This window comes from Nothoprocta perdicaria, unplaced genomic scaffold (genome assembly GCF_003342845.1).
Source record: "Nothoprocta perdicaria isolate Ctin4 unplaced genomic scaffold, notPer1 scaffold_10, whole genome shotgun sequence".
Taxonomy (NCBI): domain Eukaryota; kingdom Metazoa; phylum Chordata; class Aves; order Tinamiformes; family Tinamidae; genus Nothoprocta; species Nothoprocta perdicaria.
The window spans coordinates 7,357,425-7,583,228 of NW_020454094.1; the positions used below are offsets into that span (position 1 = coordinate 7,357,425).

Genomic DNA, 225,804 nt, shown 5'->3' on the forward strand with positions numbered 1-225,804 from the left:
GCTCTGCGAGAGGTGGGTTGGTTTTAGGCTCTGCGAGAGGTGGGTTGGTTTTAGGCTCTGCGAGAGGTGGGTTGGTTTTAGGCCTATTGCAATATTATTGATCTTGTTATAGACACATGAAGTCTAGCTTTTGAGAAGAGCTTTAATTTCCGTTGTGTAGGCAGTGTCTTGTCACAAGGGAAGATGGTTGGTAAGGCTGCCAGCTTAAAGATCTGCCCCAAATATGTGATTATTGCCTAAATTTTATATTAAAAGAGGAAAGCAACTACAACAGCAAAATCCAAGTGTATTCAATGTGTTTCTGATCAAGTAACTTCCTCTTTACTTAGACTCCTGGTACAGCTAGGTTTGCACAGATAAAATAGCTCCCAGACACAGAAACGCARGTCTCGGTTGAAGGCATTAAGCAAATTTCTGATGTAACTTCTGCTTTTGATCTCAGGTCCTTTCAGTTATCTTGATGATGTCCCATTTAAGATAGGAGACAAATTCAAAACCCCTGCTAAAGTTGGATTACCCATTGGTTTCTGCCTTCCTGATTCTCCTCAGCTTATCAGAGATACTCAGGTAAGTGTTTTTGTTGTTTTATGTGCTATAGTACCAGGTGTTATGCCAGAGAAAAGTTCGAGTACCAATGCAATGGCACACTTGCAGAATCTCATTTGAGAGATTATGTCTTACTATATTATGTTTATTATAAAGACATAATATCATGTCTTTATGACGGTATTTTATAGAATCCCTTTCTGAAGGGGTGAAAAGTTTCCAGTTCTTGAGCTCTGTGCAATGGGACTTTTTGTCCAGCCATATAACAAACCTGATACAGCATATTAGGTTGCTTCCAAGAATATGGATCTGTTTCCCTAARCTTCTGGTAAAGTAAAATCAATTGCTTAGGCATAATTATTGAAATATAATATCTGACCTGTGTTTTTCATTCGGGTCTACGATGGTCCTTGGTCAGTCCTCACTGACAGTATTTTTTACATCAGCTGTGACTGTTTGTAACCTGTTCTGCTTGTTCTGCCCTGCAGCTTGTCCACTGAAGAGCTGAGTCCCAGAAATTCCCTAAACTGTCATTATTTTTTCACTATAGACATTTATTCATTGCATGATTTTCATATCTCCATGTAGTTAAGCTGGTACAGAAGTGGTAAAGGGATCCTTACCACTTCTTCTATGTCCTTTAGGTACTTCCAGCAATCATGGTTTGTCTCTCTTTCCTTGCCAAGCTAACAGGGCTCAAATACAGCATGCCCAGTGGGACCACAGTGCCTTGCATGATGGTGTGACTATGTAGGCTGTGCCTCCCACTATGTGGTGGACTTTATTTACAGCGGTAGTAACAGAAAAGAAAACCAGTGCAGGGAAGCAAAACTGACCCAAGCTCTATTTATACACACACATGCTCCTCTGGTAGCTGTTGAGGTATCCAGGGATGTGTCATGAGTAGTGTCCCACTGTCGTGTTTCCAAATGGTCTCACTGAGGAAGTGCGTGGTGTTTCTTGGTCTCGGAGCCAGCCAAGAGGAACTGTGTCATATACAGCTGGGCTAGCAGATCTGAGGGGTCTACCTGGAACCTGTTACAGCCTGTGACTTGTCAGGACACGCGATGAGTCCCCCAAAAGCCTCTCCTGAGCTCAGCAAATTTGCTGGCCAGTTGTTCTTTAGAGCTGGGAATTTTGATTCCCTATCAGCCTTGTGGCAAGAACACTCCTGCTTTGAATACGTGGCGTTATCCTGGTAAGGAAGTTGCACTTGAACTTCTTGTGAGTCACAGGTAGGTTACGCCCTGAATGTAGCTTGCAGGCTGTGTTCTCCAAACTGTTCTCCAAGCTGTGGTTTTTAAAGGGCACTAAGACTGTATGTTCTTCATAAGTTGTTAAAACTTTAAATAGATAGAGTTTATTCGGGATTTTGTCCTCTTTCAAACAGACCACTGTCAACTGGCCAGCAAACTGATAGCAGGCAACTAATATAAATGTCTTTCTGTGCTAATCTGACCCTTAAGAAGCTGATGTTAAAATGAGGAAAGCTTGTGAGATGCCATCCTGCTAATAATAGTGGCAAAATCAGTTATGAGAGGTAGTTATCATATTAATGATTACYCTTGGTGCAGGAATGCTGATAGCCCTTCAGCCATTGGGTGTAAAACACGCATGGGAAGTCCCTTACAGCTCTTGGCAGGGGAATTTAGTAATTCCTGGGTTTTCTGGAAGCAATTTTTTTTCTGGTATAGTCCTGAATGACATGTGGAATCTGTGACAGGGGATAGTTTGGTGCCAGAGWTCTGGGTAAGACTGTCCCTCTAGTAATGCACTTGATTTCCACTTACTGCATCTGTTGTCTGTGGGAGTGGATGTTATGAAGCTGTTTTTGTGACAATCAGTAGCTCTAGAGCAAAACTAGATACAGGAAGGAAGGTAGTAAAACTTGGCACGCTGCTCTGAGCCATAGCTAGGCTTGCTTGCTGGAGACAAAATGAAGTAGTTCAGTGTGTGCTGGATCTGGCAGTCTGCAGGTTAAAAGACATACTGTGGCGGGGAGGAAAAATGCCTTCTCAGATTAATAACTGGTAATTCATATAGCTGTTATTACTTATGTATGTTGCTTTTTAAAAGAGTAGCTGTGATCCTTACAGTTTATTTCTTTTCCTCTTGTCAGTATGACTTCTCACTGGAAAAGAAAACATTTGATTGGGCTGAAAATATCAGAAAAATTCAAGCTGTCGAGAGAGAAGTTGAAGCAAAGGTAAAAGAAGCGAGAGCGAAGCCGAAGGCTGCTTCGGAGGACAGCAATAACCGGGGGTTCTCAGAAGGGCCCTGTCCCAAGGCCATGCCACCCCCTATTAACCCCATCCTCGCTGGGCTGCTGCACAATAATATTCTTACTCCCACGCCAGCCGACAGCAGCGCCGTGAAGCAGAAGATTCTTAGTCCGCCTCGTCCAAAAGCAGATTTCAACCCAGCCGATTTTGAATGTGAAGAAGACCCGTTTGACAAACTGGAATTAAAAACTATTGATGAGAAGGAGGAACTAAAAAACATTCTTGAAATTCACGTTGGTACTACGGGACCRATTGTTGCTCAGCTGTTAGATAGTAGTTTACCCAAAGGAGGGCCTGAATCTGTGCTAGAAGATCAAGAAGTTCTGGCGTCCATAGAAAGGGCCACGTTGGACTTCAAGCCCCTTCACAAACCCAATGGCTTTATCACTTTACCACAGTTGGGAAACTGTGAAAAGATGTCCTTGTCTTCCAAAGTGTCCCTGTCCCCTATCACTTCAGTGAGCAATATCAAATCCCTATCCTTTCCTAAACTTGACTCTGATGAGAGTGATCAAAAATCATCAAAGCTCACGAGCACTTTCCACAGCACTACCTGTCTCCGCAATGGCACTTTCCTGAGCTCTTTGCAGACCTGTGCTCAGAGTAAAGCTAGCGAACTGAACGGACACCACGTGGTTGGTCTTTCTGCTCCCAGTGGCATGGAGACATCAGCGTTATCCTCCTCATCCAGGCTGCCTTCTCTGGCTGTGTCAACAGTTTGTACAGAAGAAGAATCATCATCTCAAAGCACAGCGACATCGGTAAAACATTCATTTCCTTACGTTTGCCTTGGCTGGAGGGATGTATGGAGGCAAATTTGCTTCTAAAATGTGGCTTCATTTTTAGTTTTATTAATGAGTGATGTGAAGACAAAACAGTGAAGGTGCAGCAGTGTCTCCACTTGACTGTAAACTGATCAGTCCAATAAGTCTTTGTGCTGAAAACTGTGAGCCTCGGACTATTCCTTTGCAGTATTTTTTCAGCCCCCCCCCCCCCCCCCCCAAATCCAGGTATTTTTTAGTTCCCTCACCTGCCACTTTGGGCAAGCTCATGGCTGTGCACCTGTGTGCTGAGAGTGGTCAGACTCCTTTGCACAGTGTTATATTCTGTCTCGGGCAACTGAGATAAAAATATTCTAAACTATTTCTAGGTTTTAGGTTTAAGTGMGGAAATTATTGTGCAAAATAGCTGCTCTTGAGCATGTTTCTGGGTTTGCTTAGTTGCTGGAAATGAGAATTGCAGCCTTTGCACGGACTAGAAGCAATAACAGATAAAGAGCTGTCACACTTGTGCTGCTTTCAGCTAAGAAAATAGTGCTAGCAGTTGATCCRCAGTAAAAGAATTGTCCTTTTTCTTACTGTAGATCCTTTAAAGAAAATACCCTTTAAACGTGGAAGAATAATGCTGGTCTGAAGCTGCTAGTAGCCCTCTGCCTGGTGAGGGAGTGTGAAAGGGTTGTGGATGCCAAAAACGCTCCTGATAATCACCTAAAATCACTGAATAATTGGTTTCCCTCTTGCCCTGACCCAGGAGTGTAGCACTGCGTGTCCTTGAGCTTGTAGCACCTTTGGMCATTGCTTTGGGGACACTTTAGCTTCACAGTGGCTGGTGCTGCTTTGTGGGTGAGAGTCTGCGTAGGGGGAAACGTGCAGCTTGGTCATTAAACCAAGCGTTTGATGTAGTGAACTTGTAGCAGAAGTAACGGCAGATTGAGCAACTGCTCACTGCTAAAAACAAGTTTGAGGAATTACTCTATCACCACATATAGCTCAGAGACAAAACCTCCAAGTWTCCCACGTCTCTGGGGATGAATATACGATGTTGTCTAAGATTGTATAAAACCAAATCGTTGGACTTCAAGATGGTCAAACTCTCAAATCAGCCATTTAAACCTCTGCTAGATTAAACCTTGCTAAAGAGTAAACTTGTATTTTCTAGGATGCTCTAAGGGAAGATGCAAAACACTGAAACTAAAATARCTTGGAGTAAATACTAAGAAAACCACCTGATTGAGAGGACTTACTAGGTGAAGTCAATACTTACTGGAACTGTTTTTGCTTGGAGTAGCCCAACCAGATGAGTATGAGGATGGAGCTAGTTCTGCTTCTCTCTGTTTAATTTCCAGTGCTGTAGGATGTACTTACTCCATTATTTCCACCAGATACGCATTATTTCCTGTCCTGGCGGCTGGAAAATGACAGCCAAGTTGCTGTATTTACATTTATGGAAATTTCACGAAACAAAAATCCTCAGAGTTTCAAAAATGACGGAGAAGGGTTTCGGAGGGGTCCTTGTGGCCTCCTTGAGCAGAAGGGTCATGTGTCATTTTTGTGCAAAGTTACTCAGAATAAGCCTGGCCGTTTCCAGAAAGCCTCACGACAGTCACAGCCCTGAGTGTTCCAGAGTGATAGGCTTTTCTCCCCAGGGTCACCAGGAGTAGCTACTTGAGTTTGGAGTTGCTTCCTAATCTTATGTTTTTATCAGGGAATGGGGTGTAGGATTTCTTGGATACAAATAACAAACCTGGGAATTTTGGTGAGCCAGCTGTGTTCTGGGTTGTCCTCTCCGAGCTCTGGGTTCTGGAGCCCTGCTGAGGTCAACGTGATTTTTTTTTTCTCTCCTTTGAAGCTCGCAGCTCTGCTGCTGCCAAAGCTGGCAGAGAAGTGAGCGGTGGAAATAACCAGGTTAAAAACAAATTGTCCATGGATGTTGTGGAGCCTCCTTCTCTGGCGGTCTTCAAAACCTRCCTGGATGCCACCCTGTGCTCTGGGTGTCCCTGCTGGAACAGGGGTTTGGACTTGATGATCTCTAGAGGTCCCTTCCGATCTAAATCATTCTGCGATGCTGTGAATTTGCTGAATTTTTCTTCCTTTTTGGGTGTGTTTAATCTGTGGGTCTTGGGTCAGCTCATGGGGCCCCTGGCCRGTGTACAGGGTCCTTGAAGTCCCCAGCAAAGCCCAGGCTGAGAGGGCCGGTGTCCCCTGCCCCGAGGATGCTGTAGGGCGGGTTTGAGGCCGAGGGACTGGGGYTCCTGAGCGACCCACTGCCAACCAAACTCAGCTTCCAAAGCAGGTTGTGGGGAGGAATCTGGTTGTCCCTTCCTCCTCTGACACTGAATTGCAGCCCCAAGAGCCGAAAGCTGCTTCTGGCCCTGGAAGCAGAGAACAGAGCACCCTCTGTTCAGGCAGCCTGAGAAGCAGCTGGGTGCAGGGCCCTGCACGTTGACCGCAGTGCTGCTGGCTCCGGCGGAAGCCTGGGCGGGATGTGCACGACTGCCGGGAGCTCCCCGTCACCCCCAGGAGGGCTGGGGTGACCGGCCCCGGGGCGGCCAGGAGCTTCTCCCACCTCGCCTCCTGGAAGACACGTTCCTGCAGATGCAAATGGGCAGAAATGCAGGACAGGAGCTCTTCCCTCTTCCAGAGGAAAGAAACTTGCTCAACTCTTAGTAGAGCAACAACTCATTAAGATATATATACATTTATATATATAAAAACATTTTTGTGGTTTCTCTCTACCCCAAACCAACCAGACGAGTCCTTCTGCTTGAAAGCTTGTCTGCTTCTTTCAATCCACAGTGACTTAAACTATAAATATTTTATGTGTGTGCATGTGTGTRTTTGTGTATAGAGGGAGAGAGAGTGAGTGTGTAAACAGGCTGCTGTGTCAAATATTTTCTTGTAGATTTTCCTTCTGTTAAAATGCAGGGAGACTGGAAGTGGTCGGTCTGAGCCGTGCAGGCCGGGTTATGGCAAAGAGCTTTGATTCCAGTTTAGCTCTGCATGTTGCAAGCCCTGTGGGAATCCCTGCTGCTGTTCATGGGGAAGCTGGAGCAGGTGGCAAGCTTGGATGTGGGGAAGTGAGAATTTCTGGGAGATGTTCCTCKGGATGTGCTAACGTGCTTAGGAGCAGGCAGAGATGGGCACGAAGCCTCATGGGACTTAGCAGCAAATGCTAGTAGGAACTGAATGATGATTTGTGAATACCAAAGCCAGGAATTGCCTTCGCACAGGTTAGGCTGCCAATCCTGAGGGAGAATCTGGGCTTGGAAAGGAGCTTAGGGTTGAAAGAAGGTCACTCCCAACCCGGTGAAAGGTTTACTGTAGAGCTTCACGGTCAAAGAGGGGCCTTGTCCCCTGGGGATGTGCTGGGCATGGGCTGAAGTGCTCAGAGCATGTTGGTGTAGAAATCCCACGTTGTTCTTAGCCTGCTGCCTCGCCTGCCTATGGCCTGTGCAGGGCCCAACCCTGAGAGCAGAAAAGGGGAAATGGGGCTATTGGTTTCCCCTAYCTGTTCTCATCATCAAAGTCAAAAGAAGCTTCCAGTTAATGACTTGAGAATTGATCACTGTCACTTAGGCAGCACGCCACAAAGGAGCTGAGCAGGAGCTGGTGTGTTAGAGCTGAATCTGCAGCTTTCATAGGGACAGAATAAACATTCCCAGTTCCTGTGGGGAGGGGAGAACATTCTCCTGGGAGAATGTTCTCCGTTTGCAGAGTGCTGAGAGATGAAGTAATGACGGGCGTTCCTCAGGGATGGTATCCCTAGCTGTGCACGGCTGCTGCRTCCCCAAGGGGTGGGAGGTCGAGCAGGACACGAGTGTCCCTCCTGTGGCAGGCTTGGCTGCAGCTCTCCCTCCCTAGAGCCCTTCTCCCAGCTCTAACAAACGCTGCTCACGGGTGCGCTTTGCTCATCTTGTTACTCATGTCTTGCCCAACAGGTACACTCAGACTACAAGGAAACAGAAATCCCTGTGGTAAGTTCTCAAATACCAGTGTGCTTGCAATGTGTTGTGTCTCTAAAATGTCCCAAAGTGCTTTCCAAAGCAACGCTCTGTTCRGGCACCAGGAGTCACAGGGGTGACATGTAAGCTGGCTTTGGGGAAGGAAGCATCTCCATGCTGCCCTCTGAGCTGAGTTTCCTGTGTGAAACCTGTCAAACCCAAAGCTGTAACAGCTCCTGTTGTTGCAAACCCTGGGGATGGTGCTGAAGGATTCAGCCCCAGCGGTAGGAGGAGGAATTCTCGGAGGAACCTGGGCTGCCTGGGGTGATTTTGAGGGTGGAAAGAGAGTGGTGGGAATACCTTCCCAATAGACGAGTCTTCAGTTAACTCTTTACTAAAATGAGGCATGTTGCAGATGTGGAGYGCCCTCGTTCTGTGCCAGCTGGAAGCACATAGGGACGCTGGGATGTAGGTGACCGTCACCTGATCCTGTTTGTTCTTTCCTTTGCCCTCTAGGTAACGCACCAAAACTTTGCAGCGTCTCAAGTGCCCAATAACTCCAGCTGCACGAAGCGGCCCGGCGGCGCCAGCCCCGAGCTGCTGCAGGCCCTGTCTGCCAGCGAGAGGCAGTGCATAGAGACAGTCGTCAACATGGGCTACTCGCCGGAGAGCGTCCTCAAAGCCATGAAGAAGAAGGGGCAGAACATAGACCAGGTGAGAACGGGACAGGTGCTGGTTCTGACGGGACTGGAGCGAGGGTTTGGGCAGGGGGGAGCTCTCAGGCTCTGACGCTGGGCTGCAGCTCTTGGCTGTTGTGGTGGTCACCACGGGAGTTGTGTCCCCGAGAGCTCCATCCCCTCCCCAAAATCCTCTCTTGAGGTGCAGCTAACAGCAGGCATTCTTCAGGTGCTCGGGATGCCCTCATGTGAGGACATCCCCCAGCTCCACTTGAGCTTTAATTCCTGATGTGTTTCYGGGTTATGTTCTCTTACATATGTAGCTTTGCCTTTCTCTTGCCCATCTAACCCTTACCTATACCTCTGAAAGCTGAGAACGGATAAGAAATTTGTCAACCAYTTCTGTGAGAGGTGGGATTTGCAGCTAACTCAACAGTCTGAGTTGATCTTAAAAGGCTGCCGAATTCCCAACTGCATTAGCCCTTGGAGATAGCCAAGAGGGAACAGTTCAAAAGCTGTTTTACCTTCATTGTGGCACCTCCGGTGCCGTTTCAGAAGAAGTGGTGTCAAAGCACTATTTATCTGAAACTTCTGCCTTCTGCTCGGTGATAAGGAGCAGAAAGCTCAAGTTGGGCTTGGACTTGAGCGGAAAGAGAAGTTGGAGCTGGTAGGAGAGCTGAAAGAGCCCCCAAGGCCTGTTCAATCACTCTGAACAAGCTGTCATGTGAAGAATTTCTCAGCTCTGCTAGAAAACTTTGTTTTAGTGAAGCCTGGGSTAGTCTCATGCTTAGCTCTTCTGCATGCCCAGAGATGGTATGGACTGATGATATGAAAATGTCACTCTGCAAACGTAGACTCTTTTCCTTGTTCTCCGCAGGTTTTGGATTACCTGTTTGCACATGGACAGCTTTGTGAGAAGGGTTTTGATCCACTTCTTGTTGAAGCAGCTTTGGAAATGCATCAGTCTTCAGGAGAGAAGGTGAGGACTTTAGATGCTCAGCAACAGTGAAACTGCACCACGAAGGGGATTTCCAGCAGCACTTCCTCTAAGGCAGCTGAGGTGGCTTTGGCTTCACAGTAATGCTGCCTTTTCAGACAACATCCTTGTGCTGAAAAGGGGATATGTGTTRAAGTACTAGACACATTCTGCATAACTTTTTTTTCCTGTTACTCTCACTGGATTGCATTGGTATGCAATTGGTAGGGGGGTTGGACTCGATGACCTCTGAGGTCCCTTCCAACCTTGGGCATTCTGTGATTCTGTGTATAGGAACAGGGCCCCATAAAGAGCCTGTCTATCCTGACTGTCACATTTTGAGCCTCTACTCTTCGGTATAGTATAGAAATACTTAATTTCAGAAGCAGTAAATTGCTTTCAAAACCCTGTCTGCCCCAGCTGTGATTTCCCAGGACAGATGCACTGAAATGCTGCACAGCAAATCACGGAAGAAGGATGGAAGAAGTTGGAAGAAAAATGACTTTGGGGGYACTGGTTCACTCTGTGGCTGTTTGGCAGCACCAGAGGTGCAGAGGCAGGAACGGGACAGAGCAGTAAGGCTGCTTGTTCGAGTGTGTGTCAGCTTGTCATGTGCTGAGCTATAGTATTAAACCTTCAGAGTTGCAACCCAGCTCCCCCACACTCCCCCAAACCCACGTACCATTCTTGAGCTTACCCGGGCCTTGCTCCGTTTCCCTCTAGCAAATAACTGTCTGTCTCTCTCTTCCAGACCACGCAACTTCTCAAGCTAATGAGTCAGTTTAAAGAAATGGGCTTTGAACTAAATGACATTAAGGAGGTCTTATTATTACACGACAATGACCAACACGACGCTCTGGAAGATCTAGTGGCCCGTGCAGGAACCAGCTGAAACCGCGTCCGTGGGTCGTCGGCGCGCAGCGGAGCAGGAGCAGCCCCGTCACCTTCACGTCCAGCGTGACTTGCTCTCGCCAGGAAGGAGTCCAGCTTATCGCATCCACGGGAGAGGACTTGGCAAGCCTGCCTGTGTGCATTACTACAGCATTTCTCAACGGAGAGCCAACTTTCTTTCTGAAATTAAAATTTTAAAGTGCCCTTTCCTAAGTTTCCTTTTTCCAGCTTGGCCACGGAGAGTTTAGACTGCCCAACTACTGGAATTGTATATAGGCAGAGACAGGAGTGGTTCTTTTTCCCCTACTGTTGCACTGGAGTTGGACAGAAGAATATGAAGTTGGTTTTGAAACTAGGAGGCTTTGGTTCTTTAAAGCTGCTTTCATGGTGTCTGCTTGTACTGAATTATTACTTGACTGTCACAGTCCAGATTAACTGGCCACATTTGACCTTTAGTGCAATGGAGTTTTATTTTTTGGTTGGAAGCTAGTCTGTAACTTAGTAAAACACTGGTTCAGAAACTGTCGCTATGCATAAAGAGAGAAGCTGTTCCTCTTCCTGTGTTTTTTATTACTTTTGACCCACGCATCCAACACTTCTGCCAGACATAAGCATCCAATGCTGAGTGGTGTGTAAGTTCTCTTGGAACAGGTAAGCTGTGAACTCAATCTGCACCTGCAACTTGCGTTGGTTCTTGAACCCGAAGGCAAAGAGCTGGGGCTCCGTGTTCTTCGCCCCCAGGTTTGTAGGTTATTTAAGGAAATGCCCTGCCAGGAAGTCAGTTATCTTTTGTTTTAAATAATATTCAGTGTGAAGCAGGAAGTTTCTTTTAAGCACTTTCTTTTGAGGAAAAAAATATACTCACTGCATTAGTTCAATTCTCCCCACTGCTATAGAAATACGTAACATCTAGCACTAGAAATGAGGTTTGGGGTTGTTTTTGGTAGTACGAACTGTATTACATTGTACATTGTTCAAGTTCTGAATACATAAAATATCAGCAGTCTTGAGGAATCTTTAATTTGCTAAATATTTTGATTCTGCAGAAAAACAACTAATAAAACCCTCAACTGTCCTTCCCAGTGTCATGGGTCGCATCTCTGCTGCTCTGTGGCTCCGACCCCAGTGGGCCCAGGTGCTGCCTGCTCCCGTGGGCCCGTGAGCACCGCCAGCCCTGCAGACGTGTTTGTCCCTGGGGCCAGTTTTGGCCTTGAGCTGGAGCAAAGGCAAGTCTAAAGCCTCAGCCTCGCTTTAGAGCACGGAGCTGGCGCTGGGCTCTGCTCTCGCTGCCTCCACTTAGGTTTTTCAGGAAGGGGCAGCGCCTGGGGCTTTGGGTAAAGCCCAGTTTTCCTCCCTAGATGAGGAGTGTGTCAGCTCGAAAGCAAGGAGCTGGGCATCCTGCTAGCCAGAAAAGCTGGGAGGTGATCCCAGTGCTGTGGACTTGCTCCTGGGTCCAGTTTGTGTTACCTGATCCTCTGAGCTGATAGCTAAAYAAAAGCCCCTGCCAGCAGAATAAGCAAGAAATCTTTCCAGTGGAAAAGTAACTATTTAGGTCGATCAAACGTCTCGATAAAAGCATCTAGGTGGTTTTGTTCATTTAAAGTTTGTCAGAGTTGCCCTCGCAGAGGATTGCAGTGAAATACAGAGGAAAAGGGCGCTGTTGCAGGAGCTTGTTGTGGAGAGGAGGGCAGAGGTGTCGCTCTGAGCTGCGTGAAGCGCCAGCCTGGGCCGGGGCTCCTCGCGCTCCGGCAGCGGCGCCGGGCGGCCGCGGCCTCGCGTGCGCAGCGGGCACAGAGCTCGTGCACCCGTCCAGCGAGGGCTTTACCCACGTGGTTAGGGGCAGGTAGGAAACGTGGAACAAACCGAGCGGCCACAGTGTGGACGTCGGCTTTGGGCGGCCCGTGTCCCTTCAGGGCGCAGAGGCTGTTGTGAAGCTGCACTGGGGCCACAGGCTCTGCTGCCTGCGGGGCCCAGCGCACGAGAGCAGAGAGCCGCGGTCCTGGCGGTACGAGAGCTGCTGCTCCTGGAGGCACCCAGAGCATCAGCTCCCTTCAGGTACCTGCAAACGGGCGCGCGGCAGCGTTTTGATGTCGTCGGAGGCCCTTTTGCCTTCAGTGCAGCTGGGTGAAGGCTGGCGTGGGGACCCCGGCCCTCTCGAGGAGGCTCAGGAGGAGAGGGGCAGTGCCGGGAGCTGAGCGGGCTCTGCTCCGGAGGGCTCCCCGGGCAGCCCTGCGTGGAAGCTGCTGTTGAGGGCCGCCAGYGCTGCCCCTGCAGCCCCAAAAGCCGGGCCTGGCGCTGCGAGGTGCCCTGTGCCCCCAGCTGCCATTGAGGGTGGCACTTGTGCGTGATCGGGGGCAGCCGGAGCCACCGCTGAACCCRAGTGCAGCCTGGGCTCCGGGTTCCGCCTCGGCCAACGGGTTAAGCGGCTCCTTAAGCGGGTCCATCCAGCCCATGCAGAGCTGGTGGGCAGCATTTGAGACATGAGCTGAAGGAACCAGCCCGGTGCCAAGCGGGGGCTTGTGTGTATTTCCAACCCAAGTTACTCTTTTGCAATCAGATGCTTTTAGTTTTGATTGTGTTTAATTTAAAACAAACTTTACCAGAGTTCTGTAGCAAACTGAATTTTATTTTAAATAATGTGAAGTATTCAAATAAAATATCAAGCACCTGCCATGAGCATTACTAGTCTTTGTTGCAGTTGCATACAAAAGTTAGATATGTTACAGTTCTTAATTTACCTGATTGTACGTGGCCAGGCTCTGTCGAGCTGGTAAAAGACTCGTGTAACAGCAGCCRGTTTGTGGATGCTCCTCGGTGCTGGGAACAAGAACAACTCGTATCAGATGTCAGGGCCGCACTGCAGAGCTGCAAGGGGCTGCTCTTTAGAAACGGCCACCTTGGAAAAGAGACTGAAAACCCTTTGGGAAGCACATGGCCGAGCTGCTTTTTAAAGACGGTCCCCTCCTGTGGTGAAGGACAACTCCATCCCGTCTGCCAAGCTGCTCCCAGGTGCTTTAAGGATTTGAGTTGCTGCTTGGCTGTGTTGGCTGCTGGGGCCCTCGAGCTGCTGCAGATGTTGCTGAGGAGACCAGAGCTGGTAGCCCAGCTTTGCACTGGGATAACTCACAGAGCGTGTCTTGGGTTTGCATCTTTTAAGCTGACTGCTGGGTTTGCTTTGAGGCCTGGTTGCGAGGCACAGAGGCAGGAACCGTGTGGGCTGCAGCTGACAGGTCTCTATCAGGGTCACGTAACAGCAAGTGCAGCACCAGTGAGACCGGTTCAGGTATGAGGCTTGCTGAACAGCAACGTTGGCAGCTGCTGAAATGCAACTGCCCAAGTGGACTCTCTCTTTTGAGGTGAAAAAAAAAAAAAAGGCTTCTGCAGCGTCACAAAGTCACCGTGGACGAAGCCCCCTGTGGCAGCGCTCTGCTGAGGAGGTCACACGTCCTTTGCAGCAGGGTAAACGTGCGGCTCGCTGCCCTTGGCCTGGGTGCAAGACCCATGGGCTTATTAACAGCTGAACCTTTGGTGCAAAGTCCCTTGTCTGCAGCCTTCTGCTAAGCCACCTACTACACGTGACTTAAGCCATCTTTTTCAGCTGGTTTGGAGATAGGTCCAAACAAAGAAGGGCAACAACATCCTTCTGCCTCTTGAAAGCACCAGCACCTTCTCCTACCTTGCTTTTCGTTTTTGGTCTAGTTATTTAGATACTTAAACMGCAGCTCCCCTCTGAGTCCTCACTTCTGTTTTTCTGTTCACCAAGGTGCTTTTTGGACAGCTTTTGAGCGCTTCTGTTAGAGCTGTGCTTGGCTTCAAAGGGGTTCCCTCCTCCTGTTTGCTTGGCAGCACCTTCAGTAGGTGAGAAGCTGCTCTGGAAACTGCGGACTAGGCTGCCTGGTGAGATATTTAAAGGTGCTGAACTGTTAATGTTAAGAGGGTGCCTGACATATTAAGCTTGTTAAAGCTTGTGCTGATAGGCATTGCTCTCTCTTWCTCAGAAGTTCTCTCCATCCTTTTCTAAAGCATAAACTAATTGCAAATATCAACCCCAAAGCCCTCCCCTAACTCCCCACGCACCCTTTGCAGCACCGAGCGTGGTGGCACCGAGCCGCCTGTGTCCGTGGAGGGCTCCGTGCACAGGCCCTGCGAGCGAAGAGGAGCTAAACGGSGGGTGGTGGCGGTGGCGGCGCGGCGGCCTGGGCGCCCGCAGCCGAGCAGAGCTTCAGCTGYGCCCGCATCGTCTGGATGCACTCGGACTTCAGCACCAGGATTTCCTCCAGCTTGGCCACGAAGCTCTGGAAGTCCTGGGGAGAAAAGCAGAAGGGAAGTGTGGAGACGGGCAGCACAGTCCGTGTACTGCAGCAGCACCCAAGTGAACGTTTTCTAACATACAGTGCAACAGGCTTGCTCAGTGTTTCCTTATTGAAGTCCCRATTCAAACACTGCAAAGTTCAGTGCCCCTCATTGCTGACCTTAATTTGTTCCTGTAGTTGCTGGTTGCTTTGGGGTTTTTGTTTTTCCTTTAGCTGTCTAATACACTGGCTTAGAAAAAAAAAAAAAAGGAATTAAAAGGAATGAGTCCTGCCCTCGCCCTTCCACACAGGTTATCTTTCAGAGGGTTCGATACTGATACTAGTCAGCTGAGGTGAGGTTCCATGCACCTCAGAAAGCTGGTAGAAGTTGGTCCTCAGAAGGACCAATGCACTGAATCTGCTTTCGCCCATGTGCCTGGCACCTCCCTGGCACTGCAKCTGCAATCGTGAAGATGAGCAATGACCAGACGGGCAAATGCCCCCRACCCTGGGCAAGGGTGGCTTTACAGCAGGTCGGCGAGCAAGCCCAGCTCCTGCGTGAGAAAGAGCAGTGATGGGTGGCCCAGAGCGCAGTACAACCTGCTGCAGAGCGAGACAAAGGATCTGTAACGGCACCTGGTGCTGCCACAGAGGCGGCTGTTTTTGGGCAAGGCTCRTGTCAGTGGGGAGCGTCCGAAACGGGAGGTGTCAGCCAGGAACAGGGACGTCAGCGGCTGCTGCGTGACACGGTCCCGCAGCCACGAGCGCTGCAACAAGGCCAACCCGKCCGCCCTGGCTTATTTTTCTTAAGCACTTTAAATACTGCGTGTTTCAGTACGTGCTCACGTGCCGGGTCTCGGCAGGAGTCTCGCTGTGGCCCACACTTCCTGGCCCTGAAAGTCCAAGCTAATGCCCTTGGCCAAGGAGGGACCCTGCTGTGCGGATGAGCCCAGGCAAAGGCTGTTCCCACACCTCAGGGACGCTGGCAAGAACAGGCCCTCCTGCAAGCCCCCAGACGACTGCTGCTTTGGGCAAGTAAAGGGATTTGGGGGGTGCTGAGGCAAAAGGGCTGTCTCTGTCGAACAACGTAATTACGAACAACCTGGAGTAATTTAAAGGAAAAAAAGAAAAAGATAGCTTTGTATCATCTTGATCCCTGCTGCGAATCTAAGGCAGCCGATGCCGAGGTGCCCCTTCCCGGCTGCTCCGCGGCGCTGCCAGCTGCACTCGCAGCACCTTTGCCCCACGGCGGCCGCCACTCRGGGTGCCGGCAGCAGGAGGCCCCCCGGCCCGCGCCGCCCGCTTGAGGCTGCGCTAGGAACACACAGGGCTTGCGGTAACGCAGCTGGGACTGGGCTGCAGCGAGGGGCGCGGGAGGACGGGGCCGGGGCTGTCGCGGGGCCGTGGCGGTGCCCTGGGCCAAGGTGTGAGGCTTCTTGTCACACGCGGGGCCAAGCGCCCACCAGGGAGCAGGAGAAATCACAGAGCAGCAGCTGAAGAGAGGCCAGAGGCCCTGACCTGCCTGGGAGCAGCGGCCTGGCGGGTGCCTGTCTTTACAGTCAAGCCTTTACTGTGGCAATCCAGGATAGGGCATAAGCTGAGAGCCCCTTGAGTGGCAGAAGAAATTAAGAGCCCCGAAGGAGGCAGTAATCGGGGTGCTCAGAGCCAAGGAGTGAGCAGCCGTGCTGAGCAGGGGCCGGCCCTGCTGCAGGGTGCGGAGCAAGGGACTCCCAGAAGTGACGACGTGGCACTGCATCACCAGCTGTGATGTGCCCGTGTGGTGTTTGGTGGGAGTGCAGCTTGGTCCCGCCTGCAAGGGGAAAAGGCTCTGTGCGGAGAGGAGCCCTCTCTGCTACGGGCTCGTACCACGTGGCAAGACAGGGAGAGCTGCCCTTGCAGGGACAAGGTGCTCAGGGTTGTCCCACCAGCCTCCCCCACGACCTGGCCGAGTGGAGACAGGACGGGTGTGAAAACGAGCAGCCTCCTGGGACGCCAGGAGGCACCACGGGAGGAGCACGAGGCTGTCCCTAATTCCCAAGAAGTAATTTCTGCAGGTTCAATGGGCACTGAAATCACCCTGGGAAGCACTTACCATTGCTGCCACCTGATTTATCAGGCACTCCTCCTTCGAGCACAAGGCTGCCATTTCATCCAGCTGCTGCCGATGGGCTCGAATCACAGCCTGTCTGATGAACACACAGTTCAGCTTTGGTTACCCAGCTGCTGCTCTGCCTCTAATGACCACCAAGTCCCTGCAGCCGGGCCCTGGTGCACATGTATGGACACACCACACACACACACACAGAGGCACAGACAGACACAGTAGCTCTTGATGAGCAGTTTGGACAGATTTCGGGCACTTTCCATCTTAAAGGAAGCCAGTTCTGAGAACTGCAGCTTGTGTTGTGTTATTCATTCCTCCAACGCTACCCAAGGAAGCGCTAATGGAGTAATTGGCTTCCTGGGAGATTTTAAGATGCACTAAATAACAGTCAATCACATATTTACATAAGATAATGACTATTAATTATCTGTAATGTTATTAAATAATTATTTCATAGATTATTTGACTTCCTACCGGTTTTAAAGTACATAAAAGTGTGAGATACAAATAAAGACAGTTGCACCACACTCGTGTCTGGATTTTCTAAGCTCCATGTCAAACTACAGTGAGCAGCAAGACTTACTGGGCCTTTTCCAGGGCTTCCCTCTGCTGCTTCCCCATCTCTGGTGCAGCGCTGGGGGAGATGATGCTGGGCAGACCTGAGGGGCTGTTTGCATTTGCTGGTGGCTTAATCTCTTTGGCAGCTGATTCTGAATCTGTTAAAGTCTCTTTTGTAAAAATACTCTGCATCCACTTGTCCTTAAGCAGCCCCATTTCCTCGCTCCTGAGAGAAGACCTGGCTGTGTCTTCAGAAGGACCCACATCCAGGTTCCCCTGCCCTGGCCTGGGCTGCAGCAGCCGGATGCCTTCTTCCGAGCGTGGCTGGGCTGCGCAATCCGTATCTCTCCCGCTGGGAAAGCCCGGCGTACCTGGAAAATATCCCCCTTCAGGAATATCYGCATGGATTTCCTGAGCCACGGGTTCACCGCCGTGCCCTTCATCTGGATTGGATTCTCCCAGATTATCAGCAATGTCTCTAACCTCAGCATGGCACTGTCTCCTATCTGCGTGTCCTTTGCAGGCCGCGCTGCGGAGCAGGAAGCCGCCCTCCCGCTCTGCTGGGGGGTCCCTGCATTCAGCTGCCGGTGCTGCCGCTACGGCTTCACTCCCAACAAACAAACTGTGCAGAGCTCCTTCATTTGAYGACCCCGAGGCCAGAAGGCAGCAGCAGGGCCTCACACGGCAGCCCGCGGGTGAAACCCACTTGTCCCCTGCTGGTGGACAACGCTGCGAGCCGCAGCTCCTGGCAGCACGGCGCGTTAGCTCCCCGAGCTCCAACATGCTGTCTGTGAGAGCCCTGCTTCTGGTGCACTGCCAGGCCTGCTCCTCGGCTCTCCGCCGGGCACCACGGATGCTCCTCTCCACCGCCTGCTTCTCGTGGGGAGACTTCTCTCGGCTGGAAGAGCCGCTCTCGGTCTCGGTTGCTTCCTCATGGTCAAGAGGGGACATTGTGAGAGGAGCTGCTGCCTCAGAAGTCGACTCTGAGCAAGTGCTGGCAGCTCCACATTGGCCAGCCCCGTTTTTGCGAGTTCTCCATTTCATGTCTCCTGCAAGAGCAGCCTGTCTCTCCAAGGTGGGTTCTTCCTTCTGCTTATGTAGGAGGTTGATCTCTCGGTGCTCTGGAGTCCCTGATTTCGATAGGGGAGAAACACATGGGTTTGGAGCCTCCTTTTCTGGAGTCAAGGGAGTTTCATGGGAATAAAGGAGATATTTGGGGTTGGGTTTGTGCTGTTTCAGATCACCTGGGAAATCTTTGGTGTTTCTGCAGCTACAAGCAAGATCATCTTGCAAGCAGAGAGGTTTTTCTGCAGTATTGCTCGGAGAGGACTCAAGAGTTAGGTCAAAGCTCCAATCTGATGGAGTTTTGCATACACCTGTATTTTTAATAGATTCTTCTGCCTTTGTGAAGCCTCTGCTACAATCCCAGCTGTCATCTAGCTCATGCTCTTGCATGGGAAATGAATATTTAAATAACAAATCCTGCTTCTTTTGGTCTTTCTGCGCTTCCTCAGTTCCTTGTTCTCTTTGATGAAGGAAAAATGAATGTTGGCTGCACTCACTGGGGCTTCTTCTTTTTGTGCCCTTTTGACTGCAGACAGGTGAGAAAGAGTCTTCACTGAAGTCGCTGTCATCCAGCTCTTCCAGCTGCATCCCCTCTTTGCTCTGGGCTTCCGTGGGGGTAAAGTTCAGCTCCTGCAGCACTTGAATCTCCTGGGGCTTGTACTGAGTTAAAAACCTCTCAAGAGGCTGGTAGGTCAGTTTTTGCTGTAGAATAGGTGGCTGCTGAAACTGCTGGTGATAAAGGCGTAAATGCTCCTCCCTTTCCTTCTGGAAGGGAGAAAGGCTTGTCCAGCTTTCCACACACCTTTTGGCAAAGGCATTTCCCCACTCCTGACTGCCATCAGAAGGCTGATTTCCATCCCCATAGGAAAAATCTTCTCTAGAAGCGAGCTGCTTCTGCACAGGTTGCACTGTCTGGACTTTCAGGGATTGCCCAGGGGATTTCTCTTGCAGGTTCTTGTCCCTTTGGCCACTCTCTTTTGCCTCGGTCAGGGCAGTATTTTTGATGATCAAATCCTTTGCAACGTGGTTCTTCTCAGAGTGGGGAGACAGATCATCCAACTTCTTCCTCAGGGGCTGCCCCACACGCAGGACTCCCTTCACTGGGCTGGCGTGGTGGAACCACGGGGAGCTGGGGCTTGCTCTGCAGCCATGTCCCTTGTTGACAGCCCTGGGGGTGGAGGTGAAAGGGACAGCGGGTGGCTGGAGTGCTGAAGGACACGGCTTCGTTCTCATGGCACCTGGAGGATGCTGGAGGCCCAGCTTCACTTTCTTTGGAGAGCTCTTTTCCCCAGGGGGCAAAGAGGGAGCGTTTTGGATGCGTTTTGGYGATGCACTTCCAGCCACCCGACGTCTGCTGGTGACAGGGGTGGAACACTTGATCCCTTTCTTCAGCTCTTTAACCCTGAAAATGAGGCTGGTTTAGATGTCATTCTCCCAGAGAAGCAGCGGTGCCTTCAGAACAAAGTAATACTTGGACATATTATGGCTAAAAACTTCATCGAACAGCATAATTTATGTTTAAACTATTGGTAACCCTAGCAGGCATCCACAACACCTGTACCAAAATGCCTGAGTTTCTAGAGAGGTCTACACAGCATTTTCAAGTGCTTCCTTGAGCAATGCACAGAAGGAGGGCGAGGGGCTTTAGCAGAGCTACAGTAGGAAGCTCAAACAAAACTCTGAGCACCGAGGGTAGCAATGCAGAGCTACAGAGAGCCCAGTGATCCCTTCATCACTGAAAGCTGCCACCTGAGAGCGGAGTTTCAAGACCTGCAGCATTTTATGACATAATGTAAGAGCGGGACAGGTAGGGATGTTCATTGCAGGAACAGGAAAGGATGTTTGTTGCATTTCTTGCTTAACTCATCATTTCCCATACAATCAAGGGAAAATATAGGATCAAACACATTGCACATTATGTTTTTCTTGCTGTTTTCCACCTTAGCAAGTTTGAAGCACATCACCCACCTGTCAGCATACCGCAGAGTGTTCAGGGTGTGCTCTGTAGCTATGTGGCTAGGTGATACATTGGCTATCATACATGTTTTGGAATTGCCAATGAAAGAATCCTTTAAGACCTTGGAGTGGGAGGAAAAAAAAAGTTTAAGATTCTTAGTAATTCATATATTTATTTTCAAACAAGAAAGGATAAAAATTCAGAGCTCACAGGATTAAGATTTGCAGTTTAAAGAATTTTTGAGGGGGCTCCTGTGTAGTAGACTCCCTTGTCCACACCATTTTGCACAAAATAGGTGGTAAAGTGATTTTATTCTGCTTAGACCTTAAAGTTAACCACTTTACCTTGTGCTTCCCATGAATTAACGGTGTGCACAGGGGCAGTTTACCATGATTCAAGTGCTGCACAGTTACTGTCTCTTTTTATGGAGTCCACGTGTCTCAGTTTGCCTTGTAATTCTTTGTTTACAATTTAAAACAAACACAAGTGTTAATCAGTGCTCCGAACAAGCCCTTGCACCAGGTGCCACAAGGCTGCCCATATGTTCTGAGGAATAAAGCATATGCCACAACTAGAGCGGAGAAATGTTGATCAAAACTCCCCTGCCTGTTACTGCACAGAGGATGCAAAATTGACGGCAGAGTGGGTGGGGATGGAGGGTAACCCTTTTGAGTCTGGTTTTGCAGATGTTCACAGCAGGAATATCTGCTGACAGCTGGACCACAGGGCTGTTTATGCAAAAAAATCAGAGGACTAAGAGGATTCAAGCATGAAGCTTGGGAGTTAGTGCACTTCTGCAAAGCTGGTACCTTTTTTCCCCGTGATGGTCCTCTGGATTGATTATGTTTCTTGCTGGGAGTTGGCCTTAACGCTGTGATTACCTTTAATATTTGGGAAAGTCATTAATTTCTGTGTTTTTCAAAGGCTTAATCACAGTTATCGAACCTTATCTTTTGCCCGATGCCCTCCTCAGGGCAATACCTACACTGCTGCCTCCTTGCTGGCTTTACCTGAGTTAGTTTGCTCTGCCGGAACGGCGTGTGGGCATGTTCCTGATCCAGCGCCCGGATGCATTCCTTGAGCTACCAACACAAGAGGGGGAGAAACACATCAATTATGAGCTGCAACCCAATTTCCCCACAACTAAGCTACAAAATCCGCTGCTTTYCTTATGTGCCTTTGGCTCCCAGCACGGGACGTCGCTCCCAGGGGGAACCTCCCTCACAGCCACAGCAGGGAAAGGGAAGCTGTGGGTAGCTCAGGAATCAAGAGCAGGGTGGCTGCACTCACAAGGAGCAAGGGGCAGCACAGAGCACAGGCAGCCCAGCGCGTTGTCTTTATGGGATATGCAAAATGTGTTCAGCAAACACACGGCTTCACACTGCTGTGGACTCGCAGCTGCCACAGGTAACTAGCCTGAAGCCAAATCAGGTGGGGCTGGGCTATGCAGGCCTGTGCATCCTTAGGATGCTGCAGGCTGTGAATGCACAACTGAGCTTTTGGAGCTCCTCTAAAAGGCTTCTTCTAGAAGTTGTTTTTCCTCTTCTGAAAAGGGAAAAGAACCCACCCTGGGCAGCAGCAGTGCAAGTTCCTTATGCCACTCGGGCAGTTATCTTCAGCCCAAAGTGGCCCAAGCAGCTAAGGGCACGTTCCTCCCCACACAGCTCCCGTGTGCACAGTGCACTTGCTGCCTTAGGAGGAGGCTGATCCCAAGCCTGTCCCTCTGGGCAGGAGCAGCGTCTCRGGCCTAACCAGAGGTGAAAGCTTTGACTAGCAGCCAAACGATGAGATGCAAGGGGAGCTGGATTCAAGCCCACAATCAAACCCGTGCTCAGAAGGTAGTRTAGAGGTAGCCTGTCTCTCTAACCAAGTATTTCCCCATGCCTTTTGGGTGGCTAATAAGAGCTACAMACAAAAAACTGGAAGTGAAGCAACAGACTACCCAGGGAGTGGAGATACAGCCACAGCACCCCCAGTACAACCAACAGGGCATGAGGAGCTGGCTGCAACCAAGCCCTTCACAAAACACATCTGGTCTCTCCTCCTTAATAACCATCACTAGAAGTAGTTCATAGAGAAACACCTCTTGATTTATGACTAGCCTAGAGAAAATGACATTTTCAGATTAAAATATATGTCCTCTTGGTTATGGAACAAGCACAAGAGCATCACACTCCATATCAAGCTTGGATGCTCTCTAAAATTGGTAGAAGTGTGTACAGCCATGAGGCAAATCATTATAAAAGCAAATACTGAGGGAAAATAAGCAGATCACAGTATTGTCAGGGTGACATTAGCATGAAGCAACCTTTCTACATCTAAAAGAATAACACCCACTTAAAATTATATATATTTCTCACGTTTAGTGCATATTCTTACAAAGCACAGCTCTGGCAACAAGTGCAAGATCATCAAACTATTTTAATATTTGATACTGCTTTTTATAGCTGCAGTATCTGAATACCTTCTACTTGAAGGTATTCATACATTCATTCATACACGAACTTCATACATTTTAAGGCCAGAAAGGAACATTACGATCATCAGTCAATAGAGCTGAGTTTTTACCGACTGCAGATCACGTAGACTTACTCAAAGATGGATTTTTCTAGTTAATTGCTATTAATTTCTAATTAATTGCTATTGGTAGATTGCCAGGTCTTTACTCAGCTTCACACAACAGCAGTTAACACACACATTTAAAACCAGTTCTTTCTAAAACAGTTTTACAAACCTATGCCAAGCCTCAGTCCCCAGGAATCATCTCTGCATACAGAGATAAACTGGGTCGCACTGTAGCTGTGAGGGTCACACAGAAAAGCAACAGACTCCAAGTCAATCGTGACTCCGCTGCCACTCACTCACCAACCAGTACTCAAGAAAGTGAGAAGCACATAAATATATTTCCTTTACATCTCTCTCCCAGTATGGATGCTATTATTCCCCACTTGGAAAGGCTCTGTGCAAAATAACATTTTCGATTCTCAGAGCAGAACAAGCCACATCCAATTTACAGCACACTCCCAGCATAAACAGCTGAGGGCTGCATAAAGTCACTTCTGTGCTGTTCATTCACACTCTCTGATTGCTTAACACCTTCCTTGTCTGGGGAAGCCCTCACTTCATCAGTGAGCTGCATTCATTTGAATTAAAGGGCTTGTAAAGCCTGCTGCACAATTTCTATTAGTGGCACTTCTGCTTCATCTTAAATGGCATTTCTCTGCTGCTTGTCCCCCTCTGTGCACACTTACAGAAGACAGTTACATCAAGAATGCCTTCCTTTCTACTCACACGTGAACTCCTATATCCTATGCTCTTGAGTATTGCTTTCTTCCTGATTTATTAAAGAAGTCCGGGTTCAAGGAATAAAAATAAGCAGCAGAAACAGATGCTTTTTTAGGAAACAAATATGGCAATTTTAAGCTAATAATCTCTATAGGAAGGACATCAAATTTCTATATAAAATAAAAGACACCTATAATAGTACACTTAAAATTTTCTATGTTACGTTTACCTGTCTGGCTTTAAGAATCCCATAAAATCTTTTTCTTCTAAAATGTCTTTTAGTCTTGAAAGTTAAGCTGGGAACACTTAAATTTAAAAATTAAGTGCCAAGTGCCAATTTCTACTTGTTCCCCTCTGTGGGAATCACACATGTGCTATTCTGTGGTTTCTTTTCAAATTAAAACCCACACTAAAAATTAATTACAAAACCTTCCCCAGGCAAGCTAGTAGCTTACTGCTAAAAGGCTTTGGTTTATTTCTGCTCCTTCCATTTTTGTTTGTCGATCTGAGTCTCTAGCATCAGCTGCCCTTTCACTGCCAGCCAAATCAATGAAGGATATCCTAGAAAAAAAGCAAATTYGCATTTATCTTAGGGATTTGTTTTCTCATTTAAACAGAACAAAACATGACATCATAAAATTGATTAGCAATAACTACCACCGAACAAGGAAAAATATGCACTGTGAATATCTGAGACATCAAAATAAGCATGGAAGCAGCTACAGGAACAGGGTCAGAGTGTTCTGGCATTGACACAGTCACAACAGGCTAATTGCACTCAGCAAGAGTGCTTCATAGTTGTAGGGTACAGCTATTTAAAGTGTAAAGCACACATCTCTCTAGAAAAGTACTGTACCTTGTAGCTTCCTAAGAACACAATTAAAGAAATCGTAAACTTTTTGAGTCTCCTTCCAGGTAAAACAGACACCTGCCTAGGTTCAATGGGAATTCAGGGCAATATGTACAGAATTTTTCTGTATTATAAATAATACACTGAGCTTTCACTGCTCCTGTTCCTTTCCGTCCTCAAATCTCTTCTAGACCTTCCCATGCCCCCTAGAGCTCTGGATGCCAGGTACTCTGCTGAACGTTGCACTCCATCTTCTCCTTTGCCCTTCTTCATATACTAGAGGAGACTTGACTTCTATGACAGGTATATTTTGGAATCCTTTCCACTCTCCAGTTCCTCTTCTCTTTCAATAACAAAAAATAGCACATATGCCACACCTACACAACCACATACACTTCTATCTCCCAGCCTGCCTGCTCTGTCTTTGCCTTGCTCCAACATTTGCYTCTCTCCACTATCTGATGCTCTAACATTTTGCCTTGTATTTATAAGATGATCCTGGGGAGCAAGACTGCATCTTATTTGTTGGGAGGGCAAGTCAGCACAGTTTTGGACACTCAGTAATATAAACGTCTAGGCACCTTTAATCAACTTATTTCTTGGGGTTGTTTAGTCTGGAGAAAAGATGACTGAGAAAAGACAGAATTACAGTCTTTAATTATGTAGAATGACTGCCAAAAGTAGTAGTAAAGTGCTTTTTTTTTTTTTTTTTTTTTTTTTGTACAAGACTGCAGCAGATAGCACCAGAGCTATCAGAGCTATCAGAGATGTTTAGGTGAGTCACAAGGAATCATCTGACTAAAGGGAGACTTCTACACCTCCCTCTGGGCTAGGTGCTCCATGCTTACTTTATAGATCAAAGAAAAGTGCTTTCCAGAGGCAATTCCATCTGATCTRCTTTAAATGACCCTGCAGAATGGGATGAAGCAGATGCCAGAAATGGCTCTTCCTTTTCAGTAACTTCAGAAGTGATGAACTCGCATGCAGAGGGGACCTCTGCAGACATCTACCTTTGGCCAGATTAATGCCAGAAAGGAAAAGCTTTCCAGCACTGAGGATGAAGGCATGGAATTGATTGTCTCAAGAGGGCAGTAAAACTCCCTCAGTGCAAATCTTTAAGTTTAACAAATATTTGCCAGAAATGGCTTAAGGTCTCTTCCTGGGAGCAGAATCAGGGTTATGAAACTTCTCAAAGCCCCTTTGAACCCTGTCTTCTGGTTTAACTAGCAGTTGCCCACAAACTCAGTATSTCTTCTCAGTTTGTCCCCTGGATGTCCCCAAGATGGATTTCCTCATCAGATGGTGGTGGAACAGATCAGCAGGTGTGGCCAACCTTGATAGATGGTGCAGTTCTGTTTCTAATCTTACCTTCCAAAGGTCCTGTTGGCTGGGTCTTTAATTTGGATCTGGATGATAGCATGAGATCGAGAGGAATCAGAGTTTACTCCAGTGGCTCCTGTGCTACGTTCCTTCCCTCCCTTCAAAATCACCTGGAAACAAGGGGAAACAAAAAAAAAAAAAAAAAAAAAAAAAAAAAACACACACCACAGTAAATTGTACATAAAAACACAATCTCTGAAGAAAAGATCCCATTCTCTTCAGTTTAGGTTACATTCAAAGGAACACTTCATTACAGCCCTGAAATTTTGGTGCAGGACAGCTGGTAAGATAGATTGAATCCCTTCCAATGTTTCTTTCAGAACTTTGTATGTGGATTTGCTTGTGGTGCCACTACAGAGTTCCGAGACTATTGCAGGCATTTGATCTGATTTGCARAATATCTAGATTATAAAAAGAAAGGAAGTAGATTGCAGAGATAACCTCAGACTGAGTATTTGTTGTGGTGGGATTTTTTTGTAGTTTAATTTCACATTCTTATGTTGCAGACTGGTACCGCTAGCCAGAAAATCAAGAGGTTTACACTATAACAAGACACGAAGTGCCAAAACATTTCTCTGCAACCAAAAGCAGTAATGCCAGAGCATGCAGCAGAGCTAAAGCATCAACTATATTCAGGGTCAGCAACAAAGCAAGAAAACAAAGGGCAGAGGCACGTCAGAAGGGCAACAACATCTTCAAGATAAAATTTCAGCCAATTCTCCTTTGCAAAATTTTAAAGACTATTACAGGCTTTGTTGCAATAACTACAGCACGACACTCATACAATAGAGCCATTAACTTGGCTTCTGGTAGCAAGAACAAATTAAAATATGAATTTAGCTAAATCAATACGGTTTCCGTTGACAGATGCACATCACTCTTGCCTTTCAGTGGCTGTTGAGCCCTTATCCAGCAACAAAACAAATTGTTGCAGCAACTGAGCATTATATCAGTGCTAAATGCACAGAAAATTTCTGAACCAAAGGCAACAATGAATTCAATTCAATGACTATTGAATAACAGAAAACATATTCAAGGCTCTTCCCATTTATCTATTGCAGGCTGTTCAAAAGCTCTGAGTCAAGCTAGTGACACTTCTGTTTTCAAAAGACCCTGTGGACAAAATGAGTTTTGCTAAGATACCTGTGAGAATAAAGTCATTTAATAGCTCTTCTATGTGTGGAATGTGATAATACAGAGGAACCTTTTAATCACCCATATAGCAGATTTACAATCTAATTTGCAGAAGCATCACCAGCGTGTCCTGAAGCTTGGAGTTAATGAGAGGATAAAGAATAAAATTAAATGGACTATAAGTGGGCAACACTAATTTTAATGAGTCAATTACACTATTAGGCACTTTTAATTTACAATTCCTTACTGAGAAAGGAATTAAAATATGCAAAGTCAAGAAAAATGGAAGGCAGATTTAACTAGCTTTCTTAGAAAAGGACAGAGCAGAAAATCAGCTAATGCTCTTGGAGAGCTCAGCCAAGCAGAGCAGGCAGATTGAAGCCCTGCTTGTGCTGAACATCAGCTACTGTTTAAAGACTGTAATTTTACAAGGCTATTATCGTGTACCATTGTTTAAGTAAAGTCTCAATTCTAAATCAACTCAATATCTCAATCCTAAGTATTTTATAATTTCTAGCTTTATTAATTTTCACATACCCTGTCACATACCCTTTATAGAGAAAACATAAACTGACAGAAGCCAAGGAAATCTCATCGGAGAAAAATATGGATCTATCTAACAAAAAAATAAACTCAGTTCTCTGCTGAGGTTGCCTCAGAGTCTTCAACAGGAACATACACATACAGCAGTCAACAAATATCAGGCTTCTCTGCAAATGGCTCATCTCACAAATTGGTAAATTGAGATGKGGAAGACAAAATAAGCCCCAACATAGAGGTTACCTCTAACAGCAGGTCTACAGAGTCCACCTGGACCTCTCGCAGCCCGACTATCTGGACRACATGCTTGCTGTCTTCTCTTGCAAAAAGTCTGAAAGGGAAACAAGGTTTGCAAAAAGAAAACTCTGAAATCTCAACGAGCAGCAAAGGAAACACACGTCAGTGCTATAGCACTACGTGCAATATATGTTGAGGCTACCGATTAGCGGAGACATAACGAGGTCTTTCACTTATGTTCAGAGCCTAAGAGCTATTTCATGTTTAACATGTAGTATTCATATCTCACTCTTTTTAAAGAGTTATTAGCAATGCATTTCTGCTAAAATAGTGAGCAGTAATATAATGAAGCAGACAAGTAAATGATAATGTTTATACTTTAGAGACTCTGTCCCTCTTTGAACTGCATTTCAGGCCTTTTCTAGGAAGTTCAGCCTGTGTAACTTATGCTCTGTTGAAGTTTTCAAGATTTTTGCATGGCATTAAGCTTATAGAGTACAGAGCAATTCTGCTATGAATCACACAGAAATTGAATGTTATAAATGCTGGGCATGRAGAACATAGCCAGGACATCTGTGGTGGAGAAAGTTTAATCTCTGACTAAGAGGATCCTCAGAGAGGGYAGTGACAAGCGCCCAAGCCCCATTTGTGCAGAGGAGGGACACCCAGAGGCTGTGTTCAAGCACAGGGAAGGCAGGGACCACACAGCAGCGGTCAACAGAAGGACTTCTGGCAACAGGAAGGCTCCTTCTCTGCATGCAGATGTTTTGCTGTTCCCTCATGCACAGTGGACTGTAAGCAAAGCAGTGTGAATTCCTATCTCAGACAGGGCCCTCATTTTTACGTGTCTTTTAGCCCCATAAAAATAACACAAACCACAAGTCCCTAACAGTATTTGGTGCCAGATTTTGCTGTCCTCTCACTGACTCACTCCCAGAAACAACCCTAAATAAATATGTAAAATTGATTACAAATGGTAATACATTAAAYGCAATTGCCCAAATTAATAACAAAGTGATTTATAAGCAGCTACCCATCAACTCATAACCCTAGTTTTACAGCAATATGTCTCTTTACTTAAATACCTCTTCCTTCCATTTAGCAGGTCATATAGCTGTCCACAGTAGATCTCATAAAAACTGATTAAGACAAGGAGGTCCTTCCTTGACTGTGGAGCTTCCAGCTGCCTGAAGATGTCCTTGGCAGCCAAGGCGTAGAGGCCTGGGTTCCGGTGAGTACCTATCATAGTGTAGGTCTTGCCAGCACCAGTCTGTCCGTATGCAAAGCAGGTTGCATTGCCTCTGGAATGACAAATGGTATTTTTAGTGCCGCGTTGTATTCATGTCGATTAAAAGGGATTCTGCAATGCAAATACATAAACCCTCAGCTATGAGGCTCAGTTTGCATCTCCATCTGGGAAACTGCAAAACTCTTCACAGCGATTCCCGAGCACATCCCGTGGAGAGCTGGCATGTCACAGAGTGCTGGATCTCCTCCTTCTTTCCTGATGCCAAAAATGCCTTTACAGAAGCTCACACATTAATATTTTTCCAACTGTTCAGATGTTACAGAGATATTGCAGGATTGTGAATGAGAATCCTTTTGATTCTGAATCACAGCAAAAAATGCCCGTGACAGAAGTGTGAAACAGCTATAAGTCAGGTTCTGTATTAACACAGTATTCTCCAAAATTATAGCCCAAGCACAGTAAATGACTGAGCAAAGTTAGTTTATCACAAGCTGCAGCCCTGCATGCAGCTAAGTCGATCTGGCAACTTGTTGCTGCCCAGGGGAAGGTTTTGCCCTTCCATTCCTCTGCTGTTAGTTGTGTGACCTACAGCATCCTCTGTGCTCGTTCTGACGTTGGATTTTATGTTACTGAAATGACATAAAGCTTCCCATTTTTTTCTCAGATTATTTTTCTGCTATTTCAGTGGAGTAAAGAAACTCTTGTGGGATCACAAAACATGTCAAAACTGGCTTCATTTTACCCATGGGAGTGGTTAGGTAGAGGGAAAGGAAGGTGATCATTCCCTTCCAGTGTCAGAGAGCTGTCAGGTACCCTCACTTCAGCTCTGAGGGGACCTAAAACACTGCTTCAGTTTATTCCAGGTTATGGCATCTTTTTTGTCATGTCACTTTAATGTTATAAGAATGATGCAAATAAAATATCAAGCAGGTCTCGGGTTATGGCTCTGCAGCCTTGCAAATCCCTCAAGGGGAAGCTGAGAAAAAACAGCAGCCTTGCTGTAATGTGAATCGCTGTCTTTAGTGATTCTTATAGAGCAGGCAAAAAGCCTTATTCTCCCTCTTCCATTTGTCTTTCCTCAAGAGCATGATGCTGTGTTTCTCTGCTGATGATACGTAGAGAATTATAGTAACACAAAACTCATTTTTTCAGTGCTCAGCACGGACATGTCATTCTTGCCTTTAAAGATTCAAAATATAATTATATTCAAGCTGGTTACATTGCATGAAAATAAGATTATCTATGTACAGTCACCATCAATTTGCCGTTAATCAGGAAGCATGTAATTACAATTAACCCTCTAAAAATAGAAATCAATAAAATCAAAATAAACCACAAGCTTCTTGCAGTTTCTATTTCCATGTGAACTGTACAAGTGCAGGCAAAACTACCTCACAATCACCTTGTGAAAGAGCTAATATTATTTCTCTACAGAGGAGTAAATCAAGGCATTAGACAGTTTGTTCTATGCCACACAAAAGTCTTAGTTAGCGCAGAACTTAGACTCCAGGAATCCTGACACCTCTTTTGTTTTGTTTTGTTTTCTTCTAGATAGGCCATCCTGTCTCCTTGGTATAGCTCCCAATTTCCATTTCTTCCCACTGAATGTGAAGAATTTTTTTCCCTGATTTATTTTGTCAAAATTGCAATCTAAATGGGAAGGAAGAGTCTCCTTCTTTGGAGATCTTTAAAACCCGCTTGGATGCAGCCCTGTGCCACGTGCTCTAGGTGACCCTGCGTGAGCAGGGGGGTTGGACTCGATGACCTCTGAGGTCCCTTCCAACCTTCGACATTCTATGATTCTATGATTCTATGACATGGGAGAAAGGAGAAATGAATGTACTTGCAAAAGATGAAAAGAGTAAAAGGAAAATTAAAACACGACATGAAATTGGAAAACAAAAAGGTAGAAAATAAAAATGTATGCAGTGATGCCCTACCCGTTGAAAATATGCTGAATGAGAGGATGAGCTGTCTTCATATACACATCCTGATTGGTACAGGACTCCCCAAAGACTTCATCAAAATAAAAAACATGCTGAAAAATAAACATGATCTTTACATGAAAAGGCACACGTCTCACTTCCCCTTCACCCACACTGCAAGACAAATTATAAGAGGAGAAGTTATTACACAGATACACAGTATGGATGTGGCCTTCCTGCCATGCCTGCCTGATTGGCCAATGTTGATTTAGAGTAAGATTTCTATTACCAGAACAAAATAAATTAGCAGTTATTTCAGTGCTGGGACACCCTGGTGACAGGCACCACACAAATGCCAAATATAGAGGAGGGAGTGGAGAGGAATGGCTGCATGTATCGCTCTGTAAAAGGTGGTATATGAACCAGGCTGGGGGGAGCTGCAAACTGATTTTTTACTGGATACTCTGAACAGTTGTTCCCGGGACGCATGTTGTAAAAATAACACACTGAGCAGAGAGAGTGGGGCTTGCTGCTCTCTAGAAACTAGTTCTGTCTCTGGTGCTGTCGGTCAAAACTGAGAATTTGAACTATGACAGCACAAGATCCTTGGGATTTAGAAACAAAGGCAAAAGGAGAACTTAATTTTCAGAAGCATTTGAGAATTAGAAAGGGAAGGGGGTGAAGGAACAAGTGATTGATTGGAACAAACTACAGTGTTGAAGTAGCACGAAAAGGGAACTCCTCACTGAAGCACCCTGGGAAGCTTTTAGGGAACTCAGCAGCAGGCAGTTCTACTGCAACAATGGCATTAGGAGAGGGTTTTATTTTGTCATAGGCAAAGCAAGCTGCGAAAGACATGCTTTTGGGGATGTAAAATTCTCAAGTTTTCTGCCACAAGCTGGTACAAATCAGGAGCAATTCAAATATAGTCAAGGTGAGCTGATAGAAGAGCTCACCAACTATCTTATGCAAGAAATACAACTGCCCTTTTCTGTTTCCCCTCAGTGAAATCCCACGGTGACGCCTGTCCGTGTCCATCCTTAGCACAACTTGCTTTATCCCACAATGCAAGGGACTGGCCCATAAACATAAAATGTAAATGCAGCATATTACCTGTAAAATATATTGTGTGAGATCAACTGCCTCCTTCTTCTCATGAAGGAGTAGAGTTTCTTTATTTTTCACTGTGATGATGTTGACCTCCCCACGTCGCTCCTCTCTCAGGCCCAGGGGACGTTTTCGGACACACACTCGGATTTTTTCACTCTCTGTCCACGGAGTTTCCTTCTCAGAGGTGCTCGATCTACAACAACATTGAAGTTTCGTATTTTAAAATGAGGTTACTACACGTTGCAGAATATACATAACTATAACTTGGATTTCTAGCTTTACCAGATAAATGTTTCTGTCATACTTACCCAAAAAAGTCTCATTGTGACATGGTGCAGATTCTGCTGTTTACTTGGTTTTGTTTGTTTTTCTATAAAGACTAATGACTTCTGTGCACTTCATTAAAATAACAGTAATGTTTATACAGTTATGTTCCTGAGCTGGTTGCTGGACTGGCATATCTTCACTTGTCCAGAAACATATGCTCCAAACCGGCAAAACATACAACTTTAAACTTTCTTGCTGAAATTATTCTCAGCAATTATAAGCTCCTTAATTCTGTTAACAGATAAAAGTATGAACAGATCTTGAGAAGAATATTTAGTTGCTTTTCCCCTTATATCGACTTTCATTCATTCAATTATAAGCTGCCAGGCATGTTGCAAGCAGGTGTCTCAGATCAGGAACTCAGACAGACAGTGCTACCCCGTTCTTATTCACTTCAAAGAAAACTTGAAATATCCATCTCTTCATTATCTCCTCTTTGGTCTTCTATCCAGCTTATTCTTTTTAACATAAGATTATGCTCTTTTGGAGAGCAGGCAAAGTTGTGCTCTTGTGTTTTGGCAAGTCTATTTTAGTTCCCTTCCAAACACCTCGGATGCATGAAGTCAATTCTCATTTTATATTAATTGAACTGCTGGGTAAATCATTTTGTGAGGCTGCATAAGGAATATACTTGAATTTACCTGAAATGTACTCATTTCACCTTTCCCTTTTGCAAGCTGTCTTCAACCAAGTAAATAATGGTTTTCTGCCTGGATTTGAATGTCAAATTGTCAGAAACAATTTAATCAAGCCTTGACTTAGCTGAGAGCACCATCTCTGCCATGCTATCCAAATGCCCTTCCCCAATCCCTTAATGATTAAAACCAGACTATTTTACTAACTAGTTTACTGTCTTTAAATATAGACTAGTTGTCTAGTAAATTAAAACAAAAGGATAGTAAATGCACAAGATATTCAATATCCCATTACAACTACAAGCTTGTAATGTCATTGCTGCTGTGCTGCATGAGTCCCCAGGGCACACAATATGCAGGCCCAGATCTCCAGATGTAGTCTTCAAAGAGCTCACAAAATGGATTTTTTTCTTGAATCTGTATTCCCAATAATTTTAGCCTGGTTTTCCTATGCCGATCATGATCAGATCCTGTATTTAGATGGGAACTTCTTTCCCCTGAAAGATCAAGATACTTGAAATAAGATACTTTGGCTCATAAGCCACTATAAGCTGATGGATATCAGTGGCACCAGATGTTGCCAACAAATGATGAGACACTGAAGTTGACTTCTCATTTCACCAGTGGCTGAATTTGGTGACCTACATGGAAAGCTTTGGAGCTTCAGGGAGAAAGGACAGATTTCAAAATTTGGAGAATGGAAAAACTGAAATTGTGGTCATTCTGTTTATGCCAGAAACGGCATAAATTAATTGCAAGCATCTTTTACAGGGGCAGAGTATGTTTGAATTCTTCATGCTGAACTTCAAGTTTCATTTTCTATTAAAAAATAGAAATTACATTTTATGACAAGATGTATTTGTATATTATTAGGGAAAAAACACTCAAGATTGTTAGAAACCTGCTTGGACGGAGGCAGAACATGGGGTTCAGCAGAACCCCAGGTCCTATCTGCTGACATGAAAATCAAGTGATTTGTTGTAGGCAAATGGAAAATACATTTAAACATATTTTAAAAGTTATTTAACCTTTTTTCAGTCTTAAATTGACCCACTACCCAGAGTTACTTGTAGGTGAGACTAGATTTGTCTTAACTAGATTTATCGAATCCCAAGGTGACCTGGGAAGGGATTCCGGGTGGACGGACACTCGCGGGGCAGGAGCCACCAGCCCAAGTGTGGGCAGGCTGGCGCCAAGCCTGGAATGCCGAGCATGTGCTCTGCACTCCAAGTGGGAAAGAGACACTCAGGCATGTCAGGAGGATGCGGGAAGCCCACGGGCTGAACCCCAGTGCTAAGCACAGAGGAATGTGCTCAGAACAAGGGGAGAAAGTGAGAACAATGGAGAGCTTGGCTCTGCTGCAGGAGTCAGCATCCCAAACCCCTCCAGCTGGTCTGTTAGGCTATATTTTATTTTTCACTTTCCAGCCCTGTGCATTCTGCTCTATCTGTTGCACCATGGCTTGGTCTTCAGAGGGGACACCAAATGCACCAAGACGCCAAGCCTATACCTAGGTTAGTGCACTGCTCTGAAAGGCAGGAGTGGCAGGGGTGAAACCTGTCCCGGTTCTAAGCCCTGATCTCTCATTTCACAGCACGTGCTCTAACTGTGAGGCACCCAGCGCTTTCCCACCACGGCAGCAGCATCTGCTCCATCCAGGCTTTGTGCATCCAAGCTCTGATCAACCCTGACTCCACGGATCCTCCCACACTCCATCTTTCCCAGCACCTCACCCAGCTCCTTTGCCTGCAGAAGGTCTTAACCACCCTAAGCCAATCAAAGTTATATTGTGCATTAAAAATGTTCCCAGGTTGATTTTCCAGGGGGTCAGGATAACTGTAGCCCCCCTGTTAGCAATACTGGGAACGGGGTGAATGTTGCAGAGCACGTGCTCAGGGAGCAGCTGCAAAGCTTCCCTCTCACCACTGGCTCTATCCAGTCCCGTTCTATACGTTCTGTTTCTTTTTAAAGCTCTAGTCCAGAAATGTATATACAAATATAACTATCAGGGTATGCATCGTTTTTACTGAGCTTTGCAGATTTACCATCAGCAGGCAACGTTATACTTTGGAAATTAATATTTGGCAAGAAAATCATATGGGGAAAAAAAAAAAGAGAAAAAAAGACTGGCCAAAACATTCTTAGACAAACTTGGAAAGTAGCAGCTGGTGAATTCAACTGATTCTTTCTACTGGAGGTGGAGAGTATGGAGTGTTAAAACATCTCCTCCCTATAAGACCTTATGCATTCTATGCAACCTTAGTAGGGTTACAGTTTGTGTATTTGAAATTGATAAAGACAGAATCTCCTCACCACTGCCAAAATTACTATTTTTGAAGCATTGAAACATTGAAATATGGTAAAATAAAGGGGATGAATTATTACCTGATACAAGAATGAGGTAGTCCATAATTATACCCTGAAATATGAGTTATTCTTTGTATTATGGGGGTTTCAGAATCCCCCAAGAGAGGAGCAATATCATCAGATACTGTAGACTGGTCTAGTTCACTTTTTGTGCATATTCCAGGAGTATTTAGGTCTCTTCTAGTTATTCTAAGGAGCTCTGAATCGTGTGGTGGAATGTGTCCCAGCATTTCCACTAGACTGTCCCTTTCGTCACTGGTACAGAAATCAGATGGCCCATAGGATTCAGGCTCAGAGTCTTTAGCAGCTCCAGCATTTTTCTCAAAGAAGGACTCAAAATGCAGCTGTCTGCGGGGACCAGATCTGGTCGCCTGAGGCTCAACAACAAGGCCACTTGTTTGGAAATCTTGCTTGTTTAAGTCTGCGATATCTTCCTCCTCTTGCATAATTTTGATTATTCTAATGAGCTGAAACAGACGTTTGCGGTCGTTCATGTTGTGGACTCCCAGTTTGGTGTAATCCTTCATGGAAACCTTGGCAAGCTCGTCGATCTTCTGAAGGCCAAAAGCAGCAAAATGGGGATAGTATTTCTCAAGTTCTGCCTCACAAAGGCACTCATAAAGGCACGAGGCCATCTTCAAGCTAAAGTCTACAAGAAATCAAATAAAGGAAATATTAGATTTGTATGAAATATCACGGCTAATAAAGTTATCATTGAAATAACTACACATTTCCCCAAAGGAAACTGCATTTTAAAATGATAGAGAAGTGCACAATACACATTTACTTACTGCAGCTGAGCTCCTACACGTCTGATGTCTACTCGATAAATGCCACAGCTACTGAAACCCTGTCCTTAAGCTACAGAATGTAAAATGCCTAATTTTAGCTAGTCAACTTAATATCAGGGCATGTGGTCTGGTGTGGTTCTGCAGCTATCCCTGCTTAACTAACCAAAGGAAAGGAATTGCACTTGTCCTCAACTCTGATTGAGTTATTAAGACTGTTCCAAGATCTTACAGATGAATTACAGCTAAGTTGTAGTTTTGTGTTTCCCTTAAGTGTGAAATTCTACGGAATTTCATGCATCTTGCGAGCAATTCTAAATGTATGTGACAGAATATCCAAAACATTATGCAAAACCTGAAACACAGGATTTATCTAAATCTATATATACAATTGGGAGTCTGTGTTGTGTTCTTGGGAAGCCCAGAAAACTGACATGCATGACTGAAAAGTTAGTGAAAAAAAATCAACACATCTATTCCCAACAATACATTTTGATGCAGTTTGTAACCAGCTGGATTAATACTGGCAGATATTTTACTTATTCTGTAAAATGGAAAATAAGAAAATAAGGTCATTACATATTACTCCAAGGTTGGTTTTATGTATTAAAGTTATTAAACACACAAGTGGAATTATAACAACAAAGCAATAAAGATTATATCAAAATGCTGTTTGCATAAGATATGAGAGAGGCCAAAAGATGTAGAAGCCAACTAAAACAATTTCATAAGACAGCCTAAGTTGTAAATGGTGGTTAACCATAATAAAATTATGTGAGTCAGCAGCAACAAATTTCAAGACAAAACAGGCGTTATTACAGGCAGACGTTTTGATGCACATTTGATGCCACAGCCTTGAGGTAAAGCCAGAGCTGCTGCTGCTGCTGTGATTATTTTTGAGCAAGGGGAAAACAAAATCCACAATGAGGATGATGAAGCCAAAGATCACAGAGTTTAACCATTACACACATACAAAACCTCTTACAAACATTCACCATTTCCCAAAGTCTTTATCATCTACAATTGCACAAGAGTTTCAGTTTTTATTTAGAGAACAGTTATATTTTTTAAAAAAATGCACCTTAAATAAGGTATCCTGAAAGATAAAACAGGTCCTCTGAAAATATGATTTTTGTGCTGCCGCAGGAAAACTCTTTTGTTTGATAAAAGGGGCAGATTCCTCTCACTCATTCTTGCTCCGTATTCTAGGCTATATTTACGTCCTTGCATAAGCTTCAGTTAAGTACAAACCAATAAAATGTGCAAAATCTAATTCCATGTTAACTTCTACTTGAATGATTATGTTGGGCACAACCTTCTGGAGAGGAAAAAAAAAAAGAAAGAAGAAAAGGGAGAGATTTTTTTCAATGTGTAAGCAACAGACAAGGGTGGAAACAATTAATTACCCACAATTAAATAACCATAAATTACTATGCATTTATTTTTTTAAGGGAAGCTAGGCCTGAAAGTAATAAAAGTACTTTCTCTGCCCCTAGATATAATAAATATTACTGGATCTAAGTGGTTCCAGGAGCTAACTACAGTGTCTCTCCATTTATGGAACACTATTTCACAATCCAGGATAATTTAACATTGGCTGATAAAGGTCTAACAAGTTAATTAACCTTAGGAAAAAACAGACTAAGTCATGATATGTTCCATCGTTTCTGATCATTTTAAAACTCAAGCATAGAGTCTTCTAAAATATTTTGTCTGATTCAAATAAAAGGTAATTCAAGGGAATTCACCTAATATTTTAGACATAAAAAACCCTACCTATACTGCTTCTTGAACAGAAATACAATTCTTCAAAGCAATTAGCTTTGTAAAGAAGCAAGGAATGCATTCAAGAATTCTAAACTGTTAATGCTCATGCCATCTTCTGGCAAAAAGGGGGAAAACTTTTGCTTTTCTGCAATGAGTAACAGCCAGCAGTCTCTCTGCAATGAGTAACAGCCAGAATCTAACCTTGTTTGTTCACGTGAGACTACACTGCTGTCTGGTGCATGAAACCACAGCATTCCTCAAAGTGATTGTTTCATAGCAAAGCCCAAGTCTTGCTTCCAGTAAGACTGGTGACTTCCCTGAAAAATGGACTTTAATTTCTTTAACTTCTTAAAATAGCTGGATCTAACATATGCTTAGGGGAAGAAGGAAGTCAATTTGGAAGCAGAATTTTCTACAACCACCCAATTACAAGGCCAAATTGCCTCCGCCTTAGGAATTTTTCATTGAATCTGTATTGTAACGCAAAGTATAATTTGTTACAGCTCAGTGGTTGATGTTCTCATTTTAACTGGGAGAAGGATTCAGTTTCTCTATGAAATATTCACGTTCCTCTCAAATACAGGACCTGCTTTTGCTCTGATAAGAAGGTGCTGCAGCAGGTTAGTCGTGCAAACAGTGAAACTTGTTAAGACCAAAGCATTTTCCTTAAAAATAAGCAAGATAGCTGGAAGGAGTAACAGGTAGTGATGGTACCCCTAAAGATGAAACACATAAATCTAAATATTGGGATATCTGGATTAGGGATCCATCAGTTGTTGTCTTTATGTGGCAAATTTGAGTTCTCCACAACTTATTTCTTATGCAAAAGAGTCTAGAAAATATCTTAGAAGTCTGCTAGGCTCTGGTAATGAGTAAACATCCATTGGAAACTGCACTGGAATTCAATATAAAGGGACCACTCAAAACACAGATTAATTTCATAGTATGTCATCAGGGAAGAATGGCAAAAGGGTATGTATAGTAGAAACTAGTGGCTATATTTTATATATACTGAAGGGAATAAACTTACCACAAAATTCTGCTCTAGGAGCTAATCTTCCACTTCAAAATGCTTTTAATTATTAATTGGCCCTTACACAGATCTTTTCACTCACAAAGTGCTTTTCAAAGTGCAGAAAAAGCTTTCGAAAAGATGATCCGTGGCTGTAAGTCACTGTGATTATGACTAAATTAGTGACTATACTAGTCACTAATTTCTGCTATAGCAAAAACATCAGTGCACTATTTAATAGCCACCTGCACATCCATGTTACCCCCTACAGCTCACTAACATTTACCGGATGAGACATGATGCAAGATTCACCGTAACGATATTTTAAAGCAGGGAAATGAATTCATGGCAAAATAAAGTGACCTTATGTAGCACTCAAAACCTTAAAATGTCAATTAGTGCAACTAGATCTTCAATACTGCAAATAATCTAGGATTACTATTCTGAATCATAAACTCTGGTCTAATCATCAAGTCATTTTATTAGGAACAATTTTCAAAGGCATTAGACAGAAATAATAATTTTTGAACCTTAGCAGCACTTGATTTTCCCACCTATGACTTTGTTTGGTGTCAAACACTGAAGCACCCTTTGCTTTACAATCACCTCATTAAAATAAAGCTTAAGAACTTCAATTTTTAAACACGTGTAGTGGGTGCTTATGCCTCCTCTCCTGATCACATCTCTATCACAGTGCATTGTACTCCATTACTTGTAGCCACATTACCTCAAACACGTCTGCAGCACAAGCTTTGTGTCAAGGTGTTTGATGTTTTGTGAAGTATAGAAGAATGAAATCAATCCTCCCTGAGAATCCTGCAAAGGGAAGAGAGAGACTTATTAACCCATGTCAATATTTACTCACCTATGTTTTTTATCCCTCTGAATATTAAGCTCATTTTTAACTGCAGTCCATATCCAAGTTTGATTTAGCCTTTCAGAGAGAATGGCTCAATTGCTTTTCTAGGACACCACACAAAATGTTTTACCTCTAATCATTTGGACCCCTCTTCCCTCAAATATAAGGGTATTCCTGGGAATAACTGTAGCTTTATAAGTGTAAAACACTTATAATAAGACATGATCTCTGCTACAAAAGAAAACCACAATTTTAGTTGAAGACCAAATGCAATACATAGTGAGCTATAAAACCAAGTTTGAAACACTGATCAGATCACAGGATTACACTATGCAGCATATGCAAAATATGGATTAAATACCCATGGCTGCTGCAACAAGTGCAGGCCACTTTGAACAAAATTAGCTAGTGACAGACAACCATGTGTAGTATCTGTATAAAAAAAAACAATTGGAAAGGGAAGAATATGCATAATGTTAGCTGATAAATGTTTTATAGCTGGACTGTGTAAAAGAATGCCTCTCCCTTCAGCAGCATTCCTCCTGCCTTTGCTGCTGGTGTGTCCAATGTAGAGCTGAGTACTGGAGTGATGGTTAATCTTGATGCTTTTTGGAACAGACTTAGAAGTCACAAATAAATATTGTGGGGAGGGGTTTTCGATTTTTAAAATAAAGCTGTTGTGGGTGGAGGTTTTGGGGGTTTTTTGAGTGTTTTCATTTTTTTTTAATTTGCAAAGGGCTAGTAATTGCTACAGCCCTTATCCCGCGCTAATGATAGCCCAGTGACCTCAGCAGAGGAGACTCCACGGCCAATACGTGACAGCTGCTCGGAGCAGCTGCATGGAAATGGAAGTGTCCAATATTCAACCACAGCTAGGAAAAATAACCCGAGGGTTATATTAGGATGCCGATTATTTGAAAATTGTGCCCGAGCGCCCCTCGGGAGCAACATTTACCAGACGGCTTTGGGTTTTTATTTAGTTTTGCTCCTGCGCGGGGGCCAACCGCTGCACACCCGGGCAGGCCGCGCTCCCTGCGGCTGCCCCCGTGGCGAGAAACTCACCGGCCCCACAGCGAGAAACTTGGCATTTCCCTGGAAATACTCAGAGAACTAGAAAGGCTCCAGATTCCCGGAGCGATGAGCTTGGTGTCCGTGGTTTTCCCCGCTGGAGGAAGGCTCTGCGTATCACCCGCCGCGGGGATGCTCCGGTCACGCTGCGGGTGGGTAAACCCCGCCACGCGCCGGGCTGTGGCGCCGCGCCCACGCGCGACGCGTCTCTGCCGCTAATAGTGAGCTGCAGGATGAACAAACAGCCGAATGCAGCGCGCAGGCGGCAGCGGGAGCCTCCCCCGCCCGCCTCCCGGGCCGCGCCAAGGCGGCGGCAGCTGCGGGGCGCTGCCGGGGCCCGCACCGCGGCCTCGCCGCCCTTGATCCACCCCCAGCCGCCGCGTCCCGGGTTCACTTCTTTCCTCCCCGCGGCCGCCCCTATCGCGACCCGCCGGCGCCAGGCGGCGGCCCGGGGCACGGCAGCCCCCGCGGAGCGGCAGCCGCGGCCTGCGGGGCTCCCGGCCCCAGCCCGGCCCGGCCCGCGCGGCGCCACTCACCGCCCGCCGCAGCCCCCGCGCAGGCGTCTAGGCCGCGTCCCCATAGCAACGGCGCCTTTCCCGCTTCAAACGCTGGCGCCCGCAGCCAGCCAATGGGACGAGGGGGAGGCAGGCAAAGAGGCGGGGCCTGACACGGCAGAACCAATCCAAAGGCTCCGAGCAGAGAGAGGAGGCGGGGGCTAGGAGAGAGTATGGAAGGGGGTGGCTCCGCTCGCTGTGATTGGCAGAGGCATCTGCCACTCGGGCGCCGAGCCCGCCCACTGCAGCGGCGGAGGTGAAGGTGAGGGCCGCGGCCGCCATGGCGGCGGTGCGGGTGTCGCGGTCCCGTTATGCGCCCGTTATGGAGCGTTGTGTACCCGTTATGCGCCCGTTGTGTACCGGCCGGGCAGGGAGGGCCGCGCTGCCTCCTGCGGCGCCTCGGGGCCGGCGGGACGCGGCGGTGCCCGAGGCGGGGCGGCCCCGGCGGGGGGACGGCAGCAGCGTTGTGGAGATGTTCTATGTGATCAAGATGTTTTATCTGTTAAAGATGTTTTATTTGATAAAGATGTTTTATCTGTTAAAGCCTCTGTCCAAGCGCAGAGCTGTGGCCAGCGCTGGCAGTGCTCTAAGTGGGTTCCTGCCGTCCATACCCTCACGCGTGTGGTCCTGGTCTGTACGCGCCTAGAAGCGCTCGCCCGGCCCGGGTAGGCCGCTAATTGCGGTGCAGGGATGTGCCGCTAATTGCTGCTAATTAGGCCCTGCTCCGCCCGTGTGCCAGGCGCCCCTTGGAGCTGCTGCCCCAGCCCGTGTCGCGCTGCCGCCTTCACGGGGTGGCTCCAGGGGTACCGAGCGGGGCACTAAGTGCCGGGAGGGGATTTTTAGTCTTTAACTGGTGCTTTTTGGTTAAATCCGCCTTGCCTGTGTGAGCAACCCGGCTGTTCCCGCCAGATCCTCGGCGCTCCCGCGACCGCCACGGCGGGGACATGGCCGTGAGGGCCTGCGGCCTCATCGTCTACCGGAGGCTGCCGCCGAAGGCCGCCGACAACATCGAGTACCTGCTGCTGCAGACGTCCTACGGGAGCCACCACTGGACCCCTCCCAAAGGTGACGTGTGCCCTGGGAATGCCCTGGGAATGCGCTGGCTTGCGTTGGGGACCTTGCAGGCTGACCGTTGGCCTAACGCTGCTGCGCTCAGCTTTGTGGGCAGTTCAGTCGGGCAGCTGCAGCAGGGATGGGCTTCTGCAGCAGCGGAGCGGAGGGTTTTGTGGCATAAATTCCTTAAATAGAGTTGTATGAATGCCTGGGTGTGACAGTTTACGAGGGGAAGGTCACCCAGCCCTGATCATTCAGATGTCTGAAGCTTTTGTCACGTGTTCAGCAGCTGATTAAGTGGGTAGGGAGACAAGTTACCACCTTCCAGCTCCCACCCAACCGCCTGACAGGCACCACTATTGTTGTTGCAGGGGTATTTGATCATGGTCAGAGTGGTCATGACTTGCAGCACAACATTAGGTGACAAACTGATGATGACTCACCTTAAAATAACTTAAAATTTAGGAGGTGATTGATGAGATAGGAAGAACTCGTGCAGCAGAGAGAAACAGCCAGGAGATGTAGCCTTATTAGCCTTTGTTACCCACCAGTGAGGCCTGAAGGAGAGATAAGAAGCCTCGCAGTGCCCCAGGGCCCACAGCAACATCTTGTGTTATAAAGATGCATGAGAGAGTCAAAATTTGGTTGTACAGCCTTGTAGGCCTTGTACTGGTGAGAAAAACAACACAGAAATAATTTCAATTCCTCCTTGTCCCCTGGTACACAGGCAAGCAAGTGAATGGAGCCTTTTGGAACAGAGCAGGGAATTCCCATCTAGTCCAGTCCTAGTGCCAAACGATGACTTTGGATACCTAGGACCTGAGGAAAGATTCATCTCTGTGCTGAAATCTCGGTCATTTGCAGGCACCTACATAGAAAATTGTGTTAAACCAGGAAAGTTTTCTCTTTCTCTCTCTCTTTTTTTTTTCCCAAAACTCCCCAACTCCTTATATGTTGGTCTTTTGGGATCTTTCCTGGCTAGTTCTATTTCTGTTCATCCCAAACTTTCATGAGAAACCCAAATCTGACTTTTCTCAACAAGAGTATGAACCGTTGGGGATATGTTATATTTATCCATTGTTTGTTATGGCACCTCTCATTTTAAGTAATAGAGGAGGGGAGCCTTAGAGGATTATGCAGCTGGTGAAAGGTCTGGCTTTGGGTTTGCCCTCTTTCAGAGGGGTTTATGGAAGAAGAATGAAAGTACCAGCCTGTTAAGCGGCCAAATATAGGAGAATGAGACCATTTTGGTGTCTTTAGTCTTTCAATTTTGTACTGAGAAGTCTCTAAGACATAAAACATCTTGGAATACGTAGTCATTTGATCTACCATTGAAGTACAGCCATGTCAAGGATGAAGATCTGAGACAACTCCCTCTTTCCCTTATGTAAATGAATTAATTCACCTCTCCAGTGGAAGGGGCTCCCTCTCCGTGATTAGCTTTGTGCTAGTTTAGGATGTGTTGGAATAAGGCAGGTGTGTGGAGAGCCTAGTTTTTTTCTTTGTTATAAAGCAGTGTTGAGAGTGTTGTTCTTGGGTCTGTGTCCTCTGGTGAGAGTCCAGTGGCTGAAGACTTTTTCTTGGAAATTTACTTTTAAAATAGCAATGTTACCTCATTGTCAACTGAAAGGCAAAAAAATGCTTCCTACCCAAGACTTATTTTTCATCTTCTTGCAGGCCACGTGGATCCAGGAGAGGATGACCTCCAAACAGCCTTGCGGGAGACCCGCGAAGAGGCCGGTCTGCAGGCCGCTCAGCTCGCCCTCGTCGACGGCTACAGGAAGGAGCTGCACTACCCAGTCAACGGCAAACCCAAGACGGTCGTTTACTGGCTGGCAGAAATGAAGGACTCTAACACGGAGATCAAGCTCTCCGAGGAGCACCAGGCTTTCCAGTGGCTCAAGCTGGAGGATGCCTGCAAATTTGCTGAATATGAGGATATGCAAGCGATGCTGAAAGATGCTCATCAGTTTCTTTGCTCCAGAAAATAAATGCCTTATGGAGGATAAGGGAAGCTTCTAACGAAACACGACTTGATTATTTTTGGGGGAATGAATAGAGTTGGATGGCTGCAGAAATGTAGGTTGCTTTTTTTAATCTATACAAATTCAATGAAGATACCTGGAGCTTTCAGAGTCTTCTGCTTTTGTGTCCCCTAGCTTTTCTAGCTCGTGTGGAATAGCATGGTCTGGTTTGACCGTAAGCCAGAGATGTCTCGATTGAAAGCACAGCTAACAAAGACTTTCTGTGTTCTCTCTTTTTAAGTGCTGAGCAAGGATGGATCTTTCTTGAAACTGAAATGCTTGGCATCTCCTGAGCTGCTGATGTTAGAACTACAGGGGTCTGCAAATGAGCGTATGGAGATAATTAATAACAAATACTTGTTGCAAAAGTTGCACTTAAAAAATTGCATTTCAAATAGGGCAGCAACAGTTCTGTTTGTGGCACCTTCTTTGATTTGCTGTAATAACTTGTCCTGTCATTTCAGGTCTTTGTTTTATGAATGTTTGTACATCATTAATCTACTGTTATAAAAGCAGTTTCCATCCATGGAAACTCAGTAAACAGTTGACATAAAGTATTTAAAAGGTAAATTCAAAGTTGTTGTCTTTCTTTGCCTTTTATTTTTGCCACCTTGCTCTCTAACAGTAATGTTGGCCATACAGAGGGGAAAATGAACTCTCTTGCTGCCTGGAGCCCCGATTTCTGCCCCAAATTCCCAAGCTAACGTGCAGTCTTGCATCAGTTTGATGGTAGCAGGGTTTCAGTGGCTGCAGGCTGCACCCACGTGTCGTCATGCTGATGATCACAGGAGCCTCTGTTGGTGCCGGTGAGCTCACCTGCATCTGCTCCCCTGGGGATATATCTGAACTTCCTTTATATCAATGGGAATTGATCCAGTTGGTGCTTTGTATGATCATGTATGGCTTGATAGCAATGTGTAGTATCTTCTGTATATTTGGGTACCTAAATATCAAAAAAGTATGCTGCTGATGCTAACACTTTTGTGTGAGCAAATGGAGTGGTTTGTTGGTGGTGGTGGTTCTGTTTTTTTTTTTTGTTTTTTTTTTTTTTTTNTTTTTTTTTTTTTTTTGTTTTGTTTTGTTTTGTTTTCTGTTTTTCCTTGAGTTTTGGGGAATTTTAGAGGGGAAACAAGTGTTTCCCCTCTCCCTCTGGTCTCCATGGGCCATAGCTGCCTAGGCATTTGGTCATTTCCAGGGAAAATGGGCGCTCTGTCTGCCTTCTCGCTGCTGGAGTGAAGAGATAGTGTCATCAGCATCACACTGGCTCTGGAGAAGAACCCAGGATGCCAGAGATGCAGCTGAACTGGGCCGAAAAATATAGGTTGCTCTTTAGCACTGTGTAACCCTCCAGATGTGCAGCATTCAGCACTTAGCACAGCATGCGTTAATCATGTTGATGCCACCAGGACTGTGATGTCTTGCTCAGCACTGATGTCCTCCCTCCTGTAGAGTAACTTATAAAAACCCACTTGTCCATCCTGTTTTGTATTTAAAAAAATAAATAATCCAGTGCTCCTCTGCTTTGAAGGCAGGTTTTATTTTGATTTATGAACACTGCTTAAAAAACGTTACATTCAAGTGACGGCAGACGGCAGTGAAGAGCACACAGGCGGTGCAACTGCGGTGAAGGTTTCTCAGCTGGTTCTTGGAGGATGAAAAGCACCTTCCAACTGTCACCTGGTCCATCCACCTCTTCAGGGGAGAATGGGCTGTTTCTGTGTCTCTCCTGATTGACATTTGGCTAATGTGCTTTTTGAGACCTCTAGTGATAAAGAATCACACCCTCACCTCCCTCCATCCTCTGGTGAGTTTTGTCTCTAGTATAGAATCTAAATAAGCTAGTGAGAAATTAAAAAACGGAGGGGGAGCAAATAGCAAAAAGCCCATGTTTCTTCACAGTCTTATTTTTTACTGTTATTTACTGTATTTAATGAATATTTTCTAAACAATGATGTTACTGGATTGGTGGTTGAGCAAGATTTGCCATTTAAGTGTGAATTAGTGTTATTATCAAATAATCTGTTCTGCCTGCTCAGCAGTAATGAACATAAGTGCTTTCTATTTTCACAGCTTTAGCTGAACTCCAGCTGAGTCTCTGTGTTTTCATGGCGCTGTGTATATAGTTCCCAAAATGCAGCAAGACTTGGGAGGGTAACAACTGCTGTAAATTGTTGGGTAGTGGGGTTCATGGACAAAACTTCAGAGAGGGGAATCTGAATCATGATGGAAGAAGGTAAGAGGGGTGTAACTGTTGGCAAGTGAGGCACTGTGTATACATCCTGAGAGGGTTGTGCAGAGAATGCATTTCAACCAGTTTTGTGCACAAATATTTGGAGACTTGACCTAACAGTTTGGATGAGCATCTTTTAATTTTTTTAAAGGTGGAAGCATTAGAAAGTCAGAATTGAATTCTGAATGGTATTTGTGTGTCAGTTGCTGTTGAAGAAGAAATTCTTCACTTGTCTTATGTCCTAAAATATGTACCCAAGGAAGGTCTGTGGGGAAACTCTGCAGTGAATAATTATGGAATAATCTGCATGGGGAAGACATTTATAACCTCTATGAGTCTGTGTCCCGAACCATAAGGTTTGTATTTTCTTTTCTGAGACCTACTAAATTCTCATAGTGGCAGTTCATTTTTCACTAGGTCATGGATTTATGTTAAAAAAAAAAACAGTTTAAATTCCCAATGCACCTTACTTTTGTCTTAGGCTAAGTAAAATCAAACTGTAGAGAAGTCCAAGCTTCACTGAAACTGTATATAAAGTCATTTAGGTTAGGTGTAAAATGTCATCAGGTTTGAGCTTAGAGACAAGTCGGGATACAGTTTCTCTTGCAGTTTTGAACGTATATAGCTGTAGCTCATACCAGTATTTTCCCAATGTTAGTGTTGCATTCTCCAAGTAACTTACAGCCCGTTTTGTGGTTTTTAGTGTCACAAGATCAGAGGGAAGGAAAGCATAAATTTGTGAATATTAAGGAACTAAGATGTTGCTAACTTCACTGAGAAGAGATCAGGATTGAGTGTGATGGGTGGTAGGTAATTATGCTCCTACAAAAAATGTAAAGGCTGAGAAAAGTGCAATGCTCCTTTGCAGAAATAATGGTCCCATCTCTAGATGCAGACAGAGTATCCATGCATTGGATATTGCATGTGGCCATAGGAAACTGGTATAAAACGGCCAGGTAATGTCACTGCCAAATATCACTGTTGCTCTGCATAAGGGTGCGGGGGAGAAGACATGGCAAGGTTTAGTGCACTCTAAATATAAAAATATTTTGTGAAACAGGCTTTCTCTCAGCAACAGTCTTGCTGTATTGCAGAGGAGAAAGATGTACCTTTTCAATATAGCAAAATGATCTTCCTATTCCTTACTTGGTAACTTGGGGCAATGGGAGGCAAATACCTAGAGGAGACCCTTTCACCTTTGAGTCCTGAAGTCGGTGCTTACCCAGTGCATTCTCTCACCTAGAAATCTCTGCCAAATTTCTAGGTCTGGCTGCTTGTTTTAAGCTAGAAAGGATTTCAGATCCATTGGGAATTGTGCTTTCACCTTATTCCTCATCTCAGGGGAATTACTTTCTTGCATACTCAGTAACACTAGCGTTCAGGACTGCGCAGTTGCAGCTGAGGTGATACCGAGCTTCATTTAGCTAAATCTGCATCTTGTCATGGGTTAAACTAGCTCCAAAAGAGCCAAGCAGTGAATGCCTATGCAAATAAAACAAGCCATTCTGCTTTTGTGCCACACAAGGAGATTTTTCTCAAGTGTTAAAAAAAAACAAACAGCCTTTGCAACTCCCAATCACAAATGGTAATGCCATGGAGAAAATCCTCTAAGGAAGCACTCCTGTTTGGAAAGATGGTAACATCATCCAAGGCGCAGAGCTAGTCCATTTGATGATTGGTGTTATCAAAAAGAGGAGTGACGGTCCCGTCTTTCCACTCGATGAGGATCTCCCCGTGCCTCAAGGAAGGGGAGCGAGACGGTGGAGTTTGTGGTTGGGCACCTCTGCATAAGGGAGACTGTGCCTGCAAGTCAGCTCTGCTGCTGCTCTCTGGGGAGCTCTTCAAAGCAGCCAGGATTTTCTTCTTCCTAGGAGAGTGGAGAGGAGACTGTAGCTGCCTATGTGCTCAAGCTGGGTCAGCAGCTGTAGCGCCCAAATTCCCTTAACCCAGTTACCAGTGATGTAGAGCAGGAGGAGGCACCATTAGTGGTTGCATTTGATGGGGTAGTAAGTGGGAGGAAGCAGCAGGATGATAGCAGAAATTAAAGGCAGAGATGACCAGAACCATCTGGTCAGAGTCAAACCTTTCGGGTGTAGGAGTGGGGAGGATGCCAAGATAAGGATTTTACTCTGAAATGGGAAGTGATAAATCAGAAGAACATTCCTCTTCACTTACTTGTTGTAATGAACATTCAAGGTGAGTATTATTAATCCCAGTATGAATGCCAGGGGGCTGAGGACTAGCATGGCTGTCTTCCAGTTAGTGCCTGAAAGGATATTATATAAAACAAATATGTATTTGCCATAGCTCTTCTAATTCAGCACCTACTACTGTTGTAAAAAGCACCTCTAATATTGCTGCAAATCAGTGGTAACAGGAGAGCAGGAAAATTACTTAAATTCAGCACGTTATGGTTGCTCTGTTCCACTCAGCATCCATCTATTGAAAATGGCCACATGAGGTGTTTCTTGCTTGCTTGGAATACAACTCTTGATACTTCTTCACTCTGCAACTCTTTGATATGTAATAGGAAGGCAGGGGGAAAACAACAGTGCTAGGCAATACCACTGCTTCTTCTCATGAACTGGGACAAAGCATTTGCATGTTCTTGCTCACCTTTGTTCCTCAGGCCCAAAGAGATCTGTTTGATCATTAAATTTCTCATACAGGTAGGTGTGGTGTTTCCTACTGAGCTGGACCCACGGGAATGTAGCCCAGCTACTGGTGAGTGGGATGGGGGTTCTGATGAACTTTCATCCACTTGTTTTATTTTTCTCTTTCTTTGGTTGATCTTTAGACCTACCTGCAAGCCTGGCCCCAGAGCTTTTCCCTCGATTTCCATGGTGCCTTTTAGAAAGACTGTGGGATGGATCTGGAGGAAAGATGGGGACGTTTAGATTAGTGGGTTCCACAGAGAGAGCTGTGGCTTCCTCCTAGATGCACAATAACCACAAAGCTCCTTGATATCAAGGTGGAAGGAGAAGGGGAACCTTCTCATTCCTCAGTGTTGTGCAGCCACAGAAATCTTTTATTCCTATAACTTCTGGTGATTGTGCCTCCAGGCTAGGAGTATCATCACCAAATTGCTTCCCAGGGCAAATGTCTCAACTTGCTAAGTGAGAACAACTTCCAAACACTCAGAAGTGGGTGTGAAAGCACTTGAGAAGTACTCAGGTACTTAACTCCACTGGAAAAAGAAGAGTAACCCTTGGGTCTTTCCCACTTTTCCCCTCCGCTCCTGTTACGAATGTGTTTGTAAAAGTGCTCACCCTTGTTTGCTGGGAGGTGTGCCTGGTTGGGCTTCACTGGAGATGCTGTGCTGTTCAAGTGGCCGGTCACAGGTGGGCCAGTCAAGTCCACGGAAAACTCTCTCTCCACAGCATGTGTCTTTGATGAATCGCTGGTGTTAGCTTAGAAAGGAACGAAGTGGAGATGTGTGTGTTAATATTACTTATTTTTTGTACAATCCCCTGGATACACAAGGGATGGGAACCAAGGCAAACAGGACTAAGCATAGGACCAGGCACCTCTTGTATGTCAAGGGCCTTGCCTTCTCACTGATTTCAAAGATGATAGAGTGAACCTCTTGGGACTGAACCCACAGGTAGACAAGAGCTTGGTTTTTAATGGTAAGGTCAATTATGGTCTAAAAAACATCAATGTGATGTTAGTTGTTAAAGGATGAGACAGGAAGAAGAGGCAAGTAGAGCTATAGCTAAGCATCACAGATGTTACCAACACAGTAGATGAAGAAATGTGGTTGGTAAATAGTTCCTGTCTCTTGCAAGAGAGTGAGGTAAACATGGTATCAGGTATCAACTGTTGTTGACAGAGTATTTGAGAAATCCCAATTTCAGTCATTTCTGCTGACTGAGAAGGTCATGGCTGGCTTAGTGGCATAGTAGTCTTGAGAAGACCTTCATTCTGGTGGACTCTGTGCCATGGGGAAAGCTACTGTTGTGCACAACCCACAGTAACAGGCAGAACATGGTTCAAGGCCTGCTCTGTGTTTTTACACTGGTAACCCTATTTGTGGAGCCTGGCTCCAAGGGAGCACTGGCGTGCCAGGAACATTGCCTTGGAGAATATATAAAGCCTTTTCACATGCCTTTTCCCCATATTTGAAATGTTCCAAGTATTTCCTAGTCTATATTTAACTAGCCTATTATGATATCTATTTTTTATTGGCTTTATTTACCTTTATGTTGGACACTAACATTTGTGACTACTGGTCTGTGATAACTATGTGTTAACCTTCCAGTTAACTAATTGAAAACTTGAGTAAAAAGGCCATCTTGTCTGCACATTGCAGCCAAGAAAGTTATGTCATGTCACAAGTTAGTCATGTTTTCTCTTTACTCATTTCTGCAAAGCCTAAAAAGCTTGTAGTGATGACAACACTGTTTGGGTATGGTAGGAGATAACTTATATTGTTCGAATAGGAGCAAGAATTTCTCATTTCAAATATAGCAGCTCCTTAATAATTCATATTAGTTTGAAAAAGACTCTCAGCTGCCCCTAGTTTTCTTGTAATTTTGAATGACATCGAGAGGCACAAAGTGTGAAAAGGCCTCTTCAAAGTCTAGCTGCCTAACCATAAGACTTCCACCTCAGCTGTTTTGGAGTTAGGACTCTCAAGCAATTCAAACAATTTTTAGCTTTTGGCACTAATTCAGACCAGCTTTCCAAAATATTTGAGTTTTGATGTATGCTTTGTGCAAAACACTCAACAGCAACTACTAGAAACTGGTGGGACAGAGCTGTAGGTGGGTTGGTTTTGAGTCTTTCGGTATCTCTTCAGAATAGGCCAAAGTGGCCATGAGTTAGGATGATGAAAGTAAGCGTTAGGTGACTTCTAGGTGATGATGATGCCTAAGGTTAGATGTTATCAGTTGCTAGATCTACCTCATCTTACTTTCGTATATCTGGACCAGTCTGTCCACAGTTACTTGCGTTGGTTCAGCAGGACTCGGAGTTGCTGTCCAGGCAGCAGCACAGATGGTTTCATCTGCTGAAGTCTTCCACTTACTGAACTTGTTTTTCTCCCTTGAAACAAAGACCTTGTGGCCTCCTTCCTTGGTACTGAGATGGAAGCCCAGGCTTTGCAAAGTCAGATGTCCCTTCTTGCTGCAGGCCCACGCTTGGCGTTCCCAGTCCCCACAGGGCTCCAGCTTCACCAGTGAGTACTCCCGTGTCTTGTAGGCCGACAAGCAAAGCTTCGTTTCGAGGCTGATGATGCTCTTGGTGTCGGGGTCCCAGCTCCACCGCTGCTGCTGGGAATGCAGCTTGCAGTGGGTCAGGCCAATGCCATCAGGCTCGTGGTGGGAGACGTGGATGCATTTTTCCAAACGAATGTTCTTTATGAGGAAGCCTTGCCCCGCCGATACTGCAGTACAATCAGAGCACCATTTAGTACTGTACGTGTCCAAGGAAAACACATCTTCTGAGCGCAAGATGTTTTAGAGGCCCATGAGAGAGGGAGACTTAACTCACCAATCCTTTGGTGATCATGCCGAGATGGCATTTCTCATATCCTACTAATTTCCCAGAATTACATCCCTCTATCTGGAGTACAAATAACCAGGAATGATACTAGAGAGAAATACCTATGACTAACTTACTCATATGACACATCACTATCTGTGAAAGACTGTACTTTTGATACATGTCTTTAATACTTAATACCATATTTCAACTAGCTAAGATTTTTCAAATAAATACTCGTCCATCTCTACCGTCAAAAATAATTGGTTTGTTCCCCCACCCCAGTTTGCATCAAATCTTTCTTATGAAAAATAATTGAAATTCCCCAAATTCCCAAATGCTTATCTAGGTCACCAAGGAGGCCCCTTTGGGCTGTTGTTTACATTAGGTGGCTTCTTGTGATAGTACAGCAACATCAGGGATAATACCATACTGCTTCAGATATCTGGAAGTACTTGACTAATTTGACTCGCATAATTATGGAAGTAAACTTGCATTTATTATCTCTGACACTGGTCTGTATGCTCTTGACACGAAATATCTTTGTAAGAGACACCCTAAATTCATCCTACAATGGACAAGCAATTTCTTAGTTACTTGCTGCTTTAGGTCACAATGAAACTCATCCTCGGCCTGTGATGGCTTGGGATGGATAGCTGTTAACTGGGAAGCTACATCCATTTTCACTGTAAAATCAACAGATATAGCCTGAGAACATCCTAAACAAAATATCAAATGTTAAATCATGTGTCATTGACACAGATATACTATCCCTTGTGTATTTTGTGTCTAATTTACACAAAGAGGAATAGAAATAAATAGTTCAAGTTTTTGCCATATCCCCTTTGATTTTAACTTCAGTTAAAACATGACAACTTTCAGCTGCTGTGGTGAAATCTTTTTCCTCTTTTCCCCAAGGGTCACATTTTGAAGAGCATCATCAGCATACCATGTCGATGGCAGTAAGGGAAGAAAAATGACATTGGACGAGAACAGTGATGCTTATCTAAACAGCTATTTCTGCAGAATTTCCCCTCCCAAAGCAAAGAACAATACTTTCCCCTGGCAGCGCATATTTGGCTCAGTATCTACAAAAGCTAGTGTGAGTGTAAACAGGAGCCAACACGCAATGACAAGAAGAGGAACAATAGCTTAAAAGAGCTCCCATGTTTTCTCTCAGGAAATCCTAGAGGCCTGCTGGACTAACAGCTCAGAGCTTCTGTGTTGGACCTGACTGAGCCAGTGGAGGCAGACGGAATTCACAGTACAACTCCTACAGTGGATGGGAATGAGGTGAGGATGGATGTGGTGCTGCTGGGGTACTGCTCTTCATGGTCCTGTGGAGCCAGTGACCCAAACAATTGGACTAGATGACCTCTGGAGGTCCCTTCCAACCTTAAGCGTTCTATGATTCTATGACAATTCTCACCAATCCTATGTGCCAGGAAGAAAATTTCTGCTGCATCTGTGAGCACATCTCCTACATCTCCACATAATCTCTAGATAAACCAAGGGCACAAATACATTTTCGTAGGCCTCCTGCCATTTTTTTTTTCTTTTCTTTTTTTAGAAGCCAGAATCTAGGATTCACAGCAATACTTTTCTTCATCTTAACTGGGAGTTTGTTTCATCTTAATTTTTAATAATGAACTGAACACTGCATAGAAACATAAGAAAGGTAAGGAGCAGGAGAGCTATACTGAGTCAGACAAAATACCTGGCAATCCCTGATGTCCTCTCTCCAGTGCTGGGCATTAGCAAATGTATAAGGGAAGAAGACAAAAAAATTAGGCTAGAAAAGAGCTCGCTCAATAAAGTTATCCAGGTATTTCTGGCTAGAACTGCTTTTCCTATGTGTATTACATTGAATTTTCCCCAAAGAAATCCATTAATCATTTTGCTGTTCAGTCAGTGTCATGAGCTCCTTTTGCAGCTCTGCACAGTCAACTTTTGTTCGATTATCCTGAATAATTTTATGCCATAAGCAAGCTCCATTACTTCATTATTCACACTTTTTAAAAAAATTTCTGTCAAACAGCACTGATTTATATAGGCACCTGCTGACATCTTCCTGCTGTTGTCTATTTATTTGATATTCTTGTGTGTTTTTTGTAGTTGTTATTTTAATCTGTATTTTTAATCTGTAACCACTTATCCCTCAGAGAAATCTTCTGCTATGAGAACTGATATTAAGGGCCCTAGTGGATGAATTTTATCAAAAGTCGTCCACATATCTAAGATCTAAGATTTGCCGAATCCAGATCAGCTCACAACATCCAACATGAGCTGATCTATGCCATTGTTGATGAGTCTGGCATTCCCTTCACAAAAACAGTACAGACTTCTCTCACATTCATCTGTGCATCTGCTAATTTTATTCTCTGTCACAGCAGGGAACTGTTCCTGTTTCTATTGGATCCCTTTTGAAGATCTCCATCGTTGCAATAGTTAATCATAATCCTTTTCCTTTTCTTTTCTGGAAGCCATTTCATGCAATAGTTTACATTCATCTTAGAAGTTTGAAAAATATTTATTTTTAGAGATTCATCCCACTGAAAAGACAAGGCAGCCTGTCTGTGCGTGAAATCCATGTGAGCTGAGGAACCTCAACACTGCAACACAAGGGTTGCAACACAAGGACTTTTTCCTGAGTTTTGTACCACTCAAATGGTACAAATGCTGCTTGCCAAGATGTGCGCCCGTGTCTGCGATACAAATTCCCCATCCCTTAGAAGTTGCTGTCTAATTAGGTAGGTGTGCCTAGATAGAGATAACTGGCAGCAAGCAATTGTCCTGTCTCACACAACTGTAGGTGGGTACAGGTACAAAGAAAGCTGAGGCAGATTTACTTTGAGACACACGTCAGGTGTGACCTTTCTTTCCAACACTGCCAAGCATGTCTAGTGCCAAAGCTTAGTACCCCTGCAAACACAGCCATAGAACCTAGAATTTGGGAAATGTTAACCTGGAGCAAGCAGAGGATGGCATCCAACCGAGGTGGAAAGAAACTCTCCTGTAGGTTTGGGGATCTGGGTTCAAAGCTTCTTAAAAACGCCTTTTAGCTGCTCATTCTGAATGTTTTGGTCTCCTCATATTTTTAGGAACAAAATAAACAATTTCTAGCAAGGCCCTTAATGCCAGCTGGCCTCTCCTATAATGCTACCACTCTGTCCAGTTATGAGAAAGGAAAACAAGCAAATATTGCCCCTTGCCTCTCTGTGGCATGAGCACCCCTGGGACATGCTGTTCCTTGCAGGATTAGGAGCAGAACTCATGCAACCTTCCTAATTAAGGTAATGCTACCAGGAAAGCCTTGGTTACCAGTAAGCCCAGTGCAACTGGGAAAGTTTCTGTGCCTGCGATGACTTCATCAAGACCATTTGATGAATTGTTTGGGGTCAGGTCCCTCCCTTTAAAGGCTCTGTGGAGGGAACGGGCAAGACAGAGCCAGGAAAGTATGAAAACTAGGAACTATAGGAACTAGTGAGTGACTGGCTTGTCAGAGCAAGTACCTGAATGCAAATACTTCTTGCTCTGCACTCAGATTGCTTTTCAGCAACATGACTCCGTGAGGAATCATTCCCAGATGCCGCTTCCAGCAGCCACACTGGCCTGTATTTTTTCTGGTCCTTGCTGTTTCCTTGAGGATTATCTGGCTTTCAGTTGACCAGCAATGGGGATGTTTGGGATAGGGATGAGTGGCAGAAGTGCCGTGTGAGCCTGAGCAATGGGACAATAAATGAGCAGAGGAGGTCAGTGCAGACCACAAACTCAAATCACATGGGGAAAACCAGCCCCAGACTCTCATGGGAAACTCATGGCTCTGAGCTGCCCATTGCAAATCAGGAGGGGGACCCCGATTCTCTGGGGTCTGCCATAGATGATTATTCCAGGAAAACAGGGACTCAGGGCTCTGCAGTCACTCAGCTGCTAGAAGAAGAGCAAAGCTGAGAGCATCCTGCTCTGCTCCCAAGAATGTGCTGGGAAAAGGATAGCTCAGGGGTGCAGGTCTACGGAAGCCAGAGAGGATGGGCAGGGATTCAGTGCTCAGAGGCTTCCCAGAGAGGACCTGAAGTGCCAGGAAGAGGCTCACAAGCAGGAGGAGGTGCCTCCACACCCAAACGGTGGTCCTGGGAGTTGCTGCAGATGCTGCCACCAGCATGCATGTGGAGGAGCCTACACAGGCAGATCCACTGCGATGCTGAAAAGCTAACCATGCCAACACCAGGAAATCCCCCGAGGCAAAAATCACTGAGGACTGAGAGGGCGTCCAGGGTAACGGGAGGTATCAGCTTGGTCTTTCTGCCTCTTCCGTGCACGACGCTTTGGGCGACCTCTGATTTCATCAGTCTCCTGTCTGGCCTGTCCAGACGCTGATCCTGCTTGTGCCTGAGCATTATACCTCACTGCTTCTTTAAAAGGGACCTCAGCCCCCTTCCCGCTCATGGGGGATTTCCGAAGAAACTAGTGTCAGAATTAGGCAATTCCAGGATTTTATGATGAAACAGAACCCTTCAAGGTCTGGGAAGAGCAAACTCTTCTGTCCTGCCTGCCTAGGGCAGTCCCTAGCAGGATGAGACGGGGAGGGGAGGCTGGGGAGGGGGTGTCAGCCACGGGGCAAAGCCTGTGTTTGCTTTCTGCCCTTCCAGCTTGCCTGGAGCACTGCCAGATACAGGGGAGATCATTTCCTTTCTTGCAAAACAGTCGGGGTTTTATCACTGTCCTAGCTGAAACACAATGTCCGACTGCGCTATCGCTCCAAGGCTGTTCTGTTGTGAAGGAAAAGAAGTTTGCCGGGGAACAATCCTTGGCGCTGCTTCATTTCCTAGTGTGGCAACAGTGAAGAGCCACTTTTACTTCTAATAGCACACAAAGATCTTTCTTAGAGCAAAGAGAAGGAGCATGATCTCTGGCAGTGCCGCTCTCCTGGCATCCCACCACTGTGGCATCTCCTGGCCAGCTGACATCTCTACAAGAAAGACCTCTCCTCACCGCCCACCCACATAGGGAAACATGTACATGGAATCCAGAGCTTTTAGGAAGAGATCTAATCACTGGAATTGTTTTAATCAGCAGGATTTTGAGGTGCAGAAAAAGAACCCTAGATCAGCAGAAGTGAGGTCTGTGTGAGTGCAAACCTCTCCTTTGACCTGCTGCAGAGCAAACTGCAGGGTAGTTGAATAACCAAGAGGCTACAGGGAAAGGAGAATAAACGGGCTTATGGTCACAGCCGCCACGCTGTGCTTTATCTTTAGGGAATAAACACCCCAACTGTGTAGCCAAAATAGTTGTAGTCCTTTGGTCCAGGGAGCTCCCTGAAAACCTCCGAGCTGCTGTCCTGCATATCTGGGACTGGGTGAGCCTCGAAGCACTGGAGGGATTTATTTCAGTGAGTCCCTTTCATGAACCCTGAATCTCAAATGTAGCAAAATGAAAAAAGGAAATTATTTGTTGTCTTGGGGGATTTGCTCCTTTAAAAAGCAGAGATTCTCTCTGCTCTCTCTGATGGGGGTTGACTGTTCCCGAGTAACTCACCTGGCTCTGCACCATGATGCTAGGCAGGATTTCTGCTTTCCACCTGTGGCTGTTAAACACTGGGCACAAAATTCTCCTGTGTATCAGAGTATATAGGATGTGACCTACGTCAGCACACAGCTCTGCAATGCACTCAGAGACTAAAACGGACCTCTCAGAAGTTTGCCCCACGGCGACAAACAGGGCAGGCTACATCTCCCGCGCGCATCCTGCTGCTGATAGTGTTTGCCGGTAAGAGAGTCCAAAGCACATGGAGAAACCGTTCCCTGCTTCCCACCACCCTCCCTCGCTGAATACCCTCTCGTAGCACCCTGGGGAGTTGCATCAATGTCCGCATGTTGGGTGCCCACACACATCCGTATGTGACCGCAGGAGAACGGGATAAAACTCCGAGAGGAAGAGATCTGCCTGCTCTGGGGCTCCCACAAAGGAAGCAAAACTTACCCTGGAGCCAAGGAAGGAGGCAAAAGCAGCCCAGACTCAACTTGAAAAGCTCCATCGCACCCCAGCACACGGCGGGGGAGAGGGGCATCCAAAGCGTCTCACCCGCAAGGAGCGCCAGGCCGGTGCCTTCCCCCCTTCCTCTGGCATTCAAAGCGGCAAATCCTGCTGGGAAGGGAAAACTCTTCTTTGGTCTTCCCGCCGGAGAGCCGGCACCGGGCTTATCAGCATGGATTGGCTTGGAGAAGTGGTTCCTGTGAGTGCTTATCCCTCAGGAGAAACCGTACGACGGTGCGGGATGAGGGGGATGCCAGCCCGGCATCGTCGCGGCCGCGGAGCGCGGCTCCTCGGCAGCCACAATCGCTCCCGGGCAACGGGCGCCGCATGCTAAGAAGGCTGGCGGGCTGCCCTGGCGGCGCCGGGAGGAGGAGGAGGATGCCGGGCTTGCCCATGGGAACAAGAAAAGCGCGGCGGGAGCGCTGGGAGGGGCGTGGGATGTGGGGCAAACCCCTTCCCACGTGGGATGTGGGGTAAACCCCTTCCCGGCGCTGCGGCTGGAGCTGCCGTGGCTACGTTTCCTCCTTAGGGAGAGCTGCCCCTTTGGAGCTGAGTTTAAGCCATGCTGCGTGCGGAGGTGAAGCCCTGAGGAGCGGCTGCTCGGGGCGTTTCGCCAAATGGAGTGTGTCCCACGGCTGGAGTTGGAGAAGGGGCCGGAGCTGGAGCGTGGCCTGGGTGTGGGGACCTGCCTGCTGCCTCCTTCGATGCTTGAGTCGCTTGGGGCAAGCTTTTCCACGTGAAAGTTTGTGCTCTGCATGACGGGAAAACCGTGTTCCATGCCCAGCCCTGGCCTGACAGCTCACAGCATTCCCACTCCCAGCTGGCATATCCAGCTTTGACCCCAAACCATCTCTTCCCAGAGGGATGCTAGGGATATGCTGTACTCAAAAGGGAAGCTTGGGGAACATTCTGGCCCTGGCCAGGTCACTCCTGCCTACTGCAGCACTGCCTTAACTACTGGTTTCTTTTCCCATGGGATTATGTCAAGTTGCACTAAGCAGCAGGCAATTTTAATTAAAAAGCGCACATATCTTAAGGTATGCTCTCCCCCACAGCATTGCTTTGCTTCTAGGGCTGAAAATGCAAATTCCTCCACATTTGCTGAGCAAGCGAGTCCCCCCCATAGGAGAGGAGGACAGCAAAGAAGCCCTTGGTTTCCCTCCTGGGGATAGAGATGTGTCCCAGGCAAATGAAGGATGTTACAGCAAATATCCCACTGGAAAGGTCACTGTGCTCTTTAGCAGCTCTGAGCTGCTACCGTCCCATTCCTTTGCTGCCATTTTCAGGTCAGGATGTTCTCGTTCTGGTGTTTCTTATCCACTGTCTCAGCAGATCTCTTCCCCTTCAGTGAGCCCAGGGCTTGAGATGTTGCCCTGTGACCATCTCCACTGAGAGAATGGACCGTTTTCCTATCATTTAACCAGGTATTTAACCTTTCCAGGGCTTGCCCTCTTATTCTGAGTCTGCTCTGCTGCCTTCGGGGCCTCTTTGGCTCTGTCAGAAGCCTTTAGGATGTCAAAGTGGACTCTTTCAGACAGACCATCCTTATCCTCATGCTTGCTGGTTCTTTCTAAGAAGTCCAAGAGGTTTTTAAGGCAAAAACAGCTGACTTCCTAAGGAGCTCATATTCATCCAAACACTCACTAATTCTTTTTTTTGTTGTTGTTGTTGCAAAATCTACTAATATGCAAGTGCGCAGGCCTGCATTCCCCAGCTCTCCTCTGCAACCCATCCACCTGGGATTTCAGCTCCTTAAAGGGTATTTTCTTGCTTCTGATGATCTCTCCCACTTGCTGTTTGGTCACTGTGACTTCCCTTACTCTTTCTCTAACTTTTCTTGTAGATGCTGCATGTTGGCCCAGCAGTCCCGAGGAAGGCCCTATTTCCCTGGTCTTCCCCTTTTACCTTTCTCTGCTCAATGCCTTTTTCTGCAGTTCAGTAGCAATGTAGTCATTTTTTGCTGTTTGCTTCTGCTGCAGGGAATTAGGCTGTGATGTTATAGGGTGGCTCTCCAGCTGTAGGAGAACTTGAGTCCTTTGCCTTCACTGACATCGCTGTCTTGACATTAGTGCCTGTCCTCATCCAAAAGTGCAGCCCCAGCCTTTGCAATGGGGCTGTACAGAGAAACTTTAGTGTCATAGGGGAAAAAAAAAGGACTAAGTCTTATAAATTTTGCTCCCCCTGGTCCTGCAGGGCTTAGTGATGGCCAGAGCAGTTTTGCAGCTCAGCTTGGCTATTCCTTGGGCAAGATAAGCCATCTCCTCTACCGGCATCAAGGACTGCGGAGCACCAAGACCCACTTCCCTGATCACTGCCTGCTGGGATCCCGACAGCTCTGGACCACTCGTTGGGAAACATAATGTAATGCAACATCCAGAGCCCCAAAGACAGGTCGTTCTAGTGGTATTTGAGCAATTGCAAACTGGAGATAATGCTTATAGGTGGTGTTTCAGAAAAAGAGACCCAGCTTTGCAGGGTTGGAGCTGGTCTCAGCTCTGGACCCATTCATCCCAGCTGATTTTAGGGCACTGTAGGAAAAGCCTTTGGTCTTTGAGTGCAAATCTCTCTCTTTTTTTTTTTTTTTTTTTTTTTTTCTGGCTTCAGCAATTGCTTAATGAGCTGTAAGACACTTGGACTGACACTGAGCTCACCCTCACTAGCACAGGATTGAGGACAGCCTGAACCAGCACCTGGTGACATTTTTAAGCCCTGCAGACAAGCCAAAAAAGTGCAAGTGTCAGCAAAAACAAAAAGAAACCAGCTTAACATCAGCTACTGATATTTTTAGTCTCCAAGTAAGTGCACTATTATTCTCCAGTCCAACAGAGTCATGTGGGGGACAGCATCACTCTGCTCCGCTGCATTTTAAAAGCCAGTGTGTTTTTGCAAGTGAACAAGGCCAGAAACAGCTGCCATCTCATTTCTTACACATGCAGGACGGTATTTGCATAAAAAATTGCTCCATGAGACCATTTTTCCAGAGCACATTCACTTCTTTGTGGCCTGGCTTCGTACCGTGGTACATGGGGGTACTTGTGCCAAATCCTTCCCACAACTTCTCCTGGGCTATCAGTAGAAGAGCAAGGTGCCCTCCGGCCAGGGTATCTCCCATGCTGAGCAGGATGATCCCATAACCACAGCCTTGCAGTCAGGTACTCTGTACCCCCAGGCAGTCCTTGTCCACCCCAGCTCCCTGGAATAGCCCTGGTTTTGCTGTATCACCAATTTGATGGTGACTTGGCTTTTTCTCAGATTCAGCCATGTGGGGAAAAATCTGGTAAACTCAGGAAAGTCTCCCTTTACTTGTGAGTGGGCTGAATTAGATAGCAATGCCCCTAGCACGTCCCTCCTTGGCTGGTGCTGAACGTGAGTCATTCCTCCATCTGTGTCCTCTTCAAAGACAGGTTGTCATTGCCCTGCTCCAAGCTGGATAAAGAGATATCAAGTCAAGCCAACATGCCTGGCCACCTCTGCAGTCAGACCTTTGATCACTGACAAGTCCTTGGCATTAAATGTGTCGAAAAACCAGCAGGGCAGAGATCCTGTACATCCAGAAAGGGATGTAGGCAACGAAGTAATTTTGCATTTCAAAACTGCCCTCTTCCTGGGAAACTGAGATAGATTGGGATGAAGGTACATCTCCACTGGGCATGGAGCTGTGGTCACTCCATCCCTGCGGTCACCTGGGAGCATAAGGCTGAGCCATGGGGAGCCTGGAGCCAACCCTGCTCAGCCTCCCTGGGATCCTCATCCCCATGCCGGCTGTTTTGGTGCCCATAGGGAGTCTCACAGGAGGCGAGTGTGAGATAACCTGCCCCGGGAGCCTTCACCCTGGCACTAGCAGTTGGCTTAAACAAGGAATGAAGCATCCTCTGAGGATCTCACTCGCAGTGCTTGATGCTCACATTACTTTTCTGGCTTATCCTCACAAGATAGTAGCAACTGAGAAGAGTTTTCCCATCTTTTGAGGAGCTTTTGGAGCTATTGAGCATTGTTTCCCCTGCTTTTGCAGCAGGAAGCTCTCAAGGGCTCCTCCCGACCAGTGGATCTTCTGACTGTGCCTGTGGCAGGGGCTGAAAGCCCCTTCAGACCACGCCACCCCAGCGCTTACTTCTTCACCCAGTGCAGGACAAGGTCACAGGTTGAATTCAGAGTAGCCTGAAAGCAGAATACCTTTCTCTCCTCACTTTTTCTTTTCATATTTTGACCATCTCTGTGCCTCTCCTGGCCACACTTTGTCCATTGCTCTCCCTTCCCTGGGGTTCTAGGGCACCTTCAAAGCCCGAGTTCCCTCCTGGGGCCCTTTGCAATGGCAGATGCGGACACGGCGGGGCCTGAAGGGCTCTGCGTCCACCCGAGCAGCAGCAGTGGACATGGAGGCAGCTGTTCCCAGCCTGTGCCGTCGGCTCAGCAGATGGAGCTGCTTCCCCAGGCCGTGGCTGCGGAGCCGCCGGAGAGCGCAATTTCCCTTCCATCCACTTGGGAAGAAGGAGATCACTCCCATATGAGCAGGACTTTCCCCTCCCAGCTCCTGCAGGACCAAAGACCTATGAAGGAAAGTGCTCTATGTGCAGTAGTGATGGTCATGGATTCGGAGGATAAGGAAGACTCCAGGGAAGTGCTCTAGTAAGATCCCCCGTGGCTGAGATTGAAGCCAGCAATAACCTGCTCCAGGCCTTTCTCCTTGCTGGAGACACCAGGAATTTTCTCAGGCTCAATGCTGGGGTGATGGGTGCACACTCTGCGACAGCTGAAACCATCCCATTTTAGGAGGCCATATTCAATATTTTCACACTTTGCTCTGAGAGGATGTGGACTGAGACCTGACACACTCGTGCCCAGAGCTGCTGGGACAGACTGGACCCTGGAAGGGCCCTTGGGGGAGGCTTGCTGAAGGGTGCAGGGGCACAGCGTCCCACCACGCCGGCCACCTCCTGCCTCAGCCCCTGCGGAGTCATTGAGGGCAGTCTAAAGTCCTGGCCCGTTTTCTGCACGTGAAGGCGCCTATAGGTCAATGTTTAATCCGTGGGTGCTGAAGGCTGCTCGGATCCCCGGGGTGAGCAGTCCCAGATCCGCTTGGAACCAGGCCTGCCACGCACCTGGGGACCAGTGGGGCAGGAATATGTGTGGGGCCTGCACTGGACATGAATTTACACGGATAAAACATGTAAGCACAGGGGCAAATGAAGCACGGGAGCCCCTGCGTCGCTGCGGGACCTGCGGTGCTGCTGGGCGAGCCCAGCCCTGCTCGCCTTGCAGCGGGTTAATAAACATTCCCATAGAGTTAACATGTTAATAAACATTCACCTTTGCAAGGACCTATTAAATATTCATGGCCAAGAGACACCAGGGTGATGCCACCTTGGAGGCTCCGGAGTGAGGGAAAGGGCCGGAGCCAGCGGGAGGGTCTCCAATGTTTCCCACATGCATTTGGGCAGCGACATCTCTGCCTTCCTCCCTACCCCAGGAGGAGGAGGAGGAGGAGGAGGAGAAGGAGGAGGAGAAGAAGGAGGAGAAGAAGAGGAGGAGGAGGAGGAAGGGCTGGCGTCATCAAGTGCAGGATGGCAAAATTGCATAAAAAGCAGGAAACTTTCCACAGATCCCATATTCTGCTGGTGTTTTGGAGTTCTGATTTCCCAGGGTTGTTTGTTTGTTTGTTTGCTTAGTTTAATAATAACGATAACAAAAAGCGGGTAACACTTTGTACTGAAAAGCCTCTTTCCTACGGCCTTTCCCCTTTCTTTCTCCACCTCCTGCGGCCATGGATGTTTCCAGCTGGGGAGGCGGCTAGAGGAGAAGAGCAGCCACGGACAAGCCCTGTGCATGGAAACCTCTCCCGGCCGCAGAGGTTGTTTATGGAAAACGCCGGCGTTTCGCTGGGAACAGCGCGAGCGGTTGGAGCAGCGGCAGCAGCGGGAGCCGGGCCAGCTCCGGAGCCGCTGCCAGCTCCCGGTGCGGCCCCGAGCCCGCGCGTGTGTGTGTGTGTGTGTGTGTGTGTGTGTGTGACCCCTGCTGCTCCCCACATCTCCCCATTTCTGACACATGTAAGAGCACCGACACTGCAAAACAGCCACCACCAGCTTGTCCCGCCAGTGCCGTTACCCACTTGCTCCGTCTTTATTCCTTATTTTTGCAGCAAAGCCTTGCTCACCCGCAGAGCGCCTTAAAAATAAATAAATAATAAATAAAGAATAAATAAATAAATAAATAAATGAGCGGCTTATTTTGGTCCTGGGGAGGCCATAGCGATCGATACCGATCGCCGTGACCTCTGGTATTTTTAGTGGCTCCCCGGGCAGCTTATCATTTCTGTATACTTAGCGGGTGATGTCACGGCTGGGCACGCGCCGCCTGGCACGGCTCGGCTCGGCGGGACGCGCCGCCTCCTTCACCACCTCGCTCCCCCCGGCCCCTTCCTGCAAGTTTTTCTCCCTGCAGACGCCGCCCTCAATGTCATTCTTTGTTTTTTTCAACCCAGCTGGAGGGGAAGCCTTGGTTGAAGAGCTTGCAGGCCAGTGAGGGCCAGGAGGGGATTTATCTGCTCCTCAGTTTCCCAGACCAGCCTTTTCCTGCCCTGTCTATGGGCGCTCAGGGCTCGCAGGCAGCACAGAACTGGTTGACTTTGTGGCTGCTAGGATGAGCATTATGTTGTCCCACTTTTGTCAGGAATATCAGGTTTTTAGTGTTAATATGGTACCTGCCGTGCAGTAATTGTGATTTACCTCCTCCCTCCAACCTGTCGTCCAACCCCTTGGCGTCGTGGCTCTGCAGCCTCCTGCCTCTGACATTAGCCAGATGTGGGCCCTGCATTGCATGGGAACTGAATTAGTGCCTCAGAAGCAGAAGGGCAGCCAGACTGGATGCAGGGCATCCTCCTCCTCCTCTGCAGCTGGAGCAATATGGGCTGTCCCACGCCGACCAGCTCCGGACACGCAGGCGATGGGCAGCCCAAGGGCTCGGCCGCGCTCTCCGAAGCAGAGGGGCTGCAAACGGCCACCACGTGCGTGTCCCAGGCTCAAAGGAGCAAAGAGCAGGGAGATAACGCCTTGCTCCCCTTGCTGCAGCACCGAGGGAGGCTGGTGGGAACCAGCTGAGTAGCCCCATGCAGCATTTCCCTGTCCGGATAGAAGTGCAGGGAAGCAGAGGACGGGAGGGAAAAAACTGTCAAGGCAAATAGCCTAAAAATATTTAAATTCAGCTAATCTTGCAGCTTCCAGAGTAAATCCGGATTGAATTGGTGCCAGCCCCTCTCCCTGCTCAGAGACCCCCTTCTCCTCCGAGTTCCAGCCGGATTTCCATCCCGCCGCTCTGCCTCGGTTGGATGCAGCGAGGCTGCAGCCAGGAGGAGCTCACAGGAATCCTGGCAGAGTCCAGCTCCAAAAAAGCCCAGCCTGGCTCAACTGGCAGCGAGAAGGGTGTAATAGCACATAGCAAATAGCAAAGCGAGCCAGAGCTGCAGAGCCAGGGAGGGTGCAGGGCTCCGAGCAAGAGGCAAGCAGGGACGACTGCTAAGAAGATTATTTTTCTGCATATAATCCTCTGTTTTATGAACCAACACCACATGTGTGAGGGACTGGGTGTTGGAGAAGAGGCTGTGCCCATCTTCCTATAGGATTTGGGGTTTTATCTCCACCATTTCGAGAAAAAAAATAAGCAGTGAAGTTTCTAATCACAAGGTGACACTTCTGGAGTGCCATGGAAAATCAGACCACGCACCGTGTAGGAAAACAGGGAGCTGCTCACAGAGGGAACATGAAGGAAATCCACATGACTGAAAGCTTCACCCCTGTGAAGCAGAAGCCCGCCAAAGAGCTGAGGCCCATGCTCGGGGCCATCTTGCTCGGCCTCATCCTCTTCATTGCCGCCGTGGTGGCCTGGTGCTACTACACGGCGTCCCTGCGGAAGGCGGAGAGGCTGAAGACAGAGCTGATGGACCTGCGTCCAGAGGGCTTTGTGATCAAGAACCAGAACGGGGAGGTGGTCTTCCGCCTGGCCTTCCGCTCGGGAAGCCTCGACCTGGAGTCGTGCTCCAAGGAGGGAGAGATTTTGAGCTGCACGCGCTCGRACAGGGGCCCGCTGAACTTCTTCATCCAGACGGTGAAGCCCAAGGACACGGTGATGTGCTACCGCGTGCGCTGGGAGGAGTTTGCGGCGGGCCCGGCGGTGGAGCACACCATGTTCTGGGAGGACGCGCACTGGTACGGGGGCTCGGAGATGAGCACCCAGCACTGGCCCATTCGCCTCGCGGGCTACCAGGAGCCCGTGCCCTACGTGACGAGCGACGTCTACTCCTTCCGCGACAGCTTCGGGGGCATCCTGGAGCGCTACTGGCTCTCGTCCAAGGCGGCGGCCATCAAGATCAACGACTCGGTGCCCTTCCACCTGGGCTTCAACGCCACGGAGCGCACCCTCTTCTTCCAGGCGCGCTACAAGGATTCTCCGTACAAGCCCCCGCCGGGACAACAGCCCTTCCCCGAGCTCAGCTACCGCGTGTGCGTGGGCTCCGACGTCACCTCCATCCACAAGTACATGGTGCGCCGCTACTTCAACAAGCCCTCCAAGATCCCCTCCGAAAACGCCTTCCGCTACCCGATCTGGTCCACTTGGGCACTCTACAAAAAAGATATCGACCAAGATAAAGTTCTGGATTTTGCGGAAAAGATTAAGAAGTATCGTTTTAACTGTAGTCACATTGAAATCGATGACATGTACATGCAAGCCTATGGGGACTTTGACTTCGACCCCATCAAGTTCCCCAACGCAACTGAGATGTTTACAAAACTGAGGAACGATGGATTTAAGGTGACTTTGTGGATTCATCCTTTCACACACACAGATTCCTCCAACTTTGGGGTAGGGATCGAGCGGCAGCTGTTCATCAAGGAGCCATCGGGGCGGCTGCCGGCCATGGTGGAGTGGTGGAACGGCATTGGGGCCATCCTGGACTTCACCAACCCGGCGGCCCGCGACTGGTTCCAGAGCCACCTGCGCCAGCTGCGCCACAAGTACGGCATCTCGTCCTTCAAGTTTGATGCTGGGGAGACCAGCTACCTGCCCAAGCAGTTCAGCACCTTCCGGCCACTGTCAGACCCCAGCATCTGGTCGAGGCGCTACACGGAGATGGCCATCCCCTTCTACGAGCTGGCCGAGGTGCGCGTGGGCTACCAGTCCCAGAACAYCTCCTGCTTCTTCCGCATCATTGACCGTGACTCCGTGTGGGGCTACGAGCTCGGCCTCAAGTCCCTCATCCCCACAGTCCTCACCATCAGCATGCTGGGTTACCCTTTTGTATTACCAGATATGATTGGAGGGAACTTTCTCCCTAACAAGACGGAAGGTGCAGTGGAGATCCCAGACCGGGAGCTCTACATCCGGTGGCTGGAGCTGTCGGCCTTCATGCCCTCCATGCAGTTCTCCATCCCGCCCTGGCTCTACGACAAGGAGGTGGTGGAGATTGCTCAGAAGTTCACGGAGCTGCACGAGTCCCTGGTGGCCCCGCTGCTGCTGGAGCTGGCCGGGGAGGTCRCGGACACGGGCGACCCCATCATCCGKCCCATCTGGTGGATCTCGCCACGCGAYGAGGCCACCCACAAGATCGACTCGCAGTTCCTCATTGGGGACACGCTCATGGTGGCCCCTGTGCTGGAGATGGGCAAGCAGGAGCGCGACGTCTACCTGCCAATGGGCAAGTGGCGCAGCTACAAGGGGGAGCTGTTTGAGAAGACCCCGGTGCTGCTCACGGACTATCCCGTTGACCTGGATGAAGTTGCCTATTTCCTCTGGGTTTCGTAACAGACTCCTTCATCAGCTTTACAACACACTGAAGCAGTTTTTAATGATGATTTTGATGATTTTTTGAACACCTTACTCTCTATATAGAAGTAGTCATGGTGACCTCTATTTTGCTTGACAATGCCTGCAGAGTAACTTAGTCACTAAGATATATTGGATGGTTGTTCTGGCCATGGCAGTATGACAAATACAACATATAGAAACACAGTCTCTGCTCGCAATTGTTTCCTGGCAAGAAATGGCTTGCACATTTTTGTATTGTATAGGAATTTGAATGGGCTCTATTGTTAACCTGCTGCACAACTGATCCCCTGAGATATTTATAATTTTCCCTTTATTTAGCAAAGGATATACTTGGAACAAGGTACTTGAAAACAACAAAAAAAGCTGAACCCAGCCCGTGACTCACCTAACGAGAGAAGGGCTGTGTTTTCAGACCACGCTCCCGTTGCATCCTGATGCAAAAAAAATCTGCATTTTCCATGAACTGAGCAAGGAAAAATAAAGCTTTAACGCTCAGTAGCACTGTGGTAATGATTTATCTTTCTTTGCTGGGAGAAATTATGGAGAAACAGGTCTCTAGTGTAGATTCACCAAAGCCTGTAGTCATTCGCTGAAATGATACGGGCCCCTGAGATTAATGTAGAGTGAGCCCACCCTGCTGAGCTGTGACTCATGAAACCCTCCTCTCCCGGTAGCATCATGGCCATTGCTGCAGGGAAAAGAACAAAATGCCTTGGCCAAGAAATGTCCTTGACATGATTGAGTGTGCTAGGAGAGCCATGGAGTCCATGACGGTCCTTCTTGAAATGAAAGACCCCTTTGTCCCAGCCCCAGCTGCTCTCTCCTTTACTCACTGGTCTTCTGTGGCCGTGCAGAGCCTCACTGCCAGCTTGGGGAACAGCTCTCGATGTCTGGCAGATAAATCAGCTCGTATAGAGAACACCCCAGGCTGTGGGAGAGTGGGCAATGAGGGACACATCCTGACCCCTCCTGCTGCTGGGTGCTGGGGTGCTGGGGAGCTTGTGCATGGTCCCAGCACAGGAGAGAGACCCTTTCCTTAAGGACACCCCATGTAACCTCCCCTACACCCCTCAGAACTCGGAGGCATAGGCTGCTCCTGGCCAGACAGGGCTGAAGACCCATTGCTATCCCCGACTAATGCCAGGCTCAGATGTCCCTGTCACTGCAGCTCCATCAGAGCATACATCACTTCAGTGCTTGGGCTAAGCAGTCCCAAAACCAGCTCGGATCTGGGTGCTGATCAGTGGCTCTGTTACACCGCAAGGCCCCTGCACAGTCATCTCTGCAAAAGGGCACTGCCAAGAGACGGGCTGGGGATGAGCAAAAACATTTTCTACGTGTCCCTAAGGGCAAAGAGAAAAATTAACCCATGCCATGGTGCCGCTCTTGCAGGCATGGCTCCAGGGAGGGAAAAAATCCTGAAGCCTAATGCAGGAGTGTGAAAGGCAGAGTAGTGCTGTGGCTGCCAGAAGATTTGGGGCTAATTGGGCTTTCCATGAGTTGTTACCATGAGCTTCCTCCCACCACAGCAAAGTGGTCTCCATCGATGTCTCCTCACCCTGAGGACGAGATCCCCTCCTTTCCTGAGCACTTCCACTCTCAGCTGCTGGTTTGAGCATCCATAGCTGGGCTCCAGGAGCCGAGTGGTCCTGGCAGGCATCAGCCCTCACCCCAAACCCCATCCCTTCCTGCTTAACCCTCCTTTGCTCTGGGAGACGGGTTTCAGATCACTAGCCCCCAGCTGCCTGTTTCTTTATTGCCCTTAATCCTTGGCCATCACTTATCTAAAAATCACCCACCCTCCCTGGATTCTCTAGTTGGCCCCTTGGTCTTTGCATCAGCCAAGGCGGTCTTCAAGTCTCCTGGGAGTGAGGGACCCGCAGGCTGGCAGCTCTTGCATGGTTCAAGCCTGGCTGAGGAGGTTTATTTTTCCCCTAAGGTTGCTGGCCTGGCTGGGTGCCCGGAGGGAATCTGTTGTTGTCAGCTTGTTCTTTTGCCATTTTTTTTTCTCCAGGCTTGTTCTGTGTTTATCCGACTCCTTTGTCTTTCCTTATTTTGTAATAAAAGCTGTGATTGCCAGTGGGAATGGACTCAGCCCTGGTAGATCTTTGGCAGTCACCCCTGGGAGCCTCTCTGAAATCAGGTTTTGAACTAATGGGTTTTATGCTGTTGATTTTATGGACACCCCCCTGGCGACCATGCCCCTTGGGGCTGTGATGCCCCTGGGCAGGATCAGGTACCTCCAAGGCTCTTGCCTCCATTTCTGGCAGAAATAGGAGCAGAGCTACCTGATCCCTCCTGGGGGCTGATACAGCCTTAGACTTTAGCTTGGCCTGGTCTTCTCCAGACCAGCCCAAAGACAGAGCTACTCCCTTTGCTTTAGAGATCCATGGAGGGTGACAGATGATGCAAACCAGCCCATGCTGGAGGATGGGGCATTTTTAAACCAGTCCTCTGCTATTTCTGCAAACAAGGCGGGGGAAGCAGTCACTTCTCCTCTTTAAAACATCTATAAAAGCTTCAAAATGCAGCTTTAAATGAGCCAACGACCTCAACTCTAATTGCAGTGAAGTCTGGGGTGACAACAGCCCCAAATGTGTTACTGCTTGAGGAACTGGCCCTGGTCACTTGGCACAGATGGACATAGTTAAACTTTCTTTTGTTTATCCAAGTTTTATATCAATCAAGGCAATTAATGTTACAGTTTGTTTTCATAACAATTACGAATTAGAAAAGTGGTTAAAAAATGCAGCAACATTACAATCAGACTTCAGAAGACATGTGCAAACACAAGTATCCCATTCAACTCAAAACAACAGTGCAAGCTTCAAAAGTCAATCGCATCAACATGATCTGCTGCTCCACCATGATCAGATACTGGCAGAGGTATGAACTATATGGACTGGAGAAGATTGAGCCAATCCACCAAACCTGCCCCTAGGCATTTCCTTGACTCAATCAAACTGAGCCTGTTTTGGATGGTGACCTGTGGTGCAAACCAGGGAAACGATCTGAGGCTAGTAGTGCTCAAAGCTTTTGTGCATAGACCGCTGTGGTGAGCCAGGCTCTATGCATATTATAGCTGGCCTGCAGAACTAAAGTAGTGTTTTAAATAGTGTTTGGAATAAAAGTTTAACGGAAAATGGCCTGCAAAGTATCTTGAGGCAGCATTTCTGAGCTACAACCCTCAGCAAAACCCCGCTGAAGACAAGCTACTGAAGAACGTGTCCCCAAAATGTGGGAAAGCCTTGGTCCTGTGGGCCCTTGGACAGTCACCCACATAGACGCTTGGTCAGCCATCCACTCTTCAGCTACATCCCTCTGTCCTTATAACAGCAACTTTACTTTTTCTTCTATCTAGAGATTTGAGCAGCCATAGGCACTTATGCCCTAACTAAAGCATCTAGCAAAGGACTGTCTACAGCTGTATTGGTTTATGAAGATAAATTAAAAAAATAAACTTTTGAAAATAAATTCTTTCTTTTGAGAGGAAGAGAAAAAGGACAGTGTCCATGGGGAATTTCCTCCAAGTGTTTCCTGACAATATCCAGATAAACTTAAGTGCTTCCATGGCACAGCTTCTAGGATCCAGCCGCCTTGGACAGACTTTATAATCACAGAACACACAGGAAGATCCTAGCTTGCCACCACAACCGAAGGGAAACTGGAAGCACAGCTGGAATTCCAGTTTCTTGTTCATCCTGGTGGTATATATTTTACAGTAGCCCACGGCAAATCAGAGATCAAGAGACATGAGGAGCATGTGTCTGCTCCAAATGGTCAGTATGTTGGTTCAGTTAGGCTGTGTGAATAGAGAGCCAAGTTGATCTTTGCTTTTTGACCTCCCTATGATATGTTCACAATTTTCAGATTCCTTTGAAGTCCTGAAAGTCTTTGCTGAAGAGACAGACCAGTATCTCTAAGCACACACTGGAAGATCTATTTCTGTGATGCCTTTTCTTCACCTCGTTTGTGATGGTCTCACCCTTCTTTTGTGCACTACAGCAGGGCTATAATGACATGGCTCTTTCAGACAGAGACAGGGCCAGGCAAGTGTTTGTGAGCCACGTCAAGCAGTGTGAGGAGTTATATCTCCTGCAAGGACGGACAGCAGCAGCATGTGCAAGCTCCTCATATGCTCCAGCACAAAGCACAACAGGTTTTCTTAACCCTTGAAACTTCGGTGAGAAGATCTAAGGCACTCATCCCATCACTTCCAATATTTTGAGATTTAAAGGATGCTGAAGGGAATGTCAGTTTGCCCTTCAACAGCTGACACAGCCTGACTCATTACTAGTGAGGTGTGAAGTGAGTGACACGGTGGAGGAAGCAAGAACCTGTACAACATTGAGGGATCATGGTGGTCTCCTTTACATGCAGTCCAATGTTTGGGGCCGTAGAGCGTCACTAGCAGCTTGACCGTGCAGCAAAGCACAGAGCCACTCCCAAGTCAAGGCAGAACAGGACATTTTGCAGGGCAAGGCTGAAAGTGAAGAACTGGATCTACAGCCTTCTTGTTTTTCTGGGGCAGGAGATGTATTTGTGAGGGCTATTTCTCTATATTACAAGGAAATTGTGCAATGGACAGAGTTCAAGCCCTCTGTCTGCCCTATTGCAGAACCCAAGATGTGAAACAGCAGATGGTCTTCTCTGCACCTCAGCTCCTTCAGAAGGCAGCAGTTCATTATCTTGTCCACAAGTTCATTATCTCCACCTTTATCTCCTCCCTGCTAGGGGTCCAGAAATAACTCCCTGTCAGAGGATGTCTGTAAGTGGTACAAGGAACTCTATTTGGACTGATGCTAGGGGTCAAACCTGAGACTTTTGTATCTAAAATCAAAAGAAGCAGCTTTTGGAGCTGAGCCTCAGACACGCTTGTGCTCTTGGGATCCAGGGATTCATAGGGCTCTTCTAAATCTCTTTCTGAACCCCAAACGCCAGATTCTGCAGGGCAGATCCTTTCATACTTCAGAAGCATCTCCAAACAGTCCTTCAAATTATATGTCTACAAAATGTTCCTCAGTTCCCCTCTAATTATATAAACACTTTCGATATTCCCCAAGCGTCTTAGATTTTGAAACCTACATTTCTGCCCCAGACACCTCCATGATCCATAGATTTGGTCTTTTTTTACCTCCTGCAAAGTCCAGTGCAGGAGATGGACAGACCATCACTGGTATTGACGGGTGCGTAGTGCACTCAAGCTGAACCCAGGCTCAGCTCACACGCAATATCACCTGCAAAGCCCCGCATATGCTAAGCTCTCCTTGCTTGGCTGCTGTCTGGGCAGGATTCTCTGAATCCCAGTGAGAGCAGTTCAATTCTGCACAGTTCAATTCATGGGCCGAGACCCATTCCCATCAAGGGCCCAGCAGGGAAAGTCCTCCCTTGGGGAGAAGGGCTGCCAGACTTAGGTACTATTAGCTATTACTGCTACTATTAGCTCAGAGCAGAGATTGCCAAGGTCTTTCTGCAAATATATCTTCCTGTATCAAAACAAATGGCTTTAATGGGAAAGTCTGCGATGGAGAGGCTATAGACAGACAGACAGACGTCTGCAGCCTCACACTGCAGCAAACAGAGAGGGACGACAAGGAAGTCCAAGGATAAACCCTCCTAGGCCAGGAGAGGGACTTGAATCAGGGTCTTGCCAGTCGCAGCTGCAGGAGATTTGGGGGCCAGTACAGGTCCCCCCATGTCCTCCCCAGATGGCTCTTACACCAGTCCCTACTCTGTGGCTGCAAACGTTGCCTGGAGAAGACCCCTAAGTTACTGAGAGCATGAAGCTGCTTCAGAAAAAAAAATTAATACAATCATCATCTCTCTCCAACATGAGATGGAGATGGATATTAGCTTAATTCTTATGGCACATGAGAAGACTTCCGTGAATGCAGTATGAACACCCAGTGGCACAAAACCATCAGTGCCAAAGCCAGTATTTTCCACCCTCCGGCAAGCCGGCTAGCAGCAAACATTACCACCAGGGCTCATCTATCCAAGACACACACGACTTGTGAGAACCTGCTGTTCCCGGGGAAAAGTCACATGTACCTTCTGAGAACTGCTTTGCTTCAGGCAATCTTTTTTTTTTTTTTTTTTTTTTTTTTCTGCCAGGAACAAACCTGAAAGCCTCTCTTCCCTTAAAAACAAAATGATGATGTCTGCGGGATAATCATGTCATTAAGCGGGATGCTGAATGCTTTAGAAAAGACTAATTGGACACACAGATATGAACAGCACTGCTCTGGGAGAGGCAGTGTAGACTCTGAAGGCAAGCCACAAAAGCAAGAACCCTACAGCTCGCATTAGGTGGCCAAAGAGGTGGGACACAGGTGCCCCAGGAGGCAATACGCAGTGGGTCCGGTCAAAATATCCGCATGTTCATTGAGTATCCTGGCCTGCCTGGTACCCAAGAAAGTAGGAGTATAGGACAAATGTCAGTCCAGTTCCAGGCTAGACTAAAGGGAGGGGGGGAAATATATATATTTAGAGAGAAAGATAGTTTTCTCCACTTAAAAAAGTCCTTTTTAATGTGTTTGCCATATTATAAAACTTAAGGCAGGCTGTGCTATAGCAACCCTCCCAAGGCAAATATCTGTTCCCAGTGCTGGATGTTCCCACATGAGAAAAAACCTTCCCAATGGGTGGTAACCAACTGGCACCTCTAAAACTCCTTGGGAACTGAGAAGGTATTAGGTAAAAGGTGTTACCAACCCTGTGTTTGTAGATAGCTTCACAGTTCCTTCCTCACAAACACACAGAAAATTATAGCTAGGGTAACAGACCTCGCCTCTCTTACCTGTCTCAAATTAAAATAAAATCACTCCATTCTGAATAAGAACCCAAAGACAAGCCTATTTAATTCCCCTCCTCAATCTCAGTCCGAAACGAAATGTGCACTTAGAATTATTATTTGTAATAAAGTCCTAGTATAAGGCATGATTATCCCAAAGCTTAATTCTGCTGGTGGAGCTGGTTACGAAACCCAGAGGAAATAGGCAATTTCATCCAGGTCAACGGGATAGTCCGTGAGCAGCACCGGGGTCTTCTCAAACAGCTCCCCCTTGTAGCTGCGCCACTTGCCCATTGGCAGGTAGACGTCGCGCTCCTGCTTGCCCATCTCCAGCACAGGGGCCACCATGAGCGTGTCCCCAATGAGGAACTGCGAGTCGATCTTGTGGGTGGCCTCGTCGCGTGGCGAGATCCACCAGATGGGMCGGATGATGGGGTCGCCCGTGTCCGCGACCTCCCCGGCCAGCTCCAGCAGCAGCGGGGCCACCAGGGACTCGTGCAGCTCCGTGAACTTCTGAGCAATCTCCACCACCTCCTTGTCGTAGAGCCAGGGCGGGATGGAGAACTGCATGGAGGGCATGAAGGCCGACAGCTCCAGCCACCGGATGTAGAGCTCCCGGTCTGGGATCTCCACTGCACCTTCCGTCTTGTTAGGGARAAARTTYCCYCCAATCATRTCWGSWRAWAYRAAWGGGTAACCCAGCATGCTGATGGTGAGGACTGTGGGGATGAGGGACTTGAGGCCGAGCTCGTAGCCCCACACGGAGTCACGGTCAATGATGCGGAAGAAGCAGGAGRTGTTCTGGGACTGGTAGCCCACGCGCACCTCGGCCAGCTCGTAGAAGGGGATGGCCATCTCCGTGTAGCGCCTCGACCAGATGCTGGGGTCTGACAGTGGCCGGAAGGTGCTGAACTGCTTGGGCAGGTAGCTGGTCTCCCCAGCATCAAACTTGAAGGACGAGATGCCGTACTTGTGGCGCAGCTGGCGCAGGTGGCTCTGGAACCAGTCGCGGGCCGCCGGGTTGGTGAAGTCCAGGATGGCCCCAATGCCGTTCCACCACTCCACCATGGCCGGCAGCCGCCCCGATGGCTCCTTGATGAACAGCTGCCGCTCGATCCCTACCCCAAAGTTGGAGGAATYKKWRTKTRTGAARGGATGARTCCACARRGTCACCTTAAAYCCATCSTYCCTCAGTTTTGTRAACATYTCWGTYRCRTTKGGGAAYTTGATGGGGTCGAAGTCAAAGTCCCCATAGGCCTGTGTGTATGTGTCATCAATTTCAATGTGACTACAGTTAAAACGATACTTCTTAATCTTTTCTGCAAATCTCAGGAGTTTATCTTGGTCGATATCATTTTTGTAGAGTGCCCAAGTGGACCAGATCGGGTAGCGGAAGGCGTTTTCGGAGGGGATCTTGGAGGGCTTGTTGAAGTAGCGGCGCACCATGTACTTGTGGATGGAGGTGACGTCGGAGCCCACGCACACGCGGTAGCTGAGCTCGGGGAAGGGCTGTTGTCCCGGCGGGGGCTTGTACGGAGAATCCTTGTAGCGCGCCTGGAAGAAGAGGGTGCGCTCCGTGGCGTTGAAGCCCAGGTGGAAGGGCACCGAGTCGTTGATCTTGATGGCCGCCGCCTTGGACGAGAGCCAGTAGCGCTCCAGGATGCCCCCGAAGCTGTCGCGGAAGGAGTAGACGTCGCTCGTCACGTAGGGCACGGGCTCCTGGTAGCCCGCGAGGCGAATGGGCCAGTGCTGGGTGCTCATCTCCGAGCCCCCGTACCAGTGCGCGTCCTCCCAGAACATGGTGTGCTCCACCGCCGGGCCCGCCGCAAACTCCTCCCAGCGCACGCGGTAGCACATCACCGTGTCCTTGGGCTTCACCGTCTGGATGAAGAAGTTCAGCGGGCCCCTGTYCGAGCGCGTGCAGCTCAAAATCTCTCCCTCCTTGGAGCACGACTCCAGGTCGAGGCTYCCCGAGCGGAAGGCCAGGCGGAAGACCACCTCCCCGTTCTGGTTCTTGATCACAAAGCCCTCTGGACGCAGGTCCATCAGCTCTGTCTTCAGCCTCTCCGCCTTCCGCAGGGACGCCGTGTAGTAGCACCAGGCCACCACGGCGGCAATGAAGAGGATGAGGCCGAGCAAGATGGCCCCGAGCATGGGCCTCAGCTCTTTGGCGGGCTTCTGCTTCACAGGGGTGAAGCTCTCGGGCAGGAAGGTGTACATGGTGCTTTTTTCCTTTATTTTCCTTGTGTAAAGGTTCACGAAGAGAGATGTCTTTGCAGGAAGTCCTGTAGCTAAGAGACTGGCAGTTTCTTCTCTCTGTTTATGGCGTTGACCTTACCATGCTTGTGAAGGAAGAAAATGGGCCATTAGGAGTGTTCCCATCTCTGCTGTGTCCCAGAGCACTGGTCTCTGAAAAAGAAGAAGGATATATATAGTCTCCGAAGAGTCTGGGAATCAAAGGATCACTTGTCATGTCCCTCCCCTCTCCATTTCAGTAGCTCCACGTGGCCCCACCGTCATGTGCCAGGTGCTGTACATGTCTCAGTAGTCATTGCCTCAACATACCCATGTACGTTGAGGAGACATACATGGAAGGAGACAACTTCGGCAGACAACAGCCTGACCCCTCGTGCACTGAAAAACCCCAAGGCCCAAAATGCCAAGTCACTGCCTTAATTATCTGTGGGGAAGAGCAACAAGATCCAACAAGAAGGGAATCACTACTGGGTGAACAGGGAGGGATATAGGGAATGGCAGGAGGCAGGAAAGAGGCTGGGGAGGAGCGAGGCTGGTGCAGAGGTAAGTGTCTTTAACAGACACGGCTAATTTACAGCCATGAGAGGCACCGTGTAATGAAATCCAGTGGCTGATCCTATTTTTAATCAATTTGTCTCCTTGGCAGATTAAATTCAGATCATCTCTCAGGCTGTTCCCTCCCTGTCCCCACCCGCACCAGCTCGGGCTTTTACCCAAGGACATTTTACAGTGAAAGAGGATGAATCCCAGTTTTTCTATACCCCCAGGTGGCCAAAAGCAGTGGGGATTCACAGGCAACTTGTAGCCACCTCCAGGGCACTTTAATTTCGTTGGGGACGGGGCATCTGAAGAGCTTTTTCTTCTAGCTGGCTGACTCCATCCCGCGGCGTCCTGCATGGTCCCCGGGAGCAAGGCTGCCTGTTAGGCCAGCGCGAAGAGGCCAAGATCCTAATGGATTCTCTTGGCCAAGGGCTTGCTCGGCTCAGCCAAGCACAGCGCGGGGATGGAGAGAGGCAAGAAGTGAAGTCGGGACATGGGAGAGTGGGAAACAAAACCCCAGGGGAGCCAGGAAGCTGCAGAGGGGCAGGAGACCCAGCCCGGGGTCACGGGAGGAGCCTGGTCCCCGTACCCTGTTCTGTGTCCTGGCATGCAAACCAGGGAGGAATAAAGCCGCCTTTTCAGGCAAGAGCAAAGCTGGATGCAGCGATTTCCTCTACGGGGTCAGCTTGTTTCCGAAAGAAGAGAAAAGCGCTCCGGACTGAAAATACAATTTCTCCCTGTGTCTCATCCCTGCTGCATTCATTATGGGAGCACATTTCCCTCGGCACCTTGAACAGACCTTTCTCCCAGGAGAGAAAAAAAAAAAGCAGAAATCTTTTTTTTTTCCCCCCACCAATTTCTGTGAAATCTATTTATTTCCTCCATTGGCTCAGCAGAGCATGTTTGGGAACACAATAAGTGGCAAATACAATGCACTGGGGATAAGGAAAATGATGGGCATGGGGCAGGAAAATAACATCCTATTTTGCAGGTGTCCTGAAGCAGATTTGGGGCCCGATGCGGCCACTGGAGGAGGGACAGGGATGCAGCCAAGACGATCACAGCAGCTCAGCTGGGGCTGGTGGTTTTAACCGTCTGCTGGGGTAGCCTGTAACCTCCAGGGTTGCCAGTTGCTTTAAATGGGATTAGGGTGGAATTAGGCTGTGATTAGCCTGAACAAGCGATAGCTTTAGCAAAATGACCTGCACCGCCGCCAAGTGCTGCAGAGCTCTGGGAGCCTTCGCTTGCCAGCTTGGAGAGCCTGGAGGGAGGACACGGAGCCTGGAGCATCCCGCGGGTGCATCCCGCGCCTGTCCGAGATCCCTGTGCCTACGCTGCTCCGGGCTGCACACAGGAGATGGTGGGAGATGCGGCTTTGGTTGGCGCATCCCTCCATCCCCACCACGCTGCCCTCCTGGGGGTCTGGCACCTGCTTCTGGGAATACCCACACATCCCTTTAACCTAAACGCAGTCCCTCCCTTGCCGTGCTGGGAATTCCTGGGATGCCAGTGGGAATGGGAGGCCGAAGCGTCTGCTAGTGGGGATGGGCATCAGCGCCAGCTCTCTCGGTCCCGGGGAGCTTGGGGAGGGGTGAAGCTGTCACTGGAGGAGAATAACCTGCAACGTGTCCCTCCTGCCAGGCCTGCCGACTAGCCCAGGAGAAGATGTTTTACCAGATCCTGCATCTTCCCAAGAACAGGAAATAAATGGGGGGTTCTCCCCTAGCTCCCCATTGGGTTTTAAGCCCCGGGAAGGGCCGATCCTGCAGCAACGCTGCTCCCCGGGGCGCCGGGGACATTCTGGGCCCGACGCTCCCTTCCAGGAGGCCGGTTTATTATTTATGAGCAACGCTGAGGCTGCTCTATTTTTAGGCGGCTCCTTCTCTCCCCTCCAGCGCGGGCCGGCACCGGTGACGTGCAAGAAAGCGCTGCTGCCGGAGCTGCCGTTGGGCATGGAAATAAAGGGTTTCGGGAGAGAGAGCGGAGGGAGCTGGGAGGCGGCTCCGGAGGCAGCGTCCTTCGCCCCGGGCACCGAGCAGGAGGCAGGTGGCAGGCGCCCATCGCATCCTTCGCCCTCGTGGGGCCCCTTGGCACAGCGGCGAGGAGCTCCAGCCGCGCGCGGGGAGCGCGGCCTCTTCTGACACTGATTTTTTGGCACAAAAGCCTGTTATTTTGCCCCGGGATGACTTTGCCGTGACCTGCAGCTCCGCTCAAAGCAGATGGGAAGCAGTGGGGGTCACTGTGCGCTGCGACCCGCTGCGGTGCCACTCCCGCTGCCCCAAAGCAAAGCTTCCCCCCCACCTTGGGTTTTTCTTTTTCTTATCCTTTTTTTCATCTTAAGGCAAAACCTCAGAGCGGGACACAGTTTACGGAGTAAAAATAAAACACCGTTCTGGAGCCCGCTCTATTTTTGTCAGTGCTGCTGCGTGCCCCACAGCACCACCACCGCCGGCACCTTCACAACTAGGGCATCATCTGAAGAGGGTCACGTGTGCGGGTCGGCTCCGGTTCCGAGCCCTCGCCCGGCCCTTGGGGAAGCCCATGAGCTTCCATGTGGGAATGATGCGGTGCCGGGGGCAGTCGCCCCCCCTCAAAGTGTGGTCAGGAGTTGAGCTAACGAAGCCGCGCGGCCTTTGCCAATGGGTCACCTGGACCTCAGATACTGCCAGGGCGGAGAATCCTGTAGAGCCCTGCCCAAAAAACACTCATCTTGTGTCCGATGAGGGGAAGCAAAAGGCCGAGCAAACAGGCATCAGTGAGCGTTGCTCAGCGCCTCGCTCATCTCTCCCACCCATGAACCCAGGACCCGGCCAGGGCCTTGTCCTCACTCAGTTGGTATCACATGGATCTGCATTAAACACCACTCAAAACTTATTGTGTCTGCTGTGCCTGTGCAGTATAATGTATACAGTTGGACAGTAAAGATTATGGTGTCGTGTGGTGCTGTCCTTTGGTCCCAGGGCCCAACTCCTGCTGTCACAAGGTTTGTTTCTTGTCTTCGCTTTCCCTTCTTTTTATTTTTTTACCTGCTAACTGCGCTGCTCTACAAACAAGCTGAGAAGAGCAGCCTTGGCGAGCAGACCTTGCCCTCCGGACTCTTCCCTATAGGAGAACAAGGACAAAAACCCGTCCCCACCACCTCCCGCCGGGCTTTTACCCTTTCTCCTGCTCCTCATCTTCTTCCTCCTCTTGTCCTCTTCCAAGACAAACTGCACCATGGCCGGGGCCGGCAGGACGCCTGGTCCAACCCATATCCCACAGTCTTGACCATGGGGCTCCCAGCCCAAATTCCCAGCCCAAATTCCCAGCCCAGCCTCCATCGTTTCACTTACTGGGAGGCGTTTGTTCCTGCCACCCTCCTGCATCTCCGCAGTGTCCAAAGGGCTCAGGCCACCCAGCAGAGCTCAGCTCACCAGCACCAACAAGTCCCCATCCCAGTGTGTAAGTAAAAAGCCCTGATTCAGGTTTTCAGAGAGCTCAGCACTGTGGGTACTGAGGATTTCAGAAACCTGAGCCCATCCGGACACCAGAGCATGAGAACGTGATACCGGCAAGAGAAAGAAACCTAAGCACAGCCCTTCGGTGCTGCAGTTTGCAATTTTCCAGCCATTAAGTCGCCCCAAATTTCCAGGTCCTTCTTTTAGCTCCAGAGAACGGCTGAGGGCCCCAGGAGCGAGGCTGGCGGCTGCTATCCCGTGTTTCCACCTGTACCCTGGGACACCTTTGGGCTCACTACAACCTCCAGCCCGTTAACCCCCACCAGCAGCACTTCCTCGCGCAGCCCCAGCGATGGGGACCCGCACCCCGACTCCCTCCCGCTGTGGGACCGCGGTGCCCGCGGCGCCAGGCGCTCACCCTGCCAACCACGGGCATCTCAAGCCCCCTCTGAGCAGTGCAGCGGGCCGAGGGCTCCTCTCTTGCCGCTCTCCACTGCTGGGAACACTTGCTAGGAAAGGGGCTGTTCTGGAAACCCGGCCAGTGCAGAGCAGCTCATTGCACAACCTGCTGCGCAGCCCCGTCTCTCCATGAAGTTTTCCCCGCCAAACATCTGCTGGCGGCTCTAGCAAGGCCAGGACTACAGGCTGGGCGCAGTCATTCCCCTCGGGCACTAAATCCCTGCAGGGGACCACCCGGAGGGCGCCCACCTCCCTGGCAAGCAGGGACTACACCCCAAGGTCACAGCTTCGTGGATACAGCCCGCTCGCCACAGGCTGCTGGGACCCTGCGGCACCCTGGCCACAGCACCCTGGTCCCTCAGACACCCAAGGCTCTGCGGACACAGGGGCTTGAGCTCTCGGCGCTGAGCACCATCCCCTTGGCATCCCCTGGGCTCTGCCTCGCTGGGAACCAGCCGGGCCGCCGGCGTCCCCCGAAAGCGGCTGCAGGGAGCGCAGCGGGGACCGGCACAGCCCCCGGACAAGGGGGACCCCATCCCGAGCGGGGGAAACGGCCACTTACCGGCGGCACCGGGCGGCGGGGCGCGGGCATGGGCGGCACCGGTACCGCCACCGGGCGGGGCGCTCCGGGCTGCGGCACCGGGCTGGGCTCCCCCGCGGCACCAGTACCGGGCTGGGCTTCCCCGCGCCGCGGCACCAGTACCGGGCTGGGCTTCCCCGGGCCGCGGCACCAGTACCGGGCTGGGCTCCCCCGCGCCGCGGCACCGGTACCGGGCTGGGCTCCTCTGGGTCGGGGCACCGGTACCGGGCTGGGCTTCCCCGGGCCGCGGCACCGGCACCGGGCTGGGCTCCTCCGGACCGCGGCACCGGTACCGGGCTGGGCTCCCCCGGGCCGGACCGCGGCACCGGTACCGGGCTGGGCTCCCCCGGGCCGGACCGCGGCACCGGCACCGGGCTGGGCTCCTCTGGGTCGCGGCACCGGTACCGGGCTGGGCTCCCCCGGGCTGGCGGCTCCGCTCCCGCGCTGCCCGCAGCGGCCCCGGGGCTGCGCCAAGGGCTCGGCCCGCCCCGGCCCGGCCCCCCTGGCCCCGGCCCGCCCCGTCGCGCCGCTCCCCGCCGGGAGATGTAGTCCGAGATCTCCCCGGGTCCGGCCGGGCCGGATTCCCCGTCTCCCTTCCTAAGGGCCCTCCGTGCCCTTCGCGGAGAGGCTGGCAGGGCACCGAGGGCTCTTGGCGCCGAGCAGGGCAGCGGTGGCTGCATTTGCCCCCCCAGGGCCTTGGCGGGCCGAGGGGAAGGCACGTTTGGGGTTTCCTTGCCGTGGGGTTTGCTCGGAAAGGCAGCCCCTGCGTCCCCCCAGCCCGGGAAGCGTCGCGCCGAGCGCGTGTCTGGCTTGGGGGTGCTGCAGCTGGGGGTCTCCAGCTGGCCAGGAGCACCAGGAGGGTGCTGGGAGCATCGGGAAGGTGCTGTGGTGGGTGCCGGGATGGCTGGTGGCTCCCGATCCCTCCCTACTCACGCCAGGCTGGGGAGGAGGGGGGCTTCGTGGCCGTGGAGGGGCTCTGGGAGAGGGGCCCGGGGAGAGTTGCCCTAAGCAGATTTAATGACAGCCGGTCCGTGCTCCTCAGTAGCCCCAGGGAGCAGAGCAGGACTCGGACACAAATTCAGGGTGGATGGTGAAGGTGCCTCTCTGGACTCCTCCGGCCTTCTTGAAGTGACTCGAGTCCCACCTAGGAGAGGAGATAAACACAGGAGATAAACATGGGGATCTGAGCCGCGCAGAGGAAGAAGTGAGGAAGAAGAGCAGGAAATCTGTTCCAGGGCATTCGTGGGCGTCCAGGGGCATGTTGCTTTGGCATGTGCCTTTTACGGGAGCAGAGGCCACAGCGAAGCCCGTACAGATGATCTTGGGCTTGATCTACTCAGCACCGCAGCCCCGCTCAGTTCACCTGTGAACGGCCACCCTTCCCTACCCCTCTGTTTTCCTAAAAACGTGGTTCTTGGAGCTGGGGATCTGCCTTTCTTGGATTGGAGAAGATGGTGGGAAACACCTCACCACAGCTTGCCAGTGGGGTGGGCAACCGCCGCATTTCCTGTCTGTCATTGTTGTCATTTGGGATTAACGCCCGCTCTCACGAATTTAAAGCCAATTGCGTGATTTCTGCAAGCTTGTAACGTGAATTTAAAGTCAATTGCGTAATTTCTGCAAGCTCCTAATGTGCATTTAAAGCCAATTGTGTGTTTTCTGCAAGCTCCTGACGCAGGTCCACAGGGGCTGGTGCTGCAGCAGAGCTGTGGGGGTGATGGAGCTGGGAGCCTCCCCCTGCCCGCACTGCCCCAGGCCAGGGAGGAGCTGCCTCCGCAGCACCTGCATCCCCGGTGTAAACACTCCGGGATCAACAGGCACGGGGTGAAGGACAGGCTGCTGTGTGAGCAGCCCGGGGACTGGCCCCCAAAGCAGGGAGCTGCTGGCTGGAACAGGAATTTAGTGGCTTTTTTCCCCCGAAATGAGCTGCTCTTGCCCATCCCGGCTCCCCGCTCCGCGTACTTAGGGCTCGTATACAGGCAGGATGGCTGCGGGCTGCATGAAAGTGCACAGCACGTTACTCCGGGGCTGGACTTGCAGTACGGGATATTCCTGCGAGAGACACGGGCGTCAGCGCAGCTCCCGTGCGCCCGGCCAGAGCCCGGCCGCACTCATGGCCCGCCGCGAGGAAGAGGAGGGTGGCGCCTGTCCCACCCCCCTCCCAACCTTACAGCCCTCTCGGCCAGCGGGTGCAGGTGCCGGCCGGTGTCGGGGCGCCCCACGTCGCCGTAGTAGTCCATGCCGCGCAGGCAGTAGTGGCGCCCGGAGCAGGGGCTGAAGTAGCCCTGGTAGGGCCTGCGCGCGGCCGCCGCGTACACGTGCGGCGCGGCGGGCGGCGGGGCCCGCCGGAGGCTGCCCAGCATGTCGGCCACCTCCCTCTCTGCAAGCGGAGGGCGGCGGGTGAGCGGCGGCGCCCGGGCGGCCGCGGGCAGCGGCGCGGGCGGCCCTTACCGCAGCGGTGGAGGTGCTCGGGCCGGGCCGCGCTCTCCAGCAGCGCCTCCATCTTCGCCTCCTGCAAGGGCGCAGGTGGCAGCCGCTCTGCCCCACGGCGCTGCCCCACGGGCGGCCCCGCGCCGCGGGCTCCTACCTTGGGCAGCCGCGGGAGGTAGGTGGTGTATTTATTCCAGGCCGCGCTGTTGTAAGGGGACGTTCGCCACGTCACGTACCTGTCCTCGTTGACAAAGACCGGGTTGTACCTCTCTGCAAGGCAAACGGCACGGGCAGGACGCGCTGCGGGGCCGCGGGCGCAACTGCCTCGCTACAGCATCCGATTCCCCAGTGCCTGCATTGGGGGACTCTCCTAAGGGTCTCCAAGCCACAGTAGAGGTGATGCCACCACCTTCCCCTCATTGCTGTCCCAGGGGCTGCAAGGAAGGTCTTCGCCAGCACCATCCACCACCCGGGCTCTGCATGATGTTCTCTAGGGGCCACCAGTGCAGAGGGAGCCCACGGGACCCGTTGTGCCCTGGTCGTGGGGAAGGGGATGGGGATGACCTGGCGTGGGGATGGGGATGCGCGCGGGGCCCCTCAGCCCGACCTTCCTGCCGGGTCACCCAGTACTTCTCGGGCTGGTAGGCGCTGGGCTCCACGGCGTTCCTGTAGGCCAGCTCCTGCGCCGCGGCCGTCAGCAGCCTCTCCTGCTGCCCGGGGCTCCCGGCACTCGGCACCGGCGGCATCGCTAATCCCTGCAGGCAGCGCAGAGCGGGAGGGAGCCGGGCGCACGGCAGCGCCCGCCCTTGCTGCCTTCCCAGCCAAGCCGATTAGGGCCGGGCTCTGACCCAGGGCTGCCCTTCTCTGCGCCCGGGTCGCTGCAGCGGCACCATCTACACCCCAAAGCTTCTCGTTCGCCCCAGAGTGCGGCAGGGCATCACCAGCCGCTCTCCCGCAGCGGCTGCCGGGCCTGCGGGCCCTGCACAGTGGGGCTGCCCCCAGGGCGGGTTGGATGGAGGGGACACATCCCGGGCGCAGGAATGGGTGACCAGGCTCAGGGCTGCGGTAGGACTTGTTGGGGTGACGTTAAGCACCTTGTCCCACGTTGCATTTGGGAAAGGCCCATTTCTCATGCTCCATTTCCTCTCCCCTTGAGGCTGTGCCCTCTCATACTCTGAAACCTACTGACGGACAGTGCCGACACACAAGAGCTCCTGGTGGCAACTGCCTGCCCCACGAGCCCCAAGCGACACCTCTCTGCTGCTGCAGGTGCAGGCGGAGGAGACCTCAAACCAAGGGGGAAGAGAGATACAGGAGCATCAAAGTGCTGTGAAAGCTGAAATCGGACATGACCAGGAGGGACCGCAGGAGCCATCAGCATCACATGGCACCGTGTGGAAACCCTTGGGGCTGTGGCCTTGGGCTGAGGTGCTGCCTCCTTGCAGGCACCTACCTACCTTGGTCACAAACTTGTTCTCCTTCCAGAGCAGCGACGGGGGCTCCTGGAAAGTCTTCTTCACGGAGTTGGGCGGCCGGTAGGAGTCCGTGTAGGTGCTCACGGGGGTCTTGGTCTCTTGGGCAAAGAGGAACATGGTGCCGCGGCCGCCGGGGTGGGTGCAGGGTGGGAGTCCTCGCGGGTGCCACGGGTTCTGTGAGAGCTACATGGGGCTGGGAACCGTGGGGAGGGGGTGACGTCACCGGTGACGTCACAGTGTGGGGAACTGGGGGATTTGGTGCCTTCTTGTCCTGCTGCTTCCATGGGGCTGCCTCCGTGGTGGTGTTCGGGGCACACACGGGCTGAGGGCCGGTGGGAGCAGCCTCGCTCCCACATGCCATGCTGGGAACCAGAGCTGTGCCGCGCTGCTAAAGGGGCATCCGAGGCCCTAGGGATTCCCAGGTTAGTTGCACCCAACTGGAGACACCAGCGCTTGTCAGTTGTGGGAATTTATTAAAGCTAAGAGGTGGTAACAAAGCTAGCAGTACAGACCAGCTAGAAATATAGCAGAACTGAGGACGTCCTGGGCGATGGAGCTGCTTGGGCAGGACTTGTCCATCGTGGGGCTGGTGGGGAGTGTGGCCCTGGGCCGCTGTGTGCCGGCACTGGGGGGTTGGTTAAGTCTTGGGGAGCGCCCCAGAGCAAAGCCCTTTTCCATGGGCTGCACCGTGCCCAGCGCTGTGCTTGCAAGAGCCAGGGGCCAGCAGCGGGCAGGGCTCCCAGCCGAGGTCTGGCTGCACCCAGGTTTGTGCCTGATGGGGTCCCCTTTACGCTGCATTATCTCAGAGACCCCAGGAAGCTGCGGCCGGGCTCCCCGGGGCCGGGCTGGGCAGCCGGGACACGCGGAGCAGCCACATGTGACTCATGCTCCATTGAAGAAGTAACGAAGGGAACGAACTGCTTTTGATTTTCACACCCTGCGGCCTCTGGCAGCCCCAGCTGGGCTCAGTGTCAGCCCGACCTCGTCCCGGGAGCCCGTCCCAGCCGCGGTGTCCTCGCTGCGCTGGCGGCTCCGCGGTGCAGGAAAGGGGGGTCCGGTGCCTCCACCCTCCCGCAGCAGCACCTGCCCTCCGAGGGGCCTCTGCTCTCCCAGCGTTTCCTCAGAGGGCCCCCAAACTGGGGCGGCTGCCGGAGCCCCAAGCTGGGGCTTTCTGCCTCTGCTCCCTTGCTAAAATCCATCCTCTGCTGCGGGCATTGGCTTAATGCGGTGCAGGTAGGTAAACAGCGAGGCGCGGGACGGCAGAACCGGCGCTCAGTTCTCGTACCAGTGGCTGTAAGGATGAGGAAGGGCTCAAAGCAGGACAGCGGGTTATTTTACCTGTTGGCAGCGCGTAGATCACGCAGCCTCTTGCTGCCTCGTTACCCTTTGGAGGAAAGATGCTGCCCGGGCCGAGTCCAACGGCGCCGCGTTCCCGCTGCCTCGGGGAGCTGTTCCAGGTGCCGGGGCAGCCACGGCAGCTTTAGCTGGGCCCCGTGGGCCCGCTCCCAACCCCAGCTGCTTTTGCTGGGCTCAATAGGCTGGTTTTGAGCTTTGCACAAAGAGCGGCCCGTCCAAGCCCCGCGTCTCCATCACGAGAGCCTCCTCCCACCTTTGGCGAGTGTAACCTGCCACTTCAAAGCCCAAACCTGGTGCTCAAGCGTCCCCCTGGATTCTGCTCCAGCTCTTTCTCTGCCGGGGTCCCCTGGTGTGGGAAGAGCCAAAGCAGCGCCGGATCCGCGGCTCTCCTCCCTCCCCTGCTCTCACATCAGGGATGAGCTGCAGTTTGTCCCTCTCACCCCTCCTTGCAGCCCGCTCCAGGGACACACGCCGGCTTTCATATGTATGCTTTTTAATATCATTAGTTCTGTTACACTACACACAACCAGTAACAATGATAAATACTGCAATGGAAATGTTAAAAAAAATATTATACATGTTTCATGTTTTTTTTTTTCAAAAACCCACATTTTTAAATAAATTAATGCATAAAACCGATGGTAGAAAAGAAAAAAAAAATCAAAAAACAAATAACCCCAAACAAACCACAACACAACTGATCTGTTTAAGGCAATACTCTACGCGGACAGGAACTGAAGTACAACAGTGTGCTACATGTTCTGGATGGGAAAGGAAAAATAAAACCTTTACCAGATGCAAATTGATGCTTCAGGAGTGAAAGAAAACCCACCCCAAAACCAGATAATAAAACCAATGGCCAAGTTAAGTGCGGCATTAATACACTCTGCATGTCAAATGATTAGCAGGTTCCTAACATGGACTAAGGTCAAGCTACAACAAATTTATCTTCCTAATTAAAAGATTATTCAGGTCAAATCCTATGTTTAAACTCTACTTTGCGTTTGGCTGTTTCAGCTATGTTTCACTATATGCAAGGACAGCTGAAAATGCTTCTCCAGCTCTGAGATATATGCGAAGGTTGGGAGGTCTCTCTGCCGGAAAGACATTTTCATTAAATATATCCCAAAAGGATCTCGCTCCCAGCGACCCACAAATGCCTCCTGCCATCCCCTCCCGTGGGGCACCACACACCACATGGTGAAAGGAGACCTTGGAAACATTTCCTTGGGTTTTGTTCTCGCCGAGCTGAGGACCCAGAGTGGAAGTTCAAGTTTGATCCGGACCTACGTGTCAGTATTTGTGAACTGCTGCCAGTGGAAAGCAAGGCCAGCTCTGTGCAGAAAGGGAGAAACCCAGTGGGCATCCGGAGCCTGGAGCATTTGCTGTGAAATTCGGTGTGAAGCTCCGCGCCTGCCCGGACAGCAAGTCAACCCCAAACACTAGAGCAGCCCTGAACTTGGCCACTGGGAAGGGGACAGTAACTGCAATGCTAAAAACCCTCCTCTCCCTGCACACAGTGGCCGCTGGCTGCCAGTCTCCCTGGTGGGCTCCCATCAGCTGCCCTGTGGGCAGGACGGGCAGTGCCAGCTCTCCCAACAAGGTGCCTGCCTGCAAGGTGCTGCCAGGGGGCAAAGAGGCTTCTTGGGACACGACACGAGCCTCCCGTACTGCCCTGCTGGAGTGGAGGAGGTTATGGAAAGAAACCAAGGGAGGCTACTGCCAATGATGACGTGCGATGGCCAACAGTTGTCCAGACTGGCTTGGGTTGGGATGGGAGAGGGGGATGTGGAACTGGGCTGAGCGCCGTTGTGGTACAGCTGCCTCTGCTGCTCATCATCAGTTCTCGGGGCAAGAAAGGAGGAAAGACAATGACTGCTTTGAGGAAAAAAAGGAGTGAAAGGAGGACGTGTGCAATATAACAAGGCTTGCGATTCTAGAACTAACCACTGGACACGGATACTGAAGTTTACCTGTGACAACTAGTTATACTTTGATTGCTGCTGCTGCTGCTGCTTCCCCCCGTTCTTTGCCTGACTCCTCTTCTGGTTCTGCTTGGAAGCTGTAGCTGTTGGGCATGATGGCCAGTGCTGATTCTCCCACCCCATGGCACACAAGGTGTGACTCATCTGCAGGATGCAAAGTGAGGCCTGGAGGCAGCGTGTTAGACACAGACACCTCTGCATGCAAGTGGCACCTGCCTTCAGAACCCTTTAGAAAGCTATTCAATGGTGATTCCCTTCCTTCTTTATCAAGTTGAAGGTTCAGTAACACCAGTGGAAGGAGTAAAAATAGCTAAAAATGTGCAAAAAGAGGGGAGAATAAAAAGCCTTGCTTAATTTTCTCCCCTGCAAAGATTTTATCTCAGGTCAGAGTGTCTGTCTTTCTGCAGAACTGCAGCCCTACCAGTGCTGCTGCTTGCTCTACAGCGTGCTGCCCTGTTCAGCAAGGGGGTGGCTGACAGACCTCCGAGCCCACCTCTGCCACAGGTCATGAAGGCAGCGCCAGGAGCAGAGAGGCGGGTCTTGCATCTCCTGCAGCGGTGACCCTGGAAGGTGAAGCTGGTCTTGCCTTGCTGGGCCAGAGCTAGAGGTTTCATACTAGTCTGGCTAACCTCTCACCACCCAGCCTTGCCCAGCACCCTTGGGCTACTGAGATGTTTGAAGAGAAGGACTGCAGCTCTGCTCTGCAGCTTCGTCCTGCTTGTTGGAGCTCTTACTGCTCTCACGTTTGCCTTTGAGTCGTCTCTGGACAGAGGGAGCTACACGCTGGACATACCTGCTATCCCTGGCAGCTCTTCCATGCGGGAAACTGAGCCAAGAAATCTATGAGCTGTGGAAGGAGAGCACGGTGATAGAAACAAGAAGGGCTGTTGGGAAAAGAGTTTGTCCAATTTTTCCAGCTTTCTCTGTGGGTCTGTATTACATCTCTCAACAAACTTTGCGTCTCCCAAATCATGGGGGTTTGAGGAGGATGGGTAACAAATGGAGTCCCAGCTTCTTTGGAAGCCGCCCAACCAGGATGAGAGGGCAGCACGTGGGGAGAGCCGGGTTTCTGGGTGAATTCACTCATGACAACTCAATGGGCAACCGGGGATGAAATGCTGCCCCAGGGCGCAAACATCTCCGCAGGGATCGGGGCTTATCTCAGCATGACTTATTTTGTGGCCTTTTCTTTTCCTGGTCCCTGCTGCGCTGGCATCCAGTTAGGTGTTTGAAGCGGTCACATTTTAATGAGGCCTTCTCTGGAGCTTCCCTCCCTCTGCCTGTATCACAACCTGTGCCCGGACCAGGCACAGTCAGCAAGACACGCTCCTACCTATGGCAAAGGCAGCTTTTGCTGAAGCTGCTCATTTTTGAGGAAAAGAAGGGCTCAGACCCCTCACTAGTTTCTGCTGGCAGTTGGCGGTGGGAAGCAGTGGGAAGAGCTGCTCTCTGTGGCTGCAGGGCAAAGCTGCAAGCTCTGCAAAATGAGGGTGCCAGCTCCTGTGAGAACCCTGCACGCTACCAGCCTGGCACTCATCTCCAACAGCTTCATCCCAGGTCACAACCTTTCCTTCATCCTGAGCTGCTGGGGCCTTCTGCTTCAGGGTGTGCATGTGGCTCTGTGACACAGGCAGGTTTCTCTGGTGAGGTGCGGTTCAAAGTTGGGAGCAAACCCTTGCACAGGAAAGCCTTGAATTCCCGTGGCAGGGATGCCACAATCTCCTAGAAGCTGAAAAGCACCTTAAAAAGATCCTCGTCCCGTGCCTTCCCATGGGAAGGACTTCTGCTCTCCCAACTATTCAGATGCTCCTGTTGAGAAATGGGCAGCCGAAAAGGAGGGTGCTCTGAAGCATCGGCTCTATGGGGCAATCAAGTCAAAGCCAGGGCAAACTCACAAGCAGCGTTTAGATGACAAAGCTGATCTCCTAGGGAATAGTGGCCATACCCCAGGTGCATTAGAAGGAAGAACAGAAAGTAAAAGAAGAGCCTGGAGAAAATTGCTTGTGTATATTGTCAATTCACTACATGGATGTTAAAAAATAAGAGCATGAAACTGCCCTGGAAATATCACAAATGAGTCCTTTAATGCTCCCTTCCTTCTCATTAGCACTGCCTCTCTCAGTTGTAAAACGACTTGCACTCTTAAATTCCTTAACTCTGCTAGCAGGGGATGGTGCTATTGGGCCATCAAATCCTCTTTCCATGTTCCTTCTGGCAGCGTGCAGATCATGCAGATCGTTCCTTCTGGCAGCTGCCAAATAACAAGGAAACAAATCCTTGCCAAACACCTGCCCCCAAAGCTGCCCAATCTCTCTATCAGCCTGCACCCTGCAGCCTTCTGGCACATGCAGGAATCGTCACAAGTGAGGAAACGCAGGGAAGAGCGAGCTATGTTGCTCTTCCTTTGTAGTACGGCACTCTTACAGGATCCTCTTTGCTCTTCCTTTGTGTGTGACACTCTTACAGGATCCTTCCTACATCTTGCTTGCAGAGCTATCCCACCACTGGTGCTCACCACAAACTTGGCAACATCCATGGAGGGTGCCTGACCTCCTGATACAGCAGGTTGGAGATGGAGCAGGGATGTAACTTGACTGAGGTTACAGCAAATGGACCAGGTACCAAGGGCAGAAAAGAACCCCAATCACGTTTCTGTGCTCTAAGAGTCCAACAGACCCTGCTGGCATATAGTGGCTTTGGTGACAGCTCTGGGGTGTGCATCCCAAAGCAAGCTTTGCTCTCTGCTGGTATCAGCACACTACTGAGATAGATTAACTTGGACAACTGGGATCTGCCCTAGGCCAAGGCAGCACTTGGCAACCTTTCCAGTTAGTGCCTGTTTTTCCCTTTCTGTCATCCCATCTGGTGCCCAGCTGGGGCCTTCCTTTCTTCAAAAGCATCTTTCTGTTCAGGCTCAGGCAGGGTGCTTTCCAAGCTTCCTGCACTCCTCTGTACAGCCTGCAGGCCACTCTGAGGACATCCCGTGCAGAGAGGAAAGGATTCTGCTCAGGATTTCACAGAAACATGTCAGTCAACACACAGCTGAGCGGAGCAGGTGCCTCCTTCTGGGGAAGGAGCTGGAGAGCCAAAGCAGAAGCAGCTCAGTCCATCCTGTCCGTGGGGAGCACGGCTTCCTGGAGGCCCTTCTGAAGTCCAGCAATGGGCTGGGCCACCTGCTTTTGCAGGCAAATAAAAGCATCTGCAGGCAAGACAACCAAACAGGCGTGGCTGAGCCAGCGGCCAAACATACACATTGGGTGCAGGCACACGGAAATGTCAGAAATAATCCCGCGCTCTTCAAAAGGCTGGCATCAAGATATGTGTGATAAGGCATCTTAAGAGGTGAGCCTTTAGGATAGCTGTCTGTTCATCAGCCTTTTCCCACACAAATCCTATAATAAAGCCAGCAGAACAGCAGACTAGACCATGGCACCAAGAGATCTCACTCAGCACCAAGATATTCCCCCTCAGGCCTCCTTAGGCACAGGTGTCTGGAAATCGGGAACTGACAGACCAACAGGAGAGATGAGTTGTGTGCTGAGACCCCACAGTCCAAAGTCAGCTCATGTTCATGGGCAAAATAAAAAGAAAAGATTTGCTTATACTCAGGTCATTTGGTTATCAAAATTTTGCTGAAGCAAAATTTTGCTGAAGCAAAAGTCTGAGTGTGAGACCAGAAGGGGAGAGTCAACCCAGTCTGTGGTTAATATGTCCTGCTGGGTTGACCATCGTTTTCCACAGCGAGCCAGCAAACATATCCCATGTTAACAACCTGCTTAAGGGGCTGCAGGTCAGAAGGGTCAGTGGTCAATTTTCTGTGATGGCCACATGTGCACTGCCTTAACTCATTCAGCCTTCCTGATAACAACCCTACACAGGTAACTACTTTTCCCCACCCTTTCTACTTCATTCCCCTAGTAAAATATATGAACACAAAGCATAGAGCGGAGAAGCCAAAAAATTGCCATTTTATGGTCCTGTACTATAATGCCAAACCTGCGATTTGTGCAACCAGCTCCTTCTGTGAGCAGGATAAAACCACTTGGCTTCTGCTGTACTTGGGGGAAGCACTGAGTGCAGCTAATATTTAAACTCACCTCTTTCTGTCCTATACACACAAGAGTAGTTTCCTCCCAGGGACCCTAAAGGGTTACGCTGGAAGCAGGTGCACATCACACAGGGCAAAGGGTTGGGGGCAACTGCAGGGTGCTGGGGTTGCTTCAGGGCACGTGGCAGGCACAAAGCAGAACCAGCAACAAGGGCAATAAAAGGACTTCATCGTGCTGCGCCGGGCAAAGGTTATTAGGGGAGGTCTGTCCTTCAGAGGGGACCTGGAGCCTTGGAAGACTCAGTCTCAGCATGTCTTGCCCCATCTTTGCTTAACACAGAGATTATATCAGAGAGATCTGGGGGACCTGCAATCTGCCAAGGTTTACCCAGGTAAGCAGGACACCTCACTGCTCTAGCAGGTATCCCAAAATGTTTGAAGCTTCGTGCAAAGGCTCTATGGAGGGCTGAGTTTGTGCAGCCTGGCTGGAAGGGGCAGACCCTGACCCAAGAGGATAAATACGAGGAGGTTGTGTGGTACCCACTCTGAACTGCACAACCCTGCTTAAGCATGAGGAACATTGACAAAGACTTCACTGTGTCCTGTAGGATTTGATTTGACCATGGGATTTCTGTTAAGTTTTGACCAGATTCTATACTTAAGAAAAAGACTCCTTAAGGAAGGTTTTTTTTTTTTTCTCCTTTTATCTTTTCTCCCTAGCCTTTGAGGTGAGAGCTCTTCTCCCTCCAGTCAACTTGCTAATCTCACTCCTGAGCCAGCACTGGGGAGAAAAGCAGACACATGAATGAAGAAGCCAAGACTGGAGACTTGGTGGTTTGTGCTTCTTAAGAAACATTTTGGAAATATTCCCTCTCAGCACTAGCATGGGATTATGAAGGGGGAAAAATGCAGCTAAGGCGCATTCTCAGAGGGGTTGGCAAGATAACTAGCACTTTTGGAGGAGGAGGCAGTTAACATTTAGTAACCAACACTGGCCAGTCCCCTCTGTTCCCTGGGAGGCAGCAACGCCTCTGTTGTACGGAGAGGAGCAATCACTGCTTTCGTGGTGGCCACAGCCAACTAGTGAACATGCCTGATCTTTTAATCATGCCATGGACAATACCATGCCTTGCATTGCACAGCTAAAAATCCATGAAAAAAAGTAAGTGTTTTAAAAGTAAGTGTTTGCTTACATTTAAAAGTAAGTGTTTGCTTAATCACTAAGAGGACTTCTTAAAGACTCAACTTACTCTGTATACATTTTGAATAGATGATCTGCAGTTCAGGCTCTTTCTTGTGATGCAAAGGAATTTTGAGAGGAAATTTGCGTGGGAAGCTTAGAACTGCCCTCACTTCTTGCCTTTGCCAGGATCTAAAGCAAGCACAGAAGCAAGATGGGCAGTCCTTCCTGAAAGAGCAGGAAAAACACACCCTCGTGTCTGTGTCAAAGGATTTCACCTCAGGGAAAAATGCCAGCTCAGCCAGAACCTGAGTCCTAGGTATTCTGAAGCCAAAGGTTAAAGACTGACCAGAGAGAGAACACATTTCCTAATTCCAGAAATTAATCTGCATTAAAAGCGAATGGTTGGTGACCTAGCAATTCAGCCCAGCAACCTAATTTACCATGAGGTTTTCTAATTACCCTGGCACCAAACAAACACAATCGTTCCTTACGGAGGAGAGTTCTCACACAAGCACAACTTGGTCCAGAAGAGGGCAGAGATGGGATAAACAGCAGTCTCCTCCCATGGCTTTTTCTTTGGAGCTGAATCTGTTGATAATCCCTTGTCATGGAAAACTGCTCATGTCTGACACCACCACACAGACACTTTCAGGGTTAACAAATCTCTTCTGTAGGCACGGAAAGACAAGAGAGTGTCCATGGCTAAGTCCCATAAAATGTGCTTTCTTCAGCTACCTCTTTCTGTACTGATCTTCAGGCTGTACAACTCTAGCTCTGTTTTGGTGCAGGCTTCCTTTTTTTCTTATTTGAACAAAGCTCAACATTTTTGGAAGAATATGGGTCTCCTGGGAATTAAGTACAGGCTGAAGTCAGTAAACGTGACTGGGTTGAACTCATGAGTATGGTACTCTTAGGCAAGGACTGAATTCCAGAAGAGCATGGATGGATTACAGATTGAATCTAATCTGATTGATGATAATTTAATGTGGAACTAAGGGTAGATTGCACTGCTATGTGACATGACAGCTCTAGCTAGTACTGACTCAGAGTGAAATGCCACCTACTTGTTCTCTTTACAAGTGAAAGAATTGTGTTATGTTACTCCTGGCTAGACCTGCCATAATATTGGATGCCCTACTGCATTCCCCTTCCTGTGCCCTGATTATGGAATAATTCTGATTGACACAAACTGATCAGGTTTAGTGAATGAATTAAGAACTGACCTCCTCCTTTGGTTAAAAATACCTGGCATCTCAGACTCAGTCCTGATCTTGCAAATAGATTGGTTTTGTGGGGTAGGATTACCCGGAGCCCCATCGGATCCTTCCCAGTCCGGAAGCGACAGCTTACAAACCATCTCCAGTGTCCACCAAGGAGGTATCTTTAGGCCCTTCTGCATTCATTCTCCAGACCAGTCAGTTCTGCTAGGCACTGCCTGGCACTTTGAACAACTGCTTCGTTTAACCATAGCTTAAAATAACTTATCAACCAATCATAAAATGGATTTTTTTGGTTTCTCCTGGCTCCATGAACACAAAGAGGTGCACGTCCTACCATAGGAGGAAGCAATGGCTGTTAAGTTTTACAGTTATAGTGGAAAGCACTGATCACAGCCTGCCGGCCTCACTACTGGATGTGACAGGCGGTGGAGGAGGTGGCTTGGCAACACATGCAGGTAGGGTTGACCGATTTAGGGGGGATTAGGTCGAGGTCCTCGTCGTCTGGGATCTCATCTAACCGGTACCCATCCTTTAGCAGCTGGATGTTCAAGTCTTGGTTGATCTGCTACAGACAAAGAGACGAACAGTCAAATACTTGAGACTTCTTCCTTCTCACAGGTCAGAAGTGTAAGGAGGTCACTCATTCTGGAATACTTATCATTAGGAACTGTCCTGCCAACAAAAGAGTCCCAAGTTTTGAACCCAGCTAAGGATTCCTTCTCATGATCTCGTTTCTTCCAGAATAGGAATATCTACAACGTATCTACATTCATCTACATACATAAAAAATATCTACATTCCAGAGCAGCTGCAATTTGTTAATATGCTATTTTATTCTGGAATATGGTTTCCATGAAGACAATTTCTCATTTAGATTAATGTAATAGCACTGATAATAAATGAACTCGCAGCAGGACAACCCTTCCCACCAGTCTAGGGCACTGCAATAGTTGAAAGGGGGTAAAGTCACTGCTGATAGAACTTGGTTCTTTGTAGATTCAGATTCAAGGGCTGTTTAGCCAGACCTGAATGAAAAAATGCTTTACGTGATGGCCCAGAGATGGCCAGATCATTTGACCTGCTCCCTGCTCTTGGCTGTTTCTCAAAGTTTCAATGGTATTTTGCCCAAAGAAGGGATGGGAGGGGAAGAGCTCCCAGGGGATGGTGTGCTCAGCACCCTGGAGATACAATCAGATCTTGCAGAAATAGTAGCCAGAGGTTGAGCAACTGACTTGCTAGAGGGCTTGGGAATATATTCAGGGACTACAGAGAGGGACTGACAAGCCTTAACTTCCTGCCTTTTTTTCCTGGAATAGGCAAGAGTTCATGACTGCAAGGCCTCTCTGAGATTTTTATCTGCTCTAAGTAAACGTACATTGGGTGACCCTGTGCCCACAGGAACTGGAAACAAGAGCGTGCCCACGGAGCCCCTGTTTGTGTTCCTGGCACGTAGATGGTTGCTGAGCTGCCACGACAGGCAAGCTAATGCTTCTGTCCATCATGGGCCAACACTGCAGGCTGAGCAGAACAGGGGAAAGCCAGAGGTAGCTGTGAAAACAGCAGGCAAATCTGTGCCTGTGCCACAGCAGTGAGGGAAGGGAGCCAGCTAGATCACTCAGGAAGAAAGCAGCATGACACAGTTTCTGCCACAGCCCCTTCCAGATTCACAAAGCTTATACCATTGCCAAACTGCATTTCTGGCTGGAGAAGGCTACTCTAAGCCACTACAGTCTGCTCTAACATTAGCACCTGTGGCAAGCATGGCAAGAGAGAGTATAACTCACCTCAGCTGATGAGTATCCCGAAGAGGAATATCTGGACATGTCAAAGTCATCATCACTGCAGGAAGGACAGCGTACAGCAAAGAAGGAAACAATTAAAGATTTGTATTCCTCCACTAGTCCTATCTTGTACCACGAGGTCCTTTAGGCACAGAGAAGTTATATCAAGGTGGTTTGAATATCAACTTTCATCTGTGAACCTCAGGCCTTTTCATAAAAATGCTCTTGACTCATGTCTCTTCCTACTTGCTACATGAGAGCCTAGTTACATGCCCAAGGGCACAGCGAGTGCTCTGTAAGAATGGGTTCAGCAGAGGTCCAAGGAGGAGTTGGCCTCAAAGTTACACTCTAGCGTGAAAACCTGCTGTCCCTGTAACATATATAACTTATTAACACTCGGCATACCTGTCCGTATCCAGGGCTACCAGTGGTTTCTCATCTGGACTCTGGTCTAACGATGAATAGCCTTTATTGGGAACGACGAGCCTGAAATAATTAAATGTTGTCCATTAACCACACAATAAAGCTCAATACCATACGTAGTCTAGGGCAAAGTCACATGATAGCGAGGCCTTCCCTGTTCCAATTTTTCCCAAGTCCACCCTCACTGGTGAAGATTTGACATTGGGGAAATAAGCTGTGACTCCAGCTAACGCAGGACAACTCCATGAGACCAGATGCTGAACATGCCTTGGGAACACGGTCCTCTCTGAAAGTCAAAACAATTGGGACACTCCATGCTTCATTCTTGGGAACCTGCTTGGCTAGCATTGCTTGTCGTTTCGGATTGCTCCTTTTTGTTTTGCTTTTCTTTGGCAATGAGTAGGTGGCACTAGACAGGAAGCAAAGGGGAGAAGGAGGCTTTGGGAAAGCAGTGGCCTGGCACTCCTGCTATTCAAAAGCAGGATTTGGCCATTTGGTCTGGGACCCTACACGGCCTCCACAACAGAATACTTCTGAGCTCCCACTCCTAAATTTAGTAATATCAGAGGGATGAGCTGCTGGTGCAGTGTAAGAGCCCAGTCAGATTAACACTTCTAAAATCTGATTATTTTATAATGGCTTTCAGTTCATCAGAAGTGTTATAAAGGCTGCCTACGAGTGTGCACCTTTAATTGCCTGAGAGCGTAATGTAATGTAATATAAATTTGAGAACTTTTAGGAAAAGTACATTATTTCAGTGGTATCCAGCTCAAAACACAGAACTCTTCTTTCATCTATACAACTGCACAAGGACTTCGGTTCACACAAAATAAGATCAAGCAAAATGGGAAAATGGAGCAAGAGTCTGTGTTCAGGGGGTGGGAACAGAACAGTAGGATGAACATCTCATTCAATGTTTAACTAAGAGTTTCTTATAATGAATGATTGGTCTTTAATGACATACGATAGTGCAGAAGGGCTTCACTAAGAGTTGGGGAAATATATTCCTGAAGACAGTGTATCCCATCCACGCTCCAACTGCTCTCTACTCAGGTGCAATGCTCTTCAGCTTCAACTCCCAAAATATTAGGAATTTCTTTGTTATAACTTATATAAAGGCCTGTCTCCTTGACATTGGAAAATGTCAAGGAGAGAAAAATATACCAGAAGTTACATCAAGGCAGGTGTATAGACCCATGATTAGTTGCATGTGCTTACTGTGCTCATTGAAACTCAAGATTAATAATTTAATTTTAGAATTTATACGAAATTTGCAACCTCCAGTATCAGAGAACTGTAGAAAATGTGACAAGATTCAATACCATTCCCACAGCATTCAGAGAGTCCTTCTAATCCTAAAGCAGTTAGGAAGGAAGTCAAGAAGCCGAGATGTCTGGAATGAGCGGCTCGAGCCGTGATCTGGCAGGGGCCGCCTGCCTGCAGGGATGTCCAGGCACTGACTTCCATCCCCACTCTCTGGTTTTCAAGTTAACCTCCAAATATGTTCACTGGCAGTTGTCACTGGGTCTTGAATAAACAGATCAGGAAATCTAGGAGAAGAGCCCTTTGTGGTGCAATTCACTTGATTAAAAAAATCACTCTATCTTTTTGTTGAAAAATTACTTTTTTTCTTACTACTTGACTTTTTTCTGCCAAAGACTGTGACGCTATCTAGACTAGACTAGACTAGAATCTGTGACACTATCTTTGTCCTTGATCTAAGGCCTTCCCTCACATCCTAACTGTTCTTATTCTTGGTTCCCACTGTCCTTACAACAAAGCTGCGTCTCATTCATACCTGCTTTCATCAGCAGGTGATCTAGTATAAACTTCTTATCTAGAGGTTTTTGGTTACCTAACATGAAATCTGAGTTCAACTCACGCTCAGAGTGGATTACAGAGAGAAGAGAGTCAATCCATGGCAATAGAAAAACATAGGCCAGAGTCTGGAATGGGATCGGATAGAGGCAAAGGGATGAACGCTGCCAGTCACCTACAGGAGAGAGGCTGTTGAAGCCTTAACAAGGTCACGTTGCTGGTCTATCTGAAAAGAGCTGTTCTCCCGGATCAGTTCCTAGGAATTTCGTTTGGTCTTGGGAGGGCTGGACATGTTATGTGTCCAGATCCCTTCACCCTTGTGGTCGCTATGCCCTCAGCCCAGGAGGAGGCAGGTGAAGGAACCTGGTACTAGATGCCAGATGTCAGGGGTTCAGACAGATAATACAGAGGAACCAAAACCCAGGGGAGGAGGAAGTGGAGAGGGCCCAAGAAGAGGGAATGTGGACTGAGATAAAGAAAACACACTTGAGGAGAAAGGCAGACTGTTAAAAAGGGGGATATGACTTTGACTTTTTCTCCTCCTGAGAGACTAGAAGAAGCCAATGGATCAGACTTAAAAAACAGCTACAAGCCTTGTGCTCCCGCTGGAGTATTTCCCTTTGGACTGCAACCTTTATATTGTGAAAGGAAGCTACTTAAAAAGTTTGTAGGTCTCCTGAGGTTCCACGGCAAGACAGACTGACCCACTCGGAGGTACTGCTTGGGGCTCTGCCCATGCTGCTGCTTGGCTCACAGGAAGCCAAGGGATGAAGAGATGGAGCAGCGAGGCAACGTGCCAGACACCTCCCAGCTGCATGGGAGCAAGGGAGCTTGGCTGGATCTGCTACTGAAGCAGCGCCTGCAACCCTCTGCTTTGGGATCCCAAAGGAAGCTTCTGAAAGCTCTGCGAAGAGTAACTAAGAGAAGCAAGGCTGGTGCCTGCAGGCTGAGCTCTGCTGTGGAGGGTCCCTTGAAGAGGGTTCGGCTACAGATGCAGCAAGATTGAACTGGCTGTTCTGAAGCTTTTGTCGTTGGTGTCAGTGCCTCTCCCCTCCCAAATTACTCTTCTTCCCATCTGCAGCTCTCAAACAGCAGCGTCTCCTGCAGCAGTCATGAATTTTACAGGTAGGCCTGTATTTATCTCACCTTCTCTCCCTTGCCATCTCTGTCTGCTGATTTCAGGATTTCTAAATCTTTAAAGCAGCAAATCTGCCACCATTCCTCTTGGGAAGCTCGTGTGCAGCCTCTTGCCAAAAGAATCCAAGTCTTTGTCCTGCATCCAGCTTGTATTTGGAAGACAACGAGGAGCAGTGGGCATGGAAAACTCAGCTGTGAGCTTCTTGCCTTTGCTGAATTTCTTATTTCCAGCAGGAGCCTGGCTGCTTTACATGGCTTCAACTTCCAAACGCAGAGCGGGGAGCAATGCGACATATTCCACCAACATTGCAGGGACTTACAAATAAAACTTGACACAGTCTTGGCATGATTTATGGCTCCTAGTGGGGTTTGGGGAATTACTTTGAACAGGAACCTCATCTGTTGCACGTGTTGCATACAGAGAGGCTCTGACCTGCAGCTCCAGTCCTACTTAATGTATGGTAATCCATGTAACTTTCTTATTCATCAGTAAACATCCAACTTTCACGCAGATTCTGCTGTCATTTTAAGTGAGGACCTCTATTAAAAACTGCCACTTTTATTAAGCATGCCAAGTGTGCCCTCCTGTGGACACAGGGAAGTTCCTGCCTCTTGCATGTCCATAAGGGATACGCTATTGCATTGAAGCTTGCTTGGAAAACAAATGCAAACTGGCTAATTTCAGCCAAGGTTTTGAATTTTGTATCCAGTGCTTTGTAGCACAGCCTGATACTGTCATAGAAAGATGTGCCAAAGCAGCTCCAGCACAGTCTCACCACGCTGCTCAAAGTGCAAGGGGGATGTAGAACAAAGCACATGGAGATGTATTATTCACTAGTCTTTGTTAAGTCAATCGGTGTGGGAAAAGGGTTATTTTCACAAGGGAAGAGAAGATCTACTGGGATAAAAGCAGCCAAGTCGGCACTAAGCTCTAAACACGAGCAGCTCCATGAAGCAGCCCTGCATGCTCTCCCGGTGCTCAGATTGTCTGCAAGACAACCAGACTGCCACCCTGCCTAAGTGCTGGCTAGGCTGCCCCTGCCCCTCTGCAGGCTGTCTTGTCACTGATCCTTTATTTATCCTCTTCCTGGCTCTCCCTGGGGTGACATGGAACACAGCAGGGAGCATTTGGGCCCGCGAGCTCTGGGATGGGCTGTCGCTGCACGTGTGGTGTGTCTGGTGACTGGCACGTGGCCACGAGCATCGTCCCTGCCCCACCGCGAGCCCCCCAGGGACGGCAGCACCGAGCAGAGCCGCGTCCCGCCCGGTGCCCTACCTTGTTCGTGCCATCACGTTGTTCTTCTTGGGCTGCTGGTTCACTGGGCTCCCCATGTTGCCGTTCTTCAGGGAGCCCTTCCGAGCCAGCTCCCGCTGCTTCTCTGCAGGGGGGACACAAACGGGAGAGGCAGGATTAGGGCAACAGGTGGGATGGCCACCACACGGAAACCTGGATCTGATGATCCGAGAGGCAGAGCAGAATTAGTAAACTCTGGGATCACAGCTTCCCATCTCCCAGACAGGAAAATCACAGAGGCACGTAACAGGAACATCACACCCTCGAGGAGATGAGGACACATGAAGGTGGCTGGAGGTGAAGAGTCCCAAGCCCTGATGGGTCCAGAAGTCCTGCAGCAACGCTAGCCTGGTGCCAGGCTAGGGCGAGGACACTGACCCCATACCCTAGAGCAGAAAATGGTGCCACCTTCCCTCTTTCTCCTTCTGGCAGTCTGTGACGTCCTTGGAGGGCCCTCCTTTTTAACTCACATTGAATTCTGGAGGCTTTCTTTTTTCTAAAGGAGTGAAGCATTTGGAGCTCTATTTTTAAACAGCATAAAATTTGTTTAATTTTCAGAGCATGTTTCAGTTGCCAGTGAGATGTAACCTTAAAACTGACAGTATGCAGAAGGATTTTTAGGTGGTCACTGCAAGAGGGGATTTAAATAGGCTTTTCACTGGGGAGAGACTATTCCTGCTTAATACCTTCTCAGCGCGGGAGCACAACCAGAACTCAGGTGTGATGGCCCCAACGCCTAAGGCTGCTGTGGATCTGCAGTCTTTGCATCCAGCAGGGGTGAGAGCCCATGTATGACGGGTTACCACGTGAGTATCAAAAACCCCAGTGCCTGGAAGACCTTACACAGCAGACACAGAATGAGGCACTGGGTGTTTTACACCCTCTGCTTTGCAGAGCTCCTCCTGAGTGCAAGACAGCTGAATGGGAGATGGGTAGAATACAAGGGATGATCCCCCTATATTTCCCCCTCGCCTTTATTTTTTTCCTGTTTTGATATCCAATTTTCTCATGCAATTTCCTCCCTGATTTCTTTGGGGAAATTAGTCGGGCTGAGTTGGCACAAGAGCTGAGCTGGCTCTGCAATGCCAGGTGAGGCTGGGGAAGGGCCCAGTTGAACACAACTCTCTAGAGAGTGAGAACACGCTGGAAACTATTCTTGTGCCATGCCCTAATAACACGGAATTACCAGACTGCTGCCTGGGGAACCTGAGTAGCAATTTTTTTTTGATTCTGCAGCCCCCGTAGGGTGTGAATATAGAGGATGTGTGAATATATATGGTGTGTTTATATATATATACTGATATGTTATTTTCTCCTGCAGAATTTTTTACTTCCCTTTGAGGGAAAAGAATCTGTTACTTGTCGTAAGAGAGCTGCAAGCTTGCAAGAGCAAGATGGGCAAACTCTGTCCTTCCCACAAAGATAAGTGTAGGGGGATGCATGTCCAAAGTCTCCTTTTGTTGAGGGACAAATAATCGACGGAGATTCCTACACATGGTGGTGCTGAACACGGCTGAGGAACAGCACACACTGAGAAGAGTACATATTCATCGCAGCCATGTCCAGTCCTGCTTCTACTGACAGCAGGTGTGAGCAAATGCTCATTGAAGCTGGCAGGAAAGAATCAGGCTGGTAACTCTCCCCAGTGTGAGCTGCAAAGAGACTGATACAGGATCGAAGACAAAACACGATCGAAGATAAAACCTTAAATCAAGGTAATTTCTCTTGACTGTAACTTGCAAATGCAGTGATCACGGTTGTCTCCGGAATAAAAGCCTGGGAATTTGCAGGCCACATGAGTTCTGCTATTCAGATGTAGCGGGATGGAGCATGGTTACAACCCTAAATACAGAAAAGGCTTCCACCCATCTGCACCAGCAGCTCTAGCACCAACCACAAATACCCATCCCTGAGACCAGACTGCACCTGCTCAAAGACAAGGTTCCTGGTGGCATTTCTGCCCCGACACAGAGGCTTTCCTGAACCTCTTCAACGGCCTGGCGCTCTCTGCCTCCTAGCCATTACTCACTACAAGCACTAATGCCACTTGCCAATTCAGATTAGTCGCTGGGCTGATGAATCTGGACAGTAGCTAAGTGTCTGTTCTCTCCAATAGGTCTTCCCGTGGCTACTTTCATGTTCTTACCAAGTGCTATTACAGTGTATGGATTTGGATGATACCATGTTACCTATTTAACCCCTTCTTTTGCTTATTGAGTGGCCTGCAGTGGACATCTCCAAAGCAAGGTAAATGCTGCAGGAATGTAATGTGATGGTCACATCTATGCCCATGTCCCCAGCCAGATTTCTTGAACCTGAGACAACAGTTCAGCTCTCTCTTGGATGCTGTGAATGCTGAACCTAAGAGTGAACAGTTGCAGGCAGGAATGGGAGGTGCACCCACCTCTGAGGTGGTGGGACAAGCTCTGGGAAGGTGATGGAGATAGGTAAAGGTCATTTCTGAGTCTTCTGAGCATTGGGGTTGGACTAGATGACCTCTGAGGTCCCTTCCAACCTTAAGCATTCTATGATTCTATGATTATTATAAACTACTACTGCTGTCAACATTTGTCTGCATCCAAGGAACTGCGTTAAGTGTCTGTCTCCTGAAGTCACTGTGGGCTGTAAATTCCAGGCTCATACACAGGAAAAATGAGATGCATCAGAACGGAGCCCATTTTCTGCTTGGTGCTTCCTCCTGCTTCACAGGTGGAGTTTGTGAAGCCCATTTCTAGACACTTCCCTGGGTTTCCAGGAGCGCAGACGCTAAGAACCTGAGTCATTTTTAGAAATGTGATTGCTTTAGACACTACTGAAAAATGCTGCTTTCAGATTTAACAAAACAATTTTTTTTTTCCAAATTATTTTTATACAAGCTGCAAGCTTATAAAGCTTAAGCTTATAGTAAAAGCTCAAGTATATAGTCAAACACAGTCAGGAGAAGGTGAGAGAAGGTATCACAGTCTGATCATGATAAGGAAACAGTATTTTTAAGTCTGCCTCATGCTGGCTGATGGTAGCCTCAAATGAGCATGAATCCCAACATCACAACTCTTCTGTGAGCCAGCACCACTAAATCTTGTGTGAAACAGGGGAACTAAATGTCTCTGCAGTTCCTTCTGGATCATCCGAGACTGTCCAATAGAGTAGGAAACTATTTCCCATTGGCCTTGGAAAAGATCGTTGTTCCTACAGGTTTCCTGCAGCCTGGTGCTTAGCTCTAGGCACCAGGGAACTGGGCTAGGCTTAGCTTATCCCCAGCACCTGGGGATTTCTGGCAGGGATTATGACAAAGTTCCCACGTCCAGGACCATCTGTGCTGCTCACTGTGTTCCAGGGCAGGCAACGAGCTTCCAAAAAGGCAATGCAGCTTATTGGAAAACCAATTCCAGTCCTACAAAACTGTCCAAATCTGGGCAACTCTCAGGCACCAGAAGAACAAGGAAAGGTTGTTAACAAGCTTTCCTGCCAAATCCAGAGAAAATGTGACATACAGGAACAAATGAGGTAAGTCAGGGATTTTCAGAGGCTGGTTATGTCATGTCTTGTGGGCCTGCTCTCTAATGATGTAAGAAGCTGATTCAGCAGATATGCCAGGTGAATGACAGGGACCTGGAGAAATGGAAACAGAAGGAAGCAAGGCTGTTCTCCAGCTATTCCAGAGAAATCACTAAGTGCTGGCATCAAAAGTGCAGTATAAGAGCGGCGCTCCACTAATGCTCTTTACACTCCGTTTGCAAGTATCTGAAATCAGTTGCTCAGCTTCCATCCCACTTAGCTGAAACAGGTTTTATTATGGCAGCATTTAGCTAAAAACTGCGCCCTGCCCATGGGAGACGCTGAGTGCAGCGGTGAGGGCTGGCAGAGCCGTGGGCAGGCACCAGCAATACTGGCACGGCTGGTGCAGCCGCAGGGGAGGCAGCTTCACCCATATCCATCTTTCTGCCAGTTTTTTACTGATTTTACAGCCGGGCTCTTCCTCCATGACGTCCCACAGAGCAGAGGGAGTTGGGAGGGCATGAAGCAGCCTTCAGGCACCTTCAGTGTTAAGAAGATGCTCACATGGGAGTCCAAGTTCCTGCTTGCTCATTAGCAGGGTAGTTGTCTTCAAGCAGTCTTCCTGGCTCCACTCTTGAGTGGCACCACTAGCTTCTGTTTCAGGGGAAGCATCAGGGAATGGAGACAGGGAGGCTGCTTTCAGCCCAGTGCACTGGGGAATGTGCTCTGGGAATGGTGACAGGTAATGGTGTGTCCTGGTGACAGGAAAGCAACCAGTAAAGGCTGAGAAGTTTTCAATACGATGAGAGTGACTCCTAAATATTAAGGAGCAAAGGAAATAGATGTTTCAGACACAGTCAGCCACATAATCTGTCCAGCCCTGCATCCTCTTTGGTCATGGTGTCATGCTAGAGCAGCAAGCAGAAGTCTCAAATAAGAGGGTGCCACAAACACACAAAGCACTTGGCAAGTGGTTCCTGCCCTTGGGGGCTTCCACCTGGCTGATTTAGGGTGTTTCAGAGGATGGGGAATGACTACCTGGTGACAAATGGAGAGCACCCTCCTGCAGGAAAACAACAGGGAAGATCAGCAGGAGGAACAACAGAGGGAAGATCAGCTTGTTGCTGGGTGCTAGATACTCACCTCATCAAGCTCCAGAGAACAAGTTCAAGCAATGCCCTATACTCAGTGCAATCTGAAATCATTACCTGTTGAGTTGGCTGCATGTCTCTAGTTACTCTGTGATGAGGGGCAGTAAGTAATTGAGAATTCTATGCAGAGAGCACTTATGTGAATGTGTCTATGTAAAAAAAAAGGCCTTGAATAAATCCTTGCAATTAATTCCCTTGGTTTCAGTCGTTAAAGAAATCATATCCAGTTTTAATATCATTTTCCTGTCTTTTAGACAGGAAATCTTCTTTAGCATTTTAGAAATCAAATGCTGAACAGTCTTTCTCCTGCCTGTTGCTCCATGTGCTGTTGGCTTTGTCTACGCTCTGCCCAAAGGCAGAAATGGCAAGGGTGGCTGCGAGCTTCAGCCTCCTGCAGAGCTGCTCGTTTGGCAAACATGAAGCAGGCAACACAGGAGCACGGTAACCATCAGCCCGGGCTACACTGAAGAGCTACGCTGAGGCCGTGTCCCCGTCCCCAGAATTTATGCTGGCCGTTGCCCCTAGGTTCTGGCCCCGGGAGGCTGTGCTGTGGTGGAGGCAGCTGCGGTGTCTGGCTGTGAGTGTCCTCCCCACGGCTGCGTGGTGACAACTGAGGTCATCGGGTGTCAGAGGAGGCTGAGCTGCTTCCCCCGGGCCGGGGCTGCTGCTGCCCGCTGCAAGCCGCGAGCTGAGCCCGCTAACTCGACTGCTCGCGAGCCCGGCTGACTAGGAGGGGACGGAGCTTCCTGCTGCGGGGACAGCACAGTGCTGCTCTGAGGCATTTCGTGCACTGGGAAGACAAGAAATGATCCCTGGGTGACAGAACTGTGTTTTTCCAACTTGGAGATCTATGAAATGAGATCTTTTGGAGGCATTTGCCCCTGCATCCCTCATTGCCAGCTGAGACCCTTTTCAGAGACAGCGACTGCAGCATTTCCCTGATGAATTCTACTCTCTCGAGCACACCGAGAATTTAAATTACACAGTAAATAAAATTAGTCTGTCTGTTCACATCCTGCTGAATGATCAACAGAGCCAAGAGAAAAAGGTGGGAGAGAGAATGAAATGCTGACTACAGCTCCCCCTCCAAGCCCAAGCCTGATTCCGCTGAGCGCATCGCAAGCTCCAGGGCATTAACATGCAGCCAGGCAACACCGAGACCCGCACCAACTTTCACCTCCGACAGAGAGTTTTTGTCAGCCAGGGCTGTGCCACTTGGAGAGGTTTCAGGGCACATTTCCCCCTGAATGTGCCCGTCGGCAGCAGTTTTGCATGCACGCTGAGGAGGGCTGCATAGAAAGGAAAGGAAAAGATTCCTGTGTGGTGCAGCCACGCTGAGCCTGACGAGGCTGCGCTGCCCGCAGGGATTTGGAGAGGGTGTCCGGGACCCCATGGGTAGCATTAGCACAGCCTGCAGCTCTGACCCAGTATTACGAGGCAAAAGAAAGAGATTTTTACTGAACAGGGGTAGCAGGAATGAAAAGGGTCTGTCTGTGGCCACCTCTCTGCTCAGTATACAGGGAATCCTGTTTGAGGATAAAGCGCACGGAGCCCCAGCGTGGATTATTCAGATCAGTCTTTTGGAAACATGGTTGTTTTGCTCAGCTTCGGAAAAGAGTCTGCATATGTAGGCAAGGGTTAGATTACTACATCATCCAGCTACCACAGCTAGCCACAGTATTTTTAGCTGCAGTGTCTCATTTTCGCTGACCCAGCCACACATGAGGAAATTAGTGAGCTATGTCTAATTGTGAGAATTGATTAGCAAGGGCAGGCAGATAAATCTGTGCTCAAAGGTCCCCCTTGGACCAGTGTTTTAAGCACCTATGTAGCTGCATCTCTTTATGTTTTGCTGATGTGGCTGCTGTTCTGTCCCCTTGGCACAGCTGAGAGCTGGCACACAGATGGGCTCTGAGTGGTTTTAAGCTACCCTGAAGGTCTGACCAGACGTAGAACTGGTATAAAATCCATGGAATAAAAGGGCCGTGTTTGCAACCTTCTGGCAGTACATGAGGTTGCAGCTCTTAATTCCTAATATAGAACATAGAATATATATTTTCCCTCTGTATATGTACAGAAGGTACTGCAACAACAAGTCAGTGTATTACGTGCACAGCAATGCGGACCTAATTCTGGGGAAGACAAGGGGCTGGAAATGCTCCCACCTAAAATACTGTCTGCACAAGTTCCAGAGAGGTTTCTTTATGGCCAGGCTGATTTTACTACTGTTAAATAGTAAACATAGAGCAACATTACTATGTTGCTCTTCAGAAAGCAGAAATTGAACTTCAGTGTCAGAATATTCCTTAGCATAGAGGAGCACAGGAAAATGATTGCTCCAGACTGGATCAAAACTGTAATCTACTTCTGCCGCAAGTGCCTCCAGAAGTGGCTTTATGCTCCAGCAATGTGTGTATAGAGTCACAGAATCCTTAAGGTTGGAAGGGACCTCTGGAGATCATCTAGTCCAACCCTCCTGCACACGCAGGGTCACCCGGAGCACGTGGCACAGGGCTGCATCCAAGAGGAATTTGAAGATCTCCAGAGCAGGAGACTCCACAACCTCCCTGGGCAGCCTGTTCCAGGGCTCCATCACCCTCACTGTCAGGAAACTTTTCCTTAAGTTCCTGGGGAACTTTTGGTGCTTCAGTTTGTGGCCATTTCCTCTAGTTCTGTCAGTGGCCACCACTGAAAAGAGGCCGCCCCATCCTCCTCGCTGCCTCCCTTGAGGTATTTATAGAGCAGCCCCCTGGGCCCTTGGCACACAGCTCCATCCCCAAAGCTCTGACCTCTTAAAATCATTGGAAGAAACGATTTATTTACAAAGAGCATTTTACTTAGGGACGTGGTATAAACATGAATCACCTCTGTGAAACAAGAAGATATGTTTTAGTGAGGAAAGAAAAAACTGTTTTACCTTAAAGTTACCCAAATAGTATCTAGTAGTATCTATAGCAGCAGGAAGGAATAAAACTGAGATTCTTGGTTTCCAATTCCCTGCCTGATCTCATCCACTACTGTCAAAACTGAAATGCACAAACTGCATCAGTTTTATCTAAATTTAATTTTCTTCTTTAACATTTACCTTCTCGGAAGGATTTATTTGGTATTTTGAAGTATTTTGAAAGGATATGCTTCCTAGCAGCCAGAATAGCAAAGCTGGATATATCTGAATGAGTGCTTGCAACCTGTCAAGACTAGCTGAAAAGCTTCAATTTATAAACTGAAATCTGCAAAACAAAATACATAAATTAGAGTTATTCTCTCCCTTGACATATTTTAAAGGGATAGAAAAAAAAAAGAAGTTATTTCATCTGAAAAGAACTTCTGCAGATGTGCACTCATCAGTCCTACTCAAGTGAACACAGGTTTAAGAAAACCCCTTTTGCTCAGCCTGGGTCTGCTCTATGGTGTATCAGACAAAAAAGAAGGGAAAAAAAAAAGAGATGTCCAAAATGAAATTTAGCTCTATCAATAACTGATCTCTTCATTTAAAGTGCCTCCTATGCTAATAGCACTGTAATAATCTACCAGATAAACAGATTTAATATTAGTGCACCCCAGATTTGTTATGTGATGAGTCCTGATGTTCTACAAAGAAGCATTAAGGCCACCAGTGCATGTGGTAAGTATGGTGTGCATGAAGAGAATAGTGCATAGGCAGTAAAAACTTGCTTAGCCAAAAGGTTTTAGGAAATATTCATAGCCTCCAGTTACAGACGAGATCAATGTATAGAGCACCTTATATAAAAAAGCACTTGGATGGAACCTGACAGCAGTGGGTTTGAACTACGTACACACTTAACCAAATTTACATGCTTACGTGGGACTAAAATACATAAAAAATGACAAGGCTATGTCAGAGAGCATGAATTTTATAGCCTATAATAATTATAGATTTAATTTGTTTTTGAAATGTAGCTGGGGAAGCTTTCCCTGGCTGCCGATACTGCTGCTTGGAATGACTTGTTGCATCCCCATAGCAGCCAAAACAAACAAGGACTCAAGCGGTAAGGCTGCAGGCAGCATGGGGGCTTGGAAGGGATCTCATGGGGTGCTGCCCCCAGCATCCTGCTTGGAAGGGACCTTTGGACTGTTGCTGTCACTGCCAACACCACTGCTGCATTTGTGGCCTTGATTTCATAGCAAAATATCAAATATTTGAGTCATTTGAGCTTTGGCATCTGCAGCACAGGATTTCTACAACCCTATGCATTACAAACAAAATTCTGCATTTTCTACCTAAAAAAAAAAATGAAGGCAGGTGGTATAAACCAGGCTGGTTAACATACTGAATGGATGCTCCTCATTTCCTCCTGCTTTCACAAATTCCCACTTTGCAGTATGGGAACTCTACTTTCTTTCTCAGGAAAAGCAGAGTGTTATTAACTTCACTGCGCAGCCCTACAGATATTTTCCTTGCTAAAAGGCTTTTAGGCCTCATTTCATTAGCCAGATCGCCCGTTTCCTATGCATCTTTGTGGGAGAGCAGGACATGCCCTGCCCAGGGTGCCTCTTCCTGCTGCTCAGTCTATCAGCCAAATTCACCAAAGGGAGGAAAAACACCAGCTTGGGTTTGCTTATCAGAAGATCATTAGCTAAGAATTTTCTGTACTACTTCTGAGACAAAAAGGAGCAGGTGAACAAAAGCAACACGGAGATTACTGTGATTTTTGTGTCCTTTCAATGCTGTGGTCAGGTTTGCACTGGGTCACGATGCCCGCGTGTTCAGTCTTGCTTGGCACGATTTACGAGCCTGAAATTGTCAACTGCAAATGAACATAAGGTTTACTGTGGTATAGCTGCATGTTTGGCTGCCTGGAATTGGAAGTGAAACGAGAAGTTCTAAGAGAAGTTGTAAAAGAAGAAGAAAAAAGGAAAGAGCCCAAGTGCCTCAGCAAACAGGGTTTTATTGCAGTAGCACTAAGAAACTAATGAGCATGTGTATAGGACATAGTTCCCTGCCTGAGGAAATTAAGACAGGAAACAGACTGTGCGTAAGCAGTGGAGGCAGCTAAAATCGTAGCTGCTTCAGTGATGTACAGTTCTTGTCTAATCTGGCTTCACTTTGAATAATGCTCCAATAATTAAGATTTACAACAGGTTTTAACTTTTGCATATAGCTACTTAAGCACAGAGAAAGCAGGTAGAATTTAATGGTGAAAAAGTGCTATGATGAAGGACAGCTCTTCTGTTAAGAAATGTTCCATTTTGCCAGAGTTGGTGCTAATTACAGTCCCCTTTAAAGGGGACTTCAGAGCAAATGACCTGCCTGTCCTTCAGCCAGCTGATGCTGCCGGATGGAAGGGAAGGGTATGACGACAAGGCAAGGCAAAGGAAGGCAAAGGAAGGAAACGCAGGGCAAGGCAAGGCAAGGTAGGGGGACATGACAGTGGGTAGAAGCTGGATAGGTCCCACGCATCTGCTGCTGGGATGGGGGGCAGCTGGATGCGCAAGGAACAAACCTTTGCAGACTGTGATTTAGAGCAGAAGAAATGAGAAGCCGGGCACTATCACCTTAAGGTCTGGATGTGTTCAAGAGAGCCTTTGCTGAGACACAAGTATCTTGGTTTTTTTAGTAAACTATTTGTTATTTTAAAAGAAACCCCAATTTGCTTGTTCATAATTTGTTTTAAATCAAGAACAGACACTTCCATTACCAACCAACTGCATGCAGGGCTAATAATATGAATTATCATCTTTCTTTTTGTCTCATTATTTCTTTCTATGCAAGTCTCAGCAATCTTACGTGACTCTGCAGCCCAAACTACCCTAGGGACCGAAAGTTAGGGTAAGGGGTTTAGCTATCTAGGCGAGGACTCCAGTGTGAAGCAACATCACAAATTCTCTCTGAACGCACAGGCTGGAGCATCTGCAGGAGCCAGTGCAGGGAATGAGGTATCAGTTGCCCCCAGGGAAGAAGTCCAAGGATGTGCAGGGAGGATGCCACAGTGTTCAATAACTCCCTGAAGAGTTGTTCTTTCTCACACAAAATATGCTGGAGAGAGCCTGGCTTTTGCCAAGATCCAAACGGAAACAGCCTCAGCATCTAGGTTTCCTGACAGCCTCCCAACCCCAGGGATTCTGGCTCATGCAGCGCTTTGAGAGGACTGGGAAAAGCTGCGAGCAGACGGAAAGGGTGGCAGAAAATACTCCCTGCTTTCAGGAGTCCTTTGTGGCTGCCAACGGCTGCGCTTGCGAGGTGAACAGAGGGGCAGTGCTGGCTTTGGGAACGGAACAGCCATCACTTGCTCCGGTTCAGCACCGCTAGAGACGGGGAGGAAGCCTGGGGAGCGACAGCGCTGTCCTTTCCGGGGATGACTCCAGAGCAAAGATCTTGGAGCACTAGGATCTGTGGGGGGTGGTGTGTGTGTGAGGATGGGGAGAGGAAGAACCGTGACTTCCCAGTCACCCAATACATAATGTAGCATAAGTCAGCTGAATGAGGAGATGCTCCTTGGCTTGCGGTGCAAAAAAAAAAAAAAAAAGTGGGAACAAGAAAAACAACAAACTGTCGTTTTTTTCTCTCTGTATCTACTCCCCAGGCATCTTAAGTCACGCTGGCTCTGTGGCAGTAGCAAGGTTTCCTTCTGCCAGGAACCTACATGGGACAGGGGAGCGAGCTGCACCTCCTCTCCTGGCCACGCTGACACGTTCGGAGAGCGACATCCCTGCGACAGCAGAGCCAACTATGGCATCAAACTGGGTTACTCGGTTTTATCCCATTGGGTTTTGAAAATCTCTAAGGATCAGACAGCACAGCCTCTCTGAGACACATGTTCCAGTGCTTGACTGTCCTCGTGGTGAAGTGGTTAAGGTGAGAAAAGAACCAGGCTGGGAATGAAGCATGTGCGAAATGCTTGAGGAAACTGCCAACACAGTCAACTCTATGTACAACGTCCCAGGTTATGCTGGTTCTCTCCCATTTGATGCAGGTAAATGCAGACAGCTGGTACAGTCTTGGGTCCCTTTATTCCTGCCCTTCTCTCTTTCTCTCTCTGTCCTTGTGCAGCGAGGGCTGCCCTGGAGACCTCCTGGAGCTGCTTCAATTCATGCAGTCAATGAGACCCAAAGCAACTGGGGCTCTGATGCTGCTTTCCAGGGAGGTAGAAACTCCCAGTTGCCATGAATATTCAGTGGCTGATACACAGAAGAAAAAAGGTCAAAAAAGCAGCTGAGATCACCTCCTTCTATCACTGATCTCTCCTTTTGATGAAAGATAGCAGAACCTTTTGAAAACACAAGTGCAAGGAGCGGCTTGTATCACTGCTTCTCTGCACGCAGGCAGGAGCGAGCCAGTTAGTTATGTGAGCTGGTAGACAATAAAAAAACAACTATCTGTACAGAACCATATACGTCAGGGGTTTGTTTTCACATTTTGCAATTGTTTCATTCCCTGCCCACCGATGAGAGGCTGCATAAAGCCGCATTTCAGCCTGGTAGTTAAAGCGGTCAGGCAGAGAAAAGAGCTGAACTTAAATCTTCCACGTTCTGGCTGAAAGTCTTTATTACTAACTAAAGAAAGCACAAGTGCTTTGTGACTTGAGCCTCTCAAATTCTTCTAGCCTGAAAAGCCAGTTAATTGGGCCTGAGTTTGTGAATAGTTTTGGAATCACCAAAACCAGAATGTCTTAGTGAAGTTACTAAAATATATATGTATATATATTAGGCTTTAGTTGAATCACTTTAACCTTGACATAGCTGCTTTCATTTAAAGCTTTAAGCAAAAACTGAATCTTAATTTTAAAAAACAGCATCTGTTCTGGACTCAGACTACCCGTTCCTGACAGCATTGCTTTAAATATTAAATATGCTAGCCTGGTTCAAGATCTATTTTTAGCTCTGTGCCATTCAATATGTCAAACCTTGTTCCTCAGATCAGCTTATACAAAGTACAATGGTCTTGTACTATTCAGCTTGTCTCACAAATTACTAGTCCTACAACCAGTATTTAGAATAAAGATTTATTATTATTATTATTTTAAGAATGTGCTTTTATTTTTGGACTGAGTGAAGGGAGACAGAGAAGGGCTGTTTTCTAACACGGAGAGTGGCTGGTGTTACACTGAGCTCCCTTGCCGCAAAGTAGCTGCCTGCAGTTCCCAAACACCTGGTGTGATTAAACTCTCTTTTCTTACCCAGCTCACGGTTTATTCCTGACAGAAAGCACTTTTTAGCTCTTGAACTTCAGATGACTGAGCTAGAGGGGAGAGCTGCATCCTTCCTTCAAGAGGCATCAACACCTGCTGATTTGACTGTACCAGCTGCCTGCCAGGGAGCAAAAACAAAGTTAGAGGCAGGAGGGTATGCAGGTTGTTGGGAAAAAGCAGGAGTTGTTCTCCATGTAGAGCAGAAGGCAGAGAACGTCAAAGTTAAAGCAGACATAACACAGTGGTCTCAGGTTTACATAAGTGCCTTAAACCCGTGCAGAGGGTTTGTTTTACTGTGCTATGAACAGTGACACTTTACAAGACAGAGCGGAAGGACTTGCCCAGTCTGAGAGGCTTGTTGTTTTTTTCTCTCCCTAAATAAATGGTTAAGATGCTGCTAATGGCCACGAAGAGAGTGGACCCTGGAAACCTGTTTAATCTAGTAGACAAAGGCAGAATTGGTAGCTGGGAGCTGAAGTAAATCAGGTTGGAAATAAGGAACATTCTTCTAACTGTGGAAGTACAGACACCTTCTAGAGACAAGGCTTGTGGCATGATACCCTGGTACCAGAATAATTCTCCTCTGGTAAATAATTTCTGTGGAATTTGGGCATATGAGGACTTGGTCCCAATAAACAAAACTGAAGTCTCAACATGAATCTGGTGCTTGGTCTCATGTAACATAACTGGTAGGAGTGAGCTCCTAAACCGTGGATTTAAGGTTATCTTTGAGTAGATTAAGAATATGGATAGGTGTCACAAGTAACAAGTCATCACTGGTCCCCTGAAATGCAGTGACCTCCTGGGTGCACCTTCTTTGCTCACAGCAAAGACGGAAAAGAAAGCCTTAACTCCAGCTACCTGCACGGCTGATTCCTTCTTGGATCCCACCACAGCAAGCTCATACATTGGATTTTGTAGCTGGAGCAGGCCCAGAATACACCCGTGACTGGTATTCCCAGGTAGCTGGGGGGGGTGTATGCTCCTGTAACTCAACCAGCTGAAGCCCTCCTTCACTAGTGTGCACAGCAATGGGTTATGACAAGACTCTCAGTGCCTTCTTTTAGGACTGCATTTTAAAATCTGATCAACACTTTGAGATTTTCCTTTGGGAAAAGTCTCATGAAGAGGAATACAGCTAATTTGCACAGCACCAGGCTGTGATGTCTCATTCCCGTGAACGATGCACTAAATGCCTTCCCTCAGCACACGCTGCTCAGCCATGATTCAGGCGGTAATTAAAGCTCTTTCAACGATAGCTGTGTTTAACAACTGTAGAAACGGAATCACACTGTCCAATTACCGCTGTGACTTTACAACACTTTAAATAAAACTGTATCTTGGTAAATATATGTAGTACGTATAAAAATGGCTTTGTTTTCCTTCTGTGAGACCTGCATTAGAGAGAATGACTGCCAAGGGGAATCAGAAGAGAGCAGTGCCAAAAGCTCCTGGTTTGCAAGTGAAGGAGGAGGTGGCCAGAAGGTTCAAGGCCCGGGGCAGAGCAGAAGGGCTGCGACTGGTCCCCACTGCACTCGCTCCTGAAGCGGCCGCCTGCCTCGTTACTGCAAGTCAATGTAGAGGAGAAGGGCTCCTCAAATGCTCCTCTGCTCATGCTCAGCTGGTGTCTGCTTCCAGGGCCACCTAACAAGGACCGAGCTGTCGCCAGGCCCCACACTGCTGATGACAGTTGCTTGCCATGCTCTCTAGTGTGGCCTGCTGATGTTTTTATCTGTATCTTCTGAGCTCTCAGACTCTGAAAAAACCTTTCAGAGCTCAGAAAAGCGACAGAAAGTTTTCTGGGTGCTGCAAGGAAACATTAAGCATCTTGTGCGCTTAACAACAGCAGTCAGAAAACAAAAACTGAAGTCAACTTCTAATAGCACAAATTCTCCCTTTTTGACAAGAGTGTGGCTTTTTTCTACTTAATATAAAGCCCTGCTCTGCTGAGGTAGCAGGTCAGCGCCAGCACTCGATACACAGACACCTTTCCTGGGCAAGAGCTGAGTGTGCAGCCCGGAGAACATGAAGGGGGAGCCCACAACACTGAGGAGTCGGAACAAATTCAATTAACTGTCAGGTACAGCTTAAGGCTCATCATTAATAAATCAAACACAGAAAAGCAAATGCATCAAACAATATTATGTGCGGATGCTGCGGTCTGTTGCAGAGACAGTTTGCATTAATTACACTGGGTTCTACTTGCTTCCCTTGAGTGCTGCACAGAAAGTCATTTACCTAAGGAGGCTTTAAAAGGAATTATAGAAATGATATCACCTGGATAATTCGGAAATGGGGAAACGTTTCTGTGAGATGAGCTAGAAGAGCTGACAAAGTCCATTGTTGAGGATATAGGGTTCTGAGAAGCACCCAAAATTGGCATTATGGCCATTTTTCTCTATTGCTTTTGTCCAAAGTGCCAGTACCTGAACAGGCTGCCTTGTCAGCTCAGCGGATCAGGTCTTTTTAATATCAGCGGTAAGGTGCAAATCACCTTTGTGAAGATGTTCTCTCCTTTACCCCAGCCCTCTGCTTGCTGCCTGGAAAACAGTGGTGAGGTTAATACAGTCCAGGTAACAACACCTCCGAACTGCCATCGCTCCATCACCGTGACGCTGCCTACCGTATTTAGGCTTTCCTAGAGCAGCTGTATTTTTTCCTCCTTCCACCATAGAATCTCAGTAATTTGCCTAATTTGTTTTGGCTCACAACCTTCTGCTAGGGAAATAATCAGTACATGATTTGAGCTGCTTCTCATATTTGAGATGATAGACTGCAGTGGGTGAGGGCACTGCAAGGAAGAGAAATTTGCAGCCCTGGCCATCTGCTTCACGCACAAAAGCTCCATTCAGATTTATGATACTTCAACCCATTCTGATTACATAGAAAGATAATTTGCACAAAAATGAATCTTCAAGATTTCCTTACCTATCAAAATCTACAGGTGCTGTAAATTCAGAGTGGTAAAAGCATGGCTAGAAAATGACCATGAACATAATGCAGCTACTCTATACCCTGTTCCTTCCCGACTCTATATCTGAAGGCATATTAGCTGAGGGCATTGTGTGCAGTACACGATGTCAGTGCTCTGTGTACACTGGGGTATGTGGATACCCAGCAACTTGTCACAGGAGGTGTGCACATATGAGGACGGAGGGCTGGGATGGGCAGCAAGGCCCTGCCCGTGTGGCCCAACCAATTCAGTAGGCTGCAATTTGAGAACGAGTAGGCTCCTTATTTGACATTCATTTATCAATGAATGCTGACTAACATTCATTTATCAATACTCTGCTCCAGGGGCGTCCTGTCTAGTATCTTCCTTCTGTGTGTCTTACCCACCTACACGTTCTCCCCAGTCCAGAGCTCCCTGCTGAACTCCAGTGAGCTCTTTTCCAGTCTCTGAATGTCTTCACCGTTTATTGGAGCTCATGTCAGCTACCGTGTCTTGCCCACCTCCTCCTTTCTGCCCCATTTCTTCTCGTCTAGCAAATCTGCAATACTAACCCTGTCACGACTGTTTTCCTTCCCTCCTCTTCACAGCCTCTTTGCTCCTCCTTGCTGCCTGCAGACAGCCTGCCTGTCCTTAACACGAGGCAACTGTTCCCTTGTCCCCTTCAAAGGAGCCTGCAGACACCTACAGGAAGGATGCCGTGATAAATCCACATACGCAATTTCTCTTACAAGTGGAAAGAGTAATAACATATGAAATAATGTTTAAATAAATTCCTCCCAGCCTCAGGAGAGCTCCGAGGGGTAGGCTGCCCTTCTGTCTTCATGAAGAAAATCAATAGCAGTGCTGTACTGCTCCGGTGCTCCGGCTTCCACATTACTCATTCTCCCAGTACAAGGCAGCGCCTGTGTGCAAGGAAATGGGTGCTCCCAGGGGAGGAAAATGGCTCTGTGCACTTAAGGTAATGATATCACTTGAGGTCGCCACGCAAACAGTTATGGATATGGAGAGCTGCAGTTCCGTCAATAGAGCTGGAACCTGGGGACTTAGCTAAAGAGTTACAGCTTCTTTTCTAAAATGTTTTCCTAATTTACCTACAGAGCGTCTTCCCAGAAACAACAGCTGCTGCACCTAATTAGCATTAATCGCCTTGTTACGGAGGAACAACTGGGAATAATGCAGTACTTGAGGCACTGACAAAAGGATACGCTAATGGCATTGATTTGTCCAGTCTACTACAACCTTCCCTTCTTATTCTGTGGATGAAATATTTCTGTGAAGCAGACTTGGAGGGGATGTTGCAGAACAGAAATCAAGGATGCAGGCAGGTACTGAGCACTCCAGTTCTCAGTAACTTGTTTCCCATTTTGTTTGGGGTTACATCTCCTAGCACCCAGTTTTTCATCTTGATCCACGGCCAGGACCTGCCCAAGGGAGGCAGCCTCTGAACAGCAAGGGGCTGGTCACTCTGTTGTGCACCCTGAGGCTCTGTGGAGCTGCTTTCAAACACACTCTGAACACACAAAAAAATATTAGGAGAAGGGGTTAACTAACCACAGAAATTGAAAAATCGTAGCTTCAGGAGCAACACGGAGAGAAAACTGCAGTCAATCCTCCACCAGGATTACAGGCCATCTGTAAAGTTTCAACCAGAAATGCACCAGTTTTGTTATGTTGAACCCTTGGGGCTTTGTAGTTCTCAGCATGTTGACTGATATTCCCAGTACGACCCTGTCCTGACAGTCAGGCAATTTAGTAGCTGCCACAAACACATGGCAGCAGGCCGGGAGACAGGAGCTAACACCACAGCCTGCACTGTCAGCCTCTGTCCCAAATGGATTATTTCCTCTCTCCACTCTGATCTGCACCACGCTGGGGCCCAGAATCTAAGCCGAGCTCTAAATTAGATCCTCAGCTTTGTCCAAGCCAAGCACATCAGGGAACAAAATGCTGCAGTTCCTTGGGACAGGAGCCCTTTCGCTGTTTCCCCAGAGCTGCTTGCTTTAATTGAACATCTATTACAGGGAGCTGCTGGCAGTTTTTAAGAATCTTCTTTGTTAACGAGCAGGAAGAAATCCAATAGAACAAGTAAAGTAATTTGGTGCTTGGAAGTGAACAGACCCAATTGGCAGCTTCAGAGAGAATCCCCATCCCCAGCTAGACACCGTGAAACCCAGAGATATGAACTCCTTTGCTGCCATCGGCAAAATTTTAGGATGTTCATATTCTAGAGGAACACAGGGATGGAGGGATGAGCAAGACAGAAGATCCATTCCGTCAGGGCATGGATTTATGCTACCACTTGTCATGTATCTATGTGCTAAAATCCAGCCCTGGCAATCAGTCACCTTTCACTGATGAGCAGCAAGTGTCTCAGCATAAGCAGGAACAGCAAAAAGCCTCTTGAAAAATTCAAGGTTAATCTTGTCAACATCTCACATGGAAAGGTGGAACTAACACAGAAAGAAGCAGAAGGATGCAAAAATTCTTAGCAGTCTAACTCAAGCTCTCTCCTTGGAGGGGGAGCGCTCCAGCTATTTGCTAGAAAACAGCTTTTTCTGTCAAGATTTCCTCCATCTCTCCTGAGCTGCCTGCGTAGCTCAGCCCCCACATCCACATTGTAATCTGTTCCCTACCGCCATTCAGTCGCTCTCATCTCTTTATTGTCACACCAAAAGCCAAAAGGCCAGGAAAGGGGCACTCCAGAGGCTTTTAAGCTCAACCTAGCAATAGGTCCAGGCTCTAGGTAAGAATTTCCTTCCCACTAGCTCAGCTGTGCATGACGCACTATGAGAGTGATCTGTACAGTAAGATCCTACAATATAACTGCTGGGGAAAGGGTTAGCTCCCCATTTATTCATGGAATAGCTCTGCTGTATGAGTGTTATGACTGCTTCCTGCTTCTTGAAGCAAGGAAATCTTCTGGTTAGGCTGGTAGAGAATATAATTGAGCTACAGGAGCTCACATCAAAGGCAACCTTGGGAAGCTTGCTTCTCCTTATGGAGCTGACTCACATCAGTCATTGTATTTCTTGGTATTAAGACCTATGTCAGAATGAGAGCTAAACTGTGAGAGGAATGAAATTGCACCTAGGAAAGCAGAAAAATGGACTGCTACATCTACATTTCACTCTTTACAAGAAGTCTTGCAACAAAAATCTAAACAAAAACCCAAATACTTTCAAGCCAGCATCAATATGAACCAGGCTTCCTCTTAGGTCATACAATAGAAGACCTCATTGGAATGCAACTCACCAAATCTTAGGGTGGGATGCAGTTTGTCCAGCTTAGACACTCACTTTTCAGGTACATTTAGGCAACTCATTGGGCACTCTTCAAGAGCTGTGTCTTACTTCTCTAACTAGTCAAAAGGGAGGATATGCCCACATCTAAGCAGACAGGAGCCTGCCAGCCCTCCAAAAACACCCACCTCTCCCCAACGGCTAAGGGGAACTTTATAAACGGGCACCAAGGAGACTACTTTAGTACCATTTCTAAAGTATCGATGCAAAAAAATCGTTGTCATCAGGTAGCTTGATGAGTGCCTGGATCCCTGATAGGTGTCTAGGTGAAAAAGTCCACAAAGAATTATTCGTAGGACAAAAAAGCTGAGGAGAAAGGTATTGACCATTCAAATCTCATCTTAATCTGGTCTAGACAGCATGTAATTTCACAGCTAGAGAACATTTATCTTTTTCTGGAACCCACAGCTAAGGAGAGCCTCTCTACTTTTGTACAGAACAAACAAAATTCCCTGGTGGCCACTTGATTTTAAATATCCATCATTATGACTTGCCATTTGTTTTATCCTGAAGCCAGTTAGTCACGGACCCCTTCCCGTGGCAGAAATATCTCCCTTGAGCCCACTAGTCATGTGTTATGTTCTGGGCACTCCAGTTTTGCTTCCCCACACACTAGTAGAGACCATGCAAAGGCCAGCATGGAAGCCAGCCTGCATGTCAGTCATAGCCACTGAGTAGGGGAATGAAATGGAGATGTCTGGGATGGATGAAGGCTGCTGTGGGTCTTTCTCTTGCTCTCTCCTACGTTCACCTGATGATGGAACACGGGCAATTTACTGCCCTTACCCCAAGCGTGGTGGATCCTCACGATGAAGACACCACTGACAGTTCTTCATCACCACCATGGCCCATCCTGCAACACTCCAATCAACTGCCACATCACCAATTTTGTTTTAACACAAGCTGTCTCCTCACGGACTGCTACCCAGGATACAGAGTCAGGAGGGGGATGCATTTCAATGCACAGAAGTGAAATTAGAAATGTGAAGCAGAAAAACAGGTGGCACAAGCTTCATTAAAATAATACACATCATCTCCTGGGTACCTGCTGCTTTCCAGTGGACACGGAGCCTCTGAGATTAACACTTTTGGATTTTCTGTTTCTCCCTCTTTCGTTACCCCAACTCTCTTCTGTTTTCAGATGCCTTGTCATGTTCCATCTGGATAGACCTCCTAATAAGGGTTCATTGGAGATTATGTTATAAGCACTAATGGACATCCAGTCCCTCACTGCACTGGTCAGATCCTCCTTATCCAGTGATTTGCGAGTAAGAAAGAAGTACAGTCAAGCCCAGAAGAATTTCTGATAGAAAGACAAAGAGGGAGTTTTTAAAAGAACAGGAAATATATAATTGGTACGGATATAATTCCAGTAAGGGTTTGAGATGAACTATAAGGACCACATGGAGATATTATTTGCCCTTGATGTAAGGTTCTTGTCCCTGTGCTCCATGTTGCAAGCTAGTTGTTTTACTAATCCAGCTAAAAAACAGGTCTAATCTTTAGGAAAATACTAGAAAATGAGGGTGTCCGTGATGTTTTCCTCGTGTCAAACTGAATCCCAAGGAAATATACGGCAGTGAAATCTATTTATGACAGAAGGGAAGAAACAATCATAGAGAAAACATTTAAATGGCAAGATAAGTCCATGTCCAGTGCCTGTAGCATAGCACTCTCGTTCTGTCACACTTCAATCACTGCAGGCTCTGGAAGCAGAAGTTGTATTCATGCTGGGTTGGTATTTAAATTGAGCTCATTTGAACTAAGCTTCCAGCAAGCACATATGACAGATTTATATATGATCCTTCACAGAGAGGAAAAATGACATTTATCAACCTTCCGTCAGAGCACTTGGCATTTGAACAATTGATTCTGATTTAACGGTGAAAAACGCCACTATCCATAGAGAAAACTTGCAGCAGGATTAGAATCCTAGTTGCTAACAACCCCAACAGTGGCTCTGCCAGTTAAGCTATTAAACATTTATGTAGTACCTTCATTTTCCCTAGGCTTAAAGAGATTAAAAGACAATCCACATCCTGATGAGTTTAATGAAGAAGAGACAAAAGACGAGTTGGATGAAGAGCAGCCAACAGAGAGAGATGCGAGCCATTAAACTGCTTGAAAATTCTACAGGTTGGGCAGATTTTAAGAGTAAAAGCTGCAGGAGCTGATGTGGATTAAAGCCACGTTCCACTGGCAGGAGACACCACCATTAGTCTCACTTTGCCCCGGGTAAGCAAGGGCTTACCTTGATACGCCTAAGAGCAGAAAGTCGATCCAAAAGCCACTGGATATGGGTTCACATCACTAAAGAGGTACACGGTATCCTCTGGCTGAGCGAGGTGTTTGACTTCTCTCTGGAGTTAGGGCAGGAACATGCTCATCAGCCTTGCCAGACAAGTGCCCTTAAGCAGGCCCCTACCGCCTTGGCAAGTGTATTGGTGTCAGCACTGAATATTCACTGGGTACCAGCACGGGCTAGAAAGCAAGTCCGGGCAGGTAGCAGGATCACAGCCTTCCTTTTCCACTTCTATGGAGCTCTAACTCAGCAAGAGGGTTTGGGGATTTTCTGCTCAGGCTGTCCCTGCTTTCGTGGTTAAGAATACTTCAATTTCCAGAGGAACCCTATTCCTTACCAATTTACGACCAATTGTTTCAATGCTAACATTGTCTGTTAGCTTATATATATATATACTTTTGTCCCTCGTGTTTACTCCCAATGGATTTATACAGGATAAGCAAATCCTTTTGCAGTCTTGGTTTTACCAGGCTCAACACGCCAGCCTGTTTTAGTTTTCATATGATTATTCTTCCACTTCCCTGGTCATCTCTAGCTTTTTTCTATACCTAGTTAATGTGGAATTTCTCTTGGTGGAACTCAAGAGAGGGAATTGTTACAGGCCTTTTACAATTGCAGGGATACATCTTTATCTGGTGGAAAAACACCTCCCTTTGCCTCTTTACTGGTGGCCAGATGGATGTAAAATTTCCCCATTTGGGTATGCAGCAGTTCTGTCAGAAGGAATAATTATTCTGTTATATATGATGTTTAGGAAAAAAAGCTAGTAAACTTTGCAAAAGTGTGATTAGAGCATACTGTTGTCTGCAGGATTAGTTCATTTTAATAATTACTTATCCTACAGTCAATTAATGTATCAGGTCTTCCTCCACCTTAGTCCTTTCCAATGGGTAAAATAGCATTCTACAATAGATTGATTTTCTCCTATCAAGTTTATCTTGGTATTTCTATTATTACAGATTTAATTTAATGTTCTTTCTCTACAATGTTTCTGACTCTTGCACTGAGCCAAGGCAAATACATGATGAGTAAATTTTCTTAGCCAGCTCCCATTTTTTTTAAACAAAGTTGATAAAGCTTTATACAAGATTAGTCATAAGACTGATTCTTCATAGCGGAACTTCATAGCAATCTCTTTGCATCTGATACTTTCTCTTTCAACACTGCCTGATGTGTTTGAATTTCAGGGCTCCTCAATTCACTTGCTTTTGCTTAAGCAGTTGGTTTACAAAAGTTCTCCCTGTAAAGTTTGTTGCAGATCTATTTTAGATTATCTTTTTTATTTAATTTGCATGAAATGAATGCTATCCATGAACCTAAAGCTATTTGCTACCACCAGCTCTGCTATAACGTTCTCATGACTTACGAAAGCCAAGTCTAAAACAGCACCATTTCCAGTCGCTCCAGTGAATCTCTGCTGGATATTTTTACTGACTAGAACTGCAGCAACATCTCAGATGTACCATAAATGGTATCAGTTGCTCTCCAACCCACTTCCTGCTGTAACACTACTGCAGTAGTGATTATTTTTCTAATACCATTACAGAACTCTCCTGGCAGCAGAATAGGACTCTGGTGGCATACAGCAAGCTGACAGTGGTAATCTTTTACCAGATTCTGAGTTGTGCCATCTTTTACACTGCCTCTCTCTGTTACTTTCATTCTTTTTCTGGCCAAGCCTTCATCTTACCTTGATACAAGTCTGTAGAGGTGAAAAACTAGGTCTTCCTTTCAAGAGAGACTCCATCCCATCCCCAAAATACCAAGTCCTTGAATGTTTGCAGATTAGCTCCCTGAGCAGCACAGTCACCATGATGAATTGCTCTGTGTGCTGTTTGAGCTGAGCTGGCATGCTAAGGCATAAATATGGAAAGCTGCCTATGACTGCACTAGCACCACATCATACTTCCAAGTCCTGTATACAGTGTTTGCATTTTCCATCAAGGAATACTCACCTAATTTTACTTGAAGGGGGGACGGCTTATAGTTCATGGCTACAGTCTCTCCCTCTCTCGTATCACAATCTCTGTCTGAAATTGATGCAGCCGTTGGGTCCTGTTAAGAAAGAAAACAAAACAGAAAAGCAGGGTTTAGATAAAGAGTTAAGCAGTCATTTCTCTAACTGGCTCTTCGGGGAGTCCCCAGCTGCATTTGGAGGGAGCAGAGAATGTGTTTTGTGTTTCAAATCACTGAAACCTAGGGGCAAAAGGCAGCATTTTGGAAGCACACTGAGTATGCTCTAAAGACCTCTGGAAATATTAGCCTTCAACATCAGACCTACATGATGGATGATACCCAGACTATAATATGGAGGGGAAGGTCATCACAGTTCAAATTCTACCTGTGCTAGGAATAGTCCCAAACCATTTTCATGAAGTGACTGTTTGGTCTGTTGGTATGAAATGCATTCATGGTTTCAGCCCAGTTCCAAGTCAGCCAGCCAACGTTATGGTTAAGACTGAAGATCTCCTGGCTAGCTGTGACAGTCCAGCTCAGACGGAGCAACGTGGGTAGTATTCAACCTCTGGTCCCTCTTGGGGGAAACCAAGAAAGTTTGTACTGCCCATGCTGGACCTCTTCTGTGGCTAAAAGAGAAGATTAAGTTCAATATCTTACAACAACAACAGCACCTTACACCGTCACTGAAATCCTCCCCAAAGCAAAAGCTCCCAAAGCCCCAAGTCTGCTCCAGCAGGCCCCCTGGCAGCCACTCAGTCCAGGTCATGTTGTGCTCTGGGGTGTAGCCTCTCTCTCTCTGAATCATCTAATGCACAAAACTGCCAATTCAGGATAAAAATATTAAAATCCTTTCATTGAAAGCTTCAGAGTTGCCTATATTTAGCACATAGTGGAAATTAAAATTGGTTGCCAGCGCTTCCACTTCTTCCCACCTAGAAGCTAGAAACTAAACTGAAGATATTTATATGTGCCTGTATATATATATATTACATTATATATAAATCTCATTTACAATATATAACTGTACAGATAATACATATATCCAATGTTCAGATCCCAAGTATCTGAAGAAACCACCACCTAACCAGAACAAACTTTTAGAAAACACTATTCCAAGTTGGTTAATTAAAATTTTCCATCTCTCTGCTTCTAGACTTTGCACTTACAGATTTTCTATAAAAATGCCACCCATCATTTGGCACTGACATTTGTATGTCAGAAGCCAGAATTTCAAAGCAAGGGGCCACCGTTCTCTGCTCTCAGTAAAGACCTCAGTGAACTACCTACTCTCTCTTCCTCCTTGGTGCCTTCTCTCTGCAGTGCACATTAGCTCTTAGGACAGGCTGTGTTTATGTAATAAAATGCAGTTTCCCAATTAGGCTCTGTTTTCACAGAAACTGGTCAAATGATGTAACAAATAACATGTAGGGTGATAATGTTTTACTGCAACTCTGCTGCTTTGAATTCTCCAGATGACTTTTTTTGATAGTACTTAAAAAGCACATTGTTTGCAAGACTTTACATTCAATGACATGAAATAGATAACTTTTAACCACACAGGATTTCTTCCCCTTAATGCAGCCACTGCTGTGAGGAATGTAGTAGCTGTTTAACAACATAGAGAGAAAGGTGAGAGCTGGCTGCAAACAAATGAGGCAGTCTCCAGGAGAACACAGTTAGGGATAAATGATGAACCACATGAATTCTAAGTTAAAAGCTCTACTTTTATGAAGAAAAATATCAGATCTTTAATAACACTGAATGACTGAGCGATAATAGTGCAGTTGAAATTAAATGAAGATAAAAGTGTGGCACATAGGAAAAAAATTACCCATTTTACATATGAAAATAAGTGGCTTTGCTAGCTACCATCGCTCAAAGAAGAGATTTGGGTTACGACAGATAATTCTGGAAGTGTCAGCTCAGCTCTCAACAGCAGTGGAGCACGTCAGGAATGAGGAAGGAGCAGAGACCATGCACAAAACCTCGTGCACATACAGGGCTGTGTCTCCATCTCCAGGACTCCCCATCCTGCCAACCCAATATACATTTTTCCACATTTTGGTTTGGAGCAGTGGGCCAGGCTAATCAAAGTCATGCTGTTCTCTCATTAGATACCCAGCTAAGACTAGGACCCTTCAGCTGGGAGGAGACAGCTGGGAGGAGAGAGCTGGGGGATCTGAGAGAAGTCTAGATAATCCTGAGGGAGATGCCGATGTGAGCAAGCATCAGCTCTTGCCTTTCTTTCCTACAGCACAGGATCAAGGCGGCATTTTCAAGTGGCAATTAACACAGCAGCCACTGGAAACCACCCCTGTACTGGTCCCTGCACCAGATGACGTAGTCTTGTGGACGCTCAAAGTCTTGGGAAAGGGTGAGATAAATAAATGGAAAAAAATCCGTCAAGGGCTATTTATTATACACAAAAGCTCTGGTTCTGGCACAGGCAGCCCCTGTGCAATCCACCCCTGGTGGTTGGAGGTGAACATGGCGGAGCACTACAGCTTCACCCTGTTCTTGACCTCCTGGAGGTCACTGACGTAGGCGAGACCTTTCATCTGAGCTGAACGGACCATTTTTACTTTTATGTCAATCTCTCTTATGATCTCAGTTGAAGACTGGTTCCCTGAGGAACAAGGGAACTTGAAGAACCAAGGGACAAGAACCAAGAGGGAACTGTGCTTCACCGGGAATTCACTTCTGAGGTTCGGAATGACATTTCTCCTCCTCGGTTCTGTACATCTCAGCAGCAGATTTGGGTGGAAACAGGTCCCTGCCTTGCAGGGATGTATCACACAGGCAAACGGATCACAAAGGAACCGCGGAGCCCGAGTTCCCTATCACAGCAATGCACAGGCCTCTAATGCTTAGAAGGGAAGCAGAACTGGGCCAGGCCAGAGAGCCTCCCTAATGCTGGAGGATATCAGCCCTGGGCAGGGAGCGCTGAGGCCCTGTCCCATTTCCGCCCATCACCTCCCATAGGATCCGCGGCCGTGCGCAGGGCTCCAGGGTAACGAGCCTGGCTGCGGGACGGCCTCAGCTCCCAGAGGGGCTCGGCTGGGGCTGCCTCTCTGCGCGCCCCGTTTGTCTTGGTGCCTCTGAGCGCCAGCGTTTCGCTCCCTACCCCTGAGCTACCCAGAGAAAGACTAATCAGCCCGTGCTTGTGAGCGCCTGCGAGCACCTTGGGACGTCACCACGCGCTTTCGCTACCAGAATTTTCTCTCGGACTTTATTTTCGTTTTTCTGACAAGCCTCCCCAGGCTGAGGCATTCGGCTGAGGCCTCAATGTCAAAATTATAGCTCTGTGGTGGGGCTGGTCCCCGGCCAGATGATGGGATGTCCCTGTGCTCACTAGCTGCAGCACATCCCTCCCAATCAAAAGGCAAGTGCCAAGCTGCAGCTGCAGGGGCTCTAAATGGCTCAGGGAATTTAATACATTTTAGGTTTTTCTGTTCCTGAGCCCTCCTTACATCTTCATCCCTAGGGATAAAGCTACATTCAATCAGGCCGCAGTGAGAATCTTTGGCTGGGGCCAGAGTTTAATCAAAGTTTTCTCCCTACAGGCTCACGGCTTAGCCGGGCACGGACAACCGCAGCATCCAAATGTCGGGGCAGCTCCGGATTAGTTTGCCTTATTCTGCAGGCTTGACACAATGGACCCTGAAAGCTCAGCCCTCCTGCCAGGTACAGCAGAGTCCTACCGGGTGCTGTATGTCCTTTCTGAACATGAGAAATGAGCTGCAGCGAGCCGCCTTCGTGGAGCAGGGGCAGTGGGGCCTGCTAGTCCAGAGGGGCACAGGGAAAAGTCAAAAACACTTTGATTCGGTGGTGCTTTTCTTCTTTTCCCATTCTCCCTCCTTCCCTTTTTGCAGTACTTAGCAAGAAACAAAGATTTGCTTTAATGCACTGAGCCAATAGTCCTTTTTTTCTGTCACTGCCATCTGCCTTTCCCAAAAGCCCGTGGTGGGACATAACCCCAGACACCGGCAAACCAGTTTTACCCGAGCAGTGGAGCTGGGCTCTAGATACACACCCGTAAAGCACCTGGGAAAATGCCACTTCCCTACCCTTCATTGAGAGCCCTCTGACACCTTGCAATGCTAACAGCCCCAGGACTGCCACAGGGCTCCTGTCCATGATGAAGATCCTCCATAATGATCCTCTCCATGACGAAGAGAACTGGCACACGCAGTTTTCATGGCTTTTAGCTGCACAATAGAGCGTACTATACAATACAGGACACCATACAGCTTTCTGCTGTATAGCACAGCTGAAAATGGATGTCTCTATCTGCCCGTCCTTCCCAATCCTCCAGATCAGTCACGTTCACAGTCACAGAAAAACGCTACTGCTCTGCTCTCTGTGAGGAATTCCATCTAAGTAGCTCTGCTTTGCGATAAGAGAGGGAGATTGTCCTTACCCTCCAATCCCAAGGAATGGCCTAACATACAGGGCTTTACCCGACACATCCCCATCCAGTTCGGACGCATTGACAATATCAGGAGCCGGATCCTCATAAGCCAAGGGCTCCTCCTTTTGCCTCCTCTTAGCACCAGGACGGCTGCCTGCTCTCCCAATGCTCAGCTCAGAGCCCCCGCGAGCCTGGCTGCCAAAGCCCACATGGCACCCAGCAGCTCCTGCCTCACCAAGCTGCCCGCGAGGGCCAGCGCTGCAGGCAACGCTAACGAGGAAGGCCAGGCTCAAGTGCTTGGCTGATTTTTCAAGTCAAGCACCGAGTTTGAAAATTTGATAAGTGTTCTGTGCCCGAGAGACTGATTCGACGAACAGAATAACAAGTGAGAAACCAGGTGTACCCCAATTACAGGGGGACATTCGGGTCACCGAGGGTTTCTCTCATTCCTGTGTTGTCATCGCAGACTCCTGGAGTAGGAAATTGTTCTTGCTAATAAACATTTATGCTTTCAGTCTCTTTGCTCCCCGAGCAGAAAACTGATAGGCCATTTGTGCAATCCCTCTGCTTCAAGCTCTAATATAGCTCTAGAGAGCAGGTTTGCTGGGGAAGCACTGGGATCTGCACAGATGGGTATATCCAGCACCGGTTTTCAGGACACGGCAGCTACAGCCCAGAAATGCACACACCGAGGCTGCTCTGAGCTGCACTTTGGCTGAAGATATTTTGGGACTCAGAGCTCGGCCTAACGAGACCACAAACTCCTTCAAATCGCGAAGGGCGGCACTGATGCCAGGACACCATGCTCAGCCTACAGTCTCCTACCACCAACCCACCCAGGACCCAGCCCAGATGGGATGACAGAAGTCACATACACGCAGGCTCCAGACCTCTCTCTCCAACCCATGCTCAGGACGAGCTGCAGTGCCCCTAGCCACTTCCTCCCCCAGCCACCTTCAGAGGAGAGGACTCTGCTTCACTTATGCAGAACACCTATTTATCCTCAGAATAAGAGGTTTTCCAGACTTCCCCGATGCACTTTCAAGGACCACTTGACAGGCCTCCGCTTTACATCTCGGAGCTGAAGCAGGAAGGAAGCATCATTTGTGCGAGTCTCAAGTGCTCAGGTAGCTCCAGAACCGCAAGGTGACCGACACGAAAGGCTCCCAGGAAGCCACGGGCTGCGCTTTGCAGCAACGTGTGCACGCTGCTGGATTCAAAACACAGACCACTTATCCCAGCACCCCCACCTCCTACCTAAGTGAAAATCATGGCATTTTGGTGACACGGTGAATGATGCACTGAAATACATTGACAGTCACTGACTATTTTAAAAAGCAATAAACAACTACTTACTGACTTTCTACTAGCTCTGCCAAGGCAGCGGGTACAATGTTGTTTTCTTTTCTCTGTTCCGAGCAGCTGCTGAACAGATTTTATCTAACAGTAAAAAATTAGGCTTGCAGTATCCACTACAGGATGCAGGTTTTAAAACAGATCCATTTATAAATCAAAGTGGCATCTGGAGTCATTGCCTTGCAGCAACTGAAAAGCCAGCAGTGCTGCATGGTTCAACCCTCAAGTCCTCCTAATTAAACTGTAGGAGAATTTAAGAGCATATTCAAAAGCACTGAAATTGCTTTCCACCCTGCACACCTGTAAGGGGAGCTCAACTTTTTGGCAGGGAACCAGGACACCAGCCCCTGCTTGCACAAAGGGGCAGATGTTGGGGACACCACAGAAGTTCGGGCCTGCCCTGCTCCCCAAAACCCTGCGATGGTGCCCGAGCCCCATCAGGCTGAGCTGAATGAGGGTGACAGAGCCCTGGCACAGGCTGCCCAGGGAGGTTGTGGAGTCTCCTTCTCTGGAGGTCTCCAAGCCCACCTGGATGCCACCCTGTGCCCGGTGCTCTGGGTGTCCCTGCTGGAGCAGGAGGTTGGACTAGATGATCCCTAGAGGTCCCTTCCAACCTCAACCACCCCGTGATTCTGTGAATGCAAGAAGCAGAAAGGCATAAGTGGTGGGAAGTGAATGAAGTGAAGTTTCAGACGTCTGTTTTCCTAATCAAAACAGTATTCGCGACACTGGGGAGACATTTTTTCTTCTTTTTTTCTTCTTTTTTTTCAAGACAATCATGTATGCCTAATCCCGGGGGTCTCATATAACAGAGGAAGTGCCAAGTCAGTAAGTACACAAATAGTTTGGAAAAGCAACTGAGAGGCAAGGAAGAAAGATGGGAGCAATTACACGATTCCCGTTAGATTCCCCTCAGAGCAGTCGATCGCACAAGCAGCCCCTAGTGCCCTCCTTTCAATGATGACAGAGTATATTTAACACCGTATTTCCCTCCAGGCTCTTCTCATGGGCATAAGCACCACCACTATCATCCCAGCTGTTTACAGGCTGGGTATCTTGTGCTAACTTTACACCACTTAAATTGGATCATTAACATTGCAAATCAGAGAAAGGCTGCACAGGACTCCCTGCTGCCTGCAGCCCGGGAGGAGCTTTGATTTGAAGGGCTACTTAAAAGCAGTGATAACTGAGGCATGCCTTCAGGGTGCTTCACTACCAAAACATGTCCTTCCCTGTAAAGGATGCACAGATATAAGGGCATCATGCTTTTCTTTTGGCCCCTCCAAGATCCAACATGACCCGAGGTCCTTTGGCCGCTCCAAGGTCCTACAGGAGCCATATGAGTCTTCAAGTCAATAGAGCATCGCAGAGAAATTCCTTGGGAGTTGTTTTCAGAGCCTTTTTAGCTGCTGGCATGTATCCATAAACCAGGATCCCACTCAAAACTTCCAAACAACTTCAAAACTACTCTTCGAATCCAACTCTTGAGAAAGAGATCCTAAAAAAATGATTAAAAGTCAAGGCGCGGGCCAGCCCAAGTGCAGGCAGGAGCAGGAGGCCAGGCTCTGGGCTAACAGCTCTCACCACATCCTCCAGCAAGCACCAGAGCTCTGCACAGCTCAAAGAGCAGGGCAGGGTCTGTCAGTGACCACCTTCATGCTCCTGGCTTTGTGCTTAGGGCTTCTTTCAAATGCATCACACACCTAAGGCCTTTAAGGAGCATCACCAAGAAGAAAAGTAGTTTTAAAGCATGCATTTCCCACCAGAAACAAAGGCAACCAGTCTCTTCCACATGCCAGAGGGGAGCTGGGATTCCTTCACCTGGATGGTTAACAAGCCAAAAAAAATGGGCTAGGAAGGTGCAAAACAAGCAGTGCCATCAGTGCTGCAGGGCCGCGTGCCCGAGCAGCACGGACCTGGCACACGGAGTGCCTCTTCCCCGGGGCCTCCCGCACCCAGCTGTACGGGACAGAGGAGAGCAAAGCTCGCCCGAGGGAGACACCGAAACTGCCGGCCGGCTCCGGCAGGTCCCGCCGAGATGACGTGTTCGGGCTGGGATGTCCCAGCACAATAACAGTGACAGCAGGAAGGTCCAGTTGCAGTGACGCAGTTCCCTGCAGGGCCCTGGGGACTGAGTGACCATTTCCACAGGTCAGGCTCTGCATCCCGGAGGGCAAATCCAACACTGCAGAGCTCTCAGTGCGTCTGGTGGTGGGAACAATAGCAGGAAAGGGCCAGGACAGTCCTGCATCCCTATCTTCCAACAGATCAGGGTGGCAGCGGCACCATGATTACCAGTGCATCTCTGTGGCCACCTATTCTTTTCCAGGTAACAGTTAGGACTTTTTTTTTTTTTAAATTCTTTTAAAGAAACGCAGCTGATTTTTGACATGTTCACGTAAGATGAACAAGGCCCTGCCTTTTGAACCTGGGATATTCTAGTCTCTTTTATCCATTCTCTCAGATCTTTTTCTAAGCCGTTTGATTGCTCCTCCTGTTCGGTCCTTTTCCAGCAATCATTTTCAGCTCTCTTTTCTCTAGTAAATCCCTCCCTTTCAGACAGTGCAGGTATGTCTGGCTCTGCATGTACCTGACTGATATCTTCAGTCAATGGGGAGACCCACGCCACCAAATACGTTGCCTGCCACTGTCCACTTCATGTTGGACACTTCTGGAATGACAATGAAATATGACAGAAGTGCAAAACCTTTCGTTAGCCTCTGGATTCATGTCCAAAGGGTTTCTTTTCCACTGCACACCCAGTTTGCACTTGCAAGATCTATGAGCCTTCAAGATACGTTGGTCAGGCTGCTGTTTAGCCAAGCTGAGTTTGTAAAGCTCCAGTTTACTTGGCGTGTTCTCACAGGCAAGGACATGGAAGGGTCTTGTGAGCCCTCAGGCAAGCACCGTGCCTTCCTTCAACCACTTGCACAAAACTGGCTCAAGAAAAAGGAGTCATGAGCTGGAAGTCACCAGTTTGGAAATGCGAAGGACTCAGCGGCCTGAGAAGGCTGCACAGCAGATGCAAAGCCAGGAGGCTGAACAGAAGAACAAATATATGTGTATTTTTTGTTCAACACTAAAGCTACCTCTGCCCCAGGAAGACGTGGAGAAAACGTACGAGAGAAGAACACTGCAAAGTGGGATCTAAACAAAACTCTGAAGGAGCAACGTGGAAACCCATTCACTTCTGTGTGGAGATCTCAAGAGTCTTCTCAACAATGATGAATACAGCATTCAGAACTGTTTAACAAAACTAAAACCACAGGCTCTCCCGATGCAAGCCCGGGCTCACGCACCAGCCATGCCTGGCTCGCTGCAGGCAGCTGGAGCTCTCGGTCAGGGTACATGGACAGAGCTTGGCTCTGCTGCATGCACAGTGAGAATGCTGCACGGCCCTGCCTTGCTCTGCTACTGCCTGGCCAAATCACCTGTTTATATTCATATATAAACATGTATATTTATATGTATACATACACACATTTTCAAAGCCACAGCCCATACCTCTCTCCAAAGTTCTGCCTCCTGCATCGGTGCATCCCGACCCTCGTGCAGGCTGAAGGGCTCAGCGAGGGGGCTGGCTGGTAAGGCTAGTGCCATCGGGAGGCCAGCCCGGCCTCCTCTCTCCTCCTTACCTTGCCAGCCTCTGCTTGGCTCCAGCTGGAGGTTTTCAGCCCGTTGCCCTGGACACGGCCCCGCAGAGACGGGTTCCAGTAAGGCCGCGTTACCGGCGCCTCTCGCCGAGCACAGAAAACGAAGGCGCCAAGCAGGGCGCTCGGCAGCCTCGTCCTCTTCAACACGAGGCTTTGAACTTATCCCGAGAGAGGGGCGGCTCCATCAGCCGGATTCCATATTTATAAGGAGAGAGTTTCTGGTTAGCCAAGCCTGTGACAGCAGTAACCTGGCAAAGGGCAGCAGCACGGGAGCCAGGCAAACCCGTCTGTGCTCGAGTCGCTCTCCGCCCGGGCAGGGCTTGGGAGCCACACAGGAGAAACGGGGGGGGCACCGAGCCCCGCAGCTTGGGAGACGTCACAGCTCGTCCCCTGCTCCCCCTCCGCCCCTCGGCTTTGTCTGGGGGACTAATCAGCACGCAAGGGGACACAGATCCCGCTCTGATAAGATGCTGTTTGGCTCAGCTCTCCCTTGATATGTTTATATTAGAAATATCCTCATTATGTGACTAATCAGGGAAGGCAAGGCACACGAGCTGACTTAAAGGGAAATGGCTGATTTTACAAACCCAGCTTATAAATCAAGTTTGTCTCCAAAAGACCAGACGTGGTTCTCCTCCACCCAGCGCTGAGAGAAAGTGCAAGATGAAGCTCCCTGAGGAAAAATTCAATGTTTTTATTTCAGGAAGCGGCAGCTTTTACCTTCTCCCCTATTGCCAGTGCTGGGGCTAAGCGTGTTCCACTGCTGCCTTCAGCTCCGGCAGGGCTCGGCTTGAGGAGCCAAGTGCTCTGTGTTGGACGCTGCGCTGAGGCAGCGACAAGCACCCCTAGGATCCTGTCACACCGGGGGCAAATCCCGGGGCTGGCACAACACCCGCCACCTTCCGGGCTGTGCCCCACGAGGACAGTCCCGAGCTGTCACCATCGACAATGCAGCAAATGGGAACAAAGAGCAGAATAGGCCTCGAATGCTGGGATAAACTTGGCTGGGTGGGAACGGTTTGGAATACAGGCAGCCAGAGCCTGTCCCATATTACAAAGGGAGACATTTTCAAGGGGAATTTGCAGCGGGGCTGGTCTCCATGTGGCTGCACCAGGAACGGGGCCCAGCAGCTTCCGTCGCGGGTCTCCTTTGAAGGCGGCCCCTTCGTGTGCTCAAACCAAACCACGTCGCCCGGGCCCCCTTGGAGCAAATGCACCAGATGGCCAAGCAGGAGAGGAAACTCCCTGTGAGGTGGGAACAGGAGGGCGAGGAAGCTCGTTGCATGCTCTAAAAGCCAAAGGGGGAAGCTGCCTACGCGGGGATGGAGCTGAAAGGGTGGCTGCAAGGAGCTCCAGGGCTTGCTCCCACCAATTGCTCCCCGCTCCAGGGCCAGGCTCAGACAGGAGCTCCCTGCCTTTGCTGCTTATTCAGGTCCCTCTGGGCTGCTCCTCCTTCTGTCACCCAGACACAATGAAGCCCAAGGGCAGGTGGCTCTGAGCCACCCAGGGCTTTGGTTTTGCCCGCTTTGCTGTCTGATCAAACCTGCTCAGTTTGCTAACTTTTACCTGCCAAATGTCTACTCTTTGGCCTGAATTTCCTTTATCCCAATCTAAAATGATACATACATCTATATATTTCTGTATACATGCAGCCAGAAAAAGGCATATGGGGCTGCAGGCAGGCCAGGCCAGAGGTGTCAGCAGGCACTGGCACCACCATCCATCTCGGAGCTCTCCCCGGGCCTGCTCACACAAAAGGAAAAGCTGCTGTTACTGCCCCGCTTGCCTCCTGACCGGGCTTAGGCTCCCAGGCTGTCCCTGGCAATCTACAGGAATCAGCAGGATTTAAGACCCTGCCTGTCCCTGGGGCCTGGCCTTAGGTCGGGTTTGCAGCACAGAGCTGAGCGCTGCCAGGCTCTGCCCCCAGCTGCGTCGGGGCTGCCGTGCAGAGTGGGACAGCGTTTGTTTTTATTCCATTTTCATCTATTGAAACAGCAGGGAATTGACCTGAGAAAGACTGAGCAGGGCTGGTTAGTCCAGCTCTAGAATACAGCCGCTGCAGTATTAATTTGAGCCCCTTCAGCCTACGTGCCATGAAACAGTCTTTAATGCCACATTCCTCTAGTCCCTTCCCCTTGGATAACTCAGGGGACAGAGATGAACCAGGACTGTGCATTGAAGCAACAGAAGCCCAAGGGCTGGATTTCCTATTGAAGTCGCAAGTTGTGTGGAGGAGGAAGGATCATCTCCTGCTTCTGCAGCTCAGAGCTCTCCTAGAGAAACCAGGCCCTTTGCTTGGCACTTCTTGCATGAGCTGTGTCGAGTCCCATCAGCTACTGGGGCCCAACAACTACTAGGGTTTCCCTCCCCGGTTGGGTTTCTGGGTCACAGCACAGGGCTGTGATGTGCTCAGTTGCTACTGCTACCAAAGTCGGTGGGAGCTGTGCTTTGAAAAGGCAAAAAAACATGAAACAGGAAGGGAAAAAAAAGGCAATTCTCAAATCACAGGTACCCTGCACTGAAAATCCAAACAGTGTTGGAACTTGAACACTATTTAAGTCCTTTATCTGTTCAATAAATGAGACCTAGACACCCAACAGGAGTAATGAAGCTACAGCAAAATACAAATAAGGTGCTTGTGAGCTGAACCCTGGCCGTCTGAAAAGTAAAATGCTCTTGGATTACATGACCATGCACTATTTGGAGTGCATTAAATCCAAATAAGGCTGTAAGCCTTTTTAGAGGCTTAACGTGGCAGTTTTATGCATCTTTTCATCCTGTTGTGTCCTTCTGCAGCCAGGAGGCTTCGCCTTGCCCAGCTGGTGTCCTGTGTTTATTAGTGTAACCCTGCCAGCATCAGCCTGCTGCACATACACCCACTCTCTGTTAACTGAAATAAGAGCAAAGGAACCATCCTAACAAATGAGCCCAGCAGCCTCGTCCTGCCTTACCAAAGGCCTGCTCGTTAACCCCAAACGAGGTAGGAAACCTCCTTCAGGATGATCCAGTATTTGGGAAAGCTCCCCCTTAAGCCCTGATCATTAGAGGGCTGCGAGAAGTGCTGGCACATGAACGTCTGTAACCCTTGCAGACTTTTTATTTTTCCTTTAATGTAGATCTGAGTATTCTCCTTGTCCATTAACTCCCCTGTTCTGGCAAATTGTGCCAGTGGGTCCATAAGCTGGAGGCATGGTTGTCCTTCCAGCCTCACCCCACCACATCAGCTTTGCTATCTGAGTCTTTTAGCCATCCCAAATGACTTCAATATCTTGTGTTTGGAGCAGCCACGATGGCCACTAGACTTTTATCTTCTTTTTCCATCTCCTTTATTATTCTCCTCCTTTCAGCATGTCTCCTATTTGCTGCTTCTGCATAACAGAGGCAGTTATTTCCACTGCCCCCTTCCCTCTTGGGGCAGACTCTTGCTGATTGTGCAGTATGCTTTATAGGATGGGTGGTCAAAAACACACCCAACATCTCATTTAGTGTAATGGTGAACAAACAGTGAATAGTAAATACTGCTTTGCAGTATTTAGTCTATTCCTGATTGCATTTTAACCTCCCTGAACCTTGCTTGTCTTTCAGCCTCTGTCGCCGCGTGGCACAGCCGGCTCCTCTGCGCTCCCTGCAGCGACGCTCGGTTCTTTTCCGCCTCTTGGATTTTCCACCTTCCTTTTCATCTTCCAAAGTTCTTTGCAAGAGATGCCTGAACCACCAACCCTATTCCATAGCTGGGAAAAATGAGATCCAAAGAGGTGAAGCTGCTGAGCACAACAGCAGCAGAGCTGGCTCCTCCTCCAGGGTTTCATTCCCCCAGATAAGAGCGTTTTCCTAAACGCATTTCTACTGCCTACAATCGACAGCACGCAGCAGAAAGCAATAACTACCCATATTGTACTTCTAACAGCACTACGGGGAACCAAAGTGGTAAGGTGCTGCAGTTCCAGGACTACACCACAGTGCTGAGAAGTGATCCCTCCCTGCACATATTTGATATTAAGCATAAAATTGCAAAAACAAATCAAGTCTCACAGGTCAGAACTGTTCCCCTGACATTTCAAAGATTGGGCTGAGTATACATCCTTCTTTCTTATCACTTTCTTCTTCCTGCCAAATATTTTTTTTTCAGAATTGCCTTATGAACTGCATAAAGCTCTTCCCTCTCTTCCTTTTCTCAGAACTTGTTCCTTTCTCATTACCACCCAAACCCCTGTAATCTGGACAGCGCTCCCCAACGCTTCAGTTATGTCACACATCCCTGATCAGTATAAAGAGAAGAGTCTCTACCAATCTGTCACATCTGCCAAGTTCTTCCCTCCACGAGTCCCGTTTCTATGAGGTGCTCGTAATTAAAGGGGGAAGACCAACACACGATCTTAAAAAGCATATAGAAATGCACAAGTTTCCCCTGTGTTTTCCTTGCAGGTCCCCTCTCAGTTGTAAATTCTGAGCCTAGGTCACATTTGTGTCCATTTCTCCTGCTGTTTTTGGTGTGTATGGAGAGGCAGAAACCTGCACAGGATCAACGTAAAGTATAATGAAGAGACCTACAAGTTTTGAATGTAATTTATAAGTTGCTTGTAGAATTACTACAAGCAGCAGAATTCCAGAGACCTCTCATTACCATTTACCCATAAACCACTCTTGGTTTAATGAGGATGACTTAGAAAACACACCCAAGTGCAGGAGAGATGGTTCAGACAAAGTTTCTACACGAAAGGTCCCTTGAGTCTAACTCTACCTTTTTGTCTTCATGGTCTTCAATTCACACCATGGGTGAGCTCAGAAACACTTTCAGTTCATTATTCTCTTCTCAAATACTGTGGGACATGAGATATGTAGCTGAAATAACCTTCTGTAGATATTTTAATTGCCGTTAGCATCAAGACGACAGACATGGGGAAGAGCTACTGTTTTCCTTACCTATTAGTTTAATCTTTCACAGGGTAGGTGCAGCTTTGAGCATTAATTTAAGGTTTGCAACATCTGTGCTATGCGAAAAAAAATATCTGCAAAGTGTAAATCTTGAAAGCCATGATAGATTTAAGCTGGACTCAGGCCCTTGACTTATTGAAGCACAAATAAGGAACGTTACAGGCTCAGATCAGGAATGTTACTGGCTCAAATACTCAGGGGGTCTCCCAATGAAATGAAAAATGGTAAATAAATTTGAGTCTCTCTAGATGATCATCCTCATTATCTGGTCATACGAGATAACGAGAGAAGCACTGAAGAAGGCTTGTCATTAGCTGTTAATTGAAGGCACTTTCAGAAAGTGCTGCTTAAACCTTGCAAGATAGACTGTCTTTCTAACCGCTACCTAATAGAGCTGCATTAGGGCAGTCTCATTAGGTCCCTGCCCCCAGCGCAAGAGCCCTGAGAGCTCCTGATGCTTTAGATGAAATTTGCTTTTCAGAAAGCTCATCTGCATGCAGCCTAACCCACGGGCACATCTGCAGCGGCCTTCACTGCATGCAGATCTATCCAAGCTGACGTTCATGCTGTACAAACACAAGATACCTAAATGCATCGTAACGACCTTCCAAAAAGGCAGAGTTCTGGCCCATTACAGTGTGTAATCACATAATGTCCTGGTGACAGAATCATAGCAGTTAGCCTGTAAGCCAAGTGCAGTTATCTCGGGACATGACTTTCAGTTCCCCTGGTCTTTATTGCTCTTTCTCACTCCCTCTTTTCCTCTTACCTGCTCCCTCTCCTTATTGCCAGGCCTTTTATTTCCACTCCTAAATAGCTTGTTGTCCATAGCTGCGAGCCCATCAGTCTTGAAGAGGGGCTCCTGTTGAGATAATCATTCCCATGTGAGATACCTCCCTTGCCACAAACAGCCAGCACGAAGCCACCTGCAACCTATGCCCGAATTTATCACAACTTGGAGGCCTTCAATTTACTCCGAAACTTCCATCTCACTTACATTTAAACTCTCTTCAGTCTGCGGTCATTGTGTTGAAATAAAAATCCCCTTCACGACTATTTTGCTTCCAAAGCACCATTTTGAGTCTAAGCTATGGGACTGGTGTCATATCTGGAGCTGGTATAAAGTGCCCGCAGAGCCCTGGCTTTTAATCAGTGGATGTGACATGGAGTGAAGCTACGACAGTGCAAAGAGGCCTCAGCCCAGCAGAATAGGGGACAGAAATCACCAGGAGCAACTGCTGTGTTTCCTCCATACCCCTGGGACCAGCAATTTAACGGTAACCTTTACTTCATCCCTTGGGTACAGCCACTAGGAAAATATTATACGCTGGGAATGACATTAAGATGGTGCACGCAATCATGGGACAGTCGGTGCACATGTATCTTGTCTCTCCCTGATTTTAATGTCTGTTCTTCTGCAGTATTTGCAAACTATGCAAAAGTATTTGAGGCAAAACAGTGTCCTGCACACTGAGTATATATCTGTGCTTGCAGAGAAATGCAAGTCATTTGATTTTCCCACCCCAGTCATTTTGGAGGTATCGGGAAGCTGTGAATTATTTCCTGTTTGCAGGAGATCTAATAGACTTTAACAAAGCAGAATGAAATTCTTCTGCTCTTCTGTACATGAAGTCCCTGCAGAATTGCTTTGAGCAGAAATAGATATTAAATTGCACAAACAGTAAAGGTTAGGGCCATTTGCTCCAACTGCTCCAAGGGTTTCTCAGATATAACTACTCCCGAGGTGTAATGGGGTAGGACTCTCAGAAATTGTGATTTGCTTTTTCAGTTTCCACAAACATGCACAGAGCTGGTCTGAACTCTGGTCTCAGTTGCCAGTTCGTGTATCAGGCAAAACACACTTGTTAATGCTGAAGTCCTGACAAAGCCCCACGGACAGAGACACTGAGAAGGCACCTTGGTTACGTGGAAGCCAAGCCAGACACCACTTGATCTGCACCCTGAACTCAGATCTTCCTGCTCATCCTGCATAGAAATCTTAGTAATTGTTCTATGTTTCCATCATGTGGGTATCCATTTGCATTAACATGCCATATTTCAAACCCAGGATGAGAAGCTACATGAAGTAGAGCAGGAGCCAACAGGGTGGCTTCCATACGGCCAAGACACATCTCAAGAATGTATCTACGCAAGAAGGGAGATGTTGAAGCTGCATCTCCCCCCAGTTCAGTTAAACTCCAGTTAAATTCTCCAGTTCCCAACACGTCTGGCAACTGCTGTACCGAATGGCTGCCCCTGAAGAACATCAGTCTGCTAAGGGCTCCAGAAGGCGCCTAAGTCTGGTACCCACTGGGACACACTGCAGGTGACAACTAACGCGGTGAACATTTTCATATGGGAGAGAGTCCAGCCCAGTAACAACCAACCAACAGAGCTTCTTATTCAGCCACTGCAAAACCAACACCCTGTATCTTCTGCCAGTTTGACTCCTTGAGACTTCTACCTGGAGAAGACCAGCAAAAGGTAAAATCCCTAAGCAGCCACATGTGCATGGGAAGCACAAAGCAGCAGAGGCAGATGAACACAAACCCACCCATAACGGCACAGAGAGGGTGTTGGTGCTTTTGGTGCCATTTTCGGGAGGACTGTCACCAAAACACTGCAGGGAACAAAGCAGGCGCTCCCAGCAGATGTGGGAGTCTCCTGCTGAGATCTGCAAGGTGAGGAAGATGCCACATGGCTCTGCAAGCGCGAGGATTCAGCTCTGCTTTGGGAAGGAGACGTTAAATCCTACCTGAGCACGCCTGGCAATTCATATGCAAACTATTAGACTCGAAGCTCTTGATGTTTTAAATAAACCTTCCCCACTCGAGGCAATGGAGGCAAGAAAGTTTCGAGCTCAGAAATGAGTGTCTTTGACATGAGCTAGTTCAATACAGCCCTTGTAAAACAATTTCTAGCTGTAGGAGTTTTGTATTTCCATTCAGATCTCTCTCACTGAACATGTTCTACCAGAGCTGATTTAAAAAAAAACCTTAAAAACTCAATGCTTTTGTTCCCTAGTTTTGACAGAAAAATTAAAAGAGGGAGACAAGACTTAAATACCAAATTACTGCAGCAATGCTATACTTAGAGTACAATGAAAACCGCAGAGAGGGATTCTAGCCCTGTCAGGATAGCAGGATTTAAGGACAACAAACAAGTCGGAGCAGGATGGAAGAGGCTGCGCTGGTCCCAGCCGGAGCAGAGCCATCTGTTAAGAGATTCACTGGTGTTCTTGGAGTAACAATTCCACAGCTGTTCTCCCCAAATTAAGAAGTACACTCAAATCCAAGGGAATAGCGTGTGTTTCAGAAGACAGTCAAAGAGAATCTTTTTGCTGTTATTTTTGCTGTATTTCAAAAGGAAGGCAAGGAAGATGCCACCGACAGACTCCTCTCCCTTCCCAAGGGAGAACAGGAACGCGCATCACTCATTCAAAACACAACCAGGCGGCTTCTACACCTTATAACTCAAGCAATTTCATCTAAGACATTATATCACGTAAGAGATCATTTGAGAACCATATCAAGCTATTGTTCCATGTGTGCTGAGCACACCTCCAAAACCATCCATGGAAATGTCCAGAGCTGAAGACATGGAATATTCCGTGTTACCTGCACACAGAGACTGCAGTAAGGGAGAGATGAAGCAGGAGGAGGATCTCCTTTAGGGTAAGCCCTAGGGCTTACCTAGAGCTCATCTTTCTAGTCACAAAGCAAAAGCTCCCCTCCTGTTTCTATCTATTTTTTTTTCTCCATCCTGCAGGTAGCAAAGTTATGACTGAAACTAATTAAACGCAGCCCTTTCAGGAACATTGCCTAATGTGTCTGGGTAAGGCAGAGATAAATGGCTTTCCATTTAAACTAGAGTTGTGTGGAAAAGCGTGGGAATGTTAAAAACAATAAAGAAATGTAAAAGAATGTGTTAATGTTTTTTTTTTAAACTACTCTGCTTTTAAGAGACTGTCCTCTCAACTTTATGGACTCCCAGAACATGACTAGATGTGCAGGCAGTGCAGCGCCATAAACTGTACTGATTAAGGCTACTGCTCCAGGCTAATGGTGCAATTTTCCACTGGCTGGGTTACATTTACAATTCACCTATTGTATCTGGAATTCTAATTGTAGCCAAGTACCTTTCCAGCCCGTCCGAGACATAATAAAGAGCCAAATAGCTCAGAAAAGCAGTTTTAACTATATAATTGGAAACAATCGCTATTTCAGTTGACTTCCCCCCACATGTTTATAAGTTCCCTATTATACCTTCCAGTGTACTGTAAAAAATAAATGATGACAGAGTGCAGAGTGATTCACAGAAAATAAGAAAAGGAGGCGAGAGAAACTATGGAGGGCAAGTCTGGAAAAACCCGAGAGACTGGAGAGTAGCTGGATGGCCATAACCAAAGTGGTTTTTATATAGGCTCCCGTATAGCACAATCTGGCCTTCATGGAGGTCTGTGGTTTTCTGTCCAAATAACTATTGAGCTGTAATGACTCTGGGTTATTGCTCTGGCTGCGCTGGAACTGGCAGTTCCACCATGAAAGGTTTTTTTTTTTTTTTTTTTTTTTTATTTAATCGATTCTCCACCACTTGCCTCCTTCAGGAGAGTTATGAAAACCATGCTAGGGAGGACAGGGAAAAGGCAAGCCTGAACTAAAGAGGGCCAAGAGAGGATGTTGTACCAAGATTAGTGAAAGGGGCATAAATAGGTGGTTGAATAGACGGATGAGTTATGTTTAGCTTTATAGATTTTAAGACTTAACCTTTTGCCTCTGCTGCCCTCAAACTGCATGTTACAGAACAGCGCTGAGCTACAGGCAGTTCAGATTGTGGTATTTCATTTTGCTGTGTGTCAGTGGGGGTTATTTTTCACTAGCAGATTACAAGGCCATGAAAATCATTCCAGAACACCCAAACACGCTCTGCACATCCCTCTTCTAGCCACCATCTCTCCCTCTTCACCTGCTGGCACTGCCTGCACATTCCTACGAGCAGCCCGGGCCGCAGCACCTGCGTAACCCCGTCCTCCAGGCCACCTTCCAGAGCCACGGAAAGCAGGTCAGGCACCTACTAAAAACAGAACCCAAAGCCGGGCGCACGTACGAGACGGGAGCCGCCTCTCCCAGGCAGGCCGCGCGGGCAAGGCGGGACGCGCTGCCTGAGGGGATCCCTGCCCTCCTGCTGCCGCCGGTGGGGCGCGTCCTTAGCGGCCGCTCCTTCTGCTTTGCTGCCCATAACTGACACCCAAAACACGGCACGGGGCTGCAGACCACGTCCTGCTCGCAGCCCACCAAGGAAACACGAGAAAACCCTCCTCATGTGGTGGCTTTTGGGAGCATCCAGTGCCTCACCGAGTGCTTTACAACAGCGCCAACATGGGAGAGGGGCAGCCGGGACCGTGTCGGCCCTCGGGATACACAGGGCTGAACGTCTCTGCACAGTCAACATTACTGTATGCTTACATTTAGTATCTTCTGTATTATATTCCTCTTAGGCTGACTAGCCAGGAGATCTGTTTAAACATGCTAACGCTGATGAGATGATGAGTCAGAAATCTTTATTATGCACAAAAAGTAAGAAATCACGAATCCTAAAAGAGAAATATTTACAGTGATTACAGAAGAGAAAGGAAACGGGTAACTCTGCAACCTGAGAAAATATTAGCTGTAACCTGAAGTAGTAACCCAAGAGTTGGGTAATTTGTAAATCCTGGGATGCCGCTGCTCAGAAATGTTTACCAAGAGATTAAAACTGAAATTATTCTAGGCTTAAACATAAACAAGAGGATCAGACAAGCTACCAAACATATTGTTCCTGTAGAGGATGTGCAGGTTGGCGAAAAAGGAGAGATGCCCGAGATTTCTGCATGGAAAGGGGCCACCAGGTCTCCCTACCCAGGTGCAACATCCACCGGGATACGCAGCATTCCCGAGCGGGATTTGTCAGCTACAAGGACTTCCAATAAAGTTCCAAGTCCATGGCCATAATATCCCAGCCATAACGTCAGGCAAAAGACACCTCATTGTCTCTGCTGCAGTAGTTTAGAGATACTTAGAGAGGGGAAAACCAAAAAACATCAGTGAAAAACCCCACAAAAACCCAAAAGTGAATTTTCTTTCGAGCCTGCAGCACCTTTAATAGGATTCCCAGGCCTAAGGTAGAGAACAAGTGCAGGGAAGAGAAAATGGAAATGCTAGAGACTAACTAATTTTAGAATCAACCACCCGCTGTTTGCTTGCAGCTGGTGAGTGACCTTTGCGTTACTCTCAGCTAGCAGGAAATTCCAATCTACATTAATAAGCAGAATATTGTTCACTCTTCCAACCAAGCCTGCTTTAAAGCCTTTCCTGCACTCAGTTATTTTATATTCACATTTTCCCTGAGTGTTTCTGCTCGTTTCAATGCATCTGAACCGGTGCAGAGCTTTGCAACAGCAACACCGGCCCTGGGGCTGCTCCCTCAAAGAAATACCCTATTTGGGAGTTTTACAAGGGAATGGGGAAAGAGGGGTTCTTCACTCTCCATACCCATGTCACCATAGGCATTTCCATGGGGCCTTTGCTACAAGCCAGTTGTTTTTAATCAGGGATTCACCCCAGATTTGCCAACACACTCTTCTCTCAGAGCCCCATAACGCCTGCCCACAGACATGACTGGATTTCTCATTTTTTTTTAACTGAAATCCATCAGAAAGAAATTGAACTGAAGCTCCTGACTGTGCTTCAGCTGCAACCAATCATTTAATGAGAGCTGCAGTGCAGGTACAAATCATCTTTGAAATATAATTGAGGAAAGGCTTGATGTTACTCTTCGAGAAATGTTCTTCTCCTTGTCTTTAGCACTGCAGCCCCATGCTAGGTACTAAAGAACCCTTCTCTTGAGCTGGAAATCCCCGTGCCACCTGAAAGGGATGGCCAAGGCCCCTGGCACCCAGCACCACAGCTCCCCCCATGTCCCCCATGCCCGTGGAGTGCCACTACCAAGAGGCAGCTCCTCTTCTGCAGATGGGGAAATCTCTCATTGTGGTAAGAAGCTTTGAACGAGCTCCTAAAGTTCATTCAAACCATCTAACTTAGGCTTTATGTATTTTAACTGCAGCAAATATAAATAAATAGGCAATTAGCTCAGCATCTAGTAATTCGGTAGGAATTTTAGCAGCTAAGTGAGGAAGGTTGTTTTGAACCCTGGAAAGCCAGTCAGGACACATGGAGACGCTTCCATTTGGCGGCACAGGCTGCCAGGGCTTTGGATCCAGGCACGGAACTGCCGGGCCTAAGGCGCTCAAATCCCACAAGCATCCCTGCTTCTTTTCTAGCAAGGAGGCATGCAGCTAGCTAGGGAAAACACCAATTAAATGTTTCCCTGCAGGTCACAACCATAACTAGGAAATCTTAATTAACAAGCTAAAACTCTTTTATAAAAGGCTTATTAATATCTTCAGCACTGGCACATTCAGTTGCTCAATCAGAAGAGCTTGAAAGCTGCACTGGAGTAGGACCAGGCTAGTAGAACCCCAACAGATTTACCTCTCTTACACGTGATTTTTCCTTGTCAAGTAAGGCTGTTCTAACTCTAACAAGCATCAAAGGGAAACATCTCCCTTACAAAAGATGAATATTAATAATCTTAATTTAATAATTAAGAGTGCACAATTGTAGCCTACTGTTGTGCTTGGACACTGTGCCAAGGTGTTTATTGCCCAAGATGACGACTTTAGGGATTTGACACTTTTAAAGGTGGTTCCAACCAGTTACCAAAACAAAGGGCTTTAATTAAATTAAAAAATGACTTGTCCACTTGCTCCTTACTTTCCTGTGGTTAACCCCAGTGCCTTCATGTGAGGCAGTGAGCAAAGAGGACAGAGCTTTTCCCATAGCTGCCCGGGTTTCAAGTGCTGGTTTCAGTAGGCTTGGGCAGGCTGGTCTAAGAAGAACCAGCAGCTCAGGCTTCAGCTCCCGGCACACAGGACGGTGCTTGCTGGAAACGCCGCCCTGCGACAGCAGCACGGTCCCGAGGGCACTGGCACCTCCGCTGGCCACCGACACAGCCCTGCTCCGGGTGCCCCTTTGCAGCATGACAGCATTTGGGGCTTCCTCGTCATCCCCCTGTGAAGATGCCTTGGCACAAACCTCCCGGTTGCGAAGCAGACCGGGGTTGCTACACGACGCTGCTGCGCACAGGCAGACGGTCTGCTCCAATTTTGGGTGATAGTTGCACTCTCTCCTGCCCGCTCCCAAGATCCAGGTAGAGGATCCCACGGGCGCAGCAGCCAAGCAGGAGGCAGATGACTTTGTGCAAGGACATTTCCTAACTGTTACGCTCCGCCCCAGAACGTCACAAGCAGGGATGAATTTTTACTTTGATTTTCAAAGGAGTCTGTATGGGCAGAAGATTGAACTCTGCACAGCAGGACTCAAGTTACTGGGCTCTTATCCAGAGACAGTAATTATGTGATGGACAACTAATTCATTTATGGGATCTGAACCACCGCTGCAGGTTTTCCAATATGTTTTTTCTCCCAAACAACAGTTTCCATTCAGTCTAAATCTGTGTGGGAGAGGGAGACGCCAGCTCTATTGTAACTGAGGCTTTCACTGAGCAATTTAATCTGTTGCTTAGATATTTTTTTCCCATCTCCAGCCTCAAGGAAATCAAAATTTATCCTTTAAAGTAAGAAAAAAAAAAAAGTATACAGAGGAACATTTGGCTCCTGGGGACAATAGGAGACGCATTGAAAAACCAGGAACACAGTGGCTAAAACACAGGGGGAAAGTGCAAGCCTATGGGCTCCAAATGAGGTAGAAGTTACAGGATGCTCAGAATGGCCTTTCTGAAACACTGACCTGTCTCACCCAGCGCAGACTCCAAATGTCATTACTGTATGGTCAGAATTTGCCCTTCATTGCAATGCTTTGTCCATTAGAGGTTTTCCGTCTGGTGATTCACAGATTACCCTGGACCGTAGTCAGATCCTTCTTTAAAACAAGGCTCTTGATTTTCTTCTAAAAAAGCAGCAGGCTGTTACCTAAACAGCAGAAAGAGTGAATTTTGGTTCCTCAAAGATCCATCTTTTATCCTCGGCCCAGCCCCACATCAGCTCTCCCAATGCCCTTCCTAGATCATCACTGTCAGGTGATGACCACATGAGTCTCCTTTCCCTCCACAGCCAAACCACAGCTCTGGATGTGGGATCTGCACTTCGGGAATTATCCTGTAATGCATCTGCATTCTAAACAAGAGAAAACAAGTAACAGCATTTACACCTAGAGAGCTGAACAGTTATTTAAAGAATGAAAATAACTGGGCTCTTGCCCACAGCCCTCAAAAACTGGGAGAGATCAGGGAGATCACGTTCTCCGGGTCAGCCTTCCTTCCTGCCACGCAGACGTTGTGTTCACATCAAGACATCACTTCGTCGCGCGAATCATTTCTCCACTCCCCAAGCTGTAGAAATTAAAGTTTCCCGGCTCTAATTAGATTCATTAGACACAGATGTGCTTCTCCTCCACCCGCTCAAGCACTTACAGGGGTCAGTCACCACAGCGGTTCAGTCCTGCATGGAAATTAAAGCGTGGCTCCACATTTGGAAACCAGCTCTAAAAATACCACCAGAGAACTGCGCGTTAGCGAGTCTCGGCGGCCCAGCTTCAACACGCTCCATTTAAGTTCTCCAGGAATTATTTTCCTGGTGAGCAGCGTGCAATGTAACCCCGTGGCAGAATCTCTTCCCTCACCCATTCAAAGCAGTCAGAGCTTTATCTGAGTCACCACTTCACCTCGCTGAGGGGAAGATCACTGCTGTCAGAGAAGGCACCATTGGGCCTGCACAGTTTCCATTACAAATCAAGTCTTGTGTGTCCATCCAGGCCTACACTGAGCGGAACACACAAACAGCACCTTCCCACCAAGCCAAGGAGCAACCCAGGCAGCAAACGTGGAAGAGCAGAAACTCTGCATCAGATCCCCACCTTCTCCAGAACAGAGGAGTCCGGCTCCCTCAATCACTTCCCACAGGCTGGATGCCCCCTCACTCTTGCTTATAACTGCTGAGAGGTGCCGGTCCTCTCCAGAAAAACTGCTCTTCAGATAATTGGTTACTTAGCACCAATGCATTTAGTTGGAGTCCCAGGTGCAGGACGTGGTAAATCCTGTTGGATTTCAGCAGGTTTCTGCTGGTAAACTCCTCAGCTTCACCTCTGTTCCTCTGAATTGAAGCTTTGCTGCCAGTTGCATCAGCCACTCACAAGTCAACAGTTGTCTGCAAATTTGTTGAGTCACTGAGGGGCAGAGAGGCTGCCCTGCACACAACAGTCTCAAAACACCTCATAGAATAAGAGCTTGGGCATTGGCAGAGGCAGGTTTTAGGAAGAAGGAAAAGAGAAAGGGAAGCAGAATAAGCTACACTTCATCTTTGTCCTCCACTTCCACATAATTTGCTATGTTGCACTTAGGTGGATGCTCACGGAAGGCTTTCCAGCCTCATGCTCCCTAGAAAAAACAGCCTATCCCTCCTAAGTAGCACTAAACCAGGACTGACTGATACTGCAGTATCCTATGCCTTGGTTCTTGAGGAAGATCAACCGCACAACGTGACGACTGCTAGTCCACGGCAAGGGAAGTTTGTTTTCCTTTTCGCAGAGATTTTCTGAACAGGCAGTTTTTAATGGATACAGAGCATGCAACGATGAGAACAGGTGACTTTCCAGCAGCAAGCTTCCCTAAACAGCAAGTAGTGAAAACAAACGTTTATTAACCGAACAGTGAAACCAGGCCAAGGGAACACGGTGGAACACAGGGCTCCACAAAGCTGTCCAGGCTGTCGGAGCGGAGACGCGGCCGCGCCGCACTGAGCACAAGGGCACGAAGGCCCCAGGTTTCGGCAGGTTAACGTGATCCCATGCACAGAACAGACAAGGCAAGAGACCTCTGAAAAACTCTGCATGTTTGAGATTATAAATGCACATCTTGAATCAGTACATCCCAAAAGACTGGAGGAAGAACAGGTCTCTGCCTCAAACCTCCTGCAAAGCTTGAGTGAAAATAAGGGTTTTTTAACCCCTTTCCCCCCGCCTCCAAGTCCCAACGGACTTCTCAGCTGTGAAATTATTATTCAACTAGTTCAGTTTAATAACCTGAAAATCCTTTGCATGCCCCTGAAGAGACTACTACTAAAAAAGCCAGGGCTTTACATAAACCTTAGCTCCAAGTGTTCGGATATTGACTTTTCCAGCTTGCTGGTTTGGCAGGGAAGTGCTCATACTGCCTATTCTTCCAAACATCTTATTTACACAGCAGCAAGCTTGGCTTTCACAGAGATTCATTCTGCAATATCTACCAGGCTCAAATCTAAAACAGCCTAATAACAGCGAAATGCCAGGGATGTTCCAATGATTATCTTTCACTTTCTGAATATTATTACTGCTGAAGTTGCAACCATGAGTGAGAAGACCATAACCTAGGTTTCTCCAAGAAGGCAGTTGCTCTGCATGTCTCAATTGTTTTCCTTCTGCTCCACCCTGAAGCATCTCCCCGTTTCTCTTCTTAGTTTTTTACTACCATCGTTATGTTCCCAGTCATTTAATCTCCTGTCATGGAGAGTTAACAGTTGGTCTAAGAGCAGCTAGAGGCTTAAAAATGGAGAACAGAGCATGTAGTAACTGCCTCACTCCTTAATTTTGCTGTTCCAAGAAACTTCTTAAAAAAAAAAAAAAAAAAAGGTAAAACTTCCTCTGCTTGCGTCCTTCACACGGGACCTCTTAAAGGGCTCTCTCTATATGGGAAAAGAGAAAGTTTAAGAGTAGGACAGACCATGCTCATAACTGAACAGCCACCTTTGCATCCTTGTAATTTGTCTCCAGGGTGCACAAGTGCTCAGATAGGCAGAGAACAAACACGCAACGTACCCCTAAGCAGGACGGAGCTCTCCTCCTGCAGCAGGAAGCACCTTCGGTCACAGAGGTGACCGCAGCCGCGGTGGGGTTTGGGTGTCCGCCCCGCTCTGCTGCCAGGCAGGTGCTGAGAAGGGCACTGCGGGACCGGCAGGCGTCTGCAGCGAGCGCCTGGGGCGACGAGAGCTTCGGGTGATTAACCAAGGGCCTGAGCTTCCTACGAACGCACTCACAAGCATTTCTCAAAGCATCATTCAAAATAATGCTTAATAAATAAATAAGACACTGCTTAAACTAAAGCAAGGGGGTTGATTTTTTTTTTTCCAGTTTGTTTCATCCGGAAGAAAAGCTGCCGCTGAGAGCGCCAACAAGGTCATAGGGCCCCAACAGAAAGCTCGGCCCTTACGCACATCCCCACGTGCTACATCTAATATCACCCTCAAGAACCCCCCTCACCTCGCCAGGTTCCAGTGTCTGCCAATATTCCAGAGAACCCCTGACTTCAGGGGAGATCCTGACCTCCAAAGGCAGCTCCTTCCTTAGCATCTGGCATTTTATTACCACTCCAGGCCAACTGCCCCTTCCCGGCAGAAATCCCACCCCGGCGGGGCCGCTCCTCACTGACCGGGGTGCCCATCGCTCGCTCTTCCGAGGGCAGAGGCCTGACGAGTTGGCTCTTTGAAGCTCTCCAGCAGCTCCTTGCTGCACTGCAGCTTGTGCTGGATGCGGCAGCCTCCGTCTCCCTCCAGGTGCTGATACCGCCGTGAGCCCTCAGGGACAGGGCTGCCAGCCCCAGGAGAGGTTTGTAAGGTAACAGGGTGCAAGATTTCTTCCCTCAAGCTCTTAACCTGCAGACCCTTTGTCTGCAGGACATCACACACACACACACTCAGCTGCAGACCGGGTTTTAAGGCCAGGTGTGACCCTGCAATCCGCAGTAACACAGGGTGGGACACGATTGCTGGCAGTAAGGGGGGCTGGTTAGGAAAGGACCAGTTTGGTGAGGTCTCTGAAAGCGGGTCAGCTAAATGGTGTCATGGGAAACAAAGCCAGCGTAAGAAAACTTCACAGCCAAAACGGCTCCACTTGAGCCCAACTGCATGGATATTTGTGTAGAAAAAGTCTGTCTCGGGACAGGGAGGCCATCAAGGGCCTTCAAGTCACCAGGAAATACTATCCCATGCCGAGTCCTCTGGGGCTGCTTGCCCTCAGGAGACAAATCCCTGCACGGAGCTCAACTGCAGCAGTGCTGCGAGCAGCGGGTACCGACTCCTGGTACCAAGCACGCGGGCCCGGCTGTGCCCGTTAGCAACATCAGCTGCACCACACACACATTTGCTCTTTTTGATGTGGCCATCCTGAAGCAAATACATGCTGAAGAGTCCGGTTTAACTGCTCCTTTAAACACAGCTCTCCTAAGGCATCTGGAGATGGGCTTCTTAATGCAAGTCTGATTTCTCACTTACTGGCTCAACCACAGTCTACAGACTTCATCAGATTACTTTCCCAGGGACAGGTCGGAGGTTTTCCTTCGATTTCCAATTGCCTTGGGCACCTAGTGCACCAGGACAGCACCAGCATCAGCTCACAAGGCATCAGAAACCTCTGCCTGCAGCATCCCCTTCACCCTCAGCACCAGGGGATAAGCTGCTCAAAGCCAGGCTTTGAGCCTACCCAAGTGTGGAGAGACAGGCCATGTTCTCCCAACTATTTATACAGCATCTGCAGCCCTCTGACTCATGAAAACATCTTTAAACACAAGAGTTTCTCCTCCATCCATTCATTATATGGGGCACAAGGTGACCACCAACTCAGTCGTGGTGCCTTCTGCCCCACAGACCTCCGGGCTCCTTGCTCAAGGCACCGCAGGAAGCATCCGACAGCGGTGACACCCGGCTGCTGACCGGCTGTTTCTGCATCAAGGGACATCTGCTCCAAAATTAAGTGTCAATCACTGGAACTGGTAACATGAAAAGTGATTGTATGAATCCCCGCGCAGGAAACCTCGCTATTTAGCTGCTTTCTTGTCCTTGGCACAAGTGATCCCATTTTCTATTACTCTTAGGTTTTTCTTTTTCTCTGTATTTTGAAAGCTACAAGATCACAGAAAAAAAATCAGTGTTTAAAAATATTTGCTTAGTAAAATTAACTCAAGAATAGAACAAGACACCAGAGGCCAATCCATACAACTCACTCTGATCTTGAACATGTTCCCAACAGCAGCAGGATGAGAAGTCCTTCTACCAGTAGATTTTCTAAACAGTTTTATGGTAAGGAAGTTGTCATTGCTGTGAGTAGGGGAACAGGCTCCCCTTCCACTGCAGGAGCTCTAGAAACTGCAGCTGCCCTCAAAACTCATTGCCCTGCACCAACAGGAAAGATGAAAAGAAGATGTTCCATGGAAGACAAAAATGTTTTCTTTCCTTTTTTTTTTTTTTTTTTTTTTTGGAAAGGACACCAATGCTCAGTTTTCTGCTCTCCTTCCCCTGCAAGGGGACCTACCAAACACATCCTTTAGGAGCCCCTAAGACTCATCAATATAAGCACACGAATTATTTGAAATCTTCCCTCCTGACTCGCTCTTACAGAAAACCCGGTTGGAAGTGGCTTGAATAGGACAGTAAGTGAAGGACACGTAACCAAGAGGCAACATGAACCCTTGAAGATCAGTGTAGGCTGCGTAGGGTGGAGGCACCTCTCTTCCATGCAGCAAAATAATAACAGCAGTAATAATAAATAAATAAAATTCAGTGCTACAGGGGACTGTCTACCTTTGGAGCTGCTGCAATGCAGCAGAAAGCTCCACTGGCTTGAAGCTGGGTGCCCAGGTGCACTGCAGCACCGAGCTCGTCGCAGGCACATTCACCTGTTTGGGGACAGGCCCTGCAGACACAGCAGGCTCCACGTGCTGCATTGACATGAGAGGCTTCCTTTAAAATCCAGATCTCCAAATGGGAAGTTGCTGCTGCAGTTGGAGCACAGAGGGCCTGGTTGGAAGAGCCATCACTGGAGTGAAGCTCGGGACTGGCCAGACATCCATCTACGTCAAACTGCTCATTAGCAGGTGTCTTTCATGGAAGAGCCCTAAGAAACCCACCAGAAATTAATGCTAATTTGCCCATAATGAGGCAGACAGACACATCCCACGTCAATTAGTCAAGTTGATGAGGAGTAAGACACCAGAGCTTGTTACATTCACATTTCTGTGTCTGGTGCAGGCCTGCTCACATCCTTCCTGCGACCCCCAGGTGAGGCTGTTCTGCAGCTGCGGGTCCTGTTGAAGCCACTTCAGAGGCGGCAGGAGCCAGAGAGAGGCGGCTGCCCAGCGAACAGGGGATGTGGCCAGTGTCCCCACAGTGGCAGGATGGCTGCTGGCCACCACCTGATCTCAGCGGGAACTACCAAAGCACAGAAGGACCAAAATCAAAGCTGCATCTGTGAAACACAAGCGTCTCCCCCTCGGAAGCCATAAGCTTCCCAACACTGGTTATTTAAATTACATTGCCAAGATAGGATTCACTTGGGTTTGTTGGAGACTTCCTGCTACCTCAGGGACACGAATGAGTTGCTGGGCTCCAAATGAAAGCCGACACGAACAATACATTCATCTCGTCCTGTTTTGTTCCTCACCTGCCTTATGGGCTTCCCAAGAAGCCAGCTGTTACCTTAACTTGGGCACCAATCAGGGCCTCAAAGGCAAAGATACAGCAAAGGGTTCATATATATATATATATAAAAATAATATTTATATATATTTATTTAATATAATATATATATATATTTATATAAATTATATAAATTTATATATATAATAGTTATATATTATTTATATATATATGTATATATGTGTGTATATACACATATATAGGCAAAGGCAAAGATACAGCAAAGGGTTCATATATATAAATAAGTGTAAAATTCAGCTCGATTTTAAAAGATACAGGCTGCGCATCACACGGCTCTACTCCATTTGCCCCTTGGCACCCTGGAAGCAAAGGAACAGAAGACTTGAATAGAAAACCTATTCCACAGTGGAAACACATTAAAAAATAATCAAGTGAAAGCAGAAATCTAAATCCCTGATCTTGTTAGCGTGGTTTCTGTGGACATGAGGGGCTGTCAGAGCCCTGTTCATCTATGGAAGAAAACCTTGCTTTTAACAGAAACACACTGGAAACATCAAATATAAATCTAATACTCAGCGAGTGTGCAACACATTGGTTGCCTATAGCAACACAAGGGCACTATCACCAGCCTCTGCTTAATTGACACTGCAATTTTAATCAATATTAACTGAGTGCACATCTCATCAAAGGCCTTTGTTGACACAGAGCTGACATTTTAGCTCTTGAAGCAGATAGCTGCACCATTTTTCTAACACCTAGAGCTGGCTATTTAGACAAGATGATGTAAAGATGCAGCACCACCAAGTTATCTTGTTCTTAATTAACATGTAGAAAATGTAAAGTCCCTTTGACAGAGCAAAAGATCACGTGCGAATTCACCAGATGTGTCAAGGGCCCCTTGGTGGCGTTGCCAGTTCCAATGTGCAGCTATTCCATGTTTTATTTCCACATGGATACTGCTTTTGGATACTGGTATGCAGTTAAGTATTTCTGAAGCTAGAGCTCCAACAAGACAAGACAACAAGGCAGATACAGAAGTAACTTGGATTGCAATAACCGTTCTTACACTATTGTAGCAACCCGAGGAAAACTGCAGCCCTCGGTTTCAAAATAAAGTCTGGTTTCAACTCATCCTTGCTCTCGCTCCCCTACAGCCTGGAAAGAAAGTAGGGAGAGTTGTGGCATTTACCCTACTGAGGCCTCAAAGCTACAAGGCTCCCCATTTCCAGAACAAAACCCCAACTGTTGTTATTAGAGACAACTACGCGTGGCAACGCTCTTCTGCTCCGTAAGAAGGCGGCAGCGCAGCCAAAGCGACTGCTGGAGTTACTGATTTATTCCAGCCAGCGTGGGAATCGTTTTTTTCCTACACAAACAGCCGTGTCGGTGCAGCATGGATGGGGCGCCGCTTTTTAAAGCCTTGTCGGAGGCCGAAAGCAGGGCTTGGGAGTTTGATGATCAGCTGCTGGTACAGGACAAATTCACACGTGTTGAGCCCTCGGCCTTATCTCTTAATTGCACCCACCGCTTTCTGCAGCGGCGGCGGCTCCCCTGCCTTGGCTTTCCAGGCAGTTCTCCTCCCAGGCCCATCTCGTGTCCTTCCAGCTCCCCGCTTCCGCATTTCCCCATGTCCTGGCCTTGGGAAGCTCGGCCATCTCGGTGTCTGCAGGCTCCTCCCGGGTTCTTCTAAAGGGAGGTTTCCCAGGTCAGCCACCCAGTCGTTCTCCCCCGTTACTCAGCTTAAGCTCTTTACAGTGCCCAGCTATTGACAGGAGACAGGACACACACCCATTCCAGCTACGTAACTCATAAAATACTAGTGTTTTTTTTTTTTTTAAACACAAGTTTACCATTTTTTACAGTACAGTAACACATAAAATACGCGTTACCCACTAACACATAAAATACTTCCCAGCTGCATCCTCTTCAGGGGTGCATCCCCTCAGACACCGAAGGGGAAGCACAGAAGCACAGCTATTTCGGAGACTTGTGCGGATATTTCGGGTGCTGGGGGACACGGGGCCCACATCAAAGCCCTCAAGCCTTGCCCACCAAAGGAGCCCGCGGCTCCGTGCGGCTGAACAGAGGGCAGGGGTGCAGAACGGCATGTCCTCCCTCAGCAAGCGGACAGCAACTCTCTCTGTTAGTCTTATTTATTAGACTTTTCTTCTTCCTCTTGCAGGACTGCCAATACACCTGTAAATACCTTCCAATCAAGCAGCAGCAGAACACTTTCAGAGAGACCCCCTAAATAATCTGGAAAAATCCCCAACTTCTCCTTTTATTATTGTGTTTCCAATTACAAGAAGATTTTTTCTCCTCCCAGAAAGGGTAGGGTGGCTTTTAAATAACTTCAGAAGTTAAGGATGTCCCTCCCATGCCTTTATCCTGTCAAAAGCGTGCATGTGTATACAAGCACCTGCAGGGAGCACCGTAAAGGATAGCAGTTCCACGTGTGTGATGCTATTTTGAATTCTGAGTTTGGGAGAGCTCCAGGGGAAGATCCCTACGTGCAGTACAGAAGGTGCTGCACGACCACCCTAGTTTACAAAATACTTTTAGAAAAAATGCCTATTGAATTTGGTCTGATTTACCAGTGAGGTTTAAGTTGTTTAAGAGCATCGGCAGTTAGCAGAGTTAGAAGGAAAAGCACTTCTGCCTTTGCATAGCGAAAAGGATTCCCCGGTTTTAGCCTTAAAGGGTTGAAGGATTTGCCATTTTTATCAATCAAAATCACAGCCTGAAGTACAGGATGAGCAAGTGTCAACCCTCCTAAACCAGGGCAACTAGTTCCTGATAGCAGGGGAATAAAACCCGCAGCAAGGGTCTAATACACTTGTGAAGGTCAAGCTTGGAGTGGAATTTAATAGGCCCATCTCAGCTGGGCCTCTTAGCCTCCTTCTATGTCAGCATGAAACCCTTGCCACATTGCGAACAACTGCTAGTAATTCCCCGTGATGTTAATGAGTTTTGAATTTATGCAAAGTCGCCCCACGGGTTCTTCTGCGCTAGCTACCAAGTCCCATGTGAGCGGGGAATACCTGGGGTAAAAGCACGCAGCTTTTCCCTGGTTATTCGTCAAAAGAAGCAAGCCAGACTTCAGTGGTCATTTGAAAAAAAAATCTCTCAATGTCTGAAACCAACTTGCCTGGAAATAAGAATTAGACAGAGAAACATATTAGAACTTGGTTTTGTCCTATTATCTTAAAAAAAAATATAAAGTTTGTGGACTGTTTTTCCACAGACAAGTTGGAAACGAAAATTAAATTGCATCAAGTACACAACTCCTATGCCAACAGAAGCATCTTGTCTCTCTCTGACCAGCCTTGTGCTAGGATATTAGCCAGCAGGTCCTCAAACCTGCACCGTGCAGGCACACAGTCTGTGGTGCTGCTCCAGTGGTTAACTGTGCAGCCAAGGGACGGAGAACCCAAACACTGTTAGGTCACAGTCACAAAATGGTTGAGGTTGGAAGGGACCTCTAGGGATCATTTAGTCCAACCCCCTGCTCCAGCGGGGACACCCAGAGCACAGGGCAGCATCCAGGCGGGTTTGGAGACCTCCAGAGAAGGAAGAAGTTCTCCCTCACATGCAGACGGAACATGTAGATGCTGAAGCCGAGTGGAAAAGAGAGCCTGTGCCTTGGCAAAGCATACACATACTTCTCCATTTCATACCCAGATGGATCGACAAAGAGATCTGTAATCACTGGCAGGAGGTTAAGCACCTACCTAGTTCCTATAGTCTCCACTAAGAGCCGCCTGCAGCCGTGAGCAAAGCGAGGAGCCCTGCGAGCTGCCCCGCTCCCCGTCTACACGGGCACCCGCAGACCTTGTTTGTCACTGAATCTGGAGGGCAGATGTGGCTTTGGGGGGTTCTGTTTTGGGGGGAATGCTGTGCTGATTTGGTTGTCACCTAAAGTAAAGAAGTATTTCCCCAAATTCTCAGAATTCAGTGTTGCCAGTGCAGGATCAGAAGTGTTAATAAAAGCTCCTATGTGACATTTACCGCCGCAGCACAGAAAGCTCTTTTCTGCAGAAGGCAGGGAATCTACATTATTAAATTATATGTAGCTATACAGCCCAAATGAAGCATTCTCCCATATCCAGATAATCTCTTTATAATAATTCTTACATGCACAGCATGGATCATCTCGGTTATTTTCACAATCATTTTGCCCCGCTTTCTGCAAGAATGACAAGAAGTTGGATTTGAAAAAGCCTGTTAGTGCTATGCTGTGCTGAAGGGTTCAGTTCTGCTGGAGCAGAGGGAGACATGCAGCACAACAACCTCCTACCAGCAGAGCAGCAGAGGAATCACTAGGGCTGTGCAGAATTCCACACTATAGCGCTGGGCTTGGCATTTTGATCCCAAAGTAGCTCTTCCTATCAGTTAAGGAAGGGGTCTGATATGTTTTCCTGGAGTGCTGGACTTCCTGCAACTCCTTTCCCCTATTCCTTTCCCTTAATCCTATTGCAGTGATCAAAACCAGGAGCAAAATCCAACTTTGGACCCGCAGAGCTTTACAGGAATTCAGTCCCACGAGCCGAGTTTCTCCTGAGCTTATGAAGTGCCACCACCGTGGTGTGAAGCGGCTGCCACAGGCTCCGGTGGGCAGGTGACCTCCAGCTTTAGGGCCTGTGAACGTGCTCTTCCTGCTATTCTCTCTGGGTTCTTACTCAGAATATATGTATTTTTACTTGAATATGGGGATGATTGGAGACCTCCAAAAAAGGGAAGGGGAAAAGGGACGGTTAGGCCGGTCCTTGAGCTGCACCATAATCATTCGGCAGGGTTGTACGGAGATTAGGAAATCTTATAAAAATTAAAAAAGACAACATTTTTCCTACTTCTTCTGTATCACACATCTCCTGCAAAGCACGTACCACACAGTCACCACCTGTGTGACCAGCTGAAAGTGTCATTTCCAGCATGAAGACACAAGATCTCAGAACTCCACAGCTTGTCTCAAGGGATATTAGACTTAGCTGCCTCCTGCTCTGTGTTTATTCCAAGTGCAGGCATTATCAGAACCAAGGTTTACACACCATGCATGTCTTCTGCTCTCAAAAAGGATCTATATTCAAAGCAATGACAGCTCAATGCTGCAGCTGAAGAGATGCTGCAGCATTTTGATCACCCAGGCTAAATCTGTTCTGTCCCAGGAGCAAACCAGGCCCACGTGCAATTCCAGGAGTGCTCTTGGCTTGTTCCAGCAGTGTGATGAGCAGCAGAGATCCCCTTCCACGCCCCAGCTGGCAGAGCTCTGCCTGCAAACGCCTCATGCCTACGTGGTGCTCAACTGGAGGGGCAGGTCCAGATGTCAGACACCAAACACGTGCTCCATTTCATCCCAGGCACGTGGAGAAGAAAACGCTGCTGGCACACAGAGGAGCGAGTTGTTTTCAGAGGGTCAGTCACAGGAAGCATCAGTCACAAGATCCCGATGACCAAAGGCTCTGTGGGGCAGCGCCTGGTCAGGACTGTTGCAATTTGGGTTTTGATTTCAGCTGCTAATATTTACACTCCGCAACGAAGGTGGCTCTTCCTCCTCCTCCTGACTCCCGGAAGAAGGACCTGCTGAGCCAGTGAACACTCAAGTACTGCAGACCTCAGAAACCACTTTGCAAGTTGGTCTTTATCTCAAGCTAATTGCCACACAGCTAAGCATAAAACTAGTCCCGGATCAAAAGTTAACCCTGCGATTAAATGACTACCAAGAAATACACAAAAATATATTAAATATAAGAAAGCTAAAGACACTTCTATTTGGCCATGGGGGAGAGACCTGTTTAACAGCAAGAATTAGCCACCAAAGCAAGAGGACATTTCGTGCCAGCTCAAGGGTTCTCCAGCACTTCACAAACTCGCTGGACAAGCACGAAGCCCCTTCAACACTTACATGGAGCTTGGTGGTGGCAGAAGTACAGGAGTCCATGCGAGAAGGATGTCTGCAGCCCTAAGTGCCACTGTGGGGAGGTGGATGAACACAAGACAACTCTGAAACAAGTCATAACCCAAATGAACTGTTTCTTTGGACATGGTACTAAATGACCAACCTGCACCCCTACATAAATCAGCAAAATGCACAGGACAGAAACCACCATTAAAACACCAGCACTGTGCCTGGGTTCCTGTGGAAAGAGGCTGTGTGCTGAGGGTTTTTAGTCTCAGAGGTAGCTGCTCATAGCAGTGAATCTCAGCTGAGGATGCCCACTGAAGAGCTGCTGAGAGGAGCAGCCACAGATAAGCACGAGGTAAGAGTGACACCACAGCCAGGCATAGTGGTTTCATGTTTGATGGTCCCCGATCCAGAAGGAAACACAAGTCTGACAAAAGAGTCTCCACAAACTATTTTGAAATCCAGCTTTCTGGGAAGCATGTTGGGAAAATCCTCAACTTGTTGATGAGAAAGGGCAATCCCATGTGCTTGGGCACAGCACAGTCTGAGACATGGTCCAGTAGACAGGGAAAGCGCTAGAGGCTGAGGAGTTTTCACAGCAGTTACTCACTGGGTAGGTTTCCGAGAGCCTGATCTATACTGCAACTTTATCCACTAGCTCCAGATAGACAACAGCTGTAATAAAGATGTTGTTATATGGTAGAACTTGAGTGAAGCTTTTTAAAGATATCCTGGCAAACTGAGTTGGTTACTGATCCTCACGAGACAGCTTGCTAGCACAGCTGAAGAGCTTCTTCAGACATCACAAATTGTGCCCTCTGTTCTTTCCTTCTGCTTAGCAGGATGAAGAAATTCTACTCCAGTAACCTATACAAGACTGGAGAAAATTTACCCCTACAGTTTTATTCCCTCCAAGCCACTATCCTCAGGGTCAGAGCAGAGAAGCAAATACTTGCTGTTTATCACATGCTCAAAACCAGATGCTGATCCATTGAACAGGATGATATTTTAAACCTCAGAAGGAAGAATAATGGTCAAGAGGTAAACAGGGCGAGAGCTGGAATTGACAGATTTACTAGTCACAAGTCACTTCATCACCAAAGTGTCAATTCTGTAGTGACAGACACAGAATAATCACAGAGGGACCTTCTACCCAACATAGTCTAAGACAGGAAGATGCAGGGCATGTGCGAGCGCAGGGGGACGCACGGACACACTTCTAGAAACCGTCTGCAGAAAGTGACAGATAATTGATCTGTGTAGAAGCAGAAAGACATTTACTGCAGCCGAAGTCTCAAAGGGCCTGGAAAAACAGGCACATCATCATCCCGAGCAATTCCCAATTCTGCCTTTAGCCAACCAACCTCACTTCTGAATCTCATATCCAATATAATCAGTGGCAGGGTCCTCTCCTCTGCTCTTACTGGGTTCAAGCTTCAAATCCAGGGCAGGGAAGACAGGATTCCTGAGAGGTCATGTATCCCGTACCTCCTGTGGTTAAGGTGAAGCCGTTCTTGGAATGAAAGGCTGCAAACTGGGAGGCACAAGTTATGTCCCTTCTTGCCCCAGCATTTTGCTCAGCCTGTTTGGTTCCTGATGGACCTGCCTGGCAGAGAGAGTACAGAGCTGTTTTCATACAAGAAGCAGTGCCTGAGACAATACTAGTACCCAGCACCACATAATGAACTCCTGGCCATTACAGAAAAGTCCAAAGAGAAGACTGTGCAGGTTTAAATCTTTGCAAGTTCACAGCGACCCTTTTAAAATACTTCTCTTGAAATTTCAAAAATGCATTTGACAGAAAAACCATGAATAAGAATTTGTGCAAAAAAAGCGGAACAGAAGAAATTGTGTGTGTTCCTGCTGAGCCAGCGCCAGCCACACCGTGCTCCTGTACAGGTCATCTCTACCAGGAGCCACATCCCTCCCCACAGCTGTCTGAGAGCTCGGGCTAAAATAAGCCTTCAGTTTTACCACAGAATCATAGATTCTGTAAGGTTGGAAGGGACATCTAGAGACCATCTAGTCCAACCCTCCTTCACACGCAGGGTCACCTAGAACACGTGGCACAGAGCTGCGTCCAAGAGGGATTTGAAGTTCTCCAGAGACTGAGACTCCACAACCTCCCTGGGCAGCCTGTGCCAGGGCTCTGTCACCCTCACTGTCAAGAATTTTTTCCTTTTTCCGTGGAACTTTTGGTGCTTCAGTTTGTGGTCGTTTCATCTAGTCTTATTGCTGTCCATCACTGAAAAGAGGCCGCCCCATCCTCCTCACTGCCTCCCTTGAGGTATTTTATTGACACCTGTAGGCCATGTATACCATGTATACCATGTACACCATGTACACAAGGCGTAACCTGTACTTAGGCTTACGCTGCAGGTGTTAGCCTTGTACACCATGGCTTGTGGAGAGAAACAAAGGTCGGCAGGAGGGAAAAGGGCTGGATGTTCCAGTCGCTCTGCGCCAAAGCCCTAATATGAAGACAGGAGAAAAGGGCAGGAGAGGAAATCGAGTATTCAGGGAGGTAGTTTTGGACTATTGCTATAAATGATGCTGATGCTCTTCAAAAAGGTTTTATAACTCAAAGATGCTTCTATTTAGGACTCATAGTATTGGGCTATCATAATTCTGATATACTGTAGGCGTTTACACAACACAGCTATGTAACCTAGGGCTACATTACAATGAATATACATAGGATGACATTTTCATTTAGTCGTTTCCTTCCAGAAAGACAAGATTCTTGTGTATTTGCACTAGAGACCTCATGTTGTATTACCATACCATTTCTAAGCCCTACAGGTATAACTAATAAGCAGAAAGAAAGGTTACTGTGGCTCTTCTATTTTCAGGTTTTCCTCTATTTCAGGGATGCATCAAACAAGTATCTCACATTGCATTTCTCCAAAATGAGATATAGTCAATATTTTCTGCAAATAGACCACACACCAACTGCATTAAGCACTTCATACTGACTGCTAAAGTTGCAATTAATTCTTGAAGACATATCTGACATTTCAATTTAGTCTTCTGGTTTTCAGTTTTCAAAAAAAAAATCTATATTGACTTGCATCTTTTCTATCTTCAAGGTGTCTGGAAGTTTTACAGCTGCAGGATCAGTGTAAATTTGGTACCTCATCTAGAAAAGCAGACAGCTTCACTGTGGAATGTGGTTAAATACAATCCTTAGGTCTGCCTTAGTCATCACACCTAGAACCACCAGCCTGACGTACCACTGCCTTGCAACCATTTGCTAGGAACCAATTGGCAGCAGAGTTTCAGAACTAGTTACCGGCATCATCAGCCCAATTTCTCTGGAGAGAGCTCCCATTTTTCCTGGGGATGGAGAAGTGGGAAAATAAATTTCAGAAAGCAGATCAAAACCTCGGGAGTTGGTGGAGAAGCTTCTCTGAAGCTGCTGCACTTCCAAAGGTGTTTTCTCCTCATGAGAGGCAGCAGTGGTGCCAGTGTGAAGCTGCAGTTGTCCTATAGTCGTGTTTCGGACTGCTGGGGTCAGTGCCCAGGAGCGACGCGCGGTCCAGCCTGTCCATGGGGTTGTGCCGTGGCCCCCAGCGCTCGGTGTGCGCCAGGCACAGGCTCAACAGGGCCTCAGCCCAGCAGACTCCACACGCGCTCCACGTTCAGCACGTTGTGTTTGACATGATGGTATTCGAGGATTTCACGAAAGTCCAGCTGACAAACACGACAGGCACAGGCTTATAAACCACGGGGAGAAGAGGTAACAAGGCTGCAGTGCAGAAGAGGGTCCGTGTCTTAATGCAGGCTTCTCTTACTGTTATTTCACAGAATATTTTAATCTTCTCTGTAGCATCCTCGGATGTTACTGACTCAGGAACAAACAAGACACTGAATCAAATTAAACTGTGCAGATTTGAAGAGGCAGCCATTTCCAAGAGGCAAGTCAAGAGGCACCAGCATCCAAGACAGGAAACCAGGATCAGAAGCCTCCTGCTCTTACAGAGCAGATTCTGTTGTTCTCATGAACCAATGTGCAGGTCACATTGTTCACATGAACCAAGTGCAGGTTATGGTCATTCCATCCTCCCACAACCAGCATACACAGAGCTGCTCCCAGGAGAGGCAGAGGAACATCTTGCACAGACGTGCAACAGCAGGCACCCTCCTGCAACACGCTCGTGTTTAACCGGGGTTTAAGTCCCTCTCTCCTCACGGCTGCAGGAACTTGCTCCCGCTGAGCCCTTCCCTGGGTTGCATCAGTGTTTGGCAGTTCTCCTCTTACAATGCCTGTTTTTAGAACAGCTCAGGCAGAGTCAAGGGATCTGACTTCTGTGATGCTTATTCAAGCAGGCTGGGGGGAAGGAAATAGCTGTCCATGCTCCTAGCTTTCTATCACCAGGTCTGAACTGTACAGGATCACAGCGTATGGAAGCGCTGGCCAAGGCAGAGGATCTTTTATGGAAGAGGTGGCCAAGGCAGAGCCTGCAGATCAAGAGCCCCTCGTTCTGCAGCACAGCCCCTTCCCAGCCGGGCACCAGCAGGGCACAACCCACAGCACCCAGAGGTCTCGGGGGGCTGTCCCCGAGCAGCACCCCACATTACTCCCATTTACATCAGTTTGGGGCTGCCCTCCATCTTGCAACAAGGCACCAACGCCACCCTTGCTGGACAGGTTTTGGTCAGACACCTCCGAACAAAGCACAGGACTGGGAAAGAGAGAAGGTTCCTCCATCACCCTCCAGACGCATGCGATTTTTGAAGGAGCTCCTGATGCAAAAAGCCACGGCTGGGTCAAGCTCTCTGCTCCTGCTCAGCAACAGCAGCAATGGTTGTTGTCAGGGAATATTCTCGGTGGGCACCAGACGTTCATGCTCTGTCACCCCGGTGGACAGGCAATCAGCAGAGCCAGCATGGGTGGTTTGGAGGCTGAGCTGCCTGCAAAGGCTGCTTTCTAAGGACAGCTTTCCATAAGCATCTTACAGCTGTAGTGGTGCCAAACCTGCACGACATCAGCTCAGCAGCTTCTAGGCCTATCTGCCAGCTAGTCTGGTGTGCAGCACGAAAGCATCAAAGAGACCGTCATCCACGCAGAGGGATGGGACATTCCGAAAGGCGCGTGCGGCTCAAGAACACAGCAATGCAAGTTTAGGGATTTGGGGAGGGTTTGGGGACAAGCAACACTCTGGGCCCCTTGGACACTGCCAGGCAGTGGCCACGTACACATTTCAGCAGGATTGTGCTTCAAAACATCTCTCAATAGCTTCAGTTTACAGTGGTCACAGTTCATACTTGGGAAATAAACCTGTGAATGGGGACACTATTGCAGACTCTTCTGGCCTTCAGCATTGAACGCACCATCTCTGAGGCCAGATGGCACAAAAACCTCTTATACCAGGAAGACAAAACAAGTCCTGAGAGGTTATTCTGTACTTTAAAATGTAAGAAGGGAAAAGAGAGATATCGGTAACAGAACAAAGCAGCAGAACTGGGCAGAAATGTGTTACCCAAGCAAATACTGTGCTAAAGCCCAGCCAGGTGCTGAGCCACAGAGAACCCCGTGAGCACCGCGGCCTCGCCTGCTCCAGGCTCCTTGCCAGGTGGTGGTTCCAGGTTACGCCACTGCAAATGCTGTAGGAGACTGGCTCCATCCCACACCTGGGACGCACACCAGCATTTCAGAGCACGTGAAGGAGTCACACACACGTGCACCCAATGCTAGAGCCTCTTCCAGAGCCGTTCCTGTCACTGTGCTGCCCAGTGCCCTCAAACAGGGTTGGTCTCCTCGCGTCCACTGCCGCTCCTCGGGAAGCCACACGCATAAAGAGAATAGGGCGTGCGTCACACGGCAATTATTTTGTTCTCAACTTTTTATCAACGCCAGCAACGAGAAGATGAGGAATGGAGAGATACGTCAACGCAAAGCCAGAGGCGGCCTGGGCGCTGTGAGGGGAAGGCCCGAGTGCCACCGCGCAGCTGCCGGTGCCCAGCTCCCACCTGCAGCCCGGAGCACCCGCGCCAGCGTCGCCCTGAAGCTCTCCTCGCTCCCAAACACTTCCCCTGCTCCCACGGCCGCACGCCGGGACGGGATTTGCTCGCGCGAGGCGCGGATGGGGAGCCCGGTGTCGGCTTCGCGCGGGGCAACAGGTCCGCGGGCGCCGGGAGGCGCCTGGCCGGGTCAGGGACCCCGAGGGGCCGGGGCCCTCGTGCGGCGGGGCGGCCCGGCGCGGGGGCGAGGCGTTAACGGCGCCGCGGGGGGGAACCCAGCGCCGCCCCTCCCGGCGCGCAGCGAGGCTCGCGGCGAGGTGACACCGACGCCTCCATTCCGAGGCGGCGCCGGCCGCACAGCCCCGCTCCGCTCCGCGCCGCCCGCGGCCCCGGGGCCCCCCTCGAGCCGCCCCCGCCGGGCGGCCCCGCGATGACACAGCAGGAGCGGCCCCGCCGCGGCGACCGTTATATAACGGCCGCCCGCCCGCCCGCCGCAGCCCCCCCCACGCCCCGCATCGCGGCGAGGCGGCGGCGGCCCCGCCCGCCCCTCACCAGCGGCTGCATCTCGGCGCGCACGGCGGGCACCTGGAACCGGTCTATCTCCTCCATCATGGTGGCGGCGGCGCGGGAGGGAGGGAGGCGGCGGGCGGGCGGGCGCGGGGGCTCCTCAGCCGCCGAGGGACGAGGCCGCCGCGCGCCGCGGCTGCTGCTGCCTCATCGCCGCCGCCGCCGGGGTGACTCAGCCGCGCCGCTTCCGGGTCCGGCCGCCGCCCCGCCCCCTCCGCGCTGCATATTCATGAAGGGGGCGGGGCGACGCGGGCGGTGGCGCAGCGCGCATGCGCCGCTTCCCGCGCGATCTGCCCCACCCCTCCCTTTGCACAACCGCCGCCCCGCCGGATGTACCATTCCCTCCCCCGGGGGGGAGCGGGAGACCGGCATTGTGTGTGCGGGGGGGGGGGGGGGGGAGGTGAGTAACGGCCACGCGCCGAGCGCCCCCCTGCCGACCGATTAGTGGCGCGCGGCTTCCGGCGCGTTGCCATGGTTGCTCCCGTCAACTTCCGTTGGCCGTGGCGGCGCGGCGAGCACCATGCCGGTCAGGGCGGGCGACAGGCACCAGCAGGTGAGCAAGGCCCGGCGCCGAGGGACGTCACTGTGGTGACGTCAGCGCCTCCGCCGTGACGTCACCGCAGCGTGGCGTCACCGCAGCGCGTCATGCTCCTTCCTCGCATTGTTCCTAATGCTTCTACCATGAAAAATGAGCAATATTCAAGTTACAGAAGAGCTTTATTGCCTCCAGTTCCGGACCAAGGGCAGCATTCACTCCCCGAGAGTGGGGATGTTTATCCTGGAACCATATAGCCTGCTACTAGCAATAATGATTTGCGCTAAACTTAGCTTGAAAGGCATGCTATCAATTTCTGTTGCTTTTATTTTTGTGTGGAAACTTCAACATTATTCAGTTGTTTTCAGTCGCCATCATCTTAAATAGTCGGAAGTGAATAGGCTTTGTTTTACATGTTATTTGAAACAATGCTCTGCAAACGTATCAACTTTTTGAAGCTCTTGAGAAGTCATAAGCTGCCTAAACTCTTTGCATTTTTTGACTTTCCACACAAACTTTTAATAAAATTATCATCTCTCAGGTTATTGCAACTCATCTTCCCCACATGTGCCTTGCGCTCGTTAAGATCCCGCTGCTGTTTCCTGACGTTTTGCCCGCAGCGCGGGAAGCGTGAGCGTTTCCAGGGGCTGTTTCTGGAGTGCGGGGCCTGGGGCCTCGTCGTCACCGCCTCAGACCCGGCTCCTGTCACAGGCCCGGGCTGGGCCTGCCCGCTCCGCACCTCCCGGCCAGGCCTCACACTTGTTATTTGCTGAGGCCTGATGGCCGGTATGAAACGAGCCATTGGGTCAAGGTCTACATTCCAGTTCTTCCCTAGAAAATCTCTTTTCCAAATGAAAAAGATCTCTTTTCCTCATTCATGTATTTCCTCTCTTTAAGCAATCATAATAATGCAGAAAACCAGTCTGGTGCTGATCTGTGAGCCCATTGTTTCCATGAGCATCATTTCCATGGACTCTTTTCCTGGTCCTTTTCATTGCTGTCTCCGAGCTCTTTGTTCCTCTCTTTTGTTTCCTGTGCACTTCCTTTGCCCCGCTCTGCCTCCTAGGTTTTTCTTTGTGGATGGCTCTCTTTGAGCTTTTTTTTCCCTAAGATGGTTCTCACAGCCGAGACAGTTACTTGACCATTATCAAGTTCTTCCCTTTAAAGACATCATTCACAGAGCCTCCTTTGCTTTCATGGCTGTGTGTTCTTCAAGTGGCTTTGATTAATCTTTTCCTTTCTTTCCCTGCAGGTGGTGGTTGTCTGCTCTTCTTCTGTGCCCTTCTCTCTGCCTTCTCCTCTGCTATGAGCTTCTTGCTTTGCCTGCTCTTTACCTCCTCGTCCTGGTGGCTTCATCTCCAGTTCAGCCTCTGCCACGTGCTCCCTTTTTGTTTCTCTTTGAATGCAATCTCCACAGCTCTTGTATCAAAATATGTCAACAGCTGATTTGTCATTAGGCATAAAGGCTGTGCCCTCCAAGGTGAATCCTTTCACTCGATCTAATCCTTAATGAGAAGTGTCTTTAGGCCATTCCTGATCGGTGTTTGTGCTCACTTGGGGGAATATGCCTCCGTGTTCAAAGTCTGGTAAAATAATGAAACGCGCTGGATCATTGTGTGCGTGATGCAGGTTTGTGTTCCTGATGCACCTTGGTAAATAATGAAACTTATGTATGATCTTTACCTCTGTAATATCCTTTTTTGGAATTTGAAATATGTTACAAGCAATTGAGCCCAGCAGCATCTTGGGCGGATGCAGAGATATGGAAAAGCTAAAGCCTATACCCCAAACCTAACTGAGGTCAATGGGTAGGTTTTATTGTCACCTTCTCTGAAAATTAGGTCTTGAGTACGACAACCGACCCTCAAAAACGCAGTATTCTTTGGAACCACTGCCCTGGATGACCTGTACAAGAAGAGCTGCTGGCAGAGCAGGGCTCAGCCCTGTGTGAGCCCCGGGTCACTGCTGGGTGGCAAGAGGAAGGAACCAACAGTTCTGAGATTGTCAAAAAGAAATTCTTTTAAATGTGGCTATCACAGCTGCTGTTGGAAGTGCTGGTTACACTGAATCCCGAGGTCTGTTTCTTCCCCATGTGGCTCCAGGAAAAGTCTTGTCTGAGCCATGGGCCGTGCTCTGTGCTGCCCCGTACGCCTGTGCCTGAAGCCCCCAAGGAAAAGGGAGATGTGGCCGTGACTCCTGAGCTGGCAGCACGTTTCCCCCCTTGTCTGCATTTGCAGCACGGCTGTGCTGGACTAACCACGTAGGATCAGCCCTTGCTTTTAGCAATGGGTAACTTGCACAGTGCAAGAAAACATCTGGTTTTGGACCACGAGGCACTTCTCGTTACGCTTGGCACGTGGGCTTGGGCCTGCTCCCCTACAAACAGTTTCTTTTTCTTTCAGCACGTTGCCAGAACAAGGCAAGGAGATCCCTCCCCAACGCAGCCCACACCAGCCATGCTTTACCTTTTTTGCCAGCAAAGGCTTTAAGGTGCTTTTTGGTTTTAAACCTGCATCAAACCATCTGTGTAATCTAAAATACACAGTTTAGTGTCTCTCAGAAAGCAGATTAAAAATGTGTTGGCAAATAGCTCCTCAGTTGGCCTCCCTAGTGTGTACAAGTGGTTGGCTGCTGCAGGGCAGCCTGGAAGTCATTTTGCTTCCTTTGGCTTTGTTTCCGTGCCCTGGTTCTCTGCTCATTGTGTCATGCAATGGTTTACTATGGAAGCTGTTAATATTCCAAAAAAAAAACCAAATAGCAGGAAATCATTACATGGCTTTATTCTTAGAACTGACTCCCCCTCTTACCTCCAGTATCCCACAAGCAGCGTTGTGCTGCTTTTTTCCAGGTTCCATGTTAACCTTTGTGCTGTGCTCTAGGGGAGGAAGGAAGGATAACATCTCTGCTCAGGAAAATAAAGTGCATTTAGCAGAAGTGATCTTTGATTCCTCAGCCTTGCAGTCTGATTGTCTTATGCTGAGAGCTTGTATGGGGAGCAAAGAGGCTGCAGGAATGTCTCTTTAGTGGTATTAAAAAATACAGCAAGCGTAGCCTGGTTTTATCAGTGCCCTGTGATGAGTGTTTCATTAGTACATAAGTGATTTTCAGCCCTCAGAAAATTTGCTTAATAGGAACTGACAGTTCTCCTTTGAACAGTAATCAACCTGCCTCTGAATTATGTGGTATTTTAAGCTGGCTCTGCAAACCCAGGCAGCTCAGGGAGGGATTTCCCCTTGCCCAAGGAGATTTTGTACAGCGGGTACCTGGCTCCTCACCTCGCAGCGTGTGTGCAGCGCCCGCCCACGACAGCGAGCTTAGGAAGGGCTGAGCCCGGCCGGAATGCAGGAGGCTGCAGGGAGGGCTCTCCTGGCACGTGGCATCAGGCATTGGACGGGAATGTGCAGGATGGACACTTTTTTTTTTTTTCCTGAAGGATTTCTGCCATCAGGAATTGCAGATTTGAGCTGCTTCTTGAATGAACACTTGCTCTTGGGAGTAAATCTCTACTTACCAGATGATTTACTTACCATCAGCTTTGCCACTGACGACTCGGGAGCTGTCTCTAGCAGAGGGTAAATTGTTGAAAAGTGACACTGTGCAAAATATCTGTTGAAAAAAGCAAACACACGAGCAGGATTGCTTCAGGACTTGCATGCAGCTTCAGAGCTTTCGCTCTTTCTCCAAGCAAGCAGGGCCTGACAGCTCTGCTTTGTGTGAGATGAGTTAGTAAGTCTCAGGTCAGCAGTTGGGAGGTTGTCACAAACACCAGCAAAGACAGAGAATAAAAACCCCTGATGATAGAGTTAGTGAGAAGACCAGGGCTTGGGTGGATGGCGAAGTGTGATTCCCTATTTTCCATTTTCCAGGCCAAGTTGGAAGCATACGGGGAGGCTATAATGTGCTCTCGCCAGACAGCGGCTCTCTCTCCCGCTTACACATTTCTTCAAAAAGACAGATGCAGAAATAGGATAGCTCTTCCCAAATGCCAGCCTGGTAATGCCCCTTGGATATAACGCAGGCTCCTTTGGAAAGAGGCCAGGAATTCCTCCTTATTTTGATTTTTGAGTTTTATAATTAAAAATTATTTGGAGGGATTAATTTTGCAAGGAGCAAAGCATTCTACTTCAAAATACATTTAGGGAAGAATATTGGATAGCTCAAGCAGAGCAACAGGAAAACTTCCAGCTGAAGGACTTGATTTTGCAACTGTCTGTATCTCCCAATGACTTCTCTGCTTTAGGGGGAGTAGAGGCGGAGGAAAGAAAAGTTAAATAGAACTTAAACCAACATTTTTCCTCCACTTTCTCATCTTCACCTGTGCTGCCCTGTTAAAGTGCTGTGTCTCTGTGCTTTTTTCCTAGCAAAGTCAGCGTTTGGCCCAGGTAGGAATTTGCAGGCACGATCATAGATACGCCCTGGAAGAAGGGTACAGAAGAGGCCAACCATTTGAGCCTTACAGAGTCTTAATTTAGGTGTTACGACAGTTACCGAGTTCTTATTTCCTTTTCACTGTGGGAATTATGCTAAGTCTGTTTGTTTATGCCATGTAAGATGCAAATGGTCATCAGAAAAGGCCATTTCTAGCGTGCAGGAGCTACTGCTTTGGCATGTTTTGCCACAGCACCTCCCAGTGTGGTCTGAATTAAAGTGATGACCTGGAAGTGAGAAACTCCTTGTACTTCTTTTATGCCTTCTACCTACTCTATAGTTCCCTAGCAACAATGCTTTTTTTTCCCCCTAATATAAATCTCCCATAATTATTCACTCTTGTATTCCTGTTAATTATTATTATTGCAGGCAGATATAGTAGCATGGTTTCTTATGATTTGTATGATGACTCATGATCGTTTCTGTATTAAGACCATCTTCAGTTTACTTATAATCTGCCAAAAATTAACTATGTGGTTTGAATTGTTGTTTGCTGGGTGGGTGTCTAACATAGGCTACATTAAAAGAAAGAAAATGCTAAACCATAAAAGCCAAAATTCTGGTACTAACTTATTATGTGAACTCCGTCCATGCTCGTAAGCCCGGGAGAGCTGCAGAGAGGCACGGAGCCTACAAAAGATGTGTGATTATGTAATTAATCAGTGTATCATAATGTCTGTGCCCAACGGGATGAAGCAAAGGTTGCCACAGCAACCTTAATTCTCTTATTTTCTAGCTTCTGAATGCCCCTGTTTGTGGTCCTAGTAATAGTCTGTCAGCTTAAGACCTTTTACATCTTGCTATTTATAAATATCAGCCAAAACATGCTTGAATCTTACAGGTGTGTCTGAAGCCACGTCCTTGCTGTGAGGATCTTGCTAGTCAGCAGGCTGCCTTTATGTTGATTTACAGTTGCCATTTATTCATTATTTGTATGGTAGGTGCATTTGCAACCTGTTGTACAGGCACAGTGTAAATATGGAACAAGCTACTAGTTCACACTGCAAAAGGATTACGGCTTAAGTAATGCTGTGTGGATAACACCTTGATACAGCAAAGAGAAGACTGTGGAGATAGGACGGTCATGCTGGTGATGCACCAGCTACCTGGGTGCTGTTGAGGCCTTTTTATAGCTAATGTGGGAGAGAAGAGCATCAAGGAAAGATCTGAAGAAGGTCAATGTGCCGCTTTGGAAAGGATTTTCTTGCAGAAGGCAAAGAAAGAGGACAAGGTGCAGTGATCCCTCCCCAAAAAGGAATATCCAGACTGACTTTATCAGCAGACAACACAGCTGTGCACATTGTGGAATTATTTGTATAGGAAACAGCCTAAAACATTTTGTAGCCTTGTCTGACCCACGTGTACCTGCTCATTCCTCATTCACTGTTTTTAACACGCCTTTTTCCTAATAAATAAAAAACCCTGACACCTTGTAATACTGCTAATATTACATGGCTTAACTTGTACAACAGGAAACAACACTGAAGTTCTCAGCCTCGTCAACATTTTCAGAAGAAAATGTTTTCCTTCTGAGTTCTTCTTGCCAAGTCTTCACAAGTAATGGGGTTACAGAAACGAGCCTTGGGGAAGTAGGGTAAAAGTCATTTTGGCTACGTAATTGCTTAATGCATAGGAAGAAGCTGCTAGAAGTGGAAATTTAATTTTCCTAATGAAGAGGATTCATGGGGGAGAGTCTAGGAATTGTGTAGAGACCCATGCAGAGACTCCATAAGGCATGGAAAAGGGGAGGAAAATAGTAGCAAGATAAAGCTAGACTTTCCAGTAGAGAAACTAGGCAAGTCAGATGAAAATAGCAAGTGGCAGACTTGAACAGCAAGCAGTGGTGCTTTGCAGTAGCGTGTGGTTGTCCTGTGCGTGCTAAAAATGTACATGGATTGAAAATTACTGAGAGAGAGAGACTAATCAGAAATAAAAAGGATGGCATTTCTGGTTCAAGACATCCCTGTTGGAGGCTGAAAAGGCATCCTGGAAATTGCTCCATAGATACCTGCTTTTGAATACTCATGGAGACAGATGCTTGTCAAGGTGGACTGCACGTCTGAGCTGAAAGGCTCAGTCTTACATTCTTCTAAAGAAAAGAGAAAAATATAATAGGAACTTCCCCCACATCTTTGTTTTCCTTCCAGCTTCTCCTTTTGCAAACCCTTCTGCCCTCTCACAAAGTTTTTTTTTTTTTGCTGTTGTTTGTTTGTTTTTTTGGTTTTTTTTGCTTTTTAAAATCCTTTGGTTTTACTGCCTGTCCGATATGATCTACCCATTGCTTGTGTACCTATCCTGTACCACCTTCTCTCATAATCTCCATAACATCTTTCTTTTCTGCCTTTTCCCTCTAACACCAGAAGGTGTAAATAAATATCTCTACGCTGTTAATCCCACTTGCATCATCAGCTACCAGTCTATTTTTATCCCCAAAATTTATCTCCAACTTTATAGAACACATAGATGTAAATTTTCTCTGAGCCTCTTAGGGCGTTCCCTTCTGTCTTCTTCTTTCCTTGGTTTAGCAGTTTTCTTTGATGCAGTCAGCCCAGCTCTCCTTGAAATAAGGCACTTTCGCCGTCTTCCAGGTTCTCTTCCCATTTGTCCCTCACTGTCCTCTGAAAAGGATCCTGTTTGTTTCCTGCCCAACTTTCTGTAAAGCTTTTGCAAAACATTGTCACCGGTGCTCTTCTTATTCCCTAACTTGTTACCTCTCCTAGAAATACACCATAAAGCTCCCTGTACTTTTTTTCATTGTTTTCTTCAAAGTCTATCTTAAAATTCTCATTTATTTATTGCTGTAATGCAGCGGGAGGGATCGGCAGTGATTGACTTCCTAGCTGCTCATCATTTTTTTCCACCTCCTTTCAGCACTCCCTGCTCCCTAGGTAGGAATGTGCCATCCCTGCTCCTCATGCACGGTGAGCAAACATTTGGGGCCCAAACAGACTTTCTGAGGAGTCTGAGCAGGGCACTAGCATGCAACATGCACAACATTGGGGTTTATAACAAATTAGCAGTAAGAAGGGCAGAGCACAGTGCTGCTTCACGCAGCTAAACCGCTGTCTTGGATTAGGAAAGAAACTGCTTTTCCTTCGCATGATTTATGCCACTGTGGCAGGTGTTTGCAAGCACATTCAAGCTTTATTCTGCTTTGGTTACATTAGGAAACAAACTGTTTTAGAGGTTTACATTGGATGTGTTTTGTTTTGTTTTTCTCCAGGGCCAAACCGGACCCTCGGGAGGCAAGGCACTACCGCAAAGGCCTGCTAAAGCAGCATCCAAAAAACGGGTAAGATTCACAAATCCTAAAGTTATCCATTATTTTTTTTTCTCTGTATCTGTGAGGTAAAAACTAGGATGTATCTGAATAATGTCATATTTTATAGAGTTGGTACCATTACAGTATACTTAGCACTAAGGAATTGCTCTATATTTCCATGGGGAGGGAGCTCGCTAGCCAATTAGAATAAAAAGTGGAAATTAAAACAAAGACACAATTTAGGTAAACTGCAAAAGGAACGGATTAAAAAAAGGTTGTGATTTAAATTCCAAAGTATGAATTGTGAAAAAAAAAATTATCTGGTTAAAACATTCAAAACATAGCCCAGATTCATATAATTAACACACAGGTACAGCATTAGAGAGAATAGTGTTAACTTCTTGGCTGTTAGACTTAGCATAATGCCTTTCATTGCCAGGCAAATAAATGCCTAGTGGGGCACCCTTATTTTATCTACCTTGCTCTTATATAGGGCCAAAACATGAGCTGATGTAAGTTCACCTAGTTCTGTAGACACGGATGGAGAAAAGCAAATTAACATCAATGCAGTCTTTAAGCAGGCATGGTGTGTAAGCAGCTTTTCACTCCCAAAGTCAAGTCACAGCCTTGTTAAACATTCCTCTTTTGATCCTTTAAAAAGGTATTTACCTCTAAATACAAAAGTAAATTTAAAAGATGCTTACCTGTTTAAAACTTAAAAGTGTTTTATTCAGTGTCTCAGGGAAAAGGGCACTGAACTGGCTTTGAATTATGCATGATAAATGTCCTACAAGCAGGTGTTCATGTGGGCAACAGCATCACAAACGACCGTTCTGCTGCCGCAGTCTCTTGAGGATGAGCAAGCCTGACCTTCCTTCAGGTCCCTTGTTTCAGTTCCCTTTTCCCTGGTGGAAACCAGATTGCAGCCTGCAATTTTCCTTGGTGCTTGGCACACACAGAATTCTCTGTTGCTTTCGGCGACTGCCCGTACGGACACAGCAACCTGCTTTTTGTCCCTTTGTGGTGCTCTGCAGATAGCGAAGCTTGCTGGGCAGCAGCACTAACCACAGCAATGAGCACGGTCGTTGTCCCCCTGCCCACTCAAGCTGTTCCATGAGCTTATTCCAGAGTGTTCCCGCAGTCCTTGCTCGTGTCACTGCACCTGCAAACAGCTTCCACTTACAGCCCAGCCTCGCTGACAGCTGCGTGTGGCTGTGCAGTTTAATAGACCTGAGAGAATGGTATTTAAAGAAATGATTGATTTATTTTAAATCAACTTATTACGCATTTTAAATTGAGGGAGAAATTTTGCCCTGAGCAACCAAACTCTTTAATCGGTAACTTGGTGTCCTCACAGTTTATCTGTAATGACAAGTAATTGAAATTCATCCCTGCAGCAATCCTCTTCCTATTAAAGATACTGTATTAGGACAGCAACCCAAGCTCAGCCCAAGCAAACCAGTTCTCTCTGTTGTGGGAGTGCAGACCAAGTGATCCATGCGAGAAAGTGGTTAACATTTCTCCAGAAGTCTCATCCCTACAGTTATGTATCTTCATCTCCAAGTGTCACTTATGTAATAGCACTTCAGAAGTAATCATGAGTCCCTGGACTGAGTCTTGATCAGTTCTAAGCTATGGCCCATCTGGACTTAATATGGCCAAAAGAAACAGAATTGGCAGCTTCTCAACTGAAGCACAAGTGAAGTTGAGTTTTGTTCCTGGAGTTACTCGTTTTGTTACAGGCCAGGAGTCATCTTCAATCAGCAGCTCCTCAACTTGAGGACAGATTCTCGGCTGTCCTGCTCACACCACTAAACTCTTGCTGGTGGCTGTGAACATTTAACAATCTTCACATCTGGGCCTGCCTTTTGGGGCTCTGTGGTCTGGTCAAAGTACAGATGGAGAGAGAGGTGCAGTTTCCTCTTCCTCACTGCATATTAGGAGAAACATTGTGTGGAAGCAAGTGAAGTGGTCATGGTCTTGGTGCACTAATGGGCTTGCTGTTCCTATGCTAGGATGAAGATCTCTCCACTGAAGTGGGAGAGGGGCTTGATGAATGGGGAGCAGCAAAGACTCTAATCAAACCCCCAGATCAACTGGAGTTAACAGAAGCTGTGAGTAAAACTGTTCCTGAAGTGGGCATGAGATGTATACAAAACACAGGGCCGGGCTTGGGCAGAGTGCTCTTGTATGGAAAGTTTGTATTCTCTTTTCAATAGCGGAATGTGGCCAGGACTTTTCCATGCTGAAGCTGGCCCTGCAACCAACTCCGAGCTTCTCAGGGGCCAGTGGGAGTCTGAGAGGGGCCCCGTAGCTGTTTCTTTCCAGCTTGATCCGGTGGCACTGCAGAGTCATTCACCCTTTGGACTGCAGCTGTTTCCCAGTTCTCCACTGCTGTGTAACCCTCTCGGAGGGCAGCTACACGTACCCCCGATCAGGGAGTGAAAGCAGCAGATACTAGTACAGGCACTTATAAACAGTGACCAATTCTGCAAGCACTGCCCCTGAGCTTAATTTTTATTGTGTTTTTTTGGATTGCATTCCTTCAAAACAGTGATGGTCTTTCTTGACATACATGAGAAATCTAACATTTTGTAAGTACTAGCTGAGCCTAGCTAAAAACTCACATGGCAGCTGAAGCATTCGGGATGGGGAGCAGGATGACTGTGTTGTGGGTCTCCTCTGAGCTATTAGTGCTCCAGCCATTGCTCTTGTGGAGATATCAGCTCTAAGTCAGGTATCTGCAGCAAAGTGAACCTCAGAGGAGGGAACATAAAGCACCTGGTGATCCTCTTATGTTGTATGTAACATTAACAGTGGAATTTCATTTATGATACCATTTTGTTTCCATTCTGCAGGAATTAAAAGAGGAATTTACACGAATTCTGACAGCCAATAATCCACATGCTCCCCAAAATATTGTCAGATACAGCTTTAAAGTAAGTGTAGTATCACCTGTAAATTCAAGATGAGATTTTTTTTTTCATTAGCTGCTTTTGTGTTTGTTTTTTATTTATAAACAAGTCTATTTCTTTTTAATGTGGCTTCATCTTGCTATATATTTACTGCGAATGGTTCCTAAGGTGCTTTTGCAGAAGATGAGCGGCTGAAATCATTGACATACTTATTATCCAGGAAAAGCAGATGAAAATTGCTCACTAGGTTCTGGCAGTGAGTATAATTAGTGCAGCTAATCTTGGGCAAAAAGTTTTTCTGTTCAGGCATGGTTAGAGAAGAAAAGGTGGTGCTTTGTGCAATGAGCTTCATGCTCATGTTCATGCTTCAGTGTCTTCACGTCAAGGTTTGGTTGGTTGAACTGTAGAAGAGTTCAGAAATGTGCTGTGTGAAATCAGTGACAGGAGCTCTCTCCAGGATGAGTAGATGTGAGCCAGGGAAGGTCACAGCATCAGCAGCTGCCAGGGAAATCCCAGGAGTCCGACCTTCACGTTGCAGAGCGTGTGCAGTGTTATCCTGGAGCAGCCTTCCTACCTAGTTTGTACAACTAACAACAGCAACTGCTGCAAGGAGGGGCTGTAAGGATAGACCTGGCTCTCCTACTTTCCTTGAAAGGGTTGCATGCCACAAAAGAAATGAGAGCAAGCAGGGATGGTTCCTCCAGCTCTTAAATTGGATTATCTCCAAATTTAGGCAGAGACTAGACACCTGTCCTGAGCCTGTCTCCTCTCTGTGCCACTATGACAAGTTTGAGTGTTGATCAGGAGAGAAAGGATCTAGATCAGGAGAGAAAGGATCTGTGGAAGCAGATAGAGGAGAGTTTCTCTTCTCTTGCAGTTGGAGTTTTCAATATTTATGAGATGGAAATAGGTGATGAACGATCCATATATTCAAGTCCTCAGTGACTAAAGGGGGCTTGATGCTCTGTTGTGCTGAGTACAGAAAGTGGTGGTGTTTTTAACAGAGACAAATGAGTGAAGTGTCTGGGGTTTGCAGTGGCTTCTAATTGCATTTAGGTGAAACTCAAAGTTTTAATATGTGGTTTGAGTCTAGATCGATGTCTGCATTATATAGTGGTCTACAAGCAGATGCCAATCAAGCTATCTTCAAAAAGCTGAATTAGTGCAGTGCTAATTACCCTGGGCACCAAGCTAAGAGCCTGTGGTGTCTCTAGGCCAGAGCTGCCACCTCTGAGTGGTGCTGCTCTGGGATCTGTCCGAGGGCTCATTCAGGGATCCCAGCTCAGCATTGGAGTCTTTTAATGATTGCTAACAGAGATGCATCAAAACTGGATTTAAACTCACTTGCGGTGGTTCTGAGGGAGCACTTGCTGCTTTTCTTTGTGTTTTAGACTTCTGGTTATCAATATCTGCTGGGAGAAATTCAGTGTAATTTTGTCAATCACAAATACATATTTATCAGCATAGTACTTGCTTGACAGCTGAGGCTGCAGAGTATTTTTGGCTTAAAATTACATATTTTTTCTCACTGATTTTATTGTTTTTCCTCTCTGTAGGAACGAACCTACAAGCCAATAAGCTATGTGGATCAAATGGCCATTCACTTCTCTATGGATGGAAACATGATACTCAAAGATTCTGATGAAGGCAGAAGGCAGAATGCCAGATTAAGCATTGAAGAAGGTAAATTTATTATCTGAAAACACAATCATTTTTAGCTAGCCACTGGTATCTTCTTTTTTAATGTGATGGAATGATAATGCTTCCTCACTAGAGGATGGAATACCTTTAATTTTCAGTTGTTTGCTTCATGTGAAAGAAAAAAAAAGTTAAGCTGTTTGCCACAGTGCAAAAAAGCCTGGGATTTCAGATTTCAGGTGAACACCGACATTAACACCATTAATTGAAATTTTCAGAGCTGTTTAGTGGGTTTTAAATAGCTTGCATTAAAATTACTTAGATACACATATCTAAACTCTTTATTCTGCTTTGAAAGTTTCATCCATGGACTAAATCTTAAGGTGATCTTAAAGCAGAAATGGTTGGAGGCTGCATGAGCATTCAGGAAACCATCCTCTACTTGTTCCATTCTTACACTCTCTCCAAGTATCTATTTCTTGGCAATGGGAGATGTAAGATATCGGGCCAGTTGGAGCTTTGGTCTGAGCTAGCATGACGCCTTTCATTTTTTTAGTTAAGAAAGTTACCTTGATTCAGAGGCTCAAAAGCTGGGTCAGTAAGCAGTTCTCAATGGAATTTTCATCAAGGAAAGATGTACTGTTTTAGAGATTTTCTCATATTCCCACTGCATGTTAAAGTAGAAGTTGTCTCAGAAATACTGTCCTGAGAATATTTATTGCTCTGGCCTCGGAGGGTCAGTGCTGCTTTTAATTTGCACTTAACAAAATGTATGTGAGGATTTGAAGGAGGACAAAGGGCTAAGTGGGATCTGTAATGCTACAGAAATGTGGATTGTTGTTGCTGGCAGTGCTTGTTTTCATAGATTCCAAGTTAACTAGTTTAAAGTAAGCTTATAGCTCGATGCTAGTAGGACTGGCACTCAGGGCTGTGGTTGAATGTGCACATCCATCATTCTCTGACCTAGCTACTGTATTCCTTTTTATCCATAAAAGTAAGAACATATCATGTTCCTTGCTCCTTTCTACTAGTCATTCTCCATGGTTGTAAATAATTACAGCCATTTTTGCAGGGCTGAAAGGTCCAGAACTGAAAGCAAAGCCTGAAACAAAACTACCCGGATGAGTAGTGAATTTCAGAGATTTGATCTGAGTGGAAATCAGAGATTTGATTTCGAGCCAGCTAGAATTACTGCAGCATCATTGTAGTAATAATACTGTTTCCTTGTGTGGTTTTGGGTGAATCATTACCCTGCAAAATGAGAATGAATCACAGTGTTAACTAATGAGATAGCATTGCAAAAGGATGTATCAGTAGTAATGCTTTAGAAGACAGAAGAGTCTGCAATATATGGGATAATATGTCCTATTGTGTAGGACTTATACACTTATCTCTTCCATTATCAGAAAAGCCCCCACTTGAGGATTCTGCAGTAATATCTGAAGAAGCAGAGATAAAAGATGAAGAAAGCACAGAAGATGCACAGGTAATTTTCCATAGGTAGCTGAGAGCTGCACATCCTATTTTTATTTGAAATTCACTTTATTATAAAAGAGGCTGACTTAGAAGCTTCTGTAAATGATTTCTTTATGCCTGAGATGTCTCTGATGAGATCCTGTCGATTCTACCAAATAATCAGGGTGCTTCTTTTCGGCTTGGAGGAGCTGCACAGGGAAGTGGGAAGCCCCTGCATCTGTCTTCATCCAGAGCTTCCATCAGGATGGACTGTAGTTTTCTGGGAGCTGGAAACTTCCTGGACAACCTGTCCCTCCCTGAAAGGGAAATTGGGCAAAAACTAGATGAGAAGAGATGAAAGCAGCAGGTATAAGGACTGGAAATAGACCTGGAATAAGCACTAGTCTGACTTAAAGGTAGTTGGATGATCAGAAAAGGAGCAGGCTACGAGAAGTTTGTTTTTACACAAACTGTGTCTGGCCCTGGAATCAAAATCTGACTAATTTCAAATAAATTTGGTGTCTTTAGCAGGGAAATGAAGACATGGGTTATGGAACTGCAATATGTTTTCCTGGGCCTTGGGTTTCTTTTGTTGTAGGCAGTCATGCCATATGACCCCATTCATGTCAGGCTATATTTTTAGGTAACTATGTGGTAGCCATTTTCCAATTCATTTCCAGTGATTTTTTCTAGTGTCAACTTGCAGCCACTTGAATTTGTGCCAAGATTGTCTTCAGCTGAAACAGCCATTTTCTAGCATACCCCAGGCTGCCCCAGTGTGTTTCTGCAGTACGTATCATTTCAGCTACAGTTGGACTTGGTTGAAAGAAAAATGATTTGCCCATTTTATTACTGCTTCCTCAATCTCCAATGATAATCTCATCTGCTAGACAGCAAAAATGCAGCAGTCTGAACTAAAGCCCTTGTGAAGAGGGGAAGAGACGTGTGGCTCTTCTGAAGAGGGGAAGACATGTGTGGTTCTTCCAGTGCTGAGTTTCTGCTCTCTTGCAGGCTGCAGGGGAGGAAGAGGCAGAGGAGGCAGGAGCAGCAGAAGCAGCTGAAGCTGTGGAGGCAGAGGAGCCTCCTCCGCCCAGGCCGAGGGAGCGCAAGCTTGCCAACCAGTTCAACTTCATCGAGAGGGCTTCCAAGACGCTCAACAACCCCTTGCGGGTACTCTGCTCCTGCCGTCTCCTTCAGGGACGGGGAGGAGCCTTCCTTTGGGAGGACATGTACAGTGTTTGCTTTGATGTTGTGTCCTGTAAACACTGCAGCTATGTCCTGTAAACCCTGCAGATACTGTGGAGAGGGGAAAAAACAGGGACTAACTCTGGTAAAACGTTTGGGGTGGTGAAAACGGTGACAAAAAAACCCCAACCAACCAACCAAACAAACAAAAACCCTTGCATCATGGATTCTTGGTTTTGGTGCTACTGAAAATCTCTACACCTCTGCCTGGTTATAGCATTTTTCATGTAACTTTTCTTAGCTGAAAAAGGAGGAAAGACCAGTGGTTAGGGGAGTAGCTGAAGGCTTGGAATCCTTGGAGAGTTCATTTTTCTTTGCCACACACTCCCTGTACAGCCTTGTACTTTGATTCTAATCCGCAGAGTGGGGATATAAGCAGCTATTTATCACAAGAGGACTCTAAGGATAAAGATGTTAAAGTTTGTGTTAAGCTCAGGTGCTGCAGCATCTGAGCATCTGCTGGGGCAGATGTTCACTGCCAATACACAGTACATGTCCCATCCTGCTCCATGTCTGTGCTTTGTGGTCAGTGCTGCCCCCAAGACCTTCTGCTCCCCACACCTCTTGCTGGGCCCGTGGCCCTTCCAAGGGAGCCTTTCTTCCCAAGGCTCCCCACAGAGCCATCATGATGATGTTTGCCCCCAGCTGCGAGGTCAGACAGCAGGTTCCTCTGAGACTGATGCTGCGGAGAGAAGATTCTCCCATTTTCCCCACTGCCTTGGAGTCCAAATCCATATGGCTTCCCCAGAGAAGCTTCTTGCCTGTTTTTAAGCTGTTTCACCTAAGGTGAGCCTGATGAGCCTGGAGAAATCTAAGAGCTCTGGAGCTGCCTTCTCCTAAGAGGAGTCACCAGTAGGGATTGGGAATCCAAGGAGATTTTATACCCTTGCAAAGTACTTCGGATTCTTCAATTTTTAAAATCCCTATAGAGGACACAATCTCTATAGAGGACACACAATTTGTTATTTCTCTTTCCCTAGTTCTGCATATTCTTTGATACTGATGTTGCTTTGATATTGCTGAAAAATGCCTGGGTGCCTTTGAGAGCAGAATGTAGCCCTTAAATAGCTGTGAAACACAGTTGTGCACTGGGAAGGATGTGCAATTTCCACCTCAGACTGCTGCATTTCAGGGGCCAGTGAGATGTGAGAAGCAGCTTCTTCAGAATATCCTGACATAATATTTTTCTGAAAGAAAACACTATTCCACAAAATGGAAGTGTTTCACAGAGATTTACTAATTTTGTTCCGATATTTCATAAAAGGGTAGTGGAAATATCATTTCAGTAGGATCAAATGATTTGTTTAAAGACTATCATTCTGTTCACCTCTTTTCTTTTCACTCTGTGGTGTCCACATGGGATTTTAGGTCAAAACTTTTAAAATGTGATAGAGTGTTATAACAGCAGAATGTCGCTAAGCATTTGCTAGGCAGATCTGATGCAAAGCATGTTAACCCACTGGATGCTAAATTCATGCAATCAGTATTTTTCTAACTAAATGCTATGAGAAATTAGCTTCTACATCTAGAACTGTGTCACTGCAACGAGTTTCAGCATGTTAATGGTGGTTTAATTGCCCTTCTTTATGCTTTTTCTTCATTCAGGACAGAGCGTCTCAATCGGAGCCTACACCTTGTAAAAATTTTTCGGCCACTGCTAACCAGGTATCTGATTTTGGCTTTATAAGTTCTTTTAGTGTATAACTAAATAATATAAATATAATATAAATATAGATAATAATAACTTTGTACAAGTGAAATACATATCTGGAAAAGAAATCCAGCCAACTCTGCTGCTTCCCACAGATACTCACAAAATGCATTTGCGTTTGGCACTGATGTGAACATTGACGCAAACTTTTTTATCTGTTTGTTGTACCAGTTGACCACAGAAGCATCCATGAGAAAGGATTGCCTGTTTTTCTCTGTGGTAAATTAGTATAACATCTTTAAAAATGACGTTGCTAGAAAGGGATAGGAAAGGAAGGAGTGTCCCTGTTAAGCTGAAAATTGTAGCTCAGTCTATTTCTGAACTTGAAATCACAGAGTAATTAACCTAAGATCTAAGATCTTCCCTCCATCCAGCTTCCAGCTGGAGTTTCCTTTTTTTTTTTTTTCCCTGACACTAAGATGATTTGAAAGCTTGAGAAAATAGAACTGTTAAGATAAGAAGCTATTGCTAAAATTTTGCACTTTTGAAAGTGTCTGAAACCTAAGAGGAAAAGCTTTTTCTTGTTTTCATTTTATTCTTTTGAATATTTGACTGAATATAAGATAGTATTTTAACTAGTTTTTTTCTCAACTCTTCTTTCATCTTTTTCTTCCTTATGCTTGCGTATTCCTCATCCAAAGTTGTCTCTTCTGCTCCTTCTCCCATTCTTCTTGTCACATCTTCTTTGTCCTTTCTGTTTGGAACATCCTTCTTTTCTATTTCCACCTGTAAATTTGTAACACAACACATTTTTTAATGAGTATTTCTGCTATTGTTCTTTATGCCAATATTTTAGTCTTCCTTTTGTGTTTGAATCATACACCCTCCCCAAAGCTGATGTATCAGAATTATATTTTCTTTTCTTTGTTTCAAAAGTAACCTATCTGCTTCGTACCATTTTAGTGCTCCAGCACAAGTGAGTTATTTCTTAAGTGGAAAAATTACGTACAGATCTAATCAAGTAAGATATTCCTGGCAGAGCAGAAGAGGTAAAACTGCTCTGTTTCTGCTTGATCATATGTTGCAGAATTTTGTTGCAGAGTCCAAGATTTAAATTGTGTTAAGCAGCTTCAAGGTAGTTTTCCAACACCACATGAGAAATGCATAAGCATAAGGCAAATGATTAATGCATGTTTCCTGATTAACACTGCTAAAAATGGCCCAAGAGGGCTGACAGAATATCCTATGGAAAAGATGTAGATATGAAGCAGCAAGACAGGAGCTGCAGTAGGGAAATAGCTAAGAATGCAATACTCCCTTCTTAAAAAGTAAGCATGCCCCATGAAGCTTTGAAAATACTGTCTCTTGACTAATTTTGGGCTGATTCCAGGGGGAGCATTACTTTTGTGAATATTGTCATATTTCTGTGATGGTGCAGATGTTTTTTTTCTGGACTATAATCAGATCCTGTAAACCTTGTCTGATTGTCTTGCAGTGGGAGATCTATGATGCCTATGTGGAGGAGCTTGAGAAAATGGAGAAGTCCAAAGAGAAAGAAAAACCAAGAGCTCATATAGCAAAGAAGGAAGAGAAGAGGAAGGATAGAAAGTCAACCTCTCTGGAGTCACAGGTATTGCCAGGTGCACATTTTATAATCTGGCAGAAACTCACTCATAGTGCAAGTTAGGTGAAAGTTAGCAGCTCGTGTGCGTTGTGTAAATAGTTCTCTCAACTGACACATAATGGCTCTTAAGAAATGCAGAAAAAACATATATATTTTTTTTGCCAGGAACTGTATTTCCCAAACAGGATTTCATTTTTTCTAGTTGCTATATTATTTTATGAAAATGTAAAAAAGTGTGACACCATAATCGTGACTTTAATTTGATTTCCAAATGGGGTTTGTAGGTCTCCTGTGATGTGCAGTATCAATTTTGTGTTCCGTTTGTGACTAACACGTGAAGAATAGTAGAATGAAGTAAGTAGAAACAATGTCTGAGTTTTCAAGGAGTTCCAAGGGATTTGGCTGCTTGCCACAATTTTCCTATTTGAAAGTCAAATTGTGACCCTTACAAAAGGTTACTAAAGCAATATGACACATTTAACTATTTTTAGTATAATTATAATTTACGATTATATACCTATAATATAGATATATACTTGATATGAAAGATAATACTTATTATTAATAAGTTATTAATAATAATTAAGTTATTATTAATAATATAAAAATAATTCCATTTCCGTATGAGGAAGAACGTCTTTACAGTGAGGGTGACAGAGCCCTGGCACAGGCTGCCCAGGGAGGTTGTGGAGTCTCCTTCTCTGGAGGTCTCCAAACCCGCCTGGATGCCACCCTGTGCCCCGTGCTCTGGGTGTCCCTGCTGGAGCAGGAGGTTGGACTAGATGATCTCTAGAGGTCCCTTCCAACCTCAACCGTTCTGTGAGTCTGTGATTCTCTTGAAATCTAAGCCTAGATTTCACAAAATCAATTTTTTTTTTTGGTACAAAATCAATTAGGGGCCACTAGCCTGGCCTTTCTGAGCAGCAGGTATCGTAACTCAAGCTGCCAGCCTGTGTTTGCTGCCAGCCTGGCACTGGCTTCTCAACCAGGTTGTGCCATCGTTGCAGCCTAGCTGTGCTCTGCAGTCCTACCACAGTCCATCCTCCAAAGTGACAATGAACCCGTGTGTAAAATGTCATCCCTCTTCAAGCACTGGAAAAACAGTAACAACCTCTAAATATTTGCTTTGTCTTCCAGAATGTTGTCAAGGGGTTCAGGAAGTTTTTCATTAGGGTTTGATATGTTCGGAATGGTGGGTGGTTCTTTTCTTCCTCTCAGTCTAAGTTGAGCCATTTAGAAGACAAATTGAGGTAGTTTTTGCAATGGCCAGAGCTAAATGCAGTGAAAACTATGTGAAATCCTAGCTTGCCGCTTGAATGGGTATAGTTATATCCCTATAACTATGATGTACCTCTGTATTATATGCTGGCTCCCTGAAAATGGCTCTCGCTGTAGGAATATAAGCACTTTTAAACCAATACAGCTGAGCTGGCAGTAGAAGATTTTGCTGGTTTAGCTACCCTGCTATTGCTCTGCCGTCAAAAGCCTCTTAGTCTAAACAAACCAGGAGCATATTCTGACAGGCGTCTTTGTGTGAATTGTGCTGTTGAAATTCACAGTTCCTTCTAAAACTAATAAATCTTTCACCTGAGTAAGCGTTGGAGAATTAAGCCTGAAGTCAGCAATATAATTATGGGCCTAATGGATGGATTACTAAAAGCCAATTGTTACAAAGAGATAAGAATTATGCTGGAGATGTGTCTTTGTGGCAGGCTGCTTCATGCTTGACTGACAGCAGTGGGAAGCTGCAAACTGTGCACCCATGATCTCCCCTTTGATGTTTTTCGCTCTTAGCACCTTCCGAGGGTGATTGCAGGGAAGCTAAGAAGTCAAAACACTGGAAAAGTAGAAGCAGAGCTTCATGATGAGGAGCTGGTCTCCAGAACTGAGACTGAGTGTGAGAAAAGCCTGCTGAACTCCCCAGTCATTGATGGGGAATTGCTGTAATGCCAGGGTAGCATCGGGCTTGCATCAGGTGTCACATCTGCTCAGGTGTAAACCTATGGAAATAAGGGTGAGTGGTGTCAGAACCTGTACCCCACTCTCAGGTCAGCTGGTGTGGAAGTGGGTTTTGTGGAATTATCATCCCACATCTTACATATTTTGGGCTGCACATATTAGCACTTACTGAGGGCATCCTGCCTTTGACCATTGCTAAAGGGGATCTGTGGAGCATCAAGCAAAAGGCTCAGAGCAAGGATGCCGTGGCTGGAGGGAGCAATCCACATCCCAAGAGCTTAAAGCGCTTACCCTGATGCAGACCTGCTTCTCTTAGCCTGAGATTACAGGAAATGAAATCACAAGTCTGATAGCAGGAACTTTTAACAAATTTATCAAAAGAGAGGTGGAACTCTGCCACTGGAGAATAACAAAGTCTATGTAGAAAAGGTGAAAATGGCTCCATTAGTATGACCTTAGTATTAGAATTAATTTGAAGGGAAAAAGTAGTTAGAGACGTGAGAGTAAATCTGAAATAAACTCTGGAATGAAATAAAATCTGAAGGCAATTAGTCTTCACATAATTGTTCAGCTGGAAGTTCATCTTGGGGAGAGGATAAGTTGTTACCCGTTCCCTTGTCTTCATTCTGCTGTTTACAGAGTATCACTATTAAGAGCATATAGTGAAAAATGAACAGATGAGAACAATTTAGAAGATGAAAAACTGCCTGACAGGCTTCATCCAGGGAGATATTATTTGAGATTAACAGTGGATATTTGAGGTGTATGACTGTAATGGCTGTCCAACAGATGACAATAGTTATATCATGTTCTTTCTTTGGAAGTGGGAACTTCTAGTAACAATATACTTTTTGCCAGAGGTACAAGCAGTGATTTCATTGGGTTTAGAGTGGATTTGTCTTCTGGATATTCAGTTAAACCTCAACAGAAGCCTTGTTTCCTGCTTCAGTCTACTGGAGTTACGCATTGCAACTGTCCAGCTGCTGAGAGGCAAATGTGAAGCAATTAGTGTTAATGAATAGTAGAGCAAGACCAAGGCATTTATTTTCAAAGTACCAGCCTGTTATCCATATTAACATATGATTCCATTAACATTATTGCCATTCTAAAAATAACACGCACAGAAACGAATGAAAAATTCGTTAGCTGATGAGCTCTCATTACATTTGGCTAGCTAGCCCAGGGTTGGCCTAAAAAGAAAAAATCAGTTTCCAACAGATCTTTAAAAAGATAAATTAGGCTATCCCTTCCACTGAAGATTTATTTCAGTAAAACATGGCATAAATCAAACGCAATACAGCATATGATCCAATGAGAAAATAACTTACTGTGATCTAGTTTAATGCCAAAAGTGTGGTTATTCATGGCTGTGTTGCTAGCAGCCCAGCTAGCTAAAAAGAAAGCTGATTTAAAGCTCTTTCAGTTTATCTGGACAGTTTTCTGCTCTGCAGGAAAAAAGTCCATTGAATAATTTATTGTTCCTGTATTTTCAGATTTTTTAAAGGTAAAACTATTTCCCACTTGGTAAAAAGGGGAAGAAGAAGAAACTGTTACAGATGATGCAGGCTACAGGATTCATCGTATCGAGAGAACACAGTGAAGTGAGCCTTGTCTTCTGATCCTCACTTCAGAATGATATCCCTGGTTGAAATTTCAGAATATTTGAGGTGCAAGTTTCCTTGGACATGTAAGAGCTGCTGCTGTGTGTAGGGGCCTGCACTGCTGCTCTTCTACAGCTCCCTCCAGTACTGTAAGCTAAAGGGAGAAGAGAATTTTGCCTACAAAATCATAACAAGGAGATGAACGGAAAGCAGCTTAGCTAACACATTTGATGAACCAGTAGGACACCAGGGTATCTTGCAACCCTTCTTGTAACTATGATTTTTACTGGGTTGGAGAGAAGCGTATTTATTGCTTTTATTATTTTTTTTTTTAATCTTGTTGTAACCTTTCCACCATTTAACCTCGGTCAATGAAGCTTACTCAGAGTAATATACTGGTAGCAGCCAATGACATTTTTATAGCTGTGCTGCCAATAGAGCTGGACAAGTGTTAGCACAGGTGAATTGTTTTTTAGGAAGTGTTTGAGAGAATGACAGGTCCTATCACGGCAGAAGCAATAATGGCAACCTAAAAATCGAAAGAGTGAATCAACTGGGAGTTGATTTGTACTGGGATGTTCCAAATATCTGCTATGTCTCTCCCTTTCGTTTCTCTTAATCTTTATGAAGTCCTAATGAATAAGGAACATTATGAAGAAACCTGGATTAAAAAATGAAATCTTTCTCCCTGTGCTTTCTTAAATTCTGAACTTAACAGCAAATTTTCTGTGTCATTCTTGAGAATTCCTTCCCAAAACGGAGGAAGAATCTGAGGAACATGAGAATGGCCATGCTGGTTCAGATCACATCTCCAACCCAGTATTCTGTCTCTGTCAGTGACCACAAGTGAAAATGTAGGAAAGGGTAAAAACATAGCATATATATATCACGCTCTCCTTGCCTCCCTGCTCCCTATCCCCAAATATTCCTCCAGCCTTCAACTATTTCCAGTGATTTCCCAATCAGAGGACCGATGATACCAGGCACATAGCTCAGGCAGGTGTTACTGTCCAGCCACCTGCTTACACTCAAAGCAGCTCCTTTTACAGCCCTTTTCTCTGCTCCCACAGCTTTGTGTTCCTCCTGTCTACCTGGATCTTTCCCTTTCTCCCCTCTTCTTCCAAATAAGCAACCTACCCCTCAAGACTTTTCTTCTTTTGGTCCCACTTTTGTTACATTCATACCCAAATTCGGTATTTCTGATACGGTTACCTAGGCAATCTTGGCCTTTCATGACGTTACTGATGCAGTTACCTAGGCACTGCTGGCCTTGCAAGATGCCATCTCCTGAAAGGTCCCCAATACTTCAATTATTTTTGAAATTTTTGATATTTCTCACTTAACAGCCCCTTAACCATCTGTGAAATCTGGTCTCCATACCTTCACATATGCAAGTTTGCCACTTGTACTGGCCCCAGGCCAGCAGGATGAGATTTTCCACAGCACTTCAAGCAAGCGGGAGCTGAATTCTCCCTGACTTTCCACAAGAGCTGGACAACATACAGCCTTTGGCATGTTTGTTATATGTTGTATGATCTTCCTGATCTGCCTATATGCAGGGAGTTGGAATTGCCCGTGATTGCCTGAAGGCCTCCTAGATCCCTGAGTCTTTACTTAAGATGTAAGACCTTGAAGTTCTTTAAACAGAGAGTAGAGAATACTGATACGTTATTATATGTGATTATGTCACTGAGCTATTAGCAAGTGAGATGAGGGAGGGCTCATGTGTGTGCTTTCAGCTCATTCCCCCTTGAGGTAGACCGCCCCAAACAGTTTTCCCTGAGATCCGGAGTAAATACTGTGGTTCATCCAAAGGATGCTATCTTGCAAAACTCATATAAAGCATTTCCTTAATTCCAGTGCCCTTACCGTTGAGTTCTGGCATGAGGAGCTTCAGGTTATTCTGTATTTAAGTAAAGATCAAAGTACTCAAGAGTTTTTTAGTAAGACAAGGTCTCAACTCTCTTGGCTGAGTGAGCTGGGCCTGTTTTCTCTGGAGAAGAGAAGGCTCAGAGGGGATATGATTAATATGTATAAGTTCAGGAAGGGAGAATGCAGGGAGGAAGGGGACAGGCTGTTCTCACTGGTGGCCAGCGATAGGACGAGGGGTAATGGCCACAAACTGAAGCATAAGAAGTTCCGTCTCCAGGTGAGGAGCAACTTCTTTACTGTTAGGGTGACAGAGCAGTGGAACAGGCTGCCCAGGGAAGTTGTGGAGTCTCCTACTCTGGAGGTCTTCAAAACCCGCCTGGATGCCACCCTGTGCCACATGCTCTAGGTGTGCCTGCTTGAGCAGGAAGGTTGGACTAGATGATCTGTAGAGGTCCCTTCCAACCTTAAATATTCTGTGAATCTGTGAATTCTGTGAATCAAGAACCTGTAAAAATGTGGGATATAAGTTTTCTTTTCTTTGTTTTTTCTTTTCAACAGAGTGATGATATAACCAAGGTCTCCAAGGCTGCCAAAATAATGGAGCGGATGGTGAATCAGAACACGTTCGATGATATTGCACAAGGTATGGCCCTGCTGAGAGAAGTTTATGCTCAAGCCTGAACGCCTCTCAAGGATTTTAGCAAGTTATGCCCAGGCAGAGGTTAGCGGTGGAAGATTAGGGCACAATTAGTGCTTTTCTGCAAGGAAATGGTTTCCTACCTTACAGCATGTTGGTGTTTCCAGTGTGCTGCCTCTGCTGAAAGTCTGGGAAATGGAGCTAACCCAAACAGGGCTCACAACCTGCTGCCTTGCATGAGGTGAACGGAGCATGAGGTCCCTGTGTGACAGACGTGTGACATGGACCCTGCTCCCAGCAGGCTGGGCCAGAAGAGCAGCCTCCCAGCTGGCCCAGCCCTGGGGACACTGCCCTGGCTGTGCCAGGTTGCAAGGGTGCTGCCACCTTTGTTCAGCTCCGGGAAAAACTCGTTCAGTGTGTACTGCACCTGTGTGCTCTGAATACACGGGGAGCCGGGTCTGCTGACCAGAGCCTTTTCCTGTGCTCTGCTTTGCTGTGTCCACAGCCTCGTCATTCCTCTAGATAAGAATCCCTCAGCCTTTCATGTTTATATGACTATCTGTGACTTGGTGATACGCACACACTGAGAAACTAATAGATTATTCCAAGTGTCCCCATATGAATGAAATCTTTTGTCTCAGTGTTTCATCCTCTGGACTGCAGTTTGGGAGACCTGGCTTATGGTCTTAGCCCTTCCACAACCCTGCTCTCCTTGGGCAGGTCACTCCTCACTCCAGCCTTCTGCTTCTTTTTTAACCTATGTCTGCTTTTGAACTAAAACCTTTTTGTTGCAGTGACTGAGTGCTTGGAAAAGTGTATTTACAGGGCTTAGGTCCTATTTTGAGATTAAGACTTCAGAATCAAATTGTCCTTGTAGAGAAGCTGTCAGGTATGACAGAGCCCTTTCTAAAGCTTCCCTCAGCAGAGCACCATGCTATTTTGTTTCAGATTTATTCACCAGGACTTACTCTTTGTTTTTTGGTTTTAGATTTTAAATATTTTGAGGATGCTTCCGATGAATACAGAGACCAGCAGGGCACCCTGCTCCCACTCTGGAAGTTCCAGTATGACAAAACCAAGAGACTTGCAGTTACTGCCATCTCCTGGTAAGTCTTTTCATGGCAAGCTTGCTCTGCTGGTTTGCAAAGAAATTGGACTAATGATGTCAGAGCACGTTACTAGACAGCTCTTCTCTCATTGGGAACACTGTTTAATTCCAGTTAGCTACTTTTGGCAGCACATAAGCATGCCAGGTGCTTCTGGATGAGAAGTACCCTCTGTGAGACTTGAATAGCAAAAGGGGAAGGCAAAGCAGGCTCTGTGCTCAGTGTTAGGGCAGGGCGGGTGCACTTAGCAGAGCAAATAAGAATTCCTTCTTGAGCAAGCTGAGTGGCATGTCCTTTGCAGAGTATTCAGCAGGAATGGATCCTAGAGCAGCCTAGGGCAGGAGAAGGGCCAGTGATTACATTTTTCACAGGTGCCATCACAGGTGAAAAACCTGTTTACTCATGGCCTTACAAAGGTATTTGGGTAGACAGCAGTAACAGTTGCATGCTGCAATTTTACACATTTCAGTGTAGCAACACTTTGCCCTCCAGTCCTCCTGTGTATCTTTGCTCCTGGTCAGTCCAGAAGCTTTCACTAACACTTTCAAGTCCACACTGTCTTTCTGAGGCATTAGTTATTAAAGGAAAAAATTCTCAGCAGCGTAAATGAGTCCTTTTACCTTTTAACAGGCTTGATCCTCTCCAGAGCTTGCCTGGTTCATGCTGTAAGCGTGAGATTGATGTAGTTGTCTTCTGCTCCCCTTCAGCCAGGCCTCTTCTCACTTGTTTGCAGCTCAGTATCTTGCCAAACAAGATCTGTGGAGAGGCAGATCATGGCTGAAGTCTCACATCCACCCAAGCCATTGCAATAATTATGCTTTAAGAAAGGAGGATGCAGTTGTGTGAGAAATAGAAAATAATCCTAAAATGAGATACAAAATTGGGAGAAAAGACCTTGTTTTCTTTGTAGGTAATTTATGCTATTATTGTTCTTGCTTCAGGTAAATAACAGAAAAGTGGTCCTAGATTTGGAAAAATAATCCAAAATTGAATTATGCAATAAGACTTTCAAATTTACTCTTTTGTTTTACAAATTGTTATTAGTGACAGTCTCCTACCATCTCCCAAGGGACATTAGGACTCTGAGGTGTTAGCACAAGAAAAATGGAAAACTGAAATGAGAAGTGTTTTCATGTTATCAATTCAGAATAGAAGGTTGGAGAAAACATTCATTAGATGTGTTTGACCTATATGTGTTTGACCTATATGGCTGTTGGAGAATATATATCCATGGAGTGCTGTGTGGGTTAAGGACAGCAGCAGTGTTGACCTTTGTCGCATTGAAACCCTACAGTAACTGTCCACACATAGCAGGAGAGGCAGAAAAAAGTAGATGTTTTTCAATGAAGGGACTCTAGAAGGCATCATAGATAGCTAAATGTTCATAGTCATTATGCTTCAGCAAACATACTGGTCACCAACTGGATCAGAAGGGAATTTTCCTTCCTGGTCTGTGGTCATGAATTATTGACCTGATAGCTGTCTCTGGGACATCCATCATTATTTAGTGACAGGTTAGGGAAAGTGAGTGTGCTGGATATTATTCTGTTGTGGTTTAGAAGCTCCTTTATTCTTGCTTTGAGTGATGGAAGCTGACACATCCCTGCCTTTTCCCCTTCCTTAAAGACTCATCTTTAAATGTAGCTGTTCAGTGAATATGATATGTACAAGCCAAACAGTACTGGAGATTGACATCCTGTCTCAGCCTGTGCCCTTTTCATCCTTTCCTTGTACTGCTGTGGTCTTCTGATGTTCTATTTCTTTTATAAGTCTTGAGTCTAGAAAAATTATTCACACAAACTTTCCTTGGGCATATGTTCACTAGGTCAAGCCCTTAGACTGTACGCAGTCCTATGAGAATGGACTCTGATGTTAAAGTGTGGTACACTATGCATTTCTGTTAAGCTACATGGTTAATAATAAATGTAGTCTTTTATTAATTCTCTCGTTACAGGAATCCAAAGTACAAGGACCTTTTTGCAGTAGGGTATGGCTCTTGTAAGTACCAAATATGAAAGTATGATTGAGAAATTTAAAATGTTAAGATGCTGCATTGAAATTAAGTCATATAACACTCTGGGCATGGACTGTATCTCACAGGTGATCTCAGGTGATTTTGTAGCAGCTGACAGAGATTTAACCCAAGATAGGGATGGGGTCTTTACATGACTTACACATGCAGAAAGCCATAGGCAGTGTTAGCCAGGGATTTTGGCTATGGCAGTGCTGAGTTTTCCTTCAATCAGGGACTGGCTTCTAGAAGCACCACTCAGTCCTTTTTATCTTTTCTCCTGGGCTTTGATTGGGCTTTCTCTGCTCCTGCCCTTCTGATTATTGAAGGACCAGATCTATCAGGTTTTGCCCAAAGTTGGTCCTGGGAGACTGCTCTAAGTGTAAACTCATTGCTTGCTTGTTAGATGATTCCTTCTTTCAGGATATCTCAAAGGATAAAGTCCAACAGGACACATCAAGCCTGAATGTTGTGAAAAGACTCTTCCCCTTCTGAGTATCTAGGATTGGCCGTAGCTATGAGCAACTATGAACATGTGTTTCAGAGTTCCTATGTTCCTCCCTATCAATGTGTACTTAGTTCAATGTGTACTTACTGCTTTCACTTTCAGATAATGGAATAGAATTCCAGCAAGCAGATCGTTTCTCATTGTTTTGGTGCTATTTTGTTGAGTGCATTACACCTAACTGCTCAGTTTCTCTTTGTTTTAATTTATTTATTTATTTTTGCTACATACCCAGTCTGTTCCCCTGACCAGCTATGGAGTAGTGCCTTCGAGCAATATCATTGCCATCTAATATCATCTTCTGTCTCCTTCCCTGAACATAACAATTTTAGACTTGGCATCTGTGTCACCAATCTTGCTTTCCTCCTGCTTGGTAACTCTTGTTGCTTACAGACAAAGTGACTGCTCTGTTCTGAATATATGCTGATTTCTTGCCTTTCTACTCCTTACTCTAGTCTAAACAAGATAGTAACAGACACTGCACATAAACATTACCTCTTGCATTCCCCACTGTGTTCTACTTCCCAACTGTCACTGAAGAGCTGACTCTTACAAATAGCTTGTTAGTCCAGGGAGAACATTCTGGTAGTTTCTCCCTAGGGTTACAGCCTCTCATGGCAATTCCTTCAAGAGGGCGTCCTGATTGGAGATTATAACATTTTCCTGGGATTTCCTCACCAAGGTGGTGTTCGCTTTTCACTGTTTTCATGTCAGCGAGCTACGCCATAAATTTCTCAGAACCTCTGGAAGTACCTCAGGGCCTCCCTGAGACTCTGCTTCCCTCCTCAGTTGCTAGTATGACTAGAGTCTTGTTGCTGGTGTTCTTGTATAAGGGATGTGACTTTGAAACCTCATCTTTACTTGAGGTAGGTCTTGTTAGCAAAAGGGGATATAGAAGAACCCCCAAAATCTCCAACTAGGTTACGGAGTGGTACTCATTATATCTGCTAAGAGGGACTAGGTGTTGGTCCAAAACTGACCCGTGCAGTTTCCCCATCCTCTTTCCCAGAATAGTTATGCTTCCTTGACTTTTATTTATTTATTTCTTTATCTATTTCTTTATCTATCTATCTATTTATTTATTTATTTAAAAGACGACTTTAGAGTAAGGCACTAACACTTTTCTGTCTAGCTTGAAATAGGTAAAAACTGAAATGAAAATCAGTCGTGTTGCTACAGGAAACAGTATTTGAGATTTTGAGATCGGCAGGTGACACCATTAGTCACTGAAACTTTTACCCCAGACACTGCAACCACAGGACCTTTTTATGGAGGACAGAGAATGGGGAAGCCAAAGAAGAAGTTGTACCAATAGGAACATCTTTGCCCACCAGCCATTTCAGTTGCTCTACATTTACTTGAAAATTACAGCTGAACATTTTTGCTAGTGTTATTTGTCCCGAAAAAGTTAGAATCCTGAATTAACAAAGGAAGCAGCTTGGTGCTTGCTTTAAGCATGCTAGTTTTTTTTTTTTTTTTTTTTTTGAAAGGAAGCTGAGGGATCTCAGCTGTAATAGAATAGTTAATGAAAATCTTTGTTGAGAAATGTGGTGCATGTGGGATAAGAAAACCCTAAGTGTTGGTCCCCAAGGAAATTGCTATTATTCAGGAAGTCACCTTGAAGTCATTCTGGGTTTTTCTTTTCAAAGAGTCAGTAGTGCTCAGCAATAGTCAAAAGGCAGAACAAGTATTGATGGGAATTACTATGAAAGAAAAAGTAAACTCCTGGATACAATAGAAACAAACTGGAAAAGAACATGTGAAACACCAATAGAAACAACAATAGAAAACAAAGGAGAAAACAAGTTCCCTGATGAAGTGACATCTTTATTATTATGTACATTTCTAGTTGCAAACTCTGAAGAAGAATATGTTAAGCTATGGAGGAGTTGGGCAAGATCCAAAAAAGGACAAAAAGGACGAGCAGAAATATATATACAACTTCTGTATCAGAGAGAACTAACAGGCTAGGGCTTGTAAAATAGACAAGGAAGAGGGGATGTGATAAAGGGCTATAGCATCCTGAGTGAATGGTACAAGGAAAGTGAAAAGGGGTCAAATATTCACTGTTTTCTGTAGCACCAGAATGAGGGAGACCTTCTGAATTAGTTGAACCAAGGCAAAATTAAAACACAATAATGTGACACATAAGGATATTGTGGAACTTTTGTGCCTGTCCTCCATGTTCTGGGAGACAAAGGTGTGCACGGATTCAAAAATCATGGATAACTTCATGACACTCCAGTTTGCTGATGCCTGTTGGAAGGAACCAATCATCTGATTCACTAAGTTCAAAAGTGCAAGTTGCTGGGAGTTCTGAGAATATATATGGAAACAGATCTGTATTTCCTTGATTCTTATGCTCTTTCTTTAAGCAGTTGCTGCTCAGCACTGTCAGAGACAGTGGAGTGGGCTATAGGGGCCTCCAGTGTGGCCCAGCATAGCTCCTCTTTTGTATTTCTGTCTCCTCTGATAATAAAAACAGACAGATTGCCTTCATTTATACTTGTGAGGATTGTATTCTGCTTACAATACAGCAATATTCCATTTTTATCTTAAAATGACACTTTTCTCTTAAAGTTCTTTCCATTTGAACCCTGGAAATGGTCCCGTTAGTTTGCCATGAAGCCTAAATTGTCCTGACAGCCTCTTTAATTCAGCAAGCAGCTGCTATTCTAAAGGGTAGATGACAATCAGCTTTTGCAAAGAGCAGGGAGAAACACTCAGGATGCTCCTCACTTTGTGCAGCAGAGCACAGTCTTGCTGTGCTCACAGCTCTTGTGCTCAGGGGAGTGTGGGAACTAGGCAGAGTGTTTCCAGGGGCATAAGGAGAGAGACAAGCTCAGGAGGGATAACTGTCCCTGCAGTTGCCCAGACTCATTACAGTAAGCAAAGCCCTGACATCTGTGCTTTTAGGTTGTGCAGAAGTACTTGTTGTTTGCATTGCTTATGCCAGGGTCCCCTGTGCTGAGTGCAATGCAGATGTAGGGAGAAGTGGATTCTAGATCAGTAGCTTGTCATCTAAGTGTGCAAGATATTCAGATGGCTGCTGACCCTAGTCTTATAGCAGATACAGAGGGAAGAGTTCGTCTCACTTAGCTGTAGCCACCTTAAGAGGAGCTGAGTCTCTGCCCCAGGCTTCCTCTTCAGTCAATTCTGAAAGATCAGCACATCCAGAGGCCATCTGTCCTGTCCCAAGGGTGGTGTCCAAGAAAAGGAGCTAAATATCCTTCTGGAAGTGACCGTCTCTCCCCGGGAAACTAGGGGGAGTCAGTCATCCAGCCTGTCTCTTGGATGATTGAAGGGAGGAAAGATGAATACTTGATAGAGTGAATAGTCCTTGAGACAGGTAGGAGCTGGGGTAGAGCCAGAGCAGAATCCAGATCTCTGGAGTCCACACACAGTGGCTGGAACCTCAGCAGATTTTTTGTGCAACCTGGATTCAGCAGCACTGACAGGATGCAAGTTACACACTTGTGCTCTATCCAAAGCAGAGGTTTTGAAACAAAAATTCCCTGTTTACTGTGGGTGCATTTCACTGCAGCATGGGGAGTTCTGACCAAAGAAGTTCCTGCCTTCCTGTAATTCTCACCAGAAATCTTTTTTGGTTAAGTGCCACCCTGCTGATGATAATGGCACTTTCCTGGATAGGAGTCTCCTCTGAACACAGAAGTATTGTCATCATAATTTGCGATTCAGTGTCTTTGCTTTTGGCTAGAATTAAGTTTTATTCCCATGGGGAGGAACTTTCTGTTTTGTTTTTGCATAAATGAGATTGTTGGGTTATTGCTGCAGTGTGGGGTTCAGAGAAGCTCTGATGGATGTTGGGGCTTGTATTCTGCCTTGCTGACACCACCACCACTATCACAAGTGCAGGGTTTAGCAGTTGCCTGCCTTCTTGTTGCAGAAGTAAGTGTGCCAGTGACACAGGGCATGCAGGGATGGCTTTTCATGTGAAAATCTGTCTGCTAGCACAAGAAGTGAGTGGGGTAAAGCAGTTCCTGCATTTTCTTCTACCATTTCTTTGCACTGTTCAAATATAACTTGCCCATCACAGGGGTGAGTGAGGAGTACAGACTCACACACAGAGCACTGTCATTCTGAGGTATTTGAGAAAGGTATTTGCTCCCAGTTCTACTGGATCTGACATGGTTCTGGTTAGGGGGACTGTCTATAGATGGAACTAGACTGTGTAAAGACTTCTGTACTGATCTAGCTCAGGAGGATGATCCAGGCTGGTACAGGGCCCTTTTCTACTGGTGTGACTGCATCTAAAGTAAAAATTGTTATGACTCTGTGACTGAATTAAATTGATGTAAAATTTGGACCAAACCTTTGACAGAGATGAGCTGGTATTTGATAGGACATGGCTTGACACCCACAGGTGCTGAGGAGTCCTGGTTGAACACCAAGACCACAGGAGGGCTCTTGCTGAGCCAGGTGACAACAAAGCACAGGGGACCTGTGGGTACCTACTGGACAGTCCTTTTTTCTTTTTCTTTTTCTTTTTCTTTTCTTTTTTCTTTTTTCTTTTTTCTTTTTTTTTTTTTTTTTTTTTAACTATTTCTAAAATACACTTCCCAAATGAACACAGGTGCTCTTTCATTTATTACCATCCACTGATTTAGGCTGACAGATGGGGATTACAAGGATATTCACCAATGCGACACACTCATGATACTTTAGAGGAAACAAGGAGAGGAGAAAATGAGCCAGGCAGCTTTCACAATAATATTCTGCAGCTTCCTCATCACTTCTGTGTTTCAAAAGTATTGCTCACTCTGCTGGAGGTCTCGTCCCACAGCATATCTGTCACTCTTTGAGTCAGTTGAATCTGTTCATCCTCAGTGCTCTGTGAGCACTTAGCACTGAAGGATGAAGAACAGCTCCTGAAGGAGCTGACTCCTCAGTAACAACGAGAAACTTTCTCTCCAGGAGGGCAGTGAAGACAAGTTAGCAAGATGAATGTGAAATCAAATTGGCTTGATCAAGGAAATTGCTTCTCTTCCCTTGCAGACAGTGTCTCCAGAAGGATTTGATCCTGAACAGACAACTAAAGGGAAGGTTCATCACAACTCTCCACAACTGGCAGTGACTATTTGAGGAATCAGGCCTTTAAACCAGGCCTGGAGTTTAGAGTAAAGAAAATGACTGTTAACATAACTTGCTCACTCCAGAAAAGAAAGAGTCACCCTCCAGGGACTCAGGAACTTACATTTTCTCTCTTTTTGTGCAAGAAGCCTGAATCCCTCCGTCTAGGAAGCCAAGTAGAATATAATAATTAGTTGAGAATTCCCAATGCATTTTTACTCCAAACATTTTATAAAAATTAATCAGCTCCATATTACAAATCATTTCAGCCTGTACACAACCTTTTGCAAGCCCAGAGACTTTCGTTAGGCCAAATACTTTGTTTTCTGCAAATAGCCAAATATAAATTTGACTAGTGTAACTGAAGAGGGAAGAGGCTGAGGTACCCTGTACCTGGGTTCTTCCAAGGGAAGGAAATGCATTAGGCAGCCTTTACCCTGATGGTTTCAGAGCCTGGTTCACATTTCATGCTGTAGAAAGACATGGAAGTCTGAGTTAGGGCAGATTCTCTCAAACACAGAGTGTAGGAATATGAAAGCAAGATATTTGAGCCAAGCATCAGAAAGGACTCTTGATATTACTGTATAATTGTACTCTGCCATGCTATACTTCAGCCATGGACAGTCTTTTTTGACTAAGATAAATGTGCAAAACCTACAAATCCTGTAGCAAGGCTAGGCATCAGGAAAAGATTCTCACCTGATCCTGATAGATGAGCTACTGAGGCTTTAAAACAAGAGTTCTGCCTTCTAAACATGGGGAGGGAAGTGTTCTTGGGCTCAAGGAAGAAAGTAATGGACAGCAAGGCTGGATTCTCTCCTACCGCTGCACATTGACTTTTCTCAAAGGCTGAGTCAAAGTGTACCTTCTAGAATGATACCCTTTTTTTTTTTTTTTTTTTGTCAAAACACCATCTGATAGTGAATTCTTCAACATCTTCCCCTGGCCTATCCAACTTTGCTGTTTCAACTTAGAATTGGTCTTCTTGATATGAATGTATGTTATTTCAAGATTGAATTCATCTAGTTTACATTTTCAGCTACTAAACCTCATTATCCGCATGTCTGCAAACTCAAAACACCCTTTCAAGTTCCTTCTCCATGGATATGTGCCCGTATGCATTGATGAAGACATCTCAGTGAAGACATCTCTCATTACACTGGACACCGTATCCAGGCACACTGATGTAGTTGCTGTCTTATGTGTGCTTCATATAGAGACACAACTGCAGCTCTGATGGCTCTCTCACTTTGTACCAAGCGGCTGACAGCTTATGGTTAGCCACAGTAACTGGAACACCTCTTTGAGTTTGTGTTTTCCAAATTGTACCCTTCTGTCCTCCATGTAACCTTCATGTTTGGCTCCCCAACATAGCATGGAACTCGGATGTGTGATGGTGCCCATTTAAACGAGATTCAGAGCGTGCTGTAAGAGCAGCTGTCTACATTATATCTTCTGTGCCACCCAATGTTGTTTCATATTCAAGCTCTACCAGCAAATATTTTATATCATTATGTAGATCAAAATAAAAATATTGTGTCGCTTTGGACTAAACAGATGCCTGGGAATCTGCACTAGAAACCTGCTCTTTTCAATCTTTCTCTGTTTACAGCTTTAATTTAGAGTCTGGCAATGAGTCAGTTTTTAATCCATCAGCTCTACTATTTCAATGTCATAAAAGCTTTTAAATTGTGAAGTACGCAACTAGAAGCCTGGGGAATATGCAGATATTTCCTGTCAGCAGAGTTACTTCATCAGTCTTCCTGACAGAAAGGACAGCAGCTTTGACAAGACGCTTACCCTCTGTGTAGGTCTTGCGACCTAAGCAAGTGGAGAGATAATTCAGAAGGAGGCCTGGGATCTCCACACTGAAGGAATCTCACCTCACACAGATAAGGAGGATGAATGTTAATTCACATTTACTACTTGTTAGAAACTATAATGTTTTACCTGATCTTGAAATATGGATGATTCTTTCAAGTTTTCTGCAAGATCTTGGTCAAATTATATGAATATCAATGAGATGTGAAGCCCAGCTGTCTCAAACTCACAGATACATTAGGAAGTCATAGAAAATAGAGCTCTAAAAGATTTCAGAAACTCATTGTTCCATTCCTTTGTGAGAGAGGACATTTACTGAAAACAGGAGCTGGATGACTAGCTTTAGTTGAACTTCAGGATGGCATGTAGGGTAATTCCTGGCACAACTGAGAGCAAAAGCCCTATAGCCAATGAGTAGTCCCTAGGACAAGGAGAGAAGTGGATGTTTGAGGTGAGGAACCCTACAAGTCTGTGAAAACTCTGATTTTAAGGTGTAGAGGTAAAGGAGAGTGCTAGAAAATGTACTGGGTGTTTGTTTGTGTATAATTTTCTTCTCTGTAGTGATAGGTTTAAAGCATGCTATTAAATTTTCTAATTTCTGATGAATAACTGAAGAGCTTTTGACAGTAGAAGCACTAACAGAACTAAGTGGTGGCTTAGAAATTCAGATCTCTCAATCAGCTCTTGGAACGTCTCTTCCAGGTGGCTTTGGAAATGATGACTGTTCAACTCATGCTCCCAAAATGGGGCACAGAATGCCCCTGGAAGCTGACTTCTCCCTTTCCAAGCTGCTTGAGATTATTTTTGTATTGAGAATATGCGATTGAAGTCCTTGTCAGAGAGAGAAAAGGCATTTTGGATTAGTTAAATGCAAGTCCTCATATGAGGCTGTATGCACTTGTGATGCAGGTGAATGGGTTGCCCCACAGCCAGGGGCTGGCAGCTTCCCGGTCACACCAGTGGTCCAGCAAGGAGCCATGGCCTTTTAGGACCCACAGGAAAGCTACTGCATTTTTTAAAGCACAGTACCACATAAAACTGATAGAGATTCATATGTCCCACGGTTGCTTGTACACACCTCAAAGGGAGATTCCTGTTGCAGGAATGGATTCCATTTCCTATTTGGCATATATTTGTGTAAAGCATGAGAAAAACAAAACAGATGCCAGCTTTGGGAGAATGTGTCAGTTCAGAGGCACTGATATTTCTCTAATGTTAACAAATCCAAGAGGATCGCTCTGACTTTTTGATTACAGTATTAAGAGCTGTCTTATGCCAATATGATGGCCAAGCATTTCTTTTTAGTTGTGAACATATTGTTCATTGATGTTTTGGGGCATTGCATATAAACTGTAGGACTGTCACTGTTTGCCAATATTGATGATCCAGTTATTAATACTAGTTATTTAACAGTTAGTGTTATACTAGAATTTATCTCCAGAAAGAAAAAACAAGCAGTCACAAAATTAAAAATTAATTTGGCAATGATTTTATTTGATTATATTTGTTACAGCAGGCAGGCTGAAGCCACTCTAAATAATAAACCAAGCTGTTATTCTAAGGAGTTCCTATTACAATATGGAAAAATGTATCATCCAAATGAGCAAAGAGGAAAAAAAATGGGAAAAAAATGTGAGTCTTATTTGTGAATAATTTAAGAAAATTTTTATGAACACTCAGTGTCCCCACAATCAAAAAGAAAACCCTGGAGGACATGTGCCTAATCTCTGTTGATTTATAAATCCTGTGTATGCTGTGTGGCTTTTTACAGCTGCAAGGAGTGTTTCTTGACTGCACTGTATTAATTGAAAGAGGCTACTGGGGAAAAAAAGGCAGGAAATCAAACCCAATGATAAGACTCCCCTTGGGCAGGCATATAAAAAGTCATTAAAAACTAGACTTAATAACTAGTCTATGTTTTTATCCATGAGGAAAAAGTAAAAGGAAAATCATTGCCAATAAGATGTTTTGATGAGATAAATAATATAGGAAGTGGTAAGAAATGGAACAATCAAGTCAAAGACATAGAGCAATTTGGAGCACTTTAATAGCTGAGTACAAGAAATCACTATGTATTACAGTGTCCAAGTGTATGCTCATATTTCTAAGCAAAGAAGACCAAGGCATATTTCCATGGGGGAGCATTATTGGAGCATTATTTATTTATAACTAGATTAGATGTGGTCCTGGGCAACTGTGCTGGAGCCTGCAGGTTGGACCAGATGATCTTTCAAGGTCCATTCCTACCCCATCTGTTCTGTGACTCTGCAGGGGTGAAGCCCCAGGGCGATACTGCAGTTAAGAAAAAGTCTCTGAGATCCTTGTCTCTGTGCAGAGGAGAATTTTGGAAAGGAACTGAGAGGCTTTTACCGTAGTATTTAGTGTGCTGCAGTGATTGCCCTGGAATGGTGTGCCCACTTCTGGTTTTGACATGCTGAGAAGTAGGGTCGTAAATTGGAGAGAGCTCAAAAAAGGATGAAGGAAGGATCTTAGAACTGGAAGACTGACCTTAGAAACCAACCTTAGAAACAAATTGAAGGAACTCTTTTTAGCTTGGCAATGAGAAGCTTGTTAGGTAGTTGGATCATGGTGTACCAGCTCCCTATATCAGGAAGGTAGGTCATGTAACAAGGGGAAGCACTGGAGATGCATCAATTGCACCAGACAAAGTGTCGCAGTTGGATAGTTAAGGACAGTTACCTTAGGAATGTGGTAAACTCCCAACTTCTGGAACTTTAAAATGTGTACATTTTAAAGATATATTATTTTTCTGTAGTTCCTGCTTTTTGGCAGCTAAGTTTGATTTAAAACAAGAAGTAGTGTAGAAAAATCTTACATTCTTCATAGCTTATGTTCTTCAAGAGTCTAATGTCTTGGCTTTTGGGGAGCTGCTGTCCTCACTGTCTAGAGTTAGAGAGTCTAAAATTCACTTGCAAAATATCTGTATTCCCCTCCTTGGTCTCGTGGTCTCTGCAAACCTCTCTGTATAATCAGTGTTAGAAATTTAAGCCATCATACACTTGGTGTATTGAGATATGTAATTAATTGTGGTCAATTAAACATAATTACATTGAAAATTATAATGCTTTTATATCTATTTTCCAAATACCAAGTTTCTCTTACTATTCATATAGCTCTGGAAGTGTAGCAATGGCAGTACTTAATATACTGTCAGCTGTGTTAGTAAATATAACCTATTAAGTATAATTTTCGAAGGTATCACATGAAAGACTAATTCCAGCTGCTGACTTAATTACTGATTTCTAATTTATATTCTCTAAGTTTTGCCTAATTTTCCTAGCCTTAACCTTTTGGTTCATTTAATTTTAAATCAGGTCATAATGTAGCCTTGTGATGTAGCATTATGTTAAGCATGAAAAAATAAAGAGCTCTGTTGATGTGTTTGGGGGGAAAAAAAGACATTATTAAGAGATTTTGTAGAGCCTGGAGATCAAAAGAACTGCTCGGCCATCCTGTCATGTCTCCGGTGCACTGCAGGCCATTAACTTCTATCTGCTTACCTCTGGGTCTAGCCCAGTTAGTTTGATTAATGCATCTTGATCCTCAGGAGACTGAACGTTTGTTTGCCACAGAGCCTCAACTGTCCGATAAGGCCACTCTGACTCCTTCCCTTTCTTAGCTTTGTCCCTGAAAACAGCTACACTGAAGCTGTTGTGGGATTTCATTGTTGCGTTTGCACAAACAGAAACGGAGCAGAGATGTGTTAGCTCTTTTAGCTGTTGATTTTTTGATATCAAAAATCTGGGATTAAGTTGACTAAAATCCTGGAATCAAGTGTATTATGCACAGTGTAATCTAATAGTCAATCATAGAGTCAGGCGCCTGAGGGCACCTCAGACCTCATTCTCACTGCCCACCTTCCCTGGGGCCTCTGTCTGTTTTGCTGAGGCCTAGGACCCTATTTCAGCCCAGCCTATGGCCCTTAGTCCGTGCCCAGCAAAACTAGAGTGGTGCCACGCTCCAGCCCCACCATGACCCTGCTGATACCTGCCCCAGTCTGTGGATAACCATCCTGCCCAGCCTCAGCCTGCCCTGTCACCACAAAGTTCTTGGAAGATCTAGACTCTTGGTTGAACTTTGCCATGAACTGGGTTGAACTGGGCCTGTCCTGCTCCCTCAGGACATGAGGGATGAGCTTGTGAGGACTCTGGTCACTCCGTTATTGCAGTTGGGTGTCAGCTCCCTATCTCCTAAGGAGCAGCCAACCCTTGTTAGATCATGACACATACTCTGTTCCTTAGATAGCCCAATATTTAGGTAGATAAATAGCAAAAAAAATCTAAATTAAAAAAACCAGCATCACTTGCCTGTAATGATTTACTCATGACAGTTACTTAATTGCTTTTTCCTATTTAACTTGTACTTTGAAGGACTTGGTTTTCTCCTGCTTACATTATATGTACCACTAAAACGTTTATATGGTCCCCAGAGCACTTAACCCAGGTGGTTCTAGTAATAGCAGCCAGACTATGCATCTGTATCAAAGACTTCATCTTGATTTAGCTCTTTTCATTAGGATTTCAAGAAGGAAGTTCCTTAACATGTATAGATTCACAAAGGCTGTGAATTTGATGAAATCCTTTCACCCTGACAATAAATCAGATTTATACAGTGTTTTTTTCAAGGGAATTCCAATGTTATACAGAGTGGCTTCTGGCCACTAAGATGAAGGGTGTAGGATTGTACCTGAAGGAGAATATGGTAACTGATTGGACTCATGGTGAAGAAAAATTAGCGACGTATATTGTGATTATGTAGGCAGGAGTCAGGACAAAATGCAACTGATATCTATCTGTCTATCTATATGATCTATATATTTCATACATATATTGTGTTTAGCAGTACTAAACTGAGATCTTCAGAGATCCCAAGAACAAGGACTGGATTTTTGTCTTACGGGGAAGCTTCTGATGGAGTATTGCACCCTGCATGGCTCTGGTTGTTAATTCATTGCTAACCCAGAATAGTTACTACCCCTTTCTAAGGTATTGGCCCTACTTACACAACTCAGATGTTATTATCCATTCTATCCAAATATTTTCTCATTCTGATCGTACTTCATTTTTAAATCAGTAGTGAGGGAATAGCAAACGTCTCAGGAAGTGGTGTTGTTTCTAAGCAGTGTAAGAAATAGAACCTGAAAGTACCATTACTGGGATGAACAACAGCACAGAAAGTGATGACTTAAAGACAAACAAAACACAGGGGAAATCTGTCTTCCACTTGATGGTAAACCTAGGAGATGAGCAGAAATGAAGCACGCAGTGAGATTTGGAAGGTGTCAGTCATCTCAGAAGGCTTTAAATAGAAGATGGGAGAAACCGGTGGTACATTCTGATGGTAGGAGGAACTCTCATCTTAAATGGATCATGCTTGCCATAACTCCTTGTTTTGGTGTCTGCATAAAATATGCAGCCCTCCAACCTTTCGTCTGAGTTACTGACGTTTGCCACTTTGAATTGCTGCTTATTCTGCATTAATAGCTATGGGATATTGTGCAGCTGGTTGAGGCTGAGTCAGGTGAAGTATTTCCAGCACAAATACTGTCTTGTTCTGCATCATTCATGTTCTATCATTGTGTCTCAGCAGGAGCACAGCGTGATTTCCAGGGTCACCTGTGTTGAGGAAACATAAATTCAAACTAGAACAAGCAAAGAGAAGAGTTGGACGGATCAGAAGGGAATGAGAATAGCCTCCATATAAGAGAAGACAAAAAGATTTAGTTTGTCTAGCCTTCATATCACTCCATAAATGTATTAGGAGTGATAAATGCCAGGGAGACCTAGGAGCTACCTAATGCCAGTGCAGACACAAATATTAGTTTAAGGAAGAGTTTAATATGCTCATATTGATTTACTATAGTTGTCTGCCAAGGAAAATTTCTGGATCCAGTGACCTGAGATCTTTCTCAATATCCTCTGTTTCCCAAACACAGCTTTGTGAAATCAGCCACATGGATAAGGAACTTCATTGACTGAATAAGTTTTATTTAATGCCTAGTGCATAGTCTGCAATGGTTAATCAGCTCAGTACCATTAAAGCACAAAAGTTGTAAAATCCTTCATAAGAAGGTAGAGCTATTCATCTTTCATGGCTCTAAGAATACAGTTTTTGTAGTTAAGAGTTGCCTTTGAAAAACTTGATCATATAAATTGTTTGTACTGAGTTCCAGTATGGGGGTTTTTTGACATTAACTGCTGTAGGCACAGGTATGATCAGGTGATCTGCACCTTTGCATGGCACCCTGAGTCTTTTGAGCTCCCTTTAACAATGAGTCCTTCTGTGCAGCCTATGATTTGGAAGCAGTTCCCTGGAGTGAAAAGAGCAGGGTTTGAGGCTTTTTCTCCCCCTCCTTTTTTTTTCTTTTTCCTTTTTTTTTTTTTCCATAGAAAACATCTCTGTTTTAGTCCTGTGATGGGGAAAATGTTGTGGGAATTCTTAATAAGCCCGCTGCTGTGTGACCGAGATCTAGAGGATGTACCAGCTCAAAATGAATTTTGCACTTTCAGCTGCAATGCTACCCTCGGACCTGCAATCAGTTTGTTTGTGTTAGATTAGCTCGTTTTGTGACAATACTTCCTTATCTGTGCACTGAGATGAAATCATCCATCTTCTCTCAAATTCAGCTAGGGAAAAGCTAAATCGCTACACATGAAGTTTTCAGAGCTCGTGATCAAGCTTTTCACACAGGTATTTTTAGCATTGGGGTAACTGTTGGTGCTTCACTGGCCAAAAGGGCCCATTTAAGGCCTAACTTAAATTTTCCTTGCTTTGTTTGTTAAGCTTTGTTACTCCTAATCCAAAATATTGGACATTATAGTAGAATCTACACAGAAAAGGTGAGTTATACAGCACGGTGGTATGAATCAGCATGAGCAGAATGCATATTAGTTAAATCTTGCATTGAAATTACAGTACAAAAAACTATTTACCTGAAAACATTGTGTGAAGTAGGCACAATTCCCTCTCCGTAACATCCCTCTGTGGCTTAATTTGTTTCCTGCTAGACTGCATGCAATAATCATCTTTAAATGGAAGGCCATATATGAAAGTGATGTTACCAGCCTCTACAGGCACAAATTTACCTGTTTTTATGTAATCACCTGAGAAATATATTACCTATTATTTATTTCTTTTTTTAGCAGCCCTTAAAGCAAAATGACTTAAATAATTAGTCTGTGGACTAGAATTTAAGGGAGTGGGCAGTGATGGAATATCTGTGTCCCTGTATGTGATAAAAACAATGTGGTTTAAATCATTTTGGGTGCAACGTAGGAATTTATGATGTTTTCAGCAGAAATAAATATATATAAATGCGAGAAAAGAGGAAGAACTGGAAGTAGGAAAGGTAATACTAATAAATATCGGGAGTTCACAGTGCACAACATAAGGAAAATTTCTTGAGCAGTTAGGAAAATTTTCCCAGAGCTTGGTACAGTATTGCCAAGTCTCATCATTCAGAGATCGTAAGACAGGCTCTCAAAACCATGACATTATTACGATTGATAAGACCTGACTTCTTTTTATTTGCCTCCTGTGCTTTCAGAGTGGAACTTGTTTGGGTTTTTAAAACCTTCTTAATTGCCAGGAGGGCTGGAAATGTTTTGTTCTGAAACAAATGCCAGCTGAGCTTGTGCTTAAATAGTGAAGCAGAGGCTTAGAAAAAGACCTCCTGCTCTTGCAGTCCTCCTGATAAAGCAGGCAGCTCTGCTGTGGCCCCTGCCTGTGGGATGCCTTGCACAGCTCTGCAAGCAGTTGTCCCCTGATGGTAGTAGCAGCAGTGGTTCCTGAGAGAAATCCCAATGGATTGGCAGCTGTGCAAAACTAATGACTTGTAACTTTTGCTAATTCACAAGCCTTGTCAGGCAAGCTTACAGCTCCATTCTGATCCCTGGAATACAATTAGGAAATCACTGGTAAGTCACAGGTTTGATCCAGCTTTGCCAAGATGATGCTCCTTGCTGTTCATGCCCTTCCTTTGAGCTGTTCCAGTTGACCTATGATGATTAGCTTGCTGTTGTGGCTCAACTTTATTTGACTTTCTAATGAAATTTTCTGAATTTGGCCATAGAGAAGCATCAGTTGAGTTTTGTGGAGGAAAGTTGAACTATATTTGCAGATTTGCAAAAATGCTTTCAAAATTTCTAGCCAAATGCTTGGCCCCATTGGGATCTCCCATACTTTAAAGACATCAGAGCTTAGCTTCTTCCTATACGCCTCTTGTACTGCAGAATCTCTGACAGCCTCTAATCCTTCCAGACTTCACAGTGTGCTCTGAAAATTGTAATTTCCTTCTCTTCTTTGAAAGAAATTCTTATCATTTCTTGCATATGGTATTACAGCTGACAGTGTGCAGTCCCATCCTGAATACTAAGGCTGAAATGTTGTCTCTGAGTTCTGCTGCAGTGTATAAATGACTGGACTCTCAGGGTAGGTGCCACCAACAGGAAAGCTCAATTAATTTCCAAATGACAGTCAGTCAGTACCGTGTTCTATGTCCGATATTGCCCATCAGCTGATTCACATTTCAACATGCTATTGCCTTTCCCTTTTTAGTTCTCTTATTTCTCTAGCCCTTAGCTTTCTCCAAGCCCCAATGGGTGGCACTTCACTACTAATCATGCATTTCTTCTTTTACATAGCATATGTTTCTACATATTTGCAGAGTTAGTTTAAAAGAAGGGAGAGAATGTTATTTCCATCTGAAGTGGAAAAAGAAAGGGACAGTTTGGGCAAGCAGATACAGAGAAGGAATTCTAAAAATTACCTGAAATGATTGAGATAATTGGGTAGGGCAAGTTTGCTACCAGTAAGGATTGTTATCACACCTTACTGGTATTTTTGTGGTCATGGCATTCCCTGCTGTGTTGAGTAGGACAGGGCAATCAGATAATATCTGAAATAGTCCTGGGCGCAGTTCTGATTTCCTGTTTAGGCTTATGATCGTTATCTGGCTATAATGGAGTTATATCTAATTTCTGTTCACATAAACAAGATCAGAATCAGCTTATTGTTTTCACTGGGAAGATATTTGGCGGTGTCTACCTTCTGCATTACAACATAGGACTTTTTCTTGGGTTTTTTTTTTTTGGGTAGAGACTAAATTAGTATACTGGTTTGATTTTGATCTTTGTTTAGCACTGGCTTCATGCAAAAGTTAAAGTATGAAGTTAAAGGATGTTATAAAATCTGGCTAGAATGGGCCTGCAGAAATCATCTTCCCTATACCAGGACAGGCTTAATTCTGCCTGAATGGCTTATGCCAGATGTGTGGCTTAACAGCTTGAGAGGATGGAGACTCTGTTCCCTTTTATGCAGCCTGTCTCAGCACTAACTTGCTGGAGAAAAAAACTTGCAAGAGGGCACCTAACACTCCTGTTACACGAAAACACAGTGTTTGGTATCTTTTCAAAGCTGAAATTCAAAAATAAATTAACAGAGCTTGGACTGGAAACCAGTAGAGGGATTTCCCTCTTCAGCCAGATATGAACCCCCGTCGTGCTCTCCCAAAGGAAAAGAGGAGATTCACTTTTCCTTTGGCACTGCTGCCCATCCTAGCCCCATAGCAGCAGAGACCTCTTAACTCCTTGGGAAGATGTGTATAGAGTTCTTTTAAACTCATCACAGTCCTAGGTCCTGCTGTTTGGAGAGAGGGTCTTCCAAGGAGACACTTCCCCAGAGCAGGGCCCTGTTGCATGAAAACGCCCATGGAGGGAGGTACCTGGGTTAATGACGACCCATTAACCCAGGATTAAATGCCCAGGAGTTTGCTTCTGGTCAGGAGATTTCCAAAGGATGCTCAGGGGAGATGAAGCAGGGAGCATTCCCCTCCTTAGCCCCATTGCTGGTGTTCACAGAGGCTTTGAGGATGCTTCTGTGCGGTCTTGTGTGTGGGGACAGGAACGGAACACCCAATATATCCACTGGAAACAGTGTCAGCTCCCGTCAGTCAGCTGCTTCCAGCGCGGATCTGTGGAAGTGCTAGCTTAGCACGGGCAGAATCGCTGGTGAAGGCATTTAGGTGGCACTACACATGTTACGTTGGCTGCTGTCACCTCCTCCTCTCTCCTATAAATATCTGTATCAAAGAGTGGCACAGCATTAATTCCTGCGCGTTTTCATGCCAATTTTACTTGCCCTTTTTTCTAATCAAATGTTTACAAACAAACCCGCCTTGCTTTCTGGCATCGTGAGGCGGCTCTCAGAAGGAAACCATTCATTTTCCACCGTACAGTGTTGGCTGATTAGATGCTTTGTGGAGGAAGAACCGATATGAAAGCACAGAAATGAAAACAGCAACACTCCTGCCAAGCACTGTAGCCTGCTGCTATATATTGCTTTCTGGTTATATTCATTTGTCCCACAGTGGTGTTAGTGAATGAAGCTTATCAGAGAGTTATTCAGACTGCAAAGCAGAGGACAGGAGCATGGTTTTCTTGCTGTCTCCTCTCTACAGCCCTTAGCTCCTGACACCAGCGGTCAGCTTTTTACTATTCATTTAAAGCACTTTCTACTACAGCTGGGGCATTTAGCCCTAGAGCCTAGGAGGAAGCAAACCTGATCCAGCCTTTCTGCAGGCCAGACATGGCTTGGCAGGACGCTTCTAGCATTGCAAGAAAGGTTAAGATAGAAATAGCTGGAGGATGGGATAACTTGTATTGCACTTCTCCCAGCAGAGCTAATTTCTAATTGTCTTTGCCTTCTAGGTTGGTGCTGCGCTCGCCTGTGTTTGTTCTTTCACTTGAGAGCCCGTGGGCGTGAGAGCGCCTTTGTGGGGACTGTGGGTTATGGAGTGGGCAGGATGTCTGTCTGCCGGTTTTAGTTATTTAATCAGTCTCCATTGCTTTGACATCTGAGTTCCTTTCTGCTTTGACTGTTTCTTTTTTTCTTTCCAAAAGAGGTCAGGCAGTGCTGATTCCGTTCTTACTGGTGAGAACGCCAAGCTTATGTGCCAAGGGACTTGTGAAAGACAACCTGTATCCACAGCTTCCTTCATCTCAGGTTTGGGATAGCAGCCCTAGAAACCAAAGGCTTTATTCAAGCAATTCTCATGTAAAAGACAGTGACTCTGGGGACTTTTTTTGCAAAGAGATTATCTGACCTGGCTTTTAATTCTCTAGACCAGTCCATTTGCCTTGTCTTCCAGTTTTGGAGCATTCTTAGTTGTCCCAGCCATTGCCTACCCCTGAAAAGAGCACCAAGTTTGTGAAGTCAGCTCTCTCTCCTGGCTGGCATCCACTCTGAGAGCTGAGTCACAGGGCAGCTCTAGAGACCTCCTCCTCTTTAGTTCTCATTTAAGAGCGTGGATTGAGAGTTGCACGGGTGCAATATCACCATCAGTGCCCTGAGATTTATGTTTGGAAGTGCTGCTTTACAGGGAAATAATAAATCAGCTAAACTTCCCAAAACTTATCAAAGAGAAATGTAAGCAGTGGTTTGATTACTGCCCATTAATTATTTCTAGGGGAAGGAGAAAACCTGACAGAAGAGCACTCTTTCATCTTACTTTTTCATCTAGGATAGAATCTAGTGACTGAAAGTGAAGTTCAGAGATCTCAGAAAGCTGGAAATAAATTGGAAGTTTTAATGGTGGTAGTAATTAAGCATGGGAACAAATACAGGATTTATTCATCACAGTGATCTCCTTTGGACTTAGAATTTATGAATCTGCATTGGACTCATTCCATCATTAATCCTAGCAGCATGTAAGTTACTTTGTAAGCTCTAAGTTAGATGGCTTGCCATTATTCCTAGGGCAGATCTGTACAAAGAAATCGTATAAAGCCCCATTAAAGACTTTTCTTCAAAGACTTTTCTCTTCTGTCTTCTATTCTGGAGAAGTGAGTGAGAATCATTATTCAGCAGAGAGAATTTGTAAAATCCTGAATGTAATCTATGTGAAGTAATGTTTCCAGCAGAATTGAAACTCATGAGACATCCAAACTCTTCTTAGCTTACTGCTGCATTCTTGTCACTGCACAACACAAATACATTTTTTCTTGGCACACCATTTTTCTCAGCTGAGCCTCACTTAGGGAACTCAATCATGGTTCTCCATTTTTCACTTCATGTTTGGTTGTACTCACTAGGCTTCCTGACTGTCAAAATATATCCAGGACTGTCTGAATTTTAACCTCTACTGACTCTTATTATAGGTCGCTTTTGGTTAAGAACCTGCCAAGAATACTTCAAAAATTCAGATCTTTGAAAAATAAGCACAGTCCAAATTTTCAGTCTACGAGAACTTGTGAAGTCAGAAGAATGTAAAAAACCACTGTACCATAATTGTGTTATTTTTCCTCTGAGTGTAGCGTGTTCTGTGTTCAGGGATATCACTTTGCTGAAAAAGTGAGTTTTAGGATGTTGTGCTTTGGTTCACGTAGCGGTTGCTTTCCCAGAGTGGAAGCCTGCTAAATTGGCTGTCGAAGAAGGGTGTAAGTTTATTCCTATCCGTATGAACATGTGGTGAGAGGGAGTAAAGATGGTTTTCAGTGGCGTCAAGTGAAAGGACAAGAGGCAAATGGGCAAAAGTGAAATGCAGGAAAATCCATTTAAACATCAGACAAAACTCTTTAATGTGAGGGTAATTATTTGATCACCCCCAATCCAGGAGGATTGGGCCAGATTATCTCCCGAGTTCCTTCCAACCTCAGCTATTTGGTGATTCTGTAATTCTTTCTTTATTTTTTCCTCTTCAAGCTTTTCCCATCACATCCAAATGTAAGCTAAAATATGACTCCTGGTTTGCATAAATATCTGAGGTAGGTATTTTTTTTTGTGAGCTTCTTGGGCCAGTTTCGTTGGTTGCTCTTTGGAGTTTTCACTCTGAAAGATCCTCTGTACTCTTCCCCTCACTCCTTTTCTCCCTTGCTTTTGTTCTGTGATCAGAGGTTTGCAACCTGTTGCTTTATTCCCATATACTGTGGGAATACTATAACGGGCTTTAGTTTGGACTGCACAGATAGAAATACTTCATTTTCATTCAGCTTTTTAGGAAAGTAATAGTTTTACTCAGCAATCTATTTACAGAAGCGCTTAAAAACATTTAGACTAACCACTACTTGTGTGCTTCACAGATCTGCTTCAAACGTGAAACATTTCATGCACTAAAACATTCCAAAAATAAAGAATTACTGTGAGAAGGGCTGATTATGTAGTGTATATACTAGCCATATATACACCAGACCTGCAAAGGCGAGTGTGAAAAGGTGCAGTCCTAACATAATGGTCTGGGGCTGGTTGCTTCCTACAGAAATGAGGACAGGACCTTTTGGGATGTCTGTTTGGGAGATACTTAACCCCAAACTGATAGGCATCTAAATGGTATTCTGGAAGGTTGTCACTGTTTGTATGCCCTGTTTTTATTCTTTTCCCTAAGTATCTGATGACAGCCACTGCTGGGATCAGGATAGGGGCGGATGTCTGAGCTGTAACGGCAGGTCTTACGTTCACCCTTGCTTGGAGTACGTGCCTGTGCAAAGTTGAGTGCACGTTGGCTTGGCATATAACATGTGTGGCTCAGCTCTTTGCCCCTCAACCAAAACTGACTCCTCTGCCAAATATTTTCAGAAAAGTGCTCTTAAGCAGCCGTATCATTTCTGATTGCCTCCTCCATGGTCTAGGCTGTGCATGGCCACCTCATCAGGCATCTGTCTACTGTCAAGAGGCTGCAGCATGATCATGAAACCCTCATGTTTCTTTAATTATGGAACACACAAGCATCTCCTGCAGTGCCCACATCCCCCTCAGGGCTCATCAGGTCAAAAATACTTAGATGAGGACAGTCTGCCTTGTTGGCAGTAACAGCAGGCTGCTCCAGAGGAGCCATAGTTAGAGATGACCATTTGTTGCCCCATCCTGGAGATTCCTGAGCAGCGTGCAGCTCTTGGAAGCCACTCACCGCTAACAAGCATTTGGCCACTTGATGGCACTCTTAAATATTTTGTTGGTTGCAAATGCTATTCAAGTGTGTCAATTTTTCAAGGCAGGGATTGAGGAAAAAAGACCCTCAGGCATTCAATGGTGAAACACTATCAAGACTGCAGCCTGAGCTGACCAAAACAAGAAAGGCAGGAGTAAGAATTGGGCTGGTTGTGCTGCTCGCTGCCAAACACGTAATGTCAGGTTAACACTTGTCTGCTTTCCCAGCTCCATGGCGTGCTGCAGATGAGCATATCCTCCTGCATGGTGGGAATGGGAAGTGCCCTTCTCTCCCTCCAAGCCAAGGGCCCTGGAGGGGGAGGTATCTGCCAGGGCCCACTTGCTTTGAGTCGGTATCTGATGTCCCCTCCAAGACGTGAGAGAAGGGAGTCATGGTGGGCACGATGAAGCAAGAAAAGATCTGACCTCACAGAACTGAGACTCTGAGGAAGATTTGGAAGAGGAGGTTGATTTGGGGAAGTAATTGGGAGTGAGGTGTAGGAGCTGAGCAAAGGGAATCAGGGTGCTAAGGGTTAGGAAGGTCCCCAAGTCCTGGGGACATTCTGGGAAGCACAGCTGGGGTCTTGCTGTTCTGTGATTGCACTGGCTTTTTCCACATTGTTGTGAGCCCATTATGTAAAATTATTAGTCTGCTTGTCTCAGGAATAAAACGTAAATGTAATCCTGTAAACAGTAGGAATGTTCTTGATGTTATTGATATATGGAACTTTTATAGCCCCATCTGTCACTCTCTTCTCCTTCCCCATCTGTGTGGTGTATCCTCAGAAGGGCTATAAAGTGAAGCGCAGAGAGGAAAAGACTGAGACCACATTAGCCAGTCTTGGCAGACCAGGTTCTGGAATACAAATCTGCAGTTTCTGCAGTTTATGGGTATAAATTAAACCACAGGAAGTTCCATCTCCATGTGAGGAAGAGCTTTTTTTGCTGTGAGGGTGACAGAGCCCTGGTACAGGCGGCCCAGGGAGGTTGTGGAGTCTCCTTCTCCGGAAGTCTTCAAACCTGGATGCTGCCCTGTGCCCCATGCTCTGGGTGTCCCAGCTGGAGCAGGGGATGGACTAGATGATCCCTAGAGGTCCCTTCCAACCCCAACCAGTCTGAGATTCTCTGAGTTCCTCAGCTTGCCCCTTCATCAGGTGGACTCTCCCTTGCTATTATATGAATATCCTCAGGGTGTAAATTCTCATTCATAACATGGAAGCAGTTCCACTCTTAGTGTTTGCATTGTGAAATCAAACCTTTGCAAGTACCTTATTTAAAGGAACAGATTAAAAAGAGAATTTAAAAAGAGAAGATGCCCACTAGACCTATCATTGAAAACCCTGTCTGATGAGAATGAGCAAGGTCTATTTTTCCATACAGCTCTGCAAACTCTGCCCAGGTTGTATTCCCTTTCCTCCTCTAATGCCCACCAGCTCTCCTTTGGGTGAACCCGGGGAGAGCTGAGCTGCAAGGCAAATGCTCCTGCTGTTTTTAGGGAGTTGTTGCATCCTTTCATCCCTTCCTCTCCGTTCTTGCCTGCTTGTGAACCTCTGTGCTGCAACGCGACGACCAAGTGCATCCTTCCAGGCATTTCCTGGGGCTCTCCTTTCTCATGGCCCACGAGCAGAAACTGGCTGTGGTGTCTCTTGGGTTACTTCGCCAGACAGTATTTTAGAGTAAGAAACACACGCACCTGACAGCTTGTTTCCTTAAAGGCTGCTTTTATCTATCGATCTGTGTTGCTTAGGCGTGTGCTTTGCCTCTGACTGCTGCGGAGCCCACAGCAGTTATTAGGACTGTGGCACGGCCTCAGGATGTGTATAAATTACAGCCTGCCTTGTCACCTGTCAATTTTGTCTTTCCTGAATTGTCCGAAAGCCTTAGAAAATCCATTTTTTTCTCTCTCCTATCTGAACAGCAGGTTCTGTACTTCCTAAGCAGACCCACAGCTAATAACATTAACTTTATCAGAAATACCAGGAATTAGTCCAGAGATTGGCGAGAGGTGTCAAGCAGCATGTTAACTGATGATATTCAAATGTGCGAATTAACATAAACCAAAATGATGTTTAATTTGCTTGCTCCAGACTGGTGGGATCCCTCGGAGTGTGCAGAGCTTGCAAAGTCAGCGTTGCTGACTGCGGATTTGTGCGTTTTCCTTGAGGTGGGAAACGTCTCCACGCAGTGAGTTCAGCCCAACACAGGCGGTCCCACCAGCGGGATTCAGCTGCCCCTGACAGATGTCACAAAATAAATGCTGGTCAAGTTATCATCTGATCCAGTTCCTCCGAGGGGAGCTCAGCAATAGGCCTGGAGCTAGGCGTTATTTTCACTTGTGCTCTGGATGGAAATAGGATCTCACAACCGAGGAGATGTGAGATGAAAAAGCAGGTGGAGTTGTAAATCATGCTGGGAGCAGGGCTGTTGTATACAGTGATTAATCTCTGGGTAAATTGGAATTATTCTAACCTAATGCATTTTAATGCAGACTAATATAATATTATACTTCTATAAACAAGCAGGAGTGCCATATCCTGGAGAGCAGCAGCTCTAAAAAAGACAGGTTTTTGTGGACTAACAGTAAATTTGAGTTCTCAGGGTGATATTTTGGCAGGGAGGGCTGGCGTGATCCTGGAATGCAAACTGGGAGTCTTGAGTGGCAGCAGAGAGATGATTTAAACATTGAGACTGATGCTGGAATATTATGTGTGGTTCTGGAGCCAGCATTTTTTGAAAGATGCAGAAAAATTGAGAATGGTTCAGCAACGAGACCCAAGTCCATTCAAGAGCTGCAAAAAATGACTTAAGGGTGAATAGAGGATAGTATCCAGCTGAAATTCAGATTGTAAGTGAATTTTACCCACCCATAACACAAGTCCCAATCATGTGATATCCTCCACATTTTTGTGGAAAGTCCCTTTTTTCTCCTTGTCCGTTGAAAAGCAGCTTTCTTTTTGCAGCTGTGAGTACAGTGTCTTGGTCTGGTGTGACAAGGCACGTGGTGGCTCCCTGCTTCTCACTGAGCGGGTCTCTGTGCGCAGAACTAGTAGAAATAAGGAGGAGTTCAGTCTGCGAAGGTTATCACAAAGAGGCTGGAAGGTGGCAAGCATTCAGTTTTTAAGTATCTTAATGAAGAGAGAACACCAGATAAGGAAGAAGTCCTCTAATCCATCCGAGAAAGGCATAATAAGAATTAGCAGTGGGGAGGGAAAGCCAGATAAGTCAAATGAGAAATTAGGTGCAACTTTTCATCACTCAAAGTCATTGAAACAAACTACTAAATGACTCAAAGCCTTCTCTGACTCCTGAGGTCTTCCAATGAAGAATGCTCGTAGTAGCCAAAACACAAATAACAGGACTCAAAACAGGACATACCAGTGATGTTTGTGGACAGTTATATGGAAGGCCAGGATTAATGAATCCTCAAAACCCTTCTTCTTTTCTAGGAAAGGGCAGCTTGGAAGTTCTGTGTTAGCCTTTCCCTGACCACAGTGTGGTTCAGAGCCAGAGCCGCAGTGGCCTGGCCTTGTATCACCACAGCAAAGTGTTCAAGTACTGCAGGGCTTCCAGAGCGCACAGAAACAGAGCAGACATCAGTGATTCCTGTCCGAATTTCTCTGGTATCCTGGGATGGGGCCACCTGGAGCAATCCCCGTGAAGTCCCGAGTCCTGCTCCCCGCACCTCCAGCTCAATGACCTGCGCCTCCAGCTCTTCTCAGTGGTGACCAGTGACAGGACAGGGGTCATGGGTGTAAGTTGCAACACAGCAAGTTCCACCTGCATGTGAGGGGGAACTACTTCACTGTGCGGGTGACAGAGCCCTGGAACAGGCTGCTCAGGGAGGTTGTGGAGTCTCCTTCTCTGGAGATCTTCCAAACCCACCTGGATGCCACCCTGTGCCCCGTGCTCTGGGTGTCCCCGCTGGAGCACGGGGTTGGACTAGATGATCTCTAGAGGTCCCTTCCAACCTCAACCATTCTGTGATTCTGTGATTCTGTGATTCTGTTACCTGCCTTTAGAGTCCTCTCCACAGGCCTTTCTCCCTCCCCTGCTGATAAAGAGGAGATAGATGATTTTTCTGTACTACTTCTGATATTTCTAATCTGCTGGTGTGCAGTGGAGCTCAAAGTGCCAGGAATATCCCCTTTTGCACCCGCAGTGAGGTGGGGAGCTGGCTGAGCCAGGAGAGTCCTGCCCAAGCAGCACAGCCTCCCTCGGCATGCTGTGCAGCAGGGCAGATGAGGCAGTGCTCAGTGCCACATTGCCCAGGTCTCACTCGCTCATAGAAAAAAAGAAAATAAAGTGCTTTGAGACTTGGAGAATTCATTAATTTGTGGCTTGCATCTCTTGCTGCCACATACGCTGCAGCAAGGGCTTATGTTTAGGCTGTGCTCGGGCTTTAGAAGATGTTGCTTGGGAAAATTTGCTGCTCTGCAGTAAATCTCTCCTGTCCTTTAAAGGTTTTAGAGGCGTGTGAGCAGCTGAGCCACTTCTGTGGGTACCACAGCTTTTGTCTTTGAAACCAATCTCCTCTGCCCGTTCCTCCGCTGCTCTGAAATCCAATCTGAGAGGAGGGAGGCCCAGCCAGCAAGCTCGTCAAAGCAGGGGTATATTTAGGAAAGGGAGATACAAGTGCTCGTGCAGCTGTGATGATCCGAAACAAGCACCTGCTTACGACTGCGCTCACCCATCTTTTTCCTTTTCAGATGGGATCTTTGGAGGAGAAAGGACAGATTTATGCAGCAGGGTTAATTTTAGCATGGTGATTTCTTAGCTTGAGTCATCTCTGCTAGACATTTTACACTCTTGGTTTATAAGCATCTGTGTAGCACAGGATCTAATATGTAAGGTTGAAGTATTTGGAGCTTCAAGTCCTCCAAAGAGAGAGTACTTCTCAAACAAGAAACTGGAGCATGGGCTTCCTGTGCAGTAAAAAACCTCTACTTTGCTTGGTGATGATTGAGAGTTCCCATGTGGAGATTTACTGTGTGAATGCAGGATTTACCCCAAGCGTTCTGGTTTCTAACTCAGAGATGCTCTTGCATTGGGCTGACTGGTACCAAGAACTTCTTAAGAAATGGAGGAAATCCATGTCTGCCTGATGGTCTTTGGTGAACCAAAAGGGGCAGGGACTTTCTGTCAAAGCAACAAAATATTTTGATCTGATATTCAGCATCTCTCAATGCTTTTAAATTGAACTGAAGGAAAATATAAATGAAAAAAAATATAAAAGGGACATTTAGCAAATGTCAGAATGAAACATTCAGATTTTAGGTGGTTTTTTTTTTTTTTTTTTTTTTTTGCATTAACTAATTGGTGGTGCCACAATTATGTCTCAAATCATGTTGCTGTAACTGGATCTGCATTTTTCTGAAGAAGCGTTTGGGCAGAATCTTCCCACCTCTAAATGCAAATGCAGCTGAATATTTCATACAGCAGTAACAGTTGGTTTGAAAGCTATTTGGATTGCATGCAATGCTTACAGGCTCGGCTCTCCAGGTTGATCCTGGTATTAATGCTCTCTGCTGCTTTCATTAGCAAAGCTTTTCTTTCCGCATACCCTTGTTCCGTGTCAGGATCTGAAATCCAACCTCCACTCCGATGGACATTTAGGAACCTCGTCACATACAGCTCTTCCTCATTACGGCAAGAGTCTGTTTCCTGTCCTCTTATTCCTGTGCTGCCTTGTGTCTTCCCGTAAGTGGAAGAATATTCCTGCTGGCATGTTTTTCAGAACAACCGTGTAGTTTCTCAGTTATTTCCAGGCTTGGAAAAAGTCACATTTTAATTTGCACGTGGAGGGCCTGAATGGGGCAGGTGCTCTCTGCTTTCTCGGGTGCATCAGTGATAGAGCAGAGCAGCTCTGAGCAGAGGAGCTCTCCCAGATGTGCAGCTCCTCCCTGAGCCTGCACCCTTTGCTCCGCTGCATGCTCCCCACTTCTAACCTTGTTTCAGTAACCTCCTCTTGGCAGTCTGATTATACAGGGTTTGGGGCATCTACAGCATTCAGCTTTTACTGAAACCCAAACCCTCCTCTTGAAAAGCCCGTGCACTAAGACTGTAATTCAGATATTCTGCTTTGGTTATGCGCTTTGTGTAATATTGAATGTTGTCAATGAAATCAGCTTGTATTTTTTGGTTTATTACAGAGGTATGTCACATCTTAGGACTCTGGATGAGAATTCACCCCTCAGTGAAATGGATTTATATGCTTGTTCTCTGGAGCATAATGTTTTATTGGGATTTATATGCTATGCTTCAGTGTTAATTGTGGATTATTCTCATCTCTTCACCTTTCATCAGAAATAGGCTCTACATGAGCAAACATGTTATCTAGGCTTATCTGAAGTATTCACACATCTATAAACCCATATCCAGCGTATTTCATAACACAAAAGAAAGAAGAGGTGGGAGTCGGGTCTTTTCCCTTAGAGTCAGTGGAGCCTGCAGAATAAGTCAGCAGAACAAATAGAGGGATCTTCTTTAAGGTGAGTTCTGTGCACTCGGTGCAGTGCCCTGATTGATCTCAGCTGGTCGCAGCGGGGGCTCAGGTCTGAGCAAACTGGCAGCCAGCCAGTGAGGTGTCTTAATCTGCAAATTGAATCCTGCATTTCATCTCTGTTAGAGCTTCTTCCAAGGCCTCTTTGAGGCAAACGTTCTCCACATGGATTTGCTGGTGCCGCTGGGTTATTTTATTCAGTCAAGGCCCTGCTCTGCCCCATCTAATTGAGGACTGGGGCTGCTGTATGATCCTGCCAGACCAACAGAGAAAGAGGCACCTCCAGGAAACAGTTCAGGTCTTTGGTGGGGTGACTAAGTCCCTGGAGATGTCTCCACTGTCTGTGCACCTCAGTGGCTACAGACAGAATGAATGTGCACAGTAGATTTTTAGAAATATGTCTCCTTGTTCAGTTCACTCCAGGAGAAATTAGAACAAGAACTGAGCTGAGAGCAGAAGTCAACAAGCAGATGTGGTTTCCTAGTTCCTTCTCCTATTGGTTGCTCCTGGTAGGTCGTCTGCACAGCCTTGTGGAGTGTTCCTCCTGCTGAGGAGTGGCAAGATTCTCCTTTATCAGGACTGGACCTAGGCTTAGTAAAACAGCTTCATGACATTAGTTGGCTAAGAAAGATCTAAGTTGGTTAGAACACAGCTGTAGTCCGAATAAAGAGCAGCATTAATAGTTTTGCTGATGGGTGGGTTTTACTGATGTGTGATGTGTTACTTTACTAATTCCTTAAATGTTCCTTATGTGACCCCAAAAAGTTTGTGGGAAACAACATCTTTCCCTGCAGGCTGATTGGGGAACAGCTCAGTGCTGAGGAGAAATCTCTGAAATTAATGTTATTTTGGGGTATGCCTTTACCAATTCCTTATCCTGCAGGCTGATCAAAATGTTAGGAAAGGTAGGAAGTGCTTTTAAAATGGGACTATTCTGGAAATACGACTTACAGTAGGTAGCTGAAGCACACACACACAAAAAAAGTGCTAAATTTGTTTCCCATATACTGTGTGCCAAAAGAAAAAATAGCATTTGGAAGGATGGCTAGGATTCCCTCGGATAGAGCACTGTTTTGAAAGACTAAGAAAGTTCCTTTTTCATTTTTCTCGAGCTTATCTGCATCAACAGCTTTTCCTGTAAAGGAGTTTGGAAATTGTTTTTTTAGACAAGCAAAAAAAAAAAACTAAAGACCGTCCAGACATGATAAAATTGGAAGAAAAATGGTCCTATTGAGAACAGGGAGAGCTAATTGCAGGCTGCAGAAAGGAAAGGTAAAAATAAGTTGAAAGGAAAATGGAAATTTTCAGCAAGAGAGTTTTTATGCAAAACAAAGGAGATGTTGGGCATAAACTGAAAATAAAGCTGCGGTGACTTGTGCATTGCACAGTTACATATAATGGCAGTGGGTGATTCTGCATACGTACTTAAATGACATGTTTTTCTCTGAAGAAGCATAAGACCCTGCAATATCAAACCCTGCCAATATAGAAATTGAGATGCATCTGTCTGCGTGTGTGCAATATTAATGAAATCCAAGCCCAAAGAGGTAATTGTCCAGGAGTTTTGAATAAATTTGTCCTTCACAGTCTCTCAACCTTCCTTTACAGAAACAACCTCTAGAAATAGTAGTTTTTCTTCATAAACACATTACCCCCGTGCCTTGGGGCTGGCGTGTCAATGGAGGCAAAGTTGTTCAGATCTGGGCACTGCAACATGAATGGTCTTTTGACTCAAGTCCTTTCCTCATGACCTTGTGTTCAGATTGTTTCTTCTCTGGAGGTCTTCAAAACACACCTGGATGCCACCCTGTGCCTGTGCTCTGGGTGTCCCTGCTGGAGCAGGAAGGTTGGACTAGATGATCTCTAGAGGTCCCTTCCAACCTCAACCATCCTGTGATTCTGTCCCTTCCAACCTCAACCATCCTGTGATTCTGTGATTCTGTTTTTAGGCATGGATCAGTGCTGTAAGATGATAGATCTTGATAGTTGGAGATCTGGCAAGCTGATTTGACAGGGAAACTCCTCTTTTCCTAGATGACTTCATGAAGCAGAGCTGGGGCATGCTCTTGCTGTACACCATGAAGAACCCATCCTTCCCCGAGTACGTCTTCAGCAGTGAGAGCGGCATCATGTGCCTGGACATCCACAGCGACCACCCGCACCTCGTGGCAGTGGGTTTTTACGATGGCAACGTGGCCATCTACAGCCTGAAGAAGCCCAGCTCCCAGCCCAGCTACAAGAGCAGCGCCAAGTCAGGAAAGCACACGGAACCCGTGTGGCAGGTACACGCACTTTTCCCCTTCTTTTTCCCTCGCCTCTCCTCGCCTCTCCTCTCCTCTCCTCTCCTCTCCTCTCCTCTCCTCTCCTCTCCTCTCCTCTCC

The 225,804-nt window shown here is 46.8% G+C and overlaps 10 protein-coding genes and 1 long non-coding RNA gene across 13 annotated transcripts in view; 5 read left to right on the forward strand and 6 right to left on the reverse strand.

Moving 5' to 3' along the window:
* The window catches only part of UBAP1 (ubiquitin associated protein 1), a 22,712-nt gene extending 10,952 nt beyond the window's left edge, over window positions 1-11,760 (forward strand). Inside the window, exons 3-8 of the mRNA XM_026040054.1 lie at window positions 443-567; window positions 2,666-3,589; window positions 7,546-7,581; window positions 8,065-8,262; window positions 9,103-9,204; window positions 9,953-11,760. Of these exons, the coding sequence (XP_025895839.1) occupies window positions 443-567; window positions 2,666-3,589; window positions 7,546-7,581; window positions 8,065-8,262; window positions 9,103-9,204; window positions 9,953-10,093 (1,526 nt within the window). The 3' untranslated portion in view covers window positions 10,094-11,760. The remainder of the gene's footprint in view (window positions 1-442; window positions 568-2,665; window positions 3,590-7,545; window positions 7,582-8,064; window positions 8,263-9,102; window positions 9,205-9,952) is intronic.
* Window positions 11,761-14,252: 2,492 nt separating this feature from the next.
* KIF24 (kinesin family member 24) lies at window positions 14,253-40,777 on the reverse strand. The gene is made up of 14 exons (XM_026039042.1): window positions 40,596-40,777; window positions 39,402-39,490; window positions 35,126-35,756; window positions 31,782-31,971; window positions 30,684-30,781; window positions 28,580-28,795; window positions 27,501-27,588; window positions 25,572-25,693; window positions 23,809-23,914; window positions 21,079-21,150; window positions 20,080-20,189; window positions 17,072-19,513; window positions 16,477-16,570; window positions 14,253-14,396 (listed from the first exon to the last, which is right to left on the reverse strand). The coding sequence occupies exons 3-14, from the start codon at window positions 35,740-35,742 to the stop codon at window positions 14,253-14,255; spliced, it is 4,299 nt and encodes a 1,432-aa protein (XP_025894827.1). The 5' UTR covers window positions 35,743-35,756; window positions 39,402-39,490; window positions 40,596-40,777.
* Window positions 40,778-42,095: 1,318 nt separating this feature from the next.
* NUDT2 (nudix hydrolase 2) lies at window positions 42,096-44,595 on the forward strand. The gene is made up of 2 exons (XM_026039452.1): window positions 42,096-42,220; window positions 43,886-44,595. The coding sequence occupies exons 1-2, from the start codon at window positions 42,100-42,102 to the stop codon at window positions 44,197-44,199; spliced, it is 435 nt and encodes a 144-aa protein (XP_025895237.1). The 5' UTR covers window positions 42,096-42,099; the 3' UTR covers window positions 44,200-44,595.
* Window positions 44,596-47,645: 3,050 nt separating this feature from the next.
* Window positions 47,646-48,717, reverse strand: LOC112947983. The gene is made up of 2 exons (XR_003249520.1): window positions 48,638-48,717; window positions 47,646-48,329 (listed from the first exon to the last, which is right to left on the reverse strand). It is a non-coding gene; the product is annotated as an uncharacterized LOC112947983 (long non-coding RNA).
* Window positions 48,718-49,215: 498 nt separating this feature from the next.
* Window positions 49,216-58,225, reverse strand: LOC112947045. Its single transcript, XM_026039053.1, has 4 exons — window positions 57,926-58,225; window positions 51,378-51,848; window positions 49,732-49,872; window positions 49,216-49,334 (listed from the first exon to the last, which is right to left on the reverse strand). The coding sequence occupies exons 1-4, from the start codon at window positions 58,011-58,013 to the stop codon at window positions 49,216-49,218; spliced, it is 819 nt and encodes a 272-aa protein (XP_025894838.1). The 5' UTR covers window positions 58,014-58,225.
* Window positions 58,226-65,665: 7,440 nt separating this feature from the next.
* On the forward strand, window positions 65,666-67,814 carry LOC112947444 (myogenesis-regulating glycosidase-like). The gene has a single exon (XM_026039535.1). It carries the CDS (start codon window positions 65,675-65,677, stop codon window positions 67,769-67,771), a length of 2,097 nt encoding a protein of 698 aa, XP_025895320.1. The 5' UTR covers window positions 65,666-65,674; the 3' UTR covers window positions 67,772-67,814.
* A 3,051-nt stretch (window positions 67,815-70,865) lies between these two features.
* Window positions 70,866-81,892, reverse strand: LOC112947573 (myogenesis-regulating glycosidase-like). The gene is made up of 2 exons (XM_026039692.1): window positions 81,843-81,892; window positions 70,866-76,997 (listed from the first exon to the last, which is right to left on the reverse strand). Exon 2 carries the CDS (start codon window positions 76,806-76,808, stop codon window positions 74,772-74,774), a length of 2,037 nt encoding a protein of 678 aa, XP_025895477.1. The 5' UTR covers window positions 76,809-76,997; window positions 81,843-81,892; the 3' UTR covers window positions 70,866-74,771.
* Window positions 81,893-82,898: 1,006 nt separating this feature from the next.
* CUNH9orf24 (chromosome unknown C9orf24 homolog) lies at window positions 82,899-85,882 on the reverse strand. Its single transcript, XM_026039067.1, has 6 exons — window positions 85,748-85,882; window positions 84,898-85,045; window positions 84,448-84,560; window positions 84,312-84,372; window positions 84,027-84,240; window positions 82,899-83,004 (listed from the first exon to the last, which is right to left on the reverse strand). The coding sequence occupies exons 1-6, from the start codon at window positions 85,880-85,882 to the stop codon at window positions 82,899-82,901; spliced, it is 777 nt and encodes a 258-aa protein (XP_025894852.1).
* Window positions 85,883-93,571: 7,689 nt separating this feature from the next.
* Window positions 93,572-167,673, reverse strand: FAM219A (family with sequence similarity 219 member A). 3 transcript variants are annotated; one of them, XM_026039719.1, is made up of 6 exons: window positions 167,646-167,673; window positions 125,319-125,418; window positions 101,993-102,095; window positions 97,744-97,824; window positions 97,342-97,396; window positions 93,572-96,122 (listed from the first exon to the last, which is right to left on the reverse strand). In XM_026039719.1, the coding sequence occupies exons 1-6, from the start codon at window positions 167,670-167,672 to the stop codon at window positions 95,964-95,966; spliced, it is 525 nt and encodes a 174-aa protein (XP_025895504.1). In that variant the 5' UTR covers window position 167,673; the 3' UTR covers window positions 93,572-95,963. The 3 variants fall into 3 exon arrangements, with proteins under 3 accessions (XP_025895504.1, XP_025895496.1, XP_025895488.1); XM_026039711.1 differs by having other exon boundaries at window positions 93,572-96,119; window positions 167,613-167,672; XM_026039703.1 differs by having other exon boundaries at window positions 167,613-167,672.
* Window positions 167,674-168,147: 474 nt separating this feature from the next.
* LOC112947065 (dynein intermediate chain 1, axonemal-like) lies at window positions 168,148-193,559 on the forward strand. The gene is made up of 10 exons (XM_026039076.1): window positions 168,148-168,180; window positions 175,814-175,882; window positions 177,868-177,966; window positions 178,711-178,791; window positions 180,324-180,450; window positions 181,812-181,891; window positions 184,711-184,770; window positions 186,252-186,386; window positions 192,371-192,455; window positions 193,438-193,559. Exons 1-10 carry the CDS (start codon window positions 168,148-168,150, stop codon window positions 193,557-193,559), a joined length of 891 nt encoding a protein of 296 aa, XP_025894861.1.
* A 31,970-nt stretch (window positions 193,560-225,529) lies between these two features.
* LOC112947407 (dynein intermediate chain 1, axonemal-like) overlaps window positions 225,530-225,804 on the forward strand; it is a 71,438-nt gene continuing 71,163 nt past the window's right edge. The window contains exon 1 of the mRNA XM_026039491.1: window positions 225,530-225,705. Within this exon, the coding sequence (XP_025895276.1) occupies window positions 225,553-225,705 (153 nt within the window). The 5' untranslated portion in view covers window positions 225,530-225,552. The remainder of the gene's footprint in view (window positions 225,706-225,804) is intronic.

What these genes read in the sequence shown, in the direction of transcription:
- NUDT2 (XM_026039452.1), top strand. Translation starts at nt 42,100, where the DNA reads ATGGCCGTGAGGGCCTGCGGCCTCATCGTCTACCGGAGGCTGCCGCCG. An exon ending in CCACTGGACCCCTCCCAAAG is followed by an intron (nt 42,221 to 43,885) that starts GTGACGTGTGCC and finishes ATCTTCTTGCAG; the next exon opens with GCCACGTGGATCCAGGAGAG.
- LOC112947045 (XM_026039053.1), bottom strand. Translation starts at nt 58,013, where the DNA reads ATGCCCCTCTCCCCCGCCGTGTGCTGGGGTGCGATGGAGCTTTTCAAG. An exon ending in CCTCCTTCCTTGGCTCCAGG is followed by an intron (nt 51,849 to 57,925) that starts GTAAGTTTTGCT and finishes ATTGTACTGCAG; the next exon opens with TATCGGCGGGGCAAGGCTTC. An exon ending in ACACCTCCCAGCAAACAAGG is followed by an intron (nt 49,335 to 49,731) that starts GTGAGCACTTTT and finishes TCTTTCCTCCAG; the next exon opens with ATCCATCCCACAGTCTTTCT.
- CUNH9orf24 (XM_026039067.1), bottom strand. Translation starts at nt 85,882, where the DNA reads ATGTTCCTCTTTGCCCAAGAGACCAAGACCCCCGTGAGCACCTACACG. An exon ending in CTGGGTGACCCGGCAGGAAG is followed by an intron (nt 84,561 to 84,897) that starts GTCGGGCTGAGG and finishes TTTGCCTTGCAG; the next exon opens with AGAGGTACAACCCGGTCTTT. An exon ending in CGAGCACCTCCACCGCTGCG is followed by an intron (nt 84,241 to 84,311) that starts GTAAGGGCCGCC and finishes CTCCGCTTGCAG; the next exon opens with AGAGGGAGGTGGCCGACATG.
- FAM219A (XM_026039703.1), bottom strand. Translation starts at nt 167,672, where the DNA reads ATGATGGAGGAGATAGACCGGTTCCAGGTGCCCGCCGTGCGCGCCGAG. An exon ending in CCCCCTTCAAGTAAAATTAG is followed by an intron (nt 102,096 to 125,318) that starts GTGAGTATTCCT and finishes TCCCCCCTGCAG; the next exon opens with AGAAGCAGCGGGAGCTGGCT. An exon ending in GTAGCCCTGGATACGGACAG is followed by an intron (nt 97,397 to 97,743) that starts GTATGCCGAGTG and finishes TCCTTCCTGCAG; the next exon opens with TGATGATGACTTTGACATGT.
- LOC112947065 (XM_026039076.1), top strand. Translation starts at nt 168,148, where the DNA reads ATGCCGGTCAGGGCGGGCGACAGGCACCAGCAG. An exon ending in TTTCGGCCACTGCTAACCAG is followed by an intron (nt 184,771 to 186,251) that starts GTATCTGATTTT and finishes ATTGTCTTGCAG; the next exon opens with TGGGAGATCTATGATGCCTA. An exon ending in CAACCTCTCTGGAGTCACAG is followed by an intron (nt 186,387 to 192,370) that starts GTATTGCCAGGT and finishes TCTTTTCAACAG; the next exon opens with AGTGATGATATAACCAAGGT.